The sequence below is a fragment of the Dreissena polymorpha genome, chromosome 3 (assembly GCF_020536995.1).
Source record: "Dreissena polymorpha isolate Duluth1 chromosome 3, UMN_Dpol_1.0, whole genome shotgun sequence".
In the NCBI taxonomy this organism is placed as follows: domain Eukaryota; kingdom Metazoa; phylum Mollusca; class Bivalvia; order Myida; family Dreissenidae; genus Dreissena; species Dreissena polymorpha.
This window is the reverse complement of record NC_068357.1, coordinates 64,835,509-65,117,647: the sequence shown is the minus strand read 5'-3', so window position 1 is coordinate 65,117,647 and position 282,139 is coordinate 64,835,509. Positions and strand designations below refer to the sequence as shown.

Sequence of the window (282,139 nt, the reverse complement as noted above, 5' to 3'; positions counted from 1 at the left end):
AATCTCCAAACCCAAAAGTGGATCTCCATTGAACATCTCGTGTGTACCTAAATGTATTATGCTACTAACACTATTATTAACGGCTATTAAACATATCCCATAACAATGTAAAAATCTAGTCAATGTATGGATCATATTTATTAGATTAAGCATATCATGTCCTCTATGTCATTACACATGTAATTTGTAGTTGCTTGTATTGACCATGTGAACATCGTGGTCGCGTAGAACAGTTTTTACTAAAATGCATTGATAATTAACGAATTGTACTCAGTAGGAGTAGTATTCACAATGAAATTTTCATAGAAAATTTGAATTTTATAACAATGATGAATGGAGGAGATGCTACTCATTTATTTACGGACAACTTTTTTATTTAATGAAATTATGTATGCCATTTACACTAGGTGCAGTCCGTCCTAATGATAAACCTCGGTGAGACTCTATGACACGCACATTTGCGCGCAAACGCACCAGACTTAAAGCTACCGCTATAAAAACAACCTTCTGAAAACAACTGGGCTAAATAAAATTAAATTCTCTCGTTACAGAGTCAACAATATGATTAAAGATGGACAGGACAATTATAGCACAGTATTGATATAAACTGATTTAAAATCGAGAAATCCAAACAATACTGGAAGATGTTGAAACACGCATTCACATTTTGATGTGATACCACCCATAAAATCAGTCAACATTCATTGAAAAGTAACTATATATCCGTCTGATGTAGAACAGTCAACGTGCTTAAACGGTTTAAACAAGTATTTGTCCCCTTTTCAACATAAGATACATCTTTGGGAGTTCTTCCGACTCTACTCAGTTTCTATTTGTCTGTTTTCAAAATGTGTCTATTACTGTAACTGAAATAATGGATCGGTGATGACTTAATCATCCATCTTTTCTTAAGCTTACTTGTGAGTCTATTTCGAGACCGTTAAGCTCATTGTTGTAATAAATCATTACACACATGCACATTTCCTTAATTATGTAAAAATGCAAGTGTTATGCTCTTATTCAAAAAGGGTTACTCGAATACCTTCCCAACTATCGTCTCCTTTCTCTTTTCAGCTGTTTAGGAAAACGTAGTGGGCTTGCAGGTACATAAACACTTCTAGAACCAATTTTATTGAACACAGTTTTAATTTATTGAAAACAATCAGGATTTCAAATTATTGATATATTTCATCAAATAGAACGATCTATTGACAACAAAAACTTAATTGCATGATCGTATGCGATATATTTAATGCGTTCGGCCGAGTTTGGCATCTAGGTTTTTAAAACTTAAAAAAATTGTCATAAGTGGAAATATACTTTATTGGATAGAAAGTTATTTGTTAATATTACTAAGAAGTAATTTGTCGCCTCAGCGAAGTCGCAGTCAATAGAATTAAATGCCGTTGCCCCTAAGGGCTCAGTATTAGGACCGGTTTTCCTGATTAATGTTAATGATATATGAAGAAAATCTTGTTAGTATTACCCGACTGTTTGCTGACGATACTTCATTAATATGTAATACATCCATATTAGCCGATCTCTCGGGTTTTTGTAACCATGGACCTCTTCCTAATTAATGTGTAGGCAATTAATTGTGTAGGCAAAAGCGATAGCTTGTTGATTTTAATCCCCTATAATCTAAAGCAATTCTATCACATCACAAAAGAATATTCTTTTTCCAAACTTAATAGTTGGAAATGTACCCATTACATATGTTGATGATCACAAACATGTCGGTGTTACGTTTAGCAGCGATGGAAAAAGGAACAAACACATGAATAATATTCTGACATCCGCGTCAAACATCATCGTTGTTATGCTTGAAGTAAAGTATAAACTCTCAAGAAAATGTCTAAATCAAATCGACTTCATACATTTGCGGCAATTACTACAATACGCGTGCATTGTATGGGACGTTTGTTCAGTGTATGACAATGAAGTACTAGAAAAAATCCCAAACGAGGCCGCGCGTATTGTCTCAGGTCTAACCAGATCCGTTTCACTTAGAAACCTATATTCTGGAATTAAATGGCAAAGTTTAGACACACGATGATATTATCTCAACTAATTCATATCTAAAAAATGCATAACAGCCAAAGTCCCAAATTCCTTACTAAACCTTCTTTCACAAACAGTTCATGAACGATTCTCTCGAAATCGTAGAAACGCGGAGGACTACATTATTTTATCAAGAAAAACTTGACTTTGTTTAAGGTAATTTCAACAAAACTGCTATTAATCTACGGAATTAGTTACCTATTGATTTCCGAATAGTGACAACATTTTGAATTTTAAAACTTCCTTGAAACCATTTTTTATTTAATCGAAGACAATCCCCGATACCCCTACACTAAGGATAGAAATTCGTCAATTCTACATTCCCGATTAAGAACCTAAACTCGGACGTATTCATACTCATTTTCACAACACTCTACTATGTGCTTGCGGAAATGATGTTGAAATTGATGAGCATTACTGCTTTCATTATCATACCTACCGTTTGCAGCGAATAGCTCTTTTTCCTGCGCTACGATCGTTTCTTTTTTTTCATGCGTTTATCCCCTTATTGTTGAGCTGCACCTTTATGGTAAGCTCTCATTAAATAATTAAAACAACAACTTCGTTTTTAATGAAGTTCAAAAATATATTATTACAACAAAGCGATTCATTACTTAGCTACTTTTTTTAACTTTGCTGGACAGGACCTATTACTATCAATATTAATATCGTTTAACGTATACGCTATTCGTATATAATCACTATAAGTATGACAGTGTTTATAATTATTATTATTATTAGTAGTATTATTATTGGTAACTACTGTTATTATAAGTAGTACTATTGTCATCATATCCCGAATGAAATTAAGTATTGCGTTATATGTTCTTCACTGTTTATTGTGTAAATGATATCATTTTCATGTATATATGTCTGGCATATTTGTACTATGTATTTTTTGCTTTTGGAAATAAAATAAGATTAAAGTAAAATTGCACTTAAAGCAAGATTCAAACAATACAAACCATTAACGACTGCTGCCGTACTACATGCGAATATATCTTACAATGAAGTAACTAGGTTATACCATTAATTATTACCTTAAAACAAGCTTTTTTACAAAACAACATTGAGTTAATATTAACATATTTCCGAATTTATTTTCTGACGAAATACTGATAAGAAGTGTAAATTAGTAATAAAAAACAGTATCTAAATACTCGAAATTTATGTCCACAATTGTATTAAATATTGATCGAAAACGATGATTACGATCATGATTATGACGAAGATTTCGAATGATAATAAGAAACAGTTGAACATCAAGAAGAGATAGATGATGAAGAAGAAATATACGTAGGTGATGAAGATAATTATTATTTTTGGAAGACTAACATGATTATAATGATGATGATGATGATGATGATGGTGGTGGTGGGGTGGTATGATGATAATGATGATGATTATGATGGTGATGATGGTGGTGGTGGTGGTGATGATGATTATGATGATGCTGGTGGTGGTGAACGTGGTGATGATGATGTATGATGATGATGCTGCTCGCTGCTGCTGCTGCTGATGATGATGATGATGGTGGTGGTGATGATGATGATGATGATGATGATGATGATGGTGGTGGTGGTGTAGGTGGTGATGATGATCATGATGATGATAATGAACAAGATGATGATGATGATGATGATGATGATGATGATGATGATGATGATGATGATGATCATACTGATGATGATGATGATTTTTGTGTTGGTGGTGGTGTAGGTGGTGATGATGATGATGATAATGATGGTTGTGGTGGTGGTGTAGGTGGTGATGATGATGATGATGATTATGATGATGATTATGATGATGATGATGATGATGATGATGATGATGATGATGATGATGATGATGATGATGATGGTGATGATGGTGGTGGTGGTTGTGATGATGATGCTGATGGTGATGATGATCCTGGTGGTGGTTAACGTGGTGATGATGATGATGATGATGATGATGATGATGATGATGATGATGATGATGATGATGATGATGATGATGATGATGATGATGATGATGCTGATGATGATGATGATGCTGCTGCTGCTGCTGCTGATGATGATGATGATGATTTTTTAGAGCGGACGTAGGGTATTCTTCATTATTCAAAAAATGGAAGGCACTATATAGTAATTCAGTTTGTGTAGAGATAGTTATGACACAGTTAAAACACAGGATATACGGTTTAAATAAGACTCTGCATGCAAATGTCTTTGTAAATTGATTGTATATACATTAATGACTACAATTACTGAAACAAGAGAATAAATGGTATGCATTTGCGGATTATAGAGAAAACAAAAATGACAATTCGCGAAAAGATTGGTTTTCTCAAACAGATCCAGTAAACATTGATTAATCATGCTTATTTACATAATAAAGAAATCCGTTTCATGTCAACGGTTTACAATCGTTTAAGTTTTTCATAGAGTTTGTAAAATACACAGTCAATAGGAAACGTTGCGATTCAACTTAAGTTGTTAAGGCTTCAGATAGTGTCAATTTCAAATTTTTATTAGTACATCAACATACCTGTGTGCGAATGATTTTGTTTTCATTATAATATGACAATATACCAGTATTCGCATATTTGTATATATTATTAAACAATACATATTGCAGGTTAGTCTATAATAATAACTGTGACCTAAATAGTATAATCACGCATGAATCTTCCAAGGCTTGTGTGGGTCAATTAATGGACAAACGCGCAAATGCGTGCTTCGTTACTGCTGTCAAGTGGGTGGGTGTCACATGTCCGGTACATATATATAGGCTATTGTTCGATAGCTTTTCGCGACAAGATGTTGACTTGTTATTACTACACTCCGATTGTCTGTTGAAACACGGAAATTAAAATTCTATTAATACAGCCGGCATAATACAAAGGAAGCGTAATAGTTCAATTGGGTATTCAGAAATTGTTCACCGACATTCTTTAATATATTACGACTGTTACACTGTTATTTAAATAACTAGTATTGGTTCATCGAGATTATGAAAACGATTAGTAAATGTAAATTTCTAATGATTCAACTAATAAAAAAATCTACGTATAATTACCTTAAAATGCCAAAAATATAGTTATGAAAAATAGTAATAAAATTCAAACACTTTAAAAATGACAATACACCCATTTCACGAATCCTTGCAACACAATGCAAGTTGATTTTTAACACAATCTTCATTCTCTCAGCAACAGCTATAAAAATGATTATTCGGTTAATCGAGGAACATTGCACTGCAGTTTTAGTTTGTCGAACTTTAGATTTCTGTTTGTCAAATTTGAAGAAAAAAGCCTGAAATATTAAAAGCGACGTACAATTAAGTATATAACTCGCGACTGTGTGTTATGAGTTACCACTTTGTAGCTGAAGCGATAACAGTAACATAAAGTTAGTCTCAGACGTTTAGTAACCAGTCTTTGATAATTGCGAACGTTCTTTTAATATCAGTCAAAACAAATATACATCTTTATTGTATAGCTATCGTTATACGATCGGTTGTCATAATTTGGATGTAACGTTGTTTATATATAATACATACTTACATTCAATCACATCTTTGCTAAACAAGTGAGTTGTATTGGGATTTCATATCACGGGTTTCCGGGTTCAAATATTCGTAACGAGCACTCTCCACATCAGTCCTAGACCTTTTGAGGCAATAGTGGTGTGTGAGTAAATATTAAATATTGAATAACAGCATTTAAGCATAACAGAGTTTGCGCAAATAAGTTCTCACTTTGAATTCTTCAAATGTACGCACATTAATTGAACAAAACAAAACTAATTAAAACAATTTGAGTCCACAATCCTCAAAAACCTATCGAAACCTTAAAGTGCACCATGATTGATTAACCACGGAGGTATTCCAATGAAACGTCAGTTGACGTATTTCGGCCTGTTTTGTAATTATGTCTTTTCAAATATTGTCAATGTAACTCAAGCGTTTAATAATAAGGCTAATGAAAGGTTCGCGATCATTATTTACGAATTCAGCACAATTATTTCGAATTCAACGTTCCGTTGAGATGACGGCCTTGTATGCATTTGTGTTTGAGTTAATTAAGTACTTTTATGTAATGTTGTATTGCTGTCACTTATGACACTTGCTATTTGTGCTAGATGTTGACCATCTTTCGAAAGCAGAGTCACGATCAAACCAACAATCGAGACCAATTCATCAAATATTTAACAAACTTATATAGTATAGAAATAAACTGTGGGGATGTATTTAATCGTTTCAAAATACTTGCTTGAGATTTCCGAACCCAGGTTCATCAACTGCAAATATATATAAAGCACTTGATTAATATTTTTGGAGGTTACAATAAAAGTTTAAAAACTTTCAGATATATAGTAGAAGTAGTAATAGTAGTAATGGTAGAAGTAATAGTGAAGTAAGTAGTAGTAGTAGTAGTAGTAGTAGTAGTAATAGTAGTAGTAGTAGTAGTAGTAGTAGTAGTAGTAGTAGTAGTAGTAGTAGTAGTAGTAGTAGTAATAGTAGTAGTAGGAGTAGTAGTAGTATTAGTAGTAGTAAAAGTAGTAGTAGCAGTAGTAGTAGTAGTAGTAGTAGTAGTAGAGTAGTAGAAGTAGTAGTAGTAGTAGTAGTAGTAGTAGTAGTAGTAATAGTAGTTAGTAGTAGTAGTAGTAGTAGTAGTAGTAGTAGTAGTAGTAGTAGTAGTAGTAGTAGTAGTAGTAGTAGTAGTAGTAGTAGTAGTAAAAGTAGTAGTAGTAGTAGTAGTAGTAGTAGTAGTAGTAGTAGTAGTAGTAGTAGTAGTAGTAGTAGTAGTAGTAGTAGTAGTAGTAGTAGTAGTAGTAGTAGTAGTAGTAGTAGTAGTAGTAGTAGTAGTAGTCGTATAGTAGTAGTAGTCTTGTTACATTAGTTGAGTACGAAATATAGCGTATTTTACAATACAACGACAATGATGTGGAAACCAAACGCCATACTCTTACATTACCATCAGAAAAAGTCGTATCTGCTAATGCCATAAACAAAATCGGCACAGGATAGTTTTGTAGAGGTTTTCCAGCAAAAGATGTTGATGGATCGTCTTCTGTCATATGAAGCATTTCCATCGTGGGTGTTGACAGATGACCATCATGTCTGTCTGCGATGTTTATTTCATTGTTCAGGTTGTCACATGGATTTATATTTACTATTGAAACTTCTGAGATTTCATGGTAATGAACATATGTGCTATCTTGTAGGGGAATTTGTAAAATATTTGCATCAATGGCATTGTGTTGACCTGTCGTGTTATCGTTTTCAGTAACTTGATTATTGACTGCTGAAATATTAATTAGACAAATGTAATTTCATCAATTGATTAATATGTATCGCATGCAATACTGTACACAAAATTATGACAAAAATATGGCAATCGAGTATTATGGGATATAATTGACCAAACTCGGAAGGACAACGTGTTCGCGCCTGTTTATGCACATGTTTATATTATGTACCTCTTAATCCCGTTTTCAATTTCCAATATGTACATATGGAGGCGCATACAGCAATTAAAACTGCTGATCCCGCTGCTGTAAAGATCACTATCAATTCTCGGTTCGATAATGCTGTAAAAAGCACACATTTCTGACATTGATGACTTTCTTAAAATAAGTGGAACCTATTAACAATTTATTTTTGCTTGAAGTTTCATTTATAAAGTTTAAAGCAGGAAACGATTTGTAAACATATGTTTACCTCATTCTTGTAATTACAGTAAAAATTTGAAATCTCTGGCTCCTCTCTTGGCGTAGAGATAGTAGAGATAGTGTTGCTTACATGTGATTGTGATGAAAAGTACGCTGATTCTTGCAAGGTATAGTTTTCTATGAAGGATGAAATAGCAGTTATTAAAATGTAAAACAAAGAAAAATACTTTTATCGCGAATAGTCTACTCTTACCAATTTGGTCCATGACGCCAGGCAGTTCATTACCTATAGACAAATGAGTAATCGGTAAGATTAAGTAATACTTAAAAGCCCATAAACACTAAAAATCAAATAATATTTCGTGCAATGTTTAAAAATAATGTAGTTAACATAAAAAATCAGTGTTCCTTATAGCAATGACCAAAATTTCAACGTTAGATGTGGTCTGGTAACATAGATTTAATGCGATACAAAATGGTCGTTTTATTTTTTTGTGTGTGATATCCAAACATTTACGAGCGAATGCGAAATTGGTTTCGGGCAGCGTCGAAAGCTTTACAAGCTGGGCAATATCCATCGAGTTTTAAAATGACATGTTACATTTTATTAATTAAATACTGGCAAACATATTTTTTTTCGCTCTACTTGTTTTTAGTTATTGCCAACTTTGTTTCTTGAGAAATAATAAACACAATTGCTAATCACAATAAGGTACTGTACTAACCGTTTAAATCGGTGACAGGCGTGTTACTGGCCACGAAATATTCTGTCACGGAAGAGGTATAGGTGTAATCTATTGCAGTGGAACCTTCCCTTATTTCAGTAATGCGACTCTCTGCTACGAAATAAACGCACTTTTACAATGATATGTTTGCAGTGATGTCTTCATGTACGACGTTTATCCATTTATTTTTATTTTTAAGATCACAGAATCAAATGTTATTCACATTCACGTGTATATGTAATTGTATTTTCAATCTTATCTTTTAACCGGAAATGCGTGTTGTTGGCATTTTGTTTTATTTAATTCTAAGATTTTCGCATATATGGTAAGACGATTTTTGTAATCAGAAACACACGTTCACATACTTGTCAAGTCACATGAGTGTAAAGACTGCTTTTCAAGACACCTAGTTAACGTGTGTACAGTTTCTTTTAATCAACGTCATTACTCTGTATGCCTTAGTTTATTGACACATATACAATATAAAAACACTCATAACATACACCATATAAATGATGCGGTTTATAACGTCTTCTAGACGATTTTCAATTAAGATTTTCTATTCAAATTTTCGGTCTGAATGGAATATGAAATGAGCTAATCTAAGGTAAATAAATTGTTTATACAAATAACGGATTGTCATTCCAAGAATGGCGGCGTTAACGTTGTACGTTTAATTATCCTCTATATGGTGTAAAATTTATATTTTAACACGAACAAACAAATGGTAATTTTCAGGACATTAATTATTAAGAATATTTAACGAGTTACATTCTTAAATAGATACCTCACAAGTATCGACACAATTTATTACACTGGATGTGTAATTCTAGTGAAACTAGTTTCAGTAATTTAAGATTGGTATTTAGGATCTAGTTAGTAGGAACTTATTTACGTAGTGACTCAATTGGCTACGAACATCGATATTGATGATCCAATAACGTTTTTAAGAAAAAACACATATTCAAAACATGTTCTGATGAGCGATTTTGATTTCGAGAATAATTCGTAGGTCTTCGAAAGTTAGGTTGGTACGGTTTGCATGAACAAAACGCATATATTACACCACATACGGTTGTGAATGAAAACGTAATAACAATTTTATTTTATTTTTAAAGAATGCGCAAAAAAGTGTATAGAGTTAGAGAAAACGTTTTTATAAGTCGTTCAAGCATGGGTTTTTCTTTGGTTTGAGTTTTTCTTCTCAGCTTCACACGATAGTGACATTAAAGCAGATGTCCCTCGCCTTATTTTCAACTTGTCGAGTAACATGTTTGTGGGAATTTAACAAGAGCTAGTAACGTCCGGTTAAACAACTAACCTTGTCTTCCAGATAGGTATATGTTAATTTGACATCAGCCATTCGCGTGATATATCATAGAAAACAAATGTTGCAAACATGACATGCTGTAATGCGTATTAATTTTTTTTTAAGTACGCATTTTAAAACAGCTTACACACGCATCGATCTCAAAAGTTTTGCTTACGACGCTTACATCTAAAAGTACTACAACACGAAGATTTATCCGCCCGCCGGTAAAATGAACCGCTGACTGTTATATGTGCCGTGTGACACCTCATATTCACGTCGCTCGAATATGCGGTTATTGCCATCGTATAGACGGGACTCCATCTTTGCACTAACATGCACTTAGAAATAGTATTTAATACATACACTCTAGCGATCGTGTATCATTTTATAACCGCATCAGTTTAGGAGAAGAAGAATATCGCAATCGAACTCACATTCTTTACATATTTCGTCCGTCCGCTTGTCATTTAATTGAAACACATCAGGAAAACTAAACATATTTAAATGCAAAAGAGGAAATTGCATTTTTTCCTACGGATTATTTTCTTTCTATTAGAAATTTCTGGCTGGGTGTCAAAAAACTTGCCATTAAATTCTATTTGAGAAACATACTTTCAGCGTATTGAACAAATATTTCATCGATAATCTGTTTTTCGATGATTATGTCGATACGAAGCGCACAGGGTCAACTGTTTTTTTTCTATAACTCTTTGTTTCCTATGAGATATGTATGTTCTGATTTTGTTTGAGCTTTACATCGCTTTACAAACTAAAAGTGTCCTTTGTGTAAAAATCTTCGCAACAATGGGTTCTCTTTGTTCATAGAAATTTGTTTCAGTCTTAGGTTTAAAACTTTGCTAAGCCTAACAAAATTGACCTATCACAATATTTATCGGAAAAGAATAATGCCTCAGTAATAATAACATGGGTTATACATCATCAAACTAGCTGATCCAGCTCTGTTACTATTATTTATCTAGTTTAATAATAAAAACATATCAATAGGACGAATTTCTGACGTTGTATCAAGATTAGTTTAAGGGTCTCAATAGATGTCCGATAACTTTATATTATGTTGATCAAGATAATCATAATGACTCAAATAATCAGATATTGGACTGGAATACACACACCACTAAGAATATTTCTTCTCAATATTATTATCAACATATTTAAGCACGCTTTATGGGTGATTCGCATTACTTTTTATTTCTTTACATTGTATTTGTAAACACAGACTTCAGTAGACCCATTACAGAGGGGGTAATCACGTGATATTCAAGATGGCGACGTCCATGCCGAGACACCTGTTTTTCGCCGCTTTATACCCTTTATTACTTTTGTTTAATTTTAAAAGACACTTACTTTCCAGCCATATCAGTAAACATGTGATTAGCGTTTATTTCGTATTAAAATTCGCTTTGTATCTCGACTTTACAACACGCAAATTTTATTGGTGGAGCTTTAATTAGGTCATTCCGCTAAGAAATTTCGCAGCGAGTCAAGTCGAGATTTAGAGCGAATATCAGCACTAGTAAATGCCTTGTTGATATGGCTAGAAAGTGAGCGGCATTTAAACGATACATACAAGTAATAAAGGGTATAAAACGGCGAAAAATACCTGCCTCGGCATGAACGTCGCCATCTTGACTATCACGTGATTACACCCTCTGCATTAGAGGTAACCCAAAGTTCATTTTGACAACAATTCTGCCAGAGTAATATTTTCAGTTTAAAATCTGCTTCCTATTGAACATAAACCATGCTTTGTGAATACATTTGGTTTTGATTAGATCAAAGTTGAACATAACCTAAATGTAGAGACGTTCATTTTGCAAAGCAAATTGTAAGTACTACATGAATTGGGTAACTTGCATAACAATTAACCAAAATAAATAAGACAGGTCTGTCAACAAAGCAATGATTCATGTTGGTAGATGTGTTTCGAGTTTTCGATTAGACGAAAACGCCCTTTCTATGCTGTCGATGCGGTAATGTTTACACCTATAGGAAACACATTAAAAAGGCATCAAATCGCAAATAATAAACACGTTTAGTATATACCTTTGCTTATCATTAAATAAGATTTCGTCGTTTGATCCACGTCTTAACAAGATATTCCACCGTCGATAAATCCCAATATTAATTAAATTAAACGAGGTGTAGGTATAAATTTCTACAAAGCAGTATGCATGGCAGACGTAAAGAAACTTGTTATATAGCTATTATAACAGATACACGACGAAAATAATAAGTCCCGCATGTTTACCATGTTGATAATTACATTCGAAATGCTATTTGAGGTTTTCTATAAAAACAAAACAGTAGCATAATCGTTGAAAAACTATGTCGATGTATCATAAATCTGTTTTTCTTGTCGATATGATAAGACTAACATGTCTTAGGTAGATTGTGGTCTGTTTTATTTCATTTGTTCATATGTTTATAAACCGGGACATATTTAAAAAAAAATATCAAGTATAGTATGATGATAGGGACAAGTGTGCACGACTTTAAGGAAAATATGTGAATTTACAATTACACCGCCCACATCGTTTTATGATCAAACGGCGATCTCAAATGCTTTTCACGTTTTTTATGGATAAACTATAATACAACCATTCCAAAAAATAAGGCAAGAACTGATCATAACATGAAATCTTGTGACGACCCATGCAAACAATATATGAAATGAAAATGATTTAACAAATTTTAGACCTACCATCAATTGTAGAAGTTATATAATTTGTGTTTTCTGCGACGACATTTATACCCATTGAATGTTCGATCGGCCACTCTTGTATTGCTTGAGTGCTGATAACTGGAAAATCGATAAAATGTGTATTCTTTATTGTTTTAAATTGATAAAGTTCTCTACATAGTGTTTATTTTGATAATGTATGAAAGCATAGTATGCACACACATTCATGTCGTTTAGGTTATTATTTTAAAATTTATTAATTCTTATTAAATTAATTACCTGTTTTTAATTATCAATTTTCTTACAAAAACAACAATAAAGTAAACAATTACCGTTAAATAACGCGTCTTCTTGATCGCTATAAATAGCTTTTGCGTCCTTGAATAACAAACAACTCCATTTTTCCCCTGCAGTTGACCTTGAAGAATCAGAAATATTGCACAGAACATGACTTTTTCCTAAACAAGTACACGCAATTTGTACCGATTGCTTATCAGACGTTGCTTTGCACTTCCCAGAAGTTTCCTCAACCCTTACTCTGAGGGTTGTATTTTTACCATGCTTTTGATAAATATTTACTAATCCGTCTGATGGACCATTATACACGCAAGATATTTGTACTGTTCTCAACGACAAAACGTTGACTGAAATATCTGGTGGCTCTGCCACTGAAATTATAATACCAGAATACCATTGCTAAGATTTGTTTAAACAACAAGTTTTAACAATTACGTAATAAATATAATAATATTAATACTTTTAATAATAATAATTCTAATAATAATACTAATACAAATGCTTATAGTTATACTAATAATAGCATTAATAATAATGATCAATACTACTAATATTAATAATGATCAATACTACTACTAATAATAATGATCAATAATAATTATAATAATAATAATAATAATAATAATAATAATAATAATTATAATAATAATGACTTATACTACTACTAACACAACTACTTATTACTTAGAATAATAATTATCATCATAATCATCACAATCTTTACATCTTTATCATAATAATTATGATTCCATTGTTGTACGAATGCCTTTATAAATCCACACGAATCAACCTACTAATGGAAACAGAACAAAAAGCCACCATCGTGACTAGAGTAACTTGTCTCTTCACACTCGCATGCATGACTGATGGACGACAGGAAAGTAGCGCGCATTTAATTGTTAACAATACTAGCTGAAAATGCGGAAGCTGATTCAATAGTTATGTCTGCAACAGCAAATTTGTTTCGCATGTCACGCTACTTTGACATGTTGACAGTTATTTCCAATTATAATACAAAGACAAGAAATTATTAATATCCCTCACCTCCCTTGAATTGAAATGTATATATTTGTCAAAAATAATCCGTGTTTTTATCTGAAATCATATCGCGAATGCCGTGTTGTTAACTATGTTAAGTTTGTTAAACGAAATTAAGTCTTGACATAAATATAATCACCATATTGGAAACGCTGCCATATTTTATACATGCTTATACTAGTTCTAATACAGAGAACTCAAGCGACGTTTGAATGAGTTGTTGACGCAATTGAGGACGACGAACTAACACTGTTTTCAAGTACTCGAAACATCTCCTTTAATATGAATATGTACCTCAAATTTATGAAAATCGCTCAGTTGCTTTTCATTGTAGCTTTGTTTTCAAGAACACTTACAAATGTTTACGAAAATCTATTCATCCAGGATTTTCTGTTGGGGTGAGGCGTGGGCGTTAACTTTGATCACTTAAATCATAGTTTCAAGCTTCTGATATTGTAGTTCGATTTCGGAGGCATGCTTATACAGAGGAAGACTACTTTTAAGTAAGGTCATTTGCAACGGGTTAACAAATTGAATCATTTCCTTTTTTGTCAGAAGATTCCATATATATTAAGCAGCGTATTAAGCATATTCGCATAATTTAATAAATAAAACTAAACATGCAACCTATTTAGCATTTTAAATAAATAGGATACAATACACAAGCTACACATGTATGTATGCATATTTGCCAGCCTATCTTTCATGTTTAGCGTATAAAGCATGTTAGATAAATAAGGTGAAATAAATAGCCTTATTACAATAATCAGTAAATGTAGCATTTAATCTAATTAACAGACTATTGAACATATTATCCACCGTTTTTTAAATAGAACGGAACGTACAGCCTATTTGGAATATGTAGACTATTTATGAGCATATTTAGCTTAATATTTATGTTAATGAAATATGATGAAATCGACAACTTATTTAGCATATTTATCCTATTTAGAGCCTATTAACCTATTGTTTATTAAGCGTATTAAGCATATTTGACATTGTTATTTATGATGAAAAACTGGCCTATACGCATACTTAGCCTATAATGAAACGTATTTATCTTATTTATTGTTTTTAGTAAATAGGAATTACGAGCACAACATTGACGATTTAGATATGGAGGGGGAATCTGGCCAGAAAGGATTTTCAAAAAAACGAAATATGTTAAAACCCAAACATTATAGCTTGAGAAACAAATTTGTAAGTTGCATGATGATTTGGTCAACACTATTACTTCTAGCCATGATCAACTACCTTGTCATTAGTGCCAATATTTCAGACTGAAGACATTACTTAAGAAATGTTTTAAATATAGGAATAACAAAACTGCTAAAACATTATAAGGACAGAAATGTGTTAATCCTTTAGTTGAGGCAGGTGGCCAATAAAACAAGAAAGGGAAAAAACGTGCAGCACAGCATTAAACGTAAACATTAATGAAGAACTGCTTTAGAACGGTCATAGCAACAAATTGTGGTGTAATACTGCTTTGAAGATGCTTTTCTGAAGTTACTTAAATTATTTATACAATAACAATAACCAATATTAAATGTGTACTACATATATTTAGCTAGAAACAAGGGTCAGTGCCCTATACTATACATTTAAATACTGGCTCATCGTAATGAGTTTAACTTAGTTTTGCAAACAAATACTCAATAACAATCCATGCATATCCTTCGTTTTTGAATTAAACTTAAAAACATTATGAGAATAACTGAGAAACAACGCACTTGCAATTCATGTTAATATTGGCTCTTTGTAAAGTTTATTGAACTTACTTGATTACAACAATTCAATATTACAAAAACTGTCCAATAGTTATTTAGTTGAATTGCACTTAAAAGGTAAAAAAAACAGCACAGCCCAAATATGGATTCAATATTATATTAACTTATTAACAAAAGAGCTTTATACATTTATTGTTTAAAAATGGAAGTATAACTTACAAATAAGAGAAGTCTGGCTCTTGAATACCCTTAAGCTACTTGATCTCACTGTCTATAGTCTATATTTCAAATGGGACCTTACTTCTATCGTTTGACTTTTTAATTCCAAACATTTATTAGTTCGTTATATCTTACTTCTGGGAGGATGCTTTAATGTACTTTTGAAAAGTACATTTCTACAAAATTTTCTTAACATAGTTTTGTAATGCAGCAATCTGACAGCTAAAAACAGTCTAAGGAAACTGATGGTGATGTAAACAAAAATAAAACGAAACTGACTCAAAGAGGAGTATCGATTTTACATGATCAGGGTGATGTAATTCCTGAATGGAAATTACCCATAAACCTAACCCAGTATCATATTATCCAGTAAAACAATAAAATATTTAACCAAGTACGATATCAAATACTCAAAGTTTAACCACAAGTGGCTTTAAAAATTGCGAATTCTATTAAAACTACTATGACACAAACTAGAGTGTTCAAATAGTTTACAATAACCATAAATAGAAAAGTGTCATGATGCCTGTTGGTACTGTTTCTCAAAAGACCGGAACAATGTTTGACCTTGGTCATAATATCAGAAGGACACATGTTCTCAGCAAGTATAAAGCAACACAATTTGCCAAAAAATTACAATTCCTGTCCAGTTTAGAATTAACAATATCTTACAGAATGTAATGAGCGAAATGAAGAATAAAACCATCCTTCTTCCCCAATAAAAAATTAAGTATATATTAATATTATAACAATTGGAATAAATATGTAATTAGTTATGTATGTATTCATGTAACTAATGTAATATCGTTTTTATTTACAATTTATGTGTGTGATTGACTATTTGTATATTTGTTTATGATGTTGTGGCATGTATTTGCTGATTTTGCCTATAAAACAAAACTAAAACTTAACTGAATGATTTTTTTTTTAAATGATGTAAATAAACTCATTTTCTCACATCATAAAATCTATTACTAATATAAAGAAATGTAATAATTGATGTAAGAGAATTGAATTATTGATACCAAATCATTTTGTAACATGAATATAAGTGCAAAACTACTAATTTAATATAATTATCAAGAGAAATGTCCCTCTTTTCTAAACGTTACCGATCTAGATATATTTTTAGAGAGGCTTATTATTAACAAGACATGCTTTTCTGTTTTCCAGATATCGATTTATTTAAATCGAGAAATAATTTGCTTAAATCAATTATTCGATTTCTGATAATCAAATACAATCATTATTGCTTGATATCAAGAATCATGTATTTGGATTTCAGAAAAAAATATCTTTATATCAAGAACCCGGAATCTTGTTAGCATTACATTTTTTTAAGAATCATTAGTGAGTCTCATACCTTCGATTATGCCAGCCTTAAATCTGTATTTGCCTATTTTTTCTAACGAATTTATTTCAAAACTCACTCTTAGTGATAAGCAAGACCTATATACTTATACATAAATGTAATTTATATGCATTCATGATGTTGTGCTGTGTTGTTATCTTCTCTCAGAAAACCAGAAAAAAATTAATTTATAGTCTTTCATAAAAATGTTTCTAAAACATTACGCACGCCGGGTATGCGGATACTTTGATAACAGATGGCACTTCGATTAAAGAGAACAACAAAAGCCACGCGCGAGCGGCGAGTTCTTCAGTTTGTTGCATTTATGTTCTGTTCATTTGGTTTTTAGAGACGAAACATTGTTTGGTCGATTAATGGTATAGTACTTCAAATTGAGAAGAAAGAAATTCGTGGAAAAACTGTGTATTTTCTACAAAAAAATATATAATTCCATCGATTATCATCATGAATTAGATGATCAGTACGTATTTCAACAAAATAAAAATACTTGGAAATAAATCAAGAACGTACCAACTATTCCAAATAAAAGATCAATATATCCATTAATGTTACAACATGTTACATTTTAGTTTACTAACGTATTTGAGGAAATTCAAATGTTTAAAGAGTCGGATGACAAATTTTCATGGACACTTCTATTACCGATCATTTCAATGACAATGGCACTTCTATTCCAGATTACTCGACACTATTACCAGATATAACACACTCAATTTAGTGAATTATAAATGCGGGATTTGCTGTGGAAGACTGTTATAGTAAGCATGCGATAAATAAAAAATGTATGTACATGTTCTGGCGTAAGTTAAAAACGAATTACCGAAATATGTTTATCCCTTTGGAATATGATTATGATTTTGTATACATGTGGAAGATAAATGTGAAAATAATTAGATATGTCTGATGAGTAGTCTATATGACCATACATTTTCCAGTTTTCGAGTCACCCAACAGATGGATTTTCGAGTAGTACACGAGATTAAACAATTTTAAATTACATTCTTTGTAGCGAAACGTCTGATCTAAAGCATGTATAAATATGTCCTAATGAAGTTACTAAGGCCATTTACTTATAATATACTAAATATCATGTCATGAAACATCACTCTGCTAAAACTGCAATTAAGAGATAAATATCAGCAGCGATGCAGGTCCAAAATTCTAGTGGAACTTTTTGGCTCAATGTAAGTAAATTAAAAAAATAGCAATAATGGCACAGGCGGTCGATTAAATCACACGATAGTGGTGTAAAAGTCGTGCGTACGCGTCGTTGTTATATAGATATATATATATATATATATATATATATATATATATATATATATATATATATATATATATATATATATATATATATATATATATATATATATATATAAACACAACCCATTCTGCATATGAACTTGGATATACATGGCATTATTATATATTACAAGATGTGGAGTTAATGAATTTTACCTTTTTTCGTTTCTTTCCACAAATGACGCATGCAAGATTTCATAACATATCTAAATTTAATATCTAAATTTAAAGCATTAGTATGCGACACTTAAATTACAACAATTGATATGTTCGTTAAAGGGGCTTTTTAACATAATATTTTGCCATGTATTGAAGTTTGTCATTAACTGCTTTATATTGATAAATGTAAACATCAGATCTTAAAAACTCCAGTAAAAAAGAAAAAACAAGTATCCTCGATTAGGCTCGAACCACTGACCCCTGAAGCAAAAGTCTATCGCTTAAACTACTCGGCAATCCGTGCTTAAACAATGAGTGATGTTTTGTATATTTAATATAAGCAATCCTCTAAGTATCGCAAAATATAAGGTTAACAACAGATATCTAAAAATTATTCAATCGTTTCGCGTTGCAACGCTTTATAATTTTAAGGGTTTTTTTAATCGTCAAAAGATGCATATTATAGATATTTTAGAGCATGGTAACTGTTCAGTATAACCGTTTTCTAAAAAATATCATAACTACAACGAAAATTTGCGAATCTGAAACAATATTTTTTAAGTGTTGTCAATTTACCAAAACGTGAAAAGGCCCCTTAAATAACTTTTTGTTTTGATGTTTCACTTAGTCAGCTCAATATTTTACTGAGATAATGTTTAAATGTAATTGAGCATGATTGTTTGTATTGTTTCTGCTTTTTTAATGTTTGTTTTTCAAAACAAGATTTGACAATCATGAAGACACATGTATACCGCATTATTAACTCTCAATCGCTTTTCTCATCAGTGTTAACCAGTATATACTTGTTAGTCTACTTTATTAATTAATGCGCAGTTTTTATGCAAGTGGCGACAGTTTTGTATTGGCATCGTATTCACAAAGTATAGTGTTACTTTACATAGGATTTTAAGAAGAACAAATGTGTATTTGCCGCTTTAGGATCTCTTTGCTCCCGTTATCATAGGCCTATGATTAAAATCAAACACAATCGTGTTAATCCACATGATCCGTTGTATTTTCATCTCTCTGAATCTCAAGTTACCACCAAAAAACAAGTTCATTATGTAGACAATTATTTCCGGTTGTCACTTGAAATATATTACTTCAGAAATAAGCATTTGAATCCTATTTATAAATTGCACTTATAATATTAATTGTATATATTTATAGTAATGAGATTTTTTAAACAAACAACGATGTTGGTTATATTTCACATTTGTATGTAATTACGTTCTGCATAGATTCGCAATGTGTCGTGCTTGACAATTCAAATTGATTCGTTCTTCAAAATATTTGGTAAGAATAGCCATAATATACATAAATGCATTTCAGGTAGAAGATTATCAGAGTGCAAAATTTGTTGAAAATCTCTGTTATCCGAAGTGTCCTTTATCGGGAATCAAAGTATCCACAACTTCATGAATGCCACCTATTAAAAATGCTCTATCTTCGTTTATATTTCATTGAATACTATCAAAATTTCAGTATTTGAAGCACATTGATTACTCAACATGCTGGCAAGCAAACAATTTCTTGCAATATTTCTAAGAAGTTTTATTGTGTTGAAATGTTTACTTCCCCTCCCCCCCCCCCCGTTTATGCTGTTTTTCGACCGAAGTTTCTATTTTTGGGGCACAAATCTACCATTTTAACGTGATTTTTGTTTTGATACATCATTTATCAGCTCGACCATGTGCCTTGTCCCAAAAACTAATCTTTAGGACATAACTTTTGAAAAACTAAGGAACTTATCTCTCGCGCGTGGCTTTTGTTGTTCTCTGTTATCGAAATGCCATCTGTTATCGAAGTATCCGCATTACCAGCGTGTTACGGCAGAAGGAAAATTCTATGATTGAGCCTAGAAATTTTCTTTGATGCATACCTGGAACAAAACATGTTTTTTTTTAGTTAAATCGCACACATTTTAAGTTCAAGTTTCACTTGCAAGGGTATCCACGTTTGTATAATGAATATGCCATAACCATACTGCAATTGAGAGTTTTAGATTGTGCATAAATTAAGTAAACATTTTGTATGTATATATCATAAACTGCTAACAATTATGAACAGCATGTAGTACATCATTTGAAATATTACCAGGTAATATCTCTTGTTTGTTAAAAAATAGGGAATTTACAGATGCCCGATGTCTTTGAACTGAACATTTTGCACTCGACCAGTATGTACATCCCCCTAACACCCACCCTAATTAAACATTTGGTCCGATAGTAGTTCCAACAAATCATTACGCCGGCATATTCGCTGGTAAAATCGTATTCGGAATGTATGTACACCCCCTGACACCACCTTAGCCTTGGGCGAATAATCAATTATGTGGTCGGCTCGCACAAGCTCGTCAACGCGGATTAACACTTGTTAGTCAACAAGTGCGATTCAGATGATGGCTCTAAATTGGAAATAACGCATTTGCCATGTTTATACACCCTAACCAAACCCCTAAATGAAACTTTAGCCCGAAACGAAGGGGATAATTATTGTTTTTTATGAAGATTTCATTTAATATGCTCCCCCATACACCTTAAACATCGCAGTTTGCATGTTTGTAGTGACCACTTACATCATATGCACCTCTTGACATCGTTTCTAACAAAAGACATTGACCTAAACAGCCCTACAGGTAGTGGGCGGGTAATTTATTTTACGCTATCAACTAAAAACTCGTGTTTGTTCAGTTTAACTACCAACAATTCACTGATAATATCGCAATTGGCATGTATTTAAAAACCATCTGAACCATACCAATAATTTAAACCTCGTCCCGAAACTAGGTAAGTACGACTAAGTGTAATAACTCTTATTACTCAGAAAGAGACCTTTATTGATTCAAACTAATACATTGACAATAAGGCACTTGGCTTGTATTTACACAGCCTGACCCAACCATAATAAAACATTTGCCCGAAACTAGAGCAACGCAACAAGAGTAAATGTGTGGTCAGCGTGAACTTGATCCTACTACAGGATCAATATTTGTCAGAAATGGTCTATTTACTTGAAATAACGCACTCATCATGTTTGTTCAACTCTCTGACATCGACACTTTTTGAAAATGGACAAAATATAGGTAATCGCGACGAGAACCAAACGCCTTATCGGCTAACAGTAAGTGGCTTGTCAGACAGAGGTCTTTAAAAGTTCTCACACGTTCAATGGAAATAATGTACTCAACATGAATGCACACATAAAACCATAGCACGAATCTAGGTCATCCCGAAGGCAGTCGAAGGTTGGTTCTGCGTGTACTAGATAGCTTGCGGGGTTCATCTATTGGTTGTCTAAAATAGGCCATTACAAGCCAACCAATTCATTGGAAATGACGCATTTGGCATGTATGTAGACTTTCCTTACAACTAATCTAATTACAATATTTTCCCGCAATTAGGTCCGTCTGACATGCAGACAACGTGTTGTTTGCGTGCAGTTGTAACAATTTAGAGATACCTTTTTGTTATTCACTAGATATAATAATATGAATACATGTAACCGAAAGACAGACAAACTAATTAAAACCTCTTCTCGAAACTAGATCAGCCGGAAAGGCAGAAGCCAAAAAAAGGGGCCTTAACATTTAAACACATAATAGTTTAACTATCGCATTCAATATTTATGTATACCTTCAGCACCCACTCTAAATAAAACATTGACCCTAAAGTACGTCAGCCAAAAAGGCAAAATACGAATGATCTGCGAACTCACAATCGCCACCGGGGGATCAATTTTGTTTTGTAAAGAAGAAGCCATAAAAGGTGCCTATCAATTAACTAGAAATAACACACTCGGTATGCTATAAGATACCCCTGACCCCATGTCATTTCAACAGGCACGCGACGGATGGTGAGCGTGCATGAGATTGCTTTCAGGGTAGACCTATTGTTGGCAAAAGGAGATCAATAAAAAGTGCCCACCGATTCATTGAAAATGACGGACTCCGAAACAGATGAATACGACATGCAGCCGACTTGTCGCCATATTTACTGGAAATAACGCAGTTGGCATAAATATTCACCATATGACCCCAACCCAAATTAAAAACCTTAGCCCGAAACTAGGTCAGTCTGATAGGGGGCTGACGAGTAGTCTGTGTACTTTAGGTCTCTACCGGGATAAAAGTCTCATTAGATTGAGCATGGTTTTAAAAAGTTGCCACACATGCACTGAAATGACTTATATTACATAAACTGGTTCCAACCCAAACAAGGGAAATAATGTACTCTTCTTGTTTGCCACAACACCACCACCCTGACCCTAACATAAAAATAACGTTACTTCGAAACTAGGTGAGCTCGACATTCAGCCGTTGGGTAGTTGGCGTACACTTAAATTCTACAGAGGAAAAAATATTATTTGTAAGAAAGATCCCATTAAAAGTGAGGATCTATACACGGGGCATAACACATTGGCACGTATAAACACCGACTGACAAGTTCCTAATTAAAACCTTGTCTAGAATAGATTTTTGCACGAGAGCATAATTTATGTTTGGTAGAAAGGGGGAATTGAATTTACCAACCCCGTTCTTGATAATAACGCACCCTGGATTTATGCAAACATCACTGACCTCGACCTTGATGGACCATTGAACCCCCGACTTGAACGGAGACTATATGGCTTACATTATCTATGCTATTACCGGGATAATTATGTTTTGTAAAAAAGGGCGTATGAAGTTGCGCACACACTAACAATAACGCACTCGACATGTATGACACATCATAAACTCTTAATTCAATTACAAATTATCGTCCGCAACGAGCTCATCTCGACAGGAAGTCGACTGTTGGTCGGTGTGCACTAGATTGCTAACGAAAGCGATTCTCGTGTTTTAATAAAGGGCCATTAATTTACAAAATAATTATTGAAATAACTCCAAATGTACGTGCACCCTCTTCTTTCCGCCATTATTAAATCCTTGCCCGAGAATAGGTCTAAATCAGCCTGCAAACAGTGGTCTCGGGTGTAATTCATCTAAGCTACTGTTTCTCTGTTGAGCAATGAAGAATCATATGACTTCTTTCGGTAAAAGAAATTGCTCCTCTCATGTAAAGTAATGTATTTTTACCCCTATACTAGACTTTATAATTATGTCCTTATAGGATACTTCTGAGCGTTTTGTCAATTTGTTCCTCATTAATGAATAATGCGTTAGTTATCATTATTATTATTATTTGAACCTCTGTCTGTTTATTATATTTCAAGATTTCTGGGCCGATTTTATTATTTATATTAAGCTTCCTTACTATGGAGTCCTTCCCATAAGACAAGTTGTTGAAATTCAACCACTAAGTTGCGGTTTATCCTTTTGAACGATTGATGATCCTCATGTCTCTTATTGCTATCAAAACAAAATGGATGGTGTTCTCTTTGCAAAGATATGTTAATTATGAGTCTAATTAAATGAAACATTATATACAATGTCCGCATAGGGTGCGCATGCGCATATTTGTTATGTCGTTCCTCTTCCATTTATTGTCAGAAATGTATTGATGATTATTCATTGAAAAAAGGAAATTATTTTTGCAGTGCAAGATCTCTTGGCAAAGTTCAATGATATTGTATGCAGAATTCCTGCTATGGAGTCCTGCTCGTATTGCTTTGTTGATCATATGCGTAAGATAAACACATAAATCAACAAAAGCGCCTTAACTTATTATTTGATATTCTTGTCATATGGATTGTAATTAGCATCTGGTAAAGAGCTATTTGCTTAAGTAGTAAACAGGTTGTTTCCTTAATTAACTTTTCACTTTCTTTTAATGTTTTTGTCAACATTTTGTTTTAAAAGTCAAACGCATGTTTGACCAATTCGTACGTTACATGCTTTTACAGTTTTTCATAGAGAATTTATGCAATAGGCATTCTGGGAAAAGATAAAACTGCACTTAATCATTTACGTACTTAAAAGGCATTGGCTTTTGACCATTATTATAATTTTATGTTCCGCAATCACACTTTGAGATTGAGCTGTTGGTCATGTTTACTTCATTAAAAAATGAGTTCGAGATTTCCATAAAATTTCAAACACTGTATAGTGATACATATATTTGACATATAATTGTCTGTGGATAAGTTTTAAATGAGAAACGGGAAGTATTCTTTGTTTTAAGTATTTGCAGACGGGCGGTCTGTCTTGGGTTCAAGTATTGTATCAATCTTCATAAAGGCCATCTACATTAAAAAAAATACTACCTTATGATGTGTTTGAATGTTTCGGATATTTTAATAAAAAGACCGTCTTCTTAAAATTTTAATTTTTAACATGGATATTATAAAGTGAATAAGAAATTTCAGTTTAATAATGTGCTTGTGTTTCTTTTACATTGTTTCTTTAAAATACACAAATCACATTTTTTCTTTTCGCCAAGATGAAAAACTTTTTGTAAAATGAATTCAAGTGTTTAATTCCAGATCAATGTCTTCACTCTTTAACCACTACTTGAGGTCTGGGAGTATTATCCAAAATAAGGAAGATTTTGAGCGGCTTTTCTATTAAAAATGAAAAGTTTTAAGTGGAACTAAGTGGTTCATGAAATTCAAACAAAGACTAGCAATATCATAATTGTGACAAAGCAGTTGTAGAAGTATTTTTCTTTAATCGTATGGTAACTATTCTTGTGGAAATGTGTGCTTTGAGGAGGAGATTGAATGTGTATTCTCATCATTGTTACATATTTTGAAACACTCCCAACACATGCTATAGATGGTATGCAAATTTTTTGCTCTGTGCTTGACCGACAATTTATTGTTCATGTTTCTCCTCACCCCCTCCTCTTTCCCCTCCCTTTAGCTCTTTAACAAGAAGTGCTTACATATTTCTACAAACACACTTGATTTTAATACGTCTCATTCATCGGAATAAGCGAAAAATTCTCTTTGGTAATTTAATTGTCTTCCAAGTGCATTTTCGTCCAAATTATCTTAGTTTTAAACTTTTTAAAAGGTGAATATTCGACTATGAGATACAATATCGTTATGCATAATGCATTAATTAATTCTCAGAATAGTGTTACTGTTGGCAATTTCTGTTATACCTTGGGAAAAACAAAACATCATAAAATACAAATCGTTTAATGCCATGGAAGTGTGGAAATTAATGGGATGAAACACTTGATATCGACAGCAAGACTAAGCAGATCTCAGTGACAGCACATGTAAAGTAAAGAAAATAAAGTCCTTGCAGAGAGCAAACTCTGAGTTTAGAATAAGGCCAAATATAGACATAGGTGTTTTGCTTCCCGACCTAGATTTACATTTGAAGCCAGTCCATCAAATGTCATCAATTGTTAATTGGTTGTTTAGATGTGGGCTGAATTCTTAATCACAAAACCATACAGATGTGTAAACGCTATTTTGAAAAAAAGCAGTATTATTGGAACGCCCTAAGTGTACACTGTCTGAATTTGTACATTAGTCAAGTATATTCCATATCATACATACAAATGATACATTTAAAATCAATTTAAATGTCCCCGTGAACAAATAATTGCAGTAAAGCATATAACTGTACTGGCCCACTGTTCTCATATGCGGGTTCGGGGTCGCAATGAACACGTAACTTGGTAAGTTCTATTCCTGCCAACGCCATAAACGTCAGTACCAGAAATATTAGAATTGTGCTAAATTTGGAGGATTTCGTGTTAAATAATAATGGGTCTGAAACCATCTCGAATCTTGCTTGCGTGATTTGAGTAAATTGAAATCTCCCGTATTAATATTTTAAAACTAAGTGTTTTTCTATAGTTTCCGTAGTCGAACATTCAGCATAAACATAAAACATAATGTAACACAGTTGTTTTTCAATTTGAACAGATGGTCGAAGTAAACTATCTCTAATCCCAATTTGATAGAGCTACGTGTCGACTGAAAAATCACTAGAATTATTGGAGTTTTTCAACACCGTGAAAGATGGTTTTTGAGCTAATGTGCATGTGGTTAAAATACAAATGACCCAAAACGATGGGATAATTTTTGTAATTAACTTAGGAGACATAAAAGCTTCTGTCATTGTGTAAATATTCATGTAACGCCAGTGAATAATAACTGTTAGTAATTGTTTGTACCTTACACATCGAGTTCCAAATAAGGTCTATTTTGTTTACTTACCCCTTTATAAGTAAAGTATCTTTAGCCAAACAGCTATTATTAGAATCATGTTCATGGATATTTGTTGAAATAAATATATTATTGAGTAAAATTATTCAGTAAATCAATTTAGCGCCTTGACATTATCTAATATTGTTCGATAATGGTATCGTTAAAGCCCCCAAAAACACTAAAAATCATAGACAAGTTCGTAAAATATTTCGAAAATTAACACATACAAAATCAGTTTTGTAGTTATGAGCTAGGTCATGCTTTCGACGCTTTCTGTTCTGGCCAGTATTGGTTTAATCATTCTCCTAGTTTTCGTCTTCGTTTGGTATTGCTAAGTTCTGATTAACAGTCAAAGGGAAAATACTCTTCTTGGCTTGTTCGACTTTATGGGTTTCCAAAAGACACTCTTTAGGCCGAGGCTTCTTTTTTTGGCTTTTATGGTCCAGCACCACTCTGGAAGTTCCATATTTCGGTTAATTTCATAGAAGATGTTTTTTCTTTATTTCATATGCACATGACGCACCTTGTCATTCGCTAAAAAAGGCGTATTTGTCTGCTGTAAAGATTTCCATGCTGCAGCTAGTTATCCCAAAAATAGAATGCGGAATCACCGAATGACGTCATAGCGTTTTTAACGGTGTTTGCCTGTCTGCTACAAACGTTAAATGTTCTTTTTTCAACTTTTTAGTTCATAATTAATGTTTGTCTTATTCAGCGCCAGTAGTTAATAATAACCTCAGGGTTAATAGACAAATAATCTTTATGCAAAACGTTTATTTTAAACAACAGTAGCCATATTCGGAGTAAGAGAAGTAGCCGCTACACTTCGCCCAACGAAACACCAAAATAACTAATGTGAAAATACTGTGCTCAAGCCGGGGATTGAACCCACGACCTCCGGAGTGGTAGTCAGACTCTCTAACCGCGTCGCTAAAGAGCTAGCCCAACAGCAAGGCTGTTGGAAGTGACCTTATTTCACTACATAACCAAACATATTGCCTTTTATTGGCGCGGAGCATCTGTGAATATTACTTTCAAAGAGTTTGGTCTCATAATTTACGTTATGTCCCTATCTCTATGTTTTGGGTACTCTTGAGAGCTTAAGTTTAAAGTTATAGGAATAATATAATTCTGCCCATTTAAATTACGGTCTGTTTGTCGTTAGATACCCCTAACACCTTTCTGGAAAGGATCTGTGTTTTGGGTATTTTTCTGATTTATTACTTAAGCTTAAGGTTTGCCATCTAGCTTAAAGTACTGGAACAAGTTCAAGGTTTTGAATCGGATTCTGCACTTCCGCTTGTTTATGTAATTTCATTTGAGATTCACTCTGTTCAAACTCTTCTTTCAGCATGAGGATTGTAATAATGTATAGTGTGTTCTTTATCTGCTCAGCTTTTCTGATAGCATTTTATATTGCCAAAAGTCATCGTTTCTAGTCAAACAGTGTAGAATCCGATCATTGCCTTATATTTTTGAAGACAGGTTTTATAAAAAAAATGTTTTGTTTATTGTAGTTTGCACCAACATACCTAACATACCATATGATCGGGGTGAAGCTGTCCGTATTAGAAATTAACTGTGTAAATTAATCGGACTTTTTGAATTAAATCCTTTTGATGGAACACTCTCCAAAGCCTATCTCGCGTTTGCTAGGAGATGTTCGGCTATCAGCGCTGGAAATTTACTTGGAAGTAATTGTCACACACAAAATGAAAACGAGCATTGTGTATCTCGTTAAATCTATGGTACAAGACTACATATAGTGTTGACATTTTGGCTATTTCTAAGAGGAAAACTGTTTTTTATGTGTTAAGTTTATTTTTCGAAATATTTTAAGAAAAGTTCCTTATTTTGAATGTTGATGGGGCTTTTAACAGTTATGTATAGTGTCAACATCATTATTTTTTGCGAAACAAGATTCGTATTACTACTTGTTTATAAAGTTACTTATCTGAATCAAAATGACACCTTATGTACCAGTCCTTTTATGTACCAGGCCTTTTATGTACCACTTTGAAACTTTACGTACCACATATATACTATATAGGTGTTATTGTTCATTCATTCATATCAGTATTTATGGGCAATATTAACCCGTGTAAACAACTTTGATTCTGAATATTAGGTAATATTAGTATATTTGGTAATACAATTTTACTGGGTATGTCTACCAGGTAACTACCACACAGTGGGCAACCAAACGTTGCTGCAACGTTGTATTTAGGTTGCAGTCAAACGTTGCAGTTTGGTTGTACCGATGGTGTATATAGAGGATATTTTTTGGATTCGATGGAATATCGATTTTATTTCACGAGTGATCATATAAAATATGTATTTTTTATTATCACGAGTGATGTAAAATCGATATTCCATCGAATCCAACATATTTTCTTTTTATTTTATGCTCTTTTCGCCGTTAATTTACATGGTCAAAGAATTAAACTGGATATTTTCGCTGGATTTATGACGTCATTTCGTAGAAAAAATGACGTCATTTCATAGTCAAACAGTGAAAAATATCGATATTTTTCACTGTTTATAACAGTGAAATACCAGTTTTATTCCACTGATATGTCTCTATAAACCACTGGAAAGCATAAAATAAATGAAAGTTTTCCCGACGTTTTCTCCAAACGTTGCTGCAATGTTTTTTCCAAACGTTGCTGCAACGTTGTATTTAGGTCGCATTAAAACGCAATAAAATAAATAATATATATAAAAAAATGCGCCCCGCGTGGGAATCGAAGCCACCAAGTCCCGATTGCTAGGCGGACACCTAATTCACTACACCACGGCGACAATTGAAAGATTCAGACAAAAATGTTGACTTTTAATTTTTGGTTGAAACTTTGAATTTTATCCGGAGATTTTGAGTTAAAGTTCATCTTTAGCATCTTTAAGTTTAAGAAACTGATTTGTAAAATTTTAAAAATTGAATTTCTAAGATTTACAAGAAATCATATTTTCATTGATGCTATGCATGAAATGTATTATTATAAAGTACGATTCCTACTCGGGGAGCGTTTCATTATCCCCTCTATAGACACCAAGTACTTGTTCTTTCTAGGAAACGGACTCGACAGTGTGCATATCTGCCGATAATACTCGAAAGGGCGGTTGGCAGTAAATAGTTTTGATTTTTATATTATTTAAAAAATAAAATAAAAAATACTACGTTTGAATGCAACCTAAATACAACGTTGCAGCAACGTTGGAAAAAACGTCGGGAAAACTTTCATATACACCATTTTTACAACCAAACTGCAACTTTTAAATGCAACCTAAATACAACGTTGCAGCAACATTGGAAAAAACGTCGGGAAAACTTTCATATACACTATTGTGACAACCAAACTGCAACATTTGAAATGCAACCTAAATACAACGTTGCAGCAACGTTGGAAAAAAACGTCGGAAAAACTTTCATATACACCATTGTGACAACAAAACTGCAACGTTTGAATGCAATATAAATACAATGTTGCAGCAACGTTTGGAAAAAACGTCGGGAAAACTTTTATATACACCATTGTGACAACCAAACTGCAAAATGCTTGTCTTAATGATATGTTGGTTGAGTTAAAAATGGTTCCGGTCCGATGAAAAACATGACCACCAGGGGGCGGGGCAGTTTTCCTTATATGGCTATAGAGAAACCTTATGAACACTCTAGAAGTCACAATATTTGTCCAATCCTCGTGAAACTTGGTCAAAACTTTGGTTTTATTTCGGACGAGTTTAAAAATGTTCTACATCGGTGAAAAACATGGCCGCCAGGGAGCAGGGCAGTTTTCTCTATATGTATATAGTGAAAACATGTAAACACTCTAGAAGTCACATTTTTGGTCCAATCTTCATGACATTTGGTCAGAACATTTGTTTCCTGGATACGACGGTTGAGTTCGAAAATGGTTTGGATAGGTAAATAACATTGGCCGCCAGGGGGGGGGGGAGGGGGTCATTTTTCTTATATTAACAAAGTAAAATTGGAAGCGGCGCGGCAGAGGCCGACGCGTATCCCCCCGCTGCATAGATGTTGTATTTAACGGCAATTTTGGGTGGGCAAGGCCTATTTTCGTGGGGCCCTGGGTTGAATAATGTGGACATGGATATTCGGGATAGACCGTGTTGTCATAAGAGATGTTCAATATTAATTTGAAGTCAATTGGTGAATAAATGAAGCAGTTATGTTAAAACAAAATTTTGGGTATGAAAAAAGATTAAAGTGCGAATATTTTGGGTAAGAAAAAATTATGCCAAAACAAAAAAATTGGGTACGAACACAATTTGCGTACGAACACAATTTTGGTACGAACAAAAATTGAGTACGAACAAAAATGTGGGTACAGAATTTTTTTTGGTATGAACAAAAAATTGGGTACGAAAACAAAAATTGGGTACGAAAAAAATTTGGGTACAAAAAATTCGCCCCAAAAGAATTTGGGTACGAAACAAAATGTGGGTACGAAAAAAATAGGGTATGAAAAGAAATTTCGGTACGAACAAAAATAGGGTACGAAAAACTATGTGCGTACGAAAATTTTTGGGTACGAACAAACATTTGGGTACGAAAAAAAATTGGTTATAAAACATTTTGGGTACAGAGAAATATGGGTACGAAAAAAATTGGGTACGAGAAAAAAATTTGGTTACGAAAAAAAATTTGGTACGAAATTATTGGGTACGAAAAAATTGGTACGAAAAAATATTGGGTAGGAACAATTTGGGGTACGAAAAACAAATTCGGGGTACGGGGAAGTAGTACCCGTGGACCTCTAGATAACTTTGAAAGTGGACGGGAACCAAACTGCCTTTACCTTTAACAATGAACAAAATGTTTCAATATATTCCATAAAAATATAATTATCATGGAAAAGGAAATTGAATGGCCGGTATCTAAACAAAAGCATAATCGCCAAGACCGTAGCATCAGTTCGGTGCGTTAGGACCGCGCGTTACTTTCTTCCGCCTTCATTCCTTACTTACTTTCATTTTTACCAATTTTTTCTGTCGTATGCAGAATTCAATTCTCCTAAGCAAATTGTAATTTTTAACACTGAACTCCAAATGTAAACGCTACAAATCGGTATAAAGTACGAACATGTCAACCGTAAATCTAGATTTTAAAACTTCAAAATGGTATGATATTTGCAAAAGTTTAAGTTATAACTCGCCGGGCTGCTCAATTCAGAAGAAAAACTTATGATATATTTATATATCTGAAAACAATGTAACGTATGCTTTCTAATGATATATATTTTTTCAAAATCGGCCGAGAAGTAAATTAAACTATTATTTAAACGAGAATATCAATGAAACTGATGGATGCTCCCCGATGATGCGCTTTGTAAATGTATGTGTTGATAACCACCTAAAAAAATCTATTATAAGCCTCGGTGACCTTCACCTTGACCCCAGTGACCTCAAACCTCATCTAAAGGTAGAGGTCTATGCAAGGAACCTACATGCCAAGTATTAAAGAGATCGGTAAAGTATTGAAGGTGCTATGAGAAACTGTAAAAAAATTGTGACGGAAATCTATTATAAGCCTCGGTTACCTTGACCTTGACCCCAGTGACCTCAAACCTCATTAAAAAGGTAGAGATCCATGCAAGGTACCTACATACCAAATATGAAATAGATCGGCAAAGCATTGAAGGCGCTATGAGAAACTGTAAAAAAAAGTGTGACAGAAAATCTATTATTAGTCTCGATGACCTTGACCCCAGTGACCTCAAACATCATCAAAAGATAGAATTGCAAAGTACCAACATGCCAAATACGAAAGAGATCGGTTAAATATTGAAGACGCTATGATAAACTGTAACAAAAGTGTGACGGAAAATCTATAATTATTAGCCTTGGTGACCTTGACCTTGAACCCAGTGACCTCAAACCTCATCAAAAGGTAGAGGTTTATGCAAGGTACTTACATGCCAAATATGTAAGAGATCGGTAAAATAGTGAAGGCGCTATGAGAAACTGTAACAAAAGTGTGGCAGAAAATCTACTAGTAGCCTCGGAGACCTTGACCCCAGTGACATCAAACCTGATCAAAAGGTAGAGGTCCATGCAAGGTACCTGCATGCCAAATATGTAAAAGAGATCGGTAAAATAATGAAGGCGCTATGAGAAACTGTAACAAAAGTGTGACGTACGGAAGTACGGAAGGACAAACTGGCAACTATATGCTCCGCCGAAATTTTATTTCGGGGAGCATAAAAAACAACGTAAGTGGGTACATCGAAATGTATAACCTCGGCGCTTCGATGAACGCTAATTATAAAAGATCGATAGTTACGACACGGTTTAACGCGCGGTGGTAAAACATATAAAAATTATTTCTTGTGTTTAACTCGCTATAAAATCCATTAATAACAACGGGAATATACTTAAAGTTATATAATGTTGAAACAGGAATTAATAAGCAACAAGATAACGTATAAACCAATTAATTCGAATTATTAGTTTTTGCCACAGGTGGTTAGCGTGCGGCTATAATATTAATTAGTGAAAACATCATTTTGAATGAAAAATAATCATATTATTACGAACAATCAACTTTTCTGAAAAAATCACTATCAAATACATATATTTGATTGTGAAATATTTTTTTCAGAAAAGTTGATTTTTCGTTATAATATGATTATTTATAATTCAAAATGATAATTTCACTAATTAATATCATAGCCCAATGCTAACCACCTGTGGTTTTTGCATAAGATTGAATTTACTACAGTTAGGGTCTAATACTCAATTAATCTCCTATTAATATACGCTCCGCGACCTAAGTCATATTTCAAAGCCACATTATTTAGTACCACTAGTGTATACATGCATTTTATTTCATCTTTATAAAAATTTAAGTTACCCATTATCATCAGAGCAAATGTGGTATGAAGAATAAACATTTATAATTGCACAATACAAAGATAAACATAAGTCGTATAATACAAAACGTTATTATATAACTAAATTCTCAAAGGTATGTTTGTTGGTTTGTAATATTTTTCATTATCGATCGAACCTGTAAGATGTGTTGACTCAATCATTAGAACAAGCAATATAAAATGCAAAGCACACGTTACTATTTAAATGTTATGTCATTTTTCTTTGAACTTGAATTCATTGTCTTTTACAGTGAAAGACAATATTGAAGAATTCTTTCATACAGGGAAAAAACGATCGTGCAGCAAACTGAACTCGCTATGCAAGCACCTTGATTTCTCTTTAAACGTGATTATGAGTGATAAATATATGTCACTTTATGTCATAAATCTCTTTTGTTCGCATTTTTCGAAAACATTATTTAACCCCGTGGTGGTCAACGAAAATGCTTGTTTTAATTTTGTTCTTCCATACACTAACGAACACTCTTTATAAGACTACGTTTTACAAATAAGGCGGAAATTCGTTAATACGTTGTTTAACTACCCGGACATTCATGCCCACGCTATTTTGACATCCCGGAAAATCGTTCCAACATAATTTTGACGAACCGGATATCCGCTCCTACATAGATTTTACGCCCAGATTTCTGCAAAGTTTCAGTCAAACCTGAGCACAGCGGTCAGACAAGGGAAATGAATTAAGTGACCGTTGTCCACAAGTGACCGTTGTGTTCGGATCACGATTTTAAGATGGTTGGTCAGTTCCGTTGTTACCCCACACAGTCGTTTGCAAACAGTGTTAAACAACAGCTCATTGCCGATAGCTAAGCATAATAACAGAAATAACTTACATTGAATAATGCAGAATAATATCTTTTTGATCTAAAGATCAATTGACTTTGTCACGCGCTCATGCGTTATGCCTGCAGACGATAATTGCTATTAATACACAGTGTTATTGTTAATTTCACCTGTTTCATGTAATCAAAATGCAAATTCAATAATGATGGTGAGACAATTTTACGTACCAGTTTTGGATGTACAAACGGCGGTCGTGATCCTTTGTTTCGACCTTTTCTCAACACCCTATTATTTGTTTTCTTGCAGCTGGCCGCTTTTATAATATCCAAGGCAGTTACCGCTATCAGACGCTTTACCCGCAAAATAGGCGGACACATGATGTGCTGTGTTTTTAATTTTCTCGACTTGAGACGACTGACGCCTGACCGTTGTTTTCAGTCCAAACATGAATTTCGGAGTGGAATATAGTGGCTGTTGACCGTTTTGGACAGGTGGCCGTTATTTTCAAGCGAACTATAGAGTGGTTTTTGTCGGGGGGGGGGGAATCCAGACTGACCGTTGTCTGCAAGTGACAGTTATTTTCAGGTGGCCGTTAGGTCAGATTCGACTGTATTCAATTATTTTATAACGTTATCATTCTCATGACCACAATAAAGTCTTACAACAGTATAAAGTACACAAAATATGAGAAAAATATATTTAAAAAAACTATGTTAATAACTACACATTAATATACCATATAAATTGCCAAGCGTGTCATATAATTTAGATAAAATGAGATAATAATGGCCGGAATAGCAATTATTCAGGAACGAATCTCCAGGCTGTGAAAATAACGAAGGAACAAGTGTCCGGGCTATCAAAATTATGTGTCTATATCTTATTGAGTGTTTTAGTGTCATATTGAGATTTTTGTCATTTGTGAAATAGAAGTGTTTTAGCTCCATCAGAGGTCCAGATAAAGTTTTTGAATTCCTTCAATTTAATTGGTGAATGTTTCAGTGAATCAACACGCATTGCTGTTGATTTTTGGGTATTAAGTTTTAAGCAATATATATAAGGTTTGTTTTATGACTGACTGTATCTGGAAAAAGATTGAAATGTACATGTTGTTTTTGTGATTTTCAAAAAGTTTTTCTTCAGCTTTTGTGACCACCTAATGTCCGTCAATCCATCAGCAGCCTAAGGAGCTATGCATATACCCTCTCGGAAGCATTCATATATTCTCCTGTCATTTCCGCTCGGAAATAAAATTCCGCCCGGAAATTTCCATCCCAGTCTAATTTTCGCCCGGAAATCTTTTCAGCCTGATTAGCATATTTCGCCCCAAATTCTGTCCCATTTCCGCCCCGTTTACGCCCCGTTTCCGCCTCGTTTCTGCCTCTTTTCCGTCTGGGAAACATTCTTTCTTGTTACCACTAAATTCCGGGCGGAATCAACAATTTTCCAGGCGGAACTGTCTTAAATTCCGCCTCAATTCCAGTCGGAACATTTCGTACAGTCAGCATTCACTGTATTAATATGATTAAACTGGTCAGTATCTTTACAGTATTTAGTTTCAGTATTTGGCATTACATTAGTCTTAGAAATCACTACGCAATACTACTACAACTACTACGTGTTACGATGTTAGGAAAACATTAATTTCAAAGTATTATAGATTTCGCCCAAATATATTTACGTTTATCAAACTCCTCAATACAGTTTCTTTTATATGTAGTATTCCTTACATGTTGTATATATCTTTAAAGCCAATAAACTTATAATAATGTAATACTTGTTGAAATCATTAAACAAAGTTCTTACATTATTTGGTCACTAAGTTTGAACCTCTTCCATGTGACATTCTCAATTGAACATTTTGGTTTCATCTCTTTTTGAATCGATCTTTCTTCGAAATGATACATGTTTTGCATTTAATTAAAACGCTTGCTGTTAGTGTATATGTATGTTTATGACGATGAGCTGTATATATGCTTTAGTCAAAATAAACTATTCTGTTCTGTTCTATTCTGTACAACGATAAGACATTAGGGTATCATAACTGATGTTCAATGACCAGGCATCTACCACGGGTGATTTATGACACCATGCTGTTATTTAGTATTTGTCGGCACAGTATCTGATCGTAACGAGATAATGGGTTTGTGCTGAACACGGGGCTATTAAACCACTAATGTATCAATAAACAAGATAGATCTTTATTTAAACAGCGCGATAAAAAAGCTCTAACAAAGAGTGTCAAATGTGTGCAAAAAAATGAAGATACAAGTACTTTAATCAAGAACATTTATTTAATGTATTGACACTTAAAATGTGAAGTACATATTGTTTACTTATGCTGACAATGATATATTGTGTTTTCTAATTCGTTACATCGCAGAATGTTGAAAATCGTGAACAGTTGAAATCAGATGCGGCGTTGCGTGAGACTATTGGAGATGGCTACACGTTCAGCCTCGTTCTGGAGTTCTGCGAGTCACTTGACATTGTGCTCTTATAAATTTTGGCCTATTGTGAAATGGTTCTATTGTCATAAATGCTTGATTTCCATATAGTTCCATTGTTACAGAAGCATACAATTGGCTACGAATTGCAAATAATAGATTTAGCAGGTATTATCCAGGTATAAAGATTGCTCAATAGTTGTAATACTTGGATAAAAGAGTGCAGACATGACCGATATATAAGCAGCAGTGTCAACTGAGATTTGCTTACACTATTGGATGTATTAAATCGATTGTTGCAATTTTGTATGCATGCTTTATATTGTATACCTTTCAGTTTTGCCCATAGATACATTTTAAGCTTAAAAAGACGCTTAATTTAAATTTCTGATATATATATATATATAGTCAAGAAATCTCAACTTTGAATGAGCCATTATGTCTCTTATCCTTTGTCCCAAATGCATACGTTTATATTGTTCAATCCATCTTGAATATAGTCCGAAGATGATGCCTGATATTTCTTACAAATCAACAAAGCTAGCCCCTTCTAAATAGTCATACAATAATTATGAGACAGGATGTTGTCTTGTAGATTTGCTGTAAGAAAGCTGTATCCTCTACAATATCAAGAATCTGAAAGCTCTTTTTAATTTGCTGCAATTTGATAGCCCCATTTACCTTGGTTGTAAGGCAATACGTCCATCATTATACCTGAATAAATAGTCAGTGTCTGAACTTTGTAACGTTTAGATTTAATTACAACTTGTTTTGAAATGGGCTCACTAAAATTAAAAACAAAATTTCCATACAAGTATAGTTCAGGAAGAAATTGTCCTTAGCTTAAACAAAATGTTTGCCAAAAATATGTTTTGAGCTGAACTGTGACGGTGATTTTGTTTTTCACTACTGGGAATCGGGAATAAGGCCTGACCCCTTACACTTGGAAAAAACTCACATTTTGACCAAAAAAAAGGAAAATTGGTGTTGTGTTGTTCTGCTCTCAAATACTTTAAAATTAACATATTTTCAATATTATATTAATTAAGGTTCAACTAAAAGAGCTCACATGAACTAAAAATAAATTTGGAAACCTGCCATTGAGAAGTAGAAGGTTATTTGGGAAAAATATGGTAAATGTTACGACCCCAAATTTTCCAGTGCAGTTCTTCCATTTTTTTAATCGCTCCTGTAAAATAAATGTTATTAGGGGCTAGTGGAAATTTGCTCTTGCTGGTTATATGGGATCATGAATTAAAATTATGTAAATGGAAAGACAAAATATTTTCATCGTGTGTTCTCTCATATGTTTCAGTTTCCCTCGTACATGGGGCGAGTGTCACAGTGAGTCGCAACATTACGGTCAAGCCGACACCTGAGCCTCTTATGGACCCCAGAACTCGTGTTGACATCACCCTTGAATGCATCGGGAGCTCATCCGATCTCAGCTACTACATCAAAAACAAGTATGTCATTTTTTGTAGCATACAATCTGTTTTATTGCATTAAAAGGCTTATGAAAGGCTGCTTTGCCACCAAACGATTGAGTAGTATGTAGAAGGTAGTAGTATATGTAGCAGAGTTTAAAATGATACAAAATATGGGAAAAAGTAAATATTTAAAAGACTAAAAAGATTAAATCATTTTAAATAATGGAATAATTTCTTTAATATGTTTTATTGGGCTTGTGTTGGAATATGCCTCTTTTATTCACTGATATGCGTTTTCGATATTATAAACTCTTAAATGATGCAATTAGCTTTTTGGTGACTTGTACATATGCATACTTTTTTCAGGGCCTATTATCATAAATTATATTGAGTTTAACTACACCTTTGAGTTCAAGAGTTCCAACACTTCATGTGTACATTTGAAAAAGACGAATTAAGGCAAATATTTATGATGCTTGACTTCATTGTTTTATTAAAAACATTCTTATTGAAAAAGAACAGGAATCATGAACAAAACAGATTTGACATTTATGTATAGCAAACTTAAACTGTTATTTAGTTTAATTTTTTAGGACTGGAGTTTAACATTTTCTTTATCATTTTTATGTACATATGTATTGCTATTTCAGGTACTTAAATATTTTATGTGCATTTTTTTCTGGGCCGCTCACTGTTATATATCTGGTTATTGCAGTCACAACCACTTTATAACTTGTAGGAACAATGTCATTACAAGCCTATAATAATCTTCAAATATATAACTATGGATTTTTCCAGAAGGTCTTTTTCATCTGTCAATTATAACTTAATCATGATTGTTTATGAATAATTTGAGTCTATGTTTGACTACATTTTCCATCCTTCCGATATTCTGAGAGCTCTGACCTTTATCCTTAAAATTTAGACAACAAACTGTTTAACTTTTTTTTTAAAGCTTGTTATATTATTCTGTGTCTCTCCATAGTTATATTGTAATCAGCGTTACATGTCTTGAGTACTTGTATACATGTGTATTATCATATTATTCTTCTTCTTTTTTTTATCCTAGTGTGAACTGGGAATTCAAAGATAGCAATGGCGTAGTTCATCCCATCACAAATTGGTTTTACCCACGTACTGGCAATACTGCCCAGTACGCTGATTCAAATTTCAAGGCTGGTCGATTTGAGTTCAAATATGAGGCAAACAAAGACACTGGATTCTATCAGTTTATTCTTCTTATTAAAGGTATGGACCAATAGCAACATCCATTTGCTATGGATACACAGCTGTGTAACCATGGCAGTAGTATATTGTATATTTGCTAAAATGTATTCTGCTAAACACTATAGCCTAAAGAGAGTTGTTTAGTGAACTACTTTAGTTGTAGTGAAACAAATGCTTTTCTTTCACCATTTCTTCCCTCAGATTGTTTTGGGTGGTTATGTCTATAAATTATTTAAACATTGACTATGTTATGGAAATGGCTGACATGTATTAATTAAGCGTTATATACAGTGCACAATGCCTTCGTTGAATTGTGTAAGGCCTTTAGCTTTCACATGTACATGTTTACAATTGTGATCAGACGACATAATTAGATGATCTACACTTTTAACTATAACACAATCTTCATTTGTTTGTTCGCATGCTTTTTGATGCAAATAAAATAGTGTTAACAAGCAATCTGAGTAAAGGCCGGTCTAGGGAAAGCATTGGTATTCTTTCTAATTTCCAAAGGAACTGGTTTGCTTTGTATCTCTAATTCTAAATCTAAATCTCTAATGTATCTGCATATTTTACTTAGTCCACAACTAAGTGACAGTTGTTTTACAGAATTTAGCCCTAAGCAGTTATAAATAAAGACTTAACAAAAATGAATGGTGAAAAAAATAATAATTAAAAAACTTATTTTAAAACAATCGGATGATGGGCCAAATTGGGTTAAATCCTACAAATCTGATCAATTTGTAGTGGTTTTATGGGTAGAAAAGACTTAAGGCTGTCTTGAAATACAATACTGTATGAATTAATCATTTGTAACAATTTAGATCTGTTACTAGTAGAAATTCATTGTACCAGTTCCTCGTCCACAATTAGGTCTGTAAAACACTAAAACGATGATGTGTTTTTATATAGCAAGAACATATTTGTACATTTAATTTTGTGATTATGTTTTGGGGTATATTTGATGACGCTTGTTTTGTTATTAATGTTCGGGATTGTGTTTATGGGTGTGCTTGGGGGTGCTTATTTAGTTATTGGGGCTTAAACATATATTTATTATTCAAACCACACTTTTATCGTCGGGTATTTGTTTCGTTTGGAATAATTTACTTAATTTATTTGACATAAGTTGTTTGGTAGTTGATGCTTTTTCAAAGCCAAGCACACATTATTTATGAAAAGAAAGTGTTAATATTAAGTGTTCTAATGACTAAGCTATTTACGAAAAGGTTTTACTATAAATAAAACAGTTAATGTACATAACCGTTATCAGGTTGTTATTGACAATTGCAATCAAAACCTTTCTTGCGAATTTATACAGATCATCTAATGAGTCTCTGCAGTAAATCATGTTAATCGTGGATCATGTGTGTACGTGTACCTACAATTAACACTACCAGCTGCAAAAGGTTGTCCAAAATTGTTGAAATAGTTTGGCAAAATTGCTTATAAATTAATAGGAGTTATTGTTATTATTATTATTATTAGGAGCAACATTTTTAGAGATTTGTGCTTAAACAAATAGAATTGATTGAAAACTGGGTAATAGGAAGTGAAATAGCAGTTTTATAGGGTTCTTTCAGTATTCAAATTAGAAGCTCTTTCAATACACTCCTTTGTCGTTTAGATAAAAACCATTGGATGTCAGAGTATTTTCATCTCTCATGAAACTGGAAACTAATTTATTTAAAAACACGAATATAATGACAAATGACATTTTATAATTATTTTTCGAAGATAAACAAGTTTTCTATAAAATCAGTTTCATGTATGTGGAAATGCTTTGCACCAATTGATTTGCTGTTTCTCATATTTATACATTTTGACCCTTCCTTACCCTTATATTTGTATCCAATCTTAATGTACAAAAAATATCGTCAACATGTAGTGGATGTCAACATGTAATGAATGCGAGCTTATTTATTGTCAATCCTTATCAGCTTTTCTTTGGATACCAGCAATATCTGTGTGTTTGTATGCTGCTTATATGTTTGTTGCTTTGCACAGAAAATGTTTAGTTGTTTGACCTGTATTGTTGTCGAAATCATGAAAAAATACTTGGCACATTATGATGACAAGGATAAGCATCATTCCTGGTACTAGCAAAATTTAAAGACATTGTTACATAAGTGTAAATAATATAGTCATAAGGTTGTTTTTTAAGCAGACACATTTCATAGCCTGATTCTTTTTGGTTACCAACACATTATGGGAAGTTGAAAACACAATCACTGCAATATCATTTAACAAGCTTAAAGTACCCATATTGAGTTTGAGGCAATGTGTTTGTTAAATAAAAAAATATTAATATAACATCAATTTGAGCGGTTACATTATCTGATACCATGACTTGGAAACTTAAAAACTTGTGTTCATACAATGAGTTGTCATGTCTCCCACATTTTTCACAATTGCATACCCATTATTCCAGTGCAGAGATATACTTGCCATTCAATGTTATATTCAAAAAGGAAACTAAGGAAATGAACATTAACTTGTGGTCTATTACATTTAGTATTACACAAAGGCTTTAATGTTTTTCAGCAGCAATGCATATAAGTTTATATATTGTATTATATAGGATGTCAGTATAAAAGAAAATGAAGTGTTTTAAATATTGTAATATTTTATAATGTATGTGTGAATGTTAAACCACATTAGCCCTGTTCTCAGATGGGCAAAATATTTACTTTATCAATATCCAATGTATTTATTTATTTCACAGTAGTAGTATCGATCAAGAAAGACAAAGGCTGCTTACACTAAGCCCTGTACAAAAGCGATTCACAGTTTTAAATCATGGACATTGGCCCCATAAGTCATGATGCCCTATGCGCCCCCTTCACATTCATTTATGTTGTTTTCAGTAATCCTTGCCGGGTGACAGCAACTCTTTTGATTACAGCAGCTAGAAGTTTTTTGCTTTTGTCTTCATAGCTCACTGCATTTTGTTTTTATGTTGATCTGCTTTTATATTAATAGGGTGAACAGGAGTTTCAAATGCAATAAAGGCGAGGCAGTCCATCTTACTGAAAGGGTTTACCCACACTCGAGTATGAAGCTGTATTTTGAAGTGGGATCCTCCATTAGGCACTACGAAGTGTCATATGCCTACTACGGCACTGGTTAACGATTCAGTATTCAGATATTTATTATGTTGAACTACATGAAAATGTAAACTTCGCTAAAGATAGTTATTATCCTTTGTGCTTTAACATGTCATCTGTTGCTCGTTTTTTTTAGTGATAACGACTGCATCCGATATGAAAATAAGCGCAAACAGTGTACATGTTCATGCCTCTGCCATAATAATGGCAGAAAGGCATCTAGTGTAAACTTTGTCTGTGTAGGGGACTTTTTGTTCCATAGAGTTTTTGCCCTTAATAAGATTTTGAAATTAAATCTCACAAATGATAGCTTTATCAAGAAGGTGTGTTGCTTGCAAAACAGGTTTTGCTTGAATTAAGGTCAAGGTCACAACAAACACTTGCATTCTCCATATATTTCTATAGTACAGGTACAGGCAAACAACTTTGCTTTCCACAATTGGAATTTGAAATAAATTGGCTCAAATGATATAAAAAAGACATGAAGCTGGATTCAAAATAAAGTTCTCTGTGGAAACTTGGTGGGTGTTTTTGCTTTTTCTTTATAATTTATGTATAAAGATTACGCACATGTTGGTGTCTTACACTTACATGTTTTGTATTAAAAGGCTTTTAGATCTAAATCGGCAGAAATAATCATATCAGTTCTCAGTATGATGTGTGAGTGCTACAACCATGCCATTAGCTTCAAGAGCAAGGTCACAGTGTATTTAAAGTTATGCATGTTCTTTATATGTATCCTGAAAAAGTACATGTTCGTGCTCAACCTTTAACTTTGTTTCGCATGATATGATTTTAAAAGACACTGGTGCAGATCATTTTATCAAGACAATTCGTTGCCTGCAACAATCATGTGGCTAGCTAAAAGGTCGAGGTCACTGTGTACACTTAGAGTGTGTGCATATTCCTTATTTTGCCAATAACGTTGTAATTCTTTATGGAATTTCATAATACTTTGGCACAAATAATCATAATACCTTGATGCGTGTCACCTGAAGCAAAGATATTCATGGTTTCAGTATACACATTACGTTTTGAAGTTCTCCTGATACATTGTTTAGGAAAGAAGATGTTCATGTTACAGACAGGTCTTTTTTCTTCATTTAAAGGCATGTTGTTTGCACCAACAAAGGCGCTGCCATGAAGGTCAATGTCGAATATGTGAAATAGGCTTCATGTATGCAACAATTACAAAACACTGATACATGCTTGATTTATTATATGTTCACTTCATGTGCTGCAAAGAGCTAAATAAGTATTTGTGTCCATAGCAGGGGGGACATCCTTGTCATTTTGACACATTTCTATTTTTTGATCAGTTTCATAGAACCATCATGGTGTTTAATACTGGCTTTTGGAATGATCTGTGATTAACTGCACTAAATCCTGACAAAGTTTTGTGATCAAGTATCACTGGAGGATTTTGCACATTTCCTTGTGTTTGTATGTCCATCCTGCAAAGTGTTTATGTAAACAAAATAATCTGTTGATTACTCGTTTGAAACAAAATATTGCTCTTTATTGTTATCTTCCATACATACATTTTATAATTCCTGTATAATACTTTCTGTGACCCTGAATGAACATAGGTGTATGACTTTATAAAGCTCTGTGAAAGATTGAACAGATATGTCATAGACCCTTACTGTACACATGTTTAATGATTAATGAAATAAAATTTGTAATGATCTATTATCAACGTCTTAAGGTTAAAAATGAGCATTTCCAATTGCCGATTGTTGGTTAAGCTTTGAGGTAAGCTCATAATTTTTAGAGCAACCCATACTCAACATTTGTTCAAGGTTAAAACAGAACACTTTAGTTCCTTACAGAACTTAACTTAAACGAAATTCATCAATATTGTCAACAATGTGTATAGGTCACATTGGAATACCAGTATTTGTAGTATATTCAAATAATGAACAGAGCTACTTTGTGTTATAATCGGTATCCTGCCATATACGGCAAGTTTAGCAAGTGTAGCTACAGACCAGCCTGCGAATTCGTGTAGCCTGGTTAAGAGGTACCCTGCCCTCATAAAGTCGAGTTATGTATCATGGTCATATTGTTATTCTGTTAGGATATGTCTCATTTAAGCACGAGGCGGGTCAAAGAGTCATACGTTGAAGTCATAAAAGTGTAACGCAAACATAATATTAAGTTATAATCAAGCAAACAGGTGTCTTGTTTCATATTAGTGCCTTTCTAGATTATGGCTGTGTTTATCATTTTATTTTCTAGAAAATAGCTGTATTTATCATAATGTTATGCATCTAAACATCTGCTTTCCCTCTAAATAATTAATATCCATCCTCTGTAGATAAAGAGAAAAGTAATTTAAGCTCATATTATCCATTCCCTCATATATCAGAATATTGTATGTATTACAAATTTAATCAACCTAAGACAAAAAAACACTCTTCATGCTGAAATGTATATAATTTTGTTTAAAGCCATAGTAAAAGTTGACAATATATTTCTTGAGAGAAACTAAAGCGATATACTTAAAAAAGTTGACATTCCAAATGATTTCTGCTTTGCTTTTAGTTGGCTTTCAGCTTTTTACAGGTGATAAATTATTATATTAAGGCCAGACAAAATCTTATAATATATCTTTTGTCTTTAAGATTATCTAGGAAGAAAAAAGTATTTTTTTCATGGGTTTTCATTCAAGTTTATAACATAGGAGTGAGCTTTTGGTCTTTGTCAAATTTGGCCCCGTTCCCAACCATTCTAAGTGAATATTTTTCAAAACAACAACAACTAAATGTCCCAATTTAAGTAAAAACATTACATTCTTTCAAACGTCCAATGACCCTTGCCTCAATCCCCAAATGTTGAATAAAACACTGCATGAAAGCATAGTGTTATCAAATGATTATACAAAATCAACAAACCTCATATTCATTTTTGTGAAGTTACATTCCTCAATACACATGAATCATTTGAAAAGGGTGATTTTTTTCCTCCAGTAAATCAGGAAGCTTCTTGTTTGTTAATTATAGCCTGCAATCACATTGAGCTGGTTACAATATAACTGAAATTTAAATTAAACTAATTCTTAGCAAGTTTTTTTATTGAATATTTTCTTAATAAAAGAAAAATGTTTTTTTTTTCAATTGCTGGAAGGGTTTCGCAGAGTTGTGGCAGTTGTCAATGACTGTTCATCAACCAGGGAGGTAACTTTTGTCAGTTAATCAAGGGAGGTAACAATGAGTCGTGCTTTGATTGATTCAGAAAGTGAGATATCACTGTGGCTGCTTCCCATCTTCTTAGAGTGGTCTGCATGTTTGCATCGTCCTCTGAGACAGAAGAACAGGCTATCACAGAGCGCTCTTTCCACGTCTTGGACGAGAAGTATAGGCTGAAACAAAGGCCAGTCCCATCTGAATATCAATTTGAACTAAGCATAACAGGTTTCACTTGTTCTTTCCCAAAAATAGTTGCTTGTTTATGGTAATGTGTTTCCATTTTCACTCAATATAAGTTGTTTTAGTTGCTGATATAATTATGTGCACGCATATATGTTCTAACATTTGCTTCATATTGATTGTGTTGCTTGCAATCGTCCGAAACTTGGAGCTATATGGCCGATTCATGAAAAATAATATATTTACATTTGTATTGTATTCACTTCCGGAGTGATCTGCTTTCAATCCACTTGATAAGTGATGGAGATCATGAAAGTAAAAAGTGTTTGAGGTAAGAGTACTTGATTTAATAAAATAATACCTAAGTGTTTTAATAACTTAGCTTTAATACATACTTTTTGTGAAGACCATTTTATTTGAAGAAAAAAATACCAAACTACCAGTTGTTAATGATTCAATGAACTCAATTTAGGACAAATTATTTGGTGTGTCTATCCTTTTAAAAGTATTGGCATTTTATTTGGGGATTAGTTTGTGTTTTATATTTCATCTTCTCAATATTTGTATTTTGCAGTTTCATGTATTCCCTTGTCTTGGGCTGGGTGTATTAAATGAATAATGATCCAATGTATGGTTGTTTTCATCGTATTAAAACCATGATAAAGAATTCTAATGTGTTGAAATTAAATAGTGTTCTAGAGTTTTGCATCAGAACAAAGAATTATAGATTGGTCGATCAACATCAATAAATAGAAAACTTGTTTGATAATATATGATCTTTTCCATAAAACTGCGTTGTACTATAAGTATTATACATCAGGATTGGGGCACTGTTGTTGTTTATTTGCTAGTTTGAACAACTATTTAATGTTTGCCTTTGGAAAGGAGACGTGAAGTGAATATGATTACATCATAGAAATAATTGTTGCAAAGTTCATTTATTCTATTTGTTTGCACTCAGATGGCCGGAGAAGGTGGCACATATAAGTCATTAGCAGAACTTTAACTAGGCAACTTTTGTCTGTAAAACATCTGGTTATGTATTCAAATCCGGTAACTTTATTCTAATTAACTGGGCAAGTGTACTTCCGATAGTGATCACTAACAACATATAAGTTTTCTTGCTGCTCCATCGTATGTATTTTCCTATCTATGTATCAGTCATGTTGTTGTTGTATTTACTATGTTTTGTTTTAATTTTACAGCAGATCCAGAGGAGCTTGAAGATTATTTTATGAATAGTCATCAACATGTTGTTGTAGATTTAACATTGTTATATCATTTCATGCACCTGCTGTCCATTCAGCTTTCCAAACTTTTCTGGATCTTTTGTCTTTACAGCTTTCAGAAATGGCTTTGACCTTTTGTCTTTACAGCTTTCTTCCTTGGCCTTGACCATATGTCTTTAAAGCTTTCCTCAGTGGCCTTTATCTTTGTTCTTCACAGCTTTTCTCAGTGCTTTTAATCTTTTGTCTTTTTAGTGCCCTTCACATTTTCTCTGTACAACTTTCGTAAGTGGCTTTGAACTTTCGTCTTCACAGCTCTCCTCAGTGGCTTTGACATTTTGCATTAACAGCTTCCCTCAGTGGACTTATATATTTTTCCATATTTCCTTTCCAGTGATCTTAATAGTCTTGATCGGCCATAGAGACTTTGATAATGTTTAGTCCTTACAGCTTGCGACATTAGTTATTATCCAAATATTTTTTCGTGTGAGGCCTTGCCCTGTTGACCACATATCATGGTCTATTTGTGTCCACATGCTTTCCATATTTATTTGCCTGAACAGGATCTCCTGGTCCAAGGTTACCGGTCAGACCGTAAAGTTGAAGGATGGATTTTACTCTGCAAGGGAAAGTGCACAGTATGTCAATGGCAGCTTTTCAAATTACTCCCTCGAATACAAGGCCAACACTGAACCTGGCTACATGTTCAGACTCACCACTAAAGGTGTACTGAGCTGTCTCTTTATAAAATGTCTTATATTGAGCTGTCTCTTTATAAAATTTCCCCCCATTTAAACAATTTAAGTAATAACGTTGTGCACAGTGATTGAGCTAATTGTGACCTGACCAGAAGCGCTTGCTTAAAGTGACAAAATAGTTCTATTATATCCAGAAGTGAAAAAAAATCATGTAGCCAGGTGCCAATATTTAGCTTCCTTATCATAGATTCTTGAACATAAATGTGGTGCAACACTTTGATTCCACTCATCTATCAATATTAATTGTGTTCTACACTTTTACTCTATTGGGTCATGCCATGAATGCTTCTTTCACGATATTATATGACAATCACTAGGATATGTAGTTGCTGGGGTGGGTTAATGTCACACTTAACTGAATAGTGTATGCTTAACCCTTTACCACTTTAGATATGTATTTTTACGAATTTCTAGTCCCTTTGTAAATTTATATATAATCAAATACATTTTTAACTAGATTCTAGTTTAAAAGGCTTCATGTCCAACGCTTACACACTTGCTCCAACAAACAGTATAAAACCTGAACTGTTCTGATTGTATGCTGTTTGCACATAGCCAGTTGTGCTTCTGAGTGGGAAAGTGTAAACTATGAGCCGTTCGCGTATCGTTTAAACTCGTTACCCTTTTGATACCCTTTTGGACTTGTTTATAGTTCATTAGAAATCAAATTAAATAAAATACCATTCTTTATAAAATCAAGTTTTAATGGCTTTATTTCCAACCCTTTCATACTGACGAGAAGCAAATAGCATAAAACTTGAAAAGCCTGTGATTACCGGTACTGGTCTGGTTTTATGCTGGTTGAATATCGTTATTGTCAGTTTGCTTCTGAGCAGGAAATGTTAAACATGTTTTATTGTTGTATTCAAGTACATGTCCTACATGTCAAATTTTTAATACTAATAAAGCATGGAACATATTCTATATTGCTAGATGTAAATTTGTTATTATATGAAAATAGGTATGTAAATATTAACAATGTATCAAAATGAAAACAACTTTGTGTTAATTAGTTCAGCAATTTGTTTGAATTTTTGAAGTGCATATGGTGTCCATAACTGGAAAGCATATCGTGTATTCATAACAATAACTATCACCAGGCATGAGTGTGTTTCGTGCTGTGTTAATGTTGATTATAATGTAGGTGTTCGCATGATGGACTATTGCTATAACGATGCAGCCCACAATCTCCCAGCTGTTGTAGTGTGTAGTGTTGGTGTGCACTGCATGATGTTGATATTGTTGACGAACTGCGTGTTGTTGATATTGTTGACGAACTGCATGATGTTGATATTGTTGACCAACTGTTGTTTACCTGAATTAGTCATACATGTATAAGTTGTATCATTATGTTCATTATCAATTTATGACCATCACATTGATAATTGTATTCATCCCCATCATTATCATATGATCATCACATAAAATTCATCATTCATTTGTTATCACAAATCTCACGTGTTTTCCGGTCTTACCAACATACATCATGTTCATCATTACCATTATCTCCTGATATCATAATTGTCTTTTGTTATAATTTCACATATGCTGTCGTAATAATGTATGATTGGGGCTGGAACCAATTGATGTTAATGAAAAATGACCAAGTTGAGAGTCCAATATCTGAACTAATAAACTTTACTACAACAGTACATCGTTAACTATAATTAAGTAAAACACACACCCACACACAAGAACAAAAATCCTTAATTAACTGCTTTCCTTACCTTACAGAATTCTTAAAACAGCAATAACTGTAAATAATGAATCAAACATATGAACTAAATATTAATTATTATTATTGTTTGCACTGCTATAATAAAATGTGGGCTAGACTATATTTAAGTGCATGACATGGCATGTTAGGTTGTACCTTGTGTTGACTACATCTTACTACTCTACTCTACTGGCAACTTTTGCTGGTGACTTATGCCAATCAATGTGTCTGTTACAATAAAGAGTAGTTCATTAATTGAATTATTATTGTCTTCTAAGGATTCAGCCAATGTCATTTGTAAAAAGCTTATTGTTCTAATTTTGAACTTTTTTAAGCATCAGAAAACAGATAGAAAGAAGTTGTTTTTATATGTTATATTCATGTGAAAGACTAATTTTACCAATCATATGCACACTGATTTGACAGAATATTAATAGAGCAGTTAATGGTTAGCTATATTTTTGCTATGGTCTTTGCAGCTTTCTACTAATCCTTGATATTTCTTATATAAATATACCTCCATGCTTACCTAACCACTTTAGTTTAACTGTTTAACTTAAAGCTTTATAATACGAATTCAACATAATTTTAAAAACAGTTTTTACATTTAGATATGTATACTTGTTTAAATCAACTGATCAGTAACATGAGAGACTAGAATATAAGTGAAACTGATGGATTCTCCCCGATGATGCTCTTTGTCTTTGTGTTAATTGTGTAACCACTTAAAAATCTATTATTAGCGTCATTGACCTCGACCTTGACCACAGTGACCTCAAACCTCTTCAATAGGTAGATTTCCATGCATGGTACATACATGCAAAATATGTAAGAGATCGGTATAATATTGAAGGCGCAATGAGAAAAAGTAAACAATTGTGACGGAAGGATGGAAGGGCAAACTGGCAACTAAATGCTCCACCAAAAATGTTCAGGGATCATAAAAACTACATATATTTCAAGATAAGATGTGTAACAATTTGTTTCCATATTATTTTCTAAACGAATTATCTGTTAAAATAGCTACATTATAAAAACTAAATGACTATGCAATTTTCCCAAGTATAAACATACATACATTAATTAACAATTGCTTAAATAAAACACATGCTTCAAAACATGTGTATGCATTGTTTATGAAAGGGACTGTCAACCAAGAATGTCCACAAAAGAAAAGTTCTAAAATACCGTATTGTTTTACAATTATTAGTTTATATTGATTAAAATATCACGACTGGTATATAAAATTACTTGAAACATTTTTCATATTTTCAGTATCTTCTGTAATAAAGTTTCGCGATGTAAAATCGAAAGTACATCGCGAAAATAGGTGACATAACGATATTCACACTATAAAAAACGCAAGTACATTGATCATTTTATATATGAACTATATACAATTCACTACGAATGCACAATTTGCATTCCTTGGTTTACCACGTGACGATGATGATCAGTCTATTTGCGTTATTTATAGTAAACTGTTAGTTACCTGGTAGACATAGCCAGTGACATCTATTACCGAATAAACTGAAAATACGAAAACATTTTTCAAGCAATGGTATATACCAGTCGTGATATTTTAATCAATATAAACTAAAAATTGTTAAAAAATACGGTATTTTATAACTTTTCTTTTTTGGTCATTCGTGGTTGACAGTCCCTTTAAGCACACAACATTTCAAATGTAAACTATTTTCCCAATTGTTGATGATTCGTATGTTTTACTGGCTGTTGCCATCTTGTAGGTGTAAAATACAGCGATGATGGAGAGTACACTTGTACCCTGATAGCCGAGAACAAGACTGTGGCTGACAAGAAGACCGTCAAAGTCACTGTTGTCCGTGAGTTGAATCTCAAAGTGTGGTTTTAAAGGATCTGATTAAAAAATGTACCGTGCTCGGTGAACAGGGGGTTTAATGCATGTGCGTAAAGTGTTGTCCCAGACTAGCCTGTGCAGTCCGCACATGCTGTTCAGGGATATAAATATCCGCTGAAACTGGATTTTTGCTTAGAAGAGACTCTCTTTAAACAGAAAACTCATAAAAGCAGAGAGTATCATTTTTTACGCACAATAATTAAACCCCCTTTTCACAGAGCGTGGCTCAAATACACATCGCATGTATAATTGTGAAGTTGTGTTCACAAGGACCGTCAAAGTTTATGTTGTCGGGGAGTTGAATCTTTAAGAAGAGTAGAATGTAAAAGTGTAGTTTCATCAGATCTGATACAAAAATGCATTTCACTTGTAGGATTTGCAGTCCTGGACAAAAGGACAGTCATAGTAACGGTTGTCCATAACTTCATTAATCTTTCAGATTCTTAAAGTGTCATAAGACTTAATCTGTTAAACATTTACTTTTCAGAGCTTATGGTTTAAGTAATAAAAGGATATGTGTCACTATGTTACATTTGCGAATGATTTTTTTACATTTTCTGATTGGGTTATAATTTTGTAATGAAGATGGTCTGACAGCGATGTACTCACTCAATTGAGAAAATACCAGTACCACACCAATTTGGAAATTGTATTTAGAACTGTAGAGCAAAAACCGTAAAATGCATTATTATATTATGTCGTGAAATCTACAGATTGGAATTATGGGTCTGTTTAATTGCTAGTTACTTAATTGAACACACCCATCTAAATATTCTTGTATATGACTTTTTGATGTTTAGTTTCAGTGCTCATTTCATTTGTTCACTTGAATTAAAAATGCTTTTGGAACCAAATTGACACATCCTTTCTCCCTTTTGGGAATTTTTCGGACGGCCATTGAGAAGTTTACTTTTTTTCCTGGATTAGGAAAGTGCCGTTTAAAAGTACTTTAATAAGAAGGAAGACAATCAATGTCTGATATTATATACTGGATTTTTTGACTTCAGGAACCAGGGGTCTCACTGGGTCCAAAGTTGTTGTTGATTGAAACAAGTTGGGAGCCAACCTTTGTACATAATAATATCAATTCTAACAATAATTTATATAGACACATTTCAGTCAATAAACATCAAATTGTCACAATTAAGTAACATAAGCTCCATTCTCATGTTCAAAATGAAACATTATAATTGTCATTAATAAGAGATATCTATTTTATAACACTTTATTTCACCTCATAAACTAATGTCAGGGTTGTTGACAGTTTGATTGGGTTGCAATATCAAACCAACACTTTACTTGCAAAGTTCGTAATCTTAATTCCGAACAAGATCTGTGTCTATTGAAATAAAAACTGTCAGCACCTATTCAATTTAAATTTCATCATGATTGAAGTCACACAATGTTTTCAATAAATCAAGAAATCTTATTCGCTGGCTGCAGTTAAAGTTGCACATTCTAATCAGGATCAACACCTTTTCACTACTATGGAATGTTTCATTTATAGAAGTCACTTGTCATTGAAAATCAAACTATAGGCGGAAAGTGTAGTCACAATTAAAGTCAATCACATTTGCTGAGATCATGGTGCCACGTATGGTTGCAGATCCTGTGGACTCAGTGATGCTTACCTTGTATGACTCCATGAATCATAAATATAAAGACTCCAACGCTCCAGTGACTGACCCTACAGAGGCTGTTCAGATCAAACCAGGCAGCTACAGGGTGAGACTTCTTCATATAACATACGTACACAGTATTATTGCGTGTTTTTCAGACAGTTCAAATAATATGGGCCATGCTCTATGAAGAAGGGGTTTAAAGGGGCCTTTTCACAGATTTTGGCATATTTTGAAGTTTGTCATTAAATGCTTTATATTGATAAATGTAAACATTGGATCTTAAAAGCTCCAGTAAAAAATCAAGAATAAAATTAAATAAAGGAAAAAAAGAAGCCGGTACCAGGGCTCGAACCAGTGAACCCCGGAGTCCTGGAGTTAGTCTGAAGTAAAAACGCAATAGCCCTCTCGGCTATTCCGCCGGGTATACACAGTTTAAGTATTTTATACCGTATATAAGCAATCTTCGTAGTTTCGTAAATTTAAACGACAACAACAGAACTCTCCAAATTATTCAATCGTTTCGCGTTTCAACGCTTTATAATTTTTAGGTTTTCAAATCGTCAAAAGATACATATATGGGCTATAATGAACTATGGTAAATGTTCAGTAATACTGTTTCCTCACAAATATCATAACTAAAACGAAAATTTGCGAATCTTAAACAACTTTTTTCAATTTTGTCAATTTACCAAACCGTGAAAAGATCCCTTTAATGCATGTGCGTTAAGTGTCTTCCCCGATTAGCGTGTGTAGTCCACACAGGCTAATCAGAATTTCCGCCTAAAATTGATTTTTACTAACAAAAGACTTTTTGAAACGAAAATTATAAAAGTCGAAAGTGTCGTCCCTGATTAGCCTGTGCAGACTGCACAGGCATATATCTGACGACACTTTACGCACATGCATTAAATCCCCTTTTCACAGAGTGCAGCTCATATTTATGATCTTTCTGATCATAGTTTGTTCTCTATTTCTGATGTTTTTTGCACAAATAAGCACAGCCTGCTGATGGTGAGCTTTTGTGGTCTGTAGTTTTCCCTGCATTGTCAACATTTATGTTGTGAACACTCTAGCTGTCACATTAATTGTCAACTCTTTATGAAACTTAGGTCAGAGTATTTGCCTCAAATAAATATCTGCCGAATTCCAAACAGGATCATGTGGGATCAAAAACTAGGTCACTAGGTGAAATTTTAGACAAAGCTTGTGTGCAAATGAGCCTAAGGTTGAGTGTCATCAGGATTTGAAGTTGATTGATGTTTTACCATACTACTTTGGCAGTGATTTTTTATTTTATTTTGTATAGTTTATGACCACATTCAACATGCCAAAAAACTTTTAAACACTATTTAATGTTCATGCATTTCATAAATGGGACATTTTTGTGGGAGGAATTCTATAACATTGAGAGTTTGTGTATGGTTAATGCTTTTAAATGAGCCGTGCTCTGTGAAAAGAGGGTTAAATGCATGTGCGTACAGTGTTATCCCAGATAAGCCTGTGCAGTCCGCACAGGCTAATCTGGGACGACACTTTCCGCTTTAACAAGACTTTTGCTTAAAAGATACTTTCTTGAAACGAAATTATCATAACAGCATAAGTGTTGTCCCTGATTAGCCTGTGCAAATTGCACAGGCTAATCTGGGACAACACTTTAAGCACTTGCATTAAACCCCCTTTTCACATGGCACAAATACTTAAATATCTCCAGTTAATATATGAGTCTACCTTCATGTAACTTTTTAAACAAGATTAATTTTTGCATATTTTTTTAAATATACCAATCTGAAATGAAAGGACATGGTCATACATCTTTGGGTAAAGCATAGGATTTTACCATAAGTTTAAAGTCAATCTTAATCCTTTACAATTGAGCCTTGGTTTGGGAGAACTGGGCTCAATGTATTTGCGTAAAAATATCATCCCAGATTAGCCTGTGAAGTCCAGACAGGCTTATTAGGGACAACACTTTCTACTTTTATGGGATATTATGTTTAATGAAAGTCTCTTCTTAACAAAAATTCAGTTTAGTCTGAAAGTGTCATCCCTGATTAGCATGTTAAGACTGCTCAAGCTTATCTGGGTAAATAGTTTAGCACATGCATTAGGCGTAGTTTTCCCAGATTGGTGCTCATTGAACAACCTGTTAATACCGCTTCATTGTTATATTTTGATGTACCAGTGCCTACTCTGGTTTAAGCACTGCTCTTCCACAACTGCCTTCAGTATTCATATTGAAATTTTAACAGAACAAACACAACAGAAATAATTTGCCTTTCTTTGTGCAGGTGGAGTGCCGAGCAATAGGCAGCAACCCCGCACCAAAAGTTGAGATCAAATTTAACGGCACCAGTATTGCTATGTCCGATTCAGGAGATAAGTCACTTGTCAATGGTCGCCCATCATATTCTAGCACAGTTAATGAGACTACAGAGGTTGCTGCAAAGGACATGGATCAGTTGTTCACATGTGATGCAAACATTGCAGGAAATCATTATGTAACAAAGGTGGCTTCCATTAAAGTGAGGGCCATGACCGGTTAGTAAACTATTGGCTATCAGCATGTAAACAACAATATATTACACAGTATTTGTCAATTATCGATGTAAGGCTTTTATTTGAAAAAGCCATAACTGTTGTGCTTTGATTTCGGATTGCGCATTTTCCGCAAGATGTTCTATATAAAACTTTGAGTAAATTAAAATCAATTAAAAAAATATTGCCTAAATTAGGAACACTGATACATAACACAATTGATATGAAGTTGTTATCTCTTTCAATCAGACATGCCTGACTTCCTGTGCGACAACGTGACTTCAAATAAAAGTTTTTTGCTCAGTAACTAACTCAATAGCAAAATTAGCTATTGTAAAACTAAGTGCATAAATGACTTGTATACCTATTTAGCATGGAATTACAAATTTGGTGTTTGGGGTCAAGACGAAATTTGTTGGTAAGCATTCGTTTAATAAATGATGATTTTAAATTACAACATGGTCTGTGTAGTTTTGAAACCAATCAATTTGTTATACCCTTCCAGTCAACGCTGGTGCCACCTTGCTAGCACCACTTACCTTCCTAGCAACCATCGTCATGGCAGCAGTAACCAAGCTGTTGTAACAAATTAATCGTCAAAATCTAGCAGTGAGAAATGATTGACAAGAGTACGAAGAAAGGAATAGCAAGAGTAGTTCTATACGAGTATGATAACTTGAAAAAAATATCAATTTCAAAAAATAATTTAGAATCTTTCATTATTGAATGGGAACTATTTAATGTTATTGTCACACAAATTTAGAATTTAAACTTGATTATTGTTGTACCGGTAGTTTGTTTAAAACCTACTATTTGTAAATGCATTTTATTGTTTTGTAATGTCTTTTCGTCAGTTATTACAACTTCTACATCATTGTTTTGTCTTTACTCAATGAAAAATGTATATATATACTTATAAGCACCTAATAATGTTTATATCTATGCCTTTTTCATCTGAAAACACTATTTAAACATCCATGTTGATAAAATGGAATACTATTTATACATCCATGTTGATATATACTAACTGGAAAATGTTACTTTTTTTCTTCTTTATTCTTTAAATGTTTTTTCAACACAAAATTACACGCATTAGATATTTTAGAATTTAGATATCTTGAATCTAATTATTGCATTTCATTATGATTGCATTATGTTATTTTGTTTATTTCTGATTGCATTACATGATTGTATTATTGTTCATAATTGTATATGTATTTGCTTGCAATCTCGAAATAAGAGTAGTTCTATAAGACCAGACAACAAAAATCATGTGTTGGTTTTTGTTTTAACTAAAAAAAAATTGGTTTTACATGTAAAGGTATCATTTTAAACTCCATGCCATTAAGGTATTTTAAATTAATTAATATATAAATTACTTCTGATGCTTCTAGAATCTGCCTTTATATTTGATGTATTTATATATTAAAACCAATAAATGCAAATATGATTCATGACGAAATTGTAGCGAACATACGTGGGGAATTATGTACATCATACAAAGTGTGGTTTGTTAATTTTAATATTAGATTTTGTACATTTATCTTCAGTTTTTTTATTATATTCAGTATATTGTATTTTTCTTAATCATTCCAGAACAGTTAAGTGCTACATAATACTGGTTTATTTACATAATACTGGATTATTATACCTTCATTACCATTGGTTATGGGGACTATATAGGAGTCACTTTGTCGGTATGTCTGTCGGTCTGTCTGTCCCGAAAATTTCATTCGATCTTCACCAATCTTGGTCAGAAGTTGTATCTAGATGATGTCTAGGTCAAGTTTGAATATGGGTCATGCCGGGTCAAAAACTAGGTCAAGGGGTCACTAAGTGCGTTTCAAACCGAAAGTTTATTCGGACCATAACTATGTCATTTATCGTTAGATTTTTAATGACTTGGTAAATTTGTTCACCATCATGGGACGGTGTGTCATGCGAAAAAAAGTACGTCGATATCTCCAAGGTTAAGGTCACACTTTGAGTTGCCTATAAATGAGCTTGTCCGGGCCATAACTTTGTCATTTAGTGTGAGACTTTAAAATCATTTTGCGCATTTGTTCACCATCATTGAACGGGGTGTCATGCGAAAGAGTTACGTCGATATTGACAAGTTCAAGGTAACACTTTGAGTTCAAAAGTCTAAAATGGCTATAAATGAGCTGTTCTGGGCCATAACTTTGTCGTTCACTGTGAGATTTTTTTTATCCTTTGGCACATTTTTTCATCATCATCGGACGGTGTGTCATGCGAAATAATTACGTCGATATCTCCAAGGTCAAGGTCACACGTCGAGTTCAAAGGTAATAAATGGCCATAAATGAGTTTGTCTGGTTCATAACTATGTCTTTCATTGTGAAATTTAAAAATCATTGGCACATTCGTTCACCATCATTGGACGGAGTGTCATGCGAAAGAATTACGTCGATATCTGCAACGTCAAGATCACACTTTTAGTTCAAAGGTGAAAACGGCCATAAATGATCTTGACCGGGCAATTACTATGTCATTAATTGTGAGATTTTAAAATTATTCTGTACATTTGTTCACCATCATTGGACGGTGTATCATGCGAAATAATTACGTCGATATCGCCAATGTCAAGGTCACACTTTGAGTTCAAAGGTCAAAAATGGCCATATATGATCTTGTCCGGGCCATAACTATCTCATTCATTGTGAGATTTTAAAATAACTCGGTACATTTGTTCACAATCATGGGACGGTGTGTCATTTGAAGGAATAACGTCGATATCTCCAACGTCAAGGTCACACTTAAAGTTCAAAAGTCAAAAATGGCAATAAATTAGCTTGTCCGGGCCATAACTATGCCATTTATTGTGATATTTTAAATTGACTCTCTACAATAATTTTGTTCACAGTCATTGGACGGCGTGTCATGCAAAACAATTCAAGAGTTCAAAGGTAAAAATGGCCATTAATTATAATAGCATAATAGTTCTTAAAAATCGCCATAAATTAGATTCTCCTGTTTTGTGAAGACAGCGTGCAAAATATTTTGTGTCAATGCAGCATGTTGCGGTATACGTCACGTCTGTGAGAAAGCTCTAGTTTTTGCAAGTTTCCTTTTTATATCGAAATAAGAAGCTTCTCAATGTTCTAAGTGTTCTCTTGTACCCACTTATACCCATGTATAACTCATTTGGTTTGCTATTTCTTATCATGGAATGTAATTCAGACTTGAAACATTGTAATTATTTGCATGTTTTAAACCAATTGTACTTACATATGTATGTATTTTTTAAGTGTTAAAGTCATGGCACAAACTGATTAAAATAAATGTATAAATCGAGATTAAAGTTTTATTTTGACAGCAAATTTGTGTCATTTATATGAGGAGTGAATGTTAATTATATCATTTGTTTTAAGACCTCTGGTATACATGAGTTCTCAAAGCAATATTAACGTATAAACTCATTGATAAATTTAACACTCCATTATTAGAAAGAATTTAATAATTTTCTAAGTAGGTACATTTCCATGTTTTTGGTTTAAGATTTAAGACATCTTTATCATTTGTATGATAAACAATGTCCTACGTTTAAGTGTTCTTCATATTAAAATACATTGTCAGGGACAAAAATAAAATAGAAAGTGTAGAAAACGTTCTGCCACAAAGCTGTAGTTACACAATTACACATATAAGGCGTATTATGGGTAGTTTATGAAATGACTGATGCTTGGTGTCTGTTCTCAAGTGTGACCATATCCAATCATGTCATTTTCATAGTTAAGTGTACATGTACTGTTATTGTATTTTTGCATAATTCCAATTATATACCTGTTTTGAACACTGCATGTTCTATTACTTGTATAGATGTTTAAATGTACATATATATATGTTTGTATTCCTGAAAATGGAAATTTATATTATGTTTGTATAGTTATTTTCTCTTTAAAGTGTGTTGGGTGTGTGTGTGCGTGTGTGTGTGTGTGTGTGTGTGTTTTGAATGAAATAACCGTGAGATTGTGTTTAATTGTAGATGTTAAATGTATTTAGTTCCAATTATGAAAATACAGGTTAATTTTTAGCCATATAATGGGTTATATTAATATACCTTTTGTAATGTTGAACAAAACAAATGAAATTGTGGTTCAAGTTTTTATATTTTTATTTTTTTATTCGTGGTATATGCTTAAGTTTTTTAACAAAGTGAATGATAGAAGAGTGTTATTTAATTTACATAGAATGTTTCTTGTGTTTCTTGTGTTCAAAAAGACATGAAGGAAAATGGGGGATGCATACAATTAGTGATTGTTTATGAAATTACGGCTTTGTATTTTCACTTACTGCTGTGACTGTTTAATTGTAATCTGACAAGTCTTCGATGTTAAAATTTTAATGCTTTTTGAATGACTGTTTACAAAATATTTATTTTATGCATTTTGCTTTTGGATATCTAAAGGCAATACAGATTATAGATGAATACACTATTTAAATAATTCTTTGCTTAAAAGTAATCATGCTTATTATCCTGTTTCATTTTTAAAACATCAGATCTGTGGTAGCAAAATGATGATTTTACTTTGAATTTGCTTCAAACATTGTTTCAAGCAATTATGTCCAGTTTTGATTGCAAAGTTACTATATGTTTTGTCCGCATTGAAAATGCAAGTTTGAGTAAAGAAAATCCAGTTCGTATTTAGTTTGCTCAATATGATTTTGCAACCTCCGTCGTCATTTGTGGAAGTTATGTGTTTACATTCGTGATTCAGAATAAACTAGGATCTGAGGTAACTCAAGTGTTGTACTTGTATTGGAGCGCAAGTTTGGGAATTATTGTTTGGTAGAAATGATGCAATTGAATCAAAACCATAAACAGTGTTAATAGTCGCAACTTCTCAAATGAAAGTATGAAGGCAATAAATGATGATTCTCAAATGGTGCCAATGATTGTAGACAAAATTGGTTTTCACTGGCGAATTTCATCATAACTTCAGCGATGGCATCCAATTAAAGCACAAAAAAGGAACATATCTGTTCCAGAAACATCTTATTGCTTTTAATTTCTTAACTAGGTTTTTACAAACTCGACAATACTGGTTATTAAGTTGGGGTGTGGCATCATAGAGGTGGGTTTTTTTGGTTGATAACTTTAGTTTGCATTGACCAATATTCATGAAACATTGGATAAAGCAAGCGTAGATGACGACCAAGCTTGAGATATTTTGTTGAGCTAATCAGGTGATAATTAACTAATATAACGAAAAGAAACAAAGTTTCAGTAAATAAATTCAGTTGGAGGATTTGTACTGAAATTCTTTGTATGGGAAGCTTGCATATTGATATTTCTGTCTACTTCATGTACTTCACAAGTACATAAGTAAACCTCCACTTACATGTGCAGGGTCTTTGAAAACAGTCGCTGATCAAGACTTAATAACTTTGATCAACTTTAAAGAATGATTAAGCCATCTTTGGTATTTAGAAAAGTCTGGTTAAACAGAGAGAGTAACGATGTAATGGTCAAGATGTCGACGTCCATGAAGAGGCAGGTATTTTTTCCCGTTGTATACCCTTTATTACTTGTATTAGTTTGTTAATGCAGCTCACTTTCCAGACGTATCAGCAAGAAAATTGCTTGCGTTGTATTTATTTGGTATCAATATTTGCTCTACATCTCCACTTTACTCTCTATAAAATGTCTTAGATGACCTTATTACAGCTCAACTGAAAAAAACTGCGGGGTGTCATGTCAAAATATAAAGCAAATTTTAAAATAAAATAAACACCAATCACCTTTTTTACTGATATTGCTGGAAATTGAGCATCATCTAAAAATAAAACAAAAGTAATAAAGGGTATAAAACGTCCATAAAACTGTCTTAGCATGGACGTTGCCATCTTGACAATCACATGATTAATTACCAGCTCTGTTAAGGATAGTTTGCAATTTGATATTAAGATTAAAATATGTATGCAAAATGTACATTTCTGTACAACTACTACATATATTAAGTTCACACATGTCTTCAGAATCATGAAAGGTCATTGAACAATGCCCATAACCTTGTTAAATAATTAAGCAGAACTATGCCCCTTATTGAACTTTGAGTAATTAAGAAATTCAGGGAAAAGTTTGCATGCAACACTGACATAGCATTGAAGCATGTTGGGTCAAGGATGCTGTTTGTGCGGAACTTTTCTGTGTATTTAGGTTACAGGCTGATCTTGCGAGGGTTTCCTTTTAGAGCCAGCGGGGTCAAAGTCATTGTAACTAAAATAGATCAAAAGGGCCAAAGACGCTATGGTGTTCATCTGAGACCCAAAGATACCTAACTATTTTGAGCAGGTAGTGTTCTCGAGATATCACAAAATGGCATAAGGAACAGGATTCCATCATCTTGCAGTCATATTTTTGAACACAATTGTTTCCAAACTCGGTTGCTTTCAGTTTTGGGAAAGTTTTCCCGTGAAGATTTGGAAAATTTTAATATATGTGGCTTTTAGTGTTCGCAAACTTGTTCTTTCCTTTTATTTGTCCTTGTGACCTTATTTTATCCCACCTTACACAGTTTTAAAATATATCATTGGGACACATGTTTTGAAATAGTTATTACATGTATTTCAATTCATAAGAAATAGAGGACGATTCTGCTATAAATGAGTCTTCTTGAGTGATCATATGTTTTTTATTTAATATTTGTTTCTGACCTTATTCGTGGATTGGGGTATTTAACACTAATTGTGTATGTTGGCAGCTTATATTTAGAGATTGCTTTCAAAGTTCATCAAATTCAACTTCAGAAATCGGTCAAAAGTTGAAAATCTTCATTCTTGACCAGGTTTTAGTTTAAAACTTTTAGCCTTAAGTTTACGTACACTGATTGCTCTAGATGTACTAAAGCTCTTAAACTTCAGATGTCTTTATGGATATCAGATTACTGACAGAAAATGTACATACTACATGTACTATCAACGTGGACGTTTAGTCAAGCACACCGTCTTGGGACATACTTGTTCTGGGAAAGTGGGTTGGAAATGTTGTACTGTTATGTCACATACAGGCTTGGGTATTTTACATACATGTCTGGGTATTTTACATACATGCCTGGGTATTTTACATACATGCCGGGCTAAGGATTCAATTTGCAGCCACTTGGATCAAAGTCAATGTTACTGTTATTACAAATTAAGCGACTGTTTCCCCTCTATAACTAGTTTGGATGGATGAAATGCTTTATGTTTTGGTAGCTTACTGGTCCATGCAGATCATTCTTGGGATCGTACAATTATTTTAACAAATTGCATAAATTAGTGTTTTAAACCGGATTGCCATGTTTAACCATTGAATAGAAGATTAGGGCACATTTAAAACGAAGACAGCATCAGCACGTCCCATCTGTAAAGCAATTTATCCCATAATTGTTTTAGCCTGCATTGACTAAAAAACACCCTATACTTTTAACTTGTGCAGTGTTTTTGCCATTTTTGTTTGCGAACATAAATAAAGAAATGATGGGAAATGAATAAGACAGAAACAAGTAAATACAACACAGTAGACAGTAGTAAGAATTAAAAGACACGCCTACTGATAAATTTCAATTAAGGCTTAGACTATTTCTTTATTTTACCACCCCAACCTAATCGGGGTACAGTCTGTGTGTATGGGCACCCTGTGGTTCCATGAGTGTTTGTGTGTTTGTTTTAAGGTCCATCTGCGCGCAGGTCTACATGGCACTGACACAGTATTGCAACGCTCTAACCAAATTACTTTCTAGAATCAGAAAAGTTGGAATGAATTTCGAATTATAGTGAGGATTAAGATCTATTCAATTTTTTACTGAAAGGCTTTCATTTTTTGCACAATAAGGGACACCTTTCAGATATGGTGACCTTCAATCAAAATCTCAATCATTGGGAGCGAGGATCGAGTCTTGATCGCCAAGATAAGAATCGCCTGTGTCAACCACAACGCTGACCCGACAGTCGTTGCTGTCAAATTCTCACCAACATCGAAGACGGGTAGGGATATAGTAGTCAGCTGAGACAAAATATCACAGATAAAGATATTGTAGACCAATACACTGGGAGGCACATCCCAAAAGGTGTCCGACAATTCTGTGAAACTGTATTAAAATTTATATTAATGTATTATATCTTGTTTTAAAGTATTGAGGACTAGAAAGAGTGGAAAGTCCCTGCTACTTAAGAGGTAATCTTTTCGACAGACTGCCTGACAAACACACAGAAAAGCACATTTCACTATTTTGACATAAATTGGCATAAAAAATGTACGATTGATAAAGTTCACTCTTTACAGTCTTTTCACATCTTATGTCTCAATATTTAATAACAAACAAAATAATTAAAATAAATTAGATGTCGTGCATATACTGCATATTAAAGAAAGCACTAGTTGCCTTTATATTATATGTATTACGTAAAGCAAAACAAGAAAATGTTTTGAAGCTTTTTCCAATACTGGTACAAAATAATAAGACATTCATCTCTATTAACTAAATAAATGTGTGTCAATAGCCTTATATTTTAATATAAGTAATTAACTGCCAGAAAATTTCATTTTTAATGCATAATTCATTTCAATGCCAGATTGACAGATTCTTGTATTAAACGTTGACATACAACATCTGCAACAATTGTCTATTCAGTAATGTACACCACAAATATCAGAGCTGAACACGCTGTATCGGCCCAAACCACTGCACGGAGTATGTTGTGTTGTTGTAGCAAGACAAAAGGGTTGTTCTAGGTTGGGTTGAAATGAAGTCAAGTTCAAAGCTGAGATATAACGTATTTCCCGAGCAAGTCCATTCTGATCGAGGAATACGCTTTTCATGAGAGTCAGGTCTTCAAATAGTGTTGTACCCTTGCAAATGTTCGGAAGACGCCGACAACTTCTTTTTATTACATATGTAATCAATCTTGGAAAAATAATATTTTTAACTGGTGTAGAGTGCTTCAAAAACACTTCAAATTGGTATATTGTACATTATCGAATGATCGACTGAAATCCAATATTTTACCATAAATATAGGCACAACTACATGCAATGATTGCACTCAGGTTAAATTTCAAAACTGCAAAGGAGTCTTACATTCGGAGTGGTTATACATAACATATTTAAATAAATGGAGGATCCACAAGTGAAAATATGTGTTTGATGTGACCACTAGATCTACTGATATTTTAATAGGAAATTACACTGAAATCAACATGTTTGTTGAATTTTATAAAATGTGACGATAGTTAAAAATGCGCGAGCAATTTTCCTGCGTCATAGAAAATCATGTATTTTGAAGTCATTAATATGACGTCATATGATTTGGTAGTTGTCGCTTACTGTCAAAGTGGTTAAATTGTTCGTTTGTGATTGAATTTTTGTCTCTTCATTATAATATTAATTTAATTATATACCATATATTTTTTGATATTTTAACATTTTACTCGGACGATTATATTCTTTAAATATTGTTTTTAAATATTTAAAAAAATGTGTCAATTCTCCACAGAAACATATTGTTTTTTATTTATTTATTAACTACAGGAGCACTTTACATTTTTCCAATGGGTCTAATAAGTCTTCTGGCAGTGTCTGAAAAAGCAGTTTCAGTTTTAATTATTGTGTATGACTTACAGGATTTAACTGTCGAGGTAGCAAAACACTTAAGTCGCCATCATCGATTCCTCAATTTCGGAAATCTCCCCGTCCTGAGTCTATTCTTCAACACAGCCCTCTAAATCCTACATAGAGTTCGCATTGAAAGCAGTTCGGTTTATTCACAAATCGTCCGTATGTCCTCAGAACAGAAGTTTTGCCTTGTTTTATAAATTGCAATTATATTTTATTTTACACGTTAAGAAAGCATTTATGTACAGTGATAACCTTTACAAGACGCTCCATATCAATTTAAATTTACTTAAATTATCATAAATATAAGAATTTAACATTAATATACTATAATAGACGTCTTGCTGTAACTGCAAATGTGTGAAAATGCGTGTTTGTGCATCGATTTAATTATTACAGGTTCAAAGAATTGTTACAATCGTTGTGTTTCGTTTGAAAAACACTATTCGTTGCATGTTATTTTAATGTTACACGTAAGACAAGTCTAATTGATAAATTGACTTTAAAATAAGCGCAGTCCCTTCCCTTTCATCAGATTGCCGTTCATGACAGTACAATGTAATCTTCGTTTTTATATTTTCTTTAATGTTTGATTAATGCAATTTATAAATAAAAAACATGTCTTAAGTAGTGTTCTAAATGTTAAATTGTTAAAGTCATAACGTAAACTAAACTGTAAACATTATCTTTGCAAGATATGTTCACAATTTTATAAAATTGTAAAGAAAGTATCATAAAAAAGTAAGGATAAATTTTGTAAAATGGAGAACATAATATATAAGGTTATTATTATTATATATGATTTTATAGTTATTTTTATGTATATATATATTTTAAGAATTATGCAATGGTGATGCCCGCAATTGTTTAAGGTTCAATTTGCTTTTTACTTGCTATGCCGTTCCTTTTCCAACCACAACACCACTGGGATATTCAGTCATAGAGGTATAGTCAAGTCAGTATACACGAGTTTTGTCATCGATGAGATTTTGATTGGTCAGGTTGGCAAATGCATGTTGAATGTATGGGGAAAAGGCGACAATCCCACGACTGACATTTCTAGTTCATAGTGTAACGTCTGTCATCGTTTCCAAATGATAAATTAAAAAACAATATTTGACTGCTTTGGGTTTCTTTTTTCATCAAGATGTTTACATTGTGAATAGAATGTATTAAATATAAATGACATTTATCGGATTATGATAGGACTTTGGCTAAATATAGGGCAATAGGGTATAGGAATGACATGCTATGCAGTAATGTCTTGCTATTTATGTTGTTACATTTTGTATTTATCACCGGAGGTTGTAAAAACTACAACCTTTAGAAAGGGAAGGTGAAAGGATCCCTCACCACCCCATCCCACTATATATCAGAACCTGATTTTGTATCACTTAAATCAAAATTAGGACGCATGGTCTCAAAGCCAGTTGAATTATTCCTCTAATAGGAATGGTACTATGAAAGCGTCTTGTTCCAGCGTTGTTCTCTTTCGATGCTTGTTAGTTGTACCATACAAGCACACGGGCACGCATGGTTATAAATGGTTTATACAAGAGGCAAATATAATAAGTGCATAGAACTTTTTCAGTTTTATTTTATTGGAACATTTGCGAAACGATTTTAACCATTTACAAAAACTTAATTTTATTTTAGTCAAAGTGCAAAAGAACATGAACACAAGTGCATGTATAAAAATAACTCAGCGGTAAATGTAAACAAGTAATAGAGAGACAACATATTTAGGGTTTCTTACAATATTTATTTAAGAACCAGCAAATACTTGCATTTTTTCCTCACTTAGCCTCATGAAATCAGTAATTAATCTGGCAACAGTGTTAATGGCTCGATTATGTTCTGTACTATAGGTATGTTAAATCAATGTAGCCATATAAATAAGTGTTGCTTGTTTTACTTGTCTTCAAGTATGTGATAAATTTGTCTATTGATTTGGATTACTGACCCGAATGTAACAAGTTGGACGTTAGAATGATGTATGTTGAAAACAGCTTGGTGAATACAACGCACATTTTGTACATGTGGTGCAATAAAATTGAATACAACTTATAAATTTTAAGTCCTTGTAATTATAGCAATATATGCTTTTGTTGCATTTTCAGCATTTCGCCCGGTAATATAAAATGGTACGCGATATCCTGATTCGATTTAATGGATTTAAAAAAAAGAACACTCTCTTTTAAGCAACCACAAATAGTGTAACGACACGTTTTGTTAAAATTGAAACACTTATTGTGTCATAAATAGATTGTAACGATGTAAAATTATATCATGTCATAGACGTGATCTATTAACTTAATGCGAAACAAACATATTGACTGACGTCTGCTTATATGCAACTACTAATGCGTTATTTTCAAAGGAAAGTTGAAATGTATGGCGACCTTATAATTGACAGGTCTATTCGCCGTGTGTGGGGTGCTGCTTATATTTCACTTGACCGAATAGACGCCTACTGACTATAATCAGTATTTAATAGTAAACGAACTTTTACTTTAATCGTCCACAGATACGAGCGAGATAACATTCTTTGTTGAGGTTTTAGCAATCAAATGGCAGCATCCAATCTTTGACTGATGCCATTCAGAAACTAAATACGTTTCGTGAAATTAAAATCTGAGTGCTCTGTACCTTCATTTTTTGAAATTGAGTCATTAAACACGATGTACGGGCATCTGTGTAGGTTCTAACATTCCGTGCGGATACGTTGCCTATCTAACTGCAAAATACAGAATAATGGCGCGACAAAACTGCATTTCAATCATTACACAACATAATTATGTTCAATTTGAGCCTCCACCCGAGAAAAAGGAACTCATAGCATGATCGTAAATTGTCGTCCCAGATTAGCCTGTGCAGTACTCATTGGCTAATCCGGGACGACACTTTCCGCTATAATTGTGTTTTTGTTAACAGGAAATTTCTTCTAAACGGAAATCCATTCTGGGCGAAAAGTGTCGTCCCTGGTTAGCTGTGTGTACTGCATATGCAAAAGTGGAACGACATTTAACGCACATGTATTATTCCCAGTTGTCCGAGAACGCGATTCAAAACTAAACAAATATAAAATGATATGGTTCATTACATTGTCCATTTTATAGATCTAATTGTTCGTTAACACAGAAAACTTAACCAATACCTTTTAATGAAAGATCAATTTCATCTTAGTCATTTAAATAACATGAGCATTTTAATGAAAGCACATAAAGGACTTCACATTATTATTTCAAGCATCGTATTCATTTGCTTTTAGTAGAAGAATCAATACTAGAATCGACAAAGATAAATGCCATTTGTTTCACCCGCCGACCTAGTTACAATTATTTATATAATTTACAAGAAGCGTGTCAAACTATTGAATTTTGTATTATAATAATGTTTTTAAATTATAAAATTAATATATTAGACTTCAAAGGTTGGTTGTTGTGTGTCCTTAACATTATGAATTGTTGGGTCGCTATATTAATCATTGAATTAATACTTGTATGACCATATTGACCTCAAACCCATTTTTCTAACTATTAAATAAGCAATTTAAGTTCTTTTTGGCGCTTAAGATACTCATATTCATCCGATAAGCAATGTGCGATATTTTGGCAGTAAAGTTGCGATGCGATCGTTGATGAAACGGGGCCCAGATACTGTAATTCATCAAAGCCATTCAGAGTGAAGTATTGATGTAAGAAAAAACACCCTAAGAGAATATATTCATGGTGTCATTTTGCCAAATAAAGGTCACTGAAAGATATTTTTGCACACTTCGTTTCTAAACGTTGTTATAATTGGTATTTTTGCTGCGCACATCAACTATGCTTTATTTGTGTTATTTTGAACAATAATTTACAACCACAGACATCCAATGCATAAGTTATTTATTTGTTGATGTAGTTATTTATATAGATCCATGTCGGGGATAAAAGCAAATCAATATGACCAAGCCTCAGATTTAAGAAAGTTATCAACACTGATCACGAGAGATATAGGATAGAGCCCCCGACTGGTCGTTGACTGGCCAACCACTCTTCTTTCTCTGGTAGCTTAAGAATTTAAATATTGGGAAAACATTGTTTTTGCTATCGTCCACAAAAAAATATTATGTCGAGATTTCTTTGCGTATGACAACATCTTCTAAATCGGGCTAAATGGAAAGTTCATAATCTTTTGGACTCTTGTATTGACAATACTGTAAACGCTTGAAACATGTAAGTATGTTTCTGACCATACGGGATAAATTTTGATATTTATTTGTCAACAAGATCACATGAACGATTGTACATATGAATGAATATTTTATGGAACCAGAACCTTATACCTAATCTTATACAAATCAGCGGGCGCAAGAGAAATAGCATTTCGTGTCAAAAAATTTGCATTTCATGTGGTAATTATCCATATCCAATCCGGATTGCACACCATTCATAATGGGAATGCTTCTGATTGAAGAAGGATACACACTATTGGCTTTGATATTTTACCAGTTAACTCTGGAAACAAATCAAGCATCATTCTTTGCTCATTTGCAGTTATTTAACATTTACATACGAAACACATTGGCGTCGCCATAATGTGTGTGACGTTTGTTTTGCGTTCTTAAGGCCAGTTTTCACTATTAATTAGTTAATTTATTTTACATTAATATAAATGAATTTTATTCATGTATGCCCTGCAAGTGGACTTAAGAACGCTTACAAAGCCATCAAGACACAAACATTTATCTTTTTGCAAAGAGAAATCGTGTTTGTTGGTAAACCGAACTGGCGGTGCTCTAAGAAAACGAGGCTTAATCCATGTACGTAAAGTGTTTTTCAGTCCGTAAAGGCTAATATGGGACGACTCTTTCCGCTTTTATTGTATTTTGCGTTTAAGGCAAGTATCTTTATCACGGAAATCCGGTTTGGGAGGAAGGTGTTGTCCATGAATAGACCGTACGTACTGCACAGGTTAATCTGGAACGAAACTTAACGTACATTAAACTCCCAGAGCAAGGAACAATAAGTTGTATTTTATCCCTTTAATCTTTATATTTGAAAAGTAACACATCAGAAATTCATTAATATATGATTATCAACCACGTTATGAACAGCAAAAACGAGGTTTCGCTATTAGATCTAACTAATGATAGCTTTTCTGTTTAATTAGAGTCGGTAATAAGTATTTGAGCGAATACTTTACAATCTTCAATACTGCAAATATGGCCGATGGGAACAATGCCCTGGGGAAGGCCACGTTGTCCTTATGGGGTCAATGTCATCCAAGCTGATAGTCTTAAGATGTGTTATTTCATATGGGTACTCTCCGCTTTGGTTTTCTTTTCATAAAATGTGATTGTAATCACTTGTGACCCATATTTTTCCCATATAATACTGAATTACCGGTAATATGTATAGCTGTAACAAATCGTGTGTCCAAATTAAGACGCGAAGCCGATGGATTTATTTTCTAATGGAGAAGCATTCGAATGTTAAATATCACATAACTTAGCACGCTTTGAAAGTGTACCCATTTTCTGTATGATGCTTGCTTACTGAGCATTATGATCGAATATTCGAGCGCGATGCCGTTATATTCAGAATAATTATTGTTATTGTGCTTGATTATTTTATTACTGCTGATAATTCTGCAACTATTACTGCATTTAAAATAAGCTAATGAAAATAAACACACAAACACAAAGCAACACAAGATGAACGAATGACGAAAATCCATTCAATATAAAAGTAAGTTTAGTTGCTAGCAAATTGTATTTTATAAACACTAGTTTATATATTTCAATAACAAAGTGACGCACGTTATGCGTGACTCTTGTTCAATACACACGATTTAATCTATAATGTACTACTCTAATGATTCATTTACAACAATTCATTTACACGTTTTTCATTTAAAAGACCACGCATAGTTTATTTCTGTCTTTCCTTTTTCTCATACGCGATGCCAATTGATATAAAGGAATGTAAATATTTTTTATAATTGGGTTAGTTTTTAAAACACATATACAAAACATAGCAACCATCCATGAAAACTTAAAATAGAGCTTCGATGAAGCGAAAACGATAAACGAATTAATCGTCAAAATGTACGAGATGTCCATATCCCTACGCACATCCCGAATTATCGTTCATGTAAACATACGCACGGCACTGCGGATAAAGGTTCAGATGACAACCATAAGATCATTTATGTCGATTGTTCAACCGTAATTCACGCGCATATCCATATAATAAAGTTACTTCTACGTCATGATACTTCAAAGGCACAACATTAACGGTTTAGCTTTTCAAAACGAATCAATTTATGTAAGACTAAATGAGTTCAGGATGTAGAAAATTTAAAATCGCATTGATATAAACGCATGCGTAGTAAAAAAAAGTATTAATGACACTACGTATGACGTATATTGACTGCCTGGGCTAATGTGAGTTCATCTGTATACGGCCAGTTTATTATATAGCTTGTAACATTACAAGAACTGCAGCTATTAGCGAAGCCCATAAACTACTATTAAGCGTCTTTCTGGGATAACAGGGGTTACCCGGTAATGCATGTGCGTTAAGTGTCATCCCCAATTACCCTGTACAGGGGTTACCCGGTAACGCATGTGCGTGAAGTGTCATCCCCAATTACCCTGTACAGTTTACCCGGTAACGCATGTGCGTGAAGTGTCATCCCCAATTACCCTGTACAGGGGTTACCCGGTAATGCATGTGCGTGAAGTGTCATCCCCAATTACCCTGTACAGTTTACCCGGTAATGCATGTGCGTGAAGTGTCATCCCCAATTACCCTGTACAGTTTACCCGGTAACGCATGTGCGTGAAGTGTCATCCCCAATTACCCTGTACAGGGGTTACCCGGTAACGCATGTGCGTGAAGTGTCATCCCCAATTACCCTGTACAGGGGTTACACGGTAATGCATGTGCGTGAAGTGTCATCCCCAATTACCCTGTACAGTTTACCCGGTAATGCATGTGCGTGAAGTGTCATCCCCAATTACCCTGTACAGTTTACCCGGTAACGCATGTGCGTGAAGTGTCATCCCCAATTACCCTGTACAGGGGTTACCCGGTAATGCATGTGCGTGAAGTGTCATCCCCAATTACCCTGTACAGTTTACCCGGTAATGCATGTGCGTGAAGTGTCATCCCCAATTACCCTGTACAGTTTACCCGGTAACGCATGTGCGTGAAGTGTCATCCCCAATTACCCTGTACAGGGGTTACCCGGTAATGCATGTGCGTGAAGTGTCATCCCCAATTACCCTGTACAGTTTACCCGGTAATGCATGTGCGTGAAGTGTCATCCCCAATTACCCTGTACAGTTTACCCGGTAATGCATGTGCGTGAAGTGTCATCCCCAATTACCCTGTACAGGGGTTACCCGGTAATGCATGTGCGTGAAGTGTCATCCCCAATTACCCTGTACAGTTTACCCGGTAACGCATGTGCGTGAAGTGTCATGCCCAATTACCCTGTACAGGGGTTACCCGGTAACGCATGTGCGTGAAGTGACATGCCCAATTACCCTGTACAGGGGTTACCCGGTAATGCATGTGCGTGAAGTGTCATGCCCAATTACCCTGTACAGGGGTTACCCGGTAACGCATGTGCGTGAAGTGTCATGCCCAATTACCCTGTACAGGGGTTACCCGGTAACGCATGTGCGTGAAGTGTCATCCCCAATTACCCTGTACAGGGGTTACCCGGTAACGCATGTGCGTGAAGTGTCATCCCCAATTACCCTGTACAGTTTACCCGGTAACGCATGTGCGTGAAGTGTCATGCCCAATTACCCTGTACAGGGGTTACCCGGTAACGCATGTGCGTGAAGTGTCATGCCCAATTACCCTGTACAGGGGTTACCCGGTAATGCATGTGCGTGAAGTGTCATCCCCAATTACCCTGTACAGTTTACCCGGTAACGCATGTGCGTGAAGTGTCATGCCCAATTACCCTGTACAGGGGTTACCCGGTAACGCATGTGCGTGAAGTGTCATCCCCAATTACCCTGTACAGTCCGCAAAGGCTATTCTGTGACATCACTTTACATTTTTATAGAAATTTAATTTTAAAGTAGGACTTTTCTCAATGAAAATCCAGTTTAGGCGGCAAGTGTTATCCTTGATTAGCCTGTGCGGACTACACAGGCTAATTAGCTACGACAAGTAACCTACTTGCAATAAGTTTCCCCGGAATGAGGTTCATGTATTGTGAATTTAAATTATATTCAAATTTTTGTGCCCCTGTTAGCGGCAAATTAATAAGTTAATGCGATGACACGAACTGTCACGAAACGCCTTTTAAATGTAAAAATGTTTTCATATTGCTCAATTCAACATCGAAACATCGGAACAAATTTAAGTTGATTAAAAAAAGCTTTCTTTTGATAATTATTGACCGGTCACTTGAATTGATCACTAAGCATAAAATTAAGGTAATGTATTCATGAATGAGTTCGGTTCATTGGATTGATTACAAGATCGCTTTTATTTGAACATTCAAAACTTCTTTGCGGACGTGAATAGTTAAATTATACGAGAATGGGTGTGACATTCAAATACATTATGTTTTTTGTGCACTGGACAGTCAGGTAAAATAACTAGTTCAATGCAACTTATAATATATCACATTTCATTCATGTACAGAGGGTTACTTCAGAGGAGAAGGGTCGAAGATACGTATGCTTTTATCTCAAATGCGAGATGTTCACATTACATCAGATGGGAATCGTATGCTTTTATCTCAAATGCGAGATGTTCACATTACAACAGATGGGAATCGTATGCTTTTATCTCAAATGCGAGATGTTCACATTACAACAGATGGGAATCGTTTGCTTTTATCTCAAATGCGAGATGTTCACATTACAACAGATGGGAATCGTATGCTTTTATCTCAAATGCGAGATGTTCAGATTACAACAGATGGGAATCGTATGCTTTTATCTCAAATGCGAGATGTTCAGATTACATCAGATGGAAATCGTATGCTTTTATCTCAAATGCGAGATGTTCAGATTACATCAGATGGAAATCGTATGCTTTTATCTCAAATGCGAGATGTTCACATTACAACAGATGGGAATCGTATGCTTTTATCTCAAATGCGAGATGTTCACATTACAACAGATGGGAATCGTTTGCTTTTATCTCAAATGCGAGATGTTCACATTACAACAGATGGGAATCGTATGCTTTTATCTCAAATGCGAGATGTTCAGATTACAACAGATGGGAATCGTATGCTTTTATCTCAAATGCGAGATGTTCAGATTACATCAGATGGAAATCGTATGCTTTTATCTCAAATGCGAGATGTTCAGATTACATCAGATGGAAATCGTATGCTTTTATCTCAAATGCGAGATGTTCACATTACAACAGATGGGAATCGTATGCTTTTATCTCAAATGCGAGATGTTCACATTACAACAGATGGGAATCGTATGCTTTTATCTCAAATGCGAGATGTTCACATTACAACAGATGGGAATCGTATGCTTTTATCTCAAATGCGAGATGTTCACATTACAACAGATGGGAATCGTATGCTTTTATCTCAAATGCGAGATGTTCACATTTCAACAGATGGGAATCGTATGCTTTTATCTCAAATGCGAGATGTTCACATTACAACAGATGGGAATCGTATGCTTTTATCTCAAATGCGAGATGTTCACATTACAACAGATGGGAATCGTATGCTTTTATCTCAAATGCGAGATGTTCAGATTACAACAGATGGGAATCGTATGCTTTTATCTCAAATGCGAGATGTTCAGATTACATCAGATGGAAATCGTATGCTTTTATCTCAAATGCGAGATGTTCAGATTACATCAGATGGAAATCGTATGCTTTTATCTCAAATGCGAGATGTTCACATTACAACAGATGGGAATCGTATGCTTTTATCTCAAATGCGAGATGTTCACATTACAACAGATGGTAATCGTATGCTTTTATCTCAAATGCGAGATGTTCAGATTACATCAGATGGAAATCGTATGCTTTTATCTCAAATGCGAGATGTTCACATTACAACAGATGGGAATCGTATGCTTTTATCTCAAATGCGAGATGTTCACATTACAACAGATGGGAATCGTATGCTTTTATCTCAAATGCGAGATGTTCAGATTACATCAGATGGAAATCGTATGCTTTTATCTCAAATGCGAGATGTTCAGATTACATCAGATGGGAATAAAAATCGTGACGTATTAATTTACGATGTAAAGTGCTTTGTTATATTTATTGCTATCAATTTCATTTGGCGACGCAGTTTAATTCCATTTGCATGCACATGCGTGGTTAATTGAATTTAGTATGCGATGTATGTAAATCTATTAAATTCAATTGCCTTTGAACAAATAAACGTACATCTCTTATTTGTATTTCTCTTCTTACGATGTCTTTGTTGTTTCAATATTCATATTTGTGTTATTCTTATTTACAAATATACGTAGCCGTCATTGTACGTTGTTCTAAATCGAGTTAATGGAAAGTGAAAAATCTTTTGGACTTTTTTTTATTGATAATACTGTAAACGCTTTTAACACTTATTAATGTTTCTGACCATAAGTGGGATGGGGTAAATGTTGATATTTATTTGTCAACAAGATCACATAAACGTTTGTACATATAAATGATTATTTTATAGAACCAGTACTTTAACCACAATCCTATACAAATAAGCGGGCGGAAGAGAGATAGCATTTAGTGTCAAAAAAAGTTACATTTCATGTGGTAATTATCAAATCCTGATTGCACGCCATTCATCATGTGAATACCTCTGATTGAATAAGGATACACATTGTTGGCTTTGAAATTTTACCAGTTAAATCTGAAAAAACCAAGCGACATTCCGTGTTTATTTACTGTTATTTAACATTTACATACAAACCACATTAACGTCGCCATAGAGTGTGACGTTTGTTTTTCGTTATTTAGGCCAGTTTTCTCTATTAATAATTTAATTTATTTTACATTAATATTAATGATTTTCAGTCATCTATGTCCTAAAGGTGGACTTCAGAACGCATACAAATCCATCAAGACAAAAACATTTATCTTTTTGTAAGGAGAAATCGTGTTTGTTGGTAAACCGAACTGGCGGCGCTCTAAGAAAACGGAGCTTAATCCATGTGCGTAAAGTTTTGTTCCACATAAGCCTGTTCAGTCCGTGCTTGCTTATATTGTATTTTGCGTTTAAGGAAAGTATCTTCATCACGAGAATCCAGTTTATGTGATAGGTGTCGTCCATGAATAGCCTGTGCGGACTGCACAGCTTAATCTGGGACGAAACTTAACATACATTCAACTACATTTTCCACGAGCGAGGAACAATTAGTTGTATTTTATCCCTTTAAACTTTATGTTTCAAAAGTAGCACATCAGAAATATATTCATATATAAATATCAACCACGTTATGATTAGCGAAAACGAGGTTTCGCTATGAACTAGGTTTTCTGTTTAATTAGAGTCGGTAATATGTATTAGAGCGAATACTTTTCAATCTTCAATACTGCAAATATGGCCGATGGCGACAATGCCCCGGGGAAGGCCACGTTGTCCTTTTGGTGTCAATGTCCTCCAAGCTGATAGCCTTAAGGTGTGTTATTTCATTTTGGTACTCTTCGCTTTGGTTTTCTTTTCATATAATATGCTATTACTCACGTGTGACCCATATTTTTCAATACTGACTTACCGGTAATATGTATAGCTGTAAAAAATCATTCGTCCCAGTTAAGACGCTAAGCCGATGGATTTATTTTCTAATTGAGAAGCATTAGAATGTTAAATATCACATAATTAAGCACGTTTTGAAAGTGTATCCCTTTTCAGTATGATGCTCGTTTACTGATCATAATGCTCGAATATTCGAGCGGGATGTCCGTTATATGCAGAATAATTATTCTTATTGTGCTTGATTATTTTATTATTATTACTCCTGATAATTCTGCAACTATAACTACCGCATTTAAAATGAGCTAATGAAAATAAATAAACAAAGAATCACAAGATGAACGAATGACGAAAATCCATTAATTAAACAAGTAGGTTTAAGAGCTAGCACATGGTATTTTGTAAATACTAGTTTATATATTTCAATAAAAAAGTGACGCACGTTATGCGTAACTTTTTTTCAATACACACAATTTATTCTATAATCTACTACTCTAATGATTCATTTACAACTGACATATGTATTTTAATTATTTTGCTCACATAGCCGGTTCATTCTTCACGTTTTACATTAAAAAGACCACTCATAGTTTATTTCTGTCTTTCCTTTTTCTTTTACGACTTGCTACTTGATATTTCGAAATATCGGAATGTAAATATTTTGAATAATTGGGTTAGTTTTTAAAACACATATACAACACATAGCATCCACCAATGAAAGCTTAAAATAGAGCTGCAATGAAGAGAACGATAAACGAATAAATCGTCAAAATGTTCGAGATGTCCATATCCCTACGCACATCCCGAGTTATCGTTCATGTAAACATACGCACGGTTGTGCGGATATGCAGTTAACGAAAGGTTTAGATGGCAACCGTAAGATCATTAATGTCGATAGTTGAACCGTAATTTATGCGCTTATCCATATAAATTATATGTAATGAAGTTACTTCTACGTCATGATACTTCAAAGGCCCAACATTAACGGTTAAGTTTTTCAAAACGAATCAATTTATGTAAGCCAAATGAGTTCAAGATGTAGAACATTTTAAATCGCATTGATATAAACGCATGCGTAGTAAAGTATGAATTACAATACGTATGACGTATATGGACTGACTGCCTGGCTAATTTGATTTCCTGTTTATACAGCCAGTTTATTTTATAGCTTGTGACAGTAATAGCACTGGGGCTATTAGCGAAGCCCATCAACTACTGTTCATCGTCGATCTGGGATAACAGGAGTTACCCGGTAATACATGTGCGTAAAGTGTCATCCCCAATTACCCTGTACAGTGCATGTGCGTAAAGTGTCATCCCCAATTACCATGTACAGTGCATGTGCGTAAAGTGTCATCCCCAATTACCATGTACAGTGCATGTGCGTAAAGTGTCATCCCCAATTACCATGTACAGTGCATGTGCGTAAAGTGTCATCCCCAATTACCATGTACAGTGCATGTGCGTAAAGTGTCATCCCCAATTACCATGTACAGTCCGCAAAGGCTAACCTGTGTCAAGACTTTTCATTTTTATGGAATTATTCGTTTTAAGTGACTAGCATGTGCGGACTACACAGGTTAATAAGGGACGACAATTAACGTACTTGCATTAAGTCTAGTTTCCCCATAATGCGGTTCAGGTAATGTGCATTTAAATAATATTCCAATCACAGTTTGTGTTCCAGTTAGCGGCAAATTAATAAGTTATTGCGATGACACGAACTGTCACGAAAAGCCTTTTAAATGTAAAAATGTTTTCATATTGCTCAATAAAACATAGAAATAAGATACAGTTGATTGAAAATGCTCTTTCTTTTGAAAATTATTGACCGGTCAATTTAATTGAACATTAAGAATAAAATTAAGGCAATGCATTCATGAATGAGTTCGGTTCATTGGATTGATTACAAGATCGCTTTAATTTGAACATTCAAAACTTCTTTGCGGACGTGAATAGTTAAATTATACGAGAATGGGTGTGACATTCAAATACATTATGTTTTTTGTGCACTGGACAGTCAGGTAAAATAACAAGTTCAATGCAACTTATAATATATCACATTTCATTCATGTACAGAGGGTTACTTCAGAGGAGAAATGCAGGGGTCGAAGATACGTATGCTTTTATCTCAAATGCGAGATGTTCACATTACATCAGATGGAAATAAAAGTCGTGACGTATTAATTTGCGATGTAAAGTGCTTTGTTATATTTATTGCCATCAAGTTACATTTTGCGCCGCAGTTTAATTCCATTTACATGCACATGCGAGGTTAATTGCATTTTGTATGCGATGTATGTAAATCTATTAAAATCAATTGCCTTAGAACAAATAAACGTACATCTATTATTTGTATGTCTCTTCTTACGATGTCTTTGTTGTTTCAATATTCATATTTGTGTTATTCTTATTTACAAATATACTTAGCCGTTATTGTACGTTATTGCTATATCTACGTAGACCCATAGAAATCAATGACATTAATTATATAACGTTTGCGATTAAATGAATCACGATGCCGTATGTTTATTAAAATGGAATTTCATAATAAGTAATACGGAAAAAATGTATTATACATTTTCAGTCAGAGCTGCTTCAAGTTATGCAAAATGATTACACTCAATTTGATGTTGCGAAGGTTTAACACAAAATTTAAAACGTATATCATTTAATTAATGATACCTGACCTTCTTGTACTCAAGGTTTGACTTTTATGCAATTAATATAATCCCGAGGGATGGCGAGGATTGCTTTTTGTCCTGAACTGAAAGTTATGAAAACGGGCGAGCGTTCTATTCATAATTGTAACCACGTGTGGCGTAGTAATCTTGATGATTAAACTAGACCTCGTGGACTTTTACAGACCAAATATGTATTTAATAGAACCCTCTTTTGTACATTAATCCTCAACAAATAAGCGGTAGCGATATGCCATTCCTTCGCAAACTGTTGAGACTTTCAATGAAACTAAGTGACATCAAATCTTAGTAGGATGCCATTCAGAAGCTCGTGTATGCTTTGAATTCAAATTCGTATGTGCATTTGCCAGTTAATTATATTCTTAGTTTTCGTTTAAAGGGAGTAAGGGACGAAAATCAGGTTTTTTACAGACTGTACAGCCTACACAATGAAATACTATGTATCCTGTAAACTCGAACAAGGATTTCAAAATAACTACACGAATAAAATCTTGTACTTCAAAGACGCTTAACAGTCTTTGCTTCTTCAAGCTGTTCACTTCTATTTACACGAATTTTGTAGTTGTGTACGATTAGTAAAATGAGTCGCGTTCTGAGAAAACTGGTCTAAATGCATGTGCGTAAAGTGTCGTCCCATATTAGCCTGTGCAGTCCGCACAGGCTAAGTAGGGACGACACTTTCCGCCTTCACTGGATTTTCGTGTAGAAAATACTTCCTTTAAACAAAACATACCATAACAGCGGAAAGTGTCGTCCATGATTAGCCTCTAAGGACATATATATTTTTGTAGTATTATCATTAATATTAGTTTAATAATTATACCAAGTTTGCCTATTTGTATCCTTAGGAATGAGACCGAAGACTCGACACAAACTGATCAAACGAAATGTTTTGTATGTATTAAACTTGGTTATTTTCATATTTAAATGTATTTGCATATGCATTTGTCAGCATTTGATACTTAATGCATAAACTTCAAAGCTATAACATAAACGGTCAATTTAAAATGAATCTAGTCATGAAGAGCAAAATCTAGCTCATGCTATTCAATTTAATAGACAATTTAGTTCACATAAGCGTGATGAAGTATGAATGCAAATATCATCAATAAAGGCGTCGATTGCGCAAAGTTGATCAATGGCGATAATATCAAAGCCCGGGTCACATTGTCCATCGCTATTCAGACCGTATGACTTCCTTTTGGACTGCGCGCCTGCCATTTATTTATTCCGTATCGATACTGCTTTCTTTTCATAAAAGTGTCATGACTTTTTCCCAAATACATTAGAACTTACAAAGCATGGATAAATCGGTATCATATGTTCAAGATAAACAGCTCTAACGAATGGGCATAAGTGTACGACTCGCACATTAGGGCAAAGCGTCCAGAGAAACAGAGTTAAGCTGCTGAAAAGAACCTTTTTAACCGATATACTTAACATGTTGCATGCAGGTAACACTTTCTCATTGACATTATTTATTTTACAACAAATGAAAAAAGGAAGCCTTCATGGTCCTAATAATAGGGAAGTTTAGTTTTGAAGCATATAAAAAGGATTTGTTTCCTAATTGAATCAATATATTTCATCATTAATATACTTATCATTTGTTTTGAAATAAACTACAACCGAACTGTATCTTGAGACAGAATCAAATGGATTCTATGTCATACTATAAACAAAAACCACCATGAAGCTCTGATTGCTTTCTTACAATTGCTAATCCGGCGATTTGAGTTTCATTTCTAACAACATTTATAAAAGCAATATTTTAAATCAAACAACGAAAGTCATTTCAAAACCTTTTCATTTAGGTTGTCTTCAATAAAAACGTCGCTCGTGATCATGGATTTATTAATTGTGTTGTTAACTAAAACCCAAGGACAAAGATCGGATTTGTGCACCAAACCGAACTATCGATTTTACTGGATTTTCACATTTTGTATAAGTGTGAGGTTTTATGACACCCTTAAAACTGGTTCGAAGCCTTAAACTTCTGCAGTTAACGTTCCTATTCATTGACCATATTTAATTAATTTAAGGTGTTTTGTTTTAAATCGTATGCTACCGATAATTTATCATTTAAATAAGATGCTGTCCTGTGGTAATTAGAATTTATCGCCAATGTATGTCTCTAGCAATTAATAAACTCCATAGTCCACCTCTTGTAACTATGACGTGTAGTCTCCATAGATATGAAGTAAAATACTGTCCGCCGTCACCTTTTCCCCTCTAGCCAAGTACGCTTGATGAACACGCTGTAACTTCTCGGTAATAAGAAGTAAAATATAATTGCGAAATGCTGTAAATGATAGCAATAATAATTAAGAAAATTGTTATTTTATGAAACCAGAACTTTATGCCTAATCTTATACAAATCAGAGGGCGGAAGAGAGATTGCATTTCGTGTAGAAAAAAATACATTTCATGTGGTAATTATCCATATCCATTCCGAATTGCACACCATTCACAATGTGAATGCTTCTGATTGAATAAGGATACACCTTGTTGGCTTTGAAATTTTTCCAATTGAATCTTGAAAAAATCAAGCAACATTCTGTGTTCATTTTCAAATATTTATAATTTGCATACGAAACACATATGCGTTTTTTTGCGTTCTTAAGGCCAGTTTTCTCTTTCAAACAGTTTATTTATTTAACCGTAGTATTAATGATTTGTATTCATCTATGCCCTACAAGTGGACTTTAGAACGCTTACAAAACAATCAAGACAAAAACATTTATCTTTGTAAGAAGAAATCGTGTTTGTTGGTTAACCGAACTGGCGGCGCTCTAATAAAACGGGCTTAATCCATGTACGTTAAGTGTTGTTTCACATAAGCTTGTTCAGTCCGTACAGGCTAATATGGCACGACACTTTCCGCTTTTATTGTTTTTCGCGTTTAAGTAAAGTATCTTCATGATGAAAAGCCGGTTTAGGCGGCAGGTGTTGTCCATGAATAGCCTGTGTGGATTGCACAGATTAATCTGGGACGACACTTTACATACATTAAACTCCGTTTTTTTATGTTTAATTAGAGCCGGTAATAAGTATAAGAGCGAATACTTTTCAATCTTCAATACTGCAAATATGTTCCATTGCGACAATGCCCTGGGGAAGGCCACGCTGTCCTTTTGGTGTGATTTCATTCGGGTACTCCTCGCTTTGATTTTCTTTTCATAAAATGTGATTTTAATCACTTGTGACCCATATTTTTCATTACTGAATAACCGGTAATATGAATAGCTGTAACAAATCATTTGTCCGAATTAAGACGCTAAGCTGATGGATTTATTTTGTAATGGAGAAGCATTCGAATGTTAAATATTACATCATATAGCACATTTTGAAAGTGTATTCAATCCCTTTTCGTTATGATGCTCGTTTACTGAGCATAATGCTCGAATATTCGAGAGTGATGCCCGTTATATGCAGAATAATTATTGTTATTGTGCGTAATGCTCACTATATTCAAAGTTATTACTGATGATAAGTCTGCACCTATTAAAACAGCATTTAAAATTAGCTAATGAAAATAAACCCACAAGATGACCGAATGACGAAAATCCATTAATTTAAGAAGTAAGTTTAAGAGCTAGCACATTGTACTTCATAATTAACAGTTTATATATGTCAATAACAAAGTGACGCACGTTATGCGTGACTTGTGTTCAATACACACGATTTAATCTATAATCTACTTCTCTCATGATTCAACTGATATTTGCATTTAAAATAAATTTGCTCTCAAAGCCGGTTCATTATTCACGTTTTTCATTCAAAAGACCACTATTAGTTTATTTCTGTCTTTACTTTTTCTCCTACGCGATGCCAATTGATATTAAGGAATGTAAATATTTTTAATAATTGGGTTAGTTTTTAAAACACATATACAACACATAGCAACCTTCCTTGAAAACTTAAAATAGAGCTTCAATGAAGCGAAAACGATAAACGAATAAATCGTCAAAATGTACGAGATGTCCATATCCCTACGCACATCCCGAATTATCGTTCATGTAAACATACGCACGGTTGTGCGGATATGCAGTGACCGAAAGGTTTAGATGGCAACCGTAAGATCATTAATGTCAATTATTGAACCGTAATTTATGCGCATATCCAAATAATAAAGTTAATTCTACGTCATGATACTTCAAAGGCACAACATTAACGGTTTAGCTTTTTCAAAACGAATCAATTTATGTAAGGCAAAATGAGTTCAGGATGTAGAAAATTTAAAATCGCATTAATATAAACGCATGCGTTGTAAAAAAAAGTATTATGACACTACGTATGACGTATATTGACTGCCTGGGCTAATGTGAGTTCATGTGTATACGGCCAGTTTATTGTATAGCTTGTAACATTACAAGAACTGCAGCTATTAGCGAAGCCCATAAACTACTATTCAGCGTCTTTCTGGGATAACAGGGGTTACCCGGTAATGCATGTGCGTGAAGTGTCATCCCCAATTACCCTGTACAGTTTACCCGGTAACGCATGTGCGTGAAGTGTCATCCCCAATTACCCTGTACAGTCCGCAAAGGCTATTCTGTGACATCACTTTAAATTTTTATAGAAATTTAATTTTAAAGTAGGAATTTTCTCAATGAAAATCCAGTTTAGGCGGCAAGTGTTATCCTTGATTAGCCTGTGCGGACTACACAGGCTAATTAGCTACGACAAGTAACCTACTTGCAATAAGTTTCCCCGGAATGAGGTTCATGTATTGTGAATTTAAATTATATTCAAATTTTTGTGCCCCTGTTAGCGGCAAATTAATAAGTTAATGCGATGACACGAACTGTCACGAAACGCCTTTTAAATGTAAAAATGTTTTCATATTGCTCAATTCAACATCGAAACATCGGAACAAATTTAAGTTGATTAAAAAAAAAGTTTTCTTTTGATAATTATTGACCGCTTAATTGAATTGATCACTAAGCATAAAATTAAGGCAATGTATTCATGAATGAGTTCGGTTCATTGGATTGATTACAAGATCGCTTTTATTTGAACATTCAAAACTTCTTTGCGGACGTGAATAGTTAAATTATACGAGAATGGGTGTGACATTCAAATACATTATGTTTTTTGTGCACTGGAAAGTCAGGTAAAAAAACTAGTTCAATGCAACTTATAATATATCACATTTCATTCATGTACAGAGGGTTACTTCAGAGGAGAAGGGTCGAAGATACGTATGCTTTTTTCTCAAATGCGAGATGTTCAGATTACATCAGATGGAAATAAAAATCGTGACGTATTAATTTGCGATGTAAAGTGCTTTGTTATATTTATTCCTATCAATTTATATTTTGCGCCGCAGTTTAATTCCATTTACATGCACATGCGAGGTTAATTGCATTTTGTATGCGATGTATGTAAATCTATTAAAATCAATTGCCTTAGAACAAATAAACGTACATCTATTATTTGTATTTCTCTTCTTACGATGTCTTTGTTGTTTCAATATTCATATTTGTGTTATTCTAATTTACAAATATACTTAGCCGTTATTGTACGTTATTGCTATATCTACGTAGACCCATAGAAATCAATGACATTAATTATATAACGTTTGCGATTAAATGAATCACGATGCCGTATGTTTATTAAAATGGAATTTCATAATAAGTAATACGGAAAAAATGTATTATACATTTTCAGTCAGAGCTACTTCAAGTTATGCAAAATGATTACACTCAATTTGATGTTGCGAAGGTTTAACACAAAATTTAAAACGTATATCATTTAATTAATGATACCTGACTTTCTTGTACTCAAGGTTTGACTTTTATGCAATTAATATAATCCCGAGGGATGGCGAGGATTGCTTTTTGTCCTGAACTGAAAGTTATGAAAACGGGCGAGCGTTCTATTCATAATTGTAACCACGTGTGGCGTAGTAATCTTGATGATTAAACAAGACCTCGTGGACTTTTACAGACCAAATATGTATTTAATAGAACCCCCTTTTGTACATTAATCCTCAACAAATAAGCGGTAGCGATATGCCATTCCTTCGCAAACTGTTGAGACTTTCAATGAAACTAAGTGAAATCAAATCTTAGTAGGATGCCATTCAGAAGCTCGTGTATGCTTTGAATTCAAATTCGTATGTGCATTTGCCAGTTAATTATATTCTTAGTTTTCGTTTAAAGGGAGTAAGGGACGAAAATCAGGTTTTTTACAGACTGTACAGCCTACACAATGAAATACTATGTATCCTGTAAACTCGAACAAGGATTTCAAAATAGGTAACACGAATAAAATCTTGTACTTCAAAGACGCTTAACAGTCTTTGCTTCTTCAAGCTGTTCACTTCTATTTACACGAGTCGCGTTCTGCATGCATGTGCGTAAATGCATGTGCGTAAAGTGTCGTCCCATATTAGCCTGTGCAGTCCGCACAGGCTAATTAGGGACGACACTTTCCGCCTTCACTGGATTTTCGTGTAGAAAATACTTCCTTTAAACAAAACATACCATAACAGCGGAAAGTGTCGTCCATGATTAGCCTCTAAGGACTGCACATGCTAATCTTAACGACACTTTACGCACATGCACAAAGACCAGTTTTCTCAGAACGCGTCTCAAATAAGAGCCTAGCTGTGGGAAACGGGGCATCGTGACGTGCGTAAAGTATCGTCTCAGATCGGCCTGTGTAGTTCGAACAAGCTTATCAGGAACGGCATCTTCCGCTTTTAAGGTATTATTATTGAAACGAAAGTATCTTCTAAGTGAAAATCCAGTTGAGGCGGAAAGTGCCGTTCCTGATTAGACTGTGCGGTCTACACAGGCTAATCTGGGAGGGCACTTGACGCGCATGCATTAAGCCTCGTTATCTTAGAGCCAGTCTCATTTAAAGTGTTAATCATTTCATGAATGATTCTTAGCTATGCGATCTGTATTCAACATGAAAATGGGTGGGCGACTATTCCATTGAAAGTTTTAAAACGTTCTTGTTACTTAATTATTTATTTCTCATTCGCCTTGCGTGTGGTATGAATGTTGATTGTGAAATTAGACCATCTGGACGTGTATATACGATAATGATTTTTATGGAACCAGAACTTGTCCTTTAATCTTCTTCAAACAAGCGACAGAAAGATATCATTCTGATTCAACATTTAATTTTCAGTTAAGTTTACCAACAAAAAACATCCAATTTGTGTTTAATATATTTACATATGATCTTGGTTAGATTCCTGCTCGTAAATCACATTTTTGTAATTGTCGGATTAGGACAGTCAAAGCAGGAGGTTAATGTTAGCACAATTTTTTCAAAAAAGATATTGTACATTGTCATGATGCGTATATGAGTGTTTTTCTAGTGTCAACATATATATTTTTGTAGTATTATCATTAATATTAGTTTAATAATTATACCAAGTTTGCCTATTTGTATCCTTAGGAATGAGACCGAAGACTCGACACAAACTGATCAAACGAAATGTTTTGTATGTATTTAACTTGGTTATTTTCATATTTAAATGTATTTGCATATGCATTTGTCAGTGTTTGATACTTAATGCATAAACTTGAAAGCTATAACATAAACGGTCAATTTAAAATGAATCAAGTCATGAAGAGCAAAATCTAGCTCATGCTATTCAATTTAATAGACAATTTAGTTCACATAAGCGTGATGAAGTATGAATGCGAATATCATCAATAAAGGCGTCGATTGCGCAAAGCTGATCAATGGCGATAATATCAAAGCCGGGGCCACATTGGCCCCGTTTCATAAACGTACGTACGCACGGTTTCTTACGTAAGTATACTTACGAAGTTCGTAAGAAAATTAAAGCGTTTCACAAAAAAATACTTACGCAACCACCTGCTACGAATTCGTAAGTTCCAACGTTAAAGCTACGCATGGTCTAGGCTGTCGTAGCGTTCGCAAATATGGCCGCCTTAGCTATTTCACGTCTTCACAAATTTTCCAAAATAAAAAAAAAACGATTTTAAGCGCATTTTCGACAAAAGAAGCGTGACTTTTCTCTTGAAACTGACAAAATCGGTAAATTGTAATAAATATATCTTTCTGAAGTGCATTATAGAGAGCACAGTTGTTTCCCTTGTTTGTCAAATGGCGACGAAAAAACAAGGTCAAATGTAAACAAAGTTGAATGGATTTTTGTTTTAAATTACCTCTGGCCATGCGGGATAAGCATTGTGTAAATACAGAAGAGAGGATTGTTACAGAAGTAAATTGTATATGAAAGTTTAGTTAGATCTATCATAGACTATGTCAAACTGGAATGTATGAAGCAAACTGGAAATTGGAATACATGGTCATGGATGATGCAAGACACTGGCATATTTATTGGATCAACCACTTTTGGCACTAACGACTTAACAGAGTGTAACAAAATCAATGAGTTTCCTTCTAGGATTGAATTTACTGGAAGGTTATCTTTGATTCTGTTTGATGCGTCACTGAATTATTGTAAATGGAATGTCCAAAACAGGAGAAGCAGAACAAAGGTTTTCCCTTTGTAAATAAGGTAATTTTTTTATAATTTCATTTACAGAATTGTATTGTTTGGGAAGTATTAAATGTTTGGATCTGGATACATAGAAGATACCAAAACATTATCTGGCTTTTACTCAACTGTGGACATCTCTTGAGTCTGTTTCTTGGGTAGAACTAGTACATACATGCCAGACAGCTAATGATAATAATCCAAATTATGATATCACAACTAAACATCTTTTTACCATATTTATAAAGGCTTCAAAATCATGTTTCAAATGAACAACAATAATAGATTTTTAGTTATTAGTTGATATCCAAGCGGAAACAAACTTTTTTGATTTTCGGTGATAATTTTCAATGTTCGATGAACGATGTGTTTGATTCAGATCAACTTTTTTTGCCAACTGGTCTGCAAGTATCTTAAAGAAGGTAAATATATGTTTTGTTCCCTATAAAAATAGACCTTTAGTTAACATGCATAGATTGCTTTACCAACATCCAACTGAAATATTTTTGGCAATGGTTATTATTTTCAGAAAAAAAACACTACTAAATTCAGTTTAAAAAACAACAATCTCTGTAATCATGACTAGTGTATTTATAGTGTTTTATAATTTATGACATAATTGAAAAGTACATCCATGTGACTATTTTGAGTTAATTTGGTGTTCAAAATGTAGAAAAATAACAATGGTATCATTTAAATAAATTGGTTGCCATGGAAGCAAATGTACTACACAACACAAAATTGTATATTTTCATATGTTATTATTTTTATTTGAACAATTCAATGCATTTTAATCTTACACAAATTACATTTACTTATAATAAGTAGGGCATTATAACTCAAAAAAGTAATTAAATGTTAGAAAACATAAAAATCTCAGAATTACTTTTCACAATTTGAGATACAATAAAGAAGGGCTTTGCACGTTTTACGGCCTTATTGTTTAACAAGTACTTACCCGTAATCTCATTTACTATTGAAATGGTATTAGGCATTCTATTGATCACAAAACTAAGAAAAAAGATCAAAAGGAATTGTGCACAGATAGTAAAACTGACCATTTTCCAAATTTAAGGAACAGAAACAAAATAAAAAAGAATACATGTACTGTAAATCAGGGAGCAAAATGCCACTAATGATGTAGACTCAAACTGAAAATACAGCTTTTTTATGAGTAATCATCATGTGTAATGGATGCAATTAAACAGGGTGATGATTGGATAATTTTTAATGATTCTGTTTTTTCTGTTAAATTTTGTTATTTCACATGGGTCACATATATCAAGTATAAAATGAATGCTTAAATATAAAATTCAAGATGGCCGAGTGTTATAGGTTAAATAATTTAAGGACCCCCATGGATACTAATATTTTTCTGGTGTTTTTATCTCTTCTAAAATTCTATTTTGAGGTTAAAATCTAGCAATTTAAGGCTGCTACTGACATACTTTAAAAAAATGCCTGAATCTGTGAACAATTCCCTTTAAGGTTAAAACCCTTTGGATGTCAGCTTATGGTTTTTTTGATTACCATTACATTCAACATAAAAAAAAACATAGTTAAGGTGTTAAAGGTGCCTTTTCACAGATTTTGGCATTTTTTAACTTATTCATTAAATGCTTTATATCGATAAATGTAAACATTGGATCGTAAAAGCTCCAGTAAAAAATCAAGAATAAAATTAAAAAAAGGAAAAGAACATTGCCCGGACCAGGTTTCGAACCAGTGACCCCTGGAGTCCTGCCAGAGTCCTGAAGTAAAAACGCTTTAGCCTACTGAGCTATTCCGCCGAATACACTTACATAACGTATTTTATACATTATATAAGCAATCTTCGTAGTTTCACAAAATTTAACGACAAAAACAGAACTATCCAAATTATTCAATCGTTTCGCGTTGCAACGCTTTATAATTTTTAGGTTTTAAAATCGTCAAAAGATACATATAATGGCTATATTAGACCATGGTAAATGTTCAGTATTACTGTTTCCTCACAAATATCATAACTAAAACGAAAATTTGCGAATCTGAAACAACTTTTTTCAATTTTGTCAATTTACCAAAGCGTGAAAAGATCCCTTTAAATAGGTCAAACACTTAATTAAATGCATCACTTAAACACTGATTTCTCTTAAGTTTATACAATTATTTCTATAATAAAACTGTGTTTGTGTTTAAAAATAATTCTAAATTATTTTAGTTCTACACTTCAAATAAAATTCCAGCATGTACATGAAAATGTTTTCTAATTATAATAATTCAGGTTTGAATTTCCATTGTTAGAATAAATATTCACAGGTGTTCTCCATTAAAACAGTACTTGGTGATCTTAATCTCCAACCAGCTGTAGCACTTTATGTCCACATAGTGAAGAGACATACACAGTTACAGCAAATTCTTTGACTGAGTCTACATCAACATTTCGGTAAATAAAAATTGAACATAAAAAAGTACCAGTGCAAAAAAATCAAAAATGTAATCCTACTAATGTATCTTAAAATAATTTGGAATAACACAAAACTGACAGTCATGGTTGAAACTCTTATGGCTGGTAATCATCAGGATACACCAAACTTTAGCATGTACAAGTTTCTTTAATCATTAAGATATGTTATGAAATCTTTATCTAAAATGGATTCCCTTCACATCGGAATTCTTAATTTAAACTTGTCAATAAAATTAACTTAACATTTAAACTTTTTTTTTTTTACTTTTGTAGTGTTCCGATGCATATGTTTTAGTAAAACCAAAGTTACAAAGAATCATTTAAAGGAGTAAGAATTATAACAGTCACTATATGCAAAACATAAGTTCTTACAAGCAGTTGAACAATCTGTTGCCAAAGTGATCATCCCTTCTTTCACCCGCCAGGATGCATCTGTGCAAGTAGTCGGGTCCTTTCCCTGGTGATTCATATCATTCATGAAGTATCTGTTCACCTAAAACACAAACTTCTTTAATAACAAATATCCATAATTAAATTTAAACACGGTATTAAATTACAAAAAATGTATAGTATATTTACCCGACATATGAAACATAAAAATCTTACTTTTTACAAAATATTTTTTAAATCAGAAAATATGTCTTACCAAAGCAGAATTATACTTTTATTGAATTTAATTTATTATTGTCCAAATTACAACACACAAAGTAAATAACAGCTTATCTTAAGAGGATTTTGTCAATTGTTTAGTCTTATCTCAACAGAAGGGACTGTTAAATAATAAATAGAAATTTAAACATTACTTAAAAGTTTAACAGATGTAAATGACTTTTTTTATTCATGTTACATGTAAGTTTTGACAAAAATAGCTCAAACTTACACATATCTTTAATAATATTACAATCTGACATATAAACAAAGTAAGTATTAAACCTTTAATGCCATACCATCTCAATTTAAAACAATAACACACCTGCAAATTTAGCCAGTATTAATTTAACTTCCAAAACAAAACATTTGCTGTCAATGTTAAAGGGTCTTGTTCACACTCTATCAAAATGAGAATTTTTCAACTTTTTGTAACAGATTTAACAAATAAATGAACAATATACATCAGTGTGCGGAATAACACTAATGCCGCAGACTTTTACTGAAAATACAATTTCGTTTACTAAAAATCATCGTTAGAAATTGATAAAATTATAAAGCGTCTCATACGCGAAACGATTTTAAATTTTTGATTTCTTGTGTCATCGTTATATTTGTAACAACACGCGGATGGTTTTACAAAGTATAAAATAAATGTCAACCCATGTGAAGACGGTTTGTCAGGTCCGCACATAATGTAGTTGTACTCAATGACGACCAGAACATGAACACTGAATTACACAAACCCACATGTGAAGACGGATTGCTGAGCGGTTTCGGCGCTTGGCTTTTACTACATGGGTCAGTGGTTCGAGCCCCGCTGTGGTAAACTTTTTTTTCTGTTTGTTTTCTTTTTCTACTTTTATTCTTGTTTTTATATTGGAGCTATAATTTGTAACATTACAAAGATTGCTTACATAAAGTATAAATAGTACACCTGAGCGTACTATATCAGTACGGACAGCCAAGTGGTTGGTGCTAGACTTTTACTCCAGGTGTCAGTGGTTCAAGCCCTGGTGTGGATTACATTTTTTTCTTTCTTTAATTGTATCATTGGTTTATACTGAACTGGAACCATTTAGTTCCGATGTTTACATTTATCAATTAAAAGCATTTCATGACTACCTTCAAAACATGCCAAACTTTGTGAACAAGTCCCTTTAACAAAGGCGATTTTTACCATGGTGTCATGTAGATTCGTCATCTTACCTGATGCGGAATATCAACTCCTTAATTTAGAAATCCTCCATGTCAATCAATAGCAGTTTGTTCCATTGTTAATCAGCGCAAATCTATCCAACTTTGACAGTAAATTTCAACATCGTATTGTTACTCTACGCTCGTTTAACCCCAATGAGTATTTCAATTTCAACAACAAAGCAATTGTTACACTCAACAAACTTTAAAAACGTTGTTAACATTATAAGCGATAACTTCGCGAGGGGTCAGTGCCTTTTTCGTCTGAACTAGTTACCAAGATCACAAGTTATATATGTTTCAGTTCACCTGAATGAATTTCAACTAATCAAGTGCAGTTATTTAACGTCACACAAAAACACGTTTAGCGTCATAAAACGTCGACCTCATTTGAAAGCATTTCTGCTGACGACTTCACATTTATTTATTTTAAAAGAGAAAAATAAATGTATACATAACAATTAGTTTTATTGCTTTTCTACTAGTTCTCGTAGTGTTTATTATTATCTGGCAGACGGCGCCAAATGTTAGTTTTACGTCTTTTAAAACCTTCAATTAAAGAGCGCAGACTGGTTTTACGTTAGTAAGATTCGTAAGAATTCTTAAGTCTGCGAACGCGTTTATGAAACGTTCGTAGGAATTGGCGTAAGAACGTCCGTACGAAAAAATCGCAGAATTCTTACGAAAAACTTAAGAATTGTTTATGAAACGGGGCCATTGTCCCTCACTATTCAGACCTTATGATTGCCTTTTGGACTGCGCGCCTGCCATTGATTTATTCCGTATCGATACTGCTTTCTTTTCATAAAAGTGTCATGACTTTTTCCCAAATACATTAGAACTTACAAAGCATGAATAAATCTGCATCATATGTTCAAGATAAACAACTCCAACGAATGGGCAAAAGTGTACGACTCGCATATTAGGGCAAAGTGTCCAGAGAAACAGAGTTAAGCTGCTGAAAAGAACCTTATAAACCGATATACTTAATATGTTGCATGCAGGTAACACTTTCTTATTGACATTATTAATTTTACAACAAATGAAAAAGGAAGCCTTCACGGTCCTAATAATAGGGAAGTTTAGTTTTGAAGCATATACAAAGGATATGTTTCCTAATTGAATCGATATATTTCATCATTAATATAATTATCATTTGTTTTGAAATAAACTACAACCGAACTGTATCTTGAAACTGCATCAAATGGATACTATGACTTACTATAAACAAAAACCACCGTGAAGCTCTGATTGCTTTCATACATTTGCTAATCCGGCGATTTGAGTTTTGCATCAAATCATTTCGAACAACATTTATAAAAGCATTTTTTAAATCAAACAACGAAAGTCATTTCAAAACCTTTTCATTTATGTTGTCTTCAATAAAAACGTCGCTCGTGATCATGGATTTATTAATTGTGTTGTTAACTAAAACCCGAGGACAAAGATCGGATTTATGCACCAAACCGAACTATCGATTTTACTGGATTTTCACATTTTGTATAAGTGTGAGGTTTTATGACACCCTTTAAACTGGTTCGAAGCCTTAAACTTCTGCAGTTACCGTTCCTATTCATTAACACTATTTAAATACTTTAAGGTGTATTGTTTTAAATCGTATGCTACCGATAATTTATCATTTAAATAAGATGCTGTCCTGTGGTAATTAGAATTTATCGCCAATGTATGTCTCTAGCAATTAATAAGCTCCATAGTCCACCTCTTGTTACTATGACGTGTAGTCTCCATAGATATAAAGTAAAATACTGTCCACCGTCACCTTTTTCCCTCTAGCCAAGCACGCTTGATAAACACGCTGTAACTTCTCGGTAATAAGAAGTAAAATATAATTGCGAAATGCTGTCAATGATAGCAATAATAATAAAGAAAATTGTTATTTTATGAAACCAGAACTTTATGCCTAATCTTATACAAATCAGAGGGCGGAAGAAAGATTGCATTTCGTGTAAAAAAAAATAATCATGTGGTAATTATCCATATCCATTCCGAATTGCACACCATTCACAATGTGAATGCTTCTGATTGAATAGGGATACACCTTGTTGGCTTTGAAATTTTTCCAATTTAATCTTGAAAAAAATAAGCAACATTCTGTGTTCATTTTCAAATATTTATAATTTATATACGAAACACATAGGCGTTGTTTTGCGTTCTTAAGGCCAGTTTTCTCTTTCAAACAGTTTATTTATTTAACATTAGTATTAATGATTTGTATTCATCTATGCCCTACAAGTGGACTTTAGAACGCGTACAAAACAATAAAGACAAAAACATTTATCTTTGTAAGAAGAAATCGTGTTTGTTGGTAAACCGAACTGGCGGCGCTCTTATAAAACGGGGCTTTATCCATGTGCGTAAAGTGTTGTTCCACCTAAGCCTGTTCAGTCCGTACAGGCTAATATGGGACGACACTTTCCGCTTTTATTGTTTTTCGCGTTTAAGTAAAGTATCTTCATGATGAAAATCCGGTTTAGGCGGCAGGTGTTGTCCATGAATAGCCTGTGCGGATTGCACAGGTTAATCTGGGACGACACTTTACATGCATTAAACTCCGTTTTTATGTTTAATTAGAGTCGGTAATAAGTATAAGAGCGAATACTTTTCAATCTTCAATGCTGCAAATATGTTCCATGGCGACAATGCCCTGGGAAAGACCACGTTGTCTTTTTGGTGTGATTTCATTTGGGAACTCTTCGCTTTGATTTTTTTTCATAAAATGTGATTTTAATCACTTGTGACCCATATTTTTCAATACTGAATAACCGGTAATATGAATAGCTGTAACAAATCATTTGTCCGAATTAAGAAGCTAAGCCGATGGATTTATTTTTTAATGGAGAAGCATTCGAATGTTAAATATCACATCGTGTAGCACATTTTGAAAGTTTATGCAATCCATTTTCGGTATGATGCTCGTTTACTGAGCATAATGCTCGAATATTTGAGGGTGATGCCCGTTATATTCAGAATAATGATTAGTATTGTGCGTGATGCTCACTATATTCAAAATTATTACTCATAATAATTCTGCACCTATTGATACAGATTTAAAATTAGCTAATGAAAATAAACCCACAAGATGACCGAATGACGAAAATCCATTTATTAACGAAGTCAGTTTAAGAGCTAGCACATTGTACTTTATAAATAACAGTTTATATATGTCAATAACAAAGTGACGTTCGTTATGCGTGACTTGTGTTCAATACACACGATTTAATCCATAATCTATTACTCTCATGATTCAACTCATATTTGCATTTAAAATAAATTTGCTCTCAAAGCCGGTTCATTCTTAACGTTTTTTTATTCAAAAGACCACTATAAGTTTATTTCTGTCTTTTCATTTTTTCCTACGCGGTGCCATTGATATTACGAAATATCGAAATACAAATATTTTGAGTAATTGGGTTAGTTTTTTAAACACATATACAACACATAGCATCCATCCATGAAAGCTTAAAATAAAGCTGCAATGAAGATAACGATAACGAATAAATCGTCAAAATGTACGAAATGTCCCTTATCCCTACGCATTCCCGAATTATCGTTCATGTAAACATACGCACGGTTGTGCGGATATGCAGTTACCGAAAGGTTTAGATGGCAACCATAGGATCATTCATTTCCATTGTTGAACCGTAATTTATGCGCATATCCAAATAATAAAGTTAATTCTACGCCATGATACTTCAAAGGCACAACATTAACGGTTTAGCTTTACAAAACGAATCATTTTATGTAAGGCAAAATGAGTTCAGGATGTAGAAAATTTAAAATCGCATTGATATAAACGCATGCGTACTAATGTATTGATGACAATACGTATGACGTATAAGGACTGACTGATTGCCCTAATGTGATTTCATGTTTATACGGCCAGTTAATTGTATAGCTTGTTAAAGTTATATCACTGAGGCTATTAGAGAAGCCCATAAACTACTGTTCAGCGTCGACCTGGGATAACAGGAGTTACCCGGGAATGCATGTGAGTAAAGTGTCATCCCCGATTAACATGTATAGTTATGCAAAGGCTAACCTGTTACAAAATTTAAATTTTTATAGAAATTTTAGTTTAAAGTAGGACTATTCTCAACGAAAATCCAGTTTAGGCGGACAGTGTTGTCCTTGATTAGCCTGTGCGGACAGCACATGCTAATAAGGGACTATAATTAACGTACTTGCATTAAGTTTAGTTTCCCCAGAATTAGGTTAATGTATTGTGAATTTAAATTATATTCAACCACAGTTTGTACTCCTGTTGGCGGCAAATTAATAAGTTAATGCGATGACACGAACTGTCACGAAAATCCTTTTAAATGTAAAAATGTTTTCATATTGCTCTATTCAACATCGAAATAAAATAAAGTTGATTAAAAATGCGCATTCTTTTGAAAATTATTGACCGGTTAATTGAATTGATCACTAAGCATAAAATGAAGGCGATGCATTCATGAATGAGGTCGGTTCATTGGATTGATTACAAGATCGCTTTAATTTGAACATTCAAAACTTCTTTGCGGACGTGAATAGTTAAATTATACGAGAATGGGTGTGACATTCATATACATTATGTTTTTTGTGCACTGGACAGTCAGGTTAAATAATTTGTTCAATGCATCTTATAATATATCACATTCCATTCATGTACAGAGGATTACTTCAGAGGAGAAATGCAAGGGTCGAAGATACGTATGTTTTATCTCAAATGCGAGATGTTCAGATTACATCCGATGGGAATAAAAATCGTGACGTATTAATTTACGATGTAAAGTGCTTTGTTATATTTATTGCTATCAATTTCATTTGGCGCCGCAGTTTAATTCCATTTGCATGCACATGCGAGGTTAATTGAATTTAGTATGCGATGTATGTAAATCTATTCAAATCAATTGCCTTTGAACAAATAAACGTACATCTCTTATTTATATTTCTCTTCTTACGATATCTTTGTTGTTTCAATATTCATATTTGTGTTATTCTTATTTACAAATATACTTAGCCGTCATTGTACGTTATTACTATGTCTACGTAGACCCATTGAAATTATATAACGTTTGCGATTAAATGAATCACGATGCCGTCTGTTTATTAAAATGGAATTTCAAAATAAGTAATACGGAAAAAATGTATTATACATGTTCAGTCAGAGCTGCTTCAAGTTATGCAAAATGATTACACTCAATTTGTTGTTGCGAAGTTTTAACACCAAATTTAAAACGTATATCATTTAATAAATGATACCTGACCTTCTTGTACTCAAGGTTTGACTTTTATGCAATTAATATAATCCCGAGCGATGGCGAGGATTTCTTATTGTCCTGAATGGAAAGTTATGAAAACGGGCGAGCGTTCTATTCATAATTGTAACCACGTGTGGCGTAGTAATATTGATGATTAATCAAAGCGCTGAAGGCACTCAATTTGTTCGCTGTTGTATAATCTTAGACGCAACTCAGTTTTCAAAATTATGTTATAGCTTTTTATATCGCAAGTTTGAAATGATCATAACCCATTCAAATTTATAAAGAGTGTGTCTTAAACACAGGTCCAGATGTGTGGGATTTTTTTTCAAATCATTGATACAGCTAATCAGTGTGCACAGGCTAATCATAATAGACATGCATTAAGCCCCGTTTTCCCTGAAAGAAGCCAATATGTACATATTTTAATGATAAACACTAGACTAGCCAACTTTGTCTTACAAGTTGTTAAATACACTCTATGTACTGTACCAGTTAAACAGGTAGATAAGGTGGTTAAAGCAGACGCTTTTAGCATTCATCGTCTGCTAAAGTTTACTGGAGTTATCCACACAGGCAGTCAAGGGTTACGGTTCCTACCGTAGCTAAGCCCATATTGATTTGTAAAATTGTGTCTGCATTATTTGTGAGCTTCGCTCACAAATAAAAACTAGGCCTCATGGACTTTTACATACCAAATATGTATTTAATAGAACCCTCTTTTGTACATTAATCCTCAACAAATAAGCGGCAGAGATATGCCATTCTTTCGAAACTGTAAAGACTTTCAATGAAACTTAGTGACATCAAATCTTAGTAGGATGCCATTCATAAGCTCGTTAATGCTTTTGAATTCAAATTCGTATGTTCATTTGCCAGTTAATTATATTCTTAGTTTTCGTTTAAAGGGAGTAAGGGACGAAAATCAGGTTTTTGACAGAATGTACAGCCTACACAATGAAATACTATGTGTCCTGTAAACTCGAACAAGGATTTCAAAACAGGTTACACGAATGAAATCTTGTACTTCAAAGACGTTTAACAGTCTTTGCTTCTTCAAGCTGTACACTTCTATTTACACGTATTTTGTAGTTGTGTACAATTAATAAAATGAGTGGCGTTCTGAGAAAACTGGGCTTAATGCTTGTGCGTAAAGTGTCGTCCCATATTAGCCTGTGCAGTCCGCACAGGCTTATTAGGGATGACACTTTCCGCCTTCACTGGATTTTCGTTTAGAAGAGACTTCCTACAAACAAAACATACCATAACAGCGGAAAGTGTCGTCAATGATTAGCCTGTGCAGACTGCACAGGCTAATCTTAAACGACACTTTACGCACATGCACAAAGACCAGTTTTCTCAGAACGCGTCTCAAATAAGAGCCTAGCTGTGGGAAAACGGGGCTTCGTGACGTGCGTAAAGTATCGTCTCAGATCGGCCTGTGTAGTTCGAATAAGCATTTCAGGAACAGCATCTTCCGCTTTTAAGGTATTATTAGTGAAACGAAGTATCTTTTTAGCAAAAATCCAGTTGAGGCAGAAAGTGCCGTCCCTGATTAGACTGTGCGGACTACGCAGGCTTATCTGGGAGGGCACTTGAGTCACATGCAAAAAGCCTCCTTATCTTAGAGCCAGTCTCATTTAAAGTGTTAATCATTTCATGAATGATTCTTTGCTAAGCGTCTTGTATTCAACATGAAAATGGGTTAACTGCTTTGAATGCTTTCATGGTATTGCGAAATGTGCTGAATGGAACGATAAGAATAAGGGCGACTATTCCATTGAAAGTTTTAAAACGTTCTTGTTACTTTAATCTTTTTTTCTCATTCGCCTTGCGTGTGGTATGAATGTTGATTGTTAAACTAGACCATCTGGACGTATATAGATAATAACTAGACCATCTGGACGTATATAGATGATAATGAGTTTTATGGAACCAGAACTTGGCCTTTAATCGCCTTCAAACAAGCGAACGAAAGATATCAATCTGTTTCAATATTTATTTTTCAGTTAAATTTAGCAATAAGAAACATCCAATTTCTGTTTAATGTATTTACATAAGATCTTGGCTAGATTCATGCTAACGTAAAGCACATTTTTGGTAATTGTTGGATTAAGACAGTTAAATCAGGAGGTCAATGTTAGCAAAATTTATTTCAAAAAAGATATTGTACATTGTCATGATGCGTATATGGGTGTTTTTCTAGTGTAAACATTTATATTTTTTGTATTATTATCATTCATATTAGTTTAATAATTAGACCAAGTTTGCCTATTTGTATCCTTAGGAATGAGACAAAAGACTCGATACAAACTGATCGAACGAAATGTGTTTTATGTATTAAACTTGCTTATTTTCATATTTAAATTTATGTGCATATGTATTTGCCAGTGTTTGATACTTAATGCCTCAAAATTTCAAAGTTATATCATAAACTGTCAATTTAAAATGAATCTAGTCATGAAGAGCAAAATGTAGCTCATGCTATTCAATTTAATAGACAATTAAGTTTACATAAGCGTGCTGAAGACTGAATGCGAATATCCTCAATAAAGGCGTCGATTTTGAAAAGTTGATCAATGGCGACAATGTCAATGTTCGGGTAACATTGTCACTTTCTATTCAGACACTTTTGAGTGCCGTTTGGACTGCGCGCCTGTCATTGATTTATTCCGTATCGATACTGCTTTCTTTTTTATTAAAGTGTCATGAATTATTTCAAATACATCAGAACTAACAAAACATGGATAAATCGGTATCAGATGTTCAACATAAACAGCTCTAACGAATGAACATACTTTTATGGCTTGCACATTAGGGCAAAGTGTCCAGAGATACGTAGTTAAGCTGCTGAATAGAACCTTTTAAACCGATATTCTTTATATGTTGCATGCAGGTAACAATTTCTCGCTGACATTTTTAATTTTACAACAAATTAAAAAGGAAGCCTTAATAGTCCTAATAATAGGGAAGTTTAGTTTGGAATCATATAAAAAGGATTTGTTTTCTAATTGAATCGATATATTTCATCATAAATATTATTATCATGCACATGTGGTTTTGTTTTGAAAACATTAAATTTTGAAATAAACTAGAACCGAATTGTATCTTTTATCTTGAGACTGCATCATATGGATACTATGACTTACTATAAACACAGATCACCGTGAAGCTCTGACTGCTTTCTTACATTTCCTAATCCGGCGGATTTGAGTTTTGCATCAAATCATCTCTAACAACATTTATAAAAGCATTTTTATAAATCAAACAACGAAAGTCATTTCACAACCTTTTCATTTACGTTGTTTTAAACTAAAACATTGCTTATGATCATGGATTAATAAATTGTGTTGTTTTCAAAAAGACCAAGGACAAAGATCGGCTTTGTGCACCAAACCGAGCTGTCGATTTTACTGGATTTTCACATTTTGTACAAGTGTGAGGTTTTATGACACCCTTAAAACTGGTTCGAAGCCTTAAACTTCTGCAGTTACCGTTCCTATTCATTGACCATAGTTTAATTAATTTAAGGTTTATTGTTTTGAATCTTATGCTACCGATAATTTATCATTTAAATTCAATGCTGTCCGGTGGTAATTAGAATTTATCGCCAATGTATGTCTCTAGCAATTAATAACGTCCATTGTCAATTTCTTGTAACTATGACGTGTAGTCTCCATAGATATAAAGTAAAAATACTGTCCACCGTCACCTTTTCCTCTCTAGCCAAGTACGCTTGATGAACGCGCTGTAACTTCTCGGTAATAAGAAGTAAAATATAATTGCGAAATGGTGTCAATGATAGCAATAATAATTAAGAAAATTGTGTGTTTTTTTGCTCCGACTATAGGACACTGTTAAGAATAAAAAGTTAAGAACTAGGACAAGTGTTACTTTATCTGCTGCACGGTGTGTCATGAGGGTATTGTGTACCTTTGCGTGGGGGTAAAGATGATTGTTGAAACATTATACCTTATCGACGATTACTAGATTAATGAGTATCTATTGCAAGGAAAAATGAGTATTTATTACAACCAGCACTTAAATATTATTTCAATTTCAAATATGCGGCAGCTGAGCTTTTAGATAGCAATTAGTTATATTCAATTTATGACGGAAGCCTTATATAAACTCTATGATTCTGGAAAGATCCATGCGCTCGTTAATCATATTGTTTCACATAGTTGGCTCTAACCAGTTAAATCAAAGGTTAATGTGAACACAAATATGTTTTCTTTTAAAGATAGTTCACTTTGTAATACACTGTCTATGATACATGTTAGCGTTCTTATGTTTAATTGTATCATAAATATTACTTTTACCATTTGATGTTCGGCCCGCAAGTGTCCTATTTAACGAGACCAAAGTCTCAATTCGAAACAAATCAAACGAAAAGTAATGTTATATATTAAACCTGTCTGTTATTGTATTTAAATTGATTTGCATATTCAAATGCAAAATAAGAGTTCGTGTCTTAGCTCTTTAATATTAAACAGTTCTAAACCCGCTGATTATTTCTCCTTTGAAATATAGTTTCGGAATAATGTATCCAAGTATTTGTCATATTTGTCTCTACATTTTCTATGTGGTTTACAACATTGCAACGCCATATAAAACGAAATATCAATGCTTTGATATTGAATAGACACAAACAGTTAAGCTATTCAAATGAACCAAGTTTTGAAAGGCAAAATCGGGTTATTGATACTTCAATTCACGTAAGCGTAGTAAGGTATGAATGAAAATATCATAACTTACATCATGGCCTTTCAGACTGCTAGAATGACCTTGATATTGTCCGTGTCGATACTTACTGCTTGGGTTTCTTCTGATTACAAATTTCATTAATCACCCGTGATCCATTTGCGTCGAGAATAATCCATTGAGTAAAAGTATGTATAAGAGTTTCTAAATATCCACCTGTAACGGATGGATCTGTAAATTAAATAAAATAAAGGTTTAGAAACATGTGTCGAAAAATGCGAAATAAGCCAGATATTAAATTCTGAAATTGAAAACGGCTGTACAGTCGAAATCACCAGCATGTATATCATGCATGTACGATGTGAATCTAAACTTAGTTTAACGGTTCATTTTAAATTCCTGCAACGATATATATTCATACGACACAAAAACACTAACTCTGGTCCTAATAACAAGACGAATGCATCGGTTATTGTAGGAAAATGTTTTCGTCACAATCGGCTCGGAGCGCTAATTTGTCTTTGCTGCATTTTCTAACATTCGTATTTAATGTATAATTTTTCTTGCCTATTTTGTGTTATTGTAACATATTTTATCAATATATTACAATTTAACACATATAAAAAGATCGTATATACTCGCTTTAAGCCTCGCTCTGATTAAACGGAATGTGTGTAAAGTGTCGTACCAGCTTATACTGTGCAGTCCACACATGCTAATCACGGACAACACTTTCCGCTTTCATGGAAGTTTTTCGACTACACATGCTAATCACGGACAACACTTTCCGCTTTCATGGAAGTTTTTGACTAAAAGAAGTCTCTTCTATATAATCCAGTTAAGGCGGAAAATATCGTCCCTGATTACCTAGTGCGGACTTCAGAGGCCAATCCGGGACGACACTTTAAAGTTTGTTTTACTGAAACGAGAGTCAAATAATTAAACTTCAATGACATACCCAGGCGTTATACCCTGAATACCACCGGTCAGCAAATTATTTAACTGATTTATCGTCAGTAGCATACAAAAAATACTAAACCTAAAACTTGTTAAAACTAGGGTCGCTGCCTTAAAACGGTCACTGCCTACGTTTTAGACTTTGAACCACTTATAACTCAGTCCACACACTTAATACACTAAATTACGAACCTCGCTATGGTATGTCAAAAATGCAAAAAGACTATTAAATTACTCCACGTTTGCATTTAATGTCACAGTTCTCATTTTAAAACCATTTGTTACAATATTTCGCGAGATAAATGATTTAAGTCTAATAAGTTAATAAGTACGAAGACCAAACAACGGTCTTCGTACTTATTAACCTTAACAGTCTCAAAAATACTACAAACGTATGTAGATCTGGGTGGAAGTGCGATTCAATTAATCAGTCGCCGTTAAAGTTGTTGAATTAAATAAAACAGAAGAGTCACTTGGTGTATGAACACATACGTCGTTCTGTCCACTAGTTTGACCTACTGATAAGCCTTACATTAAACAAATATCAAAGGCCTTGATGTTGTGCTTTAATGATTTACAAACATGGCGAAGCCGTTTCATTTGTTTATTAAATATGTTTTTCAAACACTGCGGACGTTGTTTATTGTACTATCTGGTTGAATAATTGTTTTTTAAAAGGCGGTTAAGCACTTCGACTATTTCGTCATTTAAATATTTTTTGTTAAAAACAATATTACAACAACTACATTGTTTTTATTTACTTAACTCGATAGCTGGGCGACTTTTACGAAACGGTCTTTCAGTACAGCACAAAATAAACAATTCCACGATGATTATCATTCTTTAAAATAAGACAACAGTACTACATAAAAAGGTTTTGAACGGCATTCAGTTTAAACATTTGTTTTAAACATATTAATAGAAATGATTTCCAGCCAAAGTCCGCCATTTTGGGATATGTAAAAAGCAGCCACGTCTTCATGGTCGTCTGTGACTTAGGTTGTCATGGTGACGATGTGATGCAATCTGAACATACGGTTCGGTTTCAGTTTATATCAATTTCGACTGTTTCCAAATTAATCCCACATGTTTAGGATAATAATATTTAAAATAAAACATATCACTTGAATTAAGAAAAACCAACGTAGTATGATGCCACACTAAATTTTACTAGTATTAATACACGGAATGTGTCCTTTTAATGTGTTGGCTAAATTAATGATTTCAATTATTATGTGTTACCTCAACGCAACATAATCATATAAAGTACATTGGTTTAAAAAGTTCGATTCAGCACCTTAACTGCGTTTCTCGGGACACATTGCCCTGATGTGCGAGTCATACAAAGTATAGCCATTAGTAGGAGGTGTTCATTTAGAATCTGCTGTATTTGGGACAACCATGATTCGTTGCGCCTTTGACCCATTTATGCCTAGCGTCTAGAAAAAAGGCCAGGGCAAACAGCGTAGACCCAGATGAGACGCCGCATGATGCAGCGTCTCATCAGGGTCTTCGTTGTTTGCCTAAAGAAATTTATGTAAGAAATATTCTAAATATAGAAATAATTATATTAGACATCCCTTATTTTGGAAATAAATTGATCCAATTTAGAAGTATGGGAGAGTCCACTGGGCATAAATGGGTTAACGAACAGTATAGATACAGGACAAATCAATGCCAGGAACACAGTCAAGAAGGCAGTTATACGTGCTGAACAGAAAGGGACAATGTTGCCTGACGTTGGCATCGACGAATACACGTTAGGATATTCGTATTTGGTCGTCTCTACTCTTCTGTGAACTTAAATGTGTTTTAAATTAATTGTCAGGAGCTAGATTTCGCATTTCATAATTTGATCTATTTAACTTGACCGTTTATGTTATAGTTTTAAAGTATTCATGCATTAATATTGAATACTGTCTTCTGCAAATGCAATTGCTAGACAAACATTTTCAAATTTCATAATATAACTCCAAATTTCGCTCGATCTGTTTGTGTCGGGTGTTTGATCGCGTTCTAGGCCAACCAGAACTTACCAGCATACTATTATCTATGATAATAATCACAGTGATATACATGCAAAACATAAAATGAAAGAAAGCAAACAAACGCAATATACACAGCACCACAATGTGAAATATGTGTTGATACATAATGACTGGCTAAATCCATCAATCAATTTTAAACATTATCTTGAACGAGAGCAGGAATCTAACGAAGAGCTTAAGTAAACACAATCAACAAAGTTTGATATTTTTATTTGCTAAAATTAAATGAAAATTCTCGCTTATTTCTTAACTTAACTGAAATCTTACTATTGAAACAAAATGATTACTTGCTGTCGCTTATTTGAAGAAGATTACAGAACAAGTGCTGGTTCTAAAAAATACCCATTATCGTCTATACACGTACAGAAGGTCTTGTTTACAACAATAAAAATTAATAACCCACACAAAGGCGAATGAAGAAAAATAAATATTTAAGTAGCAAAAAAATTGTACAACTTTCAATGGAACAACCGACATAATTCTTATATTTTCATTTTAAACTTTTAGCAATGTTCTAAATGATAAATTGAAAAACTGTTAAACCATTTTTATTTTTTAAGACAAGACGTAAAACCAAGCATTATTCATGAAGTGATTTACTCTTTAGATGAGCCATGCTGTGGTAAAACGCTGCTGAATGGATGTGCATAATCTGGGACGGCACTTTCTAGGAGGTCTTTATGATAGTTTTCACTTCAAGAGAGACTGTTCTACGCGCAAAATCAGTTTTAGCATGTGACATAGGCTAATATGAGACGACACTTAACGCGCATGCATTAAGACCCCGTTTCCCAGAGCGAGGCTTCAATACTTGTTGTTTTTTTCTAAATTCGATTGATTTAAAAAACTTTATATACACTATAGATGAAAGCCAAAGTATAACGCATATGCGAGCAAAACCATCAGAGACACTAAACGTTCTCCGGAAAGTGATCTAAAATATGAATGACTGTAAAAGTGTCAGGACTAAATGTTTACTTTCTGTTTATTTGTATATTTGTATATTTAGGTTTTACGATACCCCTTAAACTGGTTCAAAGTCTTAAACGTAGTCAGTGACCCTAGTTTTAATAGGTTTTAGGTTAAGCATTTTTTTAATCCTTTAATCGATTTTCGTTAAGACGAAGTCCAGTTCCAGATTATAAAGAAAGTGTCGTAGTTTAAAGGAAGTCGATTCTAAGCTTAAATTCAGGTTTAGGCGGAAAGCGTCGTCCCTGATTAGCCTGTGCGGATTCCAGGTCAAAGAGGCTTAATTATTTTATAATCAATTTCTTCTAACTGTGCTGTGTAGCCTTCATATATATAAACTTATATAATGTCTGAGTTCATCTACATCTCGTAAATTACGTGTGGTGTACGCTCTGTAACTTCGTATTGATCGAGGCTGTCAATATTAGCAATATTTATTGCAATATTTGTGTATTTGTGTCAGATAGCAATGAATATTGTTATAAAAGTAATACCATTTTATTAAGGATATATATTTTTATGTGCATTGTATTAATACGATAACATTTTCACCTATTTCTTTTTTTTTTGCTCTGAGTATGGGTAAATTAAAATGGAAAGTTAAGAATTAGAGCCACTATTATTTGATCGTCTATAACGTGTTTAACGAAACATATTTTAACATATTTTGTACTCTTCGCGTGGCAGTAGTGATGATTGTTAAAAAGTCATATCTTATTGAGACTTACATGATTAATAAATATTTAATAGAACCAGCACGTGTTCATTAATCCTCCACAAATATGCGGCAACGAGATAGCATTCTTTGGCAACAGCTAAGTTTTCATATAGCAATATTCAATTAATGGCGAATGCCATTCATAGAATCTATGATTCTGGTCAGAATCATGCGTTCGTTGACCATATGAGTCGTGTTCTGAAAAAACTGGGCATAACGCATGTGCGGAAAGTGTCGTCCCAGATTAGCCTCCGCACAGGGACGACACTTTCCGCCTAAATTGGATTTTTGCTAAGAAGAGACTTCCTTTAAACGAAAAATGTCATAAAAGCGGAAAGTGTCGTCCCTGATTAGCCTGTGCGAAATGCACAGACTAATCTGAGACGATACTTTACGCACAAGCATTATGCCCAGTTTTCTCAGAACGCGACTCATATTGTTTAATGAGATGGTTCTATCAAGTTTAATCACAGGTTGATGTAAACACACATACCTTTTCTTTTACATATATTTCGCATCAAAATTTGTTAAACAATGTCTATGGTGTATGTTTGCGTTCTGATATTGTTGTTGTTTTTTAAATAAAAATTACTCTTAAGACATGATTCAAAACAAATCAAACAGATTGTCGTGTCATATATTATTCCTGATTATGTATGTATGTAAAGGTATGTTTTAGATATCGTGTCGGAAAAATTCTTGTATCCTGAAATGTATATCATTTGTTTCTATGTTATTTATTCCGTTCGACACACCATAAAAATAATGGTAATGTATCAACGTCAAACTTACATAACAATTAAGCCATTCAAAATAGAGGTGTTGATATTAAATTGAAATCAACTTCAGTTCACACAGGCGTAATAAGAAATGACCTTGATTTAATCCGTATTGATACTTTCTTCCTCGTTTTTGTTTTCATTAAAATAGTAATTGATCACCCGTGATCAATATACGCCAGGATTTATATTCTGAGTTCAAGTCTGAGTGAGAGTGTTTAAATTAAAACCTGTAACGGATGGATCTGTTTATTATGAATCGCACATCAGGGCTAACTGCCCTTCTATGGTAGTTCTTCCGTATTATTTTTAGTCTCGTTCTTGGAAAACTGGGCATACTGCATGTGCTTGAAGTGTCATCCCAGATTAGCTTATGCAGTCCGAACAGGTTTATCTGTGATAACATTGTCCGCTGTTATTGTATTTTTTGTTTAAAGGGAGTCTATTCTAAACGAAAATCCAGTTAAAGCGGAACGTTTAGTTCCGATAAGACTGTTCGGGCTGCGCAGGCTAATCTGGGAAGACACTTTACTCACATGCGCAATTAGGCTAATTTAAGTCACAAAAATACGCACTGCGTGCATTTATATAAGAGAAGCTAGCTTGAAATCGTATTTAAAAATGATTTTGATTGTTTTTGAATCAAACGAAATAATATGTTTTGTTCTTTAACGCTTGGTTAGTCTGTGTTTAACTTTGATATACATTCCAATCGAAATATAATTATGGACAATTAATCAAATCGTTCTAATGATTAGTTTACTTTATACACAGACGACCGCGAATCTATGCTGGATTTGTTTGTCAAATTCGGATAGACATCTTTGAATGCATGTTAATGTTTTTACAAGGTAAGTTCGCCCCTAAAACATGTAAATCCACTTAAATATGCTATTCATAAGTTTAAAAATAATAAATTCGATAGTTAAATTTTTAAAGTTTGGCCTTTTTTATTGTGAACAACCCGCTTTCAGGTCCAACGCATATGTTTATGTTCATATTTCTTTACAAAGAAATAAAAAAAAACATTATTTTGTTGCATGTAATCACGAAATTTGGATCCAGTATACACCACTAAGGATAAGTTTAATAAAATAGTTCTATTTGTAGAACATGGTGGTGCCATTAAGTAAATGAAAGTTACCTTGGAAAAATGAAAACATGAGCTTGAAAATCCGAAATAGACTCTTATAGGTTCATATCTTTCTTTCTTATCTACAAATTCACAAATTAAAACTTAAATGATGTATGCTGTGCTACTTCATATGCATTATTCAAATACGCATCGTGCATGTTTACCTCAGACTTGATAAGCTAGACAAGAACCATATTTTCCAATAATTGCAAACACCAGGTGGTTGCCACCTTTTGTAATTCTACTTCGAATCGCCTCCACTGTATGAAAATAATACTAATTTATTAAAATTGTTACCTAAACATCGGGCAGCACACTTAGAACAAACATAAAACATAAAATAAATTTAAAAAAAAACATAGAAATCGTCCTGAAAACCCTCCACAAATTATAGCATTACAGTTGAGAAAAAAATATTGATATAATTATTAATTACTATTATTTATTTAATCTGCCGTTAAAGTAAAATATAAATAACGTGAGCCAGAGAAGGAGCTTACAACTGACTAGTATCTCCTTCGAAGTGTTTTTCGCTTAAAAACTGTTTATTTCGTTTGTACTGATTTATTGATATGTTGTGGAATGGGTTCAGTACGAAACATTTTTTTTGAAACAAGAAAACAAATCCACAAATATCTTGAAAGTTATTTATTCAGCTTCGTTTAAGTCGGTCTGTGCAGAAAACAAAACCTATCCTTCAAATTGCAGTTGGCGACATCGTATTATCATTTTTATAATCAACTCGTGATGTCTGCACTCCTTGTCTACCCTTTATCAAACAATTTTGCTTTGTTAATTAAATTTTCAACATCGTCTACCCTTTGTACCAAGTGACGAATCCTCGTGAAAATCACATTAAAAATATTCAATAAAAAACACCACACTTAATTATTTTTAACAAGAGCAGAATTTAATCTTTAAATGTCAATTCCTTTTATCGGGTCCATATCTAATGAGATCAAACCGATGTGAGAAATTAGAGGTCGCAGTGGTGTAGTGGTTATAGTTTTCGCCTAGCGATCGGAAGGTCACGGGTTTGGTCCCCACTGTGGGAGCGTTCTTTATATTTTCCCCCATAGACACTAGGTACTGGTTCTAGTCCCAGGAAACGGACTCGAGAGCGTTTCAAATAAGCCCTAGGCTATGCAATCGAGCGAAAATAAATAGGTTTAAACTAAACCGATGTGAAAATAACTTATATATATGAGAGGTTACAATACCATGTTTGATTCATCTTGTCATGATGTATCGCACAGGCTAATCAGGGACAACACTTTCCGCCTAAATTGGATTTTTGCTAAGAAGAGACTTCATTAAAACAAAAAAATGTCATAAAAGCGGAAAGTGTCGTCCCTGATAGTCCATGTGCGGACTGCACTTGCTAATCTGGGATAACACTTTACGCACAAGCGTTATGCCCAGTTTTCTCAGAACGCAACTCCTTTGAATTTGAGTCTCGCTCTGGTAAAACGGTGCTTAATGCATTTTTGCAAAGTGTCCTCCTTGACAAGACTGTCCAGTCAACACACGCTAATCTCGGACGACACTTTCCGTTCTAATGGACTTTGCGGACTGCACAGGCTAACCTTGAACATGCTTTAAACTCTGTTTTCCTAAAAAGAGGCTCAAATAATAAAACGTCAGTAACATACCCAGGCGATATAATCTTATTACCACCGGCCATCAAATTCTTTAACTGATGAATTATCACTTGCAAATAAAATAAAATAATAACCTAAAACTTATTAAAACTAGGGTAACTTCCATTGAAGGATCTCTAGATACGTTTTAGACTTGAAGCCAGTTTGATGGTGTGTCGTTAAACCTTACACTTAAAAGTACAAATATACACAAATGAACATTCAGACCGCACACTTTATCCACATTACATATGGGCCTCGCTTTGTGAAAACTGAGTCTAATGAATTTGCGTAAAGTCTCGCACAAACTAATCAGTGACGTCACTGATTATGTATTATTCGTTTTAGGAATTCTCGTCGTCGCAAAAATCTCGGAAAGTGTCGTCCCTCCACAGGCTCATTTGAGACGACGCTTTACGTATATTTAACCCCGTTTTCCCAAAGCATGACTCATATTTATTCTCTCTTTTTTCGAGCACTCTCAAAAGAACGTTTACAGTGTCTATTAATTCCACAGCTGATTTCATTCAATATAATGAAAAACAACAGTATTCGTACTTATGATCCCTTACAGTAACAAACCATCTACTCATTTGTGTTTGTCTGCGTGGGAGTGTGATTAAATGAATAAGAAGCCGATAAAGTTGTTAATTCAAACAATGAATTTAAACAAAACGGAAGTATCACTTTTTGCATGAAAACATACGTAAGCTGTCCACTAGCTTGACCTTCTGATTAGCATTACATTGAACAAATATCAAAGGCTTTGTTATTTTTCTTTAATGGTTTACAAACACAGCGAATATTTTTTCTTTGTTTATTTGAAAGCGTGAGGATATTGTATTGGTCTCCATCTTTCTGTCACTATCTGCTCCTACACTATTAGCACTTGAACCTTGAAACTTACACAAATGGAAGCTATGAGCATATGTGCGACGGTTACGGCGACGAAATTTTGATCTGACCCCTGGGTCAAAAGTTATGGGTAATAAAAAAACTCATTTTATTAACAACATGCGACGCACAGGATTATAACTTTTGACCCAGGGGTCAGATCAAAATTCCAAATAGTGCACCGTCGCATAATGCTCATAGCTACCATGTGTGCAAGTTTCAAGTGCTAATAGTGTAGGAGGAGATAGTGGCCGACCACGCCCACCCAAAATTTTGTTTAAACATAACTTCTTCATTTAATTACCAATTGACTTCAAATAAATACTGAACATCTGTTATGACAACACGGTCTATCTCGACCATCCATGTCCACAATACCCACCCCAGGGCCATTGATAAAGGTAAAGGCAGCCTGGTTCCCGTCCTCTTTCAAATTTATCGAGAGGTCCACGGGTACTACTTCCCCGTACCCCGAAAAAAAACATTCGTACCCAAATTTGTTCGTACCCATTTTTGTGTATCCAATTATTTTTCGTTCCCAAATTTGTGTTCGTACTTAACAATTTTCGTACCCAATTTTTGTTCGTACCCAATTTTGTTCGTAGCCATTTTTTTCGTACCCCAATTTTTGTTCGTACCCAATTTTTTTTTCGTACAAAAATTTTTACTCGTTCCCATTTTTTGTTCGTACCAATTTTGTTTCGTACCCAATTTTTTCGTACCCAATTTTTTTTCGTATCTTTATTTTTTACGTACCCAAATGTGTTCGTACCCCATTTTTTTTCGAACCAATTTTTTATTTCGTTCCCATTTTTTTTCTTACCCAATTTTTTTTGCATAATTTTTTCGTACCGAAATATTTTCCTACCCAAATTTTTTTCGTAATCAAATTTTTTTTCCTACCAAATTTATGTTTCGTACCCAAATTTATTTTCGTACTCATTTTTTTCGTTCCCAAATTCTTGTTCGTACCTAAAAAAAATTCGTACCTAATTTTTTTTCTTACCTAAATTTTTTTCGTTCCCATATTTTGTGGCATAATATTTTGGACCCAACATTTTCGTACCCAAATTTTTGTTCGTACCCAACATTTCGTTTTAACATTACTTCTTCATTTATTCACCAATTAACTTCAAATTACTACTGAACATCTCTTATGACAACACGGTCTATCTCGACCATCCATGTCCACATTACTCACCCCGGGGCCCCACCAACATTGGCCTTGCCCACCCAAAATTGCCTTTTAATATAACATTTATGCGGCGTGGTGATACGCGTCGGCCGCTGCCGTGCCACTTCTAGTTTATGTGTTTATCAAACACTACGGACTTGATATATTGCACTCTCTGGTGGAATTAGTGTTTTAAAAGGCCGATTAAGTACTTCGGCTATTTCGTCATAAAAAAAGTACATGTACACATGTACACGATAATATTCTTTGTATTAAGTTACATCGATAATGAGGTTTTGAACTCCAATCTGATATTTGTCTGTGTGTGTTTTTCCGTGTTTTATATCATACAACAAATGTAGACTTTTACGAAATTGTCTTTTCGTACAGAACAATCATGTTTTTATTTGAAAATAATACTTAAACAGATTTTGAAATGAACTGTGTTATTGTTGTCTTTTTAAATACTCGTGTTTATGATTTGCAGCCAAATGTCCACTTCGTCGTCTTCGGAAATGAAAAAAGGCGACCACAGCTTCACGATCGTCTGTGACCGTGGTAAGTAATGGTAACCATGTGACGCAAACGGAACATACGGTTCGGTTAATGATTTTATCAAATGTTACTGTTTTCAAAATGAAACCACGTGCTTATGATAATAATATTAATAATGAAACATTTCAATTCCATTGAAGAAAACAGCATATTATGATTTCAGTGTTAGCCTGTCTCGAATTGATCTACGTAAGGCATCCTTTTAAAGTCAATAAGAATGTCTAATCTACGCGCAGCATATACATTATATCGGTAACAAAAGTTCGAACCAGCAGCTGAACTAAGTTCCTCAGGGCTCTTTGCCCTGATGTGCGAGTCATGCGAAGTGCTTTCATTCGTTCGAGATATTTATGTTGAAACTCAATATAATAATAGCTATATATAATTTAGGACCCCACGATTTATGAACCATTTAATGACATAAATTTTACGCGAACAGTATCGCTACGGAATAAATCAATATCAGGAACGTAGTCCAAAAGGAAATCATACATGCTGATTAGAAAAGCACATGGTGGCCCGGACATTGACATTGTCGCCATTGATCAGCTTTGCGAAATCAACGATTAAGCTGAGATATTTTTATTCAGTATTCACGCTTTTGTGAAATAAAATGTCTTTCAACTTTAATGTCAATGTCATGAGCTAGATTTAGCCTTTCATAACTAGACGTATTTGAATTGACCGTTTATGTTACAAATTCGAAGTATTGATTCATTATATATTGAATAGTGGCACATGCAAATGGAATTCCAATGCAGAAATATGCAAATTGAATAATATAACTATACATATCGTTGTATCTGTTTGTGTCGAGTCGAGTTCTAGAGGACACGTGAAGGCCAATCAGGACTTACCATCAAACAAGTATTAATGATAATAATCAAAGTAATATTAATGTTAAACATAAAACAAAAGAACAAAAACGCCATATACACAGCATGACAATGTGAAATATGTTTTGAGACATAATTTGTGTTCACATTCATCTCATGATTTCTGGCTAAATCAAACAATTTAAAACAACATATTTAACGCGCGCATGAATCCAACCAAAAGCTTATGTAAATATAATAAAAAAATGATATTTTTAGTTGCTAAAATTAAATGAAAATTTCCATAATGGCTAAACTAAACTGAAATCTTACTATTGAAACAGAATGATAACTCTGTCGCTTGTTTGAAGAAGATTAAGGAACAAGTGCTGGTTCTATAAAATACTCATTCTCGTCTGAACGCGTACAGAAGGTCTAGTTTACAACAATTAACATTCATACCCCACGCAAGGCGAATGAAGAAAAATAAAGATTTTAGTAATTAAAACATTATACAACTTTTAATGCAACAGTCGACATAATGACTATCTATCCATTTAGCACATTAAGCATAATGCTGCATGATGTATTGGGAACTGTCAAACCATTATAATTTTTCAAGCAAGACGTAAAACCCAGAATTACTCATGAAGTGATTTACTGTTTAGATGAGCCATGCTGTGGTACAACGGTGCTTAGTGGATGTGGTAGTTTTTATTTCAAAAGAGTCTGTTCTTCACAAAAAAAATTTAGCCAGTGGCAAATCTGGGCTAATCTGCGGCGACAATTTACGCACGTACATTAAAGCCACGTTTCTCAGAGCGATGCTTAAATACTTTTTTTTTGTTATTAAGTCTTGGAAAACTGGGCTTAATGCATGTTCGTAAAGTGTCATCCCAGATTAGCCTGTACTAGTCAGCAAAGGCTTATCAGGGACTACACGTTCCGCTTTATGGAATATTTCGTTTAAAAGAAGTCCCTTCTGAACGACAATCCAGTTTAGGCAGAAAATGTCGTCGTTTAAGGAAAGTCGAATCTTAGCGAAAATCCAGGTTTAGGCGGAATGTGTCGTCCCTGATTAAGCCAGTGCGGAGTCAAGTTTCCAAGAACGAGGCTTAATTATTGTATATTCATCTTGTTCTAACTGTGCTGTGTAGCCTTCATAGATATAAACCATTGTAATGTCTACATGCATCTACCTCTGGTCGTTTACGTTTGATGAACGCTCTGTAACTTCGTATTTATCGAGGCTGTCAATATAAGCAGTACTAATTGCAATATTTGTGTATTTGTGTCAGATTACAATACATATTTTTATAAAGTAATACTATTTTATCAATTATATATGTTTAATCGTATTGTTTTAATACGACAAAGGTTTTCCCTATTTTTTTCTCTCTGAGTACAGGTAATTAAAATAGAAAGTTAAGAATTATGGCAACTATTTTTTAAACTTCTATAACTTGGTGTGTTGAAATATGTTATCGTATTTTGCACTATTTTCGTGGGGTTAATGATGCTTGTTGTACCTTATTGAAACTTACTTGATTAATTAATATTTAATGGAACTAGCAAATGTAGATTAATCCTCCATAAATATGCGACAACCAGATAGCATTCTTCGGCAGCAGCTGAGTTTTCATATAGCAATATTCAATTAATGGCGGATGCCATTCACAAACTCTCTGATTATGGTCAGATTCATGCGCTCGTTGACAATATGGGTCGTGTTCTGATAAAACTGTGCAGTCCGCACAGGCTAATCAGGGACGACACTTTCCGCCTAAATTGGCTAAGAAGAGACTTCATTTAAACGAAAAATGTCATAATAGCGGAAAGTGTCGTCCCTGATGAGCCTGTGCGGACTGTACAGGCTAATCTTGGACGACACTTTACGCATAAGCATTACATGTATGCCCAGTCACTCAGAACGCGACTCGTATTGTTTAATGTGTTCGCTCTATCAAGTTTAATCACAGGTTGATGTGAACACACAGACGTTTTCTTTTACATATATTTCGCATCAAAATTTGTTAAACAATGTCTATGGTGTATGTTTGCGTTCTAATGTTGTTGGTTTTTTCAAATAAAAATTACTTTTAAGCCACGAATCAAAACAAATCGTTGTGTAATATATTATTCCTGCTTATTTCTGTATTTAAACTTATTTGCATATTCAACTCTTAAATATCTTTTTAGCTCTTCGATGTGTAATACCTCTGAGCTCTCAAATAATTTCTATTTTTTAAATGACGTGTCGGAAGAATGCTTGTATCCTGACATTTATATTATTTGTTCCTATGTTTTTTATTACGTTCGACAAACCATAAAAATAATTTCAATGTTTTAACTTCGAAGTGACATAAACAATTTATCCATTTAAATGAGCCCATTGAATGTAAGGCAAAATAGTGTTTTTGATATTAAAGCGAGTATATACGATTTTGTCAAATATTAATGAATTTATATAAAATGTGTAAAAAAAACTTATTATATATGTATTTCAATATAAAATAAAATAAAAAATCCGAAGAACATGTGTCAAAAAATGCGAAATAAACCAGATATTTAATTCTGAAATCAAAAACGGCTGTACAGTCGAATTCGCCAGCATGTATATCATGCATGTACGATGTGAATCTAAACTTAGTTTAACGGTTCATTTTAAATTCCTGCAACGATATATAATCATATGACAAACAAACACTAACTCTGATCCTAATAAAAAGACGAATGCATCGGTAATTGAAGGAAAATGTTTTCGTCACAATCGGCTCGGAGCGCTAATTTGTCTTTGCTGCATTTTCTAAAATTCGTATTTAATGTATAATTTTTCTTGCCTTTTTTGTGTTATTGTAACATATTTTATCAATATATTACACTTTAACACACTTATAAAAAATCGTATATACTCGCTTTAAATTGAAATAGTCCGCACAGGCGTAATAAGAAATGACCTTGATTTATTCGGTATCGATACTTTCTTCTTCGGTTTTCATTTCATTGAAAGTCTCATTCTTGGATTACTGGGCATAATGCATGTGCTTGAAGAGTCATCCCAGATTAGCCTCTGCAGTCTGAACAGTTTATCTATGACGACACTCTCCGCTTTCATGGTACTTTTTTGTTTAAAGAGCGCCTCTTTTAAACGAAAATCCAGTAAAAGCGGAAAGTTTAGAATTTAGTCCCTGGTTAGGCTGTTCGGACTGAACAGGCTAATCTGGGACGACACTTTACACACATGCGCAATGAGGCTTATTTAATTCACACAAAAATACGCCTTGCGTGTATTATGCTGTGCAACTACATATGCATTATTCAAATGTGCATCGTGCATGTTTACCTCAGATTTGATAAGCTAGACAAGAACTATATTTGCCAATAATTGCAAACACATCTAAACCTTGTACAGCACATTTAAGACAAACATAAAACATACAATAAATTAAAAAAACATCGAAATCGTTCTGAAAACCCTCCACAAATAATAGCATTTCATTTACAGTTGAGAAAAAAAAATGTTGATATAATTATTATCATTGATTTAATTAGTTGTTGATGTAAAATATTAATAACGTGAGCCAAAAAAGGAGCTTACAACTTATCTCCTCAGAAGCATTTTTTCTATTCAAAACTGTCTATTGCGTTTGTACTGATTGTATTCATAATTCGGTGAATGGGTCCAGTTCGAAACATCTTTTATTTAAACAAGAAACAAATCCAAATATCTTAAAAGTTATTTATTCAGCTTCGTTTAAGTCGGTCTGTGAAAAAAACTAAACCTATCCTTCAAATTGCAGTTGGCGACATCGTATTATCATATTTATAATTAACTCGTGATGTCTGCACGCCTTGTCTACCCTATATCAAACAAGTTTGCTTTGGTAATTAGTTTTGCAACATTGTCTACCAATTGTCCCCAATGACGAATCGTCGTGAAAATCACATTAATAATATTCAATGAACACATCACGCTTTCTGATTTTTAACAAGAGCAGAATATAATCTTCAAATATTAATTCCTTTTATCGGGTCCATATCTATTGAGATCAAACCGATGTGAGTAAAAAATAACTTATATGAGAGGTTAAAATACCATGTTTGATTCATCTTTCATGCTGTATCGTTCCGTACTGTTCCTTGACTACTTAAAGATAAAAACACGCGTCAAAAATCATCATGATCATAAATGTCATTATTATTATCATCGGTTCCATAATCATTATCATCGGTACCATAATCATTCACAACGTCATGATTTTATTATTCGTATCATCACCATGAGCAACATTAAAGTCATCATCGTTTGCGTTTGAATTTGAGCCTCTTTCTGGTAAAACGTCGCTTAATGCATGATCGCAAAGTGTCCTCCCAGATAAGACTGTCCAGTCAACACAGGCTAATCTCGGACGACACTTTCCGTTCTAATGGAATTTGCGGACTGCACAGGCTAACCTATGAGAACACGTTACGCACATGCTTTAAACTGTTGTCCTAAAAAGAGGCTCAAATAATTAAACGTCAGTAACAAACCCAGGCGATATACAACTATTACCACCGGCCAGCAAATTCTTTAATTGATTAAGTGTCAGTTGCAAAGAAAAAAAACTAAATCTTATTTAAACTAGGGTAAATTCCATTAAACTATCATTGGGCCTAATGGCTTTGCGTAAAGTCACGCACAGGCTAATCATTGACGTCACTGATTATGTATTATTCGTTTAAGGAATTCTCGTCGTCGCGACATTCTCGGAAAGTGTCGTCCCTGCACAGGCTCAAATGAGACGACACTTTAACCCCGATTTCCCAAAACATGACTCATATTTATTTATTTTTGTCTGAAGAGAAAGTTTACAGTGTCTTTTAATTCCACAGCTGATTTCAGTCTGTCTAATGGAAATAAAAAACAGTAATCGTACTTGTTAACCCCTTCATTAAAAAGCCATCTACTCATTTGTGTTGATTTGGCGTTGAAGTGCGGTTAAATGAATCAGAAGCCGATAAAGTTGTTTATTCAAACAATGAATTTGAACAAAACGGAAGATTAACTTGGTGCATGAAAACATACGTCATGCTGTCCACTAGCTTGACCTTCTGATAAGCCTTACATTAAACAATTATCAAAGGCTTTGCCATTATTATTTAATAATTTACAAACATCGCGAATAATTGTTCTTTGTTTATTTAATGTGTTTTTCAAATATTACGGACTTAGCATTTGTACTCTCTGGTGGAATTAGTGTTGTTAAAGGCCGGTTAAGTACTTCGGCTATATCGTCATAAAAATAGTACATATAGGATCTGGCACGAGTTGTCATATCATACCATATTTTATTAAACGAGTTCAGGAATTTTGTTAGTAAGCGAGCCTTTGGCGAGCTTACTAACGAATTTCCTGGACTAGTTTAATAAAATATGGTATGATATGATAACGAGTGTCAGATTTTTGTATCACATGCTTTTAAATGAGAAAATTAAATAAATGTTTACGAAAGCATAATGATAAATCCCGAATGTTGTTTACGTTTCGTGACGTCATTTGACGTTGCAACTTCATTTTAGCAAAATAACAAAATGCGATTTGTCAATAAACGAAAACTAAGCCAAGGAAAACGCTTAAAAATGTTGTATGACACATGTGTAATATAAAAAAAATGTAATGGTTGTATTACATGGGAAACAATGTATAGCATGTGATAAACTCAAATACTCGTCTAGTTAGATATGATTTGCAGCCAAATGTCCAATTCGCCGTATTCGGAAATGTAAAAAAACGACCAAAGCTTCACGATCGTCTGTGACCGTGGTAAGTCATGTGATGTAAACGGAACATACTGTTCTGTTAATGTTTTTATAAAATGTTAGTGTTTTCCAAATGAAACCACGTGTTTATGATAATAATATTAATAATGAAACATATTAATTCCATTGACGAAAAACAACCTTATATGATTTCAATTACATCTTTTCTCGAATTTACTTACGTAAGGCATCCTTTTAATGTCAATAAGAATGTTTAATCTACACGCAGCATATACATTATAGCGGAAACAAAAGTTCGAACCAGAAGCTGAACTAAGTTCATCATGGAACTTGGCTCTAATGTGCGAGTCATGCGAAGTGCTTTCATTCGTTGGAGATGTTTGTGGGTTTTTTAACTCTTATAATTATAGCTCTATAAGATAGGACACCCACGATTTATGGACCCTTTAATGAAATAAATTTTACTCGAACAGTATCGATACGGAATACATCAATGTCAGGCACGTAGTCCAAAAGGCAGCCATACATGCTGATCAGAAACGGACAATGTGGCTCGGACATAGAAATCGTCGCCATTGATAAGCTTTGCGAAATCGACGATTAAGCTGAAGATAGTTTTATTCAGGCTCCACGCTTTTGTGAAATAAAATGTGTTTCAACTTTAATGTCAATGTAATGAGCTAGATTTTGCCTTTCATAACTAGACGTATTTGAATTGACCGTTTATGTTATAATTTAAAGTATTGATGCATTCACTATTAAACACTGGCATCTTCAAATGGAATTCCAATGCAGACATATGCAAATTTCATAATTTAACTATACATATTAATGAGAATTATCAAAGTAATATGTTAAGCATAAAACAAATTAACGCAAAGAAACGTAATAAACACAGCATGCCAATCTGAAAAATGTTTTGAGACAAAATGTGTGTTCACATCCATCTAATGATTTCTGGCTAAATCAAACAATTTAAAACAATATATTTAACGCTGGCACGAATATAACCACTAGCGTATTTAAATACAATCAAAACAAGTTCATATCTCTAGTTGCTAAAATTAAATAAAAAAATCCCTTATTGCTCTGTCGGACCGTATTTGGTACAAAAACGAATATGTACAAGTTTGTACCATATTCGGCCGAATATGGTACAACTGTCTAATTGTACCATATACGTATCTGCAGTTTTGGGGTAAAATGCCTGACCGAATATGGTACAAACTTGTACCATATTCGGATGAAAAATGTACCACATTCGTTCCGAATATGATACACACTCATCATCGTAATCATCATCATCATCATCATCGTTATCTCATCATCATCATCATCATCATCATCATCGTTATCTCATCATCATCATCATCATCATCATCATCATCATCATCATCATCACATCAATTATCAACACCCCAATGATCATCATCGTTGTTATCTTTACCAACACCACCATCATCATCACCATCAAAACCAACATCATCATATCCATTATCATGATCGTAATGGTGATCACAAAAGTTTTTTTTGTGATGATAATGACAGCGATGTTTTCGGTCGATAATGAGGATGTTGTGATGATGATGACGACGATGAGAATATCATCATCATCATCGGCCAATAAACATCGCCATCATCATCATCACAAATATTTTGTTATCATCATCATCATTATCATCATCGTCGGCCGATAAACATCGCCGTCATCATCATCTAAAAACTTATCATCATCATTATAACCATCATCATCGTCCGATAAACATCGCTGTCATCATCATCCCAAAACGTTTGTTATCATCATCATCATTATCATTATCATCATCATCATCATCATCACCACAATCATCAAACCCCAATCATCATAACCACTGTCATCATCATCACCACCACCATCATCATCACAATTTTTTTACCATCATCATCATCACAAATGTTTTGTCATCATCATCATCACATATTCATTTTACATTTTGTATTTTATAATTTGTTTCATTCAAGAGATTCAACAAACTTGTACTTTTTTCATTTATTGGTATACTGACAGGATTTTTCAAAGTAATATTGAAGAACATAGAACAGCATTTAAATTTTAATCCAACTGTAGCATTTTGACAAGACATAATATACATATATACATTCATTTTAGTAGCAGCCAAAATATCCCAAATGTGCTTCGTAAAAAGTTACCAGTAAATGAGCAAATGACAACAAATTTCCGGTAGAAGAACATAATCATCAATCACAAAAATAACATAACAGGTTTCCAAACACCGATATACATGTATATTTCACCTGTAATGTCTGTACATGACATCTATGATATCATACCAACCGATTCCACTAACACGCAAACGCAGCCATGCGTTTGCCCATTTTGGCCCCTTGATGATTTCTTTTATTGCCGAAATAAGACCGCTGTTTCTGCCCGCTCTTGTTAATAGGAAACGAACGCTAACAGGATTTCTGTTACTAGTATCTAGTCCAATATCCGGCCGAATGTAAATTCTAGGTGTTTGCAAACTCATTGACCTTATTAAATCTCTAAAGGGTTTGCCGACCTTCGCCAACACAAACTGGATTGACGGGTTTGATTGTATGAAGAACTTAAAAATTTCAACTTGAATGTGAAGTGGTAACATCAGAAATGGAAAAGTCGTTCGCTTCTGTGCCCTCCTATTGTTTATCATATCTTGAAGCTCTTTCAGGGCTGAACACACAGAGACGTCACCGTTGTCGCCAGAGTCACCGTTGTCGCCGGAGTCACCGTTGTCGCCAGACGCAGCGTTGTCGCCGGAGTCACCGTTGTCGCCGGAGTCACCGTTGTCGCTGGAGTCACCGTTGTCGCCGGAGTCACCGTTGTCGCAAGAGTCACCGTTGTCGCCAGACGCAGCGTTGTCGCCAGATGCAGTGTTGTCGCCAGACGCAGCGTTGTCGCCGGAGTCACCGTTGTCGCCAGACGCAGCGTTGTCGCCGGAGTCACCGTTGTCGCCGGAGTCACCGTTGTCGCTGGAGTCACCGTTGTCGCCGGAGTCACCGTTGTCGCAAGAGTCACCGTTGTCGCCAGACGCAGCGTTGTCGCCAGATGCAGTGTTGTCGCCAGACGCAGCGTTGTCGCCGGAGTCACCGTTGTCGCCAGACGCAGCGTTGTCGCCGGAGTCACCGTTGTCGCCGGAGTCACCGTTGTCGCTGGAGTCACCGTTGTCGCCGGAGTCACCGTTGTCGCAAGAGTCACCGTTGTCGCCAGACGCAGCGTTGTCGCCAGATGCAGTGTTGTCGCCAGACGCAGCGGTGTCGCCGGAGTCACCGTTGTCGCCAGAGTCACCGTTGTCGCCAGACGCAGCGTTGTCGCCTGACGCAGCGTTGTCGCCAGACGCAGCGCTGTCGCCAGAGTCACCGTTGTCATACGACTGTTCTAAGCGTGATATTATGTCCTTGTACACGCGTTGATTGATACGGATACTAACGTAATGCATGCCAAATCCTTCTGGGAAATACCCCAATGCAATTGTTCCAACATCACCATCGAACTTTCCATCTGCTGACACAATTGATGAGTGTTCTAGTCCTCGGGTAGAAACTACCAGGCACTGCAAATTATATTCTCTCATAAGTGCAATGAGCGTGAGGTTGTCGCCGTATGTCCCATTCTTAGACATATTCTTAACGTATTCATCAAATGTTTCATCATAGACAAAAGTTTCATAGAAATATCTGTTTTCTACAATGTGATGGACTGCTTCCTTACGTAAAGCATCTACGTCTTTGTATATACCAATTTTACCAAGTTGATGCGATATAGCAGCAAATTGACAATTTCCATCCGGATTTGGGTCCATGGCAATATTCACCCCATCCAACAACTGCAGATTTTCATGGTGTGTTAAAACATGATAGTACTTAGTTCTGTGATTTTGTTTCTCTGAGCGGTTCTGTTTTAATGAATGTTTTTTAATTTTTCGTTGTTTCTCTAACGCAACAGTTAGGCTAGTCATGTTTTCGACCCCAACCGATTTGCTTACGAATCCAAGTTCGGGTTTGTTCGGTACTTGAAATGACACGATATAAACACCATTTCGTTTTACTTTTTCTACCTTGCCTTCGATAACATATCATTTGGTTGGCACCCTGGATTTTCGAAAGGGATAGCGAATTAATACTGTCTCTCCTACTTTGTACTTGCTTGGGGAAGTTGCGTTTTTCAACAGCGACCTGTAAGCCTTTTTATTTGCTCGCCGTATGGTTTTCTTTATTTCACGAGAACTATGACGTTCTTTGGTAAAAACATGACTTCTTCCGTAGTAGGCTTCAAAGGGCGTGAGACCCCCAAGAACTCGTTTGAAACTTGTGTTTATGGCATAGGCTAAATCTTGAAGCCCTTCGACCCAGTTAAATCCACGTTTACTTTTTGTTGCAAATAGAATCTTGGCCTTTATAACACTGTTTGACCTTTCACACTTGCCCTGTGATTGAGGATGATACGGCCTACTATTGATCATTTTGATGTTGTACTTGTTCAACAAAAGTTTCATACTAGGGCCTTTAAATTCCAGTCCGTTGTCACATTGGATGATGTCAGGGGCAAGGTTAACCATCAACACGTCCTCTAATGCCTTTGCAACTTCACGCGAACTCTTCGTTTTCAGGGGTTTTGGCATAACGTACCTAGAATAAACGTCCACGACTTGTAGAATATAACTGTATGTGGACCCCTTGTAGCTAACACTTTGATTTTTCATGTTAATTATGTCAATCTGCCATCTTTTGCCTGGTTCCTCTTCTGTAATTGTCTTTGGCTTTGGCTTGTTTGTAAATCTCGGATACTTCTCATGGTAATACTTGCTATTGTACAGTATTTCAAGGATAGCTTGTTCCGAGAACCCCGTGTAATTTACTTTCAGTTTGTTGTAAATAACCCTTGCTCCACATCCTTTGTTTTCCATGAACATCTTCTCAACAAATCTAGGAAGATCTTCTTTCACAAGGACTTGCTTTCCGCCACACAATAAAGAACCCCGGTCACCAAGCTCGAAGTCCTTACGTTTTCTAATCATGGCCAAACAATTATTCTCTTCAGGTGTCCGTTTCTTCACAGGGACATCGAACGATCCGTTTAAACATCTGACAATAATGTCGTACTTCGACCTGGGCAAGCACCCTAATTGCTTCCTTTTTCTCCTAATTGCTTCCTTCATCTGAAATAATATAATAAGTTATTATACATTTATACTTCATTAGTTAATAGAGCTTGTATTGAACACCGCGTGTCGAAAACGAATGTCTCACGACATGAGCTGAGCTAAAATCACTCGTCTGATAGCTCCGCTAAAATTTACAATCCGAACTTCCGGGCAATATGCGCAATGAAAGTAGCAAGTACTTCATGTAAAGTTTCATTGAAATCCAACCGAATTCAAATTCAGGGGAAAAATAGCGGGCAAACTTATGGCGGTCAACGGACAAACGGTCTGTAGAAACCAATGCTACGTGGATGGAAGGGATATAAAGAAGGGGCCCTGGGGGCCTAGGTCGCTCACCAGAAGTCACGACTAGGCAGGGTTCGAAGGTCAAAGACCTATAAACTCCATAAAATTTAAAATGTTCAAATCTACAGATTACAGGAGCTCGATCTGATTTTGGTGGAAAATACACTTTCGAAAAAATGACTGTAGCTTAAATATTTTAGCAGTTTAGGAGTTACGCACCCGGAAGGAATGCCACGGACAATTGGATAGACGGACGGACAACTGCAAATGCACTCTGAGGGGGGGGGGGGGGGGCATAAAACATAAAAATCAATGCATGTTAAAACATCAATGCATATTAAGACAACTGAAAATTAAAATTATGTACAGTACTTACTGTCAAGAATTCTTTTGAAGTTTGAAGAAAGTTTGGATTTCAATTCTTTCTAGTCGAAAATCACAACTTTTCTTGCCGACCGCCAAGTCAAATATGGTTACTGACTTCTGAGTGAGACTCGTGTGCAAAATTCCCGCCTTTTTAAAGCGGCACGTTATCAAAGAAAAAATCGGAAACTTCAAAGCTTTGTCGGCTTCTCAGCAATATGACGTCGGAACGACAAATCAACTTTACAAAGTAATGTTTAGGAATACAGTCACACCTGTCTAAAGCAGCCAGTCAAACATCCTTATTTTTGGAGAGATATATTCATTTAAAAGAGCTCAAAATCTCTTAAATCGGATTTTGGTGAAAATACACTTTCGAAAAAAAAAGTTTTAAAAATTTGAAAATTGCTATTAATGATCTCCACGAAAGTATCTGGCCCGCCCGGGAATCGAACCCAGGCCGCCTGCGTGCCAATCTGACGCGCAACCGACTGGGCTAGCCGGCGAAACAGTTACACAACCAGCAAAATCCATTTAAAGTGTGGTTAGGTTAGCTGTTTCTGTTACTGCTAGTTACGACGACGACGACGACGACGACGACGATGATGATGATGATGATGATGATGATGATGATGATGATGATACTTTTGTCACTTCCAATATTAGGTTAATACAATGTATTTGAGTTTGAAAAAAAGTTTACACATCGGCAGACTATTTCATTTATTAAGAAATACATAATTTATGTACCATATACGTAGGCCATTTTCATTTTTATGAGTTTTTTTGGTATGTACCAAATACGTTTTGGCGAGCATAGAAAAACTTATTCCAACCGAATATGGTACAATGTTTGTACCATATTCGGTCGAAAATTGTACCATCTTCGGTCCGAGTATGGTACATTTGTACCATATTCGGCCGAATATGGTACAAATGTACCATATTCGTTTTTGTACCAAATACGGTCCGACATTGCTCCACTAAACTGAAATCTTACTATTGAAGCAGAATGATTACTCGCTGTCGCTTATTTGAAGAAGATTAAAGAACAAGTGCTGGTTCTATAAAATACTCTAATGGTCTAGTTTACAACAATCAACATTCATACTCCACGCAAAGGCGAATGAAGAAAAATAAAGATTTAAGTAACAAAAACATTAAACAACTTTTAAAACATTTTAATTTTTCATACAAAACTTAAAACCAAGCATCATTTATAAAGTAATTTACTCTTTAGATGGGACATGCTGTGGTTAAACGGTGCTTAATAGATGTGCCTAATCTGAGACAACACTTTCTGCCTTCATGGTAGTTTAATTAGAAAAGTCTCTTTTTCGCGCAAAATTAGTGTTAGCCTGTGGGACAGGCTAATATGACACGACACTTTACGCACATGCATTAAGCCCCCGTTTCCCAGAGCGAGGCTTAAATACTTGTAGTTTTTTTCTACACTCGATTGATTCCAATAGCTTTACATACACTATACATGAAAACCAATGTATAACGCATGTACGTGCAAAACCCTTAACGGAGAAAATTGATATTTTTTCCTGTGTTATAAACAGAGACACTAAACGTTCTCCGGAATGTGATTTGATGAAGTGAATAAATATGTAAACTTTGAAAAGTGTCAAGACCGAAGATTTTCTTTCTGTATATTTGTATATTTAGGTGTAAAGTTTTATGACACCCCTTAAATTGGTTCAAAGTCTTAGGTTTAGCATTTATTTGAAACCTTTAATCGATTTAAATGGCTAGCCGGTGATAATAAGAGTTTATCGTCTGTGATAGTCTCGGGTGTTCAATGGAGCCATGTTCTTGGAAAACTGGGCTTAATGCATGTTCGTAAAGTGTCATCCCAGATTAGCCTGTACTAGTCAGCAAAGGCTTATCAGGGACTACACTTTTGCTTTTATGGAATATTTCGTTTAAAAGAAGCCCCTTCTGAACGAAAATCCAGTTTATGCAGAAAATGTCGTCTTTTCAAGGAAGTCGATTCTAAGCGAAAATCCAGGTTTAGGCGGGAAATATCGTCCCTGATTAGCCTGTGCGGAGTCAAGTTTCCCAGAACGAGGCTTAATTATTTTATATTCAATGTCTTCTAACTGTTCTGTGTATCCTTCGTTGATATGAACAATTATAATGTCTACGTGCATCTATCTCTCGTCCGTTACGGTTGATGAACGCTCTGTAACTTGTATGTAATTAGAGTTGAATTCTCATCAATCGAGGCTGTCAATATTATTAATAATTCTGCAAATAGTTGTGTATCTGTGTCAGATTACAAAGTCATTTTTCATAAAATAATTCCATTTTATCAATGATATATGCTTATGTGCATTGTATTAATACGATACAGGTTCTGCTTATTTCATTTTTTTGCATTGAGCATGGGTAAATTAAAATTCAGGGACGACACTTTCCACCTAAATTGGATTTTTGCTAAGAAGAGACTTAAACGAAAAATGTCATTAAAGCGGAAAGTGTCGTCACTGATTAGCCTGTGAGGACTGCACATGCTAATCTGAGACGACACTTTACGCACAAGCATTATGCCCAGTTTTCTCAGAACGCGACTCATATTGTTTAATGTGTTGGCTCTATCAAGTTTAATCACAGGTTGATGAGAACACACATAAGTTTTCTTTTACATATATTTCGCATTGTTAAACAATTTCTATTGTTTGTTTGCGTTCTTATGTTGTTGTTTTTTTTTAAATAAAAAACTACTTTTAAGCAACGATTCAAAACAAATCGAACAAAATTTCTTATCATATATTATTCCTGTTTATTTCTGTATTTAAATTTATTTGCATATTCTAATTATAAATAATGTTTATTTTTTATCTCTTTGATGTGTAATACCTAGCTCTCCGATTATTTCTATTTTATAAATGTCGTGTCGGAAGAATGTTGCATCCTGAAATGTATATTATATGTTTCTACGTTCTTTTATTACGTTCGACACACCATACACATAATTTCAATATTTTTATTTCAAAGTGACATAAACAATTTAACCATTTAAATGAGCCCATTGAATGAAAGGAAAAATAAAGTTGTTGATACTAAATTGAAATTCACTTCAGTTCACACAGGCGTAATAAGATATGACCTTGATGTATTCCGAATCGATACTTTCTTCTTCGGTTTTCTTTCAATTGAAAGTTTCATTAATCACCCGTGATCAATATACGCAAGGATTTATCTATTGAGTACACATCTGGATGAGAGTTTCTAAATAAACAACTGTAGCGGATGGATATTTTTATTATGAATCGTACATCTGGGCTAAGTGTCCTTTGCAAATAGTTCTGCCGTATTATTTGAGCCTCATTCTTGGTTCTCTGGGATTGATGCATGTGCTTGAAGTGTCGTCCCAGGCTTATGAGGAACGACGTTTTCCGCTTGTATGGAGTTTTTCGTTTATGGCCTTCTCGTCTAAACATAAATCATGTGATGGCTGAAAGGTTAGTCCCTGATTAGCCTATGTGCACTGCACATGCCAATCTGAAAGCTAATCAGGGACGACACGTTACGCACGTGCGCAGTGATGCTAATTTAATTCACACACAAAATAAGCATTGCATGCATTAACATGAGAGATGATAGCTTGAAGTCATATATAAATAAATGCGCGTAATTGTTCTTGAATAATAATATGTTTTGTATTATTACTTATATTAGGTATGTTGTTAACAAAGATATAACTTCCTTCCAAATTTAATGATGGACGATGCATCAAATGGTTTTAATGACTAGTTGACTATATAAACAGAAGACCGTGAAGATATGCTGGATTGTCTTCGTTTGGATTCGAATAGACATCTCATTTTACGTTGTTTAATGTAAACAAAATTACCAGATTCTTTTAAAAATACTAAAATGAATAATAACAATTTAAAGGGTTGGAAATATGTATTGGAACAGTTTTCGGTTCAACCACATTTACGTTTTTTAAAGATGTAAATAACCATATTATTTTGTTAAGAAATGGCAACAACATTATGTTTGCATTTAATCACTAAGTTTTGAGCCCTAATACATTAATACATATTTTGTTGCAACAGTGCCAAAAATGTATTTGAAACGAGAGATATCAATAATTAGTTTAAAGATATATAATTATCAAACATCTTTAAACTCTGGCGGTGACAAAATAAAAAATTCGAGATCAAGCCGACATATAGCACTTGATGACATCGTATTATTATATTTCGAAAACAAAACTCGTGATTTTTGCACACCTGACTTCCCTATAACGCCCGATATCTATTTGTTTATTTAATTTGGACCCTACGCACCGAATGACATCATCGTTAAAATGACATTAATCATATTTGATGAAAAACAACACACTTACTGATTTTGATCAATGAATGGTTTGAATATAAAGGTTGTGGTGGTTGTAATGGCAGTGGTTGTAGTAATTGTGGTGATTGTGGTGGTGGTGGTGGTGCTAGTTGTTGTGGAGGTTGTTTTGGCGGAAGTGATTGTATTGGTGATGGTGGCAGGTTGTACTGTTAGTGGTGGTAGTAGTGGTTGTAGTGGTAGTGGTGGTGGTAGTGGTGGTGATGGCAGTGGTTGTGGTAGTATTGTTGGTTGGTTGAAGTGGTAAAAGTGGTGCTGGCAGTGGTTTTAGTGTTATTGGTTGTAGAAGTAGTGGTGATACCAGTGGTTGTACTGGTATTGGTGTTTGCAGTGGTTTAAAGATAGCGGTAGTTGTATTGGTTGTAGTTGTAGTGGTGGTGGTAGTGGTGGTGATTGTAGGGGTGGTAGTGGTGGTGGTGGAAGGGATGGTGGTGGCGGTGGTCTTAAGTGGTAGTGTGATGGTGTTGGTGTTGGTAGTGGTGGTGGCAGTGGTTGTAGTAGTGGTGTTGGTGGTGTGGTGGTAGTAATTGCGTTGCAAATAGTTGTTGGTGGTGGTGGTGGTAGTGGTGGTAGTGATTGTAGAAGTAGTGTTGGTGGATGTGATTGTAGTGGTGGTTTTGGTGGTTGCAGTGGTTGTGGTGGTATTGGTTGTGGTACTGATTGTATTGGTAGTGATGGTGGCAGTGTTTGTAATGATTGTGGTGGTGGTAGTGGTTGTGGTGAATTGTTTGTAGTTGTAATGGTGTTGGTAGTGGTGGTGGCAGTGGTTATAGTGGTGGTGTTGGTGGTGTGGTGGTAGTAATTGCGTTGCCAATGGTTGCAAGTGGTCGTTGTAATGTTGGTTGTGCCAGTGTTGTTGGTGGTGGTGGTGGTAGTGGTGGTAGTGATTGTAGAAGTAGTGTTGGTGGATGTGATTGTAGTGGTGGTTTTGGTGGTTGCAGTGGTTGTGGTGGTATTGGTTGTGGTACTGATTGTAGTGGTAGTGATGGTGGCAGTGTTTGTAATGATTGTGTTGGTGGTAGTGGTGGTGGTGAATTGGTTGTAGTTGTAATGGTGTTGGTAGTGGTGGTGGTTGTATGGTGATTGTAGTCGCAGAAGTTGTAACGGTAGTGGTTGTTGAAATGGCTTTAGTAGTAGCGCCGGTTGCAATGGTGTTGTTGGTGACATTGGTAGTAGTGGTAGTTGTTGTTGCAGTGGTTGTAATGGAAGTAATTTTGGCAGTGGCTGCACTGGTAGTTATATTAATTCATAAAGTCATATCATACAATATGAGTGAGTTCATAAATCTAAAGTTCTCAATAAAACATAATATAAATAAAATGCTAAATACCCCATTCATTAAACGGTCTTTTCAACAAGCAATAATTGTATATTGTGTGCAATATGTTCGATGAACAATCAAATGTCGCTGTTTACTCGTGACTGTCATTTCAGGCGAGATTTATATATTATGTCCCTCTCTGGAGAGACGTAAAATTAATAATTTGAATTTATAAATACTTCTCAAGACGATGTTATATCGACGACCACATAACACCAGGTCATTTAAATGTGTACATGTTGTCATACATAGAGGTGCTTGCTCACACTGTTCCACATGGTGCTTTAAAATAACGCTTCAATTAAAAGCATTCAGGTTTGAAACGCACATATCTGTCTCTTAGAGTGTTGTTCATAATTAAAACATTTTAAAATAACCTATACCAATTCTATGTTGTTAACATTACCACACCACCACATTTTAAATAACTCACCCATAACTTGCTAAAATCCGATGCGATTTACCTCATTTGATAGAGATATTTATCTAATTCGGCAAAGTCCGTTTTTTTGTCCGATTAACTGTACATATGTGTGCATTTTACTGTTCCACAAACTTTTATATGGGCCGTTATAGCGTTAACAGCTGCACTATACAGGTTTTGACTGAACAAATATGGTATCATTTAATGCAATTTAAATACTTCTTTACATGCGCGTATCCCTTAATGCACCATAGACTTATTATTTCAATCATTTTCGAATAATCAGTGCTCAGCTAAAGCTATCAATTATAACAAGTTAATAATGAGTGAATAATTCTGCGGATATTTGATATGATATGGAGCCGAATACTTTTACAAATTAAATTTAACGCTGTGTATTTGTTTGTAATATCGTACAAAATGTATGTGTATTAATCACGTATTTCATCCTGCTTCTGACAACTGACAGTCAAACTCTTTTAAAAGATTTGACGTTTTTTCGCGGTTGTGTTTCCCTCTCCATGTTTCCCTTTGTGTCTCGTAAGCCAACAATTGTCAGCCAAAACATGTAACCGTTTGGGGAAGCGGACAACGACACCGAGCGAGGCCTGGTATAGGGGGATTGGCCTGGGTTAGGGTAAGGGTTAGGGGTCGGGTTAGGGTTAGAGTTAGGGTTAAGGCTAACCCTAACCCGACTCATAACCCTAACCCTCTTACCCCACCCCAATGCGCATTACAATACCAGGCCTCGCTCGTTGTCGTTGTCCGCTTCCCAAAACGTTTGTCTATAACAGTATGCACGGTATTATCTTGTGTTATCATTAAAACGCCTTCGTCGCTTTGACAAATTATTTTACAGCGTCTGGGTTCGAGAAATGAAATAATGTTCTTTATTTAATAAAGACAATATATAGGCGATTTGATTGCTTCGTTCTTTGAAGAGATGTCACTTATATATTCTTATCATGTTTGTTTATTATTCAAACATAATAAAATATATCAGTTTTTGATTGCTTTTCGAATTAACACTCACTCGGAAAAAAGTCGAGATAGCAGTTTGTTTGGGAAATTGAATGTTGTCAAAATAGTAACTTCTTATCAACTTGGTTTTGGCACACACATTAAATGCGTCTGTTTTAACTTTATTATGTGGAGAAATCAAATATGCCATTAATGTCTTGAAATCAATAGTCACAAGTAATTGCCTCAGGACACGAACATGTGGGATTTATGTTTTCTTATCGAGTTTGTAATTTACTCAAACATAATAAAATACACAGGTTTTATTATTGTTTCTCGAATCAACACGCACTTGATACCAGACTAATATTGGCTTCAGGTTATAATGATACGTTATGTAAATATAAATGGACGAACTGGCCGTTTAAAAACATGACAGTGTCAAAAAACACAAACAGTTTTCTGTTTGATTACCATTTGACATATATTGTAGACACACTTACAAATAACATACAGCATTCTTGTCAAGGATGTCAACCTTGTCCATGATCATTCTTAACCTATTTGTCAGGGTCATGTCAAATGGGTGTCACTTGCTTTTATCGATCCAACAGTGCATTTTCAACTTCTATTTTAAGTTAATTAACAGTATTGTTTTAATTGTTAAATAAAAATCTGCATTCGTGTGCTGGAATAATTTCATTGAAAACCGAAATAATGTAATATATATATTTTAATTGATCATGTTTTCTAAGCGGCAAAATGTTAAGCGTTAATGTTTGTTTATTTGTAAACACAAATTGGTCAAGTGACTTTCAGTGTTTGCGAAGATGCCGTCATTAAATTGAAACATTATTTAGACGTTTATGATATCATATATCAACAGTACAACTGATCGGTCACTCACTCTACTTTCTTATGACCAAGTGACCAATATTTTCACAAGGGCGATTTTGGGTGTAATTTTTTTTATTTCATTTTATGACTTTAACGCAGGTTTCATACACAAAAGTTCATTTCAATCATGTTGTTGCTTTTGCAAACTAATTTATCCCGATAGTTGTTGTGACTTTGTGTCTATAGATGAATCAGTATAGATGCAGTAATTTAGACGGATTTCCATCAAATGTATTGTAAAAAAAATTAAAGGATTTGATATAAACCAAATAACCAACCAAGTTGCCCGTATTTGTAACTATTTTTTTAAACATTTTCTCATACTCTGAGCAAAAACAATGAAATAGGGGAGTCCTTTATTGTTTTTAATACAATAAACATAAGCAAATATCATTAATAACATGCTAATCAGTGGCGACATGTTTCCCTATTTGTTCATTAAATGAGATCTCTTTCAAACGAAAATCCATTGACGACGGAAAGTGTTCCGCCTGATCAGTCTGTGCGGACTGCATATGTAAATATGTGACGACACTTAAGGCACATGCATTCAACCCGGTTTTCCCAGACCGAGGCTCAATTAAACACCAGAGGCATTCTCAGGCGATAAACTCTTATTAACGTCGTTCAGTCCTTTATTTAAATGATTAATTGTCAGAGGCAAACAAGACAAAACACTTAACCTTAAACTTTTTAAAACTAGAGTAACTTCCTAAGAACGGGTCACTGCACATGCTTTTGGCATTGAACCAGTAAACGGGGTGTCATAAAATCTCGCTCTTAAATATACACATATGCACAAAGTAAACGTTAAGTTCTCATACTTAATATACTTAACATAATTATTCCTTTTTTGAGCACTTTCAAAAGAACATTACAAAGTCTATCAAGCACGCAACTGATTTCAGTCTCTCGAAATTAAATGCCAACCAACGGTTTTCGAACTTATCAACCTTAACAGCCACAACACATCTACTATTTTGATTTGGTCCTTGTGGAAATGCGATTCAATGAATCAGTCGCCATAAAGTTGTTATTTCAAACGATGGCGGAAGTGATACTTAGTGTATGAAAACATACGTCGTCCAGTTCACTAGTTTGACCTACTGATAAGCCTTACATTAAACAAGTATCAAAGGCCTCGGTATTGTGCTTTAATGATTTACAAACATCGCGAAACCGTTTCCTTTGTTTATTCAATATGTATTTCAAACAATGCAGACATTGATTATTCTACATTCTTGAGGTGTATTTGTTTTTTAAAGTCGAATAAGAGCTTCGGCTATTTCATCATTAAAATAATCTGCTAAAATTGATAAAAGCAACATTACAACCAGTACATTGTTTGCATTAAGTTTGAATAGTATATTGGATATGATTCAGATTGGGACTTTTACGAAGCGGTCTTTTATAACAGAAAAAATATACTAATCCTTGATAATATCTTTATATATATTAATATTGTTAGAAATGATTTCCAGACAATCTCAAATCCGCCGTTTTACGAATGTAAGAAAGCGGCCACATCTTCACGGTCGTCTGTGGTCATAGGTAGTCATGGTAACCCTGCGATCTGAACATACGGTTAGGTTGTAGTTTATATAAAATTGTATCGTTTCGAAAATGAAACCACTCGTTAATGATAATAGTAACTCGTATGATTTCAAATGTAACTTTACTTGCATTGATAAACGTACGACTTCTTGTTGTATGTTTTTTTAACCTACACGCAACATATACATGTACAGATCATTGGTTTAAATAGTACTAATCAGAAGAAGAACTGCGTTTCTAGTGACACCATGCCCTGACTTGCGAGTTATACAAAATATAGCAATTCGATGGCGGTGTTTATTTTGGGCACTTGTTTGCAGATGTAGATATGTATGTCCTAATGTATTGTGGACACCTAAAGATTAATGGCACCTTTATTGAAAAGAAAACTTACGCGGACTGCACAGGCTAATCTCAGATGACACTTAACGCACAAGAACGCGGATAAAATGTTTTGTTAATCGAACACATATTCAACCCTAGCCTAAACACTATTGCACATCCCGTAGAAGCCATCACTGTTAAGCGTGTTTGAATAATTACGTTTTTTCGATGTCCTTGTTGAAGTCGAACTGGTACATCGTGTTTCATTTTGTAATACAAAGACGTTATACATTGATATTCAGCCAGGTTTGCCACGAGGGCAATAATTCCCAGCGTAGATCTTGTTACATATAGCATTGCCCTCAAAGCTGAATCTTAACAAGAAGTAAGTAAAACTAATAATTAAAACAGAAAATACAACATCAGAAGCGAAATACTCGGTATTCTACTCAACACAATTGTTTTTAATAGCTTAACATACGCTAAATATTAAAGCCAATTTACAGCTCATGTGTGTGCAATATTGAGCTACAAATACGATGCAAAGTTAAAATGAAAACCTAAATTATGAAACACAACGGAGAACATGGGCACTGTTTTTAGTCTAATAGCTGTCTACTTAGATTGGATTTGCGCTGTTAGGATACGTATAGAATTCATTTAAACATATGCCATTCCATTTTTTTTCCGAAACAATCTTCTTGAAATATATGGAATGTGATATTACAAGTCGCGTACAATAACTAAGCCCAACGCAAGTGCAAAAAGATCGACACTAAATGTCACAACCATTCACTTATAATTAAAATGTGCGCGTCTATAATGATTTTTTTACTTGCTGATGGCAGTAATCCTGTTATTTTATTGATGAATGTATTAACTTTATTATATATTCAATGCAATTTACCGGTGCATGGTTTACAAAGAGGAGCTCATTCAAAATCCATTTTATTTGAACTGATTACGATTTTGACTTTCATGTTATAAGCACCATTAATGTCAATTACATCGAAAATAGAGGTTTAATTTTTTTTGATTGCCCATGAATATTGAATTGATCAAACAGACATCATTAGCACATGGATTCTCAAGGATAAACGTGACATAACATGTTTTTCTCAAATCTGACTTTTATCATATTTATTTGGCCGCTGAAAGGAACATATTAATTGAACATGTTTACATTAAAAATAAGAAAATGAGACTAAATTTCTATAACGTTGACGTTCTTTCCCAGCTTCTCGTGAACTTTTTTAATTATGATAAAGTCTGCTGGTAAGAAAACATGAGCCACGTTGAAGGAAAACAAGGCTTAATGCATGTGCGCAAAGTTCTCGTTCAAGATGAGACCGTGCAGTCCGCATACAGCACATTCTTATCCTGGACGACGCTTTATGCACACGCATCAAAACAAGTTTTCCCAGAACGCGACTCAAATGAATAAGAAAGAATCTGAATGTTAATTTTAATGTTCTTAATCCTTCGACCGTTTATATGCGTGAATGATAAAAGAAGAAACATTATATAGATAATACACGTACTTATACTAGTGAAACATTTTGCATGGCATTATTACATATATACATGTACGCTCTGCTCGAGAGGGTTGTTTGCTACGTTTATACATGAAATCGAAACCATTAAAGAAAACAGTCGATCTGTTTTTGGATTTGGACAGGAGTTTCTTAACTTATCAACATATTCAACAAAGTACAAACGGATGAGGTATGTAAAACAACCTAAGAGATAAACAAACAATGATCTAACACAGCGATCAAATCATAGAATAAAAAGGCATTAATTTTAAAGAGCCATATATATATATATATATATATATATATATATATATATATATATATATATATATATATATATATATATATATATATATATTGTATTTTATAACTGAACACATTTTTATCAGTAATATTTTAAAGAACTGAATAAAGAGACGCTTGTTCTCAAATTAACCCATTTATGCCTAGCGTCAAGAACGAAAGGCCTTGGCAAACAGCGTAGACCCAGATGAGACGCCGCATGATGCGGCGTCTCATCAGGGTCTGCGCTGTTTGCTTAAAGGAATATATGTAAGAAATATTCTAAATATAGAAATAAATATACTAGACATCCCTAATTTTGGAAATAAATTGATCCAATTTATAAGGATGGAAGAGTCCACTAGGCATAAATGAGTTCATTAGTTAGTTTGAAAATCTAGAAAAATTGAACAGCTACACTTTTGCTTAAGGTAGCGCACCTCTAATGATTTCCCGCGATTTATTTTACGATCATTGCCGATCTTCAATGATCGCTTATTTCCGAGAGATTCATTTTATTTTTTTCAAACTTCGAATTTTGATATATGTTTAACTTATTCATTTCTAATACATTATTTTCACTATAAATATTGACTTTGATCCAATTATCATCTGAAAAATACGATTTCGCGATTTCTTCAAAGATCGAGCGAGCCTTTTTACCTGTTTACTTATGGATATCTTATTTAAGGTTGCACTGATGTGAAGTTGTCGTGGCCGAGTGGTTAAGGCGATGGACTCGAAACCTTTTGGGATTTTCCCGCGCAGGTTGGATTCCTGCGGTTCGATTCCTGCCGACATCGCATACTTTTTGCGACGCGTTTTATTTCTTTTCTAACGTTATTTGATTTAATATAGCACATAAGCTATGTTTATTGTTAAATATGTTGAAAGTTGTATGCACATCCTTCAATATAAAAATTAAAACAACGTTATGGCTAAATTGATTAATTTACTGCTGAAAATACGAATGATGCATGTTGCATTTTTGTTTTTATTTCAAAAAGTAAACGGTAAATCTGTCTATTTTTTGGTATTTTTGCTGTATATAGTGTTTCTATAAAAACTAAGTTTAAAATATAACTTAAATGATACTATTTTGAATTTTATGACACTTTGTTTTTAACCGACCCAATTTTTACTTGGCTTAAATCACTTAAATCACATGGATTCTATTCCATAGATTAAAATTTGTAAAAAATAAATGTCTGTAAAATAATACTTATTTCATCTTGTTTAAACTTTAAACACCTTTACTGCATCTGTACACACCAACTGCATGCCCATATTTGGAAATTTGAATGAATTATGGAACTTTTATATACCCCAGGGGTGAAAATAAACTGGACAAAAGCCGAGCGTGAGGATGGTTTTGAAAAAATCGGTTTATTTTTTTTTAAAGCATGGAAAGCCTACCTACACATTTGCATGTAGTTCAGTGAAATGATGCTGATTAGGAAAATAATTAATTAAATTATATTTGGATATGTGCCCATTAGAGGTGCGCTACCTTAAGTCGTACATAGTTTAAAGTTTAGTTTATTAAACAACACATTAAGAAGGCAAAAAGCCCAAGTGGATAAAGTAAGCATAAAGTTTTTACAAAGCCTATAGTTTCTGATTATACAAACTAAGAATACGTTCCATTGCAATAATACATACCTGTATTTTTACACATTGGACATTTATATTAATACAGGTAGTTATATGTATGTAATTTAATATGTTTAATTACGTCAAATTGTAATGAAGCTAATTACTTACAGCAATTTATCAAATATACTGCATCTAACATATAGATTAAGTTTTCATATGACAATTGCAATAATAATAATAATTTGTACTAATCAGAAGAAAAAAATACGTTTCACGAGACACATGCTTGTGGTAATAGTATATTAGTAGTATGTACATGTTTGAGGGTCATAGAATAATACGGGCAAAAGCCCGTCGCGTAGCGGCGGGCGTTGACCGCTTCATACATATGGAAATTTAGACATAACATTAGACAAGGGATGCATCTCAAAATTGTTCGTCGAGCGACATATATTTTCGCGATGCTATTTATGACCTTGAACAAATCAAAAACACTTTGACATATGCTAAATTACATGTAAATACATACCTCAGGAAAAAGTATACAAATAATTATTGTGTTGCGAATCGCGCTAAATATTCTCGCATTATATGTTGTTGTTTTTTTCTCCGCTACATATACATGTTCCGCCTCCGTTTGTTTAAACTTCATGTTTCCTTTTTCCTGGCCTTCAGTGGGTATAAGCCATAGACTGGTTCACTACCATTAGTGACAGTCTTTTCCAAACACCATTTCAGTAAACATAACCCGTCTACAATGTATTACATGAATCCCGATTTCTTTCGAATTTATTTGCTTTGATCTTTTCGATATCTTATTGCTATTATTATCCTGACAAATCCCAAACGCTTGATTAAAAAGAAAACTTTTTTCAAAATATTATCGGCATCTGTATTCTCGCAGTATTCTCGCGGTATTTCAATAACGCACCCTATTGTTTACATGACAGAATTCGTGACGCATTTTCCATTCGCTCTCAGAAAGCAGTTTTACGTGTGATCATGAGCAATATTCTGGTAAGTTGTGGTTGTTATCCATCAGAAACAAGTTTATTCACAAAATGTAACGATATTCCGATTTCACTTTTTAGTATTTTAGCTTATTTAAAACTTATTACAATTACACCTCGTCTGCTCGCGCTTTGCCGATATCCAAAACGGTTACTTATCACTATATAAAGTTTAGGCCGAAAACCACACAATCTAATACCGTTGGATTTTCGTACCAAGATCTTTCGTAACAAACCTCCCGGATTGTTCGAAATAAACACACACAAAAAACAGGTCATTTACAAATTGTCCACATCCTTTATCAAATTGTAAGATTTTTTTGTTTTCCGTTTTTATGCTCCCCCGAAATTTTTGTAGGAGCATATAGTCGCCGCTTCGTCTGTCCGTGTGTCCGTGTACAATTTGTGTCCGGGCTATTTCTCAGCAATTAATGATCGGAATTCAATGAAACTTTATGGGAAGCTTCACTACCAACAGGAGATGTGCATTTTATCAGCCGGTTATGGTCGGATGATTTTTCACAGAGTTATGGCCCTTTGAATTTTTCTATAAACTGTACATATAGTGCAATTCTTGTCCCCCCAACTACTGACTGGAATACAATGAAGCTTTATGGGAAGCTTAACTACCTTGAGGAGATGCGCATGTTATTTGTGGGTTCTGGTTAGATGATTTATTTAGAGAGTTATGGCCCTTTGAAATTTTTAAATTGCTAAACCATCCATCGTATTATTTTGTCCAAAGTTATGCCCCTCAAGACGTCTTCTTTTATCTGAATATATAGTGCAATATTGTGACCAAAAAAAAAACCTTTGGTCTCCGACGGTTTCTTGTTAGAAGCTGTTCTGCCAAGAGCTAGGAATCACACAAGCCATTCTATGGAGCAAAACTGACATTTTTCAGAAATCAACAAAGGAGTGATTCCTTCACTATCAAAGTTTCCACATAGCTGATTTTCTTCTGCGCCATCTAAGTGGGAAGTGATTAAAGTGTTTTCAATCTCCAAACATTACCATATACCTTTGTATAGATATGTACTAAATATATTAACATCTTTGACATGCTTCTGCTAGCAGCTAAGCATAGAAAGACAATCATTGACAATTAAATAAGCTCATAAATTACTGATACATCTATGTTTGTTTTATGTGTTATTTAAATGTATAAATAAAAAATATGGATGATATAACATTTTGTTTGTTTGCTTACAAAATAATTGTATGTAGTTAAGACAGTTATTTATGAATTGCTACAAAATGGCTTGTTTTTTAGTAGCTGCATAATTTCAACTAAGCGACACTACTTTGCCAAAGGAAAGTAAAATTCTTTCAGATGCCTATATTAATGACATAATTGCAATTGCAAAACAAGTGCGCTGTCCTTTAGTTCCACATTATTATACATTGATAATTAAAATTAAATGGACAAATCACATTAGTTTATGTTTAATCAGTTTATGCTAGAATCAACGAATTTAGCAAGATTTAATTGAATTGAGACATTTAATGAAACAACCTGTTTCCTGGGTAAGACCAGTACTTGGGGTCTTAAGGGTAATCTAAAGAACACTCACACTTAGGGATCAATACCAAGACCCCACAGTCACTAAGCGGACACCATATCCACTACGCCGAAGCCACTGAACCAGCTTTGAATAACAGAGGCTAAAAAGCACGCAATTATAAGATATAAGATCTTAAAGCTTGGTTGATATTAAACACTTTTATCATCAAGCAAAAAATGTAATTTAATTCTTTGGATGCATTACTGTTTTAATGAAAGTCTTGTAATGTTTTGTACACAATAATTTCCATATATGTATTTTAATACATAATATTCAAATATCCAAGCTTTTGCCCGTAAATTAGGTAGCACCTATTATCATATTATGATTTATAACATTACCTACGCTCCAGGAGTGAAATAACGTAATGCACAATTTTGTTTATTACACGGGTGTTATTACACTAGTTATAGCGAGCTCGAAGAGCCGCCGCAGGCGGCTCGAGAAGCTCGCATTACGTTAACACGTGTATTTTACTGTACATCTACAGGTTATTGTTTTGAAAAGTTTGGTATCTGCACGCGCAATATCAGAACCGGATATCCGCAATATCCGAAACCGGAACTGGATATTTTCGAAGTAAATAATATTTTATGCACCCATTAAAGATTTTATGTCATTGTACGATTTCTTAATTGTTGAACATTATATTGGTTCAAGCCTTATATTTAATTACTTGTGTATAACCTCAGTGTGGGGTCACATGGACTCTTTTGACCAATCAAATTCAGTGTTGGCAATTCTGGCCCGTTGGATCCTTCTAGACTAACGTGGCAATCCAATATGGTCGAAAGTAACAATTACGCTCTTAAGCGATACTTCCAAGGATTAATTTTAATATGATATGATGCCGTTTCATTCCGTTTATGTGAAGGATTATCTCTCGTTGTTCGAAGACTTACACCTATGGTGTTATCCCGTGTGATACTAAGTTTAAAGGGCAGTTGAACGAGTACACATGCTTATCAGTGCCGTGTGCAGAAAACTTTGCGACGTATACGCAGTCTACCGTGAAAGGTTTCCAAGATGGCGGCGCCCACAGCGTAATTAGCGCATATCGCCAGTCACTTTTTTATGCTGGTCAGCTACACAGTTGTCGCTGCCCTGTATCAGTCATACTGATTCAGTTCAGATAAGTATTCAAATATCGTGTTAACATTTGTGCCTGACTAAGTTCTGGCTGTTTATATTAATTTTTTTCTGCCTTTTTAAGAATGATGATCAATTCAGGTCAGCTCTATATATCTTGTATATTTATTATTGTCTTATTTAATTTTAAGTTCAGCCTGGGCTTATACTTTATGAATATTTACGACACATTTGTATTATCAGTTTAGCTGGGTTTCCCACTGTCATATTAACAGATGTCATCACGTTTTTACGAAATAAACCATAAACCACCCGTTCATTTTAGTCTATATTACCATGCCTCATTTATATGGTCAACGTGTGTATTTTCAAATTTTTGTGATGTGTTTTGTTGTGCTATTGTTGTTAATGTTTTCTATATGGCAATTATTTGGTTGTAATATTTTCATTAACATATCCTTGTTAAGTCTGTAACTACTAAAAACTATAAGTAATTTTAATATTCTTAAAAGCTTCCTATTCATATATATAATTTATTTGTATGTGGTGTGTTGTGTCTTATAGTCACACTGTCATTTTAACCTTCAGGTTTTGTCTTGTAGTCACATCTGGTCAGTCTATTTGTGACTTGTAGTCACAATAGTTCACATAAGGTTATACCCAAGGAGTGTCCGTAAAGGTGACCGGTAGCTGCGGAATCCCACAGCCCGAGCCAGAGAACAGAAATATCCTTTCACGTATCCTTCAGTTAATGAAAAACCGTGTCTTTATGATGCCAAAAACTTGCTGAAGTTTCTTTCTACATTTTTATTTATCAAACTATTTTCCATTATTATACTTTCATTAATGCTTCATAAGTGTAATATCTATCAATCTTAATTTTTTATATCAATTTTATGTACATGTATATGTTTTGTAAACACATTTTTATTTATATTATTATATAAATAGGTGTTTCATCAAATTAGCAAGTTTCAGGTTTCAAGTATTTGTTTACGTATAGCATTTGTGCTCATTATAAGCAAGACATATGTATTTGTATCCATCTCTAAAACACACTCAAGTGTTATTGTCACTAAAAGCCATGCTCGCTAGTTAATATACTATCATTTATCGGTATGTGTCTTTATGTACTTAAGTCATAAACAATGTGAATCATATTCACAATCTTGAACTCATGGGTTATATACTGTATGAATTATAAAAAAGCGGCTCTTATTAACATTTGATTATGTTTTCGACTCACAGTATATTTTACACTAGGATTTTGGAGACAATTATTTATAATCTCTTTCGCAATATTAATGTAATTTTTGTAATTTGTCATTATATTTTCAAGATTATACCAAGTTTAAATGATTTTAATCATCTGTTCTGTATGCTGCTGGTTTTATAATATATGCACGCTGTTAGTTATCATTTCAGGCCATGCCTACCTCACACCCTAATACAAAGGACCTGTCCGTTAGGCTGGCACTTCCTGTACAAGTACTACAAAGGGACGATCAGGCACGTTTCCAGCCCTTCCTTTGAACACTACATTAAACCTGCCTACATCTCTACACCCCAATACAGAGGACCTGTCCACTGACTGGCACTTCTTGTACAAGTACTACAATGGGGCGATAAGGCACGTTTCCAGCCCTTCCTATTGAACACTACATTAAACCACGAAGGACCCGGACGCATAATTACGGCTAGAAACAGGAAGACTTCACTCTTCAGAACATTGTGTTTTATCGAGTAAACTTCAGTTTTTTAGTTCTCATTTCATACTTATACATTTTTAATGTTATGTCCGATTATAGTTATCAGCTCAGGCTGATACTAATGGTTTAGTTCTCTCCGAAGTAAGTATGTATACGCCTGATTTAAATTTTCAGTTTAGACTGATATTGATGTTATAGTTCTCTACAAAGGAACTATTTTTATGCAGGCCTTGATTATATTTTTCAATATTCGGCCTGATTTTGCTTATACCGTTCAGGCTGATATTGTTGGTATAGTTCTCTACGCAGGAACTATGTTTATGCAGGCCTTGCTTATTTATTTTTCAATATTTGGCCTGATTTTGCTTATACCGTTCAGGCTGATATTGTTATTATAGTTCTCTACGCAGAACTATGTTTATGCAGGCCTTGCTTATCATATTTTCCATTATTCAGCCTGATTTTAGTTATACCGTTCAGGCTGATATGAATGTTATGGTTCTCTACGCAGAACTATGTGTTATAGTTCTCTACGCAGAACTATGTTTATGCAGGCCTTGATAATTATTTTTTTCCAATATTCAGCCTAATTTTAGTTGGAACGTTCAGGCCGATGTTGATATTTTAGTTCTCTACGAAGGATCTATGTTTATGCAGGCCTTGCTTATTATATTTCACAATATTCAGCCTGATTTTAGTTGGACCGTTCAGGCCGATATTGAGATTTTAGTTCTCTACGAAGGAACTATATTTATTCAGGCTGTGCATATATCTTTCTATATTCAAACTGATTTTCAGTATTCCATTCAGGCTGATATTGATGTTATGGGTCTCTACAAAGGAACTATGTTTTATGCAACCCTTGCTTATATTTTTCAGTATTCTTCCTGATTTTAGTTATTCCGTTCAGGACGATATTGAGGTTATAGTTCTCTACGAAGGAACTAAATTTATGCATGATTTTAGTTATTCAGTTCAGTCCATGCTTATATTTTTCAATATTCTGCAGGATTTTAGTTATTCAGTTTAGGCTGATATTGATACTATAGTTCTCTACGAAGGAGCTATTTTACCTAAGTTGGGTACCAGATCAGGTCATGCTTGTACTTCTTACATGTTCTGTCTGATTCGGATATCTGGACATGCCATGCATATAATTATCTTTTAATTTCTGCCCAGTCAGGCATCGTTTGGGTTTACTCTACCCCTCTAACTAAACTTATTTCTATTTCTTATGACAAAAGTTTTTAACTTATTGTCCCTGTTTTTCTGATTGGTATGTGCCAATTTTACCGTATATGCCAATCTTTACGGGTAGTTTTTCTAATACTTCTAGTGTCAACACATCTTTCCCATCGGTACTTGTTAAAATACCAATTCATTTGATTAATACCCTAGTGATACTCCTGGGGTTCATAAACCTGTGTGCTGGCGTACTATACGAATAAAATTGCCTTCTGCCCGATAATCTTCATCTCCCAAAAGATGCTTCTGGGTCTAAGATTTTGAAGCTACTGTTGGTCATATTAGTTTTTCATATCTGTGAGTTAAAGGGAATGTCGCCCCACAGGGATCTGCCACATCCCTATGTAAATAATCATGCTCCACTAAGTCACACCAAATAAGATCAATACGTTTCCTAGGTTTTGTCCTCGAAAACCATTACATATATATTTTCCATCATAATCCATTACCCTTTTTACTTTGCTTACTCACAAGCGATAATCGTTAGCCCAGTTCTTTCACGTTTTAAATCACGGGTTTGTTACCCGAACTGTTCCATATGGTTATTCCCACAGATATTCCTCTGGATTATTGGTACATCGGTACACCCGTTCGGGCGTTGGCATGAATCTTCGGCGGCTGTTACAATACATTTTCAAAATCATTTCTTTGCTAAATGTACCACTATTCCCATATCTCTTTTATTCCATCAAAGGATATGTCCAGTCTGGGGCTGGCGCTACTCATACCAATTCTCTTTATACACTCACTGCACGATTGCTATATTTACCACTGTTTTATTTCATTTCTGTTGTGTCCATTGACTTTTCATTTTTACCCAACATCAAACGTCTGCGGGTAGTCTTTAACCTTTTTCGTCATTGCCTGTATTCTGAGACAGTATTTGTTGTATATGTATCTTTAACTGTCTGCCAGTTAACATCTGCAGCCCAATTGTTTATTACTTTTTGATTGGTCGCTCTTTTTCAAGTACATCCCAAATCTTACTTTTGTCAAGGTTTTTCATATTATGTATATATGTTAACTGACAGTTTATTGTTCCAATGGTCTTTCACTCATTTACTGGTACCTGTACTTCATGCCGATGCTGGTTGTCTGTCGGTTCCAAACCACAGCTCCATAGTTGTACTACACGGTACATTATTGCTTTCCTTGTTTATGTGTTACAATTATTAATTTGCTTTTGTTGTGTTGCTTGACTGTTTATGTTTACCCAACAGTTTAACCCTATCGGTAACCTTTTACCTATTACCAAGGTCTGTTATTAAGGCAATGTTTGTCTTTTTTATCTCATTGTCTGATAGTTTAAGAATGCAGTTCCATTGTTTTACTATATGTTTTGCTTACTCATGTATGGGTACATATTTTTACTTTTGTTGTTCTGCTGTACAATCTATGTTTACCTGATAGGTAAAGGTCGCAGATTGTATTTAGAATTTTACCAATACCCTTTATTATGGCCAATATGTGTTAAATACTTTTAATATGTTGTCTGATGGTTAAAGGCATCCCCTACATTGTTTTACACTGGGTACATGATACCTTACTACTTAACCACTACATTTTAATATTTTGCTTCGTCAGGTTCTTGTTCATTTAAGGTTAACCTTATAGTTTGAAGCTGCACATTCATTTTCACCTCTTAACAGGTACCTGTACTTAGTCTTAATTCCAAAATCTGTTGTATACATCTGTTTGGTCATCTTGTTGGTTTAAGGCGGCAGCTCCATTGTATAACATATTATTGTTTACTTTCTTATCGATACAGGTAATTTTTCACCTATAACAAAGGCCTGTAATTAGGGCCATATCTGTTGTATATATCTCCTATACATTATGGTTTAGGGCCACAGATCCATTGTTTTACTATATTATTGCTTACTTTTTACCGGTACATCTTTTTATATTATTTTCGTTGCTTTGCTTTACCATTTATGTTTACCTGACAGTTTAAGGCTGCAGGTAATTTTTCATCTATTAATAAGGCTGCTGTTTAAGGCAAGTATCTGTTGCTTATATCTCCTATGTTGTCTGGCGGTTTAGTGCTCGGATCGGGGAGTATACTATATTATTGATTGCCGACTCTTTTACCGGTACATTGTCTTATTTTATCGTGTGTTGCTTTGCCGTACAATTTATGTTTACCTGACAGTTTTAGGCTGCAAGCAAACGTTTCACCTTTTAACAAGGCTGTTTATTAAAGCCATTATTTGTCGGATATATCTCCTTTGTTGTATGACAGTTTAAGGCCGCAGATACATGGTTTTTTCTTCATGATTGCTTACTCCTTTAAGTGTGCATTTTCTTACTTTACTTTTGTTGTTTTGCTGTACAAGTTATGTTTCCCTGACAGTTAAAGGCTGCAGGTAGTCTTTCACCTTTTTTACTAGTGCTTATACTTTATAAAAATATTGGTTGTTTTATGTCTGACCGGTTAAGGTCGCAGCTCCAATTATTTACATATAGGTCTGAGTCAATTTTATTGACAATTAGGTTATGCAGTTCTTATTAACACTGATTTTTTTTGGCAGTGTTTTTCTTATGGAGCATACACATATAATTAAGTTATGCTTATTCTAGTGATCGTTAAACACCATTCCTATTGTTTTCAATGAATTTACCTCACTATGTTCTATAATTTGTTATTTATAAGCAGATGGATGATTAAAGCCTAGGGGCTCTTTACAAATCAAAGCTTATAATGCTTATTTGTCCTTAATTTTCACATTACCTGACCTTTATCGTAAGGCTATGTTTATATTAATTCAGGGGCAACTACCCCCTTTTCGAATTGCGGTCCTCTCCCGTACTTCATGGGCGGCGGGGTTCCCGTGCCGGTCTCCTTTGTGGCTTGTTTTTACCACCAATTATGCCTTTCTGGAAAGAATCTGTTCTATTTTTATCTTTTTTATGGCATTTTATAATAAATGCCCGTTTTCAATCAACAATATTGTGTTTGTTCTTTCCTTCAAGACATACGAGTCCGGCCGGTCTATGACCTTTTCATTACCACCGAGGACAATACATTAATAATATTTTATGCACACAAAAAAGATTTTATGTCATTGTACGATTTCTTAATTGTTGAACATTATATTGGTTCAAGCCTTATATTTAATTACTTGTGTATAACCTCAGTGTGGGGTCACATGGGCTCTTTTGACCAATCAAATTCAGTGTTGGCCATTGTGGCCCGTTGGATCCTTCTAGACTAACGTGGCAATCCAATATGGTCGAAATTAACAACCCACCTCCACCCCTTCTCCGCCATAAGGTCTTGACTCCCGTACTATGTATGTTTTCACCTGTGTGTAAAACACATTTGTTTCTTATTTTACTGTTATACGCATCAAATGTTTTTCTTTTATACTTATTTTTGGCGTGTTTTTCCCGCCGTCATCACATTCAACTTCACAAATTCATGTTTTTGTATGTGTATATGCGTGTTCTATTTTTATCTTTTTTATGGCATTTTATAATAAGTCTCCTGATTGATCATAATGATACAATAGATAAAAATGATCACATTTACGGCTTTTAAATATTCTAAAATTCTTCTCTGTATTTATTGTGACTATATTCCGAACAACGCATCAGCATTCTTCGTGTAAAACATTTGTCTTCATTCCGGAAGTTCCCCGTTGGATGACGTCATCACCAAATTTATCCAAGTAACGAATGACGTCACCGTTTTGTGTGTACATAGCAAGTGTAAACACCGACGGCTACTCGCATTTTTTATTAAAAATGATGACAAAACAAGTAAGTGCTATTATTTATTGGACGATTGCCATTGAGGAACAACAAACGATTAGTTTGGCATGTACCCAGGTACCAAACAACCTGCACATTCAAATACTCGATTTCATAATAATTTCATATAGTGTATTTATTTTTCTTTCACTGTCTAAGTCATGCATAACATTTAAATTTAAAGGTGGTAAATCACATTTGAGTATCATTTCAACATGACCAAACTTTATTATCTCATCAAAAATTATATATCAGTGGTTATAATATTCTAGATATCTATTCTCGTCTATTGAAAAAAAACACAAGAATTTCGCTTAATTTTTATGCCTCACAAAATGGCATGATTCAAACAAATATTGCTACCTTTGACAATATCTCATAGTGAGGGAGATAGTGCCCTAATTGACATCTGAGCTAACCTTTCTGGTAAAGAACATTCTAAATTAATTATTTGATAATTACTACAAATAGTGCAATGTTTATAGATATTACAAAATGTGATTGATTCAAGCAATCAAAAGATGTGATCAAATGTGATTAACCATATTTAAAACATAAATTCAAATAAGATATAAATAACTTTGAGGTGGGTGACGTGACAGTCGCTACCTTTAGTACGGTGGCTGACTTGACAGTCTCTACCTTGAGTACGGTGGCTGACGTGATAGTCGCTACCTTGAGTACGGTGGGTGACGTGACAGTCGCTAACCAAAATGACTTTTAAATAGTAGTTAGGAATATACAAATTAATTTAATCCTAGTATTTTGGTACTTAAAAAAATATATATACTTACAAGTGTAAATTATCAAAGTGTTATATCAATGGTATTAAATAAACAAATTTGGTGGGTGACATAATTATCGCTGACCTACCTTGCATTTATTCTTCAATTAAGGTAATTTGAAATTACTTTGACTATAAATGCTCAAAAAGGAAAATACAACAAATATGCTGCCTGGCCCTTGGGAAATCTAGTACTGTATGCAACATGGAGAAATCATTACTGATGCCAGTGACGATGATGTGCACCTGAAAATTATAATTGAGAAGGTAGCAACAATTGGCTGTTCTACATTTTTTCATTGTATGTTCTAGTTGATTGTTTAGTGTTTTAAGGAGGTAATGCATAGGACATACATACTAGATAAATATATATGTCCTTGGAATATAGCAATCTTTGTTTGCTGCACAATTTGTTTATAGTTTGATGTGTTACGCAACTTTCACCTTCGATATATCTTCTCTTCAGGTATACATAATTATCGAAGTATAGGTCACTTTATGGGTTAGATGATTACTTATAAATATATAAGAGTTATTTAGTTACTAGGACTGTTCTGTTGCTCTTATCCGCAGTTGGTATTCGAACCATATATATTTTACCAGATTTGTGCAAAATAAGGTGATTTTATCTCAACTATATTAGCACCATTTTTACAAACAGAAGCTTTTGTGGGCTTTTCAAACATTACCTCATGTGAGCTTTTGAACTGACAATATACTGTTCTAAATCATAGCAAAATATCAATTAAATGTAATTCTTTGTAAAATTTTCGTTAGCAAGGTAATCATGCTATTATACAGCATTGCAGTTTACCTATATATTTTTCAAAAGGTCAGATAGCTTAATTGGAAGAGCAACCCAGGCCAATATCATATGATCATTATCATCAGATGGCTCATGGGTGGATTCGGGTTCGAATCCCAATCTGACCTTCATAGGTAAACCTGTGGTTGCAAGGCTGGCTACTGATAGTGTGACAATCTGTTTTGGGTGGGGTTTTGGGCTAAAAGTTCTGTGCATCAGGTCACATGAAACCCTTTAATATGGCCCGTTTGTTGTTTAATTGCTGATTAACATAATAATTAAAAGTTCATTTCCTTATTTTTTATACCAGTGCCTATATTATTACCAGTCTTTACGAACTCCACATCTATTTGGAAGTGCCTATAATAATTTTATTTAAATATCATCTTTATTAAAGTTTTTTGTTAGTTTCTTTTATTAAACATAAATCGAGCTCGCTTTGAGGCTTTGCCTTATTTTATCTTATAAGTGTGAAATGACGTCTTTTTTTTTGACGAAATGACGTCATTATTCCAGTGAATTCCTTCAGTTAAACTTTTCTACAGTGTAAAATAAACGGCGAAAAGAGCATAAAATAAAAAGAAAATTTGTTGGTCATGTTATAAATAGAATCTTAGGTTCGTGGTCATTTTGTATTGAACAAGCCTCGTTTGAATCTTTATTCAGATGACTTGTTTGATAAATTACATACAAACCGACCACTCATGCAAGATCATATATATATATATATATATATATATATATATATATATATATATATATATATATATATATATATATATATATATATATATATATATATATATATGTATCTATATATCTATATATATATATATATATATCTATATATATATATCTATATATATATATATATATATATATAAATCAAACGGTTATATGAGGACATTGGTTGAATCTTACATGATAGCTGTAATATCAACAGTCAACTGCATATTATGTTATCGTCATAATGGTAGTTCTTAAAATAAGCGTATCTTGTTTTGCAATGTATAAGGACTCAAAATATGAAAATATAAGTACACTGTGCTTAAAGTTGGTTATTATAGGCAAACCAACACTAATCTAAAATTGAACTGAACTTTTATTAGATCTAAAATACAAAAAGAAATAAAATTTCACTTGAGATCAAATGAAGCATCATCGAAAGAACATTCACAAACAATTCATATTCAGATGAAATACAAATTAATAGATTTTAAATTATGACATTCGCCACGTCAAGCGAAAACGTGTCTTATGTCATATGACATGTGCGCTGTCCGCTATAACATCACGCAAGGTTTCGTGGTCTCATTAGCGGACCGGGTGAGTGATTGCCAGACTGCGCGAATGCAGCAAACATAATCAGTGTAAAGAAAAAAAATATCAATTCTAACAAGCATACATACAATAAAAAAATCGCGCGGATATCGGTATTGTAAACACATACGCAGTTATATGGCACTTGAAATATGAAGGTGCGGTTGTTCATTTGTCAAACATGACAAGATCAGAGATTGCAGCCAAATACTTGTACCAACTAAATTAACAGATAACACCGTGCATTTCTTTGTAACTGCAATATTGAACACTATGAATATGTATCGAAAAGCTATTACTTCTGGCGATTGACAGTTTAAACCGTTTTCAAAGACTTTCCAAGACGATTAATTTTAATATTTGTCACCCGAAAGCAAGAACATGTCAACCAATAATGTCTTTTAACATGATGTTTGATCCAATCTCTGAGTAAACATGTTTAATTAAAAATGCTTTTTTAAAAGATTAACTTTTGTTGAATACAGTATGTTTGGGAAATCGGATGTTATCATAAAAGTATATCTGGTTTTGACGCATACATTTGAGACGCGTTCTGAAAAAGCGCGGCTTAATGCATGTGCGTAAAGTGTTGTCCCAGATTAGCCTGTGCAGTCCGCACAGGCTAATCAGGGACGACACTTTCCGCCTTAACTGGATTTTTGTGTAGAAGAGACTTCCTTATAACGAAAAATACCATAAAAGCGGAAAGTGTCATCCCTGATTAGCCTGTGCGGACTGCACAGGCTAATCTGGGATGACACTTTACGCACATGCATTATGCCCAGTTTTCTCAGAACGCGTCTCATTTAAAGCGTCTGTTTTAGTTTATGATGTGGCGGATTCAAATATGTCGTGAATGTATTTAAAACCATAGTCAGAAGTAACAAGCTCGTTGGAGGAAGATATGGCATTTATGTTTTCTAATCTTTTTTAATTATACTAACATACTAAAATATGTCTGTTTTATTTGAATTTACACGCACTCGTTACAAGATCTACATTGGCTTTAGATTATAAGGATGTGTTATTTAAACACAAATGTATTTATCTGGCTATTTGGAAACAGGGCAGTGTCATAAAACACAGACACGTATAAGTTTAATGATTTGACATTGACATTTGACATACATTTTAGACCCGCTGACACATATCAAACAGCATTCTTAACAACGATGTCCACAGGTATCCGTGATAATTTCTAATCTTGTGGCTGACACTTGCTGTTACCGATCCAAAATGGGAAATTCTTGTATTGAGTACCTACCATTCTTATAATATCGACATGCGCGTAGCTCGTACAAAAAAAAATTCATCGGGGATCCAACCTTATTCAAGCATCGACATGCGGATAGCTTGACTGTATAAACACCTTTATCGGTTACCTCTCCTCTCTCGGAGTATTGATATACGGGTAGCTCGTATAAACACATGTATCGGTTACTATTCCTCGCTCGGAGTATGGATATATGGGTAACTCGTACTAACAACTTTATCGGTTACCTTGCCTCTCTCCGAGTTTTGATATACGGGTATATCGCATAAGCACGTTTCTCGGTTACCTGTGCGGACTAAACCGGGTAATCTGGGACGACACTTAACGAATATGCATTAAACCCACTTTCACAGAGCACGGCTCATATCCTTTATCAACGAGACCATTTTGTCTGACCACCTTGACTTGATCGGTCGCTAAGTTCTTTTGACCAACTGGCCAATATTTTTACGGGGCGATTTTGGATGTACTTTTATGATTTCATATTATGACTTTACTACTGATTTAATACACAAAAGCTTATGTATATATTGTTGTGGATTTTTTGGTAATCGTTTTGCCCGATAGTTGCTTTTACTACGTGTCTGTAGATACATTTATACATCAAATGTAAAGCAAACACTCAAACGAATTACCGGTAATAGTATACACAATAAACCGCATTGTTGTTGGTATGTACAGGACTGCGATGAAAACAAAACAAGATTTGCTTCATCTTTTGTATACCGCCTAACATGAAATGAGTTTTGCCATTGATGAAACCTTTGTCTTGTAGATTATTAATGATGTCTTAATACACTATTTAAATCTTCATAATACACTATTTAAATCTTCATAATTGTTATGCTTGCATCAAAGAACAAACTAAAACTTGTTTGCAACTGTAAATAAATGTTGTAACATGAACTTTGATAGCAAGTTTATATGTTTGAACGTTATCATATAGCTAACGAATTATTAACCTCATAGTAATTCAGCAAAATATTAACACGTATTAATACGTGTTTTTATGCCAGACTATGTTATTCTTGAGCTTTTTAATTTGGATAAAAACAGCGCATTTACTGTTTTCTATTTTGGACCACTATTGTTTTACTTGTACAGCAATACTAACTGTCGATTGTAGTTTAGTTTACAGGTTACGACATGGATCTGCAATGGACAGAACAGCCCACTGCTCTTATGACATCGTGAACATGTTGTAGTGACAAACGGTCGGTTGTGGATGTACGCTCGTTGCCACTGTACGGCTCTTGATTACGTTGTCGCAAAAGGTAGAAAAAACTAAATATTACTCGGGTTTGTTACAATAATACTTATATTTTATGTAATTTATATTAATTGATGATATACTTTAATATTTGAATTTGAATATATTAGGTGCATTCCTTTTAGAATGATAAAAAAACAAAAACACATGACCATGCATTAATTGTATGAAGATTGTACACGTCAACGAAAGTAAAAACAAACAACGTTTTGACTATTCTTAAGTTCTCTAAATGTGCACCGTTTTATCTTCATTAATTTGTTTTATAGCAGTCATTTCACAATTTACTAAATAATGCAGTTGAAGCCAAGTGTATGGTTCAGTTTGTACGTATTTTAACACAGACCCTTTTCGAGCATTGCCAGATTGTCGATGTGTAAAAACTATTCTATATTGAAAAAACTTCATTATCTATAATAATTCATGGTGACATATTTTTTATTTCATATTTGTGTCGATATAGACACCCTGAGACTCAGCAAATTAGATAGGCGAAATAAACTTGATGTTATTGCACAAAAAGAGCGATCTAACTGTGCTTTTTTTAAATACTTGTTTTTACCCTTGACTGCGTTGGATCTGCAAACACGTAAGATATGCAACGAGGACTTAATTTGTAATGTATATGCATGATACTCTGAACTCCTAATACGTCAAGCATCAGTTAGAATCGAAGCGTAATCACGAAACTGCCAAGGGAAAAAGATAACCTCAAGAAGTTGCTTGTCAAAACTTGCGAGCTATAAGAAGATCTCAATAACCAGTTAATTGATACTATGTGTCATGCGATGAGCGGATATTTGACCATAACAAATGTTGAAGAACACATTTGCGTAAAGTGCACATTATCATGTGCAGTGAACCCAGGCTTATATGGAAGACACATTCCGCATAATCCATAACTTTTCTAAGAAGAGACATCATTAAACGAAATATACTGTACAAGCGTATAGTGTCGTCCATGAACAGTTTCCGGGATCCAGACATAAGCCCCCCAGGACAAAACCCCCCAATGAAAAAATGAACATTTGGACAATTGCCCCCCAGTAGAAATGACAGGTAGAATATAAGCCCCCAGTGCTTATTTTGCATCTGGACATTTGCCCCCAGTGCTTATTTTAGACGTGGACATTTGCCCCCCAGTGCCTAATTCTAAATGACATTACTCGATTGAGCAGATAATCATGTCCAGTTATCACCACCTTTTAATCCTTTTTATTGATTAAATACAGAAGCCTTTAATTTTCATTAACAAGTATATTGTCAAAGCCACATGTCACAACTTTAACAAGCTGATAATCCTTTTGATTGATTAATTAAAAAACAATTCAAATTCTTTAAGATGTTTGTTTTACCTAAGATTAGGCAATTGAAGTGAGTTTCTGGACCTTTTTTATTTCGAATTATAATGATCCAAGTTTCTATGATTATATATTTAGGAGATATGAAATAATACTGAATCCAAATACAGAGATATACTAGTCTAATGGAAACAACATATGATATTAGCACTGGGGGGCTAATGTCCACTTCTAAAATAAGCATTGGGGGCAAATATCCAGATGCAAAATAAGCACTGGGGGGCTTATATCCTACCCGTCATTTCTACTGGGGGGCAATTGTCCAAATGTTCATTTTTTCATGGGGGGGGGGGGTTGTCCTGGGGGGCTTATGTCCTACAATCACAGTTTCCCGACTGTTCCTTACTTTGTGTGATTTCGTAACGAACTTTGTATTATGATTAAAGGTTCCATTAAACACAGGTGACATCAACACTTAAAAATCTGCATAATATTTTCCAAATAAGCGCGTCTTACGGATAATCTGATATAGTATGATTTACACACTAAGGCTAGTTTTTCCAAACAATAATACGCCGAATCGTGCCTTTGAACTTAATTACTTTTTTGTGTAAGTTTTTTCCTGCAAAAAGAAAGCTTAGACCAACAATTGATTTTTTTATGTGTGCCTTAAAAAGATATACAGAAACAATGATCTTAAACACCGATCAAATTATATAGATATTGATGCAAATTGACGCGAATGAGCAAGCTGATCTGAGGATAGACTGACAACATTCGGCATAAGACCCATTTAAGAATCACGAGGTCCATATGACATCATTTGCACTATAGTATCAGAGCATCAATCATTATCAGTGTTATGTAATAACTATCAATTCTAAAAAGCAAAATGGAATAAATAATTGTGCGGTAATAGGATAAAGTAAACACATACGAAGTGATACGGCAATTGCGGTATAAAGGCGCGGACGTTCATTTGTCAATCATGACAAGATCAGAAACTGAATCCAAATACAAAAAATAACAGATAACACTGTGCACTGTAAATGCAATATTGAACACAACGAAAAGCTATAACTTCTTGCATTTTACAGGTTAAACCGTTTTGAAAGACTTTTCGAGACAGTTAAATTTAATATTTGTCACCAGTAAGTAAGGACCTGTCAACCATTTTTTTTACCACGAAGTTTGATTCAATCTACGTATAGGAAATCGTTTTTTATTTTAAATGTGTACGGTTAACTTTAGTTTAAAACGGTATGTGTTTTGTGAAAAGGAACTGTGTCATAATGGTATTTATTTACTTTCACATACATTTATACGTCTGTTTTAATTTATGATGTAGCGAAATTGAATAGGTGCTAAACTTATTGAAAATAATAGTCAGAAGTTATTACCCCGGTACACAAAGATGTGGCATTTATGTTTTCTTATCTTGTATTATATTGTAAAATATTAATAAAAGCATTATAAAATATGTTTATTTTATGATTGTTTCTTAAATTATCAACGGCTCGTTACAAGACCGATATTTGCTTTGAGTTCCTATGATGCGCTGTTAGGGTTCCAATGATGCGCTGTTTGGGTTCCAATGATACGCTGTTTGGGTTCCAATGATGCGCTGTTTGGGTTCCAATGATGCGCTGTTTTACCCATTTATGCCTAGTGGACTCTCCCATCCTTCTAAATTGGATCAATTTATTTCCAAGATTAGGGATGTCTAGTATAATTATTTCTATATTTAGAATATTTGTTACAGAAATTCTTTTATGCAAACAGCGCAGACCCTGATGAGACGCCGCATCATGCGACGTCCTCATCTGAGTCTACGCTGTTTGCCAAGGCCTTTTTCTAGACGCTAGTCATAAATGGGTTAAACACAAATGTATTTAACTTACCATTTGGGAACATGGTAGTGTCATAAAACATAGGCATTTATCTGTTAAATTATTTGGCATTGACATTTGACATACATTTGAGACCTGCTGACACATAACATTATATAGCATTCTTAACAACGATGCCCACGGTGTCCGTGATACTTCCTAACCTTTTTAGAGTAATGTCAAGTGACTGACACTTGCTGTTACAGATCCAACAGTGCCAATACTTGCATCGAGTACCCACCTTCTTAAAGCATCGACATGCGGCTACCTCGTACAAAAACTTTGCATCAGTTACATCCCCTCTAATTGTAACGATAACGGGTATTCGTACAACCTGTATCAACTACCTTCCCTCGTGGAGTATTGATATACGGGTAGCTCGAACAAACGCTGTTTGAATATCGACATATGGGTTCTTAGAACAACAAAAAAACCTGCATCGGTTAAATCCCCTATAGGTGATTGAATTTACAGGCACACCGTACAAACATGTTGCATCGGCCACCACTCCTTTTCAAGTAACCTTTAAAAGTGTGTATTGTAACCTAGGAAAAATCCTCACAGCCGTATACTTCCATTGCTGGCATATTGAAAACCGGTAACGCAAGATAACTCATAAGAAGATGTTAACTCCCGATTGGGGTTTCAAATATCGATTACATTGGTCGCTATTAGTAAAATCCATCTATGATTATAACGTGAGACAATCTTTTAAATTCTTAAAAGAACACCACAAAAAAGAGTTCTCGAAAATCTGAAATTGACAAAGGCTTCTCTCTAACCTGTTACTCGGAAAAAGATTTATCACGATTAACTTCGTATGTGTTGAAATGCGCGATAAGATTAATTTTGATTTCATCTAAATGGTGCATGTAATTGATATTTCTTCCACAAAATGTTCCTTTTTGGATTTAAACAAAAATTGACTGTTTTATTGCATGTTTATGACTTGAGATCAGCGACACCTTATTGAAAGGAGCGTTTTATATAAAGTTGATAAACGAATATGTATTAAGTGTTTAATAAAAAGCAGCTTTCGGTTGCATTCATTATTTCCATGAAACATAAATATCTAAATTATATTTTCTATTTGATCACGTTTCATAAGCGGCAAAATGTTGATTGTTTCTATTTGTTTATTTGTCATGTGATATTTAGTGATTGCGAAGATACCGTCAATTATTGAGACTTAATTGAGACATAAATTATATCCTTTATCAACGAGACAGTTGTTGTTGACTCTATTGGTCACTCTATGTTCTTTTGAACAACTGGCCGATATTTGGTAAGACGGATGTCTTTTAACATTTAAACTGTCGCCGGGGCGTAGTGGATATGGTGTCCGCCTAGCGGCCGGGAGGTCTGGGGTTCCCACTCTGGGAGGGTTCTTCAGATCTCCCCAAAATACACCAAGTGCTTGTTCTAAATCCAGGAACTTCTTTGCAATCGAGATAAAATAAATAGGTTTAGACTATATGATAGGTAAAGGAAATAAATATTATAACCAATACACTGCACATTTATGACAATGTACAGGACACCGATGAAATCAACAGATAAATTGCTTCGTCTTATGTCTGACATGAAAAGGATTTGTGAAATTTAGATCCGTGTGTTTTGTAGATTGTTTACAATTGTTCAAATACAATATTAAATTGTTAATTGTTGTAATTGTAGAAGGTTACAAACTATAAACCAGAATTTCTGTTAGCCTCTATAGAGGTTTTTTTAATCTAATTTCCATGATCACTTCTTTTCTCTGGCTAATAACGCTTGATGAAAGCTCTGTACTTTCTATGAAATAAATAATGAAATCGATGGCACTGCTATAAACATTTCTTAAGATAATTGTGTATATGTGTCAAAATACAATAAATATTGTAATAACATACCATAATATCTGTTTATACTTGTTGTATAGAAATCGATCAATGTTTGCCATATTTTTTTCTCCGAGTATTGAAAAGGATATAATTAGGGCAATCTTTTAGAACGTTTTTGTCACGAAATATTTGAACGTATTGTGTACCATTTTCTTTTGGGTAATAATGATTGTTGTAAAATTATACGTTATCGAGACTTACTTGATTGATGAGTATTTAATTAAAAAAACAAGCACTTGTAGACTAATCCTCCATAAATACGCCGCAGCGAGATTGCATTCTTTGTTAATAGTTGAGTTTTATATTAGCAATATTCAATTAATGGCGGATGCCCTTCATAAACTATGATTCTGGTCCGATTCATGCTTTCGTTAACCATATTGCCATATTGTTGTAAATTGTTGGCTCTCGTCAATTGAAACAGAGGCTGATGTCAATACCAATAAGTTTTCTTTTAAGGATATTACAAACTTTAACAATGACTATGGCGTTTGTTTGCGTAATTGTGTTGTTTTATCATAAATATTACTTTGGTCATTATTGTCAAGGCTTCCAAGAGTCATCTAAAACGCGTCCAAACTCTCGACACAAACGGCTGGACCGAACTATCGTGTTATATCGGGTTATATTTTAAACCTGCTTGTTTCTGTATTTGCATATTTAAATTTTCAATTGCTATCTGATTGTTTCTTCATTTAGATAATTTTTCGGCATTACGCCGATATCCGATTTTTGAAAATGATTGTTTCTCAATTGTAAATGTCGTACTATGAACAAATATCATGGCAGTGAGGACGATTATGCTGCCTATGATAATGATGATCACATAGCTGCCTATGATAATGATGATAACATAGCTGCCTATGATAATGATGATGACATAGTTGCCTATGATGATGATGATGACATAGTTTCCTATGATAATGATGATGCCATAGCTGTCTATGATTATGATTAAGATATAGCTGGCTATGATAATGATGATGACATATCTGCCTATGATAATAATGATGACATAGCTGCCTATGATAATGATGAAGACATAGCTACCTATGATAATGATGATGACAAAGTTGCCTATGATAATGATGATGACATAGCTGCCTAGGATAATGATGATGACATATCTGCCTATGATAATGATTGAGACATAGCTGCCTATGATTATGATTAAGATATAGCTGGCTATGATAATGATGATGACATAGCTGCCTATGATAATGATGATGACATAGCTGCCTATGATAATTATGAAGACATAGCTACCTATGATAATGATGATGACATAGTTGCCTATGATAATGATGATGACATAGCTGCCTAGGATAATGATGATGACATATCTGCCTATGATAATGATTAAGACAAAGCTGCCTATGATTATGATAAGGACATAGCTGGCAATGATAATGATGATGGCATAGCTGCCTACGATAATGATGGTTACATAGCTGCCTATGATAATAATGATGACATAGCTGCCTAAGATAATGATGAAGACATAGCTGTCTTTGATAATGATGGTGACATATCTGCCTATGATAATGATGGCTGAATAGCTACCTATGATAATAATAATGACATAGCTGCCTATGATAATGATGAAGACATAGCTGTCTATGATAATGAGGATGACATAGCTGCCTATGATTATGATTCAGACATAGCTGGCTATGATTATGATGGTGACATAGCTGCCTATGATAATCATTATGACATAGCTGTCTATGATAATGATGGTGACATAGCTTCCTATGATAATGATGAAGACATAGCTATCTATGATAATGATGGATGACAAATCTTCATTTGATAATGCTAATGACATAACTGCCTATGATAATGATGATTGCATAATGATGAAAACATAAATGGCTATGATAATAACGATTGCTAAGCTGCAAATTATAATGATGACGACAAAGCTGCCTATGATTATGATGATGACATAGTTGCCTATGATAACGATGAAGAAATAGCTGCCTATGATTATGATTAAGACATAGCTGGCTATGATAATGATGATGACATAGCTGCCTATGATAATGATGATCACATAGCTGCCTATGATAATGATGATCACATAGCTGCCTATGATAATGATGATGAAATAGCTTCCTATGATTATGATTAAGACATAGCTGGCTAAGATAATGATGATAACATAGCTGCCTATGATAATGATGATGACATAGTTGCCTATGATAATGATGATGACATAGCTGCCTAGGATAATGATGATGGCATAGCTGTATATGATAATGATGATGAAATAGCTGCCTATGATTATGCTGATGACATAGTTGCCTATGATAATGATGATGACATAGCTGCCTAGGATAATGATGATGACATAGCTGCATATTATAATGATTAAAACATAGCTGTCTATGATAATGATGATCACATAGATGCCTATGATAATGATTAAGACATAGCTGCCTATTATAATGATGATGACATAGCTGCATATGATAAAGATGATGACATAGCTTCCTTTGATAATAATGATGACATAGCTGTCTATGATAATGATGATGACATAGCTGCCTATGATAATAATGATGACACAGCTGCCTATGATAATGATGATGACATAGCTGCCTATGATACTAATGATGAAATAGCTGCCTATGATAATAATGATGACATTGCTGCCTATAATAATGATGATGGCATATTTTCCCATGATAATGATGATGACATAGCCGACTATGATAATGATGATGACATAGTTACCAATGCTAATTATGATGACATAGCTGCCTATGATAATGATGATGACATAGTTGCCTATGATAATGATGATCACATAGCTGTCTATGATAATGATAATCACATAGCTGTCTATGATAATGATTATGACATAGCTGCCTATGATAATTATGATGACATAGCTATCTATGATAATGATATAGCTGCCTAGGTTAATGAATATTACATGATCATGACGTTGTTGACTCAAACCTCTCTAGTTAAGTAGGCAAAGCGCAGTATGGAATGATACTGTAACAGCATGACTCGATTAATCAAAAAGGGTAATTCCACTTTTCATTCAAGTTATTTTAACTTACGCGAGGTTGATCTTGTTGAATATGGATCTGTTGGGAAGAAAAACCATTTGAAAATTACATCCCGTCCTTGATCAAACTTAGTTAAAGTGTTGTTTTTTCATTGAAAATTATTACTGTTATTTGTGCGATTATGTCATTTGGTACGAATGGTTCAAAGGGGTTCTAAATGTATCAAAATAGCTATATCAATAGATATAGGGTAGATCATGCGATCAAACATTACGACTTATTTTGCAATTCGATTGCGTCAAGTAGGATAGGTTTATAAATACATAATATGACCCTTTTAAAAGACTGGTTGATAATCGTTTCAACAATAATGTTAGCACTGTTTCACAAAATGTGGATACATCTCTACTGGCGAAATAAACCGTTTGCAAGCACAAAAACCTTTGACGGAAAAAGATATTTGCCTTTTCTGGCTAACATTATCTACATGTTACATCAATGACCTATAATAACATCAATATTTATTTTTGTCAAGTTTTCATGCAATTCATTTTAGGCTGTGTTTACGGGACGCTTATATAACATTTGTATTAACTGTCTAAAAACATTTAACCAAAGTGTGCTGTCTGATGTTTAAATTACAGTTAATTCTGTTTTATACAGTTGATAATTCTTCATGTGTATACAGTTGCGGCGTTTCAAGTTTAATTACAATTGGTGACAACCACAAGGTGTTTGCAATTATTGGAAAAAACGCTTCTTGCTTACCTAAACAAACCCGACGTTAACATGTCCGCTGCTCATGTTGATAATTTTAAAGTAGTTGCACAGCATCAACACTTAAGTTTAAATGTGTTTCTATAGCTTAGGATATACTAACTACATATATAATCAACAAATAAGAGTCTAGCTTGGGTCATCAGGCTCTCATGTACTTAATGGAACTACAATATTCTCCAAGTAGGTTCATTTTACTACTTTAACCCTTAATCGGATATAAGCGCTCAACATAAAGTGATTAATGCAAAAACTAATGTGAATGTCATATACATGAGCCGTGCTTGGTGAAAAGGGGGTTAAATGCATGTGCGTAAAGTGTCGTCCCAGATTTGCCTGTGCAGTCCGCAAAAATCCAGTTTAGGTGGAAAGTGTCGTCCATGATTACCTGTGTGGATTGCATAGGCTAATCTGGGACAACACTTCTCACACATGCATATAACGCCCTTTTCACCGAGCACGGCTCATGTACATGTACATGACTTAGCCCTGATATGAACTACCTGCATGGGACACTTAGCCCTGAAATGAACTACCTGCATGGGACACTTAGCCCTGATATGAATCTACCTGCATGGGACACTTAGCCCTGATGTGAACTACCTGCATGGGACACTTAGCCCTGATATGAACTACCTGCATGGGGCACTTAGCCCTGATATGAACTACTTGCATGGGACACTTAGCCCTGATGTGAACTACCTGCATGGGACACTTAGCTCTGATGTGAACTACCTGCATAGGGACACTTAGCCCTGATGTGAACTACCTGCATGGGACACTTAGCTCTGATGTGAACTACCTGCATGGGACACTTAGCTCTGATGTGAACTACCTGCATGGGACACTTAGCTCTGATGTGAACTACCTGCATGGGACACTTAGCTCTGATATGAACTACTTGCATTAGACACTTAGCCCTGATGTGAACTACCTGCATGGGACACTTAGCCCTGATGTGAACTACCTGCATGGGACACTTAGCTCTGATGTGAACTACCTGCATGGGACACTTAGCCCTGATATGAACTACCTGCATGGGACACTTAGCCCTGATGTGAACTACCTGCATGGGACACTTAGCCCTGATGTGAACTACCTGCATGGGACACTTAGCCCTGATATGAACTACCTGCATGGGGCACTTAGCCCTGATATGAACTACTTGCATTAGACACTTAGCCCTGATGTGAACTACCTGCATGGGACACTTAGCCCTGATGTGAACTACCTGCATGGGACACTTAGCCCTGATGTGAACTACCTGCATGGGACACTTAGCCCTGATATGAACTACCTGCATGGGACACTTAGCCCTGATGTGAACTACCTGCATGTGACACTTAGCCCTGATATGAACTACCTGCATGGGACACTTAGCCCTGATATGAACTACCTGCATGGGACACTTAGCCCTGATGTGAACTACTTGCATGGGACACTTAGCCCTGATGTGAACTACCTGCATGGGATACTTAGCCCTGATGTGAACTACCTGCATGGGACACTTAGCCCTGATGTGAACTACCTGCATGTGACACTTAGCCCTGATATGAACTACCTGCATGGGACACTTAGCCCTGATATGAACTACCTGCATGGGACACTTAGCCCTGATGTGAACTACCTGCATGGGACACTTAGCCCTGATGTGAACTACCTGCATGGGACACTTAGCCCTGATGTGAACTACCTGCATGGGACACTTAGCCCTGATGTGAACTACCTGCATGGCACACTTAGCCATGATATGAACTACGTGCATGGCACACGTAGCCCTGATGTGAACTACTTGCATGGCGCACTTAGCTCTGATGTCAACGACCTGCATGGGGCATACATTATAAATTAATATGGTCATTACCATGTTCAGCCAAGGTTAATGTGATTGACTTGGAAAAAGGTTTGTTCACAAGAAAAAGTACCAGCATTTTAAAGTGTTAGTATATATAATAGTTCTTTTTCGTGCGAACTACCTGCCATGGACAATAACAAATAAGCAATCCGCACAGGACAATTAGGAACGACATTTTCCGCCTACTCGATTTTCGGTTAGAAGAGAATTCCTTCAAACAAAACCTTCCATAAAAGCAGCCTGTGTCGTCCCTGATATGCTTGTGTGGAACGCACAGGCTAATGTAAACTACCTGCATCGGACACTTAAGTCCTGATTTGCGTTACCTGCATGTGATACTTAGCCCTGACATGAACAACCTGCACGGGACGCTAAGCCGCGATGTGAACTATCTGCATGGGACGTTTAGCCCTGATGTGAACTACCTGCATGGCACACTTAGCCCTGATGTGAACTACCTGCATGGGACACGTAGCCCTGATGTGAACTCCCTGCATGGGACACCTTGCCCTGATGTGAACTACCGGCACGTGACGCTTAGCGCTGACGTAATCTACCTGCATGGGACGCTTAGCCCTGATGTGAACTACCTGCATGTGACGTTTAGCCCTGATGTGAACTACCTGCATGGAACACTTAGCCCTTATGTGAATTACCTGCATGGCACACGTAGCCCTGATGTGAACTACCTGCATGGGACACTTAGCCCTGATGTGAACTACCTGCATGGGACACTTAGCCCTGATGTAAACTACCTGCATGGGATACTTAGCCCTGATGTGAACTACCTGCATGGGATACTTAGCCCTGATGTGATCTACCTGCATGGGACACTTAGCCCTGATGTGATATACCTGCATGGGGAACTTAGCCCTAATGTGAACTACCTGCATGGGACACTTAGCCCTGATGTGAACTACCTGCATGGGATACTTAGCCCTGATATGAACTACCTGCATGGGACACTTAGCCCTGATGTGATCTACCTGCATGGGATACTTAGCCCTGATGTGAACTACCTGCACGGGACACTTAGCTCTGATGTGAACTACCTGCATGGGACACTTAGCCTTGATGTGAACTACCTGCATGGGCCACTTAGCCCTGATGTGAACTACCGGTATGGGACACTTAGCACTGATATGAACTACCGGCATGAGACACTTAGCCCTGATGTGAACTATCTGCATGGGACACTTAGCCCTGATGTGAACTACCTGCATGGGACACTTAGCCCTGATATGAACTACCGGCACGTGACGCTTAGCTCTGATGTGAACTACCTGCATGGGACACTTAGCCTTGATGTTAACAACCGGCATGGGAAACTTAGCCCTGATGTGAAATACCTGCATGGGACGCTGAGCCCTGATGTGCGATTCATAAGAAACAGATCCGTCAGTTTAATGTGGATTGTTTTGGAAAGTATCAAACAGATTTGTACTCATTTAATAAGGCGCAGTAGATAAATGAAATTTAGTAAAAAAGAAACACCAAGCAGAAAGTAATGATACGGAATACAAAAAGATCATACCTGTCCGCAAGGCAATGGCGCAGATTAAACTGAGAGTGTTTGTATTCGTTCCTTAATACGCCTGTGTGAACTGAAGACCAATTTAACATCAACAATCATACTTTGTCTTTTATAACTGGGCTCATTTTAAGTCTTCGCCGTTAATGTCATTTAAAGTAAAAACATTGGCATTGTTTTGTAATAATTTAAAACTAGAAAATTGGCGCGGCAGAGGCCGACGCGTATCCCCACGCAGCATAGATGTTATATTAAAAGGCAATTAAGGGTGGGCAAGGCCTATGTTGGTGGGGCCCCGGGGTGAGTAATGTGGACGTGGATGGTCGATTAAGACCGTGTTGTCATAAGAGATGTTGAGTATTTATTTGAATTCAATTGGTGATTAAATGAAGAAGTTATGTTAAAACACAATTTTGGGTGGGTGGGCGGGACGCCCCATGGTTGGTAATGGGGCCATGCATAGTTGTTATTGACCGTATTGTCATAAGAGAAGTTCAGTATCAATTAGAAGTAAATCGGTGTAGAAATGAAGAAGTTAATGTAAATTAACAAAAAAAAATTATCTTTGACCCGGCCCCATCCCAAGGGACCCAGGGGTCAGATCAAAATTCCAAATAAAGCACTGTCGCACATATGCTCATAGCTACCATGTGTTTAAGTTTTAAGGTTCTAGTGTAGCAGGAGATAGTGGCCAGGACGGACGGACGGACGGACAGACGGCGGATATAACCACATAATCGCCCCGCTCCAATTTGGAGCGTGGGGATAATCAATGACAAATAAGAATCAAAGTACTGACAATACTGGTGTGACGATGCTTTTTAAGAGGATGGATATAAAAGCATCAATTTAAGTTTATCTACATCACCACAATTGTGTATGTGGGAACGAAAATTATGCCAAAAAAAATTTGGTTACGACAAAAATTTGGTAACGAAAAACAAATTGGGTACGAAAAAAAATTGGGTACGAAAAAGTATATTGGGTAGGACAAAAAATTGGTAAGGACAAAAAATTGGGTACGACAAAAAATTGGTACATTTGGCTACGAAAAATTTTGGGTACGAAAAAAAATGTTGGGGGTACGGGGTAATTGGGGTAAGACCAACAATTTGGGCACGAAAAAAATATTGGGTACGAAACACAAATTTGGAACGGAAAATAAGGGGGGTACGGGAAAGTAGTACCCGTGGGCCACTCGATAAATTTGAAAGAGGACGGGAACCAAGCTGCCTTTAACTTCATCAATTACCCTGGGGTGGGTAATGTGGACATGGATGGTCGAGTTAGACCGTGTTGTCATAAGAGATGTTCAGTATTAATTTGAAGTCAATTGGTGAATAAATGACGGAGTTATGTTAAAACAAAATGTTGGGCCCTACCACAACTCCGATTGTCTACTATCTCCTCCTACACTATTAGCACTAGAACCTTGAAACTTACACACATGGTAGCTATGAGCATATGTGAGGGTGCACTATTTGGAATTTTGAACAGACCCCTGGGTCAAAGTTATTATCATGTGCGTCGCATGTTATTAGTAAAATGAGTGGGTTTTTTTACCCATATTACCCATTTATTTAACCATAACTTTTGACCCAGGGGTAAGATCAAAATTCCAAATAGCTCACCGTCGCATATATGCTCATAGCTACCATGTGTGTAAGTTTCAAGGTTATAGTGCTAATATTGTAGGAGGAGATAGTGGCCAGGACAGACAGATATACAGCGGAGATCAATACAATATCCCCACGCTTTTAAAAGCGTGGGGATATTAAAGAATACGGGTTTTTTTAATTCATAAACAAGAAGGTTTATTATATAACACGACGTTCGATCTGTTTGTGTAGAAGCTTCGGTCGTAAGCGGGAGGTTTACAGGACAATTGGCTAATGATTAAATAAATATATAAAGATGATAAAGCAAATATATCATAGGCAATGTAACATATCTTTAAGACACATGATTCTAACCAGAATTATAGAGTTTATTAAAGGGACTGTCAACCGCGATTGACGAAAAAAAAAGAAAAGTTTTAAAATACCGTTTTTTTTACAATTATTAGTGTATATTGATTAAAATATCACGACTGGTATATTACATTACTTGAAAATAGTTCATATTTCAGTATATTCGGTAATAAAATCTCGCGATGTGAAAACGAAAGTACATCGCTAAAAAGATGACATAACGATATACACATTATAAGTAACGCAAGTAGATTGATCATTTTATATATAAAATATAAACAATTCACTACACATGCACAATTTGCATTCCTGGGTTTACCACGTGACGATGATGATCAATCTACTGGCGTTATTTATAGTTAACTAGTAGTAAGCTGGATGACATACCCAGTAAAGTTTATTACCGAATATATTTAAAATATGAAAACTTAACAACTCTTTTCAAGTAATGTAATATACCAGTCGTGATAATTTAACTAATATAAACTAATAATTGTAAAAAATACGGTATTTTAGAACTTTTCTTTTTTCGTCAATCGCGGTTGACAGTCCCTTTAAAGGCATCTGCCATTAATTGAATATTGCTACATGAAAACTCAGCTGTTGTCAAAGAATGCTATCTCGTTGACGTATGTTTGTGGAGGATTAATCTACATTTGCTATTTCATTAAATATTCATTAATCAACTAAGTCTCAATAAGGTAGGCTTATACAACAATCATCATTATCATCAAAGAGTACACAATATGTAAAAGTATTTCATGACAAACACGTTATAGATGATAATTTAATGATAGTTGCCCTAATTCCTAACTTTTCATTTTCATGTACCCATACTTAGAGCCAAATAAAGGAAACTTTAGGAGAAACATTTATCGTTTTAATACAATACGCATAAACACAAAAATATTGATAAAATGGTATTTTATCACAATATTCATAGTAATCTGACACAATTATTGCAAGAATTATTACTAATATTGACAGCCTCGATTGATGAGATTTCAGCTCTCATTACATAAAAGTGTGAGAGCGTTCATCAAACGTAATGAACGAGAGGTAGATGCACGCAGAGTTTATAATGGTTTATATCTATGAAGGCTATACAGCACAGTTAGAAAAAGTTGAATATAAAATAATTCAGCCTCGTTCTGGGAAAGTGGACTCCGCACAGGCTTATCATGGACGACACATTCCGCCTAAACCTGGATTTTGACTAAGAATACACTTCCTTTAAACGACGAAATTTTCTGCCTAAACTGGATTTTCGTTTAGAAGGGACTTCTTTAAAACGAAATATTCCATAAAGCGGAACGTGTAGTCCCTGATTAGCCTTTGCTGACTCTTACAGGCTAATCTGGGATGACACTTTACGAACATGCATTAAGCCCAGTTTTCCTAGAACGAGGCTCAATTAAACGTCAAAGGCTTACACAGACGATTAACTCTTATAATCATCGACTAGCCATTTATAAAATATATTAAAGTTTTAAAAAATATTAAACATAAAACATGTTAAAACTAGGGTCACAGCCTACGTTTTACACTTTGAACCAATTTATGGGGTGTCATAAAACCTTACACCTAAATATACAAATATACAGAAAGTAAACCTTCAGTCTTGACACTTTCCTTATTCGTTCATTTTATTATATCACTTTTTGTAACACGTTTAGTGTCTCTGTTTTATCTCACAGGAAAAGTATCATTTTTCTCCGTTGTGGGTTTTGCACGCACATGCGATATACATTGGCTTTCATGTATAGTGTTTGTAAAGCTTTTGCAATCAATCGAGTTTAAAACAAAAACAAGTCTTTAAGCATCGCTCTTGGAAACGGGGGCTTAATGCATGTGCGTAAAGTGTCGCCTCATATTAGCCTGTGCCACAGGCTAAAACTGATTTTTCACGAAGAACAGACTCTCTTGAAATGAAAAATACCATAAAGGCGGAAAGTGCCGTCCCAGATTAGACACATCCATTAAGCACCGTTTTACCACAGCATGGCTCAGCTAAAGAGTAAATCACTGTATTAATAATGGTGGGTTTTACGTCTTGTTTCAAAAATTGAAAATGGTTTAACAATTAAACGGGCTATATGGAAAGATAATAATTATGTCGGCTGTTCCATTGAAAGTTGTATAATGTTTCTGTTACTGAAATCTTTATTTTTCTTCATTCGCCTTGCGTGGGGTATGAATGTTGATTGTTGTAAACTAGACCATATGTACGTGTATAGACGATAATGAGTATTTTATAGAACCAGCACTTGTTCATTAATCTTCTTCAAATAAGCGACAGCGAGTAATCATTCTGTTTGAATAGTAAGATTCAGTTTAGTTTAGCCATTAGGGAAATTTTCATTTAATTTTAGCAACTGAAAGTATCAAATGGTGTTGATTGTATTTACGTAAACTATTGGTTAGATTCCTGTGCTCGTTAACTATATAGTTTGTAATTGTTTGATTTAGCCAGTTAAATCACGAGATCAGTGTAAACACAAATTTTGTATCAAAACATATTTCAGATTGTCATGCTGTGTATATTGCGTTTTATGTGTTTCTTTAATATTACTTTGATAATTATCATTAATAATAGTTTGATGGTAAGTCCTGGTTGGACTTTACGAGTCTCTAGAACGCGACTCGACACAAACAGATTCAACGATATGTATAGTTTATATTATGAATTTTGCATATTTCGGCATTCGAATTTTATTTGCATGTGCCACTATTCAATATATGAGCCGAGTTCTGAGAAAACTGGGCTTAATACATGTGCGTAAAGTGTCGTCCCAGATTTGCCTCTGCAGTCCGCACAAGCTTATCATGGACGACACTTTCCGCTTATATAGTATTTTTAGTTTCAAGGAAGTCCCTCCTTACCGAAAATCAAGTTTAGGCGGAAAGTGTCGTCCCTGATTATCCTGTGCGGACTTCACAGCCTAATCTGGGATTACACTTTTTCGAAAATGCATTAAGCCCAGTTTTCTCAGAACAATGCTCATATAATGAATCAATACTGCAAAGTTTTCACATAAACGGTCACTTGTTATGAAAGGCAAAATTTAGCTTACGACATACAGACATTAAATTATAACAAAGATTATTTCACAGAAGCGTTTGCGAAGACAGAATGCGAAAATCTCAGGCTTAATCGTCGATTTCGCAAACCTGATCAATGGCGACAACGTCAATGTACGGGCCACCTTGTCTCTTTCTATTTAGAAAGTATGGTTTCAATGTGAACTGCGTTCTGATTTTGATATATTCTGTATAGATACTGTTGCGCAATTTTTCGTTTCGCTTAAGGTGACATGAATCATGGTTGTCCCAAAATCATCAGGACCAAACATGTATTCATCTCTTCCAAATAATTACCTCCAACGGATGGGTACACTTTGTATGACTCGCACATCAGGGCAATGTGTCCCGAAACACGCAGTTCAGCTGCTGAATCGAACTTTTTAAATCGATGTACTTTTATATGAATATGTTGCGTGTAAGTGACACACGCTCATTAAAATGATACATTTGACCAACACATAAAAAAGACGCCTTCCGTGTATTGAAACTAGTAAAGTTTAATGTGGAATCATAATAAAATGTTGTTGCGTTTTTTAATTCAAGTTATATGTTTCATTTTTATATATTATTTTCATAAACTTGTGTTTTTATTTTAGAATCATTAAAATTTGATATAAACCGAAACCGATCTCTATGCTCAATTTGCATAACATGGTTACCATGACTACGTGTAGACAAAGACGACCGTCAACCTGTGGGCGATTTATTACATTTCATAGATCAATTTTATATTTGGCTGCAAATATGTTTTATAATATTGTAAAAGATATTAAAAAATTAAACACAAAACAAAACAACAAATGAATGTGATTGTAACCTTTTTAAGAACTTCTTTTGTCTAAAATTAAACTTTAAACAAAGTTTTAAAAAGTCACATTTGTTATGATCATGGAATAATTAATTATGTTCTGTACTTAAACACCATTTCGTATAAGTCGCCATTTGTTTCACTCCCCGTATAAAAATACACAACCTAGTTATCGACCTAATTAAATACTCACAATGTAATCGTTGTAATATTGTTTTTCACTTTTATCACAGTATTTTAATGACGAAATACACGAAGTGCTGAACTTGCCCTAAAAGCAATAACGCCATTAGCAAGTACAATATTCAACATCCGTTGCGCTTCAAAAAACCTACTCAATAAACAAAAGTAACTGATTTGCGATGTTTGGAAACCATTAAAGCATAATATCGAGTTTTTTTTATATTAATTTCAAGTAAAGCTTATCAGTAGGTCAAACTAGTGGACAGTGTGACGTATGTTGTCTTACACCAAGTGACACTTCCGTTTTATCATAATTGATTGTTTGAATTAACACATTAATGGGCGACTGATTCATTGAATCGCACACCCAGGGGAGCCGACACAAATGAGATGTTTAGCGGCTGTTAAGGTTAACAAGTACGAAGACCGTTGTTATGTCCCGCTTTGTGAAAACGGGGTCTAATGCATATGCGAACTGTGTCGTCCCTGATGAGCCTGTGCAGGAACTTCATTTTTGGCGATGTTCGCGATGACAAGACTTCTTTTAACGAAACAAAACATAAACAGGGGAAAATGTCGTCGCTGATAAGCAAGCGCGACACTTAACGCAAATTAATTAGGGCCAGTTTTGCCGTAGCGAGGTTCATATGTAAAGTGTATTAAGTGTGAGGACTGAATGTAAATTTTGTTTATATTTGTACATTTAAGTGTCAGTATTATGACATACCATTAAAGTGGTTTAAAGTCTGAAACGTTTGCAGTAACCATTTGAATGCACTGACCTTAGATTTTAGAATTTTTTAGATTTAGTATTTTTTGTATGCTACTGTAAATTAAACAGTTTGCTGACCGATTATAATAAAGGTATATCGCCTGGGTATGTCACTGGCGCTTAATTATTTGATCGTCGCTTAAGTAAAACAAATACATAATGCGCGTAAAGTGTCGTGCCAGATAAGCCTGTTCAGTCCGCACTAGCTATTCAGGAACGATAGTTTCCGCCTTAATTGATATTATAAAGAAGAGACTTCCTTTAATTGACAAAATACATAACAGCGGAAAGTGTCTTCGGTGAAAAGCCTGTGTGGACTGTACAGGCTCATCTGGGACGAATCTTTACACACTTGCATTAAGTCCCGTTTTACCGGAGCGAGGCTCGAATTCAAATGCAAATGATGATGATTTTAATGTTGCTTATAAAGATGATACGAATAATAAAATAACGGCGGTGAGAGTGATTATGGTTCAGATGATAGTGATATAGGTACCGATGATAATGATGATGACATATATGATCATGTTGATTTCTGACGCTTGCTTTTTTCGAGAAGTAGGGAGGGAACAGTAAAGAACGCTACAGCATGACACGATGCTCCAAAAAAGGTAATATAACCATTCATGTAAGCAATTTTAACTTATTCGGTTTGGTCGAACGGTGGTGGTGGTTGCAGTTGTTGTGGTGTTGGTGGTTGTACTGGTTGTAGTGGTAGTGGTGGTGGCAGTGTTTGTAGTGATGGTGGTAGTGGTGGTGGTGGAAGTGGTTGTAATTGTAATGGTGTTGGTAGTGGTGGTGGTTAATAGTAGTTGCAGTAGTTGTAACGGTAGTGGTTGTTGAAGTGGCTTTAGTAGTAGCGGCGGTTGCAATGGTGTTGTTGGTGACATTGGTAGTAGCGGTAGTTGTTGTTGCAGTGGTTGTACTAGAAGTAATTTTGGCAGTGGCTGCACTGGTAGTTATATTAGTTCACGAAGTCATATCATACAATTTAAGTGAGGTCATATATCTAAAGTTCTCAAATAAAACTTATTATAAATGAATTGATAATTACCCCATTCATTAAACGGTCTTTTCAACGATATATAATTGTATATTGTGTGCAATATGTTCGATGAACAAACAAATGTCGTTGTTTAGTCGTGACTGTCATTTTTAGGCGAGATTTATACATCATGACCATCTGTTGCGAGTCGTACAATTTATAATTTACATTTATAAATATTTCTCAAGACGATTTTATATCGACGACCACACACCATCAGGCCATTTAAATGTGTACATGTTGTCATACATAGAGGTGCTTGCTCACACTGTTCCACATGGTGCTTTAAAATAACGCTTCAATTAAAAGCATACAGGTTTGAAACGCACATATCTGTCTCTTAGAGTGTTGTTCATAATTAAAACATGTTAAAATAGTCTCTACCAATTCTATGTTGCTAACATTACCAGACTGACTACATGTTTTAAATAGCTCTCCCATAACTAGCTTAAATCCGATGCGATTTACTTCATTTGATAGAGATATTTATCTAATTTTGCAAAGTCCGTTTTTTGTCCGATCAACTGTACATATTTGTGCATTTTACTGCTCCACAAACTTTTATATGGGCCGTGCTCTGTCAACAGGGGGGTTAATAAATGTACGTAAAATGTCGTCCCAGGTTAGACGGTGCAGTCCGCCCAGGCTAACCAGGGATGACACTTTCCGCTTTAATGATATTTTTCGTTTACAGAAAGTCCCTCCTTAGTAAAAAGAAACCGTCGGAGACTGGTGATGCTGCCCAAAGGGTTTTTGTCACAATATTGCACTATATATTCAGATAAAAGGAAAATTCTTGAGGGCACAGTAGTTGGGCGGACAAGAATATTTTTTTTATAGAAAATTTCAAAGGGCCAATACTCTGTGAAAAATCATCCGACCAGAACCCGCTGATAATATGCTTCCCATAAAGTTTCATTGAATTCCGGTCATTAGTTGCTGAGAAATAGCCCGGACAAAAATTGTGCACGGACGGACTGACACACGGACACACGGACGGACAGACGAAGCGTCGACTATATGCTCCCCCAAAATAAATTTTAGGGGAACATAAAAATCAAGATAAAGCGGAATGTCTTGTCCCTGATTAGCCTGTGCAGTTTGCACAGACTAATCTGGGACAACAATTTACGCACGTCCATTAAACTCCCATTGGGCTCATATAGACATGAAACACTTATACGTGCAAATCTTTATATCCAGTCATTGCAAATAACATTAAATAAAAATGGTTGTATTTTTTCAAGCAATTAAAATATAACATAGCAATAGCAGCTGCACTATACAGGTTTTGACTGAACAAATATGGTATCATTTAATGCAATTTAAATACTCTTATACATGTGTATATCTCTTAATGCACTAAAGACTTATTGTTTCAATCATTTCCGAATTAATCAGCTTAAGCTATCAATTCTAACAAGTTAATGATGAGTGAATAATTCTGCGGATATTTGATATGTCAAAGCACACGCATTTGTTTAGTTTTGGCACTTGAAAATAATGAAAGATCGGAGCCGAATTCTTTTACAAAATAAATGAAGTGCTGTGTATTTATTTGTAATATCGTACAAAATGTATGTGTACCAAAAACGTATTACATCCTGCTTCTGACAACGGACAGTCAAAACTCTTTTCAAAGATTTGACGTTTTTCGTGGTTGTTTTTATCTCTCCATGTTTTTCTTTTTGTCTCGTAAGCCAACAATTGTCAGTCAAAACATGTTAACGTTTGTCTATAACAATATGCACGATATTATCTTGTGTTATCATTAAAACGCCTACGTCGCTTTGACAAATTATTTTACAGCGTCTGGGTTCGAAAAATGAAATAATGTCTTTTATTTAATAAAGACAATATATATGCAATTTAATTGCTTCGTTATTTGAAGAGATGTCACTTATATATTCTTATCATGTTTGTTTATTATTCAAACATAATCAAATATATCCGTTTTGTGATTGTTTTTCGAATTAACACTCACTCGCAACGAAGTCGAGATTGCAGTTTGTTTGGGAAATTGAATGTTGTCAAAGTAGTTACTTCTTATCACCTTGGTTTTGGCACACACATTAAATGCGTCTGTTTTAACTTTATTATGTGGAGGAATCAAATATGTCATTAATGTCTTGAAATCAATAGTCACAAGTTATTGCCTCAGGACTAAAAAATGTGGGATTTATGCTTTCTTATCGAGTTTGTTATTTACTCAAACATAATAAAATACACAGGTTTTATTATTGTTTCTCATTGTATCATTAAACTTCACTTATACACAAAGTGAACTTTCAGTTCTCTCACTTAAAATACTTAACATAATTATTCCTTTATAAGAACTTTCAAAAGAACATTACAAAGTCTATCAAGCACGCAACTGATTTCAGTCTCTCTAAATTAAAAGCCAACCAACGGTATTCGAACTTATCAACATTAACAGCCACAAAACATCTCCTATTTTGAATTGGTCCATATGGGAGGGCGATTCCATGAATCAGTCGCCATAAAGTTGTTATTTCAAACAATGGCGGAAGTGATACTTAGTGTATGAAAACATACGTCGTCCAGTTCACTAGTTGATAAGCCTTACATTAAACAAGTATCAAAGGCCTCGATATTGTGCTTTAATGATTTACAAACATCGCGTAACCGTTTCCTTTGTGTATTAAATATGTATTTCAAACAAGGCGGACGTTGATTATTTTACATTCTGGTGGAGAAATTGTTTTTAAAAGTCGGATAAGAACTCTGGCTTTTTCATCATTAAAATAATCTGCTAAAATTGATAAAAACAACATTACGACCAGTACATTGTTTGTATTTAGTTTGAATAGTATATTGGATATGATACAAAATGAGACTTTACGAAACGGCAATTTATTACAGAACAAAATATACTAATCATTGATAATATTTTTTAAATATAAACATTGTTAGAAATTATTTCCAGACAATCTCAAATCCGCCGTTTTACGAATGTAAGAAAGCGGCCACATCTTCAAGGTCGTCTGTGGTCATAGGTAGTCATGGTAACCATGCGATCTGAACACACGATTAGGTTGTAGATTATATCAAATTGTATCGTTTCGAAAATTAAACCACTCGTTAATGATAAAAATAACTCGTATGATTCCAAATGTAACTTAACTTGCATTGATACACGTACGACTTTTTGTTTTATGTGTTTGTAACATACACGCGACATACGAGTAAAGATCATTGGTTTAAATAGTTCTAATCAGAAGCAGAACTGCGTTTCTAGGGACACAATGCCCTGACTTGCGAGTCATACAAAAGATAGCAATTCGATTAAGGTGTTTATTTGGGCACTCATGTGCAGATGAAGATATGTTTTGTAAGTCCAAATGTATTTTTGACATCCAAAGACTCGTGTCACCTTTATTGAAAAGAAAACTTACGCGGACTGCACAGGCTAATCACAGACGAAACTTTACGCACAAGAACGCGGCTAAAACGTTTTGTTTATCGTACACATCTTCAACCTTAGCACCTCCTGTAGAAGCAATCATTGTAGAGCGTGTTTGAATAATTACATATTTCGATTTCCTTGTTGAAGTCGAACTGGTATATCGTGTTTCTTTTGTAATACAAAGATGTTATACATTGAGTCGTGTTCTGAGGAAACTGGGCATAATGCATGTGCGTTAAGTGTCGCCCCAGATTAGCCTGTGTAGTCCGCACAGGCTAACCAGGGCAGACGCTTTCCGCATGAATTGGATTTTTGTCAAGACTTCATTTAAACGAAAAATGTTATAAAAATGGAAATTGTCGTCCCTGATTAGCCTGTGCGGACCGCACAGGCTCATCTGGGACGACACTTTACGCACATGCATTATGCCCAGTTTTCTCAGAACGCGACGACATTGATCATCAGCCTGGTTTGCCCCGAGGGCAATAATTCTCAACGTAGATCTTGTTAAGGGGAGTAATTCTCAACGTAGATCTTGTTAAGGGGAGTAATTCTCAACGTAGATCTTGTTAAGGGCAATAATTATCAACGTAGACCTTGTTAAGGGCCATAATTATCAACGTAGATCTTGTTAAGGGGAGTAATTCTCAACGTAGATCTTGTTAAGGGATCATAATTATCAACTTAGATCTTGTTAAGGGCCATAATTATCAACGTAGATCTTGTTAAGGGCAATAATTATCAACGTAGATCTTGTTAAGGGCCATAATTATCAACGTGGATCTTGTTAAGGGCAATAATTCTCAACGTAGATCTTGTTAAGGGCAACACTTCTCAACGTAGATCTTGTTAAGGGCCATAATTATCAACGTAGATCTTGTTAAGGGCAATAATTCTCAACGTAGATCTTGTTAAGGGCCATAATTATCAACGTAGACCTTGTTAAGGGTCATAATTATCAACGTAGATCTTGTTAAGGGGAGTAATTCTCAACGTAGATCTTGTTAAGGGATCATAATTATCAACTTAGATCTTGTTAAGGGCCATAATTATCAACGTAGATCTTGTTAAGGGCAATAATTATCAACGTAGATCTTGTTAAGGGCCATAATTATCAACGTGGATCTTGTTAAGGGCAATAATTCTCAACGTAGATCTTGTTAAGGGCAACACTTCTCAACATAGATCTTGTTAAGGGCCATAATTATCAACGTAGATCTTGTTAAGGGCAATAATTCCCAACGTAGATCTTGTTAAGGGCAACAATTCTCAACGTAGATCTTGTTACATATAGCATTGACTTCAAAGCTGAATATTACAAGTAAGTAAAACTTATAATTGAAACAGAAAAGACAGCATCAGAAGCGAAATACTTGTTATTCTTCTGAACACAAATGATTTCAATAGCTTAACATACACTAAATAATAAAGCCAATTTACAGCGCATGTGCGTGCAATATTTAGCTACAAATACGATGCAAAGTTAAAATGAAAAGCCAAATTATGAAACACAGCGGAGAACATGGACACTGTTTTTAGTCTAATAACTGTCTACTTAGATTGGATTTGCGCTGTTAAGATACGTAAAGAATTCATTCTTAAAGCATTTAAACATATGCCATTCAATTTTATATCCCGAAACAGTGTTCCTTAAATGATTATAATGAAAGGAATGTGATATAACAGGTCACGTAGAATTAATAAGCCCACTGCAAGTGCAAAAAGATCGCCACTTTATGTCACAACCATCCGCTTATAATTAAAATGATTTTTTGACTGGCTGATGGCAGTTATCCTGTTATTCCATTGATGATTGTATTAAGTTTATTATATGCTAAATGCAATTCCCCGGTGTATGGTTTACAAAGAGGAGCTAATTTAAAATCCATTTTATTTGAACCGATTAAGATTATGATTTTCATGTTATAAGCACCATAAATGTCAATTTAATAGAAAATAGAGGATTTAAATATTTTTTATTTCCCATAAATATTGAATTGATCAAATAGTCTTAATTAGAACATGGATTCTCAAGGATAAACGTGACATAAAATGTATTTCTAAAATCTGACTTTTATTATATTTATTTGGCCGCTGAAAGGAACATATCAATAGAACATGTTTACATTAGTAATATGAAAATTAGACTAAATGTCTATAATGCTAATGTTCTTTCCCAGCATCTCGTGAATTTTTTTAATTATGATTGAGTCTGCTGGTAAGAAAACATGAGCCACGCTGAAGGAAAACAAGGGTTAATGCATATGAATAAAGTTTTTGATCAAGATGAGTCCGTCAAGTCCTCACACTGCACATTCTTATCTGGGTCGACACTTTACGCACACGCATCAAACCCCGTTTTCCCAGAACGCGGCTCAACTGAATAATAAGGAATCTGAATGTTAATTTTAAATGTTCCAAATCCTTCGACGGTTTATATGCGTGAATAATAAAAGAAGAAAAATTATAGAGGCATTAAACGTGCATGTACTGGTGAACCATACAGCATGACATTATTAAATATATATGCTCTGCTCGAGAGTGTTGTTTGTCAGGTTTACACATGATATCGAAACCATTAAAGAAAACAGTCGATTTGTTTTGGATGTGCAGTTTCTGAACTTACCAATATCAACGCAAAGTACACACGGATGAGCTATGAACAACTTCCAATTCATGTGTTGTCCAAATAAAAATATCGCATGACCCGCGTCATGCGATAATTGGTGTTATGTAATATGAGGCCAGCACCAACCCAGCCTGGACAATCGCACAGTTTGGTCAGGAGCTACACTGTCCGCTATAAAGTCACGGAAGGAAGTGTGGTCTCATAAGCGGACGTGGTAGCTCCTGACCAGCCTGTGTGAATATCCAGGCTAGTTTATTGCTATGCTTGTTTAACATTGAAAGTTAACAAGGCGACTATTCCATCGTGTAACACTTTTTTTATGAAAGACATTAACTAATTTTGCTCTCTGTGTTTCGAGTAGTGCTAATTTGTATTAACTAGGCCGCTTGGGATATCTGAGAATTTAATAAGCCTTTAATACTGTGCGCATTAATCCTCCATACGCGTGATAGCTTTCTTTCTAAAAATTAATGTTGAGTTTTGAGATAGCAAATAGCTATACTCAATCTATGCATGTTGGATTTTTATATGCGTCCATCCCAGCTTTAATCATGTTCATGTTTTGTGTAGTAGTGTGGACAACTTATCACTTGTCTTAAATATAAGACTAGGGGTGTTAATGAGAATTCATTCTGATTATGTTTCTGGGGTTCCATTATTTTTGTATTTTGTGTTAAGATTCGTTCGCTCGTTGGCCATATTGTTGTTCACGGTCTGCTATTTCAAACGAGTATCATCAGGATCTTCATGTAGACCAAATTCAGTTTCCTTTCCAAGCATATTCAGCTACAACCTGTGCTGCGTTCTTGTGTTTAAGTTATAGAATTTATATTACTTGGAATATTTGTGAGTTTGCCCTGTTTTCTCTAGAAAGCTTTAAAAAGTCTTAATGGAAAACGTTCAATCATCATGTGATGTCATAGGCAGATCATGCGTGTTACTGAAATATTATACTAGTGTGTACTCGGGTAATACATTGTATTTATTGACATAATATTTAATCGGCACTATAGCTGTAACGCTTATGAACTATTAATAAACCAAATTAAGAAAGGTAAAAACAAACGATATTAATTTGTATTACATTTATGTTCAAATCAGCGTAGTTAAATAATCAATGTGAATTACTTCAGTGTACTTTTGCTATCATGGTATATGTCGACCATTTCATCACTCGCTCCGCGTTGTCAATTCTTTAAAGCCCGCATCAATGCCTGCTCGACTGTGTGAATCCGTAACGATGTTGTCCGCTTTAGGTTTCTTTTGATTAAAGTACTATAGTCCGGCAAAAAATGACATATACCCGACATTGAATTGTATAGTAAATGTTTAAGTGTTTTTGATTGGGGACATGGTCCTGATGAACATTCCAAATGATGCCGGGCTGGTATCTTTGAGGGTTTTAAGAAATCCAAGATGGCGTCCAAGATGGCCGCCGTTTTCAGCTTTTTAACGTTAGTGGTGGTATGATAATGGTATTATCCTTATTCAGGATCTTTTCAGCCCAAAATTGAATATTTTTATGATGGTTAATGTTTTGGAAGTGAATTAATCGAAACAAAATTCCAAATTATACGCAAAATTGCTGCCAATATGGTCGATTTTTCAAATAATTTCAGTTAAAATTCGATTCCACAACGTTGAATCGGAATTTCATGCTCTTCAATCTGAACTTATTGTATTTCAGAAGGGCACTTTGTAAATAACATTCAATATTGGCAACTAAAACCCCTTAACTGTATTATTTTACATAAACATGAAGATATTACAGACAAAGAAACTAAGAAACCATTTTTAAGATACACATGTACTGCATAATGCACACTGTGCGAGCATCATGAACACATATTCATTAAGCTCAAATGATTTACACCCGTTTGATTAACATCTGGTTACCATGGACTACACAAATACATTAATAATAATTATTAATTATGTTTCTAATATATTAAATTACAGTTTACACACGTTACTTCCCTTTGATAAGTGAACGTGTTTAAAGATTAGTTATTCCCCTTGTTATTGCTATCACCATTATTTGTTTAGTCGAAATATGTTTCAGTCGAAAAAAATATGGATGAATGTTTCTTCAGCTCATTTAGCAAATGAAGTGTCACAGGTTAGTAAAACAACATAATTTATTATATATGTGTTAGTACTTTTCAAAGTTACTGAACTTCTGGGAAGTCTGACGAAACATTCAACAGCATAATAAAAGTGATGTAGCAAGATAGATCACGCATATGCAATTCTGTTGAAATCTTTGATATATATATATATATATATATGTATCTTCAGTTTGATGTGTAAGACTAAAACATAAATGCGTAACAAATACTTTCCAAGAATACTTCGGTGAAGATGTGGCTGTTTTGCATTCGCCTGGTATTTCCAACATGTTACTGTTCAAAACTAATGCACCAAACCTTATAAAACTGGTCAGCTTTCAAGAAGATGATGATCTGGACATTGCTGTGAACTCTGTCGCAAAACATATAGTTTCTGAAGTTAAGAGTATAAACATTGACAGGGATAGATATAATACACGGATAGATAGTGTTATGGTTTCGAGTTGTGTGGGCAAGACATGGAGTTCATTGTTATCAAAGATGGCCCCACAGCTAGCCAATAGTAATCCTGCGTAAATGATAGGGAATATGTTAACTGGTATACTTAAGAAACGACCAGTTGCATTACAGATTGCATTGGGTGTTCTAATGCAAAATTCAAAAAAATCTTATCAATCACATGTATGATTATAACATTACATGTTCTCATGACGAGGTGCTTCAGTTCAAGACATCAGCATCCATAAGTGCAACGAGGGGCAAGAATATACGCGCTATTTCCGATTGTAACGCTGGTATGATCCAAACCGTGGTCGATAACTTTGACGCCGACATTTCGCCCCAGAACGGTTAAGTGTCTACACACTTACTAGCGATGTTGATTACGCTATCAGGATCTTCCTCTTCAGACGACATTGATGTTAGCGAGACCATACAACGCACACCGTAATCAGATATGGCTAAGCTGATAGAGTATAAAATTGATATTTTAGCGATTTCAAGGACCGAAGAAACCACGGATGCCAGTAGAAATGGCACGAACAAAGGTTTTACCACTGACATTTTTGGCCCAAATGGTTGTGTACGCGAATCATGCGAAGCAAGCTGACTTTGGATTTTTTCATGATACTCTTAAAACAGAGTCATGTCCTGAATACAATGGATATAATACACGGTTGTGCCGAGAAATGGGGCATACCATCAGACCCAAGACACAGGTAGATTATTTGTCAATTATAGATATGAAACCTTCAGACGCAGACACGAAAATGACATCTCTACAAAAGGCAAAAGTATTATCATCACAGTAGGGTCAGAGCTTCACTGTGTTTACAGTTGATCTACAACTATATAGAAGTGCAGTCAATATTAGTTGGGCATACCCAGAGCAGTTTCAGGATGTGATACTACGTTTCGGTGGAATGCACTTCCTGATGATTTTTATTGGGTCAGTGGGAACGCTTATGGCAAATACTGGGTTGGAAGAGCTGCTTGAGTCAAAATTTGCTGGAGTCTCAAAACTCCTAAATGGGAAGAAATATCCACAAAATGTACGAGCATTACGAATTGTGACAGAGGAATTGTTGCGCAAGGTATTCACCTAAAATAATTTTCAGAAATTGACGATCTAGAAATGTATCTTAGCAACACAGCATCTGCCAGTCGTACGTCTAAATTGTGGGTTGATTGTTTGATACAGACAGTATTTCTTATAATGATGCATGTTCAGGCAGAAAGAGAAGGTGATTGGCCGCTGCACTTGACATCAGTTAAGCTAATGTGACCCTTACTCTTTGCCGCTGCACACCCACACTCCGGGGGTATGGAATGCCATATGGAGCGTCATGTTCATAGAAACAACTTTTATGAGATATGGCCATGGCAGTAAGGGAATTATAGGTTCAACACTTTAACCTGAAACTATCAAGGTTTGGAGTTTGAGTCTGCATATTTGCAGCAGGTTGTAAGAAGATCTGAGAGAAATGAGTAGTGCCAATTTACTGGACACTAATGAACAACACAAAGAAGAAAAGAGGGGGGGGATGAATGCAGATGCTAAAGATAAAGCAAGTATTCGGTGAAAGTTGACAGAATGTATTGATCCGTTGGATCCAAGCAAGCATCCACACAGTCTAGTAAATATTGTGACTGAAACAATAGCACCTTCGTCTGCTAATTTTGATCAAGAAATAGATATTGGTACAGCCCAAACGATTGAATTCGAAAACGATGGCCGGACAATTTTAATGTTTCAATATCTAAAAATATTGAGACCCAGATTGTGTCTAGAAAGCACATTAGGGTTGCAGATACCAAAGTGTATGACATCAACCTGATTTATTCAATAGTGATTGGCCTCATCTGCGCTAAAGAATCAATTAAAAGTGTATGAGCGGCACATTTAAAGCCAGAGCACATGTTCAATAATTGATGGATCTGCTGTCCTGTATGTCATTCACTGGCCCTTTGGATCCAAGCAAGCATCCACACAGTCTAGTAAATATTGTGACTGAAACAATAGCACCTTCGTCTGCTAATTTTGATCAAGAAATAGATATTGGTACAGCCCAAACGATTGAATTCGAAAACGATGGCCGGACAATTTTAATGTGTCAATATCTAAAAATATTGAGACCCAGATTGTGTCTAGAAAGCACATTAGGGTTGCAGATACCAAAGTGTATGACATTAACCTGATTTATTCAATAGTGATTGGCCTCATCTGTGCTAAAGAATCAATTACAAGTGTATGAGCGGCACATTTAAAGCCAGAGCACATGTTCAATAATTGATGGATCTGCTGTCCTGTATGTCATTCACTGGCCCTTAGACGGAAAGATACGTGACTATATTGACAACTTTAAATCTTATATAAGACAAATTCTGAGTAAATGTGATGTCTACTTAGTGTTTTACCGATACATGGAGTTCAGCACAAAGAGTGTGGCGAGGTAAGGGAGACAATCTTTTGTCTCAAGGGTGTACAAACTAACGGATGGCATAACCAACACAGAATGTTATGCTAGGTGTCACTGTGAACAAACAACAGCTGATTTATCTGATTTGTAAAGCTTTATGCACGGATAAAGAATTTCACCACCTGTGCACTCAAACACACAAATTAATCGTTAAAGGAGATCATGGTACGCCCACTGCAATATATAACGGTGTCATAATCAATGGAGCTGATTTAAAAACAACCCACGAAGAAGCTGACGTGATTATGATAAGGAAAATGGTCGACGCTGTAGAGGCAGAACACACTGGCATTTCTGTGGTAGCTGATGATACAGAGGTTTTTGTTTTGTTGTTTCCTTACTATGTTGTTATTAAACTTTCATTATTGGTCATCATGGTATCACCGGTGAAAGAAAAGGCAGTTATAGACATTCGCAAAACTGCCTCAAAACATATAAATATCGCGACCGACTTGCTGTCTGCTCACGCTATATCTGGATGCGACACTGTGCCTGGATATTTTGGAATCGGTAAGGGTACAGTTATTAAGATGCTTATCACATGCCAATCCAGCATACTGTTAGGCGATATGACAGATTGTATGAAGAAGTTGTAAAGGAAGCTACCAAATGTGTCTCAGCATGCAATGGAAAGCCTGATACAGAGGAAATGTCTATTACGAGACAAACCCTTTGGGAAGCCAGGGTAGGCAAGTCGGGTAAGGCTATGCCATCGCTAGCCAGCTTGCCGCCAACCACGGAAGCATTCTATGAAAATGTTAAACGTGCTCACATACAGGCGTGTATTCGGAAACACGCATTAGATGAAGATCCATCAGATCTAGATCCATGTGATTATGGTTTGCGAAAGGAAAATGTGTCAAACACCCTTTTACACATTACAATAGCATTAAATGTCGATTTAGCCCCACTCAATGTGCTTAAAATGATAAAATATGGGTGTACAAGCGATAGCCCATGTTCAACACTTCGGTGCTCATGTAATCAAGCGCGACTACCATGTACTATCTTTTGCGCTTGTCAAAAGGTTCAGTTTGATGTAATACTATGTAACAATGAGCAGACAAAACATGCCCGTTAGATAACTTACTCTGTCGTTTATAAAGGAAAGATGTATTAAGTTATTGTTGGTATGAAAAACAAACATGGGAACTGAACAAATATTTACATTAGAACATGAAAACATGAGCTAAACTAGTATACATACTACTTTATACCATAATGTTTGAAAATGTAACCAGATCATAACCTTGACGAACAAAGGTTGAATAATACTATTATGGTGTTTCAAATGAAACATAATTTGCTTTATTACATTTATTAGAACGGTGTTTTTCATCACACACACCATAACTCTAACAAAATTGCTGCTAATGTACACAATATAACCTTTCTCCAATGGTCATGAGTAGGCCGATATGTTCTTGTTATATTATACTCTACATACCGGTATGCATTAATATAATTCATTTATCGAACCATTATTAAACAGTTAATTGCTAACAAATTCTATTATTTTTCAATATTCATTATTTTTATGCCGTTATCTTGATATCGTGGCAGCCAGTTTGGAAGCCATTTTCAATTTAGTTTATATAACACACGTTTGCAGTTTTTTAATTCATATTTAATATGTAAAACAATATAAAAATTATCTTTATTTTTAAACAAAAAAGACTGAAAATTGCCGCCATCTTGAATTTCTCAAAACCCTCAAAGATACGAGCCCGGAATCATTTAGATTCTCCATCAGTAACATGTCCCCTAATAAAAAACACTTTAACATTTACTATTACACCTCAATGTCGGGTTAAGTGAAAAATGACCACTTTTCTGCCGGACGACTATTACACGCGAGTGACCTTTATACACAAGAATTAACTTAATATGTAAAAATCTACATAATAGATTTCAAATAAGCATGTATTACCGATAATCATGTTTTCATATGGCAATGGCAATAATAATAATACTTTGTACTTATCCGAAGTAACACAATTCGTTTCAAGAGGCCCATACTAGTGATAATACTATAGCAGTATGAACATGTTTGAGGGCCATAGAACAATACTTGATAGTAATATAATTGTTTTCTTATATTGAGTTACCTTTCAGTTGTACTAAAATACATGTCAATGATGGCTCATTCATTAAACAATAGCATAAGTAATAGCCCTTGCTTGTTAAATATACGAAACGAAAATATGGGCATCCTTAGGGCTGTGGTCATAGTACACTATTTAATGAAACTGATATTATGATACTGTGTCTGTAGCTAACCAAACACGCAAAACGAATTGTTTTATAATAAAGACGTTTGTTATCAATTAACAAGCATTTCACAAATCGTTTACAGACCATCTACGAAATAAAAAAATATAGATGGGCCAAACGTCATGGAACATTATATATAAAAGTATAATGGCTAGTATGAGTACATTGGTTAAATCTTACATAATAGCTGTAATCAAACGCGTTAAGTCGAATGTTTTACATTAAATTACATTAGGATTGGAATAAGTATAATGTGACCATAGCAATTATATTTCCTAAAATAAGCGTATCTTGTTAAGCAATATATAAGGTCTCAACATATAAACATATACAAACATTGTGATAAAAGTAGGTAATTATAGGCATACCAGCATTAATCTACAAAAAATTCGGAAATTTTATCAATACAATAAGAAGTAACATTGCACTTAAGATCAAATAAAGCATGATCGAAGACATGACATTCACAAACAATTACAATAAATCAAAAATAAAAATAATTCCATTAAGAACAAGAAGTAAACGCTGTTTTAAATCATGGCGACACCGAAAATTAACTTCAGTCGGCAAAACCATTATATTTTGCACTACTAAAATTAGTATACGTACAAGGTACAAAACATTCTTGCAAAACCAGAGAAAAAATCATTAATGATTTACATTTTCCGTTCCATATAGGATGACAAAGTCTACAAAATGTAACGAAATAAACTAATGTAACGTTGGGGCTTGTGGGTATTCATATGACGGACATACATTCGGTCATATAGTCATTCCAATTTATTTGGGTCAAACGTTTGTTATATACCATAAATCTCAGTAAATGTTTTGTCAAAAAATACTGGACAGAGATGGTGGCTCTTTAGTTTGTGAAAGTTATAAGTAATACGCTAAAACGTTGTACAGCCAAATAAAATAGATTGGTATCAAATATACTCTCAGTATAGAGTAAGTAAGTCACAAATATGTAAGATGAAAACAACAATTATAGTAAAACAATATGGAATAATAAAGGCCGAACCACAATATTTTACAAGGATTTGTTTAAAAGGGCATATAGAATGTCGTTCGATTGTTTGAAAAGCTATTTATTATTTCGATAACATAGTACCTTTAAAATACATCCTGATGAAATACACATCAATAAATAGCATACCATGAATGAGCCACGCCAAGCGAAAACGGGTCTTATGTCATATGCGACCATCGCAGCTCCAGAAAAGCCTGCGCAACAGCACGCAAGGTTTCGTAGTCTCATGAGCGGACCGGGTGTGTCCATGCCAGACTGTGCGAATGCATCAAACATAATCAATGTTTAGAAAAAAAATCAATTCTAACAAGCATTCATAAAATAAAAAAATCGCGCGGATATCGGTATTGTAAACACATACGCAGTCATATGGCACTTGAAATATGAAGGTGCGGTTGTTCATTTGTCAAACATGACAAGATCAGAGATTGCAGCCAAATACTTGTACCAAATAAATTAACAGATAACACCGTGCATTTCTTTGTAACTGCAATATTGAACACTATGAATATGTATCGAAAAGCTATTACTTCTGGCGATTGACAGGTTAAACCGTTTTCAAAGACTTTCCAAGACGATTAATTTTTATATTTGTCACCCGAAAGCAAGAACATGTCAACCAATAATGTCTTTTAACACGATGTTTGATCCAATCTCTGAGTAAACAGGTCTTATTAAAAATGCTTAAGGTAAACTTTAGTTGAACACAGCATGTTTGAGAAATCGGATTTTGTCATAATATTATATCTTATCTACTGGTTTTGACGCATACATTTGGGTCGCGTTCTGAGAAAACTGGGCATAATGCATGTGCGTATAATGTGTCGCCCAAGATTAGCCTGTGCAGTCCGCACAGGCTAATCATGGACGACACTTTCTGCCTAAATTGGATTTTTCCTAAGAAAAGACTTCATTTAAAGGAAAAATATTGGATTAACAGGCTAATCTGGAACGACACTTTACGCACATGCATTATGCCCAGTTTTCTCAGAATACGACACTGTTTTAGTTTATGATGTGGCGGATTCAAATATGTCGTAAATGTTTTTTAAACCATAGGTAGAAGTTACAAACTCGTTAGACATTTGACATATATTTAAGACCCGCTGACACATAACATACAGCATTCTTAACAGCGATGTGCACGGTGTCCTTGATAATTCCTAACCTTTTTTAGAGTCATGTCAAATGGCTGACACTTGTTGTTAATGATCCAAAAGGGAAAATCCCCGTATCGGGTACCAACCTTCTTGAAGTATCGGCATGCGGGTAGCTCGTACAAAAACCTTGCATCAGGTACCAACCTTCTTGAAGTATCGGCATGCGGGTAGCTCGTACAAAAACCTTGCATCAGGTACCAACCTTCTTGAAGCATCAACATCGGTTTCCTGTCCTCTCTCTGCGTATTGGTATACGGGTTGCTAGTATATACACCTTTCTCGGTTAAGTGTGCGGACTGAACAGGCTTAACTTTTGAAAGTGAGAAACAAATTACAAATACAAATAAAAAACACAAAAGTAAAATGCTGGATGTGATAACGAATTAATAAAAGTGAACAAAGAAACTAAAATCATTTTTAATAATAACTCTGGGTATATAAACGTGTAATCTGCTAGTGTGTACCTTTAGATGGTTTTATTTATTAAAGGGGCCTTATCACGTTTTGGCACATTGACCAAAATTACAAAAAGTCGTTTCAGATTCGCAAATTTTCGTTTTAGTTGTGATATTTGTGAGGAAATAGTAATACTGAACATTTACCATGCTCTAAAATATCCATTATATGCATCTTTTGACGATTTGAAAACCTGAAAATTATAAAGCGTTGCAACGCGAAACGATTGAATAATTTGGAAAGTTCTGTTGTTGTCGTTATATTTTGGGAAACTACGAGGATTGCTTATATAAGTAAAAAATACATTTGCTTATAGCATGAGCACGGATGGTCGAGTGGTCTAAGCGGGAGACTTCTTACTCAAGGACTCCAGGAGTCAGTGGTTCGATAGCAGTTGCATGTTACTTTTTTTCCTATTTTTTCATTGTATTCCTGTTTGTTTACTGGAGATTTTTAGGTCCAATGTTTAGATTTATTAATATAAAGCATTTAATGACCAGCTTCAATACATGCCAAAATCTGTGAAAAGGCCCCTTTAATTGTGTGTCTTTAATATTTGAATTTGAATATTAAAGGTGCATGCCTTTTAGAATGTTATAAAAAACAAAAAGATATGAATATGCATTAATTGTATGAAGATTGAACACGTCAACAAATGTACAAACAATAACGTAACGACTATTCTTAGATCCTCTAAATATGCATTGTGTTTTCTTCATTCATTTGTTGAATAGCATGCATTTATTAATGTACTTAATAATGCAGATGAAGATAAAGTGTATGGTTCAGTTTATTCGTATTTTAACACAGACCCGTTTCGAGAATTGCCAAAATGTCGATGTGTAAAAATATTCAATATTAAAAAAAACTTCATTATCTAAAATAATTCATGGTGACATATTTTTATTTCATATTTGTGACGATGAAGAATTGACAATCAGCAAGCGGAAAATGATATATTTCCGGATTTTTTAAAAACAATACCCGAAACGACCATTCATCATAAAGAGTTCCAAAGTCCGACAACCTGGCTCTGAATCCGTTCGAACAGTATCACTTACACACTAAGGCTAGTATTTCCAAACAATGATACGCCGAATAGTGCCTTTGAACTTACGTACTTTTTTGTGTAAGTTTTTTCGTGCAAAAAGATAGCTTAGACCAACAATTGATTTTTGATGTGTGCCTTAAACAAAGAACGATATACAGAAACAGTGATCTTAAGCACCGATCAAATTATATAGATATTGATGCAAATTGACGCGAATGCGCAAGCTGGTCTGAGGATAGACTGGCAACATTCGGCTCAAGACCCATTTAAGAATCACGAGGTCCATATGACATCATTTGCACTATAGTATCAGAGCATCAATCATTATCAGTGTTATGTAATAACTATCAATTCTAAAAAGCAAAGTGAAATACATAATTGTGCGGAAATCGGATAATGTAAACACATACGACGTGATACGGCAATTGGGGTATAGAGGCGCGGTCGTTCATTTGTCAATTATGACAAGATCAGAGACCGGAGCCAAATACAAAAAAAAATAAACAGATAACACTGTGCACTGTAAATGCAATATTGAACACAACGAAAAGCTATTACTCTTGGCATTGACAGGTTAAAACTTTTGAAAGACTTTTTGAGACGGTTAAATTTCATATTTGTCGCCCGTAAGTAAGGACATGTCAACCAATATTTTTTTTCACGATTTTTTATCCAATCTTAAGGGAAAATAAATTATTTTAAATGTGTACGGCTAACTTTTGTTCAAAACCGTATGTTTTGAAAATGGAATTTTCTCATCATAGTATATACTTATTATCGCATACATTTATCCGTCTGTTTTTTTGACGTGGCGAAATTAAATAGGTCATAAATTTATTGAAAATAATATTCAGAAGTTATTACCCCGGTACACAAAGATGTGGCATTTATGTTTTTTTATCTTGTAAAATATTAATTAAAGCATTATAAAATATGTTTATTTTATGATTGTTTCTCAAATTATCAACGGGTCGTTACAAGACCGATATTGGCTTTGGGTTCCAATGATGCGCTGTTTGGGTTCCAAAGAAGATTTAGTAGTATCACGATTAACTTCATATGTGATGAAATTCGCGATTAGATTAATTTTGATCGAAATGTTGCATGTACTTGATATTTCTTCCACTAAATGTTCCTTTTTGGATTTAAACCAAAACTGACGGTTATATTGCATGTTTATGACTTTAGATCAGCGACACATTATCGAAAGGAGTGTTTTATTTGAAGTTAATTAACGATTATGCATAAATTGTTTAATAAAAAGCTGCATTCGGGTGCAATAATTATTTGAATGAAACATAAATAATCTAAACTTTATTTTCTACTTGATAACGTTTTATAAGCGACAAAACGTTGTTTGTTTCTATTTGTTTCTTTGTCATTTGACATTTAGTGATTGTTTCACTTATTGAGACTTTATTAAGACATATATTATACACTTTATCAACGAGACAGTTATTGTTGACTCGATTGGTCACTCTCAGTTCTTTTGACCAACTGGCCGAGAGTTGTTAAGGGGGCAGGTTGTGACTTTGTGTATATAGATAAATTAGAAACAGTAATATAGACCAATGTCTTTTAAAAATTAAACGCTCGCCTTGGCGTAGTGGATATGGTGTCTCCCTAGCGGCCGGGTTCCCACTGTGGGAGGGTTCTTTAGATCTCCCCAAAAGACACCAAGTGCTGGTTCTAGACAAATGAAACGTTTCAAATAAGCCTCAGGCTTTCCATGCAATCTATCTAAAATACATAGATTTGGACTATATAATATGTAAACATTTAAGGAAATCGATAGTATAACCAATACACTACACATTTCTGACAATGTACAAGACAGCCGCCAAATCAAAAGAAAAATTGCTTCGTCTAATGTCTTAAATGAAAGGAATTTGTGAAATTCAGATCCGTCTGTTTTGTAAATTTGTTACAATTGTTTAAATACAATATTAAATTGTTAATTGTTGTTATTGTAGAAAGCTTCAAACTATAAACCAGTATTTCTTTTAGCATCTTTAGCGGTTAGTTAATATAATGTCCATGGTCACCTCCTTTCTATGACAAATAACGCTTGATGAAAGCGCAGTTCTTTCTATAAAATGAATAATGAAATTGATGGCCTTGCTATCAATAATTATTACGATAATTGCGTATATGTGTCAAAATACAATTAATATTGTAATAACATTCCATAATATCTGTTTAAACTGGTGTATAGAAATCGATCAATGTTTGACATATTTTTTCTCCGAGTATTGAAAAGGAAATAATTAGGGCAACTGTTATTTGATCTTATGTAACATTTTTGTCACGAAATATTTGAACGTATTGTGTACCATTTTCTTTTGGGTAATAATGATTGTTGTAAAATTATACGAAATCGAGACTGACTTGATTGATGAGTATTTAATAAAAACAAAAACTTGTAGACTAATCCTCCATAAATACGCCGCAGCGAGATTGCATTCTTTGATAATAGCTGAGCTTTCATATAACAATACTCAATTAATGGAGGATGCCATTCATTTACTATGATTCTAGTCAGATTCATGCTTTCGTTAACCATATTGCCATAGTGTTGTAAATTGTTGGCCAAAGTCTCGACACAAACGTCTCGAACGAAATATTGTGTTATTCGTGTTATATCGTGTTATATCGGGTTATTTTTTTAAACTTGTTTGTTTCTGTATTTTAATTTATTTGCATATTTAATTTTCTATTACTCTCTGATTATCTCTCCTTGAAATAATTGTTCGGCATTACGGCGATATCCGAATTTTGATAGTAATTGTTTCTCAATTGTAAATGTCGTACTATAAATAAATATCATGACAGTGAGGACGATTATTATGCTGCCCATGATAATGATGATGACATATTTGCCTATGATAATGACGATCACATATCTGCCTTTGATAATGACGATCACATAGCTGCCTAAGATAATGATTATGACATAGCTGCCTATGATAATAATGAGCACATAGCTGTCCTTCGATAATGATGATGGCATTGCTGCCTATGTGACGATGATGGCAACGCTGCCTAAGATAATGATGATGACATAGCTTTCTATGACAATGATGATGACATAGCTGCCTATGAGAATGATGATGAAAAAGCTGCCTATGATAATAATGATGACAAAGCTACCTAAGATAATGGTGATGACATAGCTGCATATGATAATGATGATGACAAAGATGCCTATGATAACGATGATGGCATAGCTGCCTATGATAATGATGATAACATTGCTGCCTATGTGACGATGATGGCAAAGCTGCCTAAGATAATGATGATGGCATAGCTGCCTATGATAATGATGATGACATAACTGCCTATGATAATGATGATGACATTGCTGCCTATGTGATAATGATGGCAAAGCTGCCTAAGTTAATGATGATGGCATAGCTGCCTATGATAATGATGATGACATAGATGCCTATGATAATGATGATGACATAGCTGCCTATGATAATGATGATGACATAGCTGCCTATGATAATGATGATGACATAGATGCCTATGATAATTATGATTACATAGATGCCTATGATAATGATGATGACATAACTGCCTATGATAATGATAACATGATCTTGACGTTGTTGACGCAAGTTTCTAAAGTTAAGTAGGCAGTGCACAGTATGGAATGATACAACATGACTAGATTAATCAAAAAGGGTAATTCCACTTTTCATTTAAGCTATTTTAACTTACGTGAGGTTGATCTCGTTAAATATAGACCTGATGGGAAGAATAATCATTTGAAAATTACATCCCGTCCTTGATCAAAATTAGTTTAAGTGGTGTTTTTGCATTGAAAAGTATAACTGTTATTTGTGTGATTATGTCATTTGGTACGAATGATACACAGGGTTCTAAATGTATCAAAATAGCTATATCATGAGATATAGGGCAGATCATGAGATCAAACATCACGAGTTATTTTGCAATTCGATTGCGTCAAGTGGTATTGGTAGGATAGGTTTATAAATACTGAATATTACCCTTTTAAGAGATTGGTTGATAACTCTCGTTTCAACAATAATGTTAGCACTGTTTCACAAAATATCGACACATCTATACTGGCACAATAGACCGTTTGTTAGCAAAAAAATAAAAAGAATGAAAAAGATATTTGCCTTTTCTGACTAAATTTTTTTACACGTTACATCAACGACCTATAATGAGATCAATATTTATTTTTGTAAAGTGTTCATGCAATACTGTTTTAGGTTGTGTTTACAGGACGGTTATATAACTTTTTTATTAACTGAATAAAATATTTTTAACCAAAGTGTGCTGTCTGATGTTTAAATAACAGTTTATTTAGTTGTATACAGTTGAGTTTTTTTCATGTGTATTCAGTTGCGGCGTTTCGAAGTTTAATTACAATAGGTGGCAACTACAGGGGGTTTGCAATTATTGGCAAAAACGCTTCTTGATTACCTAAACAAACCCGACGTTAACATGTCCACTGTTCATGTTGATAATGTAAAAGTAGTTGCACAGCATGAAAGTGTCGTCCCTGATTAGCCTGTGTGGACTGCATAGGCTAATCGGGGACAACACTTTACACACATGCATTAAATCCCATTTTCACAGAGCCCGGGCAATGTAAATTAATATGGTCATTGCCATGTTCAACCAAGGTTAATGTGATTGACTTGGAAAAAGGTTTGTTCACAAGAAAAAGTAACAGCATTTAAAAGTGTTATTATATATAATATTGTTTTTAAAGGTGTGTATAGCATCTTTAAATGTAATTAAATGTTTAAAAATGCATAATTATGTAGCAAAAGCATTCAATAGCATTCAAAGATGTATATTTAAATCTGACCTTAGCAAATCCAGTATAGCTTCGCCATTTGATGCATCGTCCAAATTATATTTAGATCGGAATTTGTGTCATAGTTAACAAAAAACTTAATCAAACTTATAATACAATACATATACTTTCGTTTGATTAAAGAAAATAAAAGCATGATTTTCAGATCATTTCGAAATTTTATTTTTCATGTTAATAAACGTAAGGTCTACTTATTTATGTTTGAAGTAAATAATTATGAAGTTACATTTGGAAGATAAAAAAGGTGACAGCTCTTTTTTGTGCGAACTACCTGCGAGTGACAATAGAATGAGCAATCCGCAAAGGCCAATCAGGAACCACATTTTCCGCCTACACTCGATTTTCGTTTAGAAGAGAATTCCTTTATACAAAACCTTCCATAAAAGCAGCCGGTGTCGTCCCTGAAAAGCGTGTGCGAATTGCACAGGCTAATTTGGGACGACATTTAAGGCACAATCATAAAACCCAGTTTTTCTTGAAAGAGTCACAATTTATTTAAATGAACAACCTTTATGGGACACTTAGCCCTGGTGTGAACTACCTGCATGGGACAATTAGTCCTGATATGTATTACCTGCATGGGACACTTAGCCCTGATGTAAACTGCCTGCAGGGGACTCTAAGCCCTGATGTAAACTGCCTGCATGGGACGTTTAGCCCTAATGTGAACTACCTGCAAGGGACACTTAGCCCTGATGTGAACTACCTACAAGGGACTCTAAGCCCTGATGTAAACTGCCTGCATGGGACGCTTAGCCCTGATGTAAACTGTCTGCATTGGACGCTTAGCCCTGATGTGAACTACCTACATGGGACACTTAGCGCTGATGTCAACTACCTGCATAGGACGCCGCTTAACCCTGTTGTGAACTACCTACATGGCACGCCTAGCCCTGATGTGAACTACCTACATGGGACGCTTAGCCCTGTTGTGAACTACCTACATGGGACGCTTATCCCTGATGTGAACTACCTACATGGGACGCTTAGCCCTGATGTGAACTACCTGCATGGGACGCTTAGCCCTGTTGAGAACTACCTACATGGGACGCTTAGACCTGTTGTGAACTACCTACATGGGACGCTTAGCCCTGATGTGAACCTGGATGGGACGCTTAGCCATGATGTGAACTACCTACATGGGACGCTTCGCCCTAATTTGAACTAACTGCATGGGACTCTTAACCCTGATGTGAACTACCTACATGGGACGCTTAGCCCTAATGTGAACTATCTGCATGGGACTCTTAGCCCTGATGTGAACTACCTGCATGGTTACTTAGCCCTGATGTGAACTACCTACATTGGCACTTAGCCCTAATGCGAACTATCTGCATGGGACTCTTATCCCTGAGGTGAACTATCTTCATGTGACGCTAAGCTCTTTGACCAACTGGCCGAGAGTTGTTAAGGGGGCAGGTTGTGACTTTGTTTATATAGATAAATTAGAAACAGTAATTTAGACCAATGTCTTTTACAAATAAAACGGTCGCCGTGGCGTAGTGGATATGGTGTCTCCGTAGCGGCCGGGTTCCCACTGTGGGAGGGTTCTTTAGATCTCCCCAAAAGACACCAAGTGCTGGTTCTAGACAAAGGAAACGTTTCAAATAAGCCTCAGGCTTTCCATGCAATCTAGCTAAAATGCATAGGTTTTGACTTTATAATATGTAAACATTTAAGGAAATTGATAGTATAACCAATACACTGTACATTTCTGACAATGTACAAGACAGCGGCCAAATCAAACGAAAAATTGCTTCATCTAATGTCTTATATGAAAGGAATTTTGTGAAATTCAGATCCGTCTGTTTTGTAAATTTGTTACAATTGTTTAAATACAATATTAAATTGTTAATTGTTGTAATTGTAGAAAGCTTCAAACTATAAACCAGTATTTCTTTTAGCATCCATAGCGGTTAAATAATATAATGTCCATGGTCACCTCCTTTCTCTGACAAATAACGCTTGATGAAAGCACAGTACTTTCTATAAAATGAATAATGAAATTGATGGCCTTGCTATCAATAATTATAACGATAATTGCGTATATGTGTCAAAATACAAAAAACATTGTAATAACATACCATAATATCTGTTTAAACTTAGAAATCGATCAATGTTTGACATATTTTTTCTCCGAGTATTGAAAAGGAAATAATTAGGGCAACTGTAACTTGATCTTTTGTAACATTTTTGTCACGAAATATTTGAACGTATTGTTTACCATTTTCTTTTGGATAATAATGATTGATGTAACATTATACGTTATCGAGACTTACTTGATTGATGGGTATTTAATAAAAAAAACAAGCACTTGTAGATTAATCCTCAATAAAAACGCTGCAGCGAGATTGCATTCTTTGATAACAGCTGAGTTTTATATTAGCAATATTCAATTTATTGCGGATGCCATTCATTTACTATGATTCTGATCCGATTCATGATTTCGTTAACCATATTGCCATATTCTTTTTAATTTTTGACTCTAACTAATTTACTCAGAGGCTGATGTCAATACCAATAAGTTTTCTTTTAAGGATATTACAAACTGTAACAATGAATATGGCGTATGTTTGCGTAATTGTGTTGTTTTATCGTACATATTACTTTGATCATTAGTCATGGCTTGCAATAGTCATCTTAAACGCGGCCAAAGTCTCGACACAAACGTCTCGAACGAAATGTTGTGTCATTCGTGTTATATCGTGTTATATCGGGTTATTTTTTAAACCTGCTTGTTTCTGTATTTTAATTTATTTGCATATTTAAATTTTCTATTACTCTCTGATTATTTCTCCTTGAAATAACTGTTCGGCATTACGCCGATATCTGAATTTTGATAATATTTGTTTCTCAATTGTAAATGTCGTACTATAAACAAATATCATGACAGTGAGGACGATTTTTATGCTGCCCATGATAATGGTGATGACATATTTGCCTATGATAATGACGATCACATATCTGCCTTTGATAATGACGATCACATAGCTGCCTAAGATAATGATTATGACATAGCTGCCTATGATAATAATGAGCAAATAGCTGTCTATGATAATGATGATGACATTGCTGCCTATGTGATGATGATGGCAAAGCTGCCTAAGATAATGATGATGACCTAGCTGCCTATGAGAATGATGATGGCATAGCTGCCTATGAGAATTATGATGAAAAAGCTGCCTATGATAATGATGATGACCTAGCTGCCTATGATAATGATGATGAAATAGATGCCTATGATAATTATGATGACATAGATGCCTATGATAATGATGATGACATAACTGCCTATGATAATGATGATGACACAGAGCCCGGACAATGTAAATTAATATGGTCATTGCCATGTTCAACCAAGGTTAATGTGATTGACTTGGAAAAAGGTTTGTTCACAAGAAAAAGTGACAGCATTTGAAAGTGTTATTATATAGGTGTGTATAGCATCTTTAAATGTAATTAAATGTTTAAAAATGCATAATTATCTAGCAAAAGCATTCAATAGCATTCAATGATGTATATTTAAATCTGACCTTAGCAAATCCAGTATAGCTACGCCATTTGATGCATCGTCCAAATTATATTTCGATCGGAATTTGTGTCATAGTTAACAAAATTCTTGATCAAACTTATAATACAATACATATACGTTCGTTTGATTAAAGAAAATAAAAAGCATGATTTTCAGATCATTTCGAAAAAATTGTTTCATGTTAATAAACGTAAGATCTACTTATTTATGTTTGAAGTAAATAATTATGAAGTTACATTTGGAAGATAAAAAAGGTGACAGCTCTTTTTTGTGCGAACTACCTGCGAGTGACAATTAAATGAGCGAACCACCAAGGCCATTCAGGAACGACATTTTCCGCCGACACTCGATTTTCGTTTAGAAGAGAATTCCTTTAAACAAAACCTTCCCTGAAAAGCTTGTGCGGAATGCACAGGCTCATTTGGGACGACATTTAAGGCAGCATCATAAAACCCAGTTTTCTTGAAAGAGTCACAATTAATTTAAATGAACAACCTATATGGGACACTTAGCCCTGGTGTGAACTACCTGCATGGGGCGCTTAGCCCTGATATGAAAAACCCGCATGGGACAAGTAGCCCTGATTAAACTACCTGCCTCGGGCACTTAGCCCTGTTGTGAACTATCTGCATGCGACACTTAGTCCTGATGTGAACTACCTGCATGGGACACTTAGTCCTGATGTGAATTACCGGCATGGGACACTTAGACCTGATGTGAACTACCTGCATGGGACATGAAGTCTTGATGTTCGATACCTGCATGGGACGCTTAGCCCTGCTGTGAACTACCTGAATGGAACACTTGGTCCTGATGTGAGCTACCTGCATGGGACACTTAGCCAGGGCATGTGCTACCAGTATGGAACACTCAGCCCTGATATGAACTAACTGCATGGGACAATTAGTCCTGATATGTATTACCGGCATACCTGCATGGGACATATAGCCCTGATGTGATCTACATACATAGGGCACTTAGTCCTGATTTGAACTGCTGCATAAAACACTTAGCCCTGATGTGAACTACCTGCATGGGACACTTAGCCCTGATTTGATCTACCTGCATGGGACACTTAGCCCTGATGTGAACTACTTGCATGATACGCTTAGCCCTGATTTGAACTACCTGCATGGGACACTAAGCTCTGATGTGAACTACCGGCATAAGACACTTAGCCCTGATGTAAACTCCCTACATGGGACACTTAGCCCTGATGTGAACTACCGGCATGAATCACTTAGCCCTGATTTAAACTACCTACATGGGACACTTAGCCCTTATGTGAACTACCTTCGTGGGACACTTAGCCCTGATGTGAACTACTTGCATGGGACACTTAGCCCTAATGTAAACTACCCGCATGGAACACTTAGCCCTGATATGCGATTCATAAGAAACAGATCCATTAGTTAAATGTGGTTTGTTTTGGAAAGTTTCAAACAGATTTTTACTCATTGAATAAGTCTGGGCGTATATTGGTCGCAGTAGATAAATGAAAAGAAACATAAAGCAGAAAGTATCGATACGGAATACGAAAAAATCATACCTGTCCGCAAGGCTATGACTCAGATTAAACTGAGAGTGTTTGTATTTGTTCTTTACTACGCCTGTGTGAACTGGAGAACAATTTAACATCAACAATCATACTTGACTTTTTATAGCTGGGCTCATTTTAAGTCTTCGCCATTAATGTCATTTAACGTTGAAACATTAACATTGTTCAGTAATAATTTGAAATAAATAATACGTGTTTTAAATACTGAAACAAGCATGTTTATTATACAATACGTCGTTCGATCTGTTTGTGTAGAAGCTTCGGCCAGAAGCTAGAGGTCTACATTACACTTGACTAATGATTAAATATATATATAAAGATGATAAGGCAAATATGTCATGGACAATGTAACATATCTTTAAGGCACATGAATGTGACAAGAATTATAGAGTTTATTAATGGCATCTGTCACTAATTGAATATAGCTATATGAAAACTCAGGTGTTGTCAACGAATGCTCGCTGTCGTATGTTTGTGGAGGATTAATCAACAAGTGCTGGTTCTATTAAAAATTCATTAATCAAGTAAGTCTCGATAAGGTATGATTTTACAACAATCATCATTACCCCCACGCAAAGGGTACACAATACGTAAACGTATTTCAAGACAAACACGTTATAGATGATAATTAAATAATAGTTGCTCTAATTCTTATTTTTTAATTTTCATTTACCCATACTCAGAGCCAAAAACGAAACCTTTAGGACAAACCTTTATCGTTTTAATACAATACGCATAAACACCTATTGTTGATAAAATGGACTAATCAGGGACGCCACTTTCCGCCTTACCCTGGATTTTCGCTAAGATTCGACTTTCCTTAAACGACGACAGTTTTAGCCTAAACTGGATTGTCGTTCAGAAGGGACTTCTTTTAAACGAAATATTCCATAAAGCGGAAAGTGTAGTCCCTGATAAGCCTTGGCTGACTCTTGCAGGCTAATCTGGGATGACACTTAAGCCCTGTTTTCCTAGAACGGGGCTCAATTAAACGCCAGAGACTTATACAGACGATTAACTCTTATAATCATAGACTAGCCATTTATTAAATCTATTAACAGTTATAAAAAAAATACTCAACATAAAACATATTAAAACTAGGGTCACAGCCTACGTTTTAGACTTTGAACCAATTTAAGGGGTGTCTTAAAACCTTACACCTATATATACAAATATACAAAAAGTTAACCTTCAGTCCTGACACTTTACTTATTCATTCATTTTATTAAATCACTTTTTGTAGCACGTTTAGTGTCTCTTTTATCACACAGGAAATTGGTTCAATTTTCTCCATTAAGGGTTTTGCACGCACATGCGTTATACATTGGCTTTCATATAAAGTGTATGTAATGCTTTTGAAATCAATCGAGTTTAGAAAAAAAAACACACAAGTATTTAAGCCTCGCTCTGCGAAAAGGGGGCTTAATGCATGTGCGTAAAGTGTCGTCTCATAGTATCATGCGCCACAGGCTAAAACTGATTTTGCGCGAAAAAGAGATTTTCTTGAAATGAAAACTACCATAATGGCGGAAAGTGCCGTCCCTGATTAGACACATTCATTAAGCACCGTTTTACCACAGCATGGCTCATCTAAAGCGTAAATCACTAAATGAATGATGCTGGGTTTTACGTCTTGTTTCAAAAATTGAAAATGGTTTAACAATTAAACGTGCTAAACGGAAAGATAAGAATAATGTCGGCTGTTCCATTGAAAGTTGTATAATGTTTGTGTTACTGAAATATTTATTTTTCTTCATTCGCCTTGCGTGGGGTAAGAATGTTGATTGTTGTAAACTAGACCATCTGTACGTGTATAGACGATAATGAGTATTCTATAGAACCAGCACTTGTTCTTTAATCTTCTTCAAATAAGCGACAGCGAGTAATCATTCTGTTTCAATAGTAAGATTTCAGTTTAGTTTAGCCATTATAGAAATTTTCATTTCATTTTAGCAACTAAAAATATCAAATTGTGTTGATTGTATTTACTTAAGCTCTTGGTTAGACTCCTGTGCTCGTTAACTATACAGTTTTTAATTGCTGGATTTAGCCAGTTCAATCATGACATGAATGTTAACACAAATTATGTCTCAAAACATATTTCAGATTGTCATGCTGTGTATATTACGTTTTTTTTCGTTCTTTTGTTTTATGTTTAACATTAATATTACTTCGAGTATTATCATTAATAATAGTTTGATGGTGAGTCCTGAATGACCTTTACGTGTCCTCTAGAATTCGACTCGACACAAACGCATTCAGCGATATGTATAGTTATATTGTTCAATTTACATATTTCTGCATTGGAATTGCATTTGCATGTGCCACTATTTAATATATGAGCCGTGTTCTGAGAACACTGTGCTGAATGCACGTGCGTAAAGTGTCATCCCAGATTAGCCTGTGCAGTCCGCACAGGCTAATCAGGGACGACACTTTCCGCTTTTATGGTATTTTTAGTTTCAAGAAAGTCCCTCCTTACCGAAAATCAAGTTTAGGCGGAAAGTGACACTTTACGCACATGCATTAAGCCCAGTTTTCTCAGAACAATGCTCATTTAATGAATCAATACTGCAAAGTTGTCACATAAACGGTCACTTGTTATAAAAGGCAAAATTTAGCTTACGACATACAGACATTAAATTATAACAAAGATTATTTCACAGAAGCGTTTGCGAAGACAGAATGCGAATATCTTAGGCTTAGTCGTCGATTTCGCAAAGGTGATCAATGGCGACAATATCAATGTCCGGACCACATTGTCTATTTCTATTAAGAACGTATGGTTTCAATTTGAACTGCGTTCTGACTTTTATATATTCTGTATCGATACTGTTCGCGTAAGTTTTCTTTTCGCTTAAGGTGCCATGGATCATGGCTGTCCCAAAAACACCAGGACAAAACATGTATACATCTGTGTAAGAGTTTCGAAATAAATACCTCCAACGGTTGGGTACACTTTGTATGACTTTGTATGACTCGCACGTCAGGGCAACGTGTCTCGAAAAACGTAAATCAGCTGCTGAATCGACATTTTAAAACCGATGTACTTTATATGAATATGTTGCATGTAGGTAATAAACACTCATTAAATCATACATTTGACCAACACATAAAAAAGACGCCTTCCGTGTATTGAAACTAATAAAGTTTTATGTGGAATCATAATTAAATGTGTTTTTTAATTCTAGTGATATGTTTCATTTTTTTAAATTATTGTTATAAACGTGTGATTTTATTTTAGAATCATTACAATTTGATATAAACAGAATTGTAGCCAATTTATTACATTTCATAGTACGATCGATTTGATACTTGGCTGCAAATCTGTTTAATAATATTTATTAATGATTTAAAAAAAAACAAAAAAAAAACAACTAAACAACAAATGAATGTGATTTTTAACCTTTTTAAGAACGTCTGTTGTCTTAATTAAAAAAATTAATTAAGCAAAGTATAAACAGGTCAAACTAGTTATGATCATGCAATAATTAATAATGTTCTGTACAAAAAAACAATTTCGTCGACATTTGTTGCACTCCCTGTATGATATGAATACGAAACAAAACACAAGGGTTCGCAAAATCTAGCTATCGATTTAACTAAATACCCAAAATGGTATCGTTGTAATATCGATTTTATCAATTTTAGCACAGTATTATGACGAAATACCATAAATGCTGAACTGTGCCTAAAACAATAATGCCATTAAAAAGTACAATATTCAACGTCCGTTGTGCTTAAAAAACCTTTTCAATAAACACACGTAATTGATTCGCGATGTTTGGAAACCATTTAAGCACAATATCGAGGTTTTTCATATTTGTTTAATGTAAGGCTTATCAGTAGGTCAAACTAGTGGACAGAACGACGTATGTTGTCTTACACTTAGTGACATTTCCGTTTTATTTTAATTCATTGTTTGAAATAACAACTTCATGGGCGACTGATTCATTGAATCGCACTTCCACGAGGACCAACACAAATGAGTAGATTAGTGGCTGTTAAGGTTAATAAGTACGATCCCCTCTGGATGGCATTAGAGAGACTGAAATCCGATGTGTGCTTGACATACATTATAAACGTTTTCTTGAGAGTGCTCGAACAAAATGAATGAATATGAGTCGCTCTTGGAAAACGGGGTTAACTGCATATGTGAAAAGTGTCGTCCCAGATTAGCCTGTGCAGAAAATACACTTTCTGCGATTTTCGCGATGGCGAGATTTCTTTTTACGAGAAAAACATCAACAGCTGAAACTGATTAGCCTTTGTGACACTTTAAGCAAATTAATTAGGGCCAGTTTGGCGATAGCGAGGTTCATATGTAAAGTGTATAAAGTGTGAGGACGTAATGTTAATATTGTTTATATTTGTAAATTTAATCTTAGATTTTATTACACGCCATTTAAAGTCTAAAACGTTTGCAGTATCCAGTCCATGGCACTGACCCTAGATTCAATACTTTGTAGATTAAGTACATGTATTTTGTTTTGTATGCAACTGACAATAAATGTGTTAAATTATTTGTTGACCGGTGGTAATAATGGTATATCGCCTGGGTATGTCACTGGCGTTTAATTATTTGACCCTCGATTCAGTAAAACAGAGTTTTAATAATGCGCGTAAAGTGTCGTCCCAGATAAGCCTGTGCAGTCCGCACTAGCTATTCAGGAACGATAGTTTCCGCCTTAATTGATATTATAAAGAAGAGACTTCCTTTTTTGAAAAAAATACATAACAGCGGAAAGTGTCTTCGGTGAAAAGCCTGTGTGGACTGTACAGGCTCATCTGGGACGAATCTTTACACACATGCATACAGCATCGTTTTACCAGAGCGAGGCTCGAATTCAAATGCAATGATGATGATTGTAATAGTGCTTATAGAGATGATACGAATAATAAAATAATGACGGTGAGAGTGATTAGGGTACCGATGATAATGATGATGACATATTTGAGCCTTGTTCTAAGAAAACTGGGCTTAATGCATGTGCTTAAAGTGTCATCCCAGATTAACCTGTGCAGTCCGCACAGGCTAATCAGGGAAGACACCTTCCGCCTAATTTTGATTTTCGGTAAGGAGGGACTTCCTTGAAAATAAAAATATCATAAAAGTGTAAAGTGTCGTCCCTGATTAGCCTGTGCAAACTGCACAGGCTAATCTGGGACGACACTTTACTCACATGAATTAAGTCCAGATGTCTCAGAACACGTATCATATAATCATGATGATTTTTTAAGCTTGCTTTTTTCGTGAAGTAAGGAGGGAACAGTGAAGAACGCTACAGCATGACACGATGCTCCAAAAATAATAATTTAACCATTCATGTAAGTTATTTTAACTAACATCGGTTTGATCTTATTACATATAAACCCGATGAAAAGAATTACCATTGGAAGATTATATTCTGTCCTTGTTCAAAATCAGTAAGTGTGGTGTTTTTCATTGAATAGTATTAATGTTATTATCACGATGATGTTATTTGGTTCGTTTGGTAAACACGATTGCAAAATAAATTAAATGTGCGATATCGGGGCGATATTGATTATATAAAGCTTGCAAATATCACAAGTTATTTCGAAATATAATATTATGATGTTGTCAAGCGATATTTGTAGGATAGGTCTCGATTTTGTTTTTTGTCAAAGCCCGCGTTTAAAGATGATTTCTCTCCTACCACTTAAAATGTTTGCACTGTTTCCCATTCCACAAAACATAAATAAATCCCTGCTAACACAATATTTTCATGCAAAAAAAACGATTCGAAGAAAAAAAGTTATCAGACTTTTCTGGCTCTTTTTTTATATATTTTCCAAGAAAAACCAATAATAAATATTAAGATCAACATTCATTTGTGTTAAGTAGAAACACAAAGACTATTGTTTCTTTTTTTTCAGGACGACGTCAAACTTTTTTTATTTAAAGTATATATTATGTTTAACCAATTGTCCTGCACGAGGTTTAAAGAACACTTTTTGTTTCGTGTTCATACCGTTGAGGCGATTGGATGTAAGTGCAATTACAAAGGGTGGCAACTACCAGGTCTTTGCAATTACTGGCAAATATGACTCTTGTCTAGCGTAACGAATTTGACATAAGCATGCACGTTGAAATTTGAATAATGCATATTTTTGTTTCACAACATACTTCACTTAATGTTTAAGATGTGTCTATAACTTAAGAGATAATAAACATATATATCAACCTATAAGAGTCTATATCAGGTCTTCAAGCTAAGGAAATACTCTTACAAACGTGAATTCTATTTTCTTAATTACACCATTATATTATCTGTGTAGGTCCATTTTACTTATTTAACCCTTAATGGCGTATAAGGGCTCCAAATTAAGTGATTTAATGCAACCATTAATGTGGTTGTCATTTCTTTAGAAAGTAAAAGGAGCATTAACATATTCAACAAACGTAATTATGGCGGACCTGAAAAACGGGTTGTTCACAATAAAAATTGCTAGTCTTAAAAAGATAATTATTGATTTTACTATTTTTAAACGCATTTATAACATCAAACTCTTTTTTAATATTTGAGAGGCACGATAATTATCTTGTGAAAACATTCACATTCATTTAAATCTAACCTTAACAAATCCTGCAAAGCTTTACGGTATTCTGCCTATATTGTTAACTAGTCATTAGAACCCTTTGATGCACCGTCCATAATTAAATTTCGATTGGAATGTATATTAAAGTTAATAACAGAGTTAGCAAAATATAAAAATGATAATTCAAAACATATTAGATTGTTTGATTAAGGAAAATTAAAAGCATATTTTTATACGATCTTGTATCTTGTTAATACACGTAATGCCTTCTTGTTCGAATGTTTGTGAAGTAAATAATTCTGAAAGAGCTCTAATTCGGACAAACTACATGCGAACCCATCTTTGCGATACTAATTTAAAGATCCATCCGTCACATGTTACAGGTGTATATTTCAATACTCTTCCACAGACTTTTAATCAATGGATTACTTCAAGTGAATAATGAAATGTTCAATCCGAGGAACCCAAGCAGAAAGTATCGATACGGAATATATTAAGGTCATGCTAGCAGTTTGAAAGAAAATAATTGAACTGATAATTTTTATGATTTTTTTTAACGCCGTACTACAGTTTTGTCGCTGAAGCGGATTTGTATTGAAAATCAAAAATCTTATTTTGCCTTTAACCCTTTGCATGCTGGGATATTTGTCGTCTGCTAAAATGTCGTCTGCTGAATTTGTAAAATAAGCATTTTCTTCATTTTTTTTCAAAGAATACTATCAGAATAGCAAACAGTTTGGATCCAGATGAGACGCCACGTTCTGTGGCGTCTCATCTGGATCCAAACTGTTTGCAAAGGCCTTTAAAATTCAGCTCCAGCGCTTTAAGGGTTAATAACTGGGCTCTTTTGAGTAGCTCAACTGATAATGCAAAGGTAAAACATTGACATTTCGTTAAATATTGTGTGATAAAGCGAATATTAATATGTAGAAACAAATATGATAAATAATAGATACATTATTCCGGAACGATATTTTAAGTGACATTAATACTCAAAACCTACGAATATTTCGCCAATTATTGACAAAATCGTACATACCAGCTTTAAGACTTGTTTGTAACTACGAAAGTGACTTTTCGATCAATACCATGTCATCGGCAAAGAGTAAAATTAAACAATGGTTCAATTTTTTTCAAAAATAATAAGAATAGGATCGGCGAGTTGTGTGTCATTGTCTTAAACAAATGGATATATCAAAGAAATCAGAAAACATATAACAGTGCTTTATGCAAGATTTTACTGTAGAATACATGGCTTTGAAAATGTACAGAAGTTTAACATCTAAACCCATATTGAACAGTTTAAACCATAGAAAATTTCGGTAAACGGAATCAAATGCTTTCTTAAGGTCTATAAATGCGCAATAAATGCAGGATTTATTAAATAACGTATAATCAACTAAAGAATGTAATGTGAATATGACGTCAATAGTGCTAACACCGGGCTGAAAAACGAATTGTACATCAGTGTGTATTTTATTTTCTTTGGCCCAGTTTTCTACAATCATAGCTAAATGTAAGAACGCTGGTGAATAGTTTACCAAAATTACTATGAAGAGTAAAACCAAGCACCATTTATAAAGTCATTTACTCTTTTGATGAGCAATGCTGTGGTAAAACGGTGCTTAATGGATGTGCCTTATCTAGGACTGCACTTTCCGCTGGTATGGTTGTTTTTATTTAAATAAAATCTCTTCTTCGCGAAAACAAAAATCAGTTTCAGTGGAAAATGTCGTCCCGGATTACCCAGTGGCACAGCGATCCAGGTTTATGTGAAAAGAGTTGCTAATTAGCCTGTGCTTACTTATTATTTTCATATTCTTCTAACTTTGCTGCATCGCATTCATAGCAATGAACTACTATAATGTTTACTTTCATATTCCTCTGGCTGTTAACGTTTGATGAACGCTTGGTAACTTGTATGTAATGAGAATAGCAATCTTATTGCGCGTATCTGTCAATACAAGCAATAATTCTTGAAGTAATTGTGTATTTGTGTCTGATTAGAAATGAACAGTGTAATAAAATACCATTTTATCAACGATATATGTTTGTGCGTATTGTATCAAAAACGATATAGGTTTCCGCCTTTTTAATTGTTTAAAGAAGAATAAGGGTAACATTTGTTTGATCTTCTTATGTGTTTATCATTAATTATTAAACGTATTTTAATAATATTTGCGTGTGTTTCTTTTAAACATATCTGGCAGCGACATTTAATCTTTATGACTTATGTTTGCGTTCTTATGTTTATCTAAATACTAAATATTACTTCAATCATTGGCCATCTTCGGTTTGCAAGTGTCCCTTAGAACGCAACCGAAGACTCGACACAACCACATCGAACAAAATGCCGCGTGATAACATGTTTTTTCCTGTATTTACATTGATTTGCAAATTCAAGTTTAAAATAGTATTTTATAACTGAGCTCCCATTTTAACGTGTTTCCCAATTAGTTATAATAATTGTTTCTACCTTGTTTATCTTGTTCATAACATCATACTAAATTCATGTCGATGTTTAAACGCCAAATTGACATAAACCGTTAAGAATGTTACATGAGCTCATTTATTAAAAGCAAAACAATGAGTTGTTGATAAAAAGTTGTAATCCAATTCAGTTACCACACGCGTGGTAAGGAATATGTGCAAACAGTTAAAATGCGTCATTTCCTTTCATACTCTTAGCATGACATTGATTTCTTCGTCATCGCTACTTTGTGCTTCGACTTTCTTTTAATTTAAAGTTTCATGTATCACCCGTGATCCATTTAAGCATGGAATTATCTATTTAACACAAATTTGGATGGGAGTTTCCAAATTAATCGGATCTGTCTAATATGAATCGCACATCAGGTCTGGGCATCTCTTGCAGGAAGTTCGTCCGAATTAGAGCTGTTCAACCCGTTGTACCTATTTTAAGGTATCATACACATGATCCTTCACAATTATTTACTGCAACATCAAAGTAAAAGGAGAACTTACGTTAAAGTACACAAAACAATATAGTTGAAATCTTTTAACACATTCTATTAATGATTGTTTACTTAAACGAAATACTAGTCATATGTTTTGTGATATTATTTACATTAAGTCTATTGTTAGCTTTGATTAAACTTCCAATGGAAATATATATATTTCGTTCGGAAACTAGGGGAGCCCCCATATTGGTTTCCTGATCGGAAACTCATGGACAAAATTTGCATTTTTATTCCCGATCGGGAAATAAAATAGCAATTTTATGAAGGGTTCAGAAAATGGACTGGGGGAAAATGTTGATATACAAAAATCTGTTTTCAACACTACCTTTCTGTAGAGGAAAAACATATCTAAATTTTTACCTTGCAAATTTTTTTAAAGGCCCTGGTTTTCTTTCAATATAGTTGCAAAATGTGAATAATCTACGTAAAAATGTTAAAATCAGTGGTTTCCCAAATTAGAAACCGATATTCCTGATCGGGAAACTATCAGAATTGACAGTTTCAGAGTTTTCCTGATTGGGAAACATAGTTTCCTAATCAGGAAAAATATATATGTTTCCATTTAATGTATACATGCATTATTTCTAGACATAAACACAAACATGGCATCAAAAGTTGAAGGTGGACGTTTTCCTAAACAATGTGGCACTAGTTATATGCATTCATACTGGAAAATTAAGCCTAATCAGAAAATTATCCAAAGAACTAAGAAAGCCCATAAGTACCACTGAAAAAAATTAGTTCGAAGTCTTATTAACGCAACTACGATAACAAACACGTAATAACGCAAACAAACGCCTTATAACGCTAATAAACGCGTAATAACGCTAAAAGGCGTAATAACGCCAAACTGAAAGGCGTACAAACGCTTAAAAGGCGTAATTTAACGCTAGAAAAGGCGTAATTACGCTAAAAATGGCATAATAGTGCCAAACGTAAAGGCGTACAAACGCTAAAACAAATGCTATAACGCTGAAATAAAAGGCGTGCAGACGCTAAAACAGTTGTTATAACGCAAACTTAAAGGCGTACAAACGCTGAAAAAAGGCGTAATTACGCCAAACTTAAACGCGTACAAACGCTGAAAAAGGCGCAGTAACGCTAAAAAAGGTGTACAAACGCTAAAAAAGGCGTAATAACGCGAAATAAAAGGCTTACACACGCTTAAAAAGGCGTAATAACGCCGATTTCAAGGGCGATCAAACGCTTTAAAAGTCGTAATAACGCCTTTTGTTCTGTATAAAGTGATGGCATCTTTAAAGACATTAAATCAAACCAAAACATTATGGATACAGTTGAGTTTATTGTTTTTGTAAAGACAATTGATGTCTTCTAGAAATCGTCCCTATAAGCCAGAATAGGCAACAGACATGTGTACGGAATCCTGCTAGTACAATCCCCTATGAATGGGTTGATTTTATGCCTATTACTATAAAGTACAACGATGCTGTTAGTGGATCCACATAGGAAGGCGACAGTTCGTCAAATGAAGTCAAATGATCACATGTACACGTTTAAAACCTTTTTTTACTAATGACTGAGATTTTCAAGTTTAAAAAGTGTTGCGTTCGAAAAGTTTCCAAGTGTACGTTTACGACAGCTAATTCGATTAGGATTAAATTGTCGATAACGATTTGTGAGACTAATATTATGACGTGAAAAAAAAGTTAGTTTAAGTTTAAACTGTACATTTCTAAATAATTAAACTGATGACACAGATTGAATTGTCTTTTTTTCAGTTGTAAGTTGCATTCATCACATACAAATATACTTGTATATTTTATTTCGGTTTATAAATGAAAAAAAATCTAGCCACGATACTTAAGATGGAAAAATGAAATCAAGCTGTCTTACTAACTGCAAACGGGCAAATGTACGCAATCCTGATATATATATATATATATATATATATATATATTGCCTATGAACGGGTTGATCTTAAAGGCAAAACGCGAAATTACGACAGTACGATGACGATAAGTCGATAAAACTTAGTGTTGTCACCATCGTACTGTCGCATTTTCACCATCATAATGTCGTTATATATTGCGCTTTCATTGTCGCATTGCCCTGATATTGCGTTTCCATGATCGAAATGTTGCGTTATCATCATTATGACGTGTTATCGCCATCGTACTGTCGCCTTCCGGTGTGGATGGTTACAATAACAGCATCATCGCACTATCGAGTATTCTGTATAAAACCAATCCATTCATAGGAGTTGACATTAAGTTGATTCCGTACAAATGTCAGATGCCTATTCTGGCTTTCAGGGACAATTTCCAGAAATACTGAAATTGTCTTTACAAATTCAATAAACTCAGATACTCATAACGCTCTGGTTTGAATTCATGTCTTCAAAAAAGCCGTCACTTTTTATAGTACACTAGGCGTTAATACGCCTTTATAAAGCGTGTGTACGCCTTTGAAATTGGCGTTAAATGCTTTTTTAAGCGTTTGTACGCCTTTTAGTTTGCGTTATTACGCCTTTTTTCGCATTTGTACGCCTTTTAGTTTGGCGTTAATACGCCTTTTTAAGCGTTTGTACGCCTTTAAGTTTGCGTTATTATGCCTTTTTTAGCGTTTGTACGCCTTTAAGGTTGGCGTTATTACGCCTTTTTTAGCGTTTGTACGCCTTTTACTTTGCGTTATTACGCCTTTTTAAGCGTATGTAGGCCTTACAGTTTGGCGTTATTACCACTTTTTAAGTTTGCATTATTACGCCTTTTTTAGCGTGTGTACGCCTTTATTTCGCATTATTATGCCTTTATTTCGCGTAATTGCACGTCTATTAGCGTTATAATGCGTTTGTTTTTCAATATTATGTGTTTATTTGCGTAGAAACGCCTGTTTGTGCGTTAATACGTCTTCGCGCTCTTTTATTTAAAATTTAAGTGGTACTAATAGGCTTTCTCAGAAAATAGCAATTGTCAGTGCTAGATAAAATCCACAAGAACTAACAGCAATTCAGTCATTTCTGATAGTTTCTCGATCAAGAAATATGGTTTCTAATTCGGGAAACCACTGATTTTAACATTTTTACGTAGATTATAAAACTTTGCAAGTGTATTGAAAGAAATTCAGGGAATTTAATAAAAAATTGCACGGTAAAAATTTAGATATGTATTTCCTCTACAGAAAGGCGGTGTTAAAAACAGACTTTTGTATATGACAGTTTTCCCCCAGACCATTTTCTGAACCCACCATAAAATGGCTGTTTTAGTCCCCAATCGGGAAAAAAATGCAAATTGTGTCCATGAGTTTCCCGATCAGGAAACCAATATGGGGATTCCCCTAGTTTCCAGAACAGGAAGTTTCTTCCACTGTATATGGAAGGTGCACAAAACGACTAGTTTACTATATGCGCATGCCACGTAAAGCTGCCAACCCATCGAAATATAATTTTGGACGATGCACACAATAAATAGTTTAGTTTGATCTCATTATTAAGCATCAGACGTTGACGTAAACACTAATTAAAGAAAGGTAGAAAAGTTGTTTTCGCTTAAAACTGTAAAGTTTGTCAGTTGGGATTTATTCACACTTTGTTAAATGTAAAACGGTGTCAATATTTGTTTTAAAAAGAGATTTATCAACTCATTTCTTGCAAGATACATATATTTGCCTTTTTGACAAAAGCACAACCCAAACAAATACCACAAATAGCGGTTGACGACATCGCATTATTATATTTCGAAATAACTCGTGATATTTGCACGCCTGGCGTAACCTTTATCACCCTATATCGCTGTTTTAATTAATTTGCCATTATTGTATATCCTTTGCACCGAATTAAATTATCGTGAACATTGTAATTACAATATCCATTGAAAAACACCACACTTGTTGACTTAGAACAAGGTCAGAATATAAGCTTCACGCTCATCAGGTATATATTAAATTAGGTCAACATAACTTACATGAAAGGTTAACTTGCACATGTTGCATTATCGCACAATGCTCTAACGGTCCAAGCTGTTCCCTTGCTACATGACGATTAAAACACGTGTGACAACTCATCATCTCATAAAATGATCATTTTAATCATGTTTACGATCACCACTCTCACTGTCATTTTATTATCTCGGCTTTTTTCGGAGAAAACCGAGATATTGTCATAGCCAGCTCCTCGTGTCCGCCGTCCGTGTCGTGCTAAAATCTTAACATTTTGTCAATGTTTTGAACATTGGCTCTAAAATCAAAGTGATTCAACCTACAACTTTGAAACTTCATATGTAGCTGCACCTTGATGAGTTCTACATGCCACACCCATTTTTTGGGTCACTAGGTGAAAGGTCAAGGTCACTGTTACCTCTAAAAAATATTAAAAAAAATAAAAATTCTGACAAGCTTTCATCTATTCAAAACTGCACCCGCAGCCGAGCGTGGCACCCGTTATGCGGTGCTCTTGTTTATTGTATCACCATTAAAATGATCACCATTTGAATTTAAATTTAAAACACGATATTCAGCACTCCTAAAGCAATCTTTATACTCGCGTTTATACATCGGTTGAGAATACGTTTATTTCGATCGAATATGGACTAAGAGTTTGAAAGTAACAATATTAGCCTACAAGCGTGTGTAGGATTACCAGAGACGACGCTTCACTTTAACTTTAATGTTTTTTTTCATGCTTCGCGAAAAGTGTTGTCCCTGATTTTCGGCCTACAAAAGTTGTTGTGGTAGTGGAGTAGGAATAGCTGTAGCGGTAGTGGTTGTTGTAGTGGTAGTGGTGGTGGCAGGGTTTGTAGTGGTGGTGGTGGTGGAAGTGGCACTTGTTGTAGTGGAAGTGATGGTTGTGGCAGTAGTTGTAGTAGTTGTGTTGTCACATGTTAAAGTATTAGTGGTGATTGCATTTGTTTAAGTGTTAGTGGTTTTTGCAGTGGTTGTGGTGGTTGAAATTGTAGTGGGGGTGGTAGGGTTAGGGGTTGTGGTGGTATTGGAACTGGTTGAATAGGTATTGATAGTTTCAGTGGTTGTTGTGGTAGTAGTGAAGACAGTAGTTATGGTGATAGTGGTTGCAGTGGTTGTAGTAAATTGGTTTCGACAGAGGTTATATTTGAATTGGTTTTGGTGGTAGTTGTTGTGGCAGTGGTATTGGTTTATGCAGTGGTTGCTGTGGTAGTGGTGTTTGCAGGTGTTCTTGAATTGGTTGTAAGTGGTAGTGATGGTGGCAATGGTTGCACTGGTAGTGGCAGGGGTTGTTGTGGTAGTGATTTTGGCAGTGGTTATTGCGATAGTTGTGATTGTGACAGTGGCTGTTGTGGTAGTGGTGGTTGTGGCAATGGTTCTTGTGGTAGTTGTTATGGCAGTAGTAGTTGGAGTGGAAAAATACTGGCTTTAATTTTATATACTGAGTATTGTAAATGATGAAAAACAATAACGTCGTGGTCATTTTCGTGACTGTAATTTATAAAGCGTGATTTATATCATTACTCATATCATACTATATAATGTGCATTTGTCGCATTTGAAATATTGAACAATTATAACCAAACTAATTAAAACACTGTGCATTTCTTGGTGACTGTTATATGTATCGAATGTATTCGTATTACATCTGGCAACAGGCAAGTGACAGTTTAATCCGTTTTCAAAGATAAGACGATTTTTTGTTATATTTTTTTCTCTGAATTTTTCTCTTTGTTTCTAGTAAGTAAGAACGGGTTAGCCAATAATGATTTAAAATACCGATTGCTGATCCAAACAGCCAGTAAAGTTGATACATGTATTTTATCGCGTTTATACGTTTATTTGTTACAGTATGTGTGGAAAAATAAAATGTCATCATTTTAACGCCTACATTGTTTGACACGTTAATTTACTGCGTCTGGGTTCGATAAATGATATGTCATTTACGAGTATGTCACAAACACAATAGGCAGACAGTTAAATTGCCTCGCGATGTGCATATGTGCCACTTATGTATTCGTATCTTGTTTGTTCAAGTATTCAAACATAGTAAAACATATCGTTTTTATTTTTTTTCGAATGAACACTTACTTGGAACAAGGTCGAGATGGGCCCAATGTTATTATGGATTGTTGAAATTCATGAGTATTTATCTAGCCATATAAATACATTACAATGCCATGATACCCAGCTAATTATCTATAAAATTACCATTTGACAGATAAGGGTCAATGGTGATGTTCCTGAAAACGGTAAAAACGGCTTCCGCCCAAAAACATTAGTTTTGGGTGTATATATTTTACTTTGCGTTTATTGTTTTGGTAACTTAAATCAGACTTATCTATGATTGCATTTTGGGCCACTTAGGTCTTGGTGAATGTCACTGCTACTTAAACTAGGCAAGCGGTTGTTGCTCCCATGATTTGACTTTTTATGGAGGTGTAATGCTGAAAATGTGTGCACTTGTAGCCTGTATGCATTTTTTGTGGCCAGTTTTATCAAGGTCGAGGTCACTGATACAAAAAAGAAACATATTTTCGTTCAATGCTCAATTAATTGAGTAAAGATTGAGGAATTGCGCTGACATGTTTTGTGTCGTACCTAACAGGCTGTCCAATGTTTAAAATTTAGCGATGCTCATTGAACAAGGGGTCTAATGCATGTGCGTAAAATGTCGTCCCAGATTAGCTATTGCAGTCTGCACATGCTAAGAGGGACTACACTTTCAACTTGAACTGGATTTTTGCTAAGAAGAGACTTTCTGTAAGCGAACGAAAACATTCTTAAAAGCGGAAAGTGTCGTCCCTGATTAGCCTGAGCAGTCGCACAGGCTTATCTGGGACGACACTTTATACATATGCACTAAAATCCCCTTTTTCACAGACAGCGGCTCAATTTTTTAAATAAAATTGATGATTAAAACGTTGAAAACAATTGTTTAGTGTTTTATTTCTTATTGAACGCATTTTCAGAATCAATCTATCTGTTCCATATGGCGGTTAAAGTTATCTCTTATTAAAGTCAGCCTTTTGTATATAGTTGATTTATTCTTTGAAGCATTTGAATTGATGTGTGATAATCATGGTCACTTACAAAATGGTATATTCGAGCTGGTCAAATAAACGTGCATTTGAGCCTTACTTTGGGAAAACGGTACTTAATGCATGTGCGTAAAGTGTCGCTCCAGATTAGGCAATTCTCAATAAATCTCTAATAACCTAGAAGCTGGTAAACAAACTGACCTAATTGTAATGGATTTTAGTAAAGCTTTCGATAAAGTAGAACATAACCTAGTAAAGCTTTCGATAAAGTATACAAACTTCTCAAACTTGGTGTTAATATCAATACTACTTCCTGGATTTCTTCTTTCTTAAAAAAAATAGAACATAAACCGTAGTTGTTGAAGGTCATAGATCAAACTCAGCCCCGGTAATGTCAGGTGTACCCTAAGGGTCTGTACTGGGGCCCTGTTTATTTCTAGCCTACATCAACGACCTTCCAGATTCATTAAAAAGTAGGGCGCGACTCTTTGCAGATTATACGGTGGTCTACCTCACCATAAATAAAGAAAATGACTGTAACACTCTTCAAAATGACCTACACAAATTAGAAAAATGGGAAGAAAACTGGTCCATGGAATTTAAACCTGATAAGTGTGAAGTGTTAAGAATAACTAAAAAAGAAAAAGATAATTAATTTCCCTTTTAAACTTCACAATATAGAACTAAAAACAACAGACAAAGCAAAATACCTTGGCCTAGCCATAAGCAATGATTTCAACTGGAAAACACATATAAATAACATAACAACTAAAGCTACTAACTCACTAAAATTTATCAAGAGAAATTTCAAAACAAATAATAAACAAATAAAACAAACAGCATACAAAACATTTGTTAGACCGCAACTGGAATATTGTTCTTCAATTTGGAATCCATGGCAGAAAAAAACTTAACTTATCAAGTAGAGAGAGTGCAAAGATCAGCAGCCCGTTATGTATTAAATGACTACCATTACACCAGTAGCGTTTCTCAGATGATAAGAACACTAAATTGGCAAACTTTAGAACAAAGAAGAATAAACGCATCCTTGATACTACTCTATAAGATTGCAAATCATCTGATCTATGTAGACCACCAACATCTTACAATAACAAGAAATCTTAATTTCCCGGTACCCTTCTCTAGAACTACATATCATCAAAACTCTTTTTTCCCAAGGACAATCAGGTATTGGAATGGCCTTCCATACAACGTCAAGAGCAGCATCAGCCTCAGTCAGTTTACTGCAGGCTTTGCAACTGTCTCGAAATAAATATTAGTACCTTGTTTTTATACTTTAATCATTTGTCCATGTAAAATCTTTGACATCACTCGTCACCTTGTTATTCGTATGTCACTTAACATCACTTTCCTGTACATACTGTATATATATTCTTTTAACACGTGACTTTTAACATCTCACTGTCCCCAGACAGTCGCCTTCCTGTCATAGTCAGCAATTGACTGTAGGAAGTAACGAAGTAGCAGTAGATTAGCCTATAATCGTATTGTTCTTCCCTGTCTGGCAAACGATAATCTTGATGTAGAAACAATTGTCAAGTATATTAACATTTACATGCTGCGTTTTTTACATTGTTCGTGCGTTCTTGTGTTTAAGTTGTAACACTTATACTATTTATTAGGTTTGCCCTGTTGCCCATGAGATGTTTCCAAAAGTCTGACGTCAAATATGGCGAACACAATATTTTGTTAAGGGTATACCATGCGTGTAACTGAACTATTATACTTTTGCATACCCATGTAGTGAATTGTAATAATTAACATATTTCGTCAGCACATCAAAGGTTAAGACATTTTAAGTTGTTTAATGAAAAAATCAGCAAAACGCCTTTCACCATTTCCATACATTTTGACAAATTATAGCCAAAGTGCATCGGTATAATACAATGAACAAACATGTAAATAGAATACAATGAAGAGTGTTCAAACATAATTTACAAGAATTAAATAGGCGATGTACGTAGGGTGTAATACAATATTAATTTAAGAAGCAGCAGTTAGTATTATTTTTCCTTACGGAGTTTATTGCATCAGTAATGAATCTGGCTGTTATGTTAATAACTATATTATTTGGACTAGATAGTACATTTTAAAATTTAACTAAGTTCGAGCAGTTGGATCGAATACAATATTTGCTCACTGATCTTTATACATGGGACAAGTTAGTAAGAAATGATATTGGAAATCAATAGTGATTTCGATTTAGATTAATGTTCATCTCTGGGTGTTATTTTATATATTTGTCTCTATTTCTAATTTATGAGCGACTAGTCTTAATTTGTTTATGATTATGATTTCTAACTGATTGCTGTTTTACAAAATCACACGAAAGATTTGTGTTATTGTTATTGTTTTCATTGTAAAAGTAAGGGTCGTCATAAAAAAGTTCGGGTTTCGCTTAATTTCAACCCAATAGCCCAGGTCGCGTTGTTTGCATATAATGCAAAAAAAATCAGCTAATTTCACCTTAGACTGTAAGATTAGAGGTTTATGAGTGTAAAATTTGAATAGTTAAAAAAAGGTTTTATCAAATCCTTCAAAATCGTAAAATTACCCATATTTCAGATGCATATACAATAATTGGATCATCTAGGGAGTTACATGGAGAGATTTTTATTTTAGTGCTTTGCTGTTCTTTACTAAAAAATGGACTATATATGAATGTAAGCTTTTAAGTTTTGTTCATTATTTGCCCTTACCGATCTAGATGTATTACCATTATAGCGAAGTTTTAGGCCCAAGTAGCAGAATTCATCAACAATTTTAATAACCTGTTGATTAATAGCCCACTTTTACAAACAATTACTTTTCATTTTTTACATATGCAAACTTTCGTTTTGCTAATATTTATTTCCAAACCTGTGTATTGATAAAGAAAATTTTTAATTGCAATTGCATACGTTCTGGATTTGTAGTAATACATGCAAAGCAGAACAGAACAGATAGTTTATATACGACTAAGTCATATGCAGCTCATCGTCAAAATAATGACATAGCAATACTAAATACACATGCTTCAAAATAACATCATTTTTGTTAATGCATTTTTCCTAATCTAGGGGTTTTGTGAGAATGTAATATGTAAATCCGGTAAAAATGCACGATATCAGTTAATAACAACTTTAATATAGATAATAAACGTATACTGTATATTGTCCAGTTATAAAAATCAATACATTCATTATTGTCATTAATGAATTACATAAATAAAAAAGGCGATAATGACTCGCCCTGTTTTGCTCCTAACGTTAGGGGCCTACATCAAAAGGTTTTGAATAAGACAAATCTGTATGATTTTATAACATTATTTAACCTTCTGATATATAGACTTCATCAACGTTAATAGTGTACAACGAATTCCTGTTTGTACCAATTGTATACAAAAAGTAGGTATCATTACTTTTCGATGAACGACATGAAATTTCACAAACAAACTCGAAGCTGCCTCTGGTCGACATCCTTATTAGTACGCGTTTGAGTAGTTCCGTGACTTCAGGTGTCCCGACGAAGTGTGCCCAGAGGTCCATGGTGCGGCATTTCCGGTACAGGCCCGGGCGATGGATGATCATGTGTGTACTCTACACGATCGACGTAAATCGCGTCGTCCGAACACGACGCCTTCTTGTCGTCCTTCCGGGCTTGTAAGAGGTATGGCTCGAATTTTCGTTGGCGCGCTTGGATAGCCTTCGGAAACTGGTCAATAACACGGTAGTTTCTGGCAGTAGGCATTTCTTTTTTTAAGAATCGGATTATGAAAGGAAAAACGCGAGCTCATGATATAAAATAATTAGCACATTCATTTTGAAATAAATGTAAATAATGGATGCAAATAATTTCATTGTAATTTTGCTATTCTGGTTGGAGTCGACACCGTTTTCGCCCTGGCCATATTGTCCCCTCTATTAAGCCCATAGCAATGCCTTCTCGACTGTGTGCCTGATCTGTATGATTCCGTAACGATTTTGTCCGATTTAGTTTTCGTTGGATTTATGGTACTATTAAACAAGAATGACTTATATACGAAATAGCTTACTTATTATGTTCAAACCTGCGTAATAGATTCACAATAACCACACAGACAATCTGATTTAGTATCGCTTAAAATCAAAGGCTATGTGTCCCGAACAATGACCCTACGAATCGAGTTTTTAAAACATAATTACTTTGCGTGTAAGTTACATCTGCAAAAAGAAAGCTTAGACCAACAACTGTTTTTGCGGGAGTTTGTTCTGAACAAAAAACGAAACAATGATCTTACCCACTGATCAAACTAGAGATGAGTTTGATGCAAAGTGATGCGAATGTGCAGATTGACCAATTTTCGAACGGTGCGGTTCATTCGACACCATATGCACTGTATTATTACCATTTATCATTTCTTAAAAACAAAATCAAATAGTGCGGACATCGTAAACACATACGTGATAAAGGCACTTGGGGTATAAAGGTGAGGTTGTTAATTTGTGAAACATGACAAGATTAGAGATTGCAGCAAAAAACGTGCACGACATTTATTACTAGATAACACTGAGCGTTTTGTAACTGCAATATTGAACACAAAAGTGTGTGTATCGAAAAGCTATTAAGTCTGGCAATTGACAGGCTAAAGTTTTTTTAAAGACTTTTCGAACGGTTGGTTTTATATTTGTAACCAGTAAGTAAGAACCAATAATGTTTTATCACGACTTTTGATCCAATCTCTAAATAAACATGTTTTAGTAAAAAATGCTTAAGGTCAAAATTGGTTCATTAAAATATGCATTATAAATGGAATGCTGTCTAATAGTATCTACTTATCTACTTGGCTTTGGCACATACAGTTGATGCCTCTGTTTTATTTTATGATGTGGCGAAATCAAATAAGTCATAAATTTACTAAAAACAAGTCAGAACTTATTACCTCTCAACACGATGATCATGAATTTGTATTGTCTTATCATGTTGTTTAATTGTTTAAATAATAAACTACGTCGGTTTTATGATTGTTTATCGAATTTACAAGCACTTGTCACAAGACCTATATTGACTGTAGGTTATGATAGTGCGTTATTTAAAGACACATTGCCAAGCAAGCCAATTTTAAACATTACGGTGCCATAAAACAAATACAGTTATCTGCTTGATTACCGTTTGACATATATTGTAGACCCACTATCACATAACATTTAGCATCCTTATCAAGGATGTCAACCTTGTCACTGATAGTTCCTGACCTATTTGTCAGGGTCATGAAAAGTGACCATCACTTGCTGTCATCCATGCAATACTGCCTTTTACTAGTGATATTTCGTCCACAATGTGATCCTTTTTAGCTAAACCCATTTATGCTGCACGTCTAGAAAAAAGTCCTTGGCAAACAGTGTAGACCCAGATGAGACGCAGCATGATGCGGTGTCTGTAAGAAATATTCTAAATATAGAAAAAATATACTAGACATCCCTTATTTTGGAAATAAATTGATCCAATTTAGAAGGATGGAAGAGTCCACTAAGCATAAATGGGGTAAACATCAGCATTGACTGATTTATTGCGTTTGCTTCTATAGATCAGCAACGCAGTTACACGTTATAAAAAAAAAATAAGTTGATATTTTAATATTAATAAATAAAATGACCATTTTGTGTGCATGAATTATTTCAATGAAATTTTAAATAGTGTTATTTCTATTTTTAAATTGATCACGTTTTCTAAGCGGCAAAATGTCACGTGTTTCTGCTTTTCATTTGTAAACACAAATAGGTCAAGTGACTTTTAGTTTTTGCGAAGATACCGCCATTTTGAATAGACTGTATTGAGAAATAAATTATATCTTTTATCAACGAGACCGTGTCTGACCACCTTGACTCGATCGGTCATTGTACGTTCTTTTTAACCAACTGGCCAATATTTTTGCGGGGGCGATTTCAGATGTACTTGATGATTTCATTTTATGACTTTATTACAGGTTTCATACACAAAGGTTTATTTATAGGTTATTCTTGCTTTTGATAAATACATTTATCCCTATAATTGCTGTGACTTCGTGTCTATAAATACATTTATACATCAAATGTAAAGTGAACACTCAAGCGAATAGTATATTCAATAAACAGTAAAGTAATGAGTATGTACAGGGCTGCGGTTAAAATCAAAACAAACATTGCTTGGTCGAATGTTTAACCCATTTATGCCTAGTGGACTCTCCCATCCTTCTAAATTGGATCAATTAATTTCCAAAATAAGGGATGTCTAGTATATTGATTTCTATATTTAGATTATTTCTTACAGAAATTCCTTTAAGCAAGTTTTATTTTTTGCTCAATTGTTTTCTTGCGCTTTTAAATGCGACTAAGAACAGTATATTAACTGTTTTCTATTTTAGACCACCCTGGTGTTATTTGTAGACCAGTTTTTGTTTGTTTGCAGTTTAGTTTACAGGTTGCAACATGGATTATCAAAGGCGAGATCAGGCCACTGTTGAGGATGAACGTTCGTCGCCACTTCTCATTCTTTATCCTTGTCTTTAAAAGCTGAAACAAACTAAACATGGATTGGGGTGTTAACAATTGTGTGTATTTTCTTATAATTAAGCTCTTATTTAAATGACTAAAGTTCATGCCTTTTAGAAGGGTATAAACAGCAAAAATATGTTCATGCATAGATTGACTAAAACTTTTACATGATAACAAACTGCAAGAACTAATGAAGGTTTGTCAACTGATAATATCCTTTAATATCCATCATGTGTTTATTTCGTTTTCTTGTTCTATTTGCCCAAGAGCATACACAAACAATTATGATATAATGAAGCTATATACTAATTTCATAGCCCAGTATTTGTATATTATACGTACATTTTTGTTTCTTTTTAACAGACAACTTGTTTGCGTATATCCAAAATGGCCATTTGAAAAACATATCAATTAAAAAATAATCTAGAGTCATCTTTAAACAATTAATGGTAATACCAATGTTTATGCCATATGTTTGACAGATATACCCATGACAATCAGCATACAGAAATACTTTGTTGGTGGCACTTCAGAAACATGAAGTATGGTTTTCTGTTATCGAATCTGACAAATCAATAAATACATCTGAACTTGGAACAATTGCACAACCTATAAAAGCGATTCAGTGCATTAACTAGATAAACCTGACCCTATTGAGAAAAGGGGAAAATTGTTTGACAGTTACCGCCGAAACACACACCTCAGATCTGCAAAAAGTGACTATTTTTTATTTCAGTGCATATTACTTTAAACGCTCAACATGTGAAGCATCAGCTGGAGTCAAAATAAATGTAAAATTATCACGAAACTTTCGAGTGAAAACGGAAACCTCAAAGCATCACTTGTTGAAATTTGTCATTTATAAACAATAAATATTTTTCTATGATATAATAGCCTTTAAGTACAAACGCTCTGGCGCTGACAGTGTTCTTCATATAAAGGGGCACACACAAACAGTATTGATATCGAGAGTTGAGAGTAAAACTGGTTTATCCCTCAAGCCATTTTTTATTAGAAATAAAACTGTATCATCCTGAACACGCAGTTACCATCGTTGCAAACGCACTGTTGTACCCCTCTTTATACCATAATTATACTTCACAAAAATAGAATGTCACCTGAATTACAAATTGACGTTAATTATGTAACTGTTTGTAGTTTGTTCGTTTTCTATTTCGAAAAAATTCTGGACTACCAGCGGGAAAGTTTATATTTAAATTAATTTGACGCCTACAAAGCTTATCTAAGGTGAAAAGCTTGTTTAACAGCTATGCCGAAAACAATCCCAAATAACAGTTAATACTAAATGTCGTGAGATGAGTTACATATTGATCTTTACAAATATTGAAAAACATGTAAAGTAATCCAACGGGTTGTTATCATGAAGATACCGAAAAACGTGTAAGCGCACTTCCAACAGCAGCAGAGTGGCCGCCCATGCACGCACATTTATAGAGCTTAATGCCCGGATCTAGTCGAGGTTTCAATGCAGATGTCTGTACGTCTGAATCCACGCACTAAAAGCAGGGCTGTGATTGCCTCTTATTTGCCTGCTTAAGCCATGGGAATTAATTGCAAAACGATATGTAGCTCCCTTTGTAAAGCAAAAACAATGTTGAATTCTTTTCTTTTTTCAAAACATTTTATGATACTTAAATGATGTTTCGGTTTAATAGTTCGACTATTCTTTTTACCGTACACACACAAACATCTTAAAAATCGTTTGGATGTGATACATTTGATAACAAAAGATACTCTTCTTATTGGTCTATACTTGACAAACATTGCAAATATGTACAGCGATTCAAGTTCTATAACGTTTTTTGAATATTGACGAAAGTGTTTTCGGTGCTATTTACATACCGATGAACATTTTCTTCAGAAGTGAACGATTTGCTCCGAATCATAAGTAGGTTATACTTTACGGCTATTGTAACGTCCGAACAGTCCAAAGTTGATATTGCCGATATCGATGAAAGATTATAGAAGCAGTAGCTATGAACACATCTATCATATTTCACACCAGCCTATGTGATTTGTTGCCCCTTTAGACGCTTGATTTTGAACGTCAATCGCATTATAAATCGCATCGGTCTTGCATTGAAAGATTTTTCTCGTTGAAATGGCTTCGATATCCTTAATGACAGAGAGTTTTCTGATAGTATAGGTCGTTATCGTGTAAAGATACATCTGTGATTTATTACGCTATAAATTCAGGAAAAGCGATCTAACTATATTAGAACAGTCGTGAATGCCATTATTTTGCCATTGCTTTCTTGTGCCCCATGTTGTCCGAATTTCGAACTTGAAGACGTGACCAAGCACGAACATAATAATGTGTCGATCTGTGAGACATTTCGTACATAGAATTACATAACACTGTATGGTCGATACAACACTGCTACAAATGAGTGCCCTTTAAAATCTGTCATGAAAAATGCGGCCGTGGAAACATTTGGATTCTACAGCAAGCCATTTACTATTATACATTTAATTAAATCGCAAAACGGTTTAGCAGTACATGTACATGTAATTATAAATCATCTCGAATGTATCTTCATCGATGTAAACGTATCTATATTAATAAACATCCTAAATATTTCATTCTCTCTTAAGATGAATAAATCCAGTCTCCCCAGATATTGTTTACTAGATAATCAAAAACCAAAAGCGGACATTAAACGGGTAAATTAAACGCGAGCCCGATTACAAATGAACTGGCAGACGGCACATTATTATGTAAATCTCACACGGAGGCTTTTCACATTTGAAAGCATATTAACCCATTTATGCATAGCGTCAAGAAAAAGGGCCTTGGCAAACAGCGAAGACCCAGATGAGACGCCGCATGATGCGGCGTCTCATCTGGATCTACTCTGTTTGCTTGAAGGAATTTCGGTAAGACGTATTCTAAATATATAAATAAATATACTAGACTTCCCTAATTTTTAAAATAATTTGATCAAATTTAGAAGGATGAGAGAGTCCACTAGGCATGAATGGGTTAATGGAAGAAATACGAGCTGAATGCATTATAACCAAACATGTCAGGGCTGAGTCAGGGCTGAGTAATTCGTTAAAACGAATATTGGGAAACATTCAAGGTCGAAATTTACATTGACAAATTGGTCAATTAAAAAGCATGCCGTACATGCGTTGTTCGAAACCTTTGACATGAAAGACGACGAACAGTTGCATCATCGTGTTGTTACAGGAAACCAAGTCGCTCATTTCGGAATTTTGTTGACAAATGCGTATTAATATCTATTGGTGCAACATTTACCACGTGGGTTAATGGGTATACTATACGAAGAGTTTTTCGTGTAGATATTCCACGGCGTGTTTTCAGCAAAATTATAGTATAAATTGATTTCTATATTCTATGTTTCAATTGGTATGATATGTTTATTGTCAGATTGGTCGATGCATTTATTTATCATACTATTTGATGCGTTTATTTGTCAGATGGTATGATGCGTTTATTTGTCAGATGGTTTGATACGTTTGTGTGTCATATGGTAAGATGCATTATGTGTCCGATCGTTCGTAGCGCTTATTTGTCAGATGATACTATGTGGCTATTTGACAGTTTGATTACCGTGTATATTTGGCCAATGGAATAATCCTGCTTTTTACCGATCTTGTATGACAAAAAATGGTCTCTTTTGTATTTGCGATACAAGTCTGGTGTTTTGTGTTGTCTGAAGCAATAATCGTAATGCGTTCGGTGGTTCAATGTGTCTGGAAAAGTGGATTTTACAATTTGCATTTTATTGATATTATTTGGCCTATTGTCGATTGATAATACATATAGTACGTGTTTATTTGGAATTGTGTATAACATGTTATTGTAGATTCTTTATTTTGTATGTATATATCTTGCCGGCAGACGTCTCGAGGCGTTTGCTGTTTTATCAATAAACCCGTAATTCTGTGTATTAATCGAAGTTTATATTCAATCTAGTTAAAACCATTAATGTTTTTAATATTCTTGAAAACTTCTTTCGACTATCAAGAGGCTAAAACAATATTTGTTTTGCTAGCTCGCCTATTATAAAAGACCTTTCATTCTGCATTCGAGAGTTTCCATGCGTGTATAACGAGGAGAATATCAGGTCGAATTCACCTTGTCGGGTTCTTCATCTGAAATCAATTGACCAATTTTATACAGAAAGTAGGTATCATTACTTTTCGATTAAAGACCTGAACATTTCACAAACAAACACGAAGCTGCCTCTGGTCGGCATCCTTATTAGTACGCGTTTGAGTAGTTCCGTGACTTCAGGTGTCCAAGAAGAATGCCCAGATGTCCATGGAGCAGCATTTCCGGTAAAGGCCCTGGGGTGGGTGATCATGTGTGAACCTAACACGATTAACGTATGTGCGTGTCGTCCGAACGCGACGCCTTCTTGTCGTCCTTCCGGGCTTGTATCAGGTATGGCACGAATTTTCGTTGGCGCTCTTGGATAGCCCTCGAAAACTGGTCAATAACACGGTAGTTTCTGGCAGGAGGCATTTCGTATTTTGTTTTAATTAATCGTATTATGAAAGCAAAACGCGAGCTCACGATATAAAATAATTATTACATTCATTTTGAAATAAGCAAGGTAAATAATGGATGCTAATAATTTCCATGTAATTTTGTTCCTGGTCGGAGTCGACACCGTTTTTGACCTGGCCATATTGTCCTCTCTATGAAGCCCATTGCAATGCCTTCTCGACTGTGTGCCTGATCTGTGTGATTCCGTAACGATTTTGTCCGATTTAGTTTTCGTTTGATTAATGGTACTATAAAACAAGAGTGACTTATATACGAAATAGCATACTTAATATGTTCAAACCTGCGTAATTGATTCACAATAACCACACAGACAATCTGATCTACTATCACTTAAAATCAATGGCTATGTGCCCCGAACAATGACCCTACGAATCGAGCTTTTAGAACATAATTACTTTGCGTGTAAGTTACATCTGCAAAAAGAAAACTAAGACCAACAACAGTTTTTGTGAGAGTTTGTTCTGAACAAAAAACGAAGCAATGATCATACCCACCGATCAAAATAGAGATGGTCTTGAGGCAAAATGATGCGCATGCGCAGGTTGACCTGGGGCTACGCTGGCCAAATACGACATAAGACCCATTTTCGAAAGGCGCGGTTCATACGACATCCTTTGCAATGTATTATAACCATTTTTCATTCTTAAAAACAAAATGAAATAAATAAATGTGCGGATATCGTATAGTGTAAACACAAACGCGATAAAAGCACATGGAGTATAAAGGTTAGGTTGTTAATTTGTGAAACATGACAAGATTAGAGATTGCAGCAAAATACGTGTACGACATTTATTACTAGATTACACTGAGCATTTTTGTAACTGCAATTTTTGAACACAAATATTGTGTATCGAAAAGCTATTACTTATGGCAATTGACAGGTTAAAGTATTTTAAAAGACTTTCCGAAACGGTTGGTTTTTATATTTGTAACCAGTAAGTAAAAACATGTCACGGAATACTGTTTTATACCAAGACTTTTGATCATATCTCTACATAAACATGTTTAAGTAAAAATTCTTAATGTAAACGTTGGTTTATTAAAATATGCGTAAGAAATAGAATGCTGTCCTAATAGTATCTACTGATCTACTTGGTTGTGGCACATATATTTAATTCCTTGTTTTATTTTATGATGTGGCGAAATCGAAAAAGTCATACATTTATTCAAAACAATAGTCACAAAGTGTTACTTCGCAACACGAAGATGATGGATTTATGTTTTCTTATCATGTTGGTTAATTATTTAAACAATAAAAAACGTCGGTTTTATGATTGTTTATCGAATTTACAAGCACTTGTCACAAGACCTATATTGACTGTAGGTTATGATAGTGCGTTATTTAAAGACACATTGCCAAACTAGCCACTTGTCACTATGACAGTGCCATAAAACTAAGACAGTTATCTGCTTGATTACCATTTGACATATATTGTAGACCCACTTTCACATAACATATAGCATACGTATCAAGAATGTCAACCTTGTCAATGATAGTTCCTGACATATTTATCAGGGTCATGAAAAGTGACCATCACTTGCTGTCACCCATGCAATACTGCCTTTTAACTATTGATATTTCGCCCACAATGTGTTCCTTTTTAGCTTAACCCATTTATGTCTGACGTCTAGGAAAAAAGGCATTGGCAAACAGCGTAAACCCAGATGATACGCCGCATGATGCGGCGTCCCATATGGGTATGCGCTGTTTGCTTCAAGGAATTTCTGTAAGAAATATTCTAAATAAAGAAATAGATATACTAGACATCCCTAATTTTGGAAAAAAAAATGATCCCATCTAGAAGGATGGGAGAGTCCATTAGGCATAAATGGGTTAAACATCAACATTGACTGATTTATTGCGTTTGCTTCTATAGATCAGCAACGTAGTTACACGTTATCAAAATATGTTTTTATTTGAAATTGATATTGCTATATTGTGACGAAATTTGGTAGACCGTAACCCTCACTTACAGAAGTTGTGTCCCTTTGTTTTAATTATTCCATTACTACAGAATTGTTCGAAACACGACTGTAATTAATGTAAGTATAATTGATATATAATTGGGCTCATCTCAATTTAGCTCATCTTCGAAACACATAAATTGATATTAATAGTTTGTTTTAGAGTAGAGCATTCAATATAATGCATGATATCACTGTATTTGTGTTGTGATCGGTAGACGCTCATTTAACATTACGTAGCTCTAGACGCTTATCAAATTGTTAGGATAGCGGGCAGACAATCAGAGTATGTTCCAGTCGATCGCACACCAAATAGAGTATAAATACCGGAGACCGCTCAGTTTTTAGTTAGTTTTGATTTTAATTTTTTTGTAAGAAAACATCAGCGTGTGAGTGACAGTCGGCTAGCTGCAATTCATATTTAGGCAGATACAGATCGTATTTGTAAGGTGTGGAGCTAGGAGTTGGAACTCTCCTAGTAACCATAGTGATAACGGAGTTGAGGAAACTCCTGGGTTAAGCTTCAACTTACTGGCGTTAGATTGGCTGGAACTTTGAGAGTCATTAATAGCAATAACCATACTCCATGAAAGCATAGCTATCTAAGGTTGGGGAAAAGTAGACATTATTGATTCCGGGGTGTAGTTCAGAGAACGGCCAGTGAAGTTTGTTGATGGCAACACTGTAAGGCTCTCGAATGTAGAGTTGAAGCCTTCTGTAGTAATTAGTTTGTGTGTACGTTGGCACACATGATTTATCGTATATAAGTGGTTGCAGCTAGTCGATGTTTGAAAGTATGTTTGAAGGTATGATCGTGAATGTCTAATCAAGTGGTGAAAGTAGGCCTGAGGAAAATTATATATTTCAAATTATAAATTTCTTGTTACAACTATTTATGTTCAATCAGATAGGCCAAGAAGGCTTAAAGAAAATTAATTATACAGTAGTTATATTTTTGTATGTTTGATTCATTGAGTTCTAACTTGAACGCTATAACGTAGTCAGCTGGCACTCATTAGCTGAAACTCGTTAGCTCGAACTCCTTAAAGTTCCAACTTCAAAAGTCCGAACATCACATACGCTCATCATGTAAGCGTCAACTTATCGACTTATGAAGTACTGACTAATACGACAGAACAAGTGGGCTCGCGCACGTTACAATATTAATAAATAAAATGATGTTTTGTCTGCATGAATTGTTTCAATGAAAATATAAATAATGTAAGATAAGATAAGACTTTATAAAAGTCTCATCATCGTGTACCTAGTAAAACATATACAAAATAGCTTTAAAACATAGTACATAAATGCCACTCACAATTGAGTTATAAGAGACTAACATATTCTAAAAAAACAATTCAACGTTAATAGCTAAAACTTTACGAACATATTTCCCAACTAAAAATGAGAATTTCGTTCAAGTTTTCAACTTCTAATATCGGTTTTAATAAATACAAAATATAAAAGAGTAAGATAAATCTTAGATCTCATTGCTATGGGTGTTATAACGATGTCATTTTGCAAATCAAGTGCTAATATAACATCAAATGGAGCAGAACATTGAATAGAATTATAGTTGCCCAAATACAAATTATGAACAAGTGTAATGTCTTCAAACAAAATTAAGATGATTAAAGAATGATTAAGAGAGTAGGGTAGTATTATGCAACAAGAAATGAATCTATTCCACCCCATAAAATTCCTGTTATACTAGCGTTGAATGTATACCAACTTTTGAGATTTGAAAACTTGATGTTTAACACTTATGATAAAGCTGTTTAATACAATGTATCAAATTATGATACCAGAAGCAGCTACTAGATACTCATATCTATATATCCAGGTCAAACACTCGAAATCATGCAAGAGAAGTGAAATTCCTTCAGTATTAATAGGAGATGCTAAAATTTTCTCCTAAATATTCAGTGTATTATTCTACAAATTTTAAAAGACATGTCCATCTTTTAGTGACTGCTTCTTGTATGTTGCTAAAATGACCATGAAAACAAATTTAAAAAATATTTTTAAAAATTCTTTAGAGTCAACATTATTTACACATTTTTAAAATTTAAACAATGTAAATTCTATTTTTAAATTGATCACGTTTTCTAAGCGGCAAAATGTAACGTGTTTCTGCTTTTTCATTTATAAACACACATAGGTCAAGTGACTGTTACTGTTTGCGAAGATACCGCCATTTTATATAGACTATGATTAGACATAAATTATATCCTTTATCATCGAGACAGTTTATGACCATCTTGACTCGATCGGTCATTGTACGTTCTTTTTGACCAACTAACCAATATTTTTACGAGGGCGATTTTTGGTGTACTTGATGATTTCATTTTATGACTTTAATACAGGTTTCTTACACAAAGGCTTATTGATATGTAATTGTTGCTTTTGATGAATAAATTTATCCCGATAATTGCTGTGACTTCGTGTCTATAGAAACATTTATACATCAAATGTAAAGTCAACACTGAAACGAATAGTATACACAATAAACAGTATAGTTGTGGGTATGTACAGGACTGCGGTAATAATCAAAACCAGAATTGCTTTGTCTAATGTTTAAAGACTGAAATGATCACGAGTTGTGAAGAAAAAACACACACCTTTATTTCAACTTTTCCATAAAAAATGTATCCACATGAAAATGTGTAGTACTTTTAAATGTATCTTTGAACGTCATCAATTAGTTTACGAATCATTGACTTCATATTAAAACAGAAATATGGGCATAATGCGTTTTATTTTTTTGCTCAAATGTTTACTTGCGCTTTTAAATGCGGCTGAGAACAGTATATTAACTGTTTTCTATTTTTGTGTTATTTGTAGACCAGTTGTTGTTTTTTTCGTTTGTAGTTTAGTTTACAGATTGCAACATGGGTTAACAAAAGCAAGATCAGCCCCCTGTTAAGGATGAACGTTCGTCGCCATTTCTCGGTGCTTTATCCTTGTCGTAAAAGCTAAAACAGACTAAACATGGATTGGGTTGTTAACAATAGATTTATTTGGTATATAATTTATGTTGAGTGCTGATACCATTATTAAACTGCCAGATATGGAAAAAGGTACTTTTTACGTGAACAACAATGGACACATACAAATAAAAAACACACAAAGGTAAAAATGTTGATGTGATAACGAATTAATAAAAGTGGAGGACGAAGAAAATTATATTTTTTTGTATTTTCTTATAATTAAGCTTTTATTTAAATGGCTATAGCACAAGCAAAATTCACGGTGACTTTTTAATTTAATTACTTACCCTTTCTGTTCAAAAGGTCATGCATTTTAGAATGGTATAAACAGAAAAAAAATGTACATGCATTGATTGACTGAAAATTGTACATGGTAACAAACTGCAAAAACTAATAAAGGTTTGTGAACTCGTAATATTCTTTTATATCCATTATCTTTCGTTTTCTTATTCTATTTGCTTAATTGCATAGAACAAAAAATATGCTTACAAATAAAGCTAAATACTAAGTGCAAAGTCCAGTATGTATATATTATACGTACATTTTTGTACGCATGTTTCGGTTGAATATTCCGACTATTTTCTTATACCGAACACACACAAGTCTTTAAATCGTTTGGAATTGATAACAAAATATACTCTACCTATTTGTCAATACTTTACAAAGATTTCGAATATGTACAGATATTCAATTTCTCCAAAGTATTTTGAATATTGACGAAAATGTTTTTGTTGCTATTTACATACCGATTTACATTTTCTTCAGAAGTGAACGATTTGCTCCGAATCATAAGTATGTTATATTACAAGGCTATTGTAACGTCCGAACAGTCCGAACTTGATATTGCCGATATCGATGAAAGATTTTGGAAGCAGTAGCTATGAACACATCTATCATATTTCACACCAGCCTATGTGATTTGTTGCCCCTTTAGACGCTTGATTTTGAACGTCAATCGCATTATAAATCGCATCGGTCTTGCATTGAAAGATTTTTCTCGTTGAAATGGCTTCGATATCCTTAATGACAGAGAGTTTTCTGATAGTATAGGTCATTATCGTGTAAAGATACCCGTGTGATTTATAACGCTATAACATCAGGAAAGACGATCTTACTGTATTAGAACTGTCGTTAAGGCCATTATTTGGCCATTGCTTTTTGATGCGCCTTGTTGTCCGAATTTTGAACTTGAAGAACTGACCAAGCCCGATCATAATAAGCGTTCGATGTTATAAATTTCGTGAATAGAATTGCAAAAATAATGCATGGTCAATACAAAACTGATACAAATATGTACCCTTTCTAATATGTCCTGATTAATTATGCCGTGAAAACATTTGGATTCTATAGCAAGCCATTAACTAAAATCCGTTAAATTCAATCGCAAAATGGTTGAACAATAATTATCAATCATCTCGAATGCATCTTCATAGATGTAAACTTATCTTTATCAAAAACATCCTAATTATTTTATTATTTTTTAAGATGAATAAATCCAGTCTCTCCCAAAAAAAAGTTTCTAGATAATAAATCAATAACCAAAACCGGACATAGCATATCAAATATGCGTTCGTTATAGTCGCATCAATTAACTATTTTTACCACGGTTAAATTAAACGCGAGCCCGATAACATATGAGCTGGCAGCCTGCACATAATCATGTAAATCTCACATGAAGACTTTTCACATTTGAAAGCATATGAGGTGCGTTCTGAGAAAACTGGGCTTGATGCATGTTCGTACAGTGTCGTCCCAAATTAGCCTGTGCAGTCCGCACAGGCTAATCAGGGACGACACTTTCCGCCTAAACTTGATTTTCGGTAAGGAGGGACTTAATTAAAACTAAAAAAAACTTATAAAGCTGAAAGTGTCGTCCCTGATTAGCCTGTGAGGACTGCACAGGCTAATCTAGGACGACACTTAACGCACAGGCATTATGCCCAGTTTGCTCAAACACGACTCATTTGAAAGTTTAATAATGGAAGAAATAAGAGCTGAATGCATTACAATTAAACATGTAAGGGCTGAGTAATTCGGTTCAAACGAATATTGAGAAAACATCAAGGTCGAACTTTACATTGACAAATGGGTTAATTTAAAAGCATTCCGTAAATGCGTTGTTCGAAACCTTTGACATGAAAGACGACGAACAATTGCATCATCGTGTTGTAACCGGATACCAAGTCGGTAATTTCGGGATTTTGTTGACAAATGCTTATTAAAGGAGCCTTTTCACGTTTTGGTAGAGTAAGAAATTTTAAAAAAGTTGTTTCAGATTCGCAAATTTTCGTTTTAGTTATGATATTAAGAGGCAATAGTTATACTGAACATTTACTATGCTGTAAAATATCTATTATATGAATCTTTTAACGATTTGAAAACCTGAAAATTATAAAGCGTTGCAACGCGAAACGATTGAATAATTTGGAAAGTTCTGTTGTTGTCGTAATATTTTGGGAAACTACGAGGATTGCTTATATAAGTAAAAAATACATCATCTCATAACATGAGCAGGGTTGGTCGAGTGGTCTAAGCGGGAGACTGTTTACTCCAGGACTCCAGGGGTCAGTGGTTCGAGCCCAGTTGAGGGTTACTTTTTTCATTTTTTTAATTGAATTATTGTTGTTTGTTTTTTACTGGAGATTTGTAGGTCCAATGTTTAGATTTATCAATGTAAAGCATTTAAGGACAAGCTGCAATACATGCCAAAATCTGTGAAAAGGTCTCTTTAATAGTTATTGATGCAACGTTTACCCCGTGGTTTTAAGGGTATACTATACGAAGAGTTTTTCTGGTAGACATCCCACAAACGACAAGCTTTCAATTTAACAAAAATAGAATGTAATCTGAATTACAAATTAACGTTAATGATGTAACTTTTTGTACCGGTAGTTTGTTCGTGTTCTATATCGAAAAGTTTTTTGCCTATCGGCGGGAAATTTTATTTTCAAATTCATTGAATGCTTACAGAACTAAGCTAAGGTGAAAAGCTGGGTTAAACAGATACGCCGAAAACAATCCCAAATAATAGTTAATTATAAATGTCGTGAGATGAGTGACATATTGATCATTACAAATATTGAAAAACATATAAAGTAATCCAACGGGTTGTAATCATGAAGACACCGAAAAAAGTGTAAGCGAACTTCAAACAGCAGCAGAGTGGCCGCCGATGCACACCGATTTATATAGCTTAACGCCCGGATCTAGTCGAGGTTTCTATGCCGATGTCTGTACTTCTGAATCCACGCACTAAAGGCCTTCTGAATCCACGCACTAAAGGCAGTGCTGTGATTGCCTCATATTTATGTGATTAAGGCATGTAAATTAATTGCAAAACGATATGTAACTCAATTTGTTTAGCAAATACAATATTGAATTCTTTTCATTTTTTTCAAAACACTAAACATGATGTTTCGGTTGAATATTTCGACTATTTTCTTTTACCATACACACACAAAATCTAAAAACCTCGTTTGGAATTGCTACATTTGATAACGAAAGATTCTCTCCTTATTGACAAATACTTGATCACGATTGCGGATATGTACAGCGATTCAAGCTCTATAAAGTATTTTGAATATTGACGAAAGTGTTTTCGGTGCTATTAACATACCGATGTACATTTTCTTCAGAAGTGAACGATTTGCTCCGAATCATTAGTATGTTATATTACAAGGCAATGGTAACGTCCGAACAGTCCGAAGTTGATATTGCCGATGTCGATGAAAGATTATGGAAGCAGTAGATATGTATACATCAATCATATTTGACACCAGCCTATGTGAAATGTTGCCCCACTAGACGCTAAATTTTGAACGTCAATCGCATTATAAATCGCATCGGTCTTGAAAGATTTTTCTCGTTCAAATGTCTTCGATAACCTTAAAGACAGAGAGTATAGGTCGTCATCGTGTAAAGATACCTCTGTGATTTGTTACGCTATAACATCAGGAAAAGCGATCTAACTGTATTAGAACTTTAGTAGGCCATTATATGTATCTTTCTAGACGTAAACGTATCTATATAAACAAACATCCTAAATATTTTTTTCTCACTTAAGATGAATAAATCCAGTCCCTCCCGAAAAAAGTTTCTAGATAATCAATAACCAACAGCGGTCATATCAAGTATTCGTTTGTTATAGTCGCATAAATTAACTCTTTGTACTACGGGTAAATTAAATTCGAGTACGATTACATATGAACTGGCAGACTGCACATTATTATGTAAATCTCACATTCAGGCTTTTCACATTTAAAAGCATATTAATGGAAGAATTATGAGCTGAATGCATTTCAATTAATCAATGTCATGGCTTAAGAATTCGATTCCAACGCATATTGGGGAAAAAACAAGGTCGAAATTTATATTGAGAAATGGGTTAATGAAATTGCATACCGTACATGCGTTGTTCGAAACCTTTGAAATGAAAGACGACGAATAATTGCATCATCGAGTTGTAACAGGAAAACAGGTCGGTCATTTCGGAATTTCCCTGTGGTTTAACGGGTATACTTAACGAATAGTTTTTCTGGCAGACATCCCACAAACAGCGTCCTTTCAAATTCAACAAAATTATAGTAGAAATTGAATGCTATAATTGGAATGAAACGTTTATTTGTCATATGTAGTGATGCGTTTGTTTGTCAGATTGGTCGATGTATTTATGTATCATACTATTTGATGCGTTTATTTGTCAGATGGTACGATGCGTTTATTTGTCAGATGGTACGATGCGTTTATTTGTCAGATGGTAAGATGCGTTTATTTGTCAGATGAAACGATGCGTTTATTTGTCAGATGGAACGATGCGTTTATTTGTCAGATTGCACGATGCGTTTATTTGTTAGATGGTACTATGCGTTTATTTGTCAGATGGTATGATGCGTTTATTTGTTAGATGGTTTGGTACGTTTGTGTATCATGGTAATGATGCGTTACGTGTCCGATTTTTCGAAGCGCTTATTTGTCAGATGATGTTATGTGGCTATTTGACAGTTTGATTACCGTGGATATTTGCCCATTTGAATAATCCTGCTTTTTACCGATCGGGTAAGACAAAAATGGTCTCGTTCATGTTTGCGATATATGTCTGGTGTTTTGTGTTTTCCGAAGCATCAACCGTAATGCTTTCGGTGGTTCAATGTGTCAGGAAAAGTGGCTTTTTACGATTTGTACTTGTATTTTATTAGTATTATTTGGCCTATTGTCGATTGATAATATTTATAGAACGTGTTTATTTGGAATCGTGTGTAACATGGTATTGTAGAATCTTTATTTTTTAAATATATTTCTTGTCGACAGACGTCCCGAGGCGTGTGGTGTTTTACCAATAAACCCGTAATGTTGTGTATTAATCGAAGTTTATATTCAATCTAGTTAAAACCATTATTGTTTTTAATTATCTTGCAAAATTCTTTCAACTTTCAAGAGGCAAAAACAAGATCGTTTTTGCTAGCTCGCTATTTAAAAAGACCTTTCAATCAGCATTCGCGAGTTGCCATGCGTGTATAATGAGGAGAATACCAGGTCGCATTCACCTAGTCGGGTTCTTAATCTGAATCCAGTAATAAAGTTATAGAAAAAGTTAATACGCAGTTCGTAAATCAAACGCATACATTTCGAAAAATAGCTTAAGCCGTCTTGTTTACAACGATTGGATCAATGAATTTCGTTTGAAACTTGGCTACATGACAAAGATTAGATTAGCTGTAAATATTTCCTCACCGAATTCCGTAATCGTGTCGATATCTGAGATTTTATCCAAGTAATTGTTATTAATGATTTAGAGCCACGATGTTGAATCACTTTATTTCGATTACGTGTAAACAAATCGTAGAGTGAACTGTGCTTGATTCGTAAAGACTCCATGGCGAAATAACAAACGAAACTGCGAGCTATTTTGAACTGATATCACTGGGGGCTGACGAGGTCAAAGCGTAGTCCGTTTCGCTACGACGTCGGGTATATGTTTTACTACGACAACATTGTTTAAAAACATATGACATCGAGAACGGATTAGTCGAAAATTGTGTTTTAAACATGTAAAATCATGCTTTTCTAATAACAAAACTCTGAATTTAAGCATAATGACATTTCATAGGTTTGTTACATCAAATTATAATCCAAGATGTGTCTGGTTTATGCGGTTAAACATGAAATATACCGCTGATTTTCAAAGCGAAGTCAAGTTTCACTTTTAAAAATGCAATTAAGGTTTACAACTGTGTTTAATTGACACAATTTTACAATTTCCATATTGATCTATGTATCGTTAAGCCACTGGTGTGTTTAGAAATGTGTAGGGTGACTCAGTTATCAGAAATAAAGGCTAAATATTATTATTAGGCATGATCATGTCTCTGACAGTATACGTATAAGCCTTGCTACGACAACGCTTTAGCGTGTATGCGTTTCTCACAGAAGACGTATTGGTTATCTCTCGAAGGCAAAATAATGAAGAAAAAAAAGTTAATACAGAGTCATGGAGTGGCTGGATGTTTCCTTTGAGGAAGAGGTAGTAACAACGGCACAACATGATTCGAAGCGCACAGTCGACATTGTATTGCACATTATTATGATATAATTAAATTCACGACTAGGCCAAATGAAACGATTAAACTCGAAAATCCATATAATATAAGATGACAGTTGAGAGTCGATAACCTAATGTCGTCGGTCTCAATAAAAATTACGCATCTTTACCTCGTGACAATCCCTTATACGTTCATTTTGATACAGACCGACGATAGGTTTTCAGCATACGGTACTCTTTATCAAATAACATTCGATTCTCGTTATCCCCAACTCGCTTATCTCAAAACTCTGCTTATGTCAAAGTAAATCCCATGTCCCAACTTCGATCATTATTTATCTCATACGGAATTTGATTTTTACATTGTATATATCAAAGCGATTTTCTTGAAAATCGGTTATCGTCAACTAATTTTGAGATGAATTTCATGTTCGTATACATGATTTTACCTGTAAAATCCACACCTGTAACAGCCGTAAGGTGTTGAAAGTAGGACCCCAATTCCACAAATCCGCAATTGCATAACCAATATATTGTTGTAAAGGTGTGGCAGTGGGTTCTGTCACAGGTTATTGTTTACTGCGTACATGACAGCCGGTAAATTTACCTCGTGTTACAATGCGGTTAAGGCCCAGTCTCACTATGATGCCGGCGGAGCCCCAGTGCGTGATCAGGCATCTACCGGGTTGAACCGGGGCCCTACCGGGATGAACCGGTGCTCCACCGGGATGAACCGTGGACGACCGGGGACAACCGGGGCTCCACCAGGGCTCCACCGGGAAAGTATTAAAATGTTTAATACCTCCGGGATGAGCCGGGAGTCACCGGGTAGGACCGGCAACGACCGGCTTAGCACCGGGAACAACCGGGACTGTACCGGGAACAACCGGTATGAAACATTTGAATATTTTCCCGGTGGAGTCCCGGTTGCCCCGGTTAAACCGGGGCGTTGCCGCAGCTCTGCCGGGGTCTGATGCCGGTATAGTCCCGGTGAGTGTCGGCGTAGTGACGGTATACCAGGACTCTGCCGGGACTCTGCCGGCTTTCACCGGGTTCAACCTTTTCGTTTGGATGTTCATGCGCACAGTGAAGCACGGCATCTTTTGCACTGGGAAATGGCAGTCTGCAGTAACTGCAAACTGCATGTGATTTGTCCTGAAATGGATACAGAAACTTCGTTGAGCATCCTATACATTATATTTGTACTTCGTTGCGCAACCAATACCTACTCTGTGCGAAACCTATACATAAAGTGACTTGTAATTTCCTTCGAAAAAAAGCATTTGAATAATTAAAAAATATGTTCGTAACCTGTTTTGCACTTTAAAATGTGTAATGTACACTGAATCAAAGAAACATGTAGTTTTATTTTATTTAAGTAACCGTAATTAGCTATTTTAACAGAATAACCACCTTATGCATTGCTTCAAATCAAAATATTTCGATTTTAGCTTAAAATAAACTTAAAGGTTGCAATTACGCGTATTTGTTATTAGTTTGTTATTGAAAATAAGTACATACTATTACTGTATGTTCCGTTCTCTAATCCATAAACACCAGAAAAGATGAAACTCGCCTGATTAAGAAGTATATTTACACAATGTTTTCGTAGTAAAACCTATACCCGACGTCGTAGCGAAACGGACTACGATTTGACCTCGTCAGCCCCCAGTGGATATGGAATCTTATCAACTGTTTTGACCTTGTTATTCAATTTGTTTCGTGTGTGTATTAAATGCCTTTGATATCGTTTCTTATAATTGCTGTACTGCCATTCAAAACGGTCATTCTATAAATGCTATGACGTTTTTAATCGATGTAAAAAATATTTTTACAATCACTTCTGGGTAAGTTTATGCATAGGTTATAAAATGTTTTTGCAATTTTCAGTAACTTCTGTTTACAATAATGAATGGTAGGTTCCATTGAGCCTTGAGCCATAGTACCTTTTTCAATATTTTCATGTTTATGTTTGACTTTCTTTTCAGAAATTGTACTTATAAATTGAGCCGCGTTCTGAGAAAACTGGGCATAATGCATGTGCGTAAAGTTTAATCCCAGATGCGGACTGCACAGGCTAATCTGGGACGACACTTTACACACATGTATTAGTTTTCTCAGAACGCGGCTCAATTTATAAGTACAATTTCTGAAAAGAAAGTCAAACATAAACATGAAAATATTTAAATAGGTACTATTTAACCTACTCCTGACGCAAACTAAGTGATTTGATCTTCATTGACAAGCTTTCTGGATATGTACCATGATGCACACTTCATAGGCACAATGTTTAATGACATTCCCAATTAATATAGTTCAAATATTGCGATGTATTTTTTATATAAAAACAAGTATTGCTTTGCAAGAAACAATATGAATAAAAGAAAATTGTTCGACAAATATGGTTCGCTCTGGGCTTAATGTTTGTGCGTAAAATGTCGTCCCAATTTAACCTGTTAAGTCAGTACAGGCTAATCAGGGACGACACTTTACAAACATGCTTTTGCCGCCGTTTCCCCAGCAACGCTCGTATATTCATCCATGCTTACTGTAACAAGTATTTGTTTAAATCTAAAACATTTTTATACGATTCAAAATATGCCCTACACATAATCATATGCACGCGCACACATTGAACCACTTCCGTATTAATGACCCTGTACAAAATGTGAAGAACTTAGAACATAAATTTGTAACATGGTTACAACATTTAGACAAAAAAGTACGTGCATTGTATCCTAAAATCATTTAAGAAATCTCAAGTCAGACACTTAACGGACGATGCATGCATTAAAGAATTGGTTCGCACCCAAAGTATTTACTGCGCATGATAAACTAGGTTTCAAATTACACAAAGAACAATTGATTCAGACAGTCGTATTAGCTTATTTTGATATTATACAATCAAAATCCAACTCTGGATGAAATCCAACGATCTGTATAATTACCACGGGTCTATGCTACTGTGCGTAAACATTGATTACAAAGATAAACCCCGATTCAGTGCCGCCTCAAGACTTTAAACAAATCTCAAGGGCATTTTGTTTTGACTGAACATTGGCCATACCGAGGTTTTTTATGAAGAATTATGTTTAGTTAATACACAGAATTATGAGGAATAACAATGTGAAATCACGCCTTGAGCCTAGCAAGTGTTATTGTTAAACGCTCTTTAGAAGCAGCGATAGTTTGAAAAGAAAAGCACGCGTAAAAGTGTCATATTTTTGTGTACATGAAAGCAAGTAACTTTTTTCTTAAAACGAATGGATCTCACATGTCACACCTGAAACGGTGTTATCGTTCTACCCTACTCGGGTAGGAAATTCGAAACATCAATAAGTCGATAATTATTCAATTAGTGAAATATTTTGACAATTATTCTGAAATTGGAGAAAGATATTTCACCCAAAAGCGACAGCTAAAGCACATGTTCGACGAACCTTATAACGAAGGAATAACTTTAGTCGTCTGCTTAGACTTCCCTAGGTGCGATATTTATATGAATTCAAACTTCATTAATGAAAGAGTGAAAGAAACGGATGAATAATTTGACATTGATTTTTGCGCTCGTTGACTTACAGCATGTAGAGACATTTTTATGTTTAATGGATATACATTATGTGTCGCGTAGTCCATTTAAAAGGAGAGTTCTTATTGAAAATTATTCGAGTATTAACGCAGTGACATATTGAATGTAGGCATGTGTTTAATAGCAAAGACATATGTATTTCATTTAAGAAAGATGTGTAGCTAGAATTCAAACCTGGACAAATTATATGAAAACACACGTTTTTAAATACGTTACGTTTTTAAATACGTTAATTTTATGTATAAATGATTCGGAGTTGGACATAATCCGTTGTTTGCTAGTTTTTTTTTAAGTCATCAAGTATGTCGGATGAAGACGATCTCGGGAGCGGAAGTGAGTTGGGGACGTCCCCTGCAATATCAATGTCAGGGGTCAGCAAGGGGTCAGACCTGTTCAAGACTGTTCTAGAGGATTATATTTTTGACGAGACTCGAATCAGCAAAACAGAGGTTGACAGATACAAATCCAGACAGAACCGATCGGACAAACATGATGAAAATCACGTGAAATCTCGTCGTTGCGAGGTTTGTCAGTCAGTTATGGCGTTCTGTAAGTGTGAATTGTACCATGAAAGACAACGGAAGTTCGGTCATCGGGTGCACTGGGCGGATGAAGTTTGGAATAAACCCTTGACCACGCTCTTCCAGGAACTGCACGTGGAAGATGACGTCACGTCGTCGAGTGACGTCACGGATGATCCTCGCGACAAAAGTGTGTGCCGAAAAAACGGACTTGCTCACAGTTTACCAAAACCGATATTGAAGCACCGACCCACCTGTATCGTGATCGTGTCTGATTAAGTGTAGGCATAAATGCATGTGAATAAATGATATAAGAGTTTCACTTTTAAAGATCATAAGTATTTAATCTGTTGCATGATTAAAAAATAGTATGCATTTCTCTTGTTTCCTAGTTTGTACACATAAGACATAGAATGTTCGTATTTCGGACATTTTAAAGAACTCTCATTATGCGAAAACAAACTCCTAATAAATATACTAACCTAATAAGGGTCGAATTGTTTAATTTGCACTGTAATTGTTGCATAGCATAACTACATTAAACAAAGTGTTTGTGTATTGATTGTTTAAGTGTCGTTTACGTGCAGTATTTTAAGAGCTCACGTAGGAAGAATGAAACACACACGTATGAAACTAAGAAATTCTTGTCAACTTTTTTTGGCATGTGTGTCTAATGAAGGTTTTCAATGACTTTGTTTTCTGAAATGTTTTGAAAAAAATGTCCATGAATAGAAAAATACCGCAAACAATGCAATTACTGTATGAAAATGTTATTTATTTATACATTTGTATATTTTTGTTTAGTTTATCTGCCAGTCATTGTTCATAATTTATATTAAACACGTTTGAGCCGCCACATGGTTACGCCATATCCGCGCAGTCTGGACAGAAGCTACCCACTCAGCGAATGAGATCAGGAATACCCTACGTGACTTTAAAGTTGACAACGTAGCTACTGACCAGACTGCGCGATTGCGCAAGCTGGTCTGGAGCTACGCTGGCTGCAATATGGCATAGGACCAATTTGTGTATGACGCGGCCCATTTAACGTAATAGTACAAATAATTCAGGTTCTTACTAGTTCCATAAGCTTTTATTATTTTATTCTTCAGTATATGTTTCCATGATTGTCGTTTACCTTTATAACAGAAATGTGAAGAGTTTATTGGATTAGAAATGCATATATGTTGTATTTATTTTGATACTCATGTATTCTTGCCAGGACAGACGGGTCCTGTAGATGCCAGTGGTAGTATTCACAAACCATCGTAACTTAAGATATAACCTATGTCTGTTATCTGTACACATCTCAAGATTTAGCTCTGGTAAAACAGGACCCACTGTATGTGCTTAAAGTGTTGTCCTATATCAGACTGTGCCGTCCGCACAGGCTAATCAGGGACGACAACTTCCTCTTGTAAGGTATTTGTACGTTTAAAGGAAGCATCTTCTTAGCGAACATCCAGCTAAGGACAAAAGTGTCTTCCCTGATTAGCTTGTGTGGACTGCAAAGGCGAATCTGGGATGGCACTTAACGCACATGCATTAAGCCCGGGTTGATGCTCATTTTATAATGAGACCTGTATTCGAATATTCTTCAATAAATAAGTGTTACATTTGAGAAATTGCCTATGATGATTTGTGAATACTGTCCTAGATGTATATATAATGCCTCAATCTAAAGCGTTGCAATTTGTTTTACTGAAGCATTGCTGCTCAGTTGGGTCCTGTCATGTTTTTACAGCTAGTTTACCAGTATACATTAAATTATTTGTGCATTTCTGATTTGATTTATTTAGAGTCAGTGCAACTCCGTCCGCAACTCATGTGTACATGTGTTTACAAATGAGGTTTGTCCATTCTGCGATAGTTAATACGTTTTAATGAAGAAACTGTATCCATAAGCAGTGTGTGGATAGCATACGCTGTACACTTCGGAGACACTGACTCCTAAAAACAGCGTATTAATACAAAATGAAGTATTTACCAATCATACGAAAAGAATTAAAAGATTTCATTAAAACACATGTCTTAATATTGCACTTTACTTTAGGAACATGTAACCACGTTGGCATACCATCAATAGACACCCGCGTGCCGCCATTCCCCATAGAATACACTCTAGATATTCTGATTGAACAATTAAAGCATGATTGATATCAATTTAAAATCGCGTATCAACTTATCAACGCACTTAAAATCGATTTTCTTCATTGTCTCATGTCCAAGTTTGAATTAACTGCCACGTTTGGTGAAACACGGGCGCGGTTGTCTGGTCCTATGCCATCGATGCAAAATGATTAAATAGTCCATGAAGCTGTATTGTTCCGTCTACTTATCATAAAAAATGAAACAAGTTTAGATTAGTCGAGCCTCGATCTGGGAGAGCGTGGGTTTAACGCAGGTGCGTGAAGTGTCGTACCAGATTAGCCTGCACAGTGCGCATAGGTTAATCAGGGACGAAATCTACGTCTTTTATGACAATTTTCGTTTGAAGAATGTCTCATCTAATCGAAAAACCAGTCTAGGCGGAAAGCATCGTCGCTGATTAGCCTAAGACATTAGACTTGGACGAAACTGTTAGCACATGCATTTAGTACCGTTTTCCCAGAGCGCGGCGCATCTGACATCTGAGTCGCGTTCTGAGAAAACTGGGCATAATGCATGTGCGTAAAGTGCCGTCCCAGATTAGCCTGTGCAGTCTGCACAGGCTAATCAGGGACGACACTTTCCGCGATTATGACAGTTGTCGTTAAAATGAAGTCTCTTCAAGCAAAAATCCAATTTAGGCGGAAAGTGTCGTCCCTGATTAGCCTGTGCGGACTGTACAGGCTAATCTGGGACGACACTTTACGCACATGCATTATGCTCAGTTTTCTCAGCACGCGACTCATCTTTTCAACGGCCTTCCTCTAATTCAAGTAAGACAGTTGATAGTTACTGAAAAAAATTGCAGTTAGTACTGGTTTACCATCTCACACAGAAAAAGTGCTTGATGGTTAACTGACCGCTGAATTATTACTGAAACATTGTCGAATACGACGAAATATACAACCAAACAAACGTACAAAGCGAATAATTACGGCGGCATAAAGGGGACATAGGAAATATTTTATTTAACTATTTCTATCGCGTGCGCACGTCATAGCTATGACGTTCGCACGTCATAGCTACGACGTGCGCACGTCATAGAGACTTTAAAATAAAATATTGCCTATGCCCCCTTTATGCAACTCTATGACGTGCGCACGTCATAGCTATGACGTGCGCACGTCATAGAGACTGTTAAATAAAATATTGCCTATGTCCCCATTATGCCACCGTAGATAATGCTTTGTCTTTAGAAAAAAAATAGCGAGTATAGAATACTCGGATAGAATATCAGCTTTACAATTTACGATATATACGATACAGGTTTCTGATGTTTTATGTTGTTTGCTTTGCTAAATATGTCTAGAGAAAATGATATAAAATATCAATAGTAATTCAACTGTGTATTCTGTATATATTATTTTTATTTAAATTCTTGTTATTCATGTTTGAACACTTATTGACGTTCTTCATTGCACAGTATGTTTCTTCGGTGATAAAAATTAATATTTTATTGACTTTTTTTCGGGAATACCCGGTTTATTCCGTTTCATGTCGATATTTGCCGAATATTTCCGAACATAAGACATTTTGTCTCAGGTGCCTCTGAAATGTGTGTGATTGGGGTTGTTTGTTTGTTTCTTTACTTTTATAATATTTAGGATATTTTGTTTTTATAAACACTGTAATGTATATCGTTTTCGGATATACTGCAGTGTTTATTGCATAACACACATACCTTAAGGAATCTATACTTGGATACGTTGTTTCAATTGGTCTATGTTTGTTAGTGAACCTTTAAAATATAATTGTCTCTTTGCATTTTAAAGTGTTCATATTTAATTATAACATTATGTAAGTGTATCATATATGTTTTGGCTTTGCATTTGTATGTTAATTCCAATGCGATAATTCATTAAAAACTTGAACATTTAAGTTTATGTGTTTTGTTTTCATTTGCTCACAAAGCCTATTTCCCTTACCCTAAGACAAGGTCACACTTGCAGACCAAAGGTTTTATAGGAGTGAAATACTGCTTGCCGCAATGTAGCTTAATCATTTATATTAAAAGTTTAAAATACTTTCCACAAATAAAAACTGTATGCACAGAGGTTGTCGCGCAAACACCCTTCGCTCAAACAAAAACTTCAGTTATTCGAGGTGATGTTTTAAACGTGCACAATTTACGAATGCATGTGCCCAGACATATGTCAAGGAACATCCATTTCTCTTGCACATCCTGTTTATATATGCAGAAGTTACTACCATACTTACGTGTATTTAGTTTGCTTTTTTAGTACTCATGAGGAGAAATTCTACGTTTCGATTAAAGGGGCCTTTTCACGGATTTTGGCATGTATTGGAGTTTTTCATTAAATGCTTTATGATGATAAATGTGAACAATGGATCTAAAAAGCTCTAGTAAAACAAAACAAAACAAAAACATTCAAGAAATAAAGAAAAGTAACCCTCAACAGGGCTCGAACCACTGACCTCTGGAGCCCTGGAGTAAAAAGCCTTAAACTTTGACCACTCGGCCATCCGTGCTCATACCATCAGTGATGTATTTTATACTTTCTATAAGCAATCCTCGTAGTATCACAAAATATAAGACAGCAACAGAACTCTGCAAATTATTCAATCGTTTCGCGTTGCAACGCTTTATAATTTTCAGGTTTTTTAATAATAAAAAGATGCACATAAAGCATATTTTAGAGCATGGTAAATGTTCAATATTACTGTTTCCTCACAAATATCATAACTACGACGAAAATTTGCGAATCTGAAATATATTTTTTTTAATTTTGTCAATTTACCAACACTTGAAAAGGCCCCTTTAAAAAAATTAACACAATTCGGCGTTACAATAGAATTGAACCATGTACAAATATAAAATATACCTGATGTACACTAGTACCAAAATCGAATAGTCTTAAATGGAATTGGACATAGGCATTTAGCCAATGTGCACTTGATTGCTGGAATTGGACATAGGCATTTAGCCAATGTGCACTTGATTGCTGGAATTGGACATAGGCATTTAGCCAATGTGCACTTGATTGCTGAGCACTGACTGAATTACAAAATGCACTTAACTATGACACGCTTTTAGATATATTTATAAAATCAATGACCTGAAAGCACAAAACAACAAGAAAAGCCTTTGTATTTGACTAAAAATATGATTGTTATTTGCTTATGAAATGAGCGATTGATCGATTCTATATAAAACGGGAAAAGTAAAAGCCGTATTTGCGTGTTTTTATGATGTACACAATGAAAGAATATGACATATAAAATATTCTATTCTTAACACTAAATAGTGAAATAGCACTTGGGTTGATCAGATATCTACTAAATCCACAGAATGGATTGTATTTTCTTTTTCTTTTCATGTCCCCCAGTCTATACTGGGGGACATATTGTTTTTGCCCTGTCTGTTTGTTGGTTTGTTTGCTTCCAACTTAAACATTGCCCATAAGTTTTGCAATATTGAAGAGAGCAACTTGATATTTGGCATGCATGTGTATTTCATGGAGCTGCACATTTTGAGTGGTGAGGGGTCAAGGTCATCCTTCAAGGTCAAAGTTCAAATATATGGGAGGGTGACATAGTGTTTCACAAACACATCTTGTTAATTTTAGTTCACTTATTGTTATCAGGGTTGTTGAGCAGATCTTTCTCTTGTAAATTACAACATTCATCAGTCTAGTTCAATATTATGTCATAGGTGACATGTCGGGCACGAGATTGTTCAAACGCCTGTGTTCCTGTAAACCACATCTTTCTTATATTTTTAAATTGTAGAACACAATCTTTGCTATAAAGCGCTTTTAAGTTAAAGAACACTTTATTATAAATGAACAAAATGTTGCTTGTCAATTAAGAATCCGTTAACATGGTTTGACTAAATGAAAGTTGGTGTAAAGCTTAATGCAAACTTTGCAACAAGAAGTTTAATTAATTTTGCCCGGGTAGAAGGAGACTAATAAAGAACCAATAAAAACTCAATTTTGCAGATGATCTTAATATGTAAACCTTTGTAACTCACTTTCATCTCGTGTTTCGGTTTGATAGCCTTAATCAAGTTGTGTTATTTAAAATGAAAATTTGATATAAATTACAACATTACAATAGTATATTATTTTTCGAATTAGCATTTAAATTGAATAACTTAATAGCTTTTAATATTTTTGTCGAAGGACTCGTCTCTTGTTGATACGGTGACACGGCAGCAGTTTCACTATGTTTATATTTGGAAGATGCATGTTTAACATGTAAATTGGAATCGATAGAAAAAGGGTAATGACAAAGAAATTAGTATTCATTGTATCAATTGCGAATATGAACTCTATACCGGTTTTCAATCATTATAATTAGAATGCCTTTCAGACAAGTGATATTGGTATTCCATAATTTCTAAAATAGTTATAAAGCATGTTTTGTTTAATAGACATGGCTTCATATAATTAAAAGTTGTTTGGCGTAGATGTCTTAGCCATGTGACCTACTTAGGGGCCCAATTAAAATATTTAAAAAAGCCAATACTAAAGCCTCGAAATAATAGCCCTGAATATTCCACTTGCTTAATTCTGTAAATAAGAATTCCGTGTAATTTATCAATCAGTCACCAGAAGTAAATATAACAGACAATTAATAGAGCTCTCAGAGTCGAATAATATAACTATTCCATACACTTTACACATAAATCACAGAATAATATAAATATTCCATATAAATCACAGTCACGTGGACGCGAGTTCATTCTCGTGAATATTATGTATCCTAACATGGTGAGATAAAAATATTCATATCACCCGAAGCGTTTATTGTTTTGTATTATGAATTAATGTGATAGTTATTTAATTCATGTTTCATAGTACTCCTTGTTTCGTTCTGTTTATCATAATATTGTAATCGTCTTTGTATTAGTCTATAAGTCAAATGATTGTATTGGTCAAAGTCTACAATTAAATACATTGACACATCCATAGACTGTGTTTGCCCTTACTTAACACAACTGCAAATTTTTCCAATAAAAAAAATAGTTTTTTGTATAATAATAATAATAATAATAAAAGCTTTATTTACAGAAGGTTACACATAAAGACAATGACACATTATACATATTTTGCAAATGAATCAATACTTTTTTACAATGTGGCCTTCTTAAAATATCATACACAAATAGGTCTATAATAAGTATAACGTTCAAACAATATTTTCTTACACCTATACATAACACACATAGATAGACACACATTAAAATATTATTGATTATAATAATAATAAAAGCTTTATTAACAGAAGATTACACATAATAAAAGCTTTATTAACAGAAGATTACACATAAAGACAATGACGCATTATACATATTATGCAGATGAATCAATACTTTTTTACAATGTGGCCTTCTTACACTAACATACACAAATAGGTCTATAACAAGTAAAACATTTAATCAATATTTTCTTACACCAATACATAACACACATTTTGCCTTTTAGACAGACACACATGAAATATCATTGATTAGAAAAAAAGAGAACAACAACATATGACATATTATTGATTAGAAAATAAATGTGCTTTATATTGCCTTTTAAAAGCAGAGATAGAGCATGCCATTCTTATTCCAATCGGTATACTGTTCCAAATATCCATGCTATGGTATGAAAAAGCTCGTTTCTTATAACCTGTATTTGCTTTGGTATTAACAATATCGCTATGGGTGGCAGATCTTAAGTTATATTTTTGATTTTGAGAAAAAGTTATAATATTATTTAAATATTCTGGAGTCTGATTGTTGACACATTTATATATCAAGATTGCCGTGTGGTATTTACATCTATTGTTAAACGAGAGCCAATTAAGCTGTAAAAACAATTCTTTGGATGGTGTTCTATTTGGCTTTTGCAGAATGACTTTCGCTGCGCGTTTTTGTAAAATATTCACTTTTTTTAAATTGGTTTTATTAGCGTTGCCCCAGATCGTACAACAGTAATCGAAACATGTTAGTATGTATGAATTATGAAATAATTTCTTCATATCAAAAGTGAGATAATTTGATATCTTTTTAGTAGAGTTATTTTACTGCTTATTTTAGAGCATGTTTTATCAATGTGTACTTTCCATTGCAGATGTGTGTCAATATAAAGACCTAAAATGTTATGACTAGTGACATTTTCAATAGCATTATTATCTATTTTTAGATCAAGGTTGATATCCTTAATTTTTTGTTTTGATCCAATAAGCATGCATTTTGATTTATTAGGGTTTATCATCATGTTATTTTAGGGTGCACCATTTTTGTATGGAATAAATATCATTTTGTAAGTTAGTTTGAATTTCTGAGGGATTGACCCCTGTAGCATGTAGTGTCGAGTCATCAGCATACAAGTCTATGTCTGATTGGTTTAGTAATAACCCAATATCATTTATATAAATTAGAAACAAGAGAGGGCCCAAAATAGAACCTTGAGGGACACCACTCGTTATAGTAAGAGGGGTAGAAAAACTAGTTCCTAGTTTAACGCATTGTTGTCTTTGACTAAGATAAGAATGAAAAAGGGACAAGGTACCATCCGAAAAGTGATAAAGTTTAAGTTTGTATAACAGAATTTCATGATCTACTAAATCAAAAGCTTTTTTCATGTCAATAAAACAGAACCAATACAATTACCGTTATCTACATCTTTGAGCCACTCATCAATAAGTCGAATCAGTGCTGTTTGGCAAGAATGATTTTCTCTAAAGCCTGACTGATGTTTATTCAACACATTTGTTATTCGAAAGAATTTTTTCAATTCGTTTGAAAGATGTCTTTCGAATATTTTGGATATAGTTGGCAAAATTGAAATCGGACGATAATTATTACAGTCCTCTCTGTCTGAGTCTTTATATATTGGTAGAACATACGCTTGTTTTAACAAATCGGGGAAAATTCCTGTACGAATACAATTATTAATTATCGAGGTAATTGGTAAAACAATATGCTCTCCACAGTATTGAATAATGTTTGCACTGATCCCGTCGAGTCCCGTAGCCTTGTTAACATTTAAATTGCCAATTATTATACTTACTTCGAGAGGGGTAATGTAATTTATAGAAAATTCATGCTGTTTTAAAGATTTGTCGAGATATAACTTCAAATAAGCAAAGTTTTCTTCGTGAAATTTAAGCTTATCAACAATATTTGATATGTTTGTAAAATGCTCATTTAAGGCAATTAGGATCCTACTTTTGTCCTCAACATACACACCGTTCACTAAAATTTTATTTGGCAAATTTACTCCGCAGTTTTGATCATTGTCATTATTAGATATCATTTTCAAATTTTTCCAAATATTTGTCGTACTAGTACCATTTTTAACAGCATTGTTGTAATATTCTTTCTTGCTTTTGCGAATTAATGCCGTAGTTTTATTTCGTAACAGTTTATAATTGTCCCAGTCTTTAATTTTGTGAAAGTGATCTCTATCGCACATACTTTTAATAACTTCTTTGTTTATCCATTTTGGCATATGTGTGCTTTTTATTCTCTTTTGCTTGTAAGGGGCGTGCTTTTCTAAAACGTTATTTAAAATTCTATATAAAGATTGAAGGGACATATTTGGATCGTGAACAGTTTCAATTAAGTTTAGTTGCGAAATTGATAGATCAAATTGGAAATCAGATATTGAAAACTTTTTAAAGCATCTATATCTTATATTCGAGTGAGTGCCTTGTTTCGAGATTTTATAGTTAATTTTCCTTGTCATGCATACCGGATAGTGGTCGCTTATAGATATTTGTGGCACATAAGCAGTACTTACTCTGTCAGTTCGATTAGTATATATATGATCAATTATTGAAGACGATTTATCTGTGACTCTGGTTGGTGTGTTAATAAGTTGCAAGAGGCCATGCTTTAATACCGTTTTTGACCACATTTTGCATTCATAGGACTTTCTGTCAGCAAAGTATTTAAAATTGAAATCACCTAATATGTGATACTCAACGTTTAAACCTTCAAACTTAACAAGTAACGCATTAAATTTTTCTATCCATTTTTGCGTCTCATTAGGTGGACGATAGATAAAATTTAACAGAAAAGAGTTTGTGTTTTTAAAGCAAATTTCAATACAAACTGATTCAATCCCATCAGGCTCTAAGTCTGGCCTATGTTTAAATGGTACATGGTAACCTATATAAAGCAAGATTCCGCCACCCTTTTTCTGACTTCTGTCTTTACGAATGTATGTAAAATTCGGAATATTTAAATTTACATCAGACAAATTTTCGTTTAAAAATGTTTCGCAAAAACCAATAACATCCACATAACATTTTTCGGACAACAAAACGTACTTAATTTCATCAAGTTTTGGCAAAAAGTGTTGAATATTTAAACTTACGATATGAAGTCCCTTTTTTGAAAATTTTAAGGTAGACGCTGCTGAATTATTTTTATCCTCGCAAAAGTTTAATCTTTCAGTTGCAATAGGGATTGAGATTGAAACATCATTATTATTGCATGACATATTATGACAGCGTTCTGAGTAATCAGAAACTTTAATACTGGCATCAAAGACACGGTCTATATCACCATATTTTAGCACTATTTCGGATTCATTACATATACAAATCTTAAAATTACAATTTTTACAAACCTTGTTAAGTTCTTTAAATTCGTTGTCTATATCACCATATTTTAGCACTATTTCGGATTCATTACATATACAAATCTTAAAATTACAATTTTCACAAACCTTGTTAAGTTCTTTATATTTGTTGTGTATCAGTACATGTTTGTGTCTGTCTACGCGTTCCTACAGAGCCGAACTCAATCGTCTGCATTCACTAGTGTAGTGATTATTGTAATGACAGTACTCACAATGTTTTTGTTGTTGTCCATAATTACTACTATGTTGATATTTAGATAGATTATGCTTCTTGCCATCCCTTCCGTCACGTGAACCGCCATTCCTTGAGCCTCGATCAGATGCGTTAATTTGGAAACCGTTACTTCCTGTTTGCGTCTGATAGTCATTTTGCCCGTCACGTGAGTCGCTATTTCTTAAGCCATAACCTGGTGCATGATCTCCGTAGCCGAAACTGCCGGTTTTTGTGTGAAAACTGCCTCTTCCGTCACGTGAAAAGCGATTCATCGAGCCACGTTCTGGTGCATACTTTTTGTAGCCATAACTTCCGGTTTTTAACTGATAATTACGTGAATCGCCGTTTGTCGAACTCGATCAGGAGCATAATTAGCGTATCCATTACTTCCGGATTGAGTATAGTGAAGGGTTACGCTACGATTCGCTTGTGGATCTTGTTGTCCGCTCGTCTTCTGTTTAATGATGTGCACGGCTTTGTTGATGTTAGTCACTAGCGTACTGCAGCCTTTAGCTTGCAGATGTATCCCATCGCTGCCATACAATGTTTAGCCATGTTACCATTTCCATAAATAAAGGATGTATACAGTTCAATATATTTAGCATCTGTTTCGTCGCATATTTGTTTAATTATATCATTCAGTGGAACTACATCTGCATCTCGTCTTGGGGCAACTGTGCACAAAAATACAGTGCATTTATGTCCATTTAGTTCATGTAGCAGTTGCTTTATTTCACGGTATGCTTTTCTTGCGAAATCACGTGTTTATAATTGAACCGCGTTCTGGGGAAACGAGGCTTGATGGGCATGTGGGTAAAGTGTCGTCACAAAACAGCCTGCGAAGATTGCACAGTTTAATGAGGGACGACACTTTCCACTTTTATAGAATTTTTACGTTAAAAGGAAGTTTTCTAAACGAAAATTTAGTTTAGGCGGAAAATGGCGTCCCTGATAAGCCAGTACGTGCTGCACAGGCTAACCTGGGAGGACACTACGCACATACATTAAGCACTTTTTTTCTAGAGCTAGGCTTAATTCTATAATGTGATATTGTGCTAATGCGTATTTAGGGGGTACTTGACACTTTTTAATGCGATAAAAGGGTATTGTTTAGTTAATCCCTACCTAAGTACGCAAATGCAAAGTCAACAATTAGATTTAAATTAAAACAAATAAGTAACGCCGCATTCACCTGTCACATTAATGGTTTTTCATAAAACCAAATACTCAGTAAAATAATTTATACAAACAACTTTAACAAAAGAGGAGTTATTAATAAGTTAATGCCATTTTGTTTAAAAGTATGTGTTGCATTTCTAGTCATATTTGTCTTCTTATCGCCATTGAAAGCATTCCAATCGGCTGTACCCGTGTGACACTTCCGAAAAACTTGGTCTGAAGGACTATGCCCTATATTTTATATAACTGAGCTGCGCTCTGATAAAGCGGGGCTTAATGCATTTTCGAAAAGCGTCGTCAAAGATTAGCCTGTGCAGTCCGCACAGGCTTATCAGGACGATACTTTCCGCCTGAACTGGATTTTCGCGATTGACAGACTTCATATAAACGAAAATACATTATAAGCGGAAAGTGTCGTCCCTGATAAGCCTGTGCTGGCTGTAGAGGCTAATCTGGGACGACACTTTACGTACATTGCTAAGACCCCGTTCTGCTGGAGCTCATATGCATCCATTGTCAGTCACAAAATCCACAAACATAAATATCATTGACGGTAAACTTCGCCGATACCCAATTTGTGTAAAACGTCAACCTATAGTTATTCAATACTGGATAAATATCTTGATTTGAAATAATACCTTACACAGAATTTCGATTATTTTGAAAACATACAATGCAGTATAAACAAACACACGAAAATCGTTCATATGCTTCATTTACTCGGATGATTATTTAATAATGTCAAATACACGGGTTTCATCACATAATTGTCAATTAAATGTACTTTAAACTTAAATCACGATATTAAGTACGGCAAAACAAAACATTCAGATATAGGAGGCATAAAATAATTGTCGATACAAATTTGAAAAAAAAGTGATATGATGCATTTATTTTTTCTCTGTCCTTCAGGCAAAGAAAGTTTACTCATTGACATTTCCCCAAAAGAGGCCCATATAAGAAACTGATGTCAGCGTAAGTACTCTGATATATTTATAGATTCTTCAATAATGTTTTTGGCGTGAAATATTTCAGGAACAAAGGTTTTTTGTAAAAATCAATTGTCTGCAAATAAAAACGGTGACATTGGCTTTTACGCTTGAACTTTAACCCTTTGCATGCTGGGAAATTTGTCGTCTGCTAAAATGTCGTCTGCAGAATTTCTAAAATTAGCATTTTCTTCGATTGTTTTCAAAGAATACGATCAGAATAGCAAACAGTTTGGATCCTGATGAGACGCCACGTACTGAGGCGTCTCATCTGGATCCAAACTGTTTGCAAAGGCCTTTCAAAATTCGGTTCCCGCACTGAAAGGGTTAAGGCCTTTTGACTGTCTTTGCAAGAGGATTTCCGGGCAGAATCAGTGTTTGAATCAGAAAAACATCGACATTTGTTTGGCTTAAAAAGCCCAGCTGCTGAGCAAATACTTACCATGAAATTAATTGTACTGAAATAACATTTATAACACCTGATAGTCCATTTTTAGTGTGAGCGTTAGCTCACACTAAAGTAGAGAGGCAGTTTTGCAAATCAGTCTGCTTTAACTACGCTAGGGACGACAACTGCAGATAGTAACGATAACCACTGCCTGTTTATACTTACCCACTGGTACACTGTAGCAGACAGCTTGTATAAGGTTTAAGAGCTTGTTGAAAGATATTGGCCAGTTTAGTGTTTATAACAGCTTGTGCGACGACATTTGCCAGTTTATCATTGAAATATGTACATATTGGCTGCTTTCAGTGAAAACGGGGCTTAATGCTGCATTAAAAGTCTGTCATGTTGGCAAAATTGCTGATCAATAATTTAAAGGAAATAGATGCAGTATTAGATACACATAACACAACATGTACATGATTATAAGCTTGTTATTTTAGCAAGGAAACACAAATCTAAAGATGGTTGCCAGTGCAGCAACCAATTGTCAAAAAAGAGACATATTGTTATTATGTTGTCTAAGTTATCTCTATAACATAAATATGATGATAAGCAGTGCACACACATCTCGACCCCGTGCTTTAAGACACACTCTTTATAAATTTGAATGGGTTGTGTTCATTTTAAACTTGCGATATAAAAAGCAATAACATAATTTTGAAAACTGAAGTGCGTTTAAGATTATGCAATAGCGAACAACTTCAGTGCCTTCAGCGCTTTGATTGAGACATGCATTTAATAGGTTCGCACGCTTGTTTTTAACGGAATATACACTATGCCGAAAAGGTCATCTGTTTTTACTGACACCGCAAAACAAGAGGATCGGTAGATTGGCGTAAGTTTTTGTGTGGTTGTTAACTATTCTGTAAGATTCATTCTGAATGTGATAGTAATATGCGATGGGATGCAGAAATCTGCCAAATATCGAATAAACACTCTTTCTTTAGTTATTTTTCGTTGATTTAAATTATCGAAAGTAGCTAAATGATCACAAACCTGATAGTTTTTTTTATCGAAATAAGCAACCATGATCGAAAACTGAAGCGGGGAAACTCAAACTTAAGAGTCTGCAGAAAATATTAAGGGCGATCGTCCCAAGTTGAAACAAAGAATTGTGTCATACAGTCAGTTGATAGGAACGGAGCTGCTCACAAAGTAAAACCGTAGTAGACGGTGTAACGTATACTTAGCACGCACGTTAAATTATTAACCCATTTATGTCTAGTGGACTCTCCCATCCTTCTAAATTGGATCAATTTATTTCCAAAATTAGGCATGTCTAGTATATTTATTTCTATATATTTAGAATATTTCTTACAGAAATTCCTTTAAGCAAACAGCGCAGACCCTGTTGAGACGCCGCATCATGCGGCGTCTCATCTGGGTCTACGCTGTTTGCCAATGCATTTTTTTCTAGACGCTAGGCATACATTGGTTAGACGCTAGGCATACATATTGCATACACCTACAATATGCTCCGGTCTTATACAACATTCGGCATGCTTAGCTCCAAACCAGCCTGTGCATTCACGCTCTTCGGTCATGAGCTACCCTTATCACTAGTGAGACCATTTTTTCATAACAATGCATTGTTACACATTTAATATAACTTTCATTAGACGCGTGAAATTAAAAATAGCTCCAACATATAACCTTATGGCAAATAACAATGCATGTATGAACTCGTGTGTTTATAATGCTATTATGTGAGCTTGAGGCAATACGTATTGCTAAGGTTTACTAAACACTTGGTAATGCGACCAAATGGTATTATCAGTCCATACACACTAATCAGGGACGACACTTTCCGCCTAAACTTGATTTTCGGTAAGGAGGGACTTCCTTGAAACTAAAAATACCATAAAGCGGAAAGTGTCGTCCCTGGTTAGCCTGTGCGGACTGACCAGGTTAATCTGGGACGACACTTTACGCACATGCATTATGCCCAGTTTTCTCAGAACGGGACACATATGATTGTATTGGGCTTACCAAATCAAAGTACTGCTAGACCACATCGAATTACCTGTATAGACATTGCAGGGGCGTCATGGTACAAACAATTAAAAACAAAGGCAGTATTTTGATTATGTTCAAAACATACAAAATGGGCATATACAATATAATAAAAAACGCATACAAGAATCTTTCATTTACACTAATGAGTATTCATTATATATGTGAACAGAGACGAGCTTCATAACAATATCTTAATTTAAAAATCACTTTTATCTCAAATCAGGACAGTTTTTAAGTACGGAAACACTTATCTTCGACATAAAATAAAATTTGTAAAAAAATGGAAAATATTAGATTCAATGGATTTAACTGTTTAACAGGCAAACCAACGTACTGATTGACTTTTCTGGTAAAAACTAGGCCCATATAAAGAACCTCGTGTCAGTATTCTTATATATTTATAGATTTCTAATTGTATTGCTAGGTGTAATTATTGAGGAAAAAAGGTCTTTTGTCAAATCAACTGCAAATAGAAACCACGCCATTTACTTTTGTGCTTTAACTTTTACATCATTGACTTTCGTTACAACAGGATTTCCGGGATGAGCCAGTGTATGAATCAGCGGCACATTGACATTGCAGCCTCGCTCTGAGAAAACCAGGTTTATTGTAAGTGCGTAAAGTACAATCTCCGATCAGAGATGACACTTCCCGCTTGTATGAACGTTTTCGTTTCAGGAAGTCTATTTTAAACGAAAATCCATTCTTTGAAGAAAGTGTCATCCCTGATTAGCCTGATAAAGCTGCACTGGTTTATCTGGGACGACACTAAGCACATGCATTAGGTCCCTTTTCCCGGACCTCTACTCATTTGTACCTCTGTTTAAGCCTCGATGCAGTGCAAATAAAAAGCATGAAATTGGTTGAACTTAAATTCTTTAAAGTTTATTTCACTCATAATGTATTCGTAAAACACGTATTTAATACGTTCGAACGTTTGAATATACACTGGGCCAAAACGTCACTTGTTTCACATAACATCGCAAACATAGGGAAGGTAGGTCGGCGTAAGCAGTTTTCTGGTTAATTTTGTGTACGATTTACCATGTGATAATAATACGCAATAACATACACACATTTTCTAAAACTTCAATGAACTTCATGTAGTTATTTTCCGTTTATTTAGACTTCATGAAACGCGATTAGCAAAATGATCTCAAACCTGATAGTTATTATATCGAAAAATTTATTTTAAAAAAATTCAAAAACTCAAACTATTTTATAGGTAGTTCGCATGTGGGTCATCAAAATTTATTAACTTTAACAACTGATTAACAGCTGTGGTCATGTATTTTACTAACACTCGAGTAACAAGTTACCATAAAGTAATCACCCAAGATTAAAAAACATTTGAGAATGACATAAAATTCTAGATTGAACACGAAATCAACTAAGATATTGCTCATTCCATCATTAAGTCAGATATACGATGACGTCTAATGCTTGATTTATTATCGCTGAAGTATTGACCGAGTTTGTAATTTGATATTTTTCACTTACAGTATATACATACTCGACTCCATCAGGCTGTTTGTTTACGTGAATAAATACGAAGGCTTGTAAATTCATCAAGTCATCTAGCGATTAGATAACATGCGTAGGAAGAGATTGCCACAACAAATAATGGAGTCCATAACTTCTTACTTAAGATGATGATGATGATGATGATGATGATGATGATGATGATGATGATGATGATGATGATGATGATGATGATGATGATGATGATGATGATGATCGTTTACAGCTTCAAGTCACAGTAATAAATCAACGATTTGCATAATATCGTGTTTGCACGGCTTTGTTCCGTCGTCGTGAGGCGATTTATTGGCAGCACCTTCCGTGTTAATTAAATCAAAGCCAATGTTTCCAATATCGCCGTCTGTGGTTGTGTCTGGGTCGATTTATTTAATTAAATGGATCTAAATAGGGTTAAAAACTGTGCCTTGAATCACTCAAGATAGTCTGACCTTAAATTGTATTAATACAAGCCATGAGCCTTTATCACCAAGTCAGGTGTATATTCTGTTTATCCAAATTTGCGGTAGTACATTTGGAGGAATAAGAAAAAAATCTATGTTTACACATGTTGTTCATGATAACTTTTAAATAAAGACATAATTCAAATTATGTAAGAACAAATAGAATCCGATAACAAAGTAAACGCATCTAGATGCTTTCATCCACACATTCTTAGACATTAAACAAATAAACCTCATTCTGGAAAAACTGGGCTTACTGCATCTGCGTAAAGTGTCATTCAAGATTTGCTTAGGCAGTCCACCATGCTAATCTGGGACGAAACTTTCCGCTTAAATGGAATTTTTAACGGAAGTCTGTTCTTAACAAAAATCTATTTAAGTGGAACGTATCGTCCCTTAATAGCTTGTGGAACGTATCGTCCCTTAATAGCTTGTGGAACGTATCGTCCCTTAATAGCTTGTGGAACGTATCGTCCCTTAATAGCTTGTGGAACGTATCGTCCCTTAATAGCTTGTGGAACGTATCGTCCCTTAATAGCTTGTGGAACGTATCGTCCCTTAATAGCTTGTGGAACGTATCGTCCCTTAATAGCTTGTGGAACGTATCGTCCCGTAATAGCTTGTGGAACGTATCGTCCCTTAATAGCTTGTGGAACGTATCGTCCCGTAATAGCTTGTGGAACGTATCGTCCCTTAATAGCTTGTGGAACGTATTGTCCCTTAATAGCTTGTGGAACGTATCGTCCCTTAATAGCTTGTGGAGCGTATCGTCCCTTAATAGCTTGTGGAACGTATCGTCCCTTAATAGCTTGTGGAACGTATCGTCCCTTAATAGCTTGTGGAACGTATCGTCCCTTAATAGCTTGTGGAACGTATCGTCCCTTAATAGCTTGTGGAACCTATCGTCCCTTAATAGCTTGTGGAACGTATCGTCCCTTAATAGCTTGTGGAACGTATCGTCCCTTAATAGCTTGTGGAACGTATAGTCCCTTAATAGCTTGTGGAACGTATCGTCCCTTAATAGCTTGTGCAGATTGCATATGCATTAAGCCCATTTTTCAAAGAACGGGGCTAAAGTTATTAAACTTAGACCCAGAAAAACACTTTGAGTGAGCATTGCTTCAAGATACCGATGTCTTTTCGTCCACGAAAAATGATAATAAAAGAGGTGGGAAAACAGGGCTTAAATATTTAGTTTTGTATGACATTCCATATTCACGCCACACCTGTACATTGATATAACAAAATTTGAACGGGCATGGTCAATACAAAACACTCGCTTCTAGAACAAATCTTTTTCCAACTGGATAAGATAGACAAATACATTTACGGTAACTTAATTTCCTAATTAGGAACGATAAGCAAAGATAAGCTTCTGTAACATATATAAATACAAGTCATATTTTATTATATCCCGAAATAGCCCTAAATAATTAGGAACCGAACGTTAATCCGAAGATTGGTCTAATCCAGGCAAGGATATGCAGCCCATAAGATTCTCAAACCAATGTCCCCTTATTCAAGCTTTGTTAACATGTCCACGATTAGAGGGAAGTTTTGACACTGATGTTAATTCGATATTTAAAGGAGAATGGGTAATGTCATTATTGTTCAGAGTGGCTATTAAGTCAGAATTGACTAAAATTTGCTTTGAACAAAAAATTGAAAACGTGTTGATACATAAAATGGTCTTCGTTCTCGTTTTCAGTAAATTAAATATCAACAATGAGCATCGGCTGTGGTTTTGTGTTGTAAATATGTTTTCAATAAGTACTAAATATTCATTTTCAATTTTGGCTTGAGCTAGATTACGTACAAATGACACAGTTTGTAAAAATATCATTTTTTAAAGTTAATAGAAAGAAATTTAAGTATTTTACTGTGCCAATGAAACCCATTAAAGCCACCTGTGTGCTATAAAAACGAACATGATTAACCGGCGTTAAATACTTAGTAGTTTAACTGTCCTGAAAAAAACGTGATGACCTGAATATGTCAATGAACTGCAAAAAAGTTTCATTTTATTGCTATAAAAACGTTTAGAAAGTGACATATGTTACTTATTTTATACGATCATTCTCATGTTCTTCAATACTGCTAAATCGGTCCACAGTATTTTCGAGTTGTTGTTTGAAAGTTTGTTTGCCTAAGACGGCGCATGCAAGAAATTTGTCAAGTGGCTACTTAAGAAGTGCACTTTTATGTACTTTTTATCGATTTTACGGGTGGTAAATTTTCTTTTCATTTTCATTTATTGCCATTTTGTTTGACGGATAGTATTGCTTTGTAAAAGAACATGTTCGCATGTGTTAAAGCAATAATTTACACAAGTTCATTTTAACTCTAATTAACGCATTATATGCGCTATTAAAAAGAACATAACATAACAGCTAAATAAACGCTTTATATGATGTGACCAGAGGCATCACATATTTGCCTTAAATAAATTCAATTAAGCCAAAACTAAAAATGTAATAATTAACCATTTAGTATTTGCTTCATTGCCATCGTCCATGCAACAATAGAAAAAGCTTTGGTTAATTCAAATCTTAACATGTTTATTGAAATAGAAGGGGTACGTATTTATTTAAACTCTCGTTTGATGATTTTCAATCACCAGTCATCCTCACAAAAAAGACCACACGGTGTTTGTAAAGGACCTAACTACGTTATTGCTTCAAATGTATAACTTGTAAACCATTCGTTTAATTAAACTTTTTTTGTTAGAAATACCATGCTCGAACCGAAATTATGTTTGTTCGATTCACACTAATATACTGATATAGTTGTGTTACTGGAACAACATTTTAGAATATACCCGCATGTTTTAATATGAATCATATTCACATGCAAATGAATTGACTTTACCTTGGCGATTTTAAGGGGGGGGGGCGGACGCGGCGTATCCCCCCCCCCCTTAAAATCGCCAAAGTAAAGTCAATTCATTTGATGTTTCACACTTAACTAGATCTAAATCAATAATTTAAACTCATTTTCCTTCTTTTTCGTACACAACATTTCCCACTCATCACAGACATTTGCTAATATTTCCAGCTATATCCATCCGTATTACGTATAAACTATGCACATTTTTGGCATTATAAGATGGTACTTTGATGAAAGTACAAAAGGCGTGACATGCTCGAGAAGTGGTTGTCAAAGCCTACAAAATCACTAAAATCGTGGATCTTCATGGGGATGGGGGGCTTCGGCCCCCTGGCCTGCACTTACCAGTGGCCCTAGCGGCCCGATGGACCCCAAGCAAATCTTTCAATTTCCCGCCCCCCCCCCACCAGAAATCCTGGATCCGCCCCTGATATTCAATATTCACGGCTACTATTATATTCGAAATCAACATCATTTTCCTTTGAAAATGGTCATTTTGCCATATGTGAACACGGCCTTTTCAGGAAATAAAAGACAATAGTCTATTTCATTTAATTTCTGATAAGTGTTCGGTGTCGATACGTTTAGTCACCAATTCAATAACTCTCAGATCTCGAGCCCTATAAATAAAACGCATAAAATCTACAAATAAACTACAAGAAATTAATGTTTATGCTTTTCATCAATTAACCGCAATAACAACAATGAGACTTTGACGTATGAATGTCTGTCAGGTCACGACGAAAGTTTAATGCGTCATAAAAACAAGAGTTCTGAAAAGCCTAAAAGAGGTCTTGATCTTTGAACGGCAGTTACAATGTTCCAATAAGTGCCAATAAAGGAATAAAGGCGAGACAGTGGTTCGTGCGCATATGTTAAAGCTCTGATTCATCTGGGTTAACCCATTTATGCCTTACGTCTAGAAAAAAAGGCATTGGCGAACAGCGTAGACCCAGATGAGACGGCGCATAATGCGGCGTCTCATCAGGGTCTGCGCTGTTTGCTGAAAGGAATTTCTGTAAGAAATATTCTAAAAAAAGAAATAAATACACTTAACATCCCTAATTTTGGAAAAAAATTGATCCAATTTAAAAGGATGGGAGAGTCCACTAGGCATAAATGGGTTAATTAATGATAGAGGATATGCGACAACTGATAGAGGGGCGATATGATTTATAATCTCTCAAATGTCTTCGCTAACAATCACATGACTTTTATTTACCTCTCACTACGTACTTATTTATCCGTTTATATATGATACCTAATAAATTAACAAATGATGAATGACGCAAATAAATTAATGTATAGAAATGGGAGAGTGTTTTATTAAACGATAACTAAATACTTCCCAACTAACACTTAACGGTGTGATTTCACTTGTACGTGTATCTCATGTATGTCCACGTGCTTTTTGTAGAAACTAAGTTATCAGCAAACTTTACAAAAATAAACCCAATTTATTTCGATAGGTCGAGACAACTTTAGCAAAGTCAAGTCTAATCACTAATGGCATTGAACATGTCCGTATGCAGTCGTTGCTATTTAGAGATTACTGTATTCCTTAATTGTTGCTAAGTCGTTCTTACATACACTACACTTTGGAGCGATTTGCTACTCCACGGATCGCGCGTCATGGACGTTGTTGACCATATAAGTGTATGCCATTTCTGGTTTGCTCTAAGCCTAATTGAAAAATTCAACGACCTCGCGTACAATCGATGTGATGTTCTTGTTGTGCAGAAGACTTATCTCGGATTTTTCTAATCGTAGTTAAAAACAACACTAAGAGCAATTTACAAACAACAATGACCCGTTTAATGCATAACTGGAAGTTTTTTCTCCAAATAATTACGGTCGATAAGGCCTTCGATTTTGAAAGGATTTTAAATTTGAACTTTTATATTTTCCAAATTTAAAATGCAAACAAAACTTTGAAAGAGCAGTACATGAAATGCACGTGTTTGTTTTGGAAGATTATCGAAATGTATCAAAATGTTCGCAAATGATTACAAACCTGATAAATATTTTATCGAAATAAGCACAAAAGATCGGGCACTCAAGCTGGGATACCCGAACAGAAGTAGAGATTCTGCACAAAATACAAGGGTCGGTCGGATTAGTAGAAACAGCCGACAAAGTGAACCCATTAGTAGACGGCGAAACGTATGCGAAGAACTAGTGTTAAATTATTAATACCAATCGTATGACACGTCATGTGAAAATTTGAATTTTACCATATGCGGTCAAAGTAGCTCCAAACCAGCCTGTGCATTCGAACACTATGGTCATGAGCTACCCTCTCCGCGTATGAGACCACGAAACCTAGCGTGCTTAAAGCGGAAGGGTGTAAGGCCCATTTTGGCATGGCGCTACTCATAATTATATCACTATCACTTAAGTGAGAAGATGACATTCCAACATGACGAACATAGCCTCTATATTTAAATGGACTTAACGCGCCATTAATTTACTTTACTTTAACTTAACTTTACTTTTTATTTTAAAGTACATAGTTAGAGAATGGCCAAACTGTCCACTATGTATCTTAATATCGGTGTGTTATTGTACAAACTATTTTATGGGTTGTTTTATGTGGATCAGAACAATTTATTTACATTAACAACAGTGCCCATGTATTTTACAATCACTTGTCTAACAGGTTTTGTAGTTGCCATAAAGTAGTCAACCAATATGTAAACAATTGAGAATGACAAAAAATTCTAAATTGACTAAGTAGTTAACGTAGTTATTGCTCATTTCATCTTTAAGTCAGATATACGATGACGTGAAATGCTGGAGTTATTATCGCTGAAGTATTGACCGTGTTTGTAATTTGATATTTTTCACTTACAGTAAATACATACTCGACGCTATCGGTCTGTTTATTTACGTGAATAAATACGAAGGCTTGTTAATTAAACACTTCAGCTGGCGATTAGATAACATGCGTAGGAAGAGATTTCCAGAACGTACAAGGGAGTTCATAACTTCTCAATTTGAAACTGACTTAAATTATGCCAATGTTGACTCAATGAAATTGTTGTTGTTGTTGTTTTTTAATTTTTTTTTATTCAACATGCTTCTATTGCTTTGATCTAACGGTGATAAAATGAACATGTTCGTAAGAGATGCTTTGGTACTGATTCTATGGAAACGTTTGTTTCCAGAATATCTAGGTTTGTTGATTTTAATTAACAAGAATAAGAAGAAATGGGTAACGGATAAAAATGAGATTAAATGAAGTACACATTAGCACACGTCCCGTCGGCCACGGTGAACACACAGATTTCATACTCAAACGTATCGCCTGTCTCGAAGGAACATATATGGAAGATGTCTGCTAGTAATCATTATATATTGTTCCAGCATTTACAATAATATGGGTAGTGTGTATGAAATAACAACGATGTTTAAAAGATTCTTAGTTTTGTGTCGCTGAACAATAAGAACAAAAAGAAAAGTATGACGGAAGAAAATGGTGGTGCTGCTGATATCGCTACTGCTACTACTACTGCTACTGCTACTGCTGCTGCTGCTGCTGCTGCTGCTGCTGCTGCTGCTGCTGCTGATGATGATGATGATGATGATGATGATGATGATGAAGACGAGGAGGAGGAGGAGGAGGAGGAGAAGAGGAGGAGGAGGAAGAAAGCTAAAAATTCGATAAATAATTTGTTTGTGTTATGTTATTACGGCAAACATCGTTTCTTGGTGACACAAATGTCACGCTTACCTTCCTTAACGATATTTGTATTTCATTTGTTTACTTTTCTTGACACATAAACCTTACAACTGCTACTCGCTTTAAATCAAGTGTTTGTATTTTGCGGGATAACAGTATTTGTTTGATTCCAGTTTTGTTAACTACTTCAAGTCAAGGCGATAAATCAACGATTTGCATAATATCTTGTTTGCACGGTTTTGGTGAGTCGTTGAGATTAGGTTAATTGGCGCCTCTTTTCGTGTTAATTTAATCAAAGTCGTGGTCTGCTATATCGCCGACGAAACTGTACTTTTGTCTGGGTCGATTTATTTGATTACACAAGATCTACCGTAAAAAGGGTCAAAATCTGGGCTTTGAATTAATCAGGAAAGTCTGCCCTTTCTACAATTAACCATTACTACCACTATTGAGCTTTAAAGACCAAGTCAAGGGTATAATTTGTTTATCCAATTTTGAAGGAGTGCATCCCTAATAAGCCTGTGCAATCCGCGCAGGCTAATAAGCGGCGACACTTTCCGTGTTTATAGAAGTTTTTTTTTAAAGGAAGTTTTTTCTACGTCTGAAGTTTTTAAGCATGTTTAAGAAACATGAGCCCTGGTTTCGTGCATTATATAGGACTGTAGACAGTAAAGTGTTGCACAAATATATATATTTTAGCTAGTTAATATCGTGCAAACGTGCACGGCAAAATTCATATTTAACGAATTGATATCATCGCAATCTGATGGACTGATAATATGAACCACTGTTTTAACCACGATATTAAAAAATATATAATACTTAACCGATAAGTAATTCGTAATAAGACGTAATGAGAAGAAACGAGTATCAATCAATCGTAGAGGGCTTCTTAAAGTGCAACGCATTTAGTTTTTCATGACATGCCATATTTCACACTAAACATGTAGGTTGTATAGGGGATTTTACTTAGTATCAAATGCTATTGTCAATGCAAAACAAGCAGCTTGCTGCTCTAATAAAGCTTCTTCCTGAAGGAAAATATAGCAAATAAGTGTTACTTAATTTTCTTAGTTAGAAACGATAAGCAAAGAAAAGCTTTGATAATCGTTAATTGAAATCTGTAAATATAAGTCATATTGTAATATATTCCATCAAAACATCCTGTATAATTAGGCACCGAACGTTAATCCGACAATTGGTATTTATTCCAATCATAGCCTTATCAGGGATATGCAAGAAATTAAATGTGTACATTAATGTCCGCTTATTCTAGCTTTGTTAACATTGACGTGATTAAATGGGAGTTTTGACACTGATGTTAATTCGATAAATAATTGAATAATAGCATTATTCTTCAACGAATGGCTTTTAATGTCAAGAATTGGTATAAAACCGAAAACGTGTTGCTACGTGAAAGGGTTTTTCGTTCTGGATCTTATTAAGGTCAACAAAGAGCACTTCTTACAGTTGCTTTCTTTTGAAATATGCCATCGTCGGGGCTGTGTTTTGTCAATACATTAAGTACATAATCTTGATCTTCAATTGAGTTGCGTTCTGAGAAAATTGGGCATAATGCATGTGCGTAAAGTGTCGTCCCATATTAGCCTGTGCAGTCCGCACAGGCTAAACAGGGACGACACTTTCCGCCTAAATTGGATTTTTGCTAAGAAGAGACTTCATTTAAACGAAAAATGTCATAACAGCGGAAAGTGTCGTCCCTAATTAGCCTGTACTGTATGCACCGTCTAATCTGGGACGACACTTTACGCACATGCATTATGCCCAGTTTTCTCAGAACGCGACTCAATCTAGTTTTCGCACGGAACACTGGTTTCGTATTACAACGGACGCACTACCACGGCCAAGACGTGGTCACCATAAACCCGAATATGTTCACATGTAATAAAAAATAGCATTATGACTGCTATAAAAATGTGTTCAACATGTAAAATTCTTGATCTGAATTCTGAAGTTTTGCCATTCATTATGTCGATAATCGGAACACTCTGAAAAAACAAGCAGTTTATTTGTCATAAAAGGTGCATTGACACGCCGGGCAGATGCTCAACATACTTCAATACGGTAGGAAAGCATCTGCGGAAAGCTCCTTTCCGAAATCATAACAACCAGGAGACTACAATATATTATTGATAACAATTAAATCATTGACTCAGAATACATGAACCAATACAGAAAATATTGTTCGGAATCAGCCTAAACGAGATTATATTGTGCGTGAAACGCCAAATGTCAACTGAAGTAACGTGCAAATGCACATGTAATTATATGTCTTTAGTGATGTTATTTTGAATAATTTGGCATTCTTTATTTTTAGTTATTGTTAAAACGATCGCAAAACAATTTTAAAATTGTTGTTGATATTATCATATTTTCTATGGGTCCAACATAATCTGATGTATGACGAATTCAACCTAGTTTGCCAAACTGTGATCACAGTAATTGGAATGAAGTTGTTTGATTTTTGCAGTGTTTTGGAGTTGTTGTTTGAAAGTTTGTTTGCCTAAGGGCGAGCATGCATGAAATATGTCAATGTGCTACTTAAGAACGTGCATTTTTCTGTGCGAAGTATCGATTTTACGGGTTATACAATAAACAAAATCCAATTTTATTTATTGCAGTTTTGTCAAAGGTTTATTATTTACAAACGTCTTAAAAAGCGGCTTGTTTATCGCATAAGGTCGTAATGAAAGTACATCTTCGCATGTGTTTAGCAATAATTTACAATAGACATTGCAATTCAAGCTGAAGTTTTACCTTTCCTTTTGAACAAAACAGAACACAGCAAAACAAAACAGAACAACTATATTGACACTTAATATTATGTGACGGGAGGCATCACGCCATTTGCTTTTCATAAAGGCAATTAAGCCAAAGCTATGGCGTTATTATATCAGGATTTGCTATAGCACTATCGTTCATGCAAAAACAGATTAAGTTTTGGTTAAATAAAACCTTAACATGTATATGGTCACAAAGTGGTATGTGTGCATGTAAATTCGCGTTCAGCGTTTTTCATTCATAAGCCATCTTCAATATAAAAGAGACAACGCGTTTAATGTGTAGGACTTTACTTCGGTACGGCATCAACTGTGCAACAAGTATGAACACACTCTTTCGTAATGTGTACTATTTGTTCAATTCATTTTTGATTTAATAAAAATATATGCAATGCTCGATTGAACAGATTTTGTTTTCAATGCACACCATTCCACTAATAAAGTTGTGTTACTGAAACAAGAACTTAAAATGTGCGCGCGTGTTTTAATATCATTATGTATCATATTCTCTGCGAATATTGTATTAATAAAAACGAAAGTTTAGTTTTTTAATTTAATTTCCCATTACAGTTCAGTATCGATACGTTTAGTCACCAAGTCAATAGCTCTCAGTTCTTACGTCTAATTTCATAAATGAAAAAGCATACAATCCATAAATAAACTACCACAATAAATTAAGTGTCATGCTTTTCAGCAATTTACCGCATTAACAATAATAGGACATTGGCGTATGACGGCATGTAGTCACAAGGAAAGTTTAATACCTAATACAAACGTGTTCTGAAAGCCTGAAAGAAGTCACGATCTCTAACAGAAATTAGCCCATTTATGCATAGTAGACCCTCCCATCTTTCTAAATTGGATCAATTCATTTCCAAAATTAGGGATGTCGAGTATATTAAGTTGTATATTTAGAAAATTTCTTACAGAAATTCCTTTAAGCAAACAGCGCAGACCCTGATGAGACGCCGCATCATGTGGCGTCTCATCTGGGTCTACGCTGTTTGTCAAGACCTTTTTTTCTAGACGCTAGGCATAAATGGGTTAAAATATACCTATGAGTGTCAAAAAAGGTACAAAGACAAGACAGTGGTTCATGCGCGTATGCCAATTCTCTTACTCACCCGGGTAAATCATTGACGATATGTGACAACTGAAAGAGGAGCGATGTGATATATAACGCCTAAAATGTCTTCCGTCACAAACGGGCGTTAACACTCGCATGCATGATTTATCTCTTACAGCGTGCTTGTTTATCCCTATATTATACATAATAAATTAACATATGATGATTAACGCAAATAAATTAATGTATTAAAATGAGAGATAGTTTTATTAAACAACAAATACATATCGTCTAAAAAATCACTTAATGGCGTGATTTCTCTAGCGAGTGTATCTCATGGGTGCCCACGTGCTTTTTGTAGAAAATAAGTTATATAAGTTATTAGATAGACAATATATATATATATATATATATATATATATATATATATATATATATATATATATATATATATATATATATATATATATATATATAAAGATAGACCCCGTTTGTGTCGATAGTTCGAGACATTTTTGCAAAATCAAGTCTGATCACCAATGTCATTGAGCCAGCAAAAAAGATGTCTTCAAATTAGACCGTCGTCGGAGACTGGTGCCGTCCTTTATTATTGCTAGTTTGTTGTTACAAATGCTACGCTTGCTACTCCATTTATCGCGTGGTAAGTCCTGAAAGTTGTTGACCATATAAGTGTATTCATTTCTGGTGCGTGAAACGCACAATTCAACACTTCAACGACTAATATCCAGGTACAAACAATGCTGGTCCACTTTATACATACATGAACCTCTTTCTGGGAAAACGGAGCTTAATAAATGTGCGTAAAGTATCGTCCCAGTCCGCACAGGCTTATCAGAGACGAGACTTTCCGCCTAAATTGGATTTTTTCTAACAAGAGTCTTCATTTAAACGAAAAATGTCATAAAAGCGGAAAGTGTCGTCCCTGATTAGCCTTTGCGGACTACACAGGCTAATCTGAGACGACACTTTAGGCACATGCATTATGCCCAGTTTTCTCAGAACGCGACTCATATTTGAACCTCGTTCTGGGAAAATGTGATTTTACCTAAAAATATATATAAAAGTATGTTTACTATTATTATAAAAAGCTTCTACAACAGTGTAATGAGATATATAAAACACCTTAAGATTAATGCTGGAATTAAGTGTCGCCTGAACAACTAATCTGAGAGGACACTTTCCGCCTAAACTTGCTGTTCACGAAACATACTCAAAAGGATGAAAAAGCAGTAAATGAAATAAAAAGGTGTTTGTGTCGTTAGATTATAGATAGGTATCCAGTTGTGATGATATAAAAAAAACAACAATAAATAGCTTCTAAATATCCATTATTTAACTCTTTGGAATGCCATAATACACATTTAGAGGGGTGAATGACCTTAAGCTAACGCTGTTGTCATATGTGCAATATTAACTGATAACGCACAATAAATCGGTATAAAACAGCTTACAAATTGTATGATTAAAAAATACGTAAATATCAAATCAGCGTGACATAAAAGTTTAGTTTGACATAAGGTAAATGGCCTGTGATAACTAACGAGTTGACCCAGTTCCCTAGAAACATTCCCAGGGTTCAATCAATTGATCAGGGCTTAGTTTATTGGATCATACAGGATTTGTTAGTAAATGATATGGCGAGCATTGGCCTCTTGTTAAATTGTAATAGGACATCGAACCTCAATGCTTAGAAAACGGTGTACAGTTTGTAGAGCTTGATAACATAAGCATTGTTTATTCCTCGTATGTATTGAAAAGCTCTTAATGATGTAATGCAAGCACTTATTTTATCAGTTTGACAATAGGTAATAAGTATTGAAAATGGTCGATGGACTAGCCTCTCAAATTTTACCCCCTTCATTGATTTTTTATTAGGGCTTCAGCTCCACTGCCCAATGAATATTTGCAATTTCCACATTTTGTGCATTGTAATATCGGAGTTGCGTCATGCGAAAACCGGCCTTATGCCATATGCGGCCAGCGTAGCTCCAGACCAGTCTGTTCATTCATGAAATACTGGCAAAGTCTCCAATATCCATACTTCGTTGGTCAAATGTGTAAAAGGTGGTGCTATTGTGTGCTAGGCTCGTCACATACAACAATTAAGCCACCCGAAAAAGAATTCGTTAACATACCGTGCAATAAAGAATATTATGTTTACCTTCAATTGTAATGCCAATGGATGTTTACACATTTTACGGTTATTATAACAAGAAATTGAATTTTCTTGATATGCGGAAAAGCTCATGTAAAAACATTTGTTTTATATTCGATAATATTGAGAAGTGCAGATAAACAATAAAATATGCGTCATATATTTTGTTTGTCAATACCAAGATGGGTGTGTGTGAAGCTTGAATGTCACTGAAAGTTATCAACCGGACCTTTACATCAGCTTACATATTAATCATGTTATGATTCAACCTAGACATTTCTTATATCACCAACTTGAATAATGAGATCAAAAATATTATAACGTCATTGATAAATGTTTTTCTGTGGTAAAAAAGATAAAATGTTTTTATCAGAATTTCAACGCGTAAGACTTCATCCTCGCTGTCAGCGCCTAATGCACGAATAAAAATATGAAGCCAGTATGTACCCATTTAATATCGCTCATACCCTATTATGTTGTATCTAATAACAGAATCCACGGCATTCGTGTCTACGTTATTTCTATATATAATACATTATATAGTTGAAATATAAAATTATTTTATTATAATGTATGTCTTTCACGTCACGTATTGTGTTAAAATTTATATTAATACCACTGATGAAGACAATCGCCGAAACATGTGTTGTATTTATAAATTAAAATTTACAAAAGTAACGTGTTAACGTGTTTTCTACATTCATTAACATCCAAAACGATTACCGCGTAATTGTATATTTTACATAACAAAACATTTTTAACCCAAACTGTTCTAGAGTCTGATGAAATATTTGAGACATTAAAATGAACAAAAGTAAAGTTGGTATAAGTATATTTTATATAACTAGTCCTTTATTTATATAAATCCAAAACGATAGGCTGTACCATTTTACATAACGAAACTGTTTTTCAACCTAAACTGTTATTGAGTATGATGAAATCGAGCAACTGGTATTTCACAGACACGGTTTATAATGCGTCGTAGTTTATCGATACAAGTAAAAGGGGTGTGTCTTAACGTGGGCACATATCCAATAAAGTCAATCCATAGATCAGGTATAAAATATCGGCAAGCGCGCATTTAGTCAATATCGGTCTCGACAGTCGAAGAAAAAGGAAGGATAGAGAGACCAACGTAGCGAAGGCATTTACTACGATTTATACGCTGTAGCGTAAACAGTCGGCGAGAGATACTGGCTGTAACTGTGTTTGAAATTTTGTCAGAAAGAATTAACATTTTATCGGATAAAGTAATAACGTTAGACATTTAAAGGAAATCCTTTAAAGGATACGCTGAAAAAAAAACGGAAATAACTTTACTGTTACAAACGAGTGAAGTGTAAATCTACAGATAGTCATTAATTTTCGGCTACCTGTACTTAGCAGCTTCAGAAGCTAATTTGTGTCAGTCAACAGAAACTAAGAAGATTTAGAAATAAACTCAAACCATCCAACTACAAGAACATTGTACCAAACTGAATGCGCTGTCACCATGTTTGGTCACACTTACGAGGATAGCGAGGCTACATCACCGTTCGGCTGCTCCCCGCCAAACCGCCCCTTTCTCGCCGAGGGCTCTGACCTCTTCCGAGCGGTCATGGAGGATATTAAAGAAGACTCGAACAGTCGCCTGAGCAGGGCCGTTGTCGATAAGACATCCCGAGCATGCTGTCGGGATTCAGTTGGTGACAGTCTTACGTCGACGGCGTCGGAGGATTCAGCGAAATATATGTGTAAGCGGTGTTTAAGTGACAGTGCCTTGTGCCGGTGTTACCAGGGACTCAATAAAGGGGCCGTGCACCGTGTCCAGTGGGTGGATGAAATGTACAACCGGCCCCTGGCCATTGAACAGTGTATCAGTGAACTCGACTCCGAAGGGCGTGTGTCGCCCGTGAACGTTTCTTCTATGAACTCCATCAAACCGATTCTTAAGCATAAAGCGACCTGTATAATCATCGTATCGAAGTGAACGTTCTCGGGGAACAGTTTACATATTTCAAAATTCAAACGAAATTCTACCTGATGCCGAAAATGCCTCAAACGACGATTGGACACTCAAGATTACCACGTTGAAATACGTGATTTAAGAGGATAGCCATGAATACAACGGTAAAATACGTGATGTAAGAAAGGAAGCTGTGCGAAGTTGAAGCAGTGAAGGTGGAGGACCGCACGAACTGTAGACTTTCAACGAAGATGACGCATTACATTTGATTTTTCATTACAGTTACTGACGAATAGCAAACCATATTTTAGAGAATCGCATTTTAAAATTGCTGACAAAATGTTCATTTAATGTGTTCTTTCTTGCAATAAATTTCATTTTATATCATCTCAGATATCATATCAAATTGCAAATTAAGAACGAACCATGTAAACATATCATGTATATATATATTATATATATTATTTCTTGTTGGGAATACTTGAACACGTGTATTGAGATGTATACTATTGTAATACATCTATACGTCCGTCTGTTTGAATGTGAAACTGTATTTTTATATGTGTATTTTACATAAATGGAGATTCTGTGCAATATGAATTCACATTATACTGAAAATTTCATCAATATTTGTAATATATATGTAACATAAGAAGTTAGGTGGAAAGCGCCTTGAAATTGCTTATCTTATTTTGCAAACAAAATGTCACTGCATAAAATTGGTGCTACCTTACTAAGTATGGGATATATATTTATTATGTATAACATAAATGTATCAAAAGTGTAACCAGAAAGCTATTTATTTAAATATCGCATTTATATTGTGGTAAATCAATACTTGGCCAAAGTATTTAAATGACTAATTATGTCGAAAATTGTTATAACGTTTTCCATATAAGACCAAACGAACAATTTGTTTATATATTTATGAAGTAGTTTTTAACATACGTCAGAAAACGCGATGTAATCGCTACATATTAAATGTGCGACGTATATATTACACATGTATATGTAAGCAATATTTATATATTGATTGCTAGTATTAATTACACATACTGCATTGTATATAGTATTATATTTTATACTCTGTCATTAAAACATATAAACGAAACGTATCAATAAAAATCGCATATGACTAGAATCTCTCTTATTTGTTATGTGTCACTGTGGGTATTATATACTGGACATTTGACGTCCATGTAATATTCAGAGTCGCTCATCGATGTTGCCAAGTGGGCCTGCCTTATTAAAGATTTTAAGTGTAAGTCACGACCGACTTTTTGTTACTGATGACGCATTGATACCCAGATTAACCTGTGCGGACAACACTATCCGCTTCTATGTAATTTTTCGTTTGAAGGAAGTCTTTTTCTAAACAAAAATAAAGTTAAAGATCTCCCATAAATGACACATTATATAAAAACGTCAATTGTCGTCTCTGATAAGCCTTTGCGGACTGCACAGGCTTTCCTAAGATGAGATGGTACGCACATGCTTTAAGGCCAGCTTTTCCAGACCGAGCCTCATATGACACGTGCAGGTTACGGTCGTCTATTTTGTTGAGTCGTGTTCTGAGAAAACTGGACATAATGCATGTGCGTAAAGTGTCATCCCAGATTAGCCTGTGTAGTCTGCACAGGCTGATCACGGACGACACTTTCCGCTTTATGACATGTTTCGTTAAAAATTAAGTCTCTTGTTAGCAAAATCCAATTTAGGCGGAAAGTGTCGTCCCTGATTAGCCTGTTCGGACTGCACAGGCTAAACTGGAACGACACTTACGCACATGCATTATGCCCAGTTTTTTCAGAACGCGACTCTGTTACTTATAATAGTTTGCTCACATGTGAAGATCGGATCTCGCATGGGTGAAAATTAAAATATTACTCATCACATGATCTGTGATTTTTTTATCATCCATAATCTAATATGCAAGGGAATTATATCGGCAGTTAAGGCCAATCACATCATGCACACTTTTTAAAAGTAAGTTCATGTTCTTTACACCTGTTTATATAACAAGAGTGTAAAATTGTTATATTTTACAACGTAATGTTTCTTTACCATAAAAATACACCTTGAGGTTAAAATTGTTAAAGCATTGTCGTAAACAAATGTTCAACCCATTCTGGTAAGGTCAACATGTAATAAAAACGAAACTATATTTTACCGTGAAGTCATTTAGTTTAACGTAGGTTTATTATATAAACTGCGCTGTCCGAATGCATTACAAAAAGCATATTAAAATAGTGTTCATATTATATAATTTCTTCTCATCGAATTTTCGGATGACAATCATCGTTGTTAAACTATATAATATGCAACGGAACAATTCGTGTAGGTCCTGAGCGCAATAAAGTAAATACTCGTTCTAAGTATCTTTTTAAACGTATGTAACAGAACATTCAACATAATTCTCGAAATAATCTGTGTTTATCTGCCAAACAACGTTCTATCTCAATTTTAGGTATAAAACCAATATTGTATTGAAAATAAAACGATATTTGTTTCGAAGAGAGATTAATTTACTAGAACCATATATATTAACAAACTCAGTCTTCTACAAGCCTTACTAGTATAAAAAAAAGACATGCGTCACGCGAAAACGGGTCTTCTGGCATGTGCGGCCATCGCAGCTCCAGACCAGCCTGCGTATTCGCGTATTCTGAACAGGAACTCCCCTATCCCGTTAAAGAGAAATCTGCGTGACTTTATGGCGGACATGGTAACCTCTGACCAGGCTGCGCAACTGCGCTACGCTTGCTAAATATGGCATCATACCAATGTTCGCCTGACGAGGGTCACATCAATCAATTTATTGGAGTTGACCAAGTGTACTGGTCCAGTCACAAGTGGATGGTTTGTACTAAATACAGATAACTTTAATCGGTGTAATCAATAATAAACAAAGTACGAAAACAACAAACAGTCAAAACAAGCGGACATTTTTCGCAGTTGCCATATTTCGACTCGGACGCAAATTAAGTTTAGTTCCATATCTTTTGTAGCCTATCAATTATAGCGTGACACGAAGATATTTTAAGTATTTTAACTACTGATTTGAGTAGGATTTACACTATGTGATTGTAATGAACCATAATTGCTATCTACTATTGAGAAAAATTGAAGTAAACAACACGCATATCAATATAAAATCTATTTTCAAATTATTGAGTGCATACCAGAGCAATGTGGAAATGTGTATCTATTGTGTACTGTTTTCTTTCGTAAATACCAATGTGTTCATGCACAATAATAATTCAAAGATAAAGTTATCAGAACTCGATAGATGGTTTGAGATTCTTTATTATAATATAAGAATAAGGCTCGCTCGAATACATATGCTGAGGTTATGTTTAGGGTAATGGCTCGAGACTTGGCTTAAACAATTAGGGTTAGATGGTTAGGGATAATGGTGGTGTGCATAGGTTATGATAGGTTAGAGTTAGAGGTTAATTAGGGTTTAATAGATAGGGCTTTGTTGAAGGTAAGTTATAGATGGTTAGGTGAGCGCAAAGGGTTAGGGGTAGAGGTTAGATTCATGGTTCGGTTAGATGGTTAGAGATACGTTAGTACTAAGCGTTTAATTAATTACTATTATTCGATACAAACAATGCAGTTTATGAAATCAGTGCCACATTTCATGGATCAAATTTTCATTTATATTTAATTATTGTAGATTGGTCTTAGAGAACAAAAGAAACACGAAAAGTATGCTAACAACAGTCCTGTCAACGCTCACAAACAAGATACGTGATTCACGTGGAAAACCACAATCGGACCACAGGACAGCTCTTTCTTTTAGAACAATGTAGTCTCCTATTGTTTTAGAATAAAGGAGGGTTCAATAATTTAGTTGTTTACTGAATATTAAGGGTATCGGATTTCAGTGTGAACTGAAAATCTTGCCATTGTCAAAGACGCTGTGGCCTTAAAGAGAGTTAGTTCTTTTAGTTCTTTGAAAATGATATGAGTTGTTTTTTTTTAATGATGACCTGCGTTCAGTATAAACATTTTTTACGGACTAAAGCAAACAATTTCAACATGACCTTTTACAATTAATTTAAATATTCATAAGAAGTCAAACAGTCGAAAGAAAGCACATACAATTGTATAAATCTGGATGTACCTATATATTTGAAAATTAAAAGCGACTTAACACGTTCCGTTTCTTGTTATGCCCTGCTTCTTGTCAGCTGATGCAGCTGAAGTTTCACTGTGTTTATATGAGTCCCGTTCTGAGAAAACTGGGCATGTGCTTAAAGTGTCGTCCCAGATTAGCCACAGCAGTCAGCACAGGCTAATCAGGGACGACACTTTCCGCTTAAACTAGATTTTTGATAAGGAGGGAGTTCCTTGAAATTAAAATAAAAGCGGAAAGTGTCGTCCCTGATTAGCCTGTGCGGGCTGCACTGGCTAATCTGGGTCGACACTTTACGCACCTGCATTAAGCCCAGTTTTCTCAGAACGCGACTATTTTTTAAAATACGTTGTGTGCATGTTTGTGATGTTTTTGCAATAAAGACTACGATATAGAAGTTACATTTAAATGTTTATAAGATTTAGACATCTTTTACGCAATGGTGATATTTTTCTTAATATCTCTACTTATAATCCTCTAAGATAATGTTTTTCATGTGGTTTTGAATGAAGATGTCCCTTTAAACAGTCTGCAGATTTTGTCCGCTCTTAAGTATGTTAACTTGAATACGCTGTAAACGACCTTCAGACTTAAGTCATTAACGGATTTGCAATGTTTATCTTGACTGTCTATAGTCTATATCGGGAAATCGTGAAATAAACAAGCATGCACATATCATAAAGTATAAGAG

General features: G+C 34.6%; 2 protein-coding genes and 1 long non-coding RNA gene across 4 annotated transcripts; 2 read left to right on the top strand and 1 right to left on the bottom strand.

Moving 5' to 3' along the window:
* Window positions 1-5,203: 5,203 nt before the first annotated feature.
* On the bottom strand, window positions 5,204-13,613 carry LOC127874505 (uncharacterized). Of its 2 annotated transcripts, none has more exons than XM_052418869.1 (10): window positions 13,478-13,613; window positions 12,789-13,124; window positions 12,478-12,576; window positions 8,444-8,557; window positions 7,972-8,004; window positions 7,527-7,637; window positions 7,022-7,351; window positions 6,317-6,344; window positions 5,609-5,713; window positions 5,204-5,357 (listed from the first exon to the last, which is right to left on the bottom strand). In XM_052418869.1, the coding sequence occupies exons 3-9, from the start codon at window positions 12,530-12,532 to the stop codon at window positions 5,626-5,628; spliced, it is 759 nt and encodes a 252-aa protein (XP_052274829.1). In that variant the 5' UTR covers window positions 12,533-12,576; window positions 12,789-13,124; window positions 13,478-13,613; the 3' UTR covers window positions 5,204-5,357; window positions 5,609-5,625. The 2 variants fall into 2 exon arrangements, with proteins under 2 accessions (XP_052274829.1, XP_052274828.1); XM_052418868.1 differs by having other exon boundaries at window positions 13,548-13,613.
* A 22,905-nt stretch (window positions 13,614-36,518) lies between these two features.
* On the top strand, window positions 36,519-56,501 carry LOC127872291 (uncharacterized). Its single transcript, XM_052415621.1, has 7 exons — window positions 36,519-36,522; window positions 38,142-38,292; window positions 39,326-39,504; window positions 51,411-51,506; window positions 53,148-53,266; window positions 55,452-55,701; window positions 56,204-56,501. The coding sequence occupies exons 1-7, from the start codon at window positions 36,519-36,521 to the stop codon at window positions 56,281-56,283; spliced, it is 879 nt and encodes a 292-aa protein (XP_052271581.1). The 3' UTR covers window positions 56,284-56,501.
* A 98,234-nt stretch (window positions 56,502-154,735) lies between these two features.
* Window positions 154,736-281,319, top strand: LOC127874511 (uncharacterized). The gene is made up of 4 exons (XR_008046959.1): window positions 154,736-154,862; window positions 258,229-258,291; window positions 261,302-261,378; window positions 280,987-281,319. It is a non-coding gene; the product is annotated as an uncharacterized LOC127874511 (long non-coding RNA).
* The last annotated feature ends 820 nt before the right edge of the window (window positions 281,320-282,139 follow it).

Bases quoted from the DNA above. Each gene is read 5' to 3' on its own strand.
- LOC127874505 (XM_052418868.1), bottom strand. From the start codon at position 13,575: ATGGTGGCTTTTTGTTCTGTTTCCATTA. The intron at 13,125-13,547 runs GTAGGTTGATTC...TTATAATTTCAG, and splicing joins TTTTTGTTCTGTTTCCATTA to TGGCAGAGCCACCAGATATT. The intron at 7,352-7,526 runs GTACATAATATA...TTAATATTTCAG, and splicing joins ATTGAAAACGGGATTAAGAG to CAGTCAATAATCAAGTTACT.
- LOC127872291 (XM_052415621.1), top strand. The intron at 39,505-51,410 runs GTATGGACCAAT...GCCATCTTGTAG, and splicing joins GTTTATTCTTCTTATTAAAG to GTGTAAAATACAGCGATGAT. The intron at 51,507-53,147 runs GTGAGTTGAATC...GTATGGTTGCAG, and splicing joins CGTCAAAGTCACTGTTGTCC to ATCCTGTGGACTCAGTGATG.